At 43.2% G+C, this 288,358-nt stretch overlaps 1 protein-coding gene across 2 annotated transcripts; it reads right to left on the bottom strand.

Annotated features, from left to right (window-relative positions):
* Positions 1-56,756: 56,756 nt before the first annotated feature.
* On the bottom strand, positions 56,757-240,933 carry NKD1 (NKD inhibitor of WNT signaling pathway 1). Of its 2 annotated transcripts, XM_060787946.2 has the most exons (10): positions 240,494-240,932; positions 240,267-240,299; positions 238,450-238,598; positions 138,864-138,921; positions 99,303-99,409; positions 83,588-83,683; positions 74,770-74,917; positions 73,126-73,210; positions 65,851-65,981; positions 56,757-63,405 (listed from the first exon to the last, which is right to left on the bottom strand). In XM_060787946.2, exons 1-10 carry the CDS (start codon positions 240,516-240,518, stop codon positions 62,831-62,833), a joined length of 1,407 nt encoding a protein of 468 aa, XP_060643929.2. In that variant the 5' UTR covers positions 240,519-240,932; the 3' UTR covers positions 56,757-62,830. The 2 variants fall into 2 exon arrangements, with proteins under 2 accessions (XP_060643929.2, XP_060643930.2); XM_060787947.2 differs by lacking the exon at positions 83,588-83,683 and having other exon boundaries at positions 240,494-240,933.
* Between the last annotated feature and the right edge of the window lie 47,425 nt (positions 240,934-288,358).

Raw genomic sequence — 288,358 nt, 5'->3', positions numbered from 1 at the left:
GGGAGGGGGCCGATCTAATGTCTGCAGGAAGGGCATTCCACAGCCTAGGGGCCACCACTGAGAAGGCCCTGTCTCTCGTCCCCGCCTCTCGTGCTTGTGAGGCTTAATATATATATTAAGATATTGAGATAGTAATGGAGTTACTGAGTTATTGAGAAATAGTTATTGAGTACTATTGAGCATTACTTCAAGAGAGTCCAAAAGTGGCAGGCTCAAACCCAGAACCTCAACCAATGGCTGATACCAAATGAGAGATTCCCCCCTGGGCACACAGAAAACTGGGCGACCTGGAAGGCGCTGAAGAGGATGCGCTCTGGTACCATGAGATGCAGAGCCAACCTCAAGAAATGGGGCCACAAAGTGGAATCCACGACATACGAGTCTGGAGAAGAGCAAACCACAGACCACCTGCTGCAATGCAACCTGAGCCCTGCCACATGCACAATGGAGGACCTCCTTGCGGCAACACCAGAGGCACTCCAAGTGGCCAAATACTGGTCAAAGGACATTTAATAAACTACCAAGCTTGCAAACTTTGTGTTTTGTCTGTTTGTTTGTTTTGTTAAAAATGTAATACAAATGTCTAGTTGCTCCTGTCACGATAAATAAATAAAATAAAATAAAGCAACCCAGTGATTCCAGCCATGAAAGCCTTTGACAATAATTTATTTTTGCACCCCTCCAAATATGTTAAGAAGGTGGGGAGAGTATTTGTGGAAGTTGTTGGTTTTTGGGTGGTGTGTGTGCGAGCGTGTTTCCCTCGCACAACCCTGTCAAAGTTGCCCGTAAAGCGCACACCTGCGAGGGACATCTTTGCAGCCCTTCTCTCCGCCGGGAAGCTCAAAAGCTCTTTTTCCGCCAGAAGCCCTGGTCCCAGTGATGTTGTTAAAAAGCTTACAATATCAGCGGGGCAACGGGAGCCTCCATTAGAAACATGATACCAAGATGCTGATGAATGCCAGGAGGGGGCTTTAATCAGCCCGAGCCATATGCTATTTAACTTAAGATGAAAGTGCAAATGATAATCATTATTTCAGAAAGGATGTATTTAAAAGAAGAGCAAAACAGCAAGTGGCATCTTTTTATCATTAGAGTTCTTCTTCATGCCGGCTCAGTCTCTCTCATTTCATTTCATTTCATTTTTTTTAGAAAATGCTTTATAAGCTTTTATGAACATCTGGATCGTTTCTTCATTATACGGGCTTCCAATGGCATTGCGTTTGATGTCAGGGGGCTTATTTATTTATTATTATTATTTCGCCAAGCTTGGCTAAATTTCTAAATAAACAATTAATTCCCATTAATTATAGTTTTCAAACTGGCAAAATTATCCTTCATTAACGTAATCACGTCTATTTTATCTGCAAATTGTATTCACTCTTTCATAATCCCTTACATCTAAAGGCTTCTCTCTCCCCCCACCTCCTCTGCCGTTGCCTCTCATGCCGGGCTTTTTCTGCGGCATCCATGCTGTTTGTAGGGAAAGGGTTTCATTTCATTGCATTTTATTCTGTTTCGTTTAAGCGTCCATTTGTCATTCTCATGTGGAAATGGAGATGTGCTCTACGGGAAAAAGGCTGATCTGGTCAGGGTGGTCCATGCCTTGATCACCTCCAGATTGGACTACTGTAATGCACTCTACGTGGGGCTGCCCTTGAAAACGGCCCGGAAATTTCAACTGGTCCAACGGTCGGCGGCCAGGTTGTTAACTGGTGCTCCTTACAGAGAGAGGTCAACCCTCCTGTTTAAGGAGCTCCATTGGCTGCCGTTCATTTTCCGGTCCCAATTCAAGGTGCAGGTGCTTACCTACAAAGTCCTAAACGGTTTGGGGCCTGCCTACCTGTGTGACTGCATCTCCGTATACGAACCCACATGATCTCTCCGAACATCTGGAGAGGCCCTGCTCATGATCCCACCTGCGTCACAAGCGCAATTTGTGGGGTCGAGGGACAGGGCCTTCTCTGTGGTGGCCCCCCGACTCTAGAACTCTCTCCCCAAGGACAACAGACAAGCCCCAACGTTGGCAGTCTTTAGGAGGAGCTTGAAGATGTGGCTGTTCCAGTGTGCCTTCCCAGAATAGGAATCTCCTAGCATCATGTCCCAAATGCACTTTACCAGAGATTTAAGATTGTCTGCACACCACACTTATCTCCAAAAACCTACCCATTTCACCTGTCATTTCCAGCATTTTAAATTTTTTATTCATTACATTTGGCCCGGCCTCAGTTTTAAATGCGTCGTGGTGTTATTGTCTAATATTTTTTGCTATTGTTTTAATGTTTATTGTTTTGCTTTATGAGTATTTATTGTTGTATTGCTATGCTGTTGTTTTATTGATGTGTTGGGCCTTGGCCTCTTGTAAGCCGCACCGAGTCCTTCGGGAGATGTTTGTTGTTGTTCATTCGTTCAGTCGTTTCCGACTCTTCATGACCTCATGGACCTTAGTGGGGTATAAATAAGGGATAATAATAATTTATTTATTTATTTATTTATTTATTTACTTTATTTGTATACCGCTGTTCTCAGCCCTTAGGTGACTCACAGCGGTTGACAACAGAACAGCAAAATACGATACTACAGTACACGCTAAAAAACAGTAACATCATAAAAATAAAAACCTCTTTTTTCACCCATCCACCCAAAGGCAGCATAATTCAATCCTGGTTGTATTTATACAAATATTGTAAAGCAGCTTCCCAACTTGCGGGTCGGAACCCCTGGGGGGGGGGGGGGTGTCATGAGAGGGGTTCTGACCCCTCTCATGAGAGGGGTTGCCAAAGACTATCAGAAAATATTAAGAAGGTTGAGAAACACTGTTGTAGATATTATTGAACCTAACCTTATCTTTGTGTCTAGATCAGTATTTCTCAACCTGGGGCACCCTGGACCGTGCTCTGACCTATAAGAAGCACTGCCTGAATATCAAGCAAAAAGTGGGTGCTAGAAAAAATATCATACGAAAGCTGACTGGCATAACCTGGGGATCACAACCAGACACAGTGACGACATCTGCCCTTGCGCTATGCTACTCTGCTGCTGAGTATGCATGCCCAGTGTGGAACACATCTCACCATGATAAAACAGTGGATGTGGTTCTTAATGAGACATGCCGCATTATCACAGGGTGTCTGCGCCCTACACCACTGGAGAAATTACACTGATTAGCCGGCATTGCACCACCTGACATCCGCCAGGAAGTAGCATCCAATAGTGAAAGGCAGTGACATCCCCAGCACATCCCTTGTTTGGGTATCAGCCAGCCAGTCAACGACTTAAATCAAGAAATAGTTTTCTAAGATCTACAGAGACACTCACTGGAACACCTCAGCAAACGAGAGTCCAAAAGTGGCAGGCTCAAACCCAGAACCTCAACCAATGGCTGATACCAAATGAGAGACTCCACCCTGGGCACATAGAAGACTGGGTGACTTGGAAGGCGCTGAACAGACTGCGCTCTGGCACCACGAGATGCAGACCCAACCTTAAGAAATGGGGCCACAAAGTGGAATCCATGACATGCGAGTATGGAGAAGAGCAAACCACTGACCATCTGCTGCAATGCAGCCTGAGCCCTGCCACATGCACAATGGAGGACCTTCTTATAATAACAACAGAGGCACTCCAAGTTGTCAGATACTGGTCAAAGGACATTTAATCAACTACCAAGCTTGCGAATTTTGCTTTGTGTCTGTTTGTTTGTTTTTGTTCTGTTAGAAATGTAATACAATCGTCTGGTTGTTCCTGACACGATAAATAAATAACCTGGGGGTTGGGAGCCCTGGGGGTGTTGCGAGGGTGTGTCAGAGGGGTCGCCAAAGACCATCAGAAAACAGAGTATTTTCTGTTGGTCATGAGGGTTCTGTGTGGGATGTTTGGCCCAATGCTATCGTTGGTGGGGTTCAGAATGCCCTTTGATTGTAGGTGAACTATACATCCCAGCAACTACAACTCCCAAATGTCAAGGTCCATTTCTCCCAAACTCCACCAGTGTTCGCATTTGGGCATATTGAGTATTCATGCCAAGTTTGTTTGAGATCCCTCATTGATTGAGTCCACAGTGCTCTCTGGATGAAGGTGAACTCAAGGTCAGTGCCCACCAAACCCTTCCAGTATTTTGTGTTGGTCATGGGAGTTCTGTGTGCCAAGCTTGGTTCAATGCCATCTCTGGTGGAATTCAGAATGCTCTTTAACTATAAATCCCAGCAATTACAACTCCCAATGACAAATTCAATCGTCTCCAAATCCCACCAGTATTCAAATTTGGGCATATTGGGTATTTGTGCCAAATTTGGTCAAGTGAATGAAAATACATCCTGCATATCAGATATTTACATTACCATTCGTAACAGTAGCAAAATTAGAGTTATGAAGTAGCAACAAAAATAATTTTATGGGGGTCAGCACAACATGAGGAACTGTATCAATGGGTCACAGCATTAGGAAGGTTGAGAAACACTGTTCTAAAAGCATCACATCCTGCCTGATCTTGGAATCTAAGGGGCTCCTTGCTTATGCAATGATGAGTGGAAAGACGTCCAGAACCACTTCGGCAACAGGTTGTAGTATTATATGGAGCAGGACGTTGGTGAAAATGTTTGTGATAAGGCCTGTGGACTAGGAATTTTTGCACAACAGCTTGTGATGGGACTTGAGGCCTAGGAATGGGCATATTGGGGTTTGATCTTTGTGCAAGAGTGTAAGCCATAGAAAAATGTGTGTCTGCAAAACAATCACAACTTTACGTGTGTGAAGAAATACTTTCAGAGATGCGACCTGAATCTCTCAACCTTCACCTTCACCGAATGACCCTGGAGCCTCATCTTCTGCGAGAAGGAGAAGCACATCTTTGTATCTACTCTCTCCACACCATGCATGGTTTGTCACCAATCTTTCTCACACACGTACACACTCTCTTTTTCATACTTTGAAGACTTCCCTGTTACGGAGTATTCTAACTCAGTGGACAGTTAGACTGCTCTTTTCTGCCTTTGTCAAACAGATATATTGAATCTGATGCATAGGAAGGTGTGTAGATATAAGAGAGAGAGAGAAAGAGCCGTGCCATGTGGAAGGAACTACAGTGCAGTAGAGCATGGGTTTTCTTCTGGGGGCAGGGACCTCCTAACCTTTCCAGACCCACAATTCGTAGGCTGCCTCATTTGTCCCAAGTTCTCCTTTCCATCTTCCCCTTTTGGCCTCTGCCAAGTCTGTCGAAGTGTGCATTTTTTAACTTGGAGGCTTTAATGATCAAACTGCTCCGAAGCACCATTCACAGATTTCCAATCTCAAAACCTTTAAAATCCCAGCTTTGAATTTTACACCTGCTGCAGATTTGCCAGTGAGAGCATTTTTCAACCCGCGATGATACATTTCAGTAGGGCAGCGTGAAATAGTCTGCCATTTTGATTATTAGGATAAAAGGAATGCTTTAGGAGCTGGGGGTTGCTCCCCTTTCCTTTAGATTCCATTCACTGACATTGTTCCCTTTGCTGGCTATTGCTTTGGCATCATGTCCACCCATTTTTGTAAATTGGCACTTTCCCTTCTCATTGTTGGATTACTACCATGGATAATTACGGCAAATCAAAGATTGTATGGCAATTGAGCTGATGTTCCAACATCGTATGTGTGCCTTTGCATTGCTAATGATTGAGATTCTTGTGGAACTTGAGCTTGTGAATTACTTTAAATATTAGGCATGGTTAGGTTCAGTCGGAATCTTCATAATTCGGAATAAATTCAGAAAGATTTCCTTTTTGTGATTTGTGATTTCACTCTGACGAACTGACTTTTTTGTAATTTGTATGAATTGTATTTTAATGGATTTTATATTGATGATGTATATTTGCTTTATCTTACTGTATTGTAGACTAGCATGGGGATTTGGTTAACCAGTTAAAATTCATGAGTAAACTGGGTTTTTTTAAAAAAATCTGAAACATTTTGGGGAGGGGGGTTGAACCCCTAAAAAAAAACCCCTCGCTACAGGCCTGAAGTTGGGTGTGTGTGTGTTGAATGCTCTCATTAAGGAGGCCAGACTTGGTGGAGGTGGTTGACAGGGGCGGAGCTGCAGGCTATTGAAGGCTGCTCTGCCCCTGCTGTGCTCTTGGCTTCAGCGTGAGCTAGGAGGCAGGTTTCAACCCTCCCCCCCCCCGTGAAATTTTCAACCCCCCCCCCCCCCCCCCCGAAAATTTCAACCCCTCCCGAAATTTTTTTCTGGCTACGGCCCTGCCGGCCTGAGTCCCTCTCCGGAGGTCGAGAAGACCGGGTTATAAAAAGTCTAAATAAATAAATAAATAAATATATTTTCATTGACTGGACCAAATATGGTACAAATACTCAATACACCCAAATTTGAACACTGGTGGGGTTTGGGGGGATTAATTTTGTCACTTGAGTCGCCCTAGGGCTGAGAATGGCGGTTAACAAATGCACCAAATAAATAAATAAATAGTTGCTGGGATTTATAGTTCACCTACAATAAAGAGCATTCTGAACTCCACCAACGATGGAATTGAACCAAACACAAAACTCCCATGACCAACAGAAATGCACTGTCCTTGAGTTGGGGATTCTGTGTTGGAAATTTGGCCCAATTCTATAATTGGTGGGGTTTGGAAAGTTCGTTGATTGTAGGTGCAGCAACTACAACTCCCAAATGACAAATATATTTCCCCCAAACTCCACCAGTCTTCACATTTGGGCATATTGACTATTCATGCCAAGTTTGGTCCAGATCCATCATTGTTTGAGTCCACAGAGTTCTCTGGATGCAGTTGAACTACAACTCCCAAACTCAAGGTCAATGCCCACCAAACCCTTCGAGTATTTTTTGTTGGTCGTGGGAGTTCTGTGTGCCAAGTTTGGTTCAATTCCATCACTGGTGGAGTTCAGAATGCTCTTTGATTGTAGGTGAACTATAAATCCCAGCAACTATAACTCCCAAGTGACAAAATTAATCCCCCCAAACCCCACCAGTGTTCAAATTGATGATATACATCATCAATATAAAATACATTAAAATACAATTCATACAAATTACAAAAAGGTCAGTTTGTCAGAATGAAATCACAAATTCATCGCCATCCGCCAGTAGGTCAGCAGTTATTGACTCAATCATCATTCTGCAAATGCAGTATCCCAAAGCCATGACTTACCAGCTTTCTAAAAGTTAGGAGGGAAGAGGCAGCTCTAATCTCCATCGGGAGGGAGTTCCAGAGCTGAGGGGCCACCACCGAGAAGGCCCTGTCCCTCGTTCCCACCAAACATGACTGTGAAGGAGGTGAGACTGAGAGCAGGGCCCCTCCAGAAGATCTTAACAACCTTGATGGTTCATAGGGAAGAATCCGTTCGGACAGGTAAATTGGGCTGGAACCGTTTAGGGATTTATAGGTCAACACCAGCACTTTGAATTGTGCTCGGAAGCTGATTGGCAACCAGTGGAGCTGACGCAACAGAGGAGTCGTATGCTCCCTGTACCCTGCTCCTGTTAGTAGTCTGGCTGCCGCACGTTGGACTAGTTGTAGCTTCCGAACAGTCTTCAGACGCAACCCCAAGTAGAGAGCGTTGCAGTAGTCTATACGGGATGTAACCAGAGTGTGTACCACCGTGGCCAAGTCAGACTTCCCTGCATACCAGATATTTACATTACAATTCATAATAGTAGCAAAATTAGTTATGTAGTAGCAACGAAAATAATGTTAAGGTTGGGGGTCACCACAAGATGGGGAATTGGATAATAGGGTCGCGGTGTTAGGACGGTTGAGAACCACTGGCCTAAGTGAAGTAAAAAGTAAGTGACTCCCAAATGGTTTCAAGTTGACGGCTTCACCTTGTCATTACAATCGTTCTTCCTAAAAGCAACTTTCCCAATTCTCCAGTTTGTTTTTCTGTTCTGCGTGGCTGCCTTCTGTCGAGCAGGCCTGATGCTTCTCACCGCAGGGCGGAAGCTGCATGGAAACCTTAGACCGAGCCATTGTTGCTGTTGGCACTAAAGGATTGCAATTTGAGGAGCAACCACAAATCAGTCCATTAATTCTTAACCATTTAATGAGGTGCGCTTGCTAATAACCTTTGAGTTGGAATCGGTATTTTCATCTGGATAGCAGAGGAAACCAATTGGAGAAAATGCCTTCGTTGGGCAGTTAAAAACTCTTCCAGAATCAAGCTTCCAGAAATAAGTTTCCTGCTTTTAAAATCTTCTGAAACAGCTAGAGTTTTTTTTTCCCCTCTCCCCATCTCTTCTCTGCTTTTCTTTTTTGGCTTCTCTGTTGCATTTTGATGTTGCTTCCTGCGATTCTCCTTGTCAGACAATACTAACTTTCCACCTACTGCCTGTCAAAAACCTTCACTAAGCTGACATTCCAAAGACTCAGTGCTTGAAAGCTGATCTTTATTCAATAGTTCGGCTTCCCAGTAAATATTTGGAAACCTATTAGGTAAGCAAAGACTCGATATGGCTCCCGCCTCTTCCCCCTCGCTCTTTAAGCAATAGCATGAAGGAGGATCAAAAAATTAAAGTAACTAATTAGACCAGCACATGCATTTCAGAGGAAGGAGTTGAGGCAAGCTTGACATGCTCCGAGGATGCCCTCCTACTATCGACAGTGAGGGGGGAAAAAAGAAAGAAGGAAACAGAGGAGGAGACAATGGGATGAGTTTTGCATTGAACCATCAAGAAGGAGAGACATTTCCACCCCTGCACAAACCCTGGGACGATCTGAACCAAAAGTTCAAACAATTTATTTTGCTACTAACACCCCAGAAGGATGGGTCACAACTCCGTGGCAGAGCATTTAGTATTCACGCAGAACGCTTTAGATTCGGTTCTCCGTGGCCTAAATTCTATTGTTCATTTCTACTAGAGTAGACTGTTGAATCAATGGTTGATTCAGTGGGTCTACTTTAATAGGGATTAACCCAGCGTGTCTCTACCTGGGGGTCGGGACCCCTAAAGGGGTCACGAGGGGGTTGTCAGACGGGTCACCAAAGACCACCAGCAAACACATATTTCTGATGGTCTTAGCTTGGTCCAGATCCATCATTGTTTGGATCCACTGTGCTCTCTGGATGTAGGTAAACTACAACTCCTAAACTCAAGGTCAGTGCCTACCCAACCCTTCCAGTATTTTCTGTTGGGCACAGGAGTTCTGTGTGCCAAGTTTGGTTCAATTCCATCACTGGTGAAGTTCAGAATGCTCTTTGATTGTAGGTGAACTATAAATCCCAGAAACTACTACTCCAAATGTCAAGGTCTATTTTCCCCAACTCCATCTATGTTTACATTTGGGCATATTCAGTATTCATGCCAAGTTTGGTCCTGATCCATTATTGTTTGAGTCCACAGCACTCTCTGGATGCAGGTGAACTACAACTCCAAAACTCAAGGTCAATGCCCACCCAACCCTTCCAGTATTTTCTGTTGGGCACAAGAGTTCTGTTTGCCAAGTTTGGTTCAATTCCATCATTGGCGGAGTTCAGAATGCTCTTTGATTGTAGGTGAACTATAAATCCCAGCAACTACTGCTCCCAAATGACAAGGTCTATTTTCCCCAACTCCATCTATATTCACATTTGGGCATATTGAGTATTCGTGTCAAGTTTGGTCCTGATCCATTATTGTTTGAGTCCACAGCGCTCTCTGGATGTAGGTGAACTACAACTCCAAAACTCAAGGTCAATGCCCACCAAACCCTTCTTGTGTTTTCTGTTGGTCACGAGAGTTCTGTGTGCCAAGTTTGGTTCAATTCCACTGTTGGTGGAGTTCAGAATGCTCTTTGATTATAGGTGAACTAAAAATCCCAGCAACTACAACTCCCAAATGACAAAATCAATCCCACCAGTATTCAAATTTGGGCGTATTGGGTGTTTGTGCCAAATTTGGTCCAGTGAATACATCCTTCATATCAGGTATTCCCATGAGAATTCATAACATGAGCAAAATGACAGTTATGAAGCAGCAACGAAAATAATGTTCTGGTTGGGGGTCACCACAACATGAGGAACTGTATTAAGGGGTTGCGGCATGAGGAAGGGTGAGAATCACTGGATTAACATATTTATTTATTTATTTATTTATTTATTTATTTATTTATTTATTTATTGTTTTACTATATTTGTATATCGCCCTTCTCAGCCCTTAGGCGACTCAGCGCAGTCTACAATGGCAACAATTTGATGCCCAAAAACACCATAAAACGTTTAAAAACATTAACACATAATATAAAACCATAACAAGAATACTAAAAGCATACATCATTAAGCATCTTTAATCATATAACCTCTGGTGGTGCATTGGGTTAAACCACTGAGCTCCTGAACTTGCTGACTGAAAGGTCAGCATTTCGAATCCAGGGAGCAGGGTCAGCTCACACTGTTAGCCCCAGCTTCTGCCAACCTAACAGTTCGAAAACAATGTATTGTCGAAGGCTTTCATGGCTGGAATCACTGGGTTGCTGTAGGTTTTTTCGGGCTATATGGCCATGTTCTAGAGGCATTCTCTCCTGATGTTTTGCCTGCATCAATGGCAAGCATCCTCACTACCTCTGAGGATGCTTGCCATAGATGCAGGCGAAACATCAGGAGAGAATGCTTCTAGAACATGGCCATATAGCCTGAAAAAACCTACAACAACCCAGTTTGAAAACATGCAAATGAGAGGAGATCAATAGGTATCACTCTGGCGGGAAGGTAACGGCGCTCCATGCAGCCATGCTGGTCACATGACCTTGGAGGTGTCATGTATTATTGTATTATTATTATTAGTAGTAGTAGTATTAGTAATATATTGTATTACATTATAATATTATAAATATTATGTATATACAATATATTGCATTGCATTGCATTGCATTGCATTGCATTGCATTATATTATATTATATTATATTATTATATTATATTATATTATATTACATTACATTACATTACATTATATTATATTATATTATATTATATTATATTATATTATTAGTAAAGCATAGGAGACAAGATGGAACTGTCTTCATCTGTAGCCCCCTCTCTCTTCACTCTGGCCAGACTTAACCCAGACTATCTGGCAGTGTAGACTCATATAATCCAGTTCAAAGCAAACAATTTGGGATCAGATCCTGGGATATAGGACAGTATAGATCCAGCCTTAGTTTAATTTCTCTCCTACTTTTCCCAGAATCCAAAGGAAAGAAAGAGCCACTTCTCCTTTTTTAAGGACTTGTATTACTTTGGTGTTTTCCCTTCCATCTACAGTCTCCACCCTGAATCTAGGGTCAGCAGAGAGAAATACTAAAAGAAGTGCTGTTTAAAGTCATAAAAGGCCTTTTTGGCCAGGATAGAGGCACCCTCGTCCGTTTTATGTCTATCTATTCATAGAGCTAGCCTCACATCTCCGTATCTAAAGGGAAGAAGGAATGAAACCAATGTTCCTTTGCATTAGATTCTGTGTCTTTCCTCTGTGACTCAGCGTCTCAAGTTCTCAAGAAGAGATTCTTGAAAGCGTACCGTTTTCTCTTCTATAGTATCATTTCGCTGCCAGGTGAGCAATGCATAAAGCCATTACACCTCTTATCCACCTTAGGATCCCTTTCATGTTGGAAAGACTTGATTTGGGTTAAGCGTCAGGAGGCATTCCCTAACTATCAGAATTATTGATCAATGGAATACATTTATCAGCAGAAGAAGCACAAGTTCCCATTATTACAATGTTATTACAGGCTTGGTTGATCCAAAAAAAATGGTTCAAAACTTGTTTTGGTTGTAGGGGGTGCTGGTGGTGCGATTTGGAAAAGAATTCCTAATGTTTCCAAAAAATTTGGAACTTTCAGAAATTTCTGAAATTTCCGAATCGTTTTGTTAATGGCGGACGTGATTGCACTACACCCCTGCCCTGCTCCCAGCCCTTCTATGCTTGCCCTGCTCTTCCAACTGCTCTTCTTCCAACTTCCCTTCACAACCTCCCTTCCCTTTCTCTTTCCCCTTCCCTTCCCAGGCTCAAAATGAGCCTCTGAGCCATATGCTGCCCTTTATATAGTGTGATGGCTGCCGTGCCGAAACTCCATCGCTCCCCTCCGCAAAACCTCTCCCCTCATTGGCTGGGAGGCAAGTATCCCAGCATGCAAGCTGTTTGCCTCCAAATGCAGAGTCACTTCCAACTCACTTTCTGAGTCGGAATTAAAAATGGCTAGAGAAGGTTCGGAAGGGCAAAGGGCCTTCCAGTTTTCTTTAAAACTTCAAAATCGCTTCAAAAAGTTAGTTTTCCCAACTTTTCCAAATTACGAAGAATCCGACGGTACCTAACCATGCCTAGTTATTATGCATAGGAGGTAGCTTCCTTGACGGAGTGTTATGATACTGGCTTTTTGGGGGGGAAAGGTAACACTTAAAATTAAAGTAGGTTTGAATCCTGATTAGTTATGGAATAGATGATCTTGATGCAGTGTGTATCTACCACAGTGGTTCTCAATCTTCCTAACACCATGACCCCTTAATCCAATTCCTCATCTTGTGGTGACCCCCAACCATAACATTGTTTTCATTGCTACTTCATAATTGTAATTTTGCTACTATTATGAATTGTAATGTAAATTTCTGATATACAGGATGTATTTTCATTTACTGGACCAAATTTGGCACAAATACCCAAATACACCCCAATTTAATACAGGTGGGGTTGGGATGGAGAGCTGATTTTGTCATTTGAGAGTTGTAGGTGCTGGGATTTATAGTTCACCTTTAATCAATGAGCATTCTGAACTCCACCAATGATGGAATTGAACAAAACTTAGCATACAGAACTCTCATGACCAACATAAAATACTGGAGGGATTTGGTGGGCATTGACTTTGAGTTTTGGAGTTGTGATTCACCTGGACCAACCTTGACATGAATACTCAATATGCCCAAATGTGAACACTAGTGGGGTTGGGGGACAATAGAGTTTGACATTTGGGAGTTGTAGTTGCTGGAATTTATAGGTCACCTATAATCAAAGAGCATTCTGAACTCCACCAATGATGGAATTGAACAAAACTTGGCACACAGAAATCTCATGACCAACAACAAATACTGGAGGGATTTGGTGGGCATTGACTTTGAATCTTGGAGTTGTAGTTCACCTACATCCAGAGAGCACTGTGGACTCAAACAATGATGGATCTGGACCAAACTTGGAACGAATACCCAATATGCCCAAATGTGAACACTGGTGGAGTTTGGGGAAAATAGACCTTGACATTTGGGAGTTGAAGTTGCTGAGATTTATAGTTCACCTGCAATCGTAGAGCATTCTGAACTCCACTAACGATGGAATTGAACCAAACTTGGCACACAGAACTCCCATGATCAACAGAAAACACTGGAAGGGTTTGGTGAGCACTGACCTTGAGTATTGGAGTTGTCGTTCACCTACATCCAGAGAGCAGTGTGGACTCAAATAATGATGGATCTGGACCAAACTTGGAACGAATACTCAATATGCCCAAATGTGAATACTGATGGAGTTTGGGGAAAATAGACCTTGACATTTGGGAGTTGAAGTTCCTGGGATTTATAGTTCACCTTTAATGTACGAGCATTCTGAACTCCACCAATGATGGAATTGAACCAAACTTGGCACACAAAACTCCCATGACCAACAGGAATCACTGGAACGGTTTGGAGGGCACTGACCTTGAGTTTTGGAGTTGTAGTTCACCTACACCCAGAGAACACTGTGGACTCAAACAATGGTGGAGCTGGACCAAACTTGGCATGGATACTCAATATGCCCAAATGTGAACACTGGTGGAGTGTGGGGAAAATAGACCTTGACATTTGGGAGTTGTATTTGCTGGGATTTATAGTTGACCTGCAATCAAAGCGCAGTCTGAACTCCACCAACAATAGAATTGTGTCAGACTTTCCAACAGAAAATACTGTTTTTTGATGGTCTTTGGCAACCCTTCTGATGTTTCGTCGTAACCCCCCAGGGGTCCCGACCCCAGGTTGAGAAACACTGATCTAAAGCTTCAAAGCCCCTGGGGCTAGTTGGACGAATCCTAATTTTATATTCAATTTTGTTTTTAATTTATGTGCTTTTTCTTTTAAATATGAAGAAATGTGTACATTTTTATCAAAACAGAGACGAAATTCTCACCAAACCCTGCTTGCCTCTGACATTTAGTTCTCTTTAGTGAATGATGAATAGCTAAAGAAATCCACCTGAAAATGAGCTCGGTTTTTTTGGAACTGGAAACAACAAGGAGCTACGCCGCTCAACTTGCATAGTTTGGCACTTCCTCTCATTAAAAAAGGGAAAAAACTTTTCAGAAAAACCTCTTAAACTTGGACTAAGTAGAGTTTTAAGGTTTGCAGAGCCGTTCTCCAGCTGCGTACTTCCTTTTAGATATGCACACCTCCGTGTTGGACATTCATTATCAACCCTCGTGTTCGTCTTTTATCTACAAGTCCTCTTCAGTGTTCAGCATAAACTACATGGACACCTTGTAGATTGACATTTCTTCATTCATGCTTTACCTTAAACAGCATGCAAAGACATCAAAGAAGTGGAACCGGCTTTGATGTTACAAAATGAAAAACGCCTCATGATTTGCCAAGACCAGGGGAACTGCTAGTTTGCGCGCTCGTTCTCTCACTCTCTTTTCCACCTTAAAGGGGAGGGAAAAAATTAACTTCCCCACAGACATGTGAAATATCATTCCCTATTGTTTGACAAGTTTGCCTCTCGGACGAAAAACAAACCATATAACCCAAACCAGCAGCCTGATGGGGTTTCTTTTAACTGGGATGTGTTGGAGACAACTTTCTGCTCTCCTAGTATTTTGGACTCCAATTATCATCATCCCTGACCATTAGTCCTCCTGACTGGGCAGGTGGGAGTTTTAGTCCATAACGTGAAAACAATGGGTTGATGCAGGTATTTTCGGGCTATATGGCCATGTTCTAGAGGCATTCTCTCCTGACGTTTTGCCTGCATCTATGGCAAGCATCCTCAGAGGTAGTGAGGTCTACTTCTGGAATTAGGAAAAGGCATACCACCCCCCTGTTGTGTCAGCTCCACTGGCTGCCGATCCAGTTCCGAGCACAATTCAAGGTGCTGGTTTTGAGCTACGAAACCCTTTATGGTTCCAGCCCAGTGTATCTGTCTGAACGGATCTCCCTCTACGTCCCACCCCAGAGCCTAAGATCCTCTGGGGAGGTCCTGCTCTCGACCCCGCCTCTATCACAATTGAGATTGGCGGGGACGAGGAGCAGGGCCTTCTCGGTGGTGGCCCCCTACCTGTGGAATTCACTCCCCGGGGAAATTAGATCTGCAACATCGCTCCTTTCTTTTAGGAAAAAACTAAAAACATGGATCTGGGACCAGGCATTTGGACAAGCGGGCAGATAAAGAAAGAACTTCGATGATGACTAGGAAATGATTAACGGATTGGATCTATGGAACTCTGGAATAACGAAACGCTGATTATAAGAATGACTTTTATATGATGTTTTATATGATGTGTTATGTACTGGCTGTTGACTGTTTTAATTGTGATAACTGTTTTAATTATGTTTTTGTATATTATGTGTAAATTGTATAGGCATCGAATTCTGCCTTTTCTGTAAGCCGCCCTGAGTCCCCCTTCCGGGGTTGAGAAGGGCAGGGTACAAGTACTAGAAATAAATAATAAATAATAAAGTTATATATCTGTGGAAAGACCAGGGTGGGACAAAGGACTCTTGTCTGCTAGAGCTGGGTGTGTATGTTGATCACCTTGATTCGCATATAATAACCTGACAGTGCCTAGAGCAAACTTTTGTTGAGAGGTGATTAGATGTCCTTGTTTGTTTCCTCTCTGTTGTTGTGCTGTTGTAATTTTAGAGTTTTTTAAATACTGGTAGCCAGATTTTGTTCATTTTCATGGTTTCCTCCTTTCTGTTGAAATTGTCCACATGCTTGTGTATTTCAGTGGCTTCTCTGTGTAGTCTGACATGGTGGTTGTGATAGTGGTCCAGCATTTCTGTGTTCTCAAATAATATGCTGTGTCCAAATAATATGCTGTGTCAGGCCATTACATGCCAATCAAGGTGGTCAATTGAAACATTCACACCCAGCTCCAGCAGACAAGAGTCCTTTGTCCCACCCTGGTCATTCCACAAATATATAAACCCTTTTTTCTAGTTCCAACAGACCTCACTACCTCTGAGGATACTTGCCATAGATGCAGGCAAAACGTCAGGAGAGAATGCCTCTAGACCATGGCCATATAGCCCGAAAAAACCTACAACAACCCAGTGATTCCGGCCATGAAAGCCTTCGACAATACATTGTGAAGACTGGTTACTAGGAACTATTTCAAATTGCACAATGATAGCACCAGGATTTCTATTTTTTACTGCCATGTTTCCATCCTACATAAGCTTGGGCTTTGCAGTTTAGGGAGGACTGTTTCGAATGCTCAGAGAGCTATAGCACCTCGCCCAATTGCAAAGTGCTGCATTTGTGTACCCAGATGCAAAGCTTGGGGAAAGTGTTGTGTTTTTAACTTCAGCAGCCATTGGGCATTCTGGAAGTGGGATTCTGGTGCCATTTTTGGCACCAAAACCATAGCTCTTCTGAGTTCTGCATCAGCTGTAATGATGGATAGTACAAAGAATAGATCCCCAACTTCAAAATGCACTTTGTTGCCACCAAGCAAGAATTGTGCTGTCTTCCTGATTAGAGATGGTTGAGAACTTAATTTGGCTCCAGCGCCACTATCCTGCCCAATATTCACCAGTTCCTTCTGAAGTTGTACGGAAAGAACTTGCGGTTTTGAAATGTCGAACATGGGAGGAAGTGGAACAGATAGATTTGTCCATCCAGAGCAATGGCTTAGCTCTTCAAAGTCTGGTTTCCAATCCCTATGCCTTCAGTCACATTTCCAGGGCTGAATTAGAACTGCCGCCTCGTTTTTTTGACAGGTCCCTCCAGCTGCATGGCAGGCAAGTGCAACATGATCCTCTCCGTGCCCAAAATAACTCTGTGTGCAGGTACAGACTGGTGAGAATTCAATTTATTCTCAGCTTTCTGACAAAAACTCACTGACATTTGCAAATTCCTTCATAAACCAGCAGCAGCTGATGGGACCGATGTCAGTGGAATGGCGAAACCATGCTGAGTTTGGGTCTCAACTTTAAAGGAGATACTGAAAAGGATGAAATATTTGGGAAGAATCATATTCTACCCCATGAACGTTTGCACAAAAAGAATACATTCACACTTTACTCACTTAGGGTGCATCTATGCATCATAGAATCAAAGAGTTGGAAGAGACCTCATGGGCCATCCAGTCCAACCCCCTGCCAAGAAGCAGGAATATTGCATTCAAATCACCCCTGACAGATGGCCATCCAGCCTCTGTTTAAAAGCTTCTAAAGAAGAAGCCTCCACCACACTCCGGGGCAGTGAGTTCCACTGCTGAACGGCTCTCGCAGTCAGGAAGATCTTCCTCATGTTCAGATGGAATCTTCTCTCTTGTAGTTTGAAGCCATTGTTCCACATCCTAGTCTCCAAGGAAGCAGAAAACAAGCTTGCTCCCTCCTCCCTGTGGCTTCCTATGGTGTAGATTTAATACCGTTTGACACCACTTGAACTTCTCAATGTTATGGAAAAATGGCAGTCAAAGTTTGGTACAGGATCAATCCTCTTGGGCAGTGAAAGCTACAAACCCAATGATCCCATAGCATAGTGTAGATGCACCCTTAGAAGTCTACACTTGCTATTTCCATAAACAGGTGTTGTATGTCAGCCTGTTCAGCTTGTGATTGTGTCTTGTGTTTATGATGGGAATGGGAATGATGTTCCTGGTGGTGGGCTTGGGTCTGTTGGCAATGGGGGTGAGGGTTTGCTCAGAAGAGAGGCCCAAGCTGTCTCAGGAAGATTCACAAGGTCACATTCCTGAGAGAGGCTTTTCATGGTCAAAGCAGAGACTTAGTGCTCAGACACAAAGAAGATCGGTTTGTTTACAGGAAAAGAGAGATAAGCAACCCTTTGGGTCTAAGTCAAGAGAAATGCTTTTCTTTCAGTTTTGGGATCTGGAAAAGCTTTATATTGATTCATGAGAAAGAGTTGCCTCAGTCGGGTCAACGTTGGAATTTCATGACGGTCTTGCTTTCAAGTGTTCTTAGTTTCACGTACCAGGTTATTGCCAAGCTCCTGGATTCTTGTACCTTATTTCCTATATTTTTGCCTTGAAGTTAATGGATTATTCTCTGTTTTGGAACTTTATCATTTTTGCTAAACTGCTTGCTGATTTTACAAGCTGGTGTGGTGTTTAAGGTACACCTGCTCTGGTGTATGACAACAAGATAGAAACACAATAAAATCCCCACATCAGCAGAGAATACATTCCCAGCCAGATACCTGAAACTGTGGATATGATGGAGCACTATTTAATTATTTCTAATCACAGAATACCATAGAGTTGCACTGGAGGACCTACAGATTCCTAGAAAGGTGTCTTATACAGGAATTTGTTAAATCCTCCAGTGTGAATCTATGGTAACTTCTGCGGGAAGCACACTGGAGGACCTAGCAAATTTCTAGGGTTTTTTTAATAGTCTTTATTGAGAATTTTCATTATATAAGATTATATAAAACCATAAGAATAGAGAAAAAGAAAGGAAAAGAAAAAAGTTAAAGAAAAATGCTCCTTGGTATCTTCTAGAGGTCTTCTTCACTTTCATCTTGTTCACCTTCTCTTCTTCTCCTTCTTTTGCTTTTCTTTCTCTTCCCTTTTTGCATTTCATTCATTGTTATCGGTTTTAGGTCAAGATCACTTTCTTCTTTTGTCTCAAGTATTCAGTAACTTGTTTCCAGTCTGTTTCTATCATTCTCATTTCTTTATTCTTTGACATAAGATAGGTGAGCCTATCCGTGTTCCTAATATCTAGTATTTTCGTCAACCACTCGTCTTCATCTGGTATTTCTTCTTGTTTCCATCTTCTTGCAAAGCACATTCTTGCAGCCGTCAGTATAAAGAATAATAGTTTGTCTGTATTTCTTTCTAATTTTATATCGTACATGCCTCATAAAAATAATTCTGGTTTCCAGGGGATTTGTATTTTTAGCATTTTTTTTCAATCTCTTTCTGTATTCTCTTCCAATATCCCTTTGCTCTATCGCATGTCCACCACATGTGGTAGTAAGAACCTTCCTTTGCCCTTCATTTCCAACAATTTGGAAATAGATTTTTTCACCCCAGCTTTTTTGGAGTCATGTACCGTCTTTGTGATATTTTCACCCAGTTTTCTTTCAAGTCCGCTGCATATGTAAACTTTATCTTTCTTTTCCAAATTCCCTCCCATTCTTCTTTTCTAATATTCCTTCCTATATTTTCATTCCATCTTTTCATATAATTCTTTTCTTTCTTTAATTCCATTGACCATTCTAGTAGTTTTCTATATACCTTTGTTATCATTTTTTTCTGGCTCCACTATTTTATCCCAAAGGTTTTCTTGTGTAAATCCTAATTTTTGTCTTATATTTCTCTTTGTGACGGCGCGAGTGGCGCCACCTATGTGTAGAACTGTTAGTTGCAAGATTTAAACTGTTGTATCATGCTTAATCCTGCCTTTTTACCCTGCTCATGTATAGTTGGATTGATTGGTTATTTATAGCTGTCAACCAGTGTTGTTTGCACCAGTTGAATTGCTTTCTCAAGCTCAATTGTTTGGCTCCACCTCTTCCTGGAGGAGGGGAGTGCTTCCCTTTTTTCATTCTGCCATCAGAGTTTCTATCGGATGGACGTGAGTAAGAGACTTGGCTCTAAAAGCCCCTGCTTAAATGACCTCTCAGAACCAATTCTAAGGTTTTTTACCCTTGGGAATCATGCTTTAAGTCCAGATCATCCTGGACAACATTGAGGAGACCGAAGCGCCTTCAAACTGGTTATTTTGGCACCAGAGGAAGGTCTTGTCCCTTCAACATAGGCCATTGGACTGGGGTTGTGTTTATTCCGATATTCACAGCCATTGAGGAAAGAGGAAACAGGAAAAGCTGCTCAGCTGCAAACTCTTTGGACTTCAGAGATTGTAAAGTATATTTCCTTTATCCCTGTTGAAACATCATGCTTATGCCTGAGAAAGATAACTCATTGTGAACAATAAATACCATTTTGAGTTATCTGTTGTGTTTTGGTCTTTGGGAGTTCCAGTTTCCTATAGGAGGGCAAGAAGGAATCCCCTGGGGAAAGATGCCACGTCCATGCCTCTTTCACTAAGAGTTATAGCCCCCAGGTGTGATGGCACACTCTTTAATCTCCCAATATTGAGGACTTGGCAAATTTATAGAGGGAAATGAGTTCTCCAGTTATGGGGAACTTGTGATAGCTTTAATATTTATATCTACACATGAAAACAAAGGATGTAAATGGTTAGTACAATAAAAATGAGTATCTTCTATTTTAATATGTGTGAGAGGAAAAGAGATACAGAACAAATTCATTCCTTGTTCCATTCCTTGTCCCAAACCGATGCAGAATCTCACTGTGCGGATGGCACCTTCATTGTTTGGCATGCACTTTAGTGAGAACGTGTAGCTTTTTGTGCTTCTCCGAACCTGCCTACATTCAAATTACATTTGGGCAGATAGTTTAAAACATAAAATATGAAATAATGTCATAAGTGAAGCTGAGAAGTGAAGACAAGAAAGGCTTTTGAAAGGTAACGTTGGCTCTTATTTCCCCCCAGCGCACTTGTGATGAAATGGAGGCAAGTGTCAGGAGGAAATCTGCCATGTGCAAATTAGCAGTTTCTCTGTTGAGCAGCCATTAAGCGAGCGGAGGCAGCCTGCCTAAACTGCCAAGCGTTGGGTGGTACAGTTAAAGGGCAGCAAATTGCTGGCCATCTCATTTATAATCATATCTTACCACCTTGGCAGGGGTGAGCGAGGGGTGTGGAGAGGAGCCGTTTGGATTTTCCGCCTCGGGCGCAGAACATCTTAGGTCCCCTTTGATGTTATTTAGCCTTTCCAGACACAAATTGCCCAAATACTCTTTCTGTGTGTGTATACACGGATCTCATCAAAACAGATTAAAATCCTTGGCGAGTAATAACAACCGTCGGTTGGTGGCTGCTACATCCAACCAGGCGTGTCAATCAAGGGAAATCCAGTCTTTCAGCAAACACTTCAAAAGGAGGCCAATCCTGATTTATTGAGTATTTCAAAAGCCAGAGCTGCAGAGTTTGCTCCTGGTCCATCCCTCTCATGACATACGATCTGCTGTTTCGCAGAGGAAAACGGGCATAAGTTTTGGCCAAATGACATCATAATGTGGTCAAGAGTTATTCAGGAGTAAGAATGCAAGTTAGGAGAGGCAACATCAGTTTGCTACATTATCACAGGATGTCTACACCTCACACCACTTACACCGTTTAGCTGGTATTGCACCACCTGATATTATTTATTTGTTGTTGTTGTTCATTCGTTCAGTTGTCTCCGACTCTTCGTGACCTCACGGACCAGCCAACGCCAGAGCTCCCTGTCGGCCGTCACCACCCCCAGCTCCTTCAAGGTCAGTCCAGTCACTTCAAGGATGCCATCCATCCATCTTGCCCTTGGTCGGCCCCTCTTCCTTTTACCTTCCACTTTCCCCAGCATAATTGTCTTCTCTAGGCTTTGCTGTCTCCTCATGATGTGGCCAAAGTACTTCAGCTTTGTCTCTAGTATCCTTCCCTCCAATGAGCAGTCACGCTTTATTTCCTGGAGGATGGACTGGTTGGATCTTCTCGCAGTCCAAGGCACTCTCAGAGCTTTCCTCCAACACCACAGTTCAAAAGCATCGATCTTCTTTTGCTCAGCCTTCCCTAAGGTCCAGCTCTCACATCCGTAGGTTACTACAGGGAATACCATGGCTTAACTTTTACCCTATCTATATTGAGTCCCTGGTGGCGCAGTGGGTTAAGTGCTGAGCTACTGAACTTGCCAACCAAAAGGTCACAGCTTCTGCCAACCTAGCAGTTCGAAAACATGCAAAAGTGAGTAGATCAATAGGTAACGCTCAGGCGGGAAGGTAACGGCACTCCATGCAGTCATGCTGGCCACATGACCTTGGGGGTGTCTACGGACAACGCCTGCTTTTTGGCTTAGAAATGGAGATGAGCACCAATCCCTAGAGTCAGACACGACTGGACTTAATGTCAAGGGAAATCCTTTACATTTACTATATTGATACGATTTTAATTAAAAGGAGCCCCCGGTGGCACAATGGGTTAAAGCCCTGTGCCGGCAGGACTAAAGACCGACAGGTCACAGGTTCAAATCCGGGGAGAGGCGGAAAAGCTCCCTCTATCAACTCCAGCTCTTCATCCAGGGACATGAGAGAAGCCTCCCACAAAGGATAATAAAAACATCAAATCATCCGGGTGTCCCCTGGGCAACGTCCTTGCAGACGGCCAATTCTCTCACACCAGAAGCGACTTGCAGTTTCTCAAGTTGCTTCTGAAACACAACTATTTTAATTGCTTTTCCTCCATTGTAATCTTTGGATTTGTACTATATGAGGGACTTAAAGTTCCCTGCCAGCTCTAGTGAACACCCTTGAATTACAACATTAGAGCTCTATATAAAGCAGGGTTTCTGAAACTGAAACTACAACTCCCAAATGACAAAATAAACCCTTCACCCAACCCCACCAGTATTCAAATTTAGGCATATCGGATATTTGTGTCAAATTTGATCCAGTGAATGAAAATATATCCTGCATATCAGATATTTACATTAGAATTCATAATAGTAGCAAGATTACAGTAGTGAAGTAGTAACAAATATAATTTTATGGTTGGGAGTCACCACAACATAAGGAACTGTATTAAGGGGTTGTGGCATTAGGAAGGTTGAGAAATACTGAGTTATGGCCTCAGAATGTCTGGAGGACTACTCTTTGTCCATCTCTAATATATCTCTACACATCTGTTGGTTTATATGGGAATCCTTGGCAGCAACCAAGTTGACACCTACTTAGTTTTAATAACCTACGATCATCACATATCCTTCAACCATTCCCTGGGCATTATCTGGGAAAACCATTCAGTGACAATTAATTGCACAAGCGAAATCTATCTCGCCCCTGAGAATAAGATGTGCCAAAGTATTCATGCGTGAGCAAGCATCCACAGGAATCCATCTCAAAGCCATCCCAGGAATGTAGAAAACACAATGCTGGAAACAGTCAGAGAGGAAAAGTTCAAATAAACATCTGTCGGGGACAATTTCTGTCTCCAGCCATGTTGATGGGCTTAGGAAAGAGCTGTTGGTTTGTTCCAGCCTTTGATATGGTTTCCATTCTATCAGCAACAATGGGAAGCTGCGGTAATGGTGAGGATGGACAAAACAGTTGAAAGAAAGAAAGAAAGAGAGAGAGAGAGAGAGAGAGAGAGAGAGAGAACAGCTTTTGAGATTCAGAGATGTTGAGATCTTTGATCAGCAAGATATTTTAAAAAGCAGAGGTAAACAACAAGGAGGACTTCCTCGTAAAACACACCATCAGCATATTATCATGAAATATAACAAGGAGGAAAAACATGCAGACTCTTTAAATAAAGTCGCATACCCTTCAATTGTAATAATAATAATAATAATAATAATAATAATAATAATAATAATAATACTTCAGACAGGCAGAGTAGTTTTGGAGCACAATACTCCTGACCTCACGATTGTGTTAAAAAACAAAGTATGGATTGTCGATGTCGCAATCCCAGGTGACAGCAGGATTGAAGAGAAGCAACTGGAAAAGCTGACACGATATGAGGATTTAAAGATCGAACCATAAAGACTCTGGCACAAGCCAGTCAAGGTAGTCCCAGTGGTGATCAGCACACTGGGTGCAGTGCCAAAAGACCTTGGTCTGCACTTCAACACAATCGGCACTGACAAAATTACAATCTGTCAATTGTAAATGGCCACCTTAGTGGGATCTGCATGCAGAGCCAGCCCTAAGTAATTTTCAAGGCTAAGCAAACAGTATTTTGGTGTGCCTCCAACCAATCACTGATATATTTTTTCTGTTCGTCATGGGAGTTCTGTGTGCCATATTTGGTTCAATTCCATCATTGGTGGAGTTCAGAATGCTCTTTGATTGTAGGTGAACTGTACATCCCAGTAACTACAACTCGCATATGTCAAGGTCTATTTTCCCCCAAGAGCACCTCAAGAGCGCCCCTGGACAAAATCAACTAAACTGCAAATGCTTACCTTGCGTAATGGGTTGAGCCGCCCCTGTCTGCACGCATTATTTGCCGATACATCACATAGTCCTAGACACTTGGGAAGTGTCCAACGTGTGATACAATACAACAGCCAGCAGAGTGTCTGCTCATCTTGTTGTGTTTCAAATAATAATAATCCCAGTGGTCAATGGCACACTGGGTGCCATGCCAAAAGATCTCAGCCAGCATTTGGAAACAATAAACATTGACAAAATGACGATCTGTCAACTGCAAAAGGCCACCTTACTTGGATCTGCGCGCATCATTCAAAAATACATCACACAGTCCTAGATGCTTGGGAAGTGTTTGACTTGTGATTTTGTGATACAAAATCCACCATAGAGATCTCGTTTGCTGTGACATACTGTGCTTTTGTGTCAATAATAATAATAATATTAATAAGAAAGACCTTGGCCTGCACTTAAACACAATTGACGCTGACAAAATTACCATCTGCCAGCTGCAAAAGGCCACCTTACTGGTATCTGCATGCATTATTCACCAATACATCACACAGTCCTAGACACTTGGGAAGTATTGGATCTCCAATGTGTGATCCAATAAAACAGCCAAAACAGTGATCTTGTTTGCTGTGGACTCATCTTGGTTTGGTGGGCATTGATCTTGAGTTTTGGAGTTGTCGTTTACCTATATCCAAAGAGTGCTGTGGACTCAAACAATGATGTATCTGGACCAAACTTGGCATGAATACTCAATAAGCAGAAATGTGAACACTGGTAGAGGTTGGGGAAAATAGACATAGACATTTGGGAGTTGTAATTGCTTGGATTTATAGTTCACCTACAACCAAAGAGCATTTTCAACTCCACCAATGATGGAATTGAACCAAACTCAGCACACAGAACTCCCATGGCCAACAGAAAATACTGGAAGGGTTTGGTGGACATTGATCTTGAGTTTGGGAGTTGTAGTTCACCTACATCCAGAGAGCACTGTGGACTCAAACAATGGTGGATCTGGACCAAACTTGGCATGAATACTCAATATGCCAAAGTGTGAACTCTGGTGGAGTTTGAGGAAAATAGACCTAGACATTTGGGAGTTGTAATTGCTTGGATTTATAGCTCAACTACAACCAAAGAGCATTTCCAACTCCTGTGGACTCAAACAATGATGGATCTGGACCAAACTTGGCAAGGATACTCAATATGCCGAAATGGGGAAAAGAGAACTAGACATTTGGGAGTTTTAATTGCTGTGACTTATAGTTCATAAAAGAGCCCCTTGAACCTCACCAACGATAGATTCGGGTGAAACTTCCCACACAGAACCCCCATGTTTTCCTGTGGTCTTTAGCGACCCCTGTGCCCCCCCTTGTGACCCCTCAAGGGTCCTGACCCCCAGCTTGATAAACACTGACCTAGAAGAATCCTTCACCTTAGGTGACTGTGGAGCAGAACAGACAATTTCGCATCTGTATGCTTGTCCACAGTGTACTGCCTCATGTTCAGAGGAAGAATTGTTTGAGGCTACAGACAATGCCTGTTTTTGGTCAAAAGATATTTAGCCTCTTGTGCTCCTTCTATTTTTATCACTTTTATACTAATTTATGCAATGCTTTTGATACAAACTATATAAATAAATACAACCCAAAAAACCCACATCAACCCAGTGGTTCCAGCCATGTAAGCCTTCAACAGTACAGCTCCATACTAGTCCAACTGCTCATTTCTCGAGCACCCCAATACAGCTGCTCACCTGCCATCTCCCTATGTCCCTTTAGTTGCCCACACTGCATAAAATGGCATGCCTATGGCCACTCCAAGGTTGTCCTCTCTTAAAGTTGTCCCATCTCAGTGTTTCTTTCTTTACCTTCTTCTGCTCCCTCCGAGCTAGCTTTTCCTCTCTTTCTCGGCTTCTTAGAATAATAGCTTGGCTTGAAAGCCAAAGTCTTGCCTGTCAGCGCACTTTCCTTCCACTGAAAATCACAATCATTTTAACAAGACTATGGAAAGGGGTGGGGTGGGGAGGGGGAGGTTGGCAGGCATTTCATGCATCATGAAAAATGCCATGTGTTCCTCCTTCCTCTCCCAAACCCCATCCCCTTTCTACATATATTCATATGGATTTGGGGAAAGGATGACAGTGGTTAGAAAGAGCGACGCTCAAGTTCAGATGTCTTTTGACAGGTTTGGCAGCTTCTTCCATCGCGCCTTTTTATTTCATGGATATATGCACGGATGACTCAGGCTTTTTAGTCTTCCCATCTCTCGAAGTTCACTTCTTCCTGTCATCGTTGCCCTTTGCCTTCAACTCCTCTGTAGACTTTCTGCTCCTGGCATTCATTGTTAGCTTGCTCTGTGCTTTTTCAGGCACTGCAGTCAAGTTCCATTGAGTTGTCTTGGCATGAGGAATTACTAATTCACAGGACGGGTGGAGATTTAAAATGTTTGTTGTCGGCTTCTACATACTTTTCCCTCCTCTCCTTTTCCCTTGAGGGGCATGGGAGAGTAAATTTGCTTTGGGTTTTAGTGTGAACTTTAAAGGAGTTATCCAAAGTGCTATCCATCTATCTTTCTCAACAAAAAAGTTCTTGCATTGAAAATAAATTCAAGATCGTTTATGTTTATACATTTACTAGCCATCCCCTGCCATGCATTGCTGTGACCTAGTTTGTGTATATGTGTTTTGTGTGTATGTGTGTGTTCGTGTATATGTGTAGATATGTGTGCCAGAAGGGACATAGAGTTTCATCTATGCTGGTGATTGTGCCATTACTGCTCAAGCAGAGAGCTTTGAGATGGTTGAACAGAAGCTCTCCGAAGCTCTAGGTGCTCTTACTGCCTATTACAGGGAAAACCAGCTGATCCCCAACCCATCTAAAACACAGACATGTGCCTTTCACCTCAAGAACAGACAAGCATCCCGAGCTCTGAGGATCACCTGGGAAGGAATCCCACTGGAACATTGCAACACACCCAAATACCTGGGAGTCACTCTGGACCGTGCTCTGACCTACAAGAAGCACTGCCTGAACATCAAGCAAAAAGTGGGTGCTAGAAACAATATCATACGAAAGCTGACTGGCACAACCTGGGGATCACAACCAGATACAGTGAAGACATCTGCCCTTGCACTCTGCTACTCTGCTGCTGAGTACGCATGCCCGGTGTGGAACACATCTCACCACACTAAAACAGTAGATGTGGCTCTTAATGAGACATTCCGCATTATCACGGGGTTTCTGCGTCCTACACCACTGGAGAAATTGCACTGCTTAGCCGGTATTGCACCACCTGACATCTGCCGGGAAGTAGCAGCCAATAGTGAAAGTACCAAGGCAGAGACATCTCCAGCTCATCCCTTGTTTGGGTATCAGCCAGCACGTCAATGACTTAAATCTAGAAATAGTTTTCTAAGATCTACAGAGACACTCGCTGGAACAGCAAGTGAGAGTCCAAAAGTGGCAGGCTCAAACCCAGAATCTCAACCAATGGCTGATACCAAATGAGAGACTCCCCCCTGGGCACACAGAAGACTGGGCGACTTGGAAGGCGCTGGACAGACTGCGCTCTGGCACCACGAGATGCAGAGCCAATCTTAAGAAATGGGGCCACAAAGTGGAATCCATGACATGCGAGTGTGGAGAAGAGCAAACCACTGACCACCTGCTGCAATGCACCCTGAGCCCTGCCACATGCACCATGGAGGACCTTCTTGCGACAACACCAGAAGCACTCCAAGTGGCCAGATACTGGTCAAAGGACATTTAATAACTACCAAACTCGCAATTTTTGTATTTTGTCTGTTTGTTTGTTTGTTTGTTTTGTTCTGTTAGAAATGTAATACAATTGACTGGTTGCCCTGACACAACAAATAAATATATATGGTTTTTTGCATGCGTTGCATTTTTTTTTTGGCTTTTAAGTCCCTTCCGCTGTGTTTTTCAGTGTTTTTATGAGTGATGGTCACTCGTTGGCCTGATAGGTGCATTGTATCCAAATTTGGTGTCCATTCGTCCAGTGGTTTTTCAGTTATGTTAATCCCACAAATGAACATTACATTTTTATTTATATAGACTAGCTGTACCCGCCACATGTTTCTGTGGCCAACCTTCCCTCCCTCTTTCTCTCCTCCTTTCTTTCTCTCCTTCCTTTCCTTTTTTTCTTTCCTTCTCTCCTTCCTTCCTTCCTTCCTTCCTTCTCTTCCTCTTCCCTTCCTCCCCTCCCCTTTTCTTTTCCTACCGCTTTCTCCCTGTGAAAGGTAGTGACTTCTTTTGGGAACAAATCCCAACCACTGAACACCAATTATAGTGGATAGACTGTGGTTTTAGGTAATTAAAAACCTAAATCAAAAACTGTAATAAAGCTGGAACTTTCTTCTGGACAGAAAACCTTTTGAAAGAACTCTCGCACCCACCAAACCTAAAGCAATATAAAGCCTTTGGCTTCCTTGAGGTATCTTTAGGCAAGAATGCGCTGGATTCGCACTCAGGCGTGTGCACTGAGGTAACACTGAAAAGATTACTCTTTTAAAATATACACTGCCACCAATAGACGCCAGGAAACTGCTTTGAAACTTCTCCCACAGAGGCACACGTGAGGCAGATGATTTGAAAAATAAAACAATGATGTTTATTTAAGAGAACTGGAACAAAATGGGCATTAAGCTTAGTTGGTTTGGAATATTGTCATAAAAACGTGTGGTTTCTTTAAGCAGTTCAAATCTTAGTTGCAAGTTACACTCCTTTCCCCCTTCAGAGATTACTCAAAAATTGTGGCATAGACACTGAGAACTGGAAAGCCCTGGCCCTTGAGTGCTCCAGCTGAAGGTCAGCTGTGACTAGCAGTGCTGTAGAATTTTAAAAGGCACGAATGGAGAGTGAAAGAGAGAAACATGCCAAGAGGGAAGGCATGTCAAGCCAACCCTGACCGGGACCGCCTTCCAAGTGGAAAGCAATGCCCTCACTGAGAGAGAAGATGCAGATCAAGAATAGGGCTCCACAGTCACCTATGGACCCACCGCCAGGACACTCATCTTGGAAGACAATCTTACTCGGACAACGAGGGATTGCCTAAGTGAGTAAGTAAGCAATCACACGCTATCAAACAGCTGTAATTGCGCTCCTCCAGTGTTCAAACCACTGCAACATGCTGACATTGGTATAGGTGAGTCAAAGTCCACCTCTATAGCCTGGTACAGATTATACAAGGCTAGTTAGATATTTATTTATTTATTTATAGCATTTATATTCCACCCTTCTCACCCCGAAGGGGAGTCAGGGCGGAGCACAACATATAAATGGCAAACATTCAATGCTGAAACATATTATACCATACACATACAAAAGAATTAAAATCACATATCTCGATGTTAAAACTGTCTCAACAACCATATCGAATTTGGTTGGCATACTAAGGGTTCTTATTGCTGCTTCATTGCACAGTCCCAAAGGCTCGGTCCCACAGCCAATTTTTTATCATCCTTCTAAAGGACAAGAGGGAGGGGGCTGACCTGATCTCATTAGGAAGGGAGTTCCATAGCCGAGGGGCAATTACTGAGAAGGCCCTGTCTCTCGTCCCCATCAAACATGCCTATGATGGTGGTGGAATATCTTGGGAAGACAAGCGGACAAACGTCAGTGTGCTGGAAGAAGCAAAGACCACCAGCATTGAAGTGATGGTCCTCTGCCATCAACTCTGCTGGACCGGCCACGTTGTCCAGATGCCTGACCACCGTCTCCCAAAGCAGTTGCTCTACTCTGAACTTAAGAACAGAAAATGGAATGTTGGTGGGCAGGAAAAGAGATTAAAAGATGGCCTCAAAGCCAACCTTAAAAGCTCTGGCATAGACACTGAGAACTGGGAAGCCCTGGCCCTTGACTGCTCCAGCTGAAGGTCAGCTGTGACCAGCAGTGCTGCAGAATTCGAGGAGGCACGAGTGGAGGGTGAAAGAGAGAAATGTGCCAGGAGGAAGGCGTGTCAAGCCAACCCCGACCGGGACCGCCTTCCACCTGGAAACCAATGCCTTCACTGTGGGAGAAGATGCGGGTCAAGAATAGGGCTCCACAGCCACCTACAAAGCCACAAAAATAGTCATCAAGGAAGACCATCTTACTCGTCCAACGAGGGATCGCCTGGTGGTGGGACTGAGAGCAGGACCTCCCCAGAAGATGGTTCATAGGGGGAGATCTGTTCGGACAGGTAAATTGGGCCGAGGCCGTTTAGGGCTTTATAGGCCAAAGCCAGCACTTTGAATTGTGCCTGGTAGCAAACTGGCAGCCAGTTATATAGTTAGATGGACTTCATTATTTCTTATCTTCTTTAGGAAGATGGCAGGCAGTTATCACCAATTAGGGCTGGCTCTAAGCTACGTGGCACTCTAGGCATTAAAAAATGCAGGGAAAGGGCATTTTCTCCCATTCGCTCTTGGATTACATGAAACATCATTCTGAGTGGACTTGAGAGGTGGACACAGCAGGAGGTGTGCTTAATCCTTTCTCTGGCCGCCGTGTACAGGAATGTAGAGTGGGAAATCGCTGGCTGGCAAAGAACTACTCATCCCTTCTGCCCGTGCTCTGTCTCTTCATCCTCTCCAACGCCACCATCTAAAAGGGACTCTAGATCAGTGGTTCTCAACCTTCCTAATGCCGCAACCCCTTAATACAGTTCCTCATGTTGTGGTGACCCCCAACCATAACCCTAACATTATGAATCACCATGTAAATAATGATCTGCAGGATGTATTTTCATTCACTGGAGCAAATTTGGCACAAATACCCGGTATGCCCAAATTTGAATACTGGTGGGGTTGACGGAGGGATTGATTTTGTCACTTGGGAGTTGTAGTTGCTGGGATTTACAGTTAACCTGCAAACAAAGAGCATTCTGAACCCCACCAACAATGGAATTGAACCAAACTTAGCACACAGAACTCCCAAGACGAACAGAAAATACTAGAAGGGTTTGGTGGGCATTGACCTTGAGTTTGGGAGTTGAAGTTCGCCTACATCCAGAAAGCACTGTGGGCTCAAACAATGATAGGTATAGACTAAATTTGGCACGGATACTCAATATGCCCAAATGTGAACACTGATGGGGTTTGGGGAAAATAGACTTTGACATTTGAGAGTTGTACTTGCTTGGGATTTATAGTTCACCTACAATCAAGGAGCATTCTGAACCCCACCAATGATAGAATTGGGGCAAACTTCCCACACAGAACCCCCATGACCAACAGAAAATACTGTGTTTTCTGATGGTCTTTGGCGACCCCTCTGATACCCCTTCGCGACCCCCCCAGGGGTCCCGACCCCCAGGTTGAGAAACACTGCTCTAGATTTTCAAAGGCAGCACGGGAATCCAGTTACACATGCCTGTGCCCAAGAGTCCATGAACTCCGAATCACTCAAATGTGTCACTGAATACATCTGCCATTATTGGTATCTTTCTTCAAGAAGGCTCCATGACATGTCAACCTGCTCCACTTCTAATTACTTGTCTTCCCTTCCAAATTGCTTTTTTGGCACTGAGATAAAGAGACGAAGGGAATATTCAGTGCAGGCGGAATTCATAAACGGGGAAGGGGAAAACAAAAAGGGAAAAGGGATTCTTGGAATGGGGGTGAGAAGAGAAAGGCAACCTTTCTGCCGTCATCTGCCAGGGTCGGCGGTTATAACAACGATCACAAAGCACGCTGGCAAGAGTCACCTGGATATATCCATCAGTCGTACGAGATACGCATCTAACTGCCTCCCATAATAAAATGCACAAGCAATTCTGGCTTTCATTGTCAGGAACCGCGCGACCATTAAATTCATTTCACAGAAAGATGGGAAAAGTGACAATCGACTAAAAAAAAAAAACCTTCTATAGGGAAGGCTGGCATAGTGGTTGTCAAATCACTCAAGTGTACAACTTCGGGGAAGGTGTCTGTGTGTGTCTTCCACATTTTCTTCTTAGAGGCAATTGGCCATCATTCTCAGGGAACCGCAGTGCCAAAGAAGACACGGATGACAAGCAGAGTTGACAACTGCTTTTCAAGACTAAATCATCATCACTCAGAGAAACAAGGAGGACTTCATCATCACAGTTGAGGTTCATCACCAGATCTTCATCTCACATTGCAATACCAAATTGACCCCTGGGGGACAAAACAACAACAACAACACAGACCTGGAATTTGCCTATACCCATCTCAGGAGATTCAGAAGGTCAGTCAATTGCAAGGAATACATTTATGTGGTTCCCTTGTTCAAACAGTGAAGCAATGAGTTAGGTATATGCTTGGCCTCAACCAACCCAGTGTTGTTTTTCATCTCAGTAGCACCACCAAACAAAGAGGTTCCATTTCACTCTCAAAACTAACAAAATTGCAAATACATTTATTTAATTACGACATTTATATGCTGCCTTTCTCAACCCGAAGGGGACCCAGAGTGGCTTACAAGATATATATACATACAAAATATATTATTAGCATAGTACAATATCAGTATTAAATATTCCTATATTGTACCATACCATTATATTGTAATATTATTAGTAATATGTAGTACATGTAAATATATATATATATATATAGTATTATATTATTAGCATAGCACAAGAGACAAAATGGAACTGTCCTCTGCCCCCCCCCCCTTTCTTCACTCTGGCCCTGAGCCGCAGTTGGTGCTGGGGGGAGGGGTCCCCAACCAATGACATATGTGGGAGACAAGGTGGAACTGTCTCCTGGCCCCTCACTCTTCACTCTGGCCCGGAGCAGCAGTTGGTGCTGGGGGAAGGGGTCCCCAGCTGATGACATATGCAGGAGACAAGATGGAACTGTCCTCTGCGCCCCCCCCCCCCTCTCTTCACTCTGGCCCAGCGCAGCAGTTATTTATGTGGTCGATATGTGGTTTCCTTGTTCCGACAATGAAGCAATGAGTTGGAAGGAAGGAAGGAAGGAAGGAAGGAAGGAAGGAAGGAAGGAAGGAAGGAAGGAGAAAGAGGGAGAGAGGAAAGGAGGGAGGAAAAAGAGGGAGAGAGGAAAGGAGGGAGAAAAGAGGGAAGGAAGGACAAAGAGAGGGAAGGAAGGACAGAGAGAGGGAAGGAAGGAAGGAAGGAGAAAGAGGGAGAGAAAAAAAGGTTAGAGTAAAGAGGGAAGGATGGATGGAAGGAAGGAAAAAGGAAGTCAAGGAGGGAAGGAGGGAAGGGAAGGAAGGATGGAAGGAAGGAAGGAAAAAGAAGGAGGTGAAGGAGAGAGGGAAGGAGGAAGGAAAAAGAAGGAGGTGAAGGAGAGAGGGAAGGAGGAAGGCAGGCAGGCAGACAGGCAGGCAGGCAGGCAGGCAGGCAGGAAGGAAGGAAGGAAGGAAGGAAGGAGGGAAGGAAGGAAGGAAGGAAGAATAGGGTAGTGAGAGAGAGGAGGGTCTGAGAAAAGTGACCAAGGGGCCAGATCTGACCCCCGGGCCTGGGTTTCTCCGTTCCTGAGATAGATGCACCTTAAGTCTAACCTAATTAATTATGAGGAGGGCTTTTCTTACGTTTTCAAAAAGGCAACTTCTGGCTAGGTTTGCACATTTGCAACAAGAAATTAGGTTTTTCATTGTGCATGTGTGTATATACGTGTATATATATATGTGTGTGTGTGTGTGTGTGTGTGTATCATCTGTGTATGTTTTTAGATGATTGTATGCAAACATTTTCTGCCTTGTCTGTGTGAACTCCAGGCAGGCAGCCCAAAATGTTTGAAATAAATACAGAGCCCCTAATAAATCTAAACAAATGATTCTTCCTTTTTGAAGACGGCTCATTTGTCACCGTCTCTATGGACTTTCTCATTTGGTTCTCAAGTTTGGCTCGGTTTTTCTTTCAACCGAAAAGCTCCCCCAAGACAAACCCTCTGGGAGTGAAGAAATGTGTATACACCCATAGAAGTCTGGTACCCTTTTGAAGTCGTTGTCAAGCATTTGTACTAACCAAGGATGCGAGCCAGGGCTCCACTCATCCCAACGGCTTGTTTTACATCCTGTTCATCCTTTTGAACAGGATGAGACCTGGCACCCTTTGCTTTACAAAGTACAGAGTGGTAGCCAGAGACACTTTTTTTTAAAAGGCAGATTTCAAAAGCCAAAAGCAAGGAGAACAATCCTTCCAAAGCTCGTTGCGATGAAGACCATATCCTCCAACTGGTTTGGCACCAACACTCCAATTAATCCTCTACTGTCCCACTTTCCTCCTTTGTCCCCAGCTGACTCCAATACTCAATATGCCCAAATATGAACACTGATAGAGTGTGGGGGAAATAGACCTTGACATTTGGGAGTTGTAGTTGCTGGGATTAATAGTTCACCTACAATCAAAGAGCATTCTGAACTCCACCAATGATGGAATTGAACCAAACTTGGCACACAGAACTCCCATGGCCAACAGAAAATACTGGAAGGTTTTGGTGGGCATTGACCTTGAGTTTTGGAGTTGTCGTTCACCTATATCCAGAAAGTACTGGGGACTCAAACAATGATGTATCCGGACCAAACTTGGCATGAATACTCAATAAGCAGAAATGTAGAGGTTGGGGAAAATAGACCTAGACATTTGGGAGTTGTAATTGCTTGGATTTATAGTTCACCTACAACCAAAGAGCATTCTCAACTCCACCAATGACGGAAATGAACCAAACTCAGCACACAGAACTCCAATGACCAATAGAAAATACTGGAAGGGTTTGGTGAGCATTGACTTGAGTTTTGGAGTTGTAGTTCACCTACATCCAGAGAGCACTGTGGACTGATGGAGCTGGACCAAACTTGGCATGAATACTCAATATGCCCCAATGTGAACACTGGTGGAGGTTGGTCAAAATAAACCATGACATTTGGGAGTTGTAGTTGCTGGGATTTATAGTTAACCTACAATCAAAGAGAATTCTGAACCCCACCAATGATAGAATTGGGCCAAACGTCCCACACAGAACCGCCATGACAAACAGAAAATACTGTGTTTTATGTTGGTTTTTGGCAACCTCTCTGACACCCCCATGTGACCCCCACTGGGGTCTGACCCCGAGGTTGAGAAACTCTGCCATAGAAAATCATGATAACCATATCTAAGAAGCTAGAGCTGATGTGGTCTATCCAATGCAATTTTCTATATCAGTGTCCCAAATAACCCCAGGAACAAGCCTAATAACCAGGACATCAATAATTACCTTTGGTTGGCCTGATTGATTGATTGATTGATTGATTGAATTAATGAAATTATATTGTGTTTTCCTATCAAAGTGAGATCCAAGGCAGAGCTAATAATTGGAGTGCAGGTTCACCTCTTTTTTATCGTTGTTGTAGTCAAATTGTGACTAATGTTGTAAAAAGTAACTTCTCTGTCCAGAAGACCAGGTGCCCTGTCCTAATTGCAGTTGGAGTAGTTCAGAGTGGACCGTACACCCTCCTCCCCACTCCCTCCAAAATCCCATGTCAAGCAATAAAATCAGAACAGGACTTGGAAAGGCAGAGCCCACTGGAAGTTGGGAAGCAGATGTAGATTTGTGCTCATAACAGCCGTTTGGTCGGAGAGATGAAGGAGGTGGGATGGGGGGACGGCAGGGGGAGCGAGGAGAGGGCCTTTGTGCGTGCCAACCGCTTTGATCTTCGCAACCTAAGTCTGGCCAGCTTTGCAAACACAGAGCTAAAATCAATTACAGTGCTCCATCCAGCAGTGTTTATAACTCCTGACACAAGCTTGGATGGCTTTATATAGCGTAGGATTCAAAAGGGACACTGTCCAGGATTCAAAGAGAATGCCTTCCTCCCACCGTAGCATCAACACATTCCAAAGCACTTCGTTACCCAAACTATTTGGAAGCATGCTTTTTTTTAAAAAAAAAAGTTTTATATAGAGCTTGGAATGTAAATAAGATGAGGCGTTTGTGCAGGCGGCCCATGTGGATTGAGCATTCCCATCCTCAAGTTTTCTCGACTCATTTCAAAAGGCTAGAAACAGAGCTATGTGCATGAACAGGAGTTTTATGAGTATAAAATGCAATGCAAACTGATCTTATTTTCTACTAGCTGTCCCCTGCCACGCGTTGCTGTGGCCCAGTCTGGTGATCTGGAAAATAAAGTAATGAGAAAGCGTTGGTTTCTAATATATGTAATTCCTTTATGCTTGTGAGTAAACAGTATTTCTTGTTGTTTCTTTGTCATTGTTGATGTGGAGAGTGTCTGGTTTGCCTACTCTGGAATATGCAACATATCATTGTCCTTCTTTAAGGGTCTCTTTCAAATCTATGATACTGTATCTGTGTGTGTGAGAGAGAATCATATCTATCTATCTATATTTATGACTGGATGGTTCTTTGTCAGGAGGGCTCTGATTACATTTTCTTGCCCTGGTGAAGAGAGTTGGACTGGATGGCCTTAAGTATTTTCTGTTGGTCATCATGGGGGTTCTGTGTGGGAAGTTTGCCCCATTTCTGTCATTTGTGGGTTTCAGAATGCTCTTTAATTGTAGTGAACTATAAATCCCAGTAACTACAAATCCCAAATGTCAAGGTCTATTTCCTCCAAACTCCATCTGTGTTCATATTTGGGCATATGGAATATTTGTGTCAAGTTTGGTCCAGATCCATCATTGTTTGAGTCCACAGTGCTCTCTGGATGTAGGTGGACTACAACTCCCAAACTCAAGGTCAATGCCCACCAAACCCTTCCAGTGTGTTTTGTTGGTCATGGAAGTCCTGTATGCCATGTTTGGTTGAATTCCATCATTGGTGGAGTTCAGAAGGCTCTTTGATTGTAGGTAAACTATAAATCCCAGTGTAGAGAAATGTTTATTATAGAGTGTTTATTATACTGTATTTAAACTGTATTTAGGTTTTACATTAGTTGCTATGGCCTAACTGTGAGGGATAGGTTGCCATGGTAACACAGCCTCAGAGGAGGTGGGCGGAGTTTAAGGAATAAAAGGTTTGAAAGCGTCAGTTAATATTCAGTCCGGTGGATGAGACCCGGGGAAGAGGAGAGCCAGTTAAGGGCTCTGGGAAATAGCAGAGTCAAGAAAGGACTCTGGGAAAAGTAGTTTAGTCCGGTGGATGAGACCCGGGGAAGAGGTTCAGAGTGTTGTGAAGCTGTGAGAAATTCAGTAGTTCTTAGAATTTGTGAATATTTCTTCAGCAAGAGAGCTGAAGGTGTTACCTTGTTAGATTGCTTAGGTTAAAAGAATCTAACAGAGGGGGTTTAAAGGATCGCCAGTAAGGAAAGACTGGTGATCAGTGGTTTGTTCCGAGTATAGGGCAAACAGTGTGGATATTCACAATAGGGAACTCTGAAGTAGTATAAGCACTTCACTAAAGAAGGAGTTTGTAGAATTGTAACATCAGAAGCCTGTATGTATCTCAAACCAGCCATTTTGTAACATCAAGCCTTGTGCCAAGTTCAAATTCTCAAAACTGCAACAATTACGTTCTGTTAACAATAAAACTTGTTCTCTTTGTATTTCAAACCTGCCTCCTCCATTGCTTTTATGCTTGGTGCATTCCAAACTACCAAAGTCACCTCACAACACAACTAAAGATAAACAGAGACATAAACCAGCGTCTCTAAACATATTGGTGGCAGCTTAATTGATATCTAAAAGAAGGTTCCTCACAGAATATTGGTGGCATTAAAGAAGATTAATACTTCCTCACATAATTTTGTTGACAAGCGGTGGGATTAACGCTTCTTCACACCCAGCAACAACAATTCCCAAATGACAAAATCATTTTTTTTGAGTAGAGGACATAAATTGGACTGTTAGGTGTCTTGTGTCCAAATTTGGTGTCAATTCCCCCAGTGGTCTTTGAGTTCTGATGGTAGCACGAATTAACATTACATTTTTATTTATATAGATCATTTGTACAGAGAACAAATCCACATTTGGGTTGCTATGAGTTTTTCAGACTTTATGGCCATGTTCCAGCAAGATTCTCTCCTCAACATGGCCATACAGCCCAAAAACCTCACAGCAACCCGGTGATTCTGTATACGAACCCACACAATCTCTTCGATCATCTGGAGAGGCCCTGCTCACGCTCCCACCTGCATCGCAAGCGCAATTGGTGAGGACGAGAGAGAGGGCCTTTTCGGTGGTGGCCCCTCGACACTGGAACTCACTTCCTAAGGACATCAGGCATGCCCCAACTTTTGGCAGTCTTTAAGAGGAGCTTGAAGACGTGGTTGTTCCAGTGTGCCTTCCCAGAATAATGATCCCATAGCACTTTGTCCTCCAAAGCACTTTATACGTTTAGGTCTGCTCATATGTTCCCACAAACTACCCTATCACTTTTTCGTCCATGTCCAGCATTATTTTTTAATCTTTTAATTTTAATTACATTTGGCCTACCCATAGATTTTAAAGTGTGTTGTCCTATTGATAATGCATGTGTTATTGTTTTATTGTTTTGTTATTTTAAATTGCTTGTATTGTTATTGTTATTGCTTGTATTGTTGTATTTTGGGCTCGGCCTCATGTAAGCTGCACAGAGTCCCTTGGGGAGATGGTAGCCAGGTATTAATAAAGTGTTGTTGTTATTATTATTATTATTATTATTATTATTATTATTATTCCAGCCATATATTTATTTATTTATTAATGTCTGAGCAACTTGAGAAACTACAAGTTGCTTCTGGTGTGAGAGAATTGGTTGTTGGCAAAGACGTTGCCCAGGGGATGCTTGGATGTTTTGATATTTTTACAGTCCGGTGGGAGGTTTCTCTCATGTCCTGCATGGGGAGCTGGAGGTGACAGAGGGAGCTCAAGCCACTCTCTCCAGTGTATTGTCGAAGGCTTTCATGGCCGGAATCACTGGGTTGTTGTAGGTTTTTTTGGGCTATATGGCCATGGTCTAGAGGCATTCTCTCCTGACGTTTCGCCTGCGTCTATGGCAAGCATCCTACCTATGAGGATGCTTGCCATAGATGAAGGCGAAATGTCAGTAGAGAATACCTCTAGACCATGGCCATATAGCCCAAAAAAACCTACAACAACCCACTTTCTCCAGTTTTGAACCGCTGACCTGTTGGTTAGCAGTCCTGCCAGCACAAGGGTTTAATCCATTGTGCCACCGGGGGCTCCTATTCCGGCCAAGAAAGCCTTCAATAATACACGAAATCCTCATTTCTCCTATTTTACAGACAGTTACAGAATGAAGTTGACCTCAGTGGGAAAATCCCAAACAAAGACCTCATTTTGGGTTGATGTGGCCCAAGGGAGCTAAAAGGTCAGCAAAATGAGACCATTCCTTCTTTGTAATGAATTCTGATTTTCAGTCGCCAAATTTCTAGCATTCCCAGGGTGTGAGACAATGGATATTGTTTATTTCAGTGTTTTTCAGCCTTCCTAATGCCGCAACCCCTTAATACAGTTCATGACCCCCAATCATAAAATTATTGTCATCGCTACTTCATAACTGTAATTTTGCTGCTGTTAGGAATCATAATGTAAATATCTGATATGCAAGACGTATCTTCATTCACTGGACCAAATTTGGCACAAATACCCAATATGCCCAAATGTGAACATGGGTGGAGTTTGCGGAAAACAGACCTTGACATTTGGGAGTTGTAGTTGCTGGGATAAATAGTTCACATAAAATCAAAGAGTATTCTGAACTCCACCAATGATGGAACTGAACCAAACTTGGCACACAGAACTCCAATTATCAACAGAAAATATTGGAAAGGTTTGGTGGGCACTGACCTTGAGTTTTGGAGTTGTAGTTCATCTGCATCCAGAGAGCACTGTGGACTTAAACAATGATGGATTGGGACCAAACTTGGTGTGAATACTCAATATGCCCAAATGTGAACATGGGTGGAGTTTGGGGAAAATAGAGCTTGACATTTGGGACTTGTAGTTGCTGAGATTTATAGTTCACCTACAATCAAAGAGCATTCTCAACCCCACCAAGTATAGAATTGGGCCAAACTTCCCACACAGAACCCCCTGACCAACAGAAAATGTTGTGTTTTTCTTATGGTTTTTGGCAACCCCCTGACACCCCCACTGCAAGGGTCTCAGGGGTCCTGACCCCCAGGTTGAGAAACATTGGTTTATATCATCATATCATATGCCTTTGTATTCCCTTGGTCTCTTTTCCTGCTGCCTTTCTTTGGATGCCCAAAAGGCAATTCTAAATGCTCAACTGGAGTTTTAAGTTACTGCCAGCTGGACTCTCCTAATAGTTATGTGAAGTTAAGGCAAGTCTTGAAGTTCTTTCAAAATAGTCCCAACTGACCAGTCTCCTTCCATGGGGCCTTGTAAAGACCTAGATTCCGACATTGTTCTTCAGTCTGAGAAGTTTTTGGTGCTGAGAACACATGCTGAACTTTTCTCCCTGATCTTGATCCCTGCTTGGATCTTGACCTCTCCCTTGTCTTGACTCCTCCAGTTGCTCTGGAACTATTCTTACTCGCTTTGAAACTCAGCCCTTAATGTGTCCTGGATCTCACATTGGCTAGTTTTCTATTTGTGGGGAGAGTATTTTTTGTTCTCATTTATAGCCAGAAGTGAGAAATATTACCTTTTTGGATCCCAGCTCCTAGAGTCCTCCAGCTGACATAATCATTGGCCATGTTAACCTGAGAAAATACCTCTCTAAATAAATGCAGCCTGGTTGAAATGGTTGCAAACTACTGTCATTCTGTGTGACTCTACAAGGCCTGAACAATCCAAAGTTAAGACCTACACTACAGTTGTTTGCCCAGTAGCCCTCTATCTATGGGGCAGAGTACTGGCCAACAACAAAGAAACATGAACAAACCCTTAACACAGTGTTTCTCAACCTAGAGGTCGGGACCCATGAGGGGGTGTCAAAGGGGTCGCCAAAGACCATCACAAAACATAGTATTTTCTGTTGTTCATGGGGATTCCATGTGGAAAGTCTGACACAATTCTATTGTCGGTGGAGTTCAGAATGCTCTTTAATTGTAGGCGAACTATAAATCCCAACAACTACAACTCCCAAATATCAATGTCTATTTTCCCCAGACTCCACCAGTGTTCACATTTGGGCATATTGAATATTTGTGCCAAGTTTGGTCCAGAGCCATCATTGTTTGAATCCACAGCGCTCCTCTGGATATAGGTGAACTACAACTCCCGAACTCAAGGTCAATGCCCATCAAACCCTTCCAGTGTTTTCTGTTGCTCATGGGAGTTCTGTGTGCCAAGTTCAGTTCAAATCCATCACTGGTGGAGTTCAGAATGCTCTTTGATTGTAGGTGAACTATTAATCCCAGCAACTACAACTCATTTGGGAACTCTACCAACAATAGAATTGTGTCAGACTTTCCACATGGAATCACCATGAAGAACAGAAAATACAACTCCTCGTGACCCCCCCCCCCCCCCGCCCCAGGGTGCCGACCCCCGGGTTGAGAAATGCTGCCTTACACCAAACTGAATTCACCAGGGAAAATGTGAGGCTGGTTATGGCAATCTCAACACAATGTGTGTGGCATTAACAGAGTTGCTGCAGACTACAACAATGCAATGTAAAAGTAAATTGTTTCTCTGAGTGTAGGCAAGCCCTGAGTTAGATTGTGCTCCAACAGGAACCACATCCTGGAATCTATATAAATAAAAATGGAAGTGACTTCAAAAGCCAAAAAACCAATTATATACACAGACACACATATATACACACATATATGCATATACACACAAAACATACACAGAAAGGAAGGGAGGGAGGGAGGGAGAGAAGGAAGGAAGGAAGGAAGGAAGGAAGGAAGGAAGGAAGGAAGGAAGGAAGGAAGGAAGGAAGGAAGAAAGGAAGGAAGGAAAGAAAGAAGGGTAGAGAAGGAAGGAGGGAGAGAAAGAGGGAGAGAAGAAGTAGGGAAGGAGAGAAGGAAGGAAAAAAGGATAGAGAAGGAAGGAAGGAGAGAAGGAGGGAGAGAAGGAGAGAAGGAGAGAATGAACGAAAGAAAGAAGGGAAGGGAAAAAAGGAGGGAAGGAGATAAAGAAGGAAAGAAAGAAGGGTAGAGAAGGGAGGGAAAGAAGGAGGGAAGGAGACAAAGAAGGAAAGAAAGAAGGGTAGAGAAGGATGGAAGAAGAGAAGGAGGGTGAGAATGAAATAAAAAAGTGAAAGAGGGAAGGAAGGAGAGAGGGAACGAAAGAGAGAAAGAGGGAAGGAAGGAAGAGACAAGGAAGGATGGGACCAAAGAGCAAAGGAAGCGAGAAAAGAAACCGGTAGAGAAGGAATAAAGAAGAAGGGAAAGAAAAAGAGGGAAGGAAGGAAAGAGGGAGGGAGGGAAGGAAGGAAGGAAGGAGAGAAAGAAAGAAGGAGAGAAAGAGGGAGGAAAGATTGGCCACAACAACGCGTGGCAGGTACAGCTAGTCAATAATATAAATCTCTGAATCCCATGGCTAGCATTTTCACTGGTCATGACATAGGGGCAATTCTGGGAGTTGTAATCCCAAGCCATAACTTTCCCTAGCTCTGCCAGCCGCTGATGCCAACTCACATCAGCGTTTGCAGTGCCCGGATGAAAGAAGTGCAATAAGAAACCGGTGCAGGAAGTAGGGCACTAGGCAGTCTTGCTGAGATGAATGTGTCATCGGGTTCAAGATAGGGAAATGCAGAATCATGCCGGCTAATTAAATTCCCAAATGGCAGCTCACACAGACTGGAAATAGCAGGGCCCTTCTGTTGATTTGATTTGCTTCGTTCCGCCGACAGAACTTTGATCTAAAATAAAATAAAATAACGAACAGCCTGCTTCATCTAAGCGGCTGCCAGAGGCATGCAGCGTATTTTAGGAGGCTGCAAACTGGCAAATGCCACCTGTCACTGCTACCTGAGTCGGGGTGGGCCAATCTGTCAGTTGTGCTCTCTCCCGTACTTGGATTTTGGCAAAATCTGAAAGGAAATTCTCCCTCACCTTTGGACTCAGCGGCTTCGAATACATGAAGTGGTATAGAGTGAATATGGTATGTTAGTTGGAGCGACGCACTTGGCTTTGGGTTGAAATCCCTGCTTAACCATAGGAACACAGTGAGGGATGTGTTTCCTAAAAAAAGACAATGATAAACATACCCTGAATATTATTATTATTATTATTATTATTATTATTATTATTATTATTTGCTTCATTTGTATACCGCTCTTCTCAGCCCTCAGGCGACTCAGAGCGGTTAACAACCAGTTTCAACAACACAATACAAAATCATTAATCAATTAAAACAGTAGTATCAATTAATTAACACCAAAATATCAATACAACAGTACAGCACTATAACAATCCATCACGTCTCATCAATAGAATCAGCATCCGAACTCATTGTCCATTATTCCATTCCAATAATCAATCAATTGCATTGCTTAGTTGAAAGCCTGTTCGAAAAGCCAGGTCTTCACACTCTTCCGGAATGCCAATAAAGAGGGGGCCGATCTGATGTCTGTAGGGAGGGCGTTCCACAGCCGAGGGGCCACCACTGAGAAGGCCCTGTCTCTCGTCCCCGCCAGGCGTGCTTATGAAGCCGGCGGGACCGAGAGCAGGGCCTCCCCAGAATAATCCTCTTTTTTTTTAAAAGGAGCCACTGTGCTTTAGTGATTTGAGTGTTGAATTCTGGAAATCTAAGGATTTGAATAATGGAAACAGGCTGGAAGAGCTTGGACAAGTCACACTCTCTCAGCCTAAGGGAACAGCAACAGCAAACCTTGTCAGAAATATTAAAAATTAATTAGTTATTTTTAATTACAAAGATGTGAGTCAAGCACTAAAAGGGTTAAATGAATGCAATGAGTCAGCAAAAGCTGCAGTTCTATATAAGCAGGTGTGTCTGTAGCTTAACCGTAGTCAGTCTGAGGTAAACCTCAGTGGGAGAAAGGCCTTAGTCTGTGAGGGAAGCCTCTGTGTGAGGTAAGCAGGGGCGGCTCAGCCCATTACGCAAAGTAAGCATTTGCAGTATAGTTGATTTTGCCCAGGGGCGCTCTTGAGGCCCTCTTGGGGGAAAATAGACCTTGACATATACGAGTTGTAGTTACTGGGATGTATCGTTCACCTAAAATCAAAGAGCATTCTGAACTCCACCAGTGATGGAATTGAACCAAATATGGCACACAGAACTCCCATGACAAACAGAAAATATATATCAATGATTGGTTGGGGGGGGGGGGTGCCAAAATACTGTTTGCTTACCATTGAAAATTACCTAGGGCCTTTTATTATTATTGCTTGTGCTTGTTCACTGCATCATGAGTCAACCCGAGTTCCATTTTGGCATTATAGAACAATGGCTTGTAATATCTAGTAACAGAAGTGCCTTTCAACTGCGAATTCCTTTCTGGGTCACACCTACAGCAAGTTGTTACAAGGTGGAGTCTGTCTGTTCAGATTTCTGTAGTAGCAACTCGCATTCATTCTGGATTTTAGTTCAGGCTTGAAGTAAGCTGTCCAAGGCCCAGAACCCTATCCTTCACATAGGTTCAGCACCTTGGATAGCACTTTGAAAGTTCTGTGTAAGATGCTATGGCAGTGGTTCCCAATCTTTTTTTTTTTTTTTTTTTTGGACCAGGGACCACTTGACCAGGGACTACTTTGACCAGGGATCACTCTCCAACATTAGTATCAAAAGGGTTACAAATCAGTTTTTGGTCAACTTAAGATTTGGTTTGGTTATTTCGGGTGTTTTTTCAGAAAATTGCATTGGATAGAACACATCAGCTCTAGTTTCTGAAACAGAACATATGCCATACAGTAGTCACCATCTGCTCACCCACAGAAAACTGTATTTAATATTCAGCAACAGGGGAGGAGTGGCAGGTGGCACAAAAGGAGTGGAAATAAAATAAAATAAAATAAAGAGGAAAGAGGCTCGCAAATCAGATTTTCATCCTCTCAGTCCATTGGTGGTCCACGGCCCACAGGTTAAAAACCACTATGCTATGGGGAAGCAATGTTTGATGTTCTGGGTAGACATGTATCTTGAGTAGATAAATTGGATTTTATTGACTACCTACAAATAATGCTCTTTTTTTGTTGTCTTTCTGTCACATGCTATGGTTAGAATCCTGTATTAGCCAAAGTGGACCCTTGGTGTTGTCCTATGGAGATGTGACACTGCAGAGACTTCTTGGTGGTTTTCTCATATCGCCTATGGTCTCATGAAGAATGAAGATGGTCTCCATTTGTGCTATTAAAGTGATGGTCCCTAGACCTTTGCTTGTCTTTGGACTGTTGTCCATCTCCGAGCCAAAAGCTCCTAGATTAGAATTTCCCAGAAAGAATAATAGATAACGGCACAAATATGGTGCCAGTTTCTAACATATTGGGGGAAAAAAATGTTATTGGTTTCCAACATCAGATACTTTCAGAAGCACTAAACTAGGTTTCAAAGGAAGCTACTTTACTGCTATTATGGGAGATGGAAATCTGCTACCTTTACTACCTTTGTCCTCAGTCCTTTATGGCTCAGAAGGTGTGTAACCTCTGCTTGCATCAACTTTCATTCAAGATCACCTTATAACACCAACTTGAGCAAACATCTCAAACAACCCCACCTCCTTTCTTCTCTTGTCTGATTTTCACATCCTTGTCCAATGTAGTAGACAGTGAGCTTCCAAGTGTCCTCGGCCCTTTATGGCCAGGAAGGTGTGTAACTTCTGCTTGCATCAACCTTCATTCAAGATCACCTTACAACACCAACTTGAGCAAACATTTCAAACCACCCGACCATCATTCTTCTCCTGCTTGATTTTCACATCGTTGTGTAATGTAGAAGACAGTGAGCTTCCAAGTGTCCTCAGTCTTTTATAGTCCAGAAGGTGTGTTACTTCTGCTTGCATCAACCTTCATTTGAAATCACCTTACAACACCAACTTGAGCAAACATCTCTAACAACCCCACCACCTTTCTTCTCTTGTTTGATTTTCACATTGTTGTCTAATGTAGAAAACAATGAGCTTCCAAGTGTCCTCAGTCCTTTATAACCCAGAAGGTGTGCAAGCTCCACGTGCATCAACCTTCATTTGAGATCACCTTACAACACCAACTTGAACAAACATCTCAAACCACATACCACCTTTCTTCTGTTGTTTGATTTTCACATTGTTGTCTAATGTAGAAAACAATGAGCTTCCAAGTGTCCTCAGTCCTTTATGGCCCAGAAGGTGTGCAACCTCTGCTAGCATCAACCTTCATTTAAGATCACCTTACACCACCAACTTGAGAAAACATTTCAAACAACCCCACCTCCTTTCTTCCCTTGTTTGATTTTCATATCATTGTCTAATGTAGAAGACAATGAGCTTCCAAGTGTCCTCAGTCCTTTATGGCACAGGCGATGTGTAACCTCTGCTTGCATCAACCTTCATTCGAGATCACCTTATAACACCAACTTGAGCACCAACTAGAAGACAATGGGCTTCCAAGTGTCCTCAGTCCTTTATGGCCCAGAAGCTGTGTAATCTTGTTGCATCAACCTTTATTCGAGATCACCTTACAACACTAACTTGAGCAAACATCTCAAACCATCCATCACCTTTCTTTCCTTGTTTGATTTTCATATCCTTGTCTAATGTAGAAGACAGTGAGCTTCCAAGTGTCCTCAGTCTTTTATGGCCCAGAAGGTGTGTAACTTCTGCTTGCATCAACCTTCATTCAAGATAACATTTAAACACCAACTTGAGCAAACATTGCAAACAACCCCACCACCTTTCTTCTCTTGTTCGGACCCTGCCTATCTCCGCGATCGCATCTCCTTCTATGAACTGGCGTGAGCTCTAAGATCTTCTGGGGTGGGGTGGGGGGGGAGACTCCTCTCAGTCCCACTACCGTCTCAAGTGCGGTTGGTGGGACAAGAGAGAGGGCCTTCTCAGTGGTGGCCCCCTGTCTCTGGAACGCCCTTCCAAAGGAAATAAGACAGGCCCCATCCCTCCCCTCCTTTCGTAAGAGCTTGAAGACCTGGTGGTTTCAACAAGCCTTTGAAAATGATCAGTTCTAACTCAGCCCCACACATTGTCGAATACGGCCTTATTCTTCCAACCAGTTACCCAGATTCTTTCCTCTAATCGGCCCTGGAATGAACAGCCACAGACCTAATATTATTGCTGCCTTGCCATGGCATTGCACTTAATTCCCGGGCCCCGTAGAATTTTTGGGCTTGCACAAATCTTGGCCCGGCCTTTTAAATTTTTAATTGCCTTGAACAGGCAGGATTACTTTTAATATATGTGTGTTATGGCAGCAATTTTTATGTTTATATTTTGTTTGTTGATCTTATGGTTATGTTGTTTTTACTTTGCATGTTCTGTGATATTACTTGGGAACCGCTCTGAGTCCCCTCGGGGAGATGGAGCGGTATATAAATAAAGCATTATTATTATTATTATTATTATTATTATTATTATTATTATTTGATTTTCACATCATTGTCTAATGGAGAAGAAAATGAGCTTCCAAGTGTCCTCAGTCCTTTATGGCCCGGAAGGTGTGTAATCTTCTTGCATCAACCTTCATTCGAGATCACCTTACAACACCAACTTGAGCAAACATCTCAAACAACCCCACCTCCTTTCTTCTCCGGTTTGATTTTCCCATCCTTGTCTAATGTAGAAGACAGTGAGCTTCCAAAGTGGTCATAATGTATTTCACACTTTGGGTTGGTTTGATAAAGGTTTCACCATGTATTTTGGATTTTGTTACATTTTTCTAGAAACAAGCTCGCTGTTGGTATACATGATAGGCTTGTCTGTCATATGGATATTTCTTAAAGCTCATGGTTTGGGATTATTTTAGTGTTGCGTGGCACGGAATTGCGTAAATTCATGGTTATTCCCCTTCAACATGTAGTTGGAGCAGGGAAGGTCTGGCGGTTGTATTCCCACGGCTTATTTCAGGGATGAAATTGGCACTCTATTGAAGTTGATAACATCGCGTCGCTTTCCTTTTGCAGTTTTGTAACATTACCTTGATACGATAGACTTTGATAGTATTAACAGTCGGGCTATGTATCTTAATTTATGCTACATTATCATTGCTTCGCCGATATTGGGAGACAAATGTTCAACTTGCAGCGCTGCCTTCCCCCTGAAGTTACCAGAGGCCGTTCCTACAAAGGGTAGGGGGAGAGCAGCCTTCGATATATTTTTCCATCAATGCCCTCGAAAAAAAAATTAAAAATCAATTTTTGTCAAGTTTTTACACTGCACATAAAAGACTGTGGCATCAATTAGCCTTAATTCTTTCCTCTCCCCCCCTCCTCCTTTTTTGGAAAACCTCTTTGTAGGAAAATCTCATATTTCAGCAATTTGCATTATCCACACAATCTGCTTTGAAGTTCTAAGTTATGGTAAGAAAAGGATCCACTTATCAGCACATAAAAAATGTTCAAAGCTTATAAACTCCCTGAAACAGATGTACATTATCATTGGATTTGCCTCTCTCTCTCTGCCGTTGCATGGCTAATAGAGTTTCGTATGCCCCCTCACATCCTCTCTTTTAGCATCTTTTCTCTATAGAAGCATGCACCCCACTGAGCCAATCCACACTTCAAAGATTTCTGTCTATCTATTAGAAACAAAGCACAAAGTGAGAACATATGGCCCCTTTTAAATTTCCCACATTTAAGTCAATATCGTTTCTTTTCTCCTTTGGCAAAGGAACATAATAAGGTTTATCTCCCACTCTCCCCCCACCCCCTCCCAACACCTACACAATTCCCTTGTTTCTCCCCTTCCTCCTTTCCAAAATCTGCCAGCTCCCTTCAGTCGCTTCTACCATTGCTGGGGCTGCGTCCGTCATATTGAAATGAGTAGCGTATGGTCTTGTTCGGGACAATGAAAATTGGAGAAAGGCTAGAAAGACCTCTCAACTGTACGAAGCAGGGATATATTCTCCCAGAGCTGTAGTGCAATACTAAAAACCAGTCCACCATAATGGCCTCTCATAAGGTGGTTTTGTCCATTCCTTCCTGTGAAATATACATATCTATCTATATAAAAATGCTCTGTGCATAATGAGTACCTTAAAAACAAAAGAACCAATGAACGAAATCACGCCAAATTTGGCAACAAAACATCTCACAACACAAGGAGTGACCATCACTCAAAAGATTATGATTTTGTCATTTGTGAGTTTTAATTGCTGGGATTTATAGTTCACCTATAATCAAAGAGCATTCTGAACTCCATCAATGATGGAATTGAACCAAATTTGGCACACAGGACTCCCCTGACCAACAGACTCAAACAATGATGGATCTGGACCAAACTTGGCATGAATACTCAATATGCCCAAATGTGAACATGGGTGGAGTTTGGGGGAAATAGAGCATGACATTTGGGAGTTGAAGTTGATGGGATGTATAGTTCACCTACAATCAAAGAGCGTTCTGAACTCCACCAACGATGGAATTGAACCAAATTTGGCACACAGGACTCCCCTGACCAACAGAAAATACTAAAAGTGTTTGGTCAGCACTGACCTTGAGTTTTGGTGTTGTAGTTCACCTACATCTAGAGACCACTGTGGACTCAAACAATGATGGATCTGAACCAAACTTGGCACGAATATTATTATTATTATTATTATTATTATTATTATTATTATTATTATAACTTTATTTGTACCCTGCTAGCATCTCCCGAGGGATTCGATGCGGCTAACACAGGCCGAAGCCCCAAAACACAATACAACAATACAATACCTAAAGCAAATTAAAACAGTTAAGCAGAGAAACAATAACAGTAACAATACAACAAGACACTATTAAAACTGGGCCGGCCAGAGTAGGGGTACAGGATTAAAAGTGCTGATGTGGCGGGAGTAATGTAGGATTACAAAGTAAGTGCAGTGTGCAGTGTGCAGTGATCTTGGTTCTACTAAAGTGCTTCTAGGACTTGGTGCTGGAGGTTCCTAATCTGAAAAGGCACATCGGAACAGCCAGGTTTTCAAATTCTTTCTGAAGACTGTCAATGTAGGGGCCTGTCTGAGATCTTTTGGGAGGGCATTCCAAAGTCGGGGGGCCACAACAGAAAAGGCCCTGTCTCGCATCCCCACCAAGCGAGCTTGCGACGCTGGCGGGATCACGAGCAGGGCCTCTCCAGATGACCGGAGTGAGCATGAGGGTTCGTAGACAGCGATATAGTCACGCAGGTAGAGTGGTCCCAAACCGTTCAGGACTTTGTAGGTAAGCACCTGCACCTTAAAATGGGAATACTCCATATGCCCAAATAGAAACACAAATGGAGTTTGGGGGGTTGCAGTTGCTGGGATTTATAGTTCACCTACAATCAAAGAGCATTCTGAACCACACCAACTAGTAACAGATGGCATACTAGTACTGCCATCTGTTAAGGAGCTTTGAAGGAGGAGGCATTACTTTTCATTCAACCCTCGTACTTGAAGTTACTCAACTGCAACAACAAAGATATACCCTTGGTCACACTTTGTATCTCTGTAAGGTAATAGAAGCCAAACAGAAGCCAAGAACCTTTATAGGTCATTAACGATTCCAGGAAAACTCAAAACTGGAGAGGTTGGGACAGGCGTGTGGTTTATTGTTTATATGTGATTTATATTAATTGTATTGTATTTATTTTGTTTATTGCTTCTGTTTATTGATGTACTGTTGGGCTTGGCCTCATGTAAGCCGCTCTGAGTTCCTTGGGGATATGATGGCGGGGTATAAATAAACTATTATTATTATTATTAGTAGTAGTAGTAGTAGTAGTAGTAGTAGTATCGGTCACAGATCTGTGGCAGAACATCTCTGCCCAATGGACAACTCTGTGTGTGTTGACGACGCTCTCATGATTTGTGCTTAATATTCTGCTTTTGTCGCTATCTTTGCAACATGTATAGCCACAACTAGGCGCACATCCATAGCAGAAAACTTGGCAAAGACATTGAGAAAATAGGAGGAAGAAAAAAAAACAGCCAGCAATGTCACATCCAATATACGGCTGGCGAGAATGGCCTTGTCAACAGTCACTGCCATTTTGTAACATAGTACCTCACAACCACTGCCTCTTCAATACTGTATATTTTGGGCAGGGGGCTGGAAACCTAATTAACATTCCCTCTAATTTGGAAATGATTGCTCCAGGGTCTAAGACAAAGAAACAAGAAGAAACACCGCCAAATGCTGCTCATACCCTCAGGGTTGTGCCGCAGTGACTGAATTAGTAATGGAGAAGGTGTTTTCACAAAGACAAAAACACTTGCTTTCTAGGGAACAGAGATCCAAAATGTTAGATCCAGAGAGCTGGAATAAACCATTGTGTGTGTATTTCTATGGGGAGGGACAATCCCTTCATGGCAAGACTTCCAATTAGGTTGCAAGCTTCGATATCTTGAGTTTTGTGTTCCTTGCTGCTACTGTATACATCTACAAGCTCCTATCAAGTTATGGTGGTCCCATGAATTTCATTGGCTTTTGTTAGGCAAAGAAGACTCCTAGGTTGTTGTACCAGTTCCTTCTTCGAAAATATAACCTACAGCACTTGGCATTCAATGAGGGTCTCCCATCCAAATACTAACCATCTCGAATAGACATCTTGAGTAGACTACTGCATCATGCTCTGCATGGGGTTGCCTTTGAAGACTGTTTGGAAGCTTCAAGTAGTCCAATGAGCAGAGTGGAGTACAGGGAACACACAACTCCTTTGTTATGTCAGTTCTACAGGCTACCGAGCACAATTCAAAGTGCTGGCTTTAGTCTATAAATCCCTTAATTGTTCCTTCCCAGTTTTCCTGTCTGAACGTATCTCCCTCTATGAGCCAGCTAGGAGGTTAAGATCATCCAGAGAGACCCTGCTCTTTGTCCTGTCTCCTTCAAATGTGCGGTTGGTGGGAATGAGAGACAGGGTCTTCTCAGTGGTGGCCCCTTGGTTGTGGAACTCTGGTGAAATTAGATCAGCCCCTCCCTCCTGGTCTTCAGGAAAAGGCTAATGATGGAGGTTTAGCACAGCTGGTAAATCATCAGCAACTATAAGATCTATGAACCGAAAGGTTGAAAGTTCAAAGCCCCGGGTCAGCGTAAGTGGCCGACCATCAGCCCTGCTTGCTGTTTACCTAAACAGTTCGAAAATAGCTTTAGCTGTAATTGAATAAATTAGGTACCGCTAAAAGCGGGGGAGGTGTTTTACAACGTCATTAAGAAAAAGAAGATCAGAAAATGCTGGAATGAGGAAGTTCTGATGGCTGTCATAGAGGATGGAGTGACAGAACTCCCTGTGGACTCGAGCCCAACCATCGATGGCATCAAAACAACACCTCCTTCTGTGCTGTCTGCCCTTCTGTGTACTGTCTATACAAACGGCATTGAATGTTTGCCGTGTATGTGTATTTGTGATCCGTCCTGAGTCCCCTTCGGGGTGAGAAGGGTGGAATATAAATAAAGTGTTGTTGTTATTGTTGTTGATGTTGTTCAGTTAGTAGCCCACTATTACAATAAAGGAATATGGAATCGTTCAGTGATGTCTTGGGACAGCCATGGACTATGATTTTGGATAATGTGCTTTTACATTAATTGTTTTAAGGTTGGATATATTTTTAATGATTGTTTTAATGTATATGTTTACCATGTATGTTTCTATGGCATTGAATTGCTGCCTATACCTTGAGTTACCTACGGGGTGAGAAACATATGGTACATAAATAAAAATAAAAAACCAAAGCTGGCCAAACTTGGCTTCCAAATCAACCAATTATGTCTTTAAGGTATTTAAGCATTTATCCTATTGTAGGAATAGCTGAAATAGATCCATAAATAGGACTTCACATGTGCCTTCATGACATCTGTTGATTTATGGAGACCCCATAGCGTTTTCTTAGGCAAGGAACACTCATTCCTTCTTGTGAAATATAGCCTACATCACCTATTTTCCTTGGTAACTGGATCTCCCATGCAGGGCTGACTCCACTTAGCTTCCAAAATCAGTTAAGAATCTGTGTCTTTGGGGCAGTAGTTCCCAACCTTTTTTGACCAGGGACCATTTGACCAGGGACCACTTTGACCAGGGATCACTCTGACCAGGGACCACTCTGACCAGGGACCACTTGACCAGGGACCATTTGACCAGGAACCACTTTGACTAGGGACCATTTAACCAGGAACCACTTTGACCAGGGACCACTTTGACCAGGGACCACTTTGACCAGGGACCACTTTGACCAGGGATCACTTTGACCAGGGATCACTTTGACTAGGGATCATTTTGACCAGGGACCACTTTGTCCAGGGACCAATTTGATCAGGGACCATTTTGATCAGGGATCACTTGAACAGGAACCACTTTGACCAGGGACCTCTCTCCAACATTAGTACCAAAAGGGTTATGAATCAGTTTTGGGACAACTTTAGATTTGGTTTGGTTATTTGAGGTGCAGATTCAACAAAATTGCATTGGATAGACCACATCAGCTCCAGTTTATGACACAGAACATATGCCATCCAGTAGTCGCCATCTGCTCACCCACAGAAAACCCTATTTAATAATCTAGAGCCACAGACCTTATTTTAGGTCTCGTGGCCCAGTACAGGCTGGGAGACACTGCTTTAGGGTATTTAGGTATCCTGACATCCCAAGAAAACTTGGAAATGAATGTCATACCAGGATCCCATAATCCTTTGCCACAGGAGCAACTAAATTTCTCTCAGAACTCATAGGATCGAAACCATTGAAAAGGGCAGAACTGAAACAAATCCCAATGAAACCAGAACCTGAAGCACAATGCCACTGAAGTTCACAAAAGGAAAGGGTTGGGACATGTCTGAACTAGTAATTTTTTTAATTAACAGGGGTTTCTCTTGGCACAGTTTTGCTATTAAATAAATAAAGCATTTAGTCAAAACCATCTATATTAACTATACAAAATACTGAAAAGCAAACTTTTTTTTACAAAATGGTATGAAGACGTTAAGAGCTCTGTGAATAAAAAATAACCCAGAACATAAACTGTGCTACATGACATGATCGATTATTCACACTTAATGCACATCATACAAATGCAAGACAGTATTTAAATACTGCATGTTCCTACATAATTGGTATAAGAATCATTGATACCATGTTACAAATGTTCATTTGCATTTCACGAAATCTAAGCAAGAGAAAGTTTGGAGTCTGAAAAATGAACAGAACAAAATGCACAAACAATCCCTTCCCTTGGATACACCCTCCCCCCCTTTTGCTTAATATCCTTCAATATTCACCTCTGTGCTTGGAAAACTTAGTTCTACAGACAGGTTGAGGACAAAAACTCCTACTGACTGCAATCAAGATAAACTTCCCCCTTCCTGGAAGTTATTTTTGTTATTTTGGTTGCGATGTATCTGTCAGAACCTCTTTCCGTTTCAGTGCAAATGGAACATTTTAGCAAACGTCTGTCACAAAATGGCCCAGAAAAGGGGAGTTTGGAGATCCATTTCAGCAAACTGGCAAATCATTGAAACTCACAATAAGATAGACTTAATCCAAAGGGAAGATTAAATCAGTGTCATCATTTCAAATGCTGAATGGAGGCTCACATGAAGAAATGTCCCTCTCAACAGTGGTTCTCAACCTGTGGGTCCCCAAATGTTTTGGCGAACTCCCAGAAATCCAGTTTACCACCTGTTAGGGTAAACTTTGGAATTTCATGATAGTCTTGCTCTCAAGTGTTCTTGGTTTCTACAAACTTTGGTTCTCAAAATGTTTTGGGTGTTAGTTCCAAGAAACTAAGTCAAGGATTCTAACATCTAAAGGGGCAAAATCTGAGAGGCAAAAAAAAAATCTCTGTCCACACACGTAAAAACTACCAGAGCAGGTAAACAAACAGGCAACACAAATGAGAGCTGAAATATTTCCCGTTATGGTCAAATCTTACAATCTGCAATATTTTTTGTTTAGGAGAAAAAATAGGTTGCAAAAGTATGCATCACATAGAGAATGTGGACAGACATGCCATCTTTTTCCTTTCATAACACTAGACATTGCCAACATACTAGGGCAGCCCTACCATTATAGACCTCAGAAACATGTTTACCACCTCTCTGAGACTAAAGCGAATGCATTGCCTTCTTCTGGTCAGGTGCAACCTTCAACTTTCAAATCCTCCTCATTGTCATCTTGCACCTTCATGAAACCAGCTTTGATTAGAAGTTCTGGACAACCTGTGTTTGCTTTTTAAGTTGACATACAGAACTTTCCTTTTACCCTACCATACCCACATGTCACCCCTTAAAACAGTGGTTCTCAACCTTTTTAATGCCGCGACCCCTTAATACAGTTCCTCAAGTTGTGGTGACCCCAACCATAAAATTATTTTCGTTCTTAATTCATAACTATAATTTTGCTACTATTATGTATCACAATGTACATATCTGATATGCAGGATGTATTTTCATTCACTGACCAAATTTGGCACAAATACCCAATATGCCCAAATTTGAATACTGGTTGGGTTGGAAGGCGGATTGATTGTGTCATTTGGGGGTTGTAGTTGCTGGGATTTATAGTTCACCTACAATCAAAGAACATTCTGAACTCCATCAACGATAGAATTGAACCAAACTTGACATACAGAACTCCAATGACCAACAGACAATACTGGAAGGGTTTGGTGGGCATTGGCCTTGAGTTTTGGAGTTGTAGTTCACCTACATCTAGAGAGCCATGCGGACTCAAACAATGATAGACTTTGCATGAATACTCAATATGCTCAAATGTAAATACCGGTGGAGTTTGGGGAAAATAGACCTTGACATTTGGGAGTTGTAGTTGCTGGGATTTGTAGTTCATCTACAATCAGAGCATTCTGAACCCCACCAATGAGAGAACCTTCATGACCAACAGAAAATACTATTTTCTGATGGTCTTTGGTGACCCCTCTTACACCCTCTCGCAACCCCCCAGGGGTCCCGACCCCCAGGTTGAGAAACACTGCTTTTACCCTACCATACTCATACATCATCCCTTAAAACTATTCTCTTTAAAGGTGCATATTCTGGAAAACATCATAAAGAAGACAGATGCGGTCACAAAAGAGATGCGGTAGCCAACATTTCCAACATTCAATTGAATTTTGTGGTTTGATTCAGAGGTGCAAGGAAAGATATCGGGGCCAATGTTTATTAAAGACTCCAAAACCCATTAATATTATGATGCAGTATCTTCATAATCATATCTCATTGCCTCTAGTCAGAAAGATATCAAACTCAACAGCTGTCCCTAGTTGGCAGGAACAGTCCTGTCATCTCACTCTTTTTATAATGTCCCAATTTATCTCTCCTTCACCCACTTTTCCCATTTGTCCTAAGTTTCCTTCAGCCGTTACATACTTAGCTGAAAGCGTACAAGCAAACAGCATGCAACCCAAAAGGGAGCACCAAAATCTTACTTTTTTCCTATGGAAACAGGCAGAAGCACGCTGCCTGAACTTCTCTTAGATTGTGTATTCTTCCTTCTTAATAACTTTTGCCCTCCTGACCACACATTTTGGAGAGTTGGAGATATCTGTATTCCAGCTTTGATCAATTGGCCCAGATAAATGTGAAAAGGGGTGGGCAAAAAGGAAAAAAAGGAGGGGGAAACGAAGAAGTAAGGAATCACTTTCTCAGGAACTAAACGGCATGGCATCTATTTTCCAATGGAATGTGTTTACACTCATGGGGTTGCATGCAGTATAACGGAAATCACGGTAATACATCAGACTTTGTTTAACACTATCATATAAATAAGCTTATTCCTTCTACAAGGCATGTACGATGCCCCCTTTTTTTGCAGTCCATAATTATATATACACTGGAGGAAAAAGAAGGGTTTGAGAACACAAGCAGCAAAATTGGGTTTTTCGACTTAAAACATCTCAGTGGTACGTAAAGAAGCTGCGAGCCTATTTTCGCCTTCCCAGTTTCCCATTCAGAAAACAGTGTGCATATATATCTATATCTATATATTTTAACTTTAGAAATTTAAAAGGTATGACACACTTTAAAACATCTTGTCAGCGGAACGTCGACAGAATGGAAATAGGCAAAAAGAACAATGCATTGCTGATTTTTCATTCTTACGGTACTTTTTGATACACAAATGAGCTCCGATTAACAGTAAGTGTTGGTTCTACTCTCAAACCACAACGCAACCTGGCCTTTTATTCCTTGGCTTCATACAACCAACGCCTTTGTAGAATTCATACATCATACTTCCACTAGAAAGGCAACACTGCTTTTCGATATGATAGAAACGTTATGCACCATTTGCACACAGCATCCAATATATGTACAGAAGAAGAATTGACAATAATGTAAACAAAAAAACAAAACTGTGAAAACTTAAAAGAAACTGAAAACAAAACCAAATGTCTTTCTTTGGACAAGGGAATCCTTCCACATGTGGTCATCAGAACTTCCTTTTAAAGTTTCAGATGAATGTAATTCTAGTTTTGGGGGCCCCTCACTGCTTTAAAGTGGTTAGAAGACCATATGGACTCCACTTGGCTTTCCACCAGGCCAAGGATCTCACGCCTGGTAGTGTTGTATATCAGCCCGTTCAGCCCGTTATTGTGTCTGGTGTTCATGATGGGAATGGGGATGGTATTTCTGATGGTGGGCCTGGGTCTGTTGGCAAGGGGGATGAGGGTTTGCCTGAGTCTGAGGTATGCTCAGAATAGAAGCCCAAGCTGTCTCAGAAAGATTCACAAGATCTCATTCCTTCACAATCTTTCTCAGAGCAACCATCTGAAGATTTTTCAGGTGCAGAAGTTATTGGGAGTTAAATTAATGGGAGTGTAGATAGAAAGCAGGAGACCGAGTGCTCAGGTGCAAAGATCAGTTCTGTTTACAAGAAAAGAGAGATAAGAAACCTTTATCTGGTGGTAAGATCAAGAAAAAAGCTTTCCTTTCAGTTCTAAGATCTGGAAAACCTTTATATTGATTCATGGGAAAGAGTTGCCTCAATTGGGTCAACGTTGGAATTTCATGATGATCTTGCTCTCAAGTGTTCTTAGTTTCATGTACCAAGTTTTTTCCAAGCTCCCGATTTGTGTATTGGGTTTTTCATGGATCTTACTTTGTCATGAAGCTCATGGACTAACCTTTGTTTTGGAACTTTACTGTTTTGCTAATTTTACTGCTTTGCCTACTTATATTTTTCAATAAACTGCTTGCTGATTTTACCAAGCTGGTGTGGTGTTTTAAGATCAGATGTGTTCCTGCTCTGCTGTAGGACAGGTAGCTTCTCCAAAAGGCATATTGGCCCGAACCCTTGGCTGACTCCCATTAGAATGATAATTGAGTGTTATTGGGACTCCTAGTATCCCAAACTCTGGTCTTCCAGGTGTTTGGGATTTCAGTTCCCAATTCTATTAAAAATAGTTCAGGTAGGGTTCCTTCCCAGAGGTCCTGGGCATTCCTTGGTAGTTTCTGATCCAAGAATTAACCATGCATTTCCTTGCTTAACTATGTAAACACACACAACCCAGAGCCAGATCCCAAAGAAGTCCGTTGAAAAGAAAAAGAAGTTGGAAAGGAAAAGGGGAAACCAATTGAAATATGTAGTTTTGTTGATAAATGTACTTAATTATTTCCTAATCATTAATATTAGCTTATACTTGCAAGGAGATGAGAGCATAAGCCAACCACATGAATGCAATTGAGTAAAAACTTCTTGCATCTTATCCCAACCCAACTCACCTCTCCCCAACCCCTAGTAGCCCAATACAATCAATAAGAAGTTTTGAATTATACTAGAGGTAGCAGCTGTTTGTATCCCCAACATCCAGAAATCTCGAACATTGCTCATCTGGGAATTGGCTTGTTTGTAGTAAGCCAACAGGTGAGAAGGGCTAGGTGTCTAGCCACATTGTTTGAAGCAGCTCTTCTAGTACCACAGAGGGAAGGATATGCATCAGAAAGTCTGCTAATGCCTTGCATTGCCCAGCTCACAACTGTTGCCTTCACACAAACCCACCTGTGTGTTCAATGGAGGTATGGACAGACCAGCCCACCAACAGGATGATGTTCCAGACTCTCTGGCAATGGCTATCCACCCTTCATGAGTGGCACCCATTTCAGTTACTGAATTGCAGCATTATAATTCCAACTCAGTTACCCTGATCTCCATCCCATGATATCCTGGGCGTGACAATTTGCCTGTATCTGTGTGTGTGTTCACGTTGCCCATCAATGTAGGGCAACTTTGTGACTATTATAGGGCTTTCTTAGGCAAGGAATGCTCATAAGTGGTTTTGCCAGTTTCTTCTTCTGAAATACAACCTACAGCCCCACGTATTTGTCGGGAGCATCCTATTCCAGTCTTAAAAAGGCTGACCTTACTTAGCATCCAAAATCAGATGGGATCACCAGAGAATTTAGGAAGTGGGTTTAGACAGATAGCAACTAGTGCCTCACCACACTACTAACCCCAGGATTCCATCAGATAGAGCAGGCATGGGCTAACTTTCTAACTTGGGGCCACATTGCGGGCCAGAATGGGGTTGGCAGGCCAGGAGGGAGGTGGTTCTCCCCAAGTTCCCCCTTCCCCTTCCTCTTCCCTTTCAGAGGCAGAAGTAAAGGAAAGAAGGGGAACCATTTGGATCCCAAAAGGGTTGGCCTTGGTCAGGATGAGATGGTGGAGAGGAGAGAAAAAGTGTATCCGTGAGATCCCACATTTCGTACTCCTGATATAGAATCCTAGAGTTGGAAGAGACACCCAAGGGCCATGCAGTCCAACCCCTTGCTATGCAAGAATGCACAATCAAAGCACTCCCAATAGAGTGTCTTTGTGGAAACGCCTCCAGAGAAGGAGATTCCACCACACTCCTGGGAAGTCTATGCCACTCTTCAACAGCTCTTACTCTCGGAAAGTTGTTCCTAGTCTTTTCAGTCAAATCTCTTTCCTTTTCATTTGAACCCATTGCTCCCTTGTGCCCTGGTCTCTAGAGCAGTAGAAAGTCAGTTTTCCCCCTCATCCTCCTCAATGGGACACCCTTTGAAATCTTGAAACATGGTCCTCTTGTTCCCTCTCTACCTTCTCTTCTCCCAGGTAAATATCCCACAGGAGGAAAAGAGGAAGGAAAAAGGGAAGGGTAGAAGAGAAGGAAGGGAGGGAGAAAGGAAGGGAAGGATGGAAGGGAATGGAGAGAGAAGTCAGAAGGAAAGACCAAAGGGAAGCAAGGAAGAAGAAAGAGAGAGAGGGAAGGAGGGAGGGAGGAAAGAGGGAGGAAAGGAAGGAACATGAATAAAATAAAAACAGAAAAATATAATGAATGATATTAAGATGGTCTAGAACTCCTGAAAAACTGGCTTATATGGTAAAAGGAAAGAATTCGAAGTGCTGCCATTGTAATAAAGAAAAAGGTACTTATTGACATATGTGGTGGGAGTGTTCTGAAATAAAAAAAAATTCTGGCAAATGATACAAGGAAACATTCAAGAGATATTTCAGATAAAAATTCAAATTAATAATGATTTGCTACTATGGGGAGTGTTGGAACATCCGAGTATAAAAATCAATTGCTAGGAGTTATTAAAAGTGACAATAAGATCAGCACATGCGGAGATCGCTAGAGGATGGAAAGACAAATCGAAATGGACGTTAAGCAATTGGAATGATTATATGTGTGATCAAGTGCTGTTAGACATTGCGGGAATTATGACTTAAGCAAGCAACAAGACTGGATAAAGAAAAGGTCATTACAAATAGATGGAAGGTCTACTTCAACTGCGTGAAAAATGGAGGAGCCAACGATCACATCAAAGAAAAAATGCAAAGATTTTGCCAGTTGCTGGATCTGCATGATTAGTAGAAATATACTGTAGTTGAGGAGGGAGGGAGAGGGAAAGAGGAAGAGGGAGGGAGGGAGGGTGGGAAAAATATAAACTACACCAGTGTAAATTAGCATAATGTCATTAATATTAGTTGACATTATTTTATGCTTGTAACACTTGGAATATGGTTTGTTGATTAGTGTTTATAGCATAATAAAATATGCTTAAAAATAAAGAAGGGAAGGAAGGAGGGAGGGAAGGAGAAAGAGGAAGGTAAGGAATGAAGAGAAGGAAACAGGAAGGAAAGAGAGATGGGTGGAAGAAAAGGAAGGAAGGGTGGAAGGAAATGGAGGGAGGGGAGAGAGAAGGAAGGAAGGAAAGACCAAAAGGAAGGAAGGAAGGAGCAAGAGAAAGGGGGAAGGAGGGAGGGAGGAAGGGAAGGATGGAGGGAGAAAGAGGGAGGTAAGGAAGGGGGAGAAGGAAACAGAAAGGAAAGAGAGAAGGGTGGAAGGAAGGGAGGGAGGGAGGAAGTGAAGGATGGATGGAAGGAAGGGTGGAAGGTATAGAAGGGAGGAAAGGAAGGGAGAAGGAAGGGAGAAGGAAGGAAGGAAGGGAGAAAGAGGGAGGTAAGGAAGGGGAGAAGGAAAGAGGAAGAAAAGAGAGAAGGGTAGAAGAGAAGGGAGGGAGGAAGAGTAGGATGGAAGGTAGGAATAGTGGAAGGGAAGGGAGGGAGAAGTTAGGAAGGAAGGAAAAACAAAGGGAAGGAAGGAAGGAAAAAGAGAGGGGGGAAGGAGGGAGGAGGGAGAGAGGGAGGAAAGGTAGGAAGGACAAAAGGGTGGAAGGGAAGGAAGGAGGGAGGGAGAAAGAAGGAGGTAAGGAATGGCGAGAAGGAAGCAAGAAGGAAAGAGAGAAGGGTGGAAGAGAAGGGAGGGAGGAAGAGAATGATGGAAGGAAGGAAGGGAATGGAGGGAGGGAAGGGAGGGAGAAGGAAGGAAAGACCATAGGGAAGGAAGGAGAAAGTGAGAGAGGGAAGGAGGGAGGGAGGAAAGGAAGGAAGGACAAAAAGGTGGAAGGGAAGAAAAGAGGGAGGGAGAAAGAGGGAGGTAAGGAATGGGGAGAAGGAAACAGGAAGGAAAGAGAGAAAGAAGGAAGGATGGCGAGAGAGGAGGGCCTGAGAAAAGAGCCCAGTGGGCCACATCTGCCCTCCAGGTCTGGGTTTGCCCATACCTGAAATAGAGGTTACATTGAAATAATAGCACTAACATTCTGCTGTAGGATGTTGTTGGACTGCAAGTCCCAGGAGTTCTAACTAGAGTAGTGAGGGATGCTAGGAATCACAGCTCAACATCTGGAAGGATGCATGGTATCACCTCTGAGAGATGTTCAGACCACTTCTATACTGGAGAAGTCATGCTGGTGGGGCTTACTCAAAGACAGGAGCATTCTGCGCAGTCGCAGGGGAAATGCCTTTCCATAAATATCGAATGGATGTTCATCAAGGCATGGAGAAAATGTGAGCCAGTCCCAGAGGTTGGTAGAGAGTGTCTTCCTGGACCCACAAACCCTTCCAAGCCTCCACTGAACAACCAGAGAGTTTCATGGGACGACCTGAACAAGAGCTGTGCTTGGTTGCTCTTGCATGTCCAATTGATTTGTTTTTTAACAAGCCAAACTATTTTTTCAAAAATCCACAAGTTATTAAAGTAAGTTATACAGTTCCACATAATATAAATAGTGTTAGATTATTATTATTATTATCATCATTATAATTAACTTTAGTGTTTCCATATAACTCCTACAATAGGTGCTAGCGAATATTAACGGAGTAGCCACAATGTTAATGAAAACGACGCTGTTCTTCCCGAGCGACGGCAAAGAGCTTCCTTCATATAGGATGGTCCTTTAGCAGGCTGCAGCGGCGAGTCCACTTCATGTCTGGTAGAAGTGGTGGTAGTGGTGGTGATGTTCATGGTGATGGTGGTGTTCGTGTCTCTGAATCATCTGTCCCACTTGGCCTTCATACAAGATGACCGCAGGCAGGTCTCTGACATGTTCTTTCTCCAGGACCGTTCCGGGAGGTGGGAAGGTCTTGCAGACTTGGTGAGTCTCTTTTGCTCGCTGCTTGTGTTTCTTGTAAGTCTGCTGGGACTGCATGGGCAGGTAAGGAAGGTTTGGACCAACCCGCCCGGTAGGGGAAGCCATCGGTACAGATGCCCCTTGGATGGGTTTACTCCGTACGGCCCTTCCCGTGTTAACCGAGGCTGCGGTTTTGCTCTGAGCCTTGGGAGACTTCACAAAGTGCCTGTTTGCCTCTTGACTCCGCAGCCGCTGCTGGATTTCTGCAAGCTTTGCATAGGAAGCTTCCATTAAGCTGACATGGCCAGGATCTGCTGCTGGAGATCTGCGCTGGTGGGCATGGAAGACTTCAGGCTCATGGGAACGGGATCGTGTTTGATTGGAAACGCGGACGGGTGGGTTGTGTTTCTGAGCCACAGGTGGAGAGCCTAAGAAAGAAGAACCAGACATTGAAAACAACTGTGTTTGCAGCATAATCATAGAATCATAGAGCTGGAAGAGACCTTGTGGGTCATCCAGTCCAACCCTTGCCAGGAAGCAGGAAAATTGCATTCAAAGCACCTTTAATTCTTGCCTAGACTACTTTAAGTGCTCTAAATAGGTCTGTCCATTGGGTTGTTGTGGGTTTTTTCGGGCTATATGGCCATGTTCTAGAGGCATTCTTTCCTGACGTTTCGCCTGCATCTATGGCAAGCATCCTCACCTCACTACCTCTGAGGATGCTTGCCATAGATGCAGGCGAAACGTCAGGAGAGAATGCCTCTAGAACATGGCCATACAGCCCGAAAAAACCTACAACAACCCAGTGATTCCGGCCGTGAAAGCCTTCGACAATGGTCTGTCCATTATTTATTTATTTATTTATTTGCCAAACTTTTATCCCGCCCTTTTCAGGGCGGCGTACAAACTGGCAACAATTAGATGCCAAACACATATAAATTTAAAACAGATTAAATCTCATAATAAGATTCATATAAAAACAATTTAAAACTATTAAAATCATTTTTTTTGTCGTGTCAGGAGCGACTTGAGAAACTGCAAGTCGCTTCTGGTGTGAGAGAATTGGCTATCTGCAAGGACGTTGCCCAGGGGATGCCAGGATGTTGCCCAGGGGATGCCAGGATGTTTTTGATGTTTTTACCATCCTTTGAGGGAGGCTTCTGTCATGTCCCCGCAATTGGGAGCCAGAGCTGACAGAGGGAGCTCATCTGCACTCTCCCGGATTCGAACCTGCGACCTGTCGGTCTTCAGTCCTGTCGGCACAAGGGTTTAACCCACTGCGCCACCGGGGGCTCCTATTAAAATCAATGACTTCTAGGTTTAAATCCATATCCATTTGCATCATAAAGCCATTCCTTATTCATTCACAATACTGAGTTTTTCTGGTTACAACGAGGTTCCAAAAGCTTGCTCGAAGAGTCAGGTTTTTACTCTTTTCCTAAAGGTCAGGAGGGAGCCAATCTAATATCCCCAGGAATGGAGTTCCACAGCCGAGGAACCACTACTGAGAAGACCCTGTCCCTTGTCCCTGCCAAGCGTGCCTGTGAGGCAGGAGGGATCGAGAGCAGGGCCTCCCCAGATAATCTTAACTTCCTGGAAGGTTCGTAAGGGGAGACACATTCGGATAGATAAGTTGGGCCAAAACCGTTTACAGGAAAAGAAGGGAACAATTAGAATAAATTCCTGGAAGGTTCGTAAGGGGAGCCACATTCAAATAGGTGAGTTGGGCCAAAACCGTTTAGGGCTTTATAGGCTAAAACCAGAACTTTGAATTGTGCCCAGTAGCAAATTGGGAGCCAGTGGAGTTGGCGCAACAGTGGAGTTGTATGCTCCCTGAGCGCTGCTCCTGTTAGTAACCTGGCTGCCACCCACTGAACCATTTGGAGCTTCCAAACAGTCTTCAAAGGCAACCCCACGTAGAGCACATAGCAGTACTCTATACGGGATGTAACCAGAGCATGGACTACCGTGGCCAAGTCAGACTTCCCAAGGTATGGGCGCAGCTGGTGCACAAGCTTTAATTGTGCAAATGCTCCCCTGGTCACCGCCGAAACCTGGGGTTCCAGGCTCAGTGATGAGTCCAGGATCACACCCAAGCTGCGAACTTGCACCTTCAGGGGGAGTGTAACCCCATCCAACACAGGCTGTAACCCTTTGTCCTCTTTGGCCTTGCGACTGACCAGGAGTACCTCTGTCTTGTCTGGATTCAATTTCAATTTGTTCGCCCGCATCCAGACCGTCACAGTGGACCTGCACAGCCTTAGTAGCAGGTGGGAAGGAGTGACAGAGTTGGATGTCATCTGCGTAAAGGCGACACCACACCCCGAAACTCCGGATGATCTCCCCCAGCGGTTTCATGTAGATGTTAAATAACATGGGGGACAATATTGAGCCCTGCGGGACCCCACAAGACAATGGTTGTGGGGTCGAGCAGGTGTCTCCCAACACCTTCTGGGAACTGCCTCCATGACCCATTCCTGTGAGGCGTTCCAGAAGGATACTGTGGTCAACGGTATCGAAGGCCACTGAGAGGTCCAGCAGAAACAACACAATCTTGTGCAAAATCCAGGGATGCAGCTACAATTGGCCCTCCACATTTGGCTTCTGCAGATTTGATTATTCACAGATTCGATAAAGATTTTCTCTCCAGGAATCTTGTTTTAATCAAAGCCACAAATAATCAAATCCACAAAAACCAAACTCATAAATGTGCAGGGCTGACCGTAATCTGCCAGCCTACATCCTCATCGAATCCCATGCTGCCATTCTTACTTGTATACAGCAGTATTTCCTGCATAACGTGTCTTAGGAAGAAGCCTCGAGATCTCATTACAACAAACAACAAGGTAGGGAATCCAAATGATATAATATACCTGGTCCAAATTTGGACGTATAGTTTTCGATGCCTGCAAGATCCAAATAGTGGTTTCTCCTTTCAATGTTTTCATCCACACAATGACGATAGCATCCATTATGTTCAAGCTTGGCCTCACCATGGTGGTACCTGGGAGCAGAAAGGAAGTGGAAATGCATATATTATCATCATTATGTCCAAATGAGGGAGCATTCGGAAACAACAAGTGATCTTGTATCCATTTTCTGAGAATGGGAGCGCACAAAGAAAACATAACATCCATAAAACTCATCACTGTGTTGTTGAAGGCTTTCATGGCTGGAATCACTGGGTTGCTGTGAGTTTTCCGGGCTGTATGGGTGGGAGAAAGAACTCTTGTCTGTTGGAGGCAAGTGTGAATGCTGCAATTCATCACCTTGATTAGCACTGAAAAGACTTGCAGCTTCAAGGCTTGGCTGCTTCCTGCCTGGAGGAATTCTTTGGTGGGAGGTGATTCGCCAGCCCTGATAGTTTTTTGTCTGGAACTTCCCTGTTTTTGAGTGTTCTTCTTTCTTCACTGTTCTTTACAATCAGGTTGTCCTTTACAATCAGGGCCAGCAGATCACCCAGGCAGGAAGCAGCCAAGCCTTGAAGCTGCAAGGCTTTTCAGGCCTAATCAAGGTGATCAATTGCAGCATTCACACTTGCCTCAAGCAGACAAGAGTTCTTTCTCCCACCCTGGATATTTCACAGATATATAAACCCCACTAGTCTTGTTTCCAACAGACCTCACAACCTCTGAGGATGCCTGCCATAGATGTGGGTGAAACGTCAGGAGATAATGCTTCTGGAACATGGCCATACAGCCATGCTGTTTTGTGCATGCGTTGTTATGTAATTTTTTTGGTTTTAGGCTTTTTAAGTCCCTTCTGCTGTGTTTTCCAATATTTTTATGAGTGATGGTCACTCGTTGGCCTGATAGGTGTATTGTGTCCAAATTTGGTGTCATTTCGCCCAGTGGTTTTTGAGTTATGTTAATCCCACAAACGAACATTACATTTTTATTTATATAGAATAGCCATTCCCTGCCACGTGTTGCTGTGGTCCAGTCTGTGTATAGGTGTTTTGGTTGTGTGTATATGTGTGTATATATTTGTGTATATGTGTGTTTGCATGTATATATGTGGTTTTGCGCATGTGTTGTTATGTTTTTTTGTTTGTTTGGGGTTTTTTGCTTTTTAAGTCTCTTCTGCAGTGTTTTTCAGTGTTTTTATGAGTGATGGTCAATTGTTGGCTTGATAGGGTGTATTGTATTTGGTGTCAATTTGCCCAGTGGTTTTTGAGTTATGATAATCCCACAAACAAACATTACATTTTTATTTATATAAATTTTAAAAACACTTTGTGTCTTGGGTTGTTGTAGGTTTTTTTGGGCTATATGGGCATGGTCTAGAGGCATTCTCTCCTGACGTTTCGCCTGCATCTATGGCAAGCATCCTCAGAGGTAGTGAGGTCTGTTGGAACTAGGAAAAGGGGTTTGTATATCTCGGTTGTTGTAGGTTTTTTCGGGCTGTATGGCCATGGTCTAGAGGCATTCTCTCCTGACGTTTCACCTGCAACTATGGCAAGCATCCTCAGAGGTAGTGAGGTCTGCTGGAACTAGGAAAAGGGGTTTGTATATCTCGGTTGTTGTAGGTTTTTTCGGGCTGTATGGCCATGGTCTAGAGGCATTCTCTCCTGACGTTTCACCTGCAACTATGGCAAGCATCCTCAGAGGTAGTGAGGTCTGCTGGAACTAGGAAAAGGGGTTTGTATATCTCGGTTGTTGTAGGTTTTTTCGGGCTGTATGGCCATGGTCTAGAGGCATTCTCTCCTGACGTTTCACCTGCAACTATGGCAAGCATCCTCAGAGGTAGTGAGGTCTGCTGGAACTAGGAAAAGGGGTTTGTATATCTCGGTTGTTGTAGGTTTTTTCGGGCTGTATGGCCATGGTCTAGAGGCATTCTCTCCTGACGTTTCACCTGCAACTATGGCAAGCATCCTCAGAGGTAGTGAGGTCTGCTGGAACTAGGAAAAGGGGTTTGTATATCTCGGTTGTTGTAGGTTTTTTCGGGCTGTATGGCCATGGTCTAGAGGCATTCTCTCCTGACGTTTCACCTGCAACTATGGCAAGCATCCTCAGAGGTAGTGAGGTCTGCTGGAACTAGGAAAAGGGGTTTGTATATCTCGGTTGTTGTAGGTTTTTTTGGGCTATATGGCCATGGTCTAGAGGCATTCTCTCCTGACGTTTCACCTGCAACTATGGCAAGCATCCTCAGAGGTAGTGAGGTCTGTTGGAACTAGGAAAAGGGGTTTGTATATCTCGGTTGTTATAGGTTTTTTTGGGCTATATGGCCATGGTCTAGAGGCATTCTCTCCTGACGTTTCACCTGCAACTATGGCAAGCATCCTCAGAGGTAGTGAGGTCTGTTGGAACTAGGAAAAGGGGTTTGTATATCTCGGTTGTTGTAGGTTTTTTCGGGCTATATGGCCATGGTCTATATGGCCATTCTCTCCTGACGTTTCACCTGCAACTATGGCAAGCATCCTCAGAGGTTTATATATCTGTGGAATAACCAGGGTGAGACAAAGGACTCTTGTCTGCTGGAACTAGGTGTGAATGTTTCAACTGACCACCTTGATTAGCATATAATGGCCTGACAGTGCCTAGAGCAAACTTTTGTTGAGAGGTGATTAGATGTCCTTGTTTGTTTACTCTCTGTGCTGTTGTAATTTTAGAGTTTTTTAATACTGATGGCCAGTATTGGTAGCCACTTTGTGTCTTAACAGATATGGCGGCTATGTACTAATATAATGAAACACCCATAATAAAGCAACCCATGGGAGTAGCTCATCATTGAGGGATGCCTAGTACAATCTCTGAACCCCTGGAAGTTGTCAACTTTTGATTTCTATGAATGAGCACAACTTTGATTCAGTTCCATCTGACATAACAGCCTGGGTCTGGGGTAAATTGTCCTTAATCCAAGAATGGCTTGCAGTCTGCTATTGCAAGTAAGTTTGATGAAATGCCTAGCCAGTCATTGGGGGTCTCCTTGGAGTTGCAACGTGCCTGGCAAACGAACGAGTGTCGAGGCTCAAACCCTGGGAGATAAAGAACACACTCCCGTTTCTAGGGGAGCCGGCAGACTGGGGGCGGAGGGGTGCGAGGCTGGCAAACAGTTTTAATAAAGCCTGATCCACCGCTCACTCCATTCATTGAGCTCTCCTTCCTGTTCTACACTACCAATTTATTTATAGCAGAACTATTTCCTGAGAATGAATATCTGAAATACCAGTCATTGTGAGCCAAACAAGCCAAGGAGAAAGAGGGAGAAAGAAAGGCAGAGACCGTTCGCTGGGAGTTTTAATCATGCTGCAGAAATGCATTATTATGTCCAAGGGAAGTATGTTCAGGTATGGTAACATTTTTTTTGAAAGACTAAAACAGGAAATTAAAATGTATACATACACATTCCAAATCCTAGGCCAGGGGTCCTCAAACTTTTTAAACAGAGGGCCAGGTCACTGTCCCTCAAACTGTTGGGAGGGCCAGATTATAATTTGGAAAAAATTGTAGTTAATCTACAATCAAAGAGCATTGTAAACTCCATCAATGACGGAATTAAACCAAACTTGGCACACAGAACTCCCATGACCAACAAAAAATACTGGAAGGTTTGGTGGGTATTGACCTAGAGTTTTGGAGTTGTAGTTCACCTGCATCCAGAGAGCACTGTGGACTCAAACAATGATAGATCTGGACCAAATGTGGCATGAATACTCAATATGTCCAAATGTGAACACTGGTGGAGTTTGGGGGAAAAACAGACCTTGACATTTGAGAGTTGTAGTTGCTGGGATGTATAGTTCACCTACAATCAAAGAGCATTCTGAACCTCACCAACGATAGAATTGGGTCAAACTTCCCATACATAACCCCCATGCAGAGGTAATTTTCAACGGTAAGCAAACAGTATTTTGCCCTCCCCCCACCAATCACTGATATATATTTTCTGCTCGTCATGTGAGTTCTGTGTGCCATATTTGGTTCAATTCCATCATTGGTGGAGTTCAGAATGCTCTTTGATTGAAGAGAATGATCCCTGCCCCGTTGCTCTAGATCAAGGAGAAGTATTTGTAAGAACCGTCTGGATATACTTATTGGGGAATTCTGGGGTTCATAGTACAAAAGTTCTATGTCTCCAACAGTTGTCAAAGCCCCTCCATTTTCCAGAAACTCTTCAAACATTTTGGATCTGCTTTCCTTTAATTGCATCCTTCAAAGGTCAGACAAAGTAAATGTAGGGCAGTTTTAATCAGTTCCAAGATGGCAAGTGGATGTTTGCACACTTTGTTCTGTCGCATTTTCGTATTTTACACGTCGTTACCTGCACAATGTCCCGAGGAAACGGCGGGATAGACATCAAAATACATGAATAAGCCAGATGAAAAGGCACGATACTAAGGCAAATCTTAGCCAAGCGTTTCACTCTGCTAATCTTTGCCAGGAACATGACAAGATGTTTTTGCAGAGAAACAAGGCCTCGTTCCCAGACTGGCATCCTAAATAATATTGCACATTCCTTCAGGGAGACACAACTTCAAATAGGGCTGTTTTATCTAATCTTTTCAAGGCTAGAACAATACCTGCAGCTGTGCATAAAAGAGACCACTGTCTCTGTACTTTTGCTGGAAACTGATGCGCCCCAGAGTCACATGAGGGGAAAAAAACATTTTTGAAGGGGGGAAAAAAAACTCCTATCTAAAGGGCATTTCTGCAAATTCTTTCAAAAAGTACATACTCTTGTTTTCCATAAATGGTTCATGAGGAATATGATTTATCCTTTTTGTGCTGACAAAAGCTCACTTGTCTATAAATTCATTAGCTTTGAAGGACTCCTTAGATTCTCTGGTAGATTTGCTACTAAGGACTAGCACAGCGTTGTTGTTGTTGTTGTTGTTGTTGTGGGACTTCAAGTCAGTACTGACTTATGGAGACCCTAAGGCAGCATTTCACGACATGAGGGTTGGGACCCCTGGGGGGTTTGTTTATTTATTTACAACATTTCTACCCCACCCTTCTCAATAGTTAAAAACATTAAAACAATACAATTAAAATCTACTAAGAATTACCACTCTGGTGGCCATTATTAGCCGAAAACTGTGGTTGGATGCTCCATCAAACTTATCTGGAATTGTGGCGCAGCTGGCTGAGTGTCAGCTGCATTAAGATCATTCTGCCCAGAAGGTATGAGTTCGAAGCCAGCCCGGGTCGGAGTGAGTGTCCAGCCAGTTGTGTAGCTTGTTGTCAACCTTTGCAACCCGAAAGACAGTTGCATCTGTCAAGTAGGAAAATTAGGTACCACCTATGTGTGGGGAGGCTAATTAACTAATTTATGAGGCCATAAAAAGTCTCCAGGAAAAAGCACTCCAGCAAAGCAAGCGGGGAATGCAGAAGCACTTCATCAGTGTCGCAGATGGACAATGAAAGCGACAGCTCCCCTGGCGGCCAGAAAAAGTTAAATAGCCTCTGTGTATGTCTATATAAGTTGTATGTCTAATTGGCATTGAATGTTTGCCATATATGTGTACATTGTAATCCGCCCTGAGTCCCCTGCGGGGTGAGAAGGGCGTAATATAAATGCTGTAAATAAATAATAAATATCCATAATCCATTTCCAAGCCATTGTCAACATTGTTATTGTCATTGTCCGCTTAATTACCCAAAGGCCTGGTCCCACATCCACGTTTTTAACTTTTTTCTAAAGGTGAGGAGGGATGAAGATGACCTAATTTCCCTGGGGAGTGAGTTCCACAGGCAGGGGGCCACCACCTAGAAGGCTCTGTTCCTCATCCCCACCAAACGTGTTTGAGACAGGGCCTCCCCAGAAGATCTCTCTGCCTGTCCTTCTCTTTCTTTTTGGAAACAAGTGGCAAATTCTGTCACTAAAAGCCCTCCTCCGCTGTGATTGCCTGGTCTCTCAGCCAAGGGGGCAATCTGCTGTGATTGCCTGGCCTCTCAGCCAATGTGTGCCAAGTATGGAGGTGAGAGCAGGCATGCTTAGTGCATGGCAGCGTGGTGCACATGTGCAGGTGAGGGAGAGTGTATGAGGCTGGAGGGAGGCTCGCACCAGCGAGTCTCTTCAAGGTATGGGGGTTCTGTGTGGGACGTTTGGCCCAATTCTATCATAGGTGGGGTTCAGAATGCTCTTTTATTGCAAGTGAACTATAAATCCCAGCAACAACAACTCCCAAGTGTCAAGGTCTATTTTCCCCAAACTCCACCAGTGTTCATATTCGGGCATATTGAGCACTTGTGCCAAGTCCCACATCCACGTTTTTAACTTTTTTCTAAAGGTGAGGAGGGATGAAGATGACTTAATTTCCCTGGGGAGTGAGTTCCACAGGCAGAGGACCACCACCGAAAAGGCCATGTCCCTTATCTCGCCAAGCGTGTTTGAGATAGGGCCTCCCCAGGAGATCTCTCCATCTGTCCTTGGCCCAATTCTATCATAGGTGGGGTTCAGAATGCTCTTTTATTGCAGGTGAACTATAAATCCCAGCAACTACAACTCCCAAGTGTCAAGATCTATTTTCCCCAAACTCCACCAGTGTTCACATTTGGGCATATTGAGCATTTGTGCCAAGTTTGGTATCATTCTTTGAATCCACAATGCTCTCTGGATGTAGGTGAACTACAACTCCAGAACTCAAGGTCAATGCCTACCAAACCCTTCCAGTATTTCTCTTGGTTATGGGAGTTCTGTGTGCCAAGTTTGGTTCAATTCCATCGTTGATGGAGTTCAGAATGTTCTTTGAGTATAGGTTAGCTATAAATCCCAACAACTACAACTCCCAAAGAACAAAATCAATCAAAATCAAAATCGAGTCTTTGTGCCAAATTTTGTCCAAAGAATGAAAATACATCCTGCACAGCAGATATTTACATTACGATTAATAAAAGTAGCAAAATTACAGTTATGAAGTAGCAACGAAAATAATGTTATGGTTGGGGGTCACCACAACATGAGGAACTGGGTTAAGAGGTCACAGCGTTAGGAAGGTTGAGAAACACTGCCTTAAAACTAACTGGTCATGGGAGTTTCTTGGAAAGAATTCTTTGTTCCTTTTCTCAATATTACTCTAAAAAGGATAAGATCTCATGGTAGCCAAGTGATGGTTAATCGGTGACTAGATCTGTGATGGTGTTTGGTTCATTTTCTCAAATGGTCCCTACACACAAGAGAAATGAAGAGGTTTTGTTTCAGCTTACCTGAGGGAACCCCTCTGTCTCTTTTCACAGTTCCTTAGTTCTTCATTGCCTTTGCTTTCTGCTCGGTGTCTTGAGCTTTGGAGATCTGCCCCCACAAAATAACAACATGTTATTTTTTCCCCTACCTTTCACTATTAGTTCTTTGAGAAAGTGAGCAAATAACACTTATCTCTTCTCTATGCGGACAGCAAGCAAACAGCAGCGTGTTCTCAAAGCCAAGAGTAGAGAGGGAACGAAAGAGAAGCAGTGGCTCCAATGTCCCAATTTTAGTTTGAACTTCAAACAAGCGGCCAAAGGTACTGACATGAAATGACAAAATACAGTCAACATATTGCAAGATTTGCTTAAAGTTCATACTAAAATTCAGAGTAGGTTCAAAAGCCAAATGACAGAAGCCACATGCCATGACTGCACTATTTGGAGAGATATTCCCAACTTTTAGAATGAAAGGATGTACCCGTATATACTCGGGTATAAGCTGACCCGAATATAAGCCGAAGCACATAATTTTACCACAAAAAAACTGGGAAAACATATTGACCCGAGTATAAGTCGAGGGAGGGAAATGAAGCAGCTACTGGAAAATTTCAAAATAAAAATAGATACCAACAAAATTACATTAATTGAGGCATCAGTAGGTTACATGTTTTTGAATATTTACATAAAACTGTAATTTATGATAAGACTGTCCAACCCTGATCAACCATTATTCTAACCTTCTTCAATGCAAATGCGCTTAGGTATCCTTCCAATGATAATAGGGACAGTAAATTAATAAATGTAATAATAATAATAATAATAATAATAAAGTAAAATAATAGAAATATAATAACAATAATAAAGTAAAATAATAAATGTAATAATAGAGTAAAGTAATAAATGTAATAATGTTAGGGAATCCTCATCTTTGGAAGAGGAAGGGTAACAGGGAAGTACTCAGGAATTGGAGGGAGAAGAAGAATCAGACGATGAGGTTTTGAAAGTGCCCACAATTTTAGAGAGATGAAAAGAGACAGAGCACAGGCGGCGTTCAGCTAGGATAGCTGCTAAAAACGCTGAGCTAATTGGGAGACACCCTAGCACCTCCTGCATGGGGAATTCAGGGCTATAAATCAGAGGCAGGAGCAGTCAGCTTTCGCTGGTAACAATGACCCTGATACTGATGTTTACACTCCTATAGAATCGCTTTGTGTCTGCTGCTAAGGACTTAGTTCATTGCCTGTTGTCTGATGGAAGACTGGTGTTTTGTTTGGGACTTTGTAAGAGAGTCCCAAACAAAACACAAAAGTCTACCTACCTATCTATCTCATATCCCACATCCTTCTTCTGGTGCAGGACCAAGGTGGCACCCAACTAAATGCAACAAATGAGAGCTAAATCGTATTTGTTTCAAAAGTTTCATCATTAAATACCCAAGTGCATTAAAAACACTAACTTAAATCAGTTCAGCACATTACAGTAATAGACTCACAGAACTGGAAAAGACCACAAGGGCCATCCAGTCCAACTCCACTCACCCATGCAGGAAAATCCAATCAAAGCAGGAAAATCCAATCAAAGTTTGGACAACAGAAATCTCTTGGGTAATTTATTGGCATAGAACGAGATACTGGAAGTGAACATGCTTGAGATAGAAACACTTACCGGCATGGTTCAGTAGGATACTTTTCTTTTTCTGGCTCCCATCTGGAGCCACGGTGAGCTTTACCCGCAAGGTTTTGCTAGAGCTTGGAGAGTGATTGACCGAAGCATCAACTACTTCATAGATGGTATGAAGCAAGCTAGTAATGTCCTAGAATCAACAAAGAAGGGAAAGAACACAGAGGAGAAATGTGTTTAGTACAGAAATTAAGAACAATTTCTAATTTTGCTTCTTGCTTCTCACACAGGATCACCTTTGCTCCATTTTCCCAGGACCTTTTAGAAGATTTATCAGTATTCTGGGTCAGCACAACACATCAACCAATGACATGTTGATTCATCTGAGAAAATGGCACCTTTACTTTCAGTGGGTTTAACACACACACTTTGTTTCGTTCACAAAAACTATTGAAAATATTGTATAAAAATTACAGTAGAGTCTCGCTTATCTGACATAAATGAGCTAGCAGAACGTCGGATAAAGGAAAATGTTGGATAATACAGAATCTCCTACAGCCCCCTCGCCTGTCAGTTCCCTTGTCTTTGGCACTACTTTTCGACTGTGTGGAGCGAGACACTTAGAAACAGTCGGCCCCGGAAGAGGACAGTGGCAAGGCCCAGGTGTTTCATGAGGCATCCGGAAAGGAGTCAGCCAGGCTCAAGTGCTTTTCGAGGCCTCTGGGAAGGGGTCAACCCAGGTACTTTGCAAAGCTTCCAGAAAGGAGTCGGCTGGGATCGAGTGCTTTTCGAGGCCTCTGGGATTGGGCCAACCTGGGTACTTTGCAAGGCTTCTGGAAAGGAGTCGGCCAGACTCGAGTGTTTTTTGAGATCTCTGGGAATGGGTCAACCCGGGTACTTTGCAAGGCCTCCGGAAAGGAGTTGGCCGGGCTTGATTGCTTTTCGAGACCTCTGGGAAGGGGTCAACCCGGGTACTTTGCAAGGCTTCTGGAAAGGAGTCGGCCAGACTTGAATGTTTTTCGAGGCCTCTGGGAATGAGTCAACCCGGGTACTTTGCAAGGCCTCCGGAAAGGAGTCAGCCAGGCTTGAGTGCTTTTTGAGGACTCTGGGAAGGGGTCAACACGGGTACTTTGCAAGGCTTCTGGAAAGGAGTCGGCCGGGCTTGATTGCTTTTCGAGACCTCTGGAAAGGGGTCAACCCGGTACTTTGCAAGGCTTCTGGAAAGGAGTCGGCCAGGCTCGAGTGCTTTTCGAGGCTTCTGGGAAGGGATCAACCTGGGTACTTTGCAAGGTCTCCAGAAAGGAGTCAGCCAGGCTCAAGTGCTTTTCGAGGCTTCTAGGAAGGGGTCAACCCGGGTACTTTGCAAGGCCTCCAGAAAGAAGTCGGCCAGGCTCGACTGCTTTTCGAGACCTCTGAGTAGGGGTCAACCCTGGTACTTTGCAAGGCATCTGGAAAAGAGTTGGCCAGGCTCAAGTGCGTTTCGAGACTTCTGGGAAGGGGTCAACCTGGGTGCTTTGCAAAGCTTCCGGAAAGGAGGCAGCTAGGCCCCATGGAGCAACAAGCCCCATGCTCAGAAAAAGGCCCCAAAAGGAAAAAGGAAGCAGCAGGCCCCAGAAGTGGGCTGCAAGGCTCGAGAAAAAAGTAAGGCCCCGGAAAAGATGAGTTACAAGTCTCGTGAGAGGGGACAGATAGCAGGCCCGACCAATGCCGCCTGCTTTTCTCACTGTCTGCTCTCCTCCTCGCTTCTCCCTGCTCCGCTCACACCGGAAGGCATGCTCAGCGTGGAAATCGCAGAGGGAAGGAGGGATTACACTTCCGCTTCCGGTCCTGCATCCTACCTCCTTTGGATAAGACCACTGGATAAGACAGAATGTCGAATAAGTGAAGGTCGAATAAGCGAGACTCTACTGTATATGCAAATTATATGTACAAGGTGTTTATGAAACATAAAAATGAATATCATATCTAGACTTGGGTCCTATCACCAAGATATCTCATTATGTAAATGCAATACAGGTATTCCAAAACCTGAAAGAAATCTGAAAGACTTCTGATCCCAATCATTTTTGAGAAAGAATGTTCAACCTGTAATATTCACTTGGACATGAAATCGATAATAATAACCATGAAGTAACTTATTAGTAGCATGCTACTATGTGTCAGTTTTAAAGTAACCAACTAATGGCCAATGGGTAACTTTGAAAAAGTAACCAACCAACATTTGTCACAAAAATAACATTCCACATTCGGTATCCAACTTCCCAGAATGGGTTGACAGCTTGTATGTAGCCTCCGGCATAAAAATGAAAACAGCCTGCACCATAGACCAACTGCTTGCAATGAGACAGGTGAGCAAACTCGATGTGCTCCTTTTTCCTTCCGTCTCTTCTTGATAGCACTCCTCACCTATCAGAAATCCCATTAGCAAACACAGCGCCTCTTGAAACAAAGCCACACAGCTAAGAGGCAACTCACTACGGTGCTCGCCAGGCAACTTGTTTCAGGAACAACTGCAACATGTGGCCAATATATATCACTTTTGAAACGACAATCTTCTTCCTAACTCATCGGGTCAAACAGTTCTGCACTTCACGCATGACTAAGCCCAAAAAAGATCTGGACGGTCGTAAACAAGTTTGTTGATCTCCTGCTATAGGTAATTTCCATTGCCTGCAAGTCATACTGAATCAGCAGGTGCCCTGTGATCTCATCTCATCGTTGTGTCACAGCTTATATTTTGTTTTGTCGATTTCGGGCACATATATATCCATGCACCAAATGTAAGCACCCTGCGGACAGGACAATATAGATGGAAATTCAGCCGCGAGAGCACCGCAGATTGTTTATTTCAATACCCTGTGGACTCTGCAGCCACTTTAGCGGGGCAATCCTGAAAATATTTAGCATGGCCAGTAAGTCTTTGATATACTGTGACCACTTCAGAAGCTTGAACATCAAAGTGTAAATGTGTGCCTGAAATGTTTCACAAAGGGGTCTGGTTAATGCATTCAATGGCCAGAGATCTTACACTTGAGACACAGGACAAATATGCATCTCTGTGCCCTCATTCTCGGCTCAAGTTATCTTTCTTTTTGATGTGGCAACTTGGCTCACATGGACCAGCTGTGTTCTAATTTATCTCATTTGTGGTGCCAGAGGAAAAAATGAAATCTTGATCAGAATAATTCTGTAACCAAAACTTACACCAGTGTTAGCTCATTGCCCGGTAACGCAGTGGGCTAAACACTTGTGCCAGCAGGACTGAAGACCAACAGGTTGTAGGTTCAAATCCGGGGAGAGCACGAATGAGCTCTCTCTATCAGCTCCAGCTTCCCATGAACAGACATGAGAGAAGCCTCCCACAAGGATGGTAAAATATCAAAACATCTGAGCATTCCCTAGGCAATGTCCTTGCAGACGGCCAATTCTCTCATACCAGAAGCAACTTGCAGTTTCTCAAGTTGCTCCTGACACAAAAAATAAGCTTACACTTATATACAACTAGTCATAAGTAAAGGTAAAGGTTTTCCCCTGATATTAAGTTCAGTCGTGTCCGACTCTGGGGGTTGGTGCTCATCTCCATTTCTAAGCCAAAGAGCCGACGTTGTCCGTAAACACCTCCAAGGTCACGTGGCCAGCATGACTGCATGGAGTGCCATTATCTTTCCGCCGGAACGGTAGCTATTGATCTACTCACATTTGCATGTTTTCGAACGGCTAGGTTGGAAAAAGCTGGGGCTAACAGCAGGAGCTCATGCCGCTCCCCCAATTCGAACCTGTGATTTTTCAGTCAGTAAGTTCAGCAGCTCAGCGGTTTAACCCACTACGCTACCAGGAGCTCCCACAAGTAGTCATACAGAGGTGATATTATGGTCATGGGCCTTCCCATTGCATGATACAATCTGATTCCTCTCCAGTCCTTATCACAGTGGTTCTCAACCTGTGTGTCCTCAGATGTTTTGGTCATCAACTCCCAGAAATCCTAACAGCTAGTAAACTGGCTGGGATTTCTCGGAGTTGTAAGTCAAAACACCTGGGGACCCACAGGTTGAGAACCACTGCCTTATCAGGACCACACTAATTATTATTATTATTATTATTATTATTACTTTTTATACTTCACCACCATCTCCCCAAGGGGATTTGGGTTGGCTTACGTGAGGCCTTTGGTCCTTTAAATTGAATTCTATATTCCCCAAAGGCCTTAACGACAGACTGGACTTCACCTGTTATCTTTAGTGTAACTAACTATTTGAAGACAGGATGTAAACCATAAGGAACTTGAAGGTAGAGAAAATATGCAGAGCTCTGCATGAGCCACAGCATGTAAGTCCATTCTATAATATTATTTTTATTCTATATATATTCTAACAAAGTTATGGAGAACACAGGGGTGGATTGTAACCTATCTATTTTGGTTCATTTAGTAAAATCACTAGTAGTATGTACCTATGTTTTGTTTAGAATGCAAGAAACACAAGAAAGCCTGGAATGGCAAAATGACTGAATAAGTACAATCAAAGACACTTAAAGACTCACTATCTGCAAGAAAAAAAGATCCAATAGAGCTTGATTTGAGCCGCAGGATATATATGCTACAACCTAGAACTGGAGCAGGACTGAGACTTTGCGACCACGGAGTATATGAAGGAAATATATGCCAGAAGACTGATATAGACTACTCACAACCTGAAGAAGGATCCCCGAAACAAGAATAGTGTACCCGGGATTACTTGTTGTTGTGCTGTTGTGCTTGTTATGTTCACTATTATTTGACATGTGTACTGTAACAAGGATAAACGTGATCTTGGACAGAGGGGACAAGCAATCCCAACTCTGCCCAACAGTGTAAAGATGTTAAGCGACACACTGGGCAGGGGGGAATACAAATCCCACCGCTGCCACCAGTGTAACGGGTTAACGTTCAGCTAGACACTACTTTAACAGGGATGAATGACTGTGACAAAGGGGGAAAGACTCTCTTATCCCACCTCAGTAATATATTTATTAAGTGACCAACTGTGTTGTAGTTATTGACCGATGTATTTGGTAGATTCGCCGCCACCACCTCAATTAATGTCTGAGGAAAACATAAGTGTGAATGTGAAATTGGTAAATTATGTTCAAGCCTTTGGTTCTTCTTCAATAACTGTTTCTCTTGCTGACTGGACTGAAACTGAGTTGTCTTTAGGCTAACAGAGGTCTAATGATTGTGACAGACCGAGGCAGACACCAGTTTAAGATGAAATTAGAAACAGGTTTATTTTAAACTTGGTGAACAAATCAACTCTTAATAAGAGTGGTACAAAAGCGTAATGCGGTTACTTGAGGCTTAGCTGTTTAGACAAGCAGTCTTTCTTGAAGACTTTAACTTTTGTTCCCTGTGAGTTCCTTGCCTCACACTGGCCACTACACTGACACAGTGTGTCCCTGAGAACAGCCCACTGACTGCCTCACAGAGCAAAACAGGCTGTCCTTCACTGACCCTACTCTGTACAGTGACCCAGGAACCTTTGCCTATCCTATGCTCTAACTACAAGGCTCACTTCAAAAGTTCTCTCTCCCTGTCTAAATTCTTCACAGCTCCCTCTTCCTAACTATCCTTCTACACTCTTCGATGTTTAAAGCTCTTCTCTCCAGCTTGTCAAAAGACACAGCCTTTTTTCCCTCTAAAAGCTAGCTCCTCCCCTGATTGCTCTAGCCAATCAGGAGTCGACTGACTCCTCCCTCTTGCCTCTTAGCTCTCCTGCCTATCTCTCAACATGTCAGCTACTGACTTTCCAGGCTTCAGCCTTCCTGGCAAAAGGTTAGATTCATCACATGTACTAATTCCCTTTGAACATTTATGTAGACCATGTCAAGAGTTACAGTAGAGTCACAATTAGAACCCAGTTGGAATTGGGAATCAAGACTAAAATAATTGTGGAATTATTATTGTTTTGAATTGTTCTTTGCTATTGAAACCGATATTGTTGCATTGTTACATAGATATCTGTGCATTATAGATAGTTTGACTAGACTTAATGTCAGGGGAAAGCCTTTACTTTTACCTATGTCTTTTTTTAAAATAAAATTGTACTGTTCCTCTATTAAATTCGGTACAAACCTACCCTTTTTATTGCATTATGGATGAATACTGCCTCTGAGTATTTTATCGCTAAATCTAAAATACTTTTTAAAATAACACAATTATTAGGCAGCATCGAACAACCACAAGCAAGTAAACAAATGCTCTGCTCCTCTCTTGTCCTGAAAGGCACCAGGTTATATTTTGTCTCTGTGTAATTAAAGCTGATGGTGGGCAGCCTATAATTTGACAGGGTTGGCCGCCCAACCTCTGTTCCATGCCTGTAAATATGATTGACCGTCGTTCTTAATCCCTTTGGAAAGAATTTCAAAGAGCACACGTGCCGTTTCCTTAGCTCAGCTATAAAGGCCGAGCGAGGAGCCAAAAGGAACATACGCTGGCAAAGGTTTCTTCTGACACTCTGTTTAGAGAGTCACTTGTTTTCGGGTTTGATCCCTTTCCAAAACAAGCACCTGATTTTTGTCACTAAAACTTTATTTTCTAGGCAGCTAATGACTGATATTAAACAACAAAGACACAAAAATAATAATGTATGGATTCCAAAAGCCACGGAATAAAAGATTGGTTCATATACACACACTCGCACATGTCTGAAACATCAAACAACATCTTGACATGTATGGATCAAGCACAGCTGTGTCCCATGCTGGTACCTTCCGGATATACTGGACTAAAACTTGCTTATAGAGAGAGACTTCTCTCAGATGAAAAGAGCTCTTGGACTTGATGCTGAGGTTTGCAGATCACATTCAGCTCCAGAGCTTATAAATTATTAGGTTTTTTTAAAAAAAAAAATATTTTGTGTTACTTTTCCATATCATTGAGCTGTGGCAGTTCAACAAGTGTCAAACTGCATTAATTCTATAGTGTAGATCACGGGTCCTCAAACTACGGCCCAAAGGGCCGGATGCGGCCCTCCAAGGTCATTTACCTGGCCCTCACTCATGGTCAACCTAAGTCTGAAATGACTTGAAAGCACACAACAACAACAATCCTATCTCGTCAGCCAAAAACAGGCCCACACTTCCCACTGAAATACTAATAAGCTTATGTTTGTTAAAATTGATCTTCATTTTAATTGTTGTATTGTTTCTGTTTTTGCACTACATATAAGACATGTGCAGTGTGCATAGGAATTCATTCATGTTTTTTTCAAATTATAATCCGGCCCTCCAACAGTTTGAGGGAGTGTGACCTGGCCTTCTGTTTAAAAGGTTTGAGGACCCCTGGTGTAGATCATGTGTGGGCAAACCCAGGCCCAGGGTCAGATGCAGCCCCTTGGGCTCTTTTATCAGACCCTCCTGTCCCTCATCATTGTATCCTTCCTTCTTTCTTTCTTTCTTTCCTTCCTCCATCCCTCCCTCCCTTCCTTCCGTATCTCTCTTTTTCTCCTCCCTCCCACCCTTTCACCCTTCCTTCCCTTCCCTTCCACCCTTCATTCTTCCTTACTTCCTTCTCTCCCTTTTGTTTTTCCTTCCTTCTCTTTTCTTTCTCCTTCCCTCCCTTTGTTACCTCCCTCTTTCTCCTTCCATACGTCTCTTTCACCCTTTCATCCTTCCTTCGCTCTTTCCTCCCTCCTTCCTTCTCTCCCTTCTACCCTTCCTTCCTTCCCTTCTACCCTTTCATCCTTCCTTTTCTCCTTCCATCCTTCCCTTCTACTCTTTCATCCGTTTCTTCCACCCTTTCATCCTTCCTTCGCTCTTTCCTCCCTCCTTTCTTCTCTCCCTTCTACCCTTCCTTCCCTTCTACCCTTTCATCCTTCCTTCTCTCCCTTTTTCTCCTTCCATCCTTTCATCCGTTTCTTCCACCCTTTCATCCTTCCTTCGCTCTTTCCTCCCTCCTTCCTTCTCTCCCTTCTACCCTTCCTTCCCTTCTACCCTTTCATCCTTCCTTCCTTCCCTCTTTCCTCCCACTTTCCCTCTCTCCCTCTTTGTCCTTTCTTACTTCCCTCCATTCCCTTCTACCGTTCCTTCCTTCCCTTCTACCCTTTCGTCCTTCCTTCTCTCCCTTTTGTCTTTCTTTCCTTCTCTCTTTCCTCTCTCCTTCCCTCTCTCCCTCTTCCTCCTTCCACCCTTTCATGTGGATAATCTGCTTTGATAATTTGGATTATGTGGCAGTGTAGAGGGGGCCAGAGAAGGTCTTGCCCAACTCTTTTGAAAGTTCTCATTGCGGCAGAAGTGACTATCCAAGGGCAGCCCCATGGAGAGCATGCTGCAGTAGTCAATTCTTGAGTAGGACTTCCTCAACTACGCCTACTTTTTCACGTTTTCTTTGGAGGGGGGTTACTCTCAACCAACTTTCCCAGTATTTCTCAATTGACAGAAATCCTTTATGATTTTGAGCTGTACAGAAAAGTCTTCCATGTGCTCTTTCCAAACCACCAATTTTCCAAGCATTTTATGGGCCCTTCCACACAGCCGTATATCCCAGAATATCAAGGCAGGAAATCCCACATTGTCTGAGTGTGGACTCAGATAACCCAGTTCAAAGCAGATGTTGTGGGTTTTTCTGCCTCGATATTCTGGGATATAGCGCTGTATGGAATGGACCTTAGATATCATAGCAGATTAGCAAATCAACTTGAGTTATCTCCCACTCTAAAACCAATTCAATGCAGACAATATGAGGGATTTTCTGAATTAACAAGTAGTATAGCCCCAAACAGAGAAGGCTTGTTCAAGTCAACCGCTGAGTGGGGAGTCAACATGTAGGAAGATCTCAATGACTCAATGGGTCTACTCTAACAATGGGATTCAGACGGTTAACTTCACTCACCTCACGTGTGACCCTCCCATTGTTGTCGAAGTCATACAGCGTGAAAGTCCATTCTTGCCTGTTGTCTTCCTCAACGGACACATCACACTGCAATTCCTAAGGAACATGCAGAGAGCAGCTGGTTACCTAAAGCAAGACTCTTTATCTGCAGTGGTTGCTAACTTCGTGGGAGGAAAATTAATAAGGAACATCTACAACAGTGGTTCCCAATCTATTCTTGACCAGGGACCACTCTGCAACATTAGTACCAAAAGGGCTACAAATCAGTTTTTGGTCAACTTTACATTCAATTTGGTTATTTGGGGTGCTGATTCAGAAAATTGCATTGGATAGACCACATCAGCTCTAGTTTCTGATATAGAAAATATGCCATCTAGTAGTCACCATATGTTTACCCACAGAAAACCATATTTAATAATCTAGAGCCTAAAAACAACGACACTAAGAATGTCTTTTTGTTGGGCTGTGTTATTATCCGTAGTAGTAATGGTGAGTCCACGGACCATAGTTTAGTTCTTGTGGACCACTGGTTGAGTCCATTCTGAACTCCACCAACGATGGAATTGAACCAAACTTAGCACACAGACCTCCCATAACCAATAGAAAAACTAGAAAGGTTTGGTGGGAATTGACCTTAAGTTTTGGAGTTGTAGTTCGCCGACGTCTAGAGGGAACTGTGGCCTCAAAACAATGATAGACCTGGACCAAACTTGGCATGAGTATTCAGTATGCCCAAATGTGAACACTGGTGGAGTTGGGGGAAAACAGATCTTGGCATTTGGGAGTTGTAGTTGCTGGGATTTATAGTTTACCTACAATCAAAGAGCATTCTGAAACCCAACAATTATTTATTTGTTTGTTTGTTTGTTTATGACATTTATATGCTGCCCTTCTCAGCCCGAAGGGCACTCAGAGTGGATTACAAGATACACACACACACACACAACATTATATTAATAGCATAATACAATGATATAATTGGTCCAAACTTCCCACACAGAAACCCCATGCCTTGAAGGGAATCAATGGACCTGAGCCTCCCTCCAGCCTCACACGCTCTCCCTCACCAGCACATGTGTACCACGCTACCATGCGCTGAGCACGCCTGCTTTCCCCTCCCTGCTTGAAGTCTCAGAAATAGCCCTCCGTGTTTGTTTCCTCTCTGTTGTTGTGCTGTTGTGCAGACCACTTCAACCAGAGAAGTCAGCAGAGCACCTGATGAACAAACCTGGACACAGCATTTTATTTGAGAACACAGAAATGCTGGACTACTCTCACAACCACCATGTCAGAAGCTATTGAAATACACAAGCATGTGGACAATTTCAACAGAAAGGAGGAAACCATGAAAATGAACAAAATCTGGCTACCAGTATTAAAAAAAACTCTTAAAATTACAACAGCACAACAACAGAGAGGATACAAACAAGGAAATCTAATCACCTCTCAACAAAAGTTTGCTCCAGGCACTGTCAGGCCATTATATGCTAATCAAGGTGGTCAGTTGAAACATTCACACCTAGCTCCAGCAGACAAGAGTCCTTTGTCCCACCCTGGTCCTTCCACAGATATATAAACCCTTTTTCCCAGTTCCAACAGACCTCACTACCTCTGAGAATGCTTGCCATAGATGCAGGTGAAACATCAGGAGAGAATGCCTCTAGACCATGGCCATATAGCCCGAAAAAACCTACAACAACCCAGTGATTCTGGCCATGAAAGCCTTCGACAATACAATGTTTATTTATTCATTTATTTATTTACAACATTTATATGCCACTCTTCTCACCCCGAGGGGACTCAGAGCGGCTTACAAGATATATATACATACAATATATTATATTATTAGCATAGTACAATATCAGTATTACATATATTGCCCTATACCATTACACTGTAATATTATTAGTAATATTACATGCAGTATAAAATATATAATTATAATATTGATTTAGGACTGTTTGTATGTCTCTATCAATGGCCCACCTCCTGTATCTTGTTCATGCCTAGCATTATTTTTTAAACTTCAATTACATTTGGCCCAGCCATAGATTTTAAATGTGCACTGTACCTTGTTTAATGTTTATGCTATTTGGGTATGAGATTTATTTTAATTGCTTTGTATTGTATCCGTTATTGCTTGTATTGCTTGTATTGTTGTATTGTGGGCTCGGCCTCATGTAAGCCGCACCGAGTCCCTTGGGGAGATGGTAGCGGGGTATAAATAAAGTTTATTATTATTATTATTATTATTATTATTATTATTATTATTGTATTATGTTGTATTACATTATAATATTATAAATAGTATATGTATATAAAATAATATTATATTATTAGTAAAGCACAGGAGACAAGACAATACCACCATTTATTTTATTTTATGCTTTCCTATTTTACTCTCCATTGTGTCAGGGATATTGGCCGAAATACATTAAAAAGTCCAAACCAATAAAATAAAATAAAGTTAGCTAATCCAGAATTCTGTTTCCAATAATGTCCAATGAATTGACAGGGAGAAACCTGATGTTGAACCCCAAGATTTTCTTTATATCCCCCCTTTTCCTTCCCTTGGTTGTTTGGCACCCCACGGCAGTAACAATCTGTAGCATCCATTTCCCACCATTTCTTTTGGACCGGAGAAGAAAGGCACTGAATGCCATTCCTTGTCTAATTCCCTTGGGCTAAGACTCTTAGAGAATTTGAAACATTTCCCCCCTTTTTTCATTGAGTAAGAAGAAGAAACTATGTGAAAGCTACTTACGAAAAATGCTTGGAAACAGAAATGCAAGATCCTCCAATTTAAGAGAGAGGAAGGAGGGGGAAAGGGGGAGGAAGGCAGAAGAAAAGAAAGCCTCTGCTTAATTCAAGGAGAAAAAGTGAAGAGACTCACAGCATGAGACGGGATCAAGTTGAAACCAAAATGACCATTAATACAAAATAGACCTGTGGCACAAACCCGTGTCTGAAAAAAACTACCGTTTCACGACACAGACTTTTCAATGCGGCATCAGTTCCGTCTCTCCCCTTATAACTCATTAAATAAAAGTATTACATCTGCAAAAGTATGTAGAAACCAATTTAGAATGAAATAAGGAGGACACAAAGAATCTTGCCAACCAAGTTCTGCTTTTATGCAATCTTTAAGGAGTGAGCTGTGGTGGGAACATGGAAGGGTTTTCAAAATAGTTATCTCGCATACAGTGCAATCCAGAAGTTATGAAACCTAGGCTGCTAATGAAGTTCATTTTGCACAAACTGTGGATGGGGAAGGATCAAGATTTCTCCACCAACTAAGTATATCTGCACATCAGTAACAATAACTGGGTTGTTGTGAGTTTTTCAAGCTATATGGCTATGTTCCAGAAGTATTCTCTCCTGACGTTTCACCTGCACCGGTGGCCCAGTGGGTAAACCCCTTGCTGCTGTTGGAGTCAGGGGGACAGCTTTAAATTGGCTGTCCTCCTTTCTTCACAACCGTGGACAGCGAGTGGAGAGGGGAGGCCTGGTCTCTGAGAGGTCCTTTCTATCTTGTGGGGTTCCTCAGGGGGCCATTTTCTCCCCTCTGTTGTTTAACATTTATATGCGACCACTTGCTCAGCTGGTTCAAGATTTTGGGCTTGAGTGTTACTGATGTCGAGCACCCCCCCCCCAAAAAAAAGAAGGGATAGTGACTTATAGTTCTGCAAAGGGCAAGGGCACCAGACTACACAACAAGGGTTAAGTCTTGGTCACATTGCCAAGGCATTGACAACAACAAGGACCAAAGCGTGAATCAGTTGCAGCACAGCTGGGGTTTCACCTGCCAGCCTTCCCAATGACCATGGACTCTCTGCCTGCATGTCTTGGACTTCAGTACATACTATCTCCCTCATGAACTTTCCTCAAAGACCTTTTAAAACATTGGACTTCAGGCTTCTTCGTGAAAATTAATCCTCTTATTAAATATACTTGGGATGTGGGACAAAGATGGGGTTTTGTTGCTATGAAATGCTTATGATTTGAATGTATGTATCTTGCTATGAAATATTGCTTGCCCCTTGTCTTGCCCCCCCTGACTTTTGCCCTAGAAAAATCTAGGGCAAATGCCTGAGGGAGAGCCAAGCTTCCACAAAACCAACCAAATCATCAACCATTTTACAATAGCAAGCTGAAACATCCACCACAGAAAAGGCCCTGTCTCGTGTCCCCACCAAACGCGCTTGCGATGCAGGTGGAATCATAAGCAGGGCCTCTCCAGATGAATGGAGTGAATGTGTGGGTTCGTAGACGGAGATGCGGTCACGCAGGTAGGCTGGTCCCAAACCATTCAGGGTTTTGTAGGGGAGCACCTGCACCTTACATTGGGCTTGGAAAATAAACGGCAGCCAGTGGAGCTCCTTGAACAGAAGGGTTGACCTCTCTCTGTAAGGAGCACCAGTTAACATCCTGGCCGCTGCCCGTTGGACCAGTTGAAATTTGAGCGGTTTTCAAGGGCAGCCCCACATAGAGCGCATTACAGTAGTCCAATCTGGAGGTGACTAAGGCATGGACCACCCCAGCCAGATCAGCCTTCGCGAGGTACGGTCGCAGTTGGCGCACAAGTCTCAATTGTGCAAAAGCCCTCCCAGACACCGCCGACGCCTGAGCCTCAAGCGTAAGTGATGAATCCAAGAGGACTCCCAAACTGCGGATGTAACTGGTAGTAGGGTTTTAAAAGAAATGAAGGGAGAGCAACCCAACGAGTAGTTAAAGTGCATTTGGATGAAGATGAAGAAGCCTTATTCTGTATTGCTTACAAAGACGTTTGTTGCCCTGTTTGTAACATTGCACGTTTATGTTTTAACTCTGCTGATAAGAGTAAAGTTCTTTTGTTCTTTTCCCTCTTGCCTGGGTGCAATGTTATTGTGTCTTCTGCATTGGGCTTGACTGAAATACGCTTAGCGCAACAAAATTCGCATCTACCTTTCTGGTTCACAGTTGGAGCTGCTAGGCTACATGAACTCCCCAATAAAATTATAAGCTGACATAGATGGGTCCCCTTCACTATCTTCCCCACTCCACTCCAGATGCTCGAGGCTTGAAGATGGGAGTCAGCAAGAATGGCAGCACTAGCCACGGGGGCAATTAAAGGAGAAGTCACTGCACGCAAGTAAAATAAACAGTCCCAAATAGCCTCGGAATGACGGGAGCTCAGAAATACCTGCTTGATCTGCTGACTTGAAACCAATTCCCTACAGCAGTTAACGGTAAAGCCCCCCTGTCCCCTGCTGAGTTCAAAGGCAGCCTTCTCTTAGCTATAACAAGCCCTGGCTGAAAGCTGCCAAAGTCCCCCCACCTCCCCCTCCCCAAACCATACAGCACACTTGACAGTGGAAACTGAGTTTCCTATTACACAAACATTCCCGGCACCTTGAAAAGCCAAGGCACATCCGGCACCTCGGATTTAGACCTCTCTCTTTTCTCGACAGTCATATTTCAAATTCTTTTGTACCTGGTCATAAAACGAAAAGCGTTTACCATTCTCTTCGCCCTGAGCTTACAGAGAGTTCTGAGGCTTTGAGATTCAAGGCAGCGAATGTGTGTGGATGTCTCTGTACCTGGTTCTTTACCACAGAGGAAGAGGTGCTCGTCCTCATGCATATGAGCTTGGCAAGGGCAGAGGGGTGAGCGTAGGCCATTCTCTGTTATGTCACTAATGTACGCTCTTCCTCTAGACATTGAGTTTTGTATCAAGCCTGGATCACATTTTCCAACATTTCCCAGAGGCAAATCAGAACTTGGGTGGCCAAACAATATCATAGGTAAAGGTTGTCCCCTGACATTAAGTCCAGTCATGTCTGACTCTGGGGTGTGGTGCTCATCTCCATTTCTAAGCCGAAGAGTCGGCGTTGTCCGTAGACACCTCCAAGTTCATGTGGCTGGCATGACTGCATGGAGCGCCATTACCTTCCCGTCGGAGCAGTACCTATTGATCTACTCACATTTGCATGTTTTCGAACTGCTAGGTTGGCAGAAGCTAGGGCTGCCATATCATATCATAGCATGGTCAATATAGTTCTTAAGGAAGAAGGACACCCAAAAGCTAGGGCAGGATGCAGCATTTGGGAGGCTAGAGTTTGATCCATTCAATGGGTTAATCAGGTGGAAACTACGAGGGTTGAATGAAAAGTAATGCCTCCACCTTCGTAACACCTCAACAGATGGCAGTACTGTTTTTTTGGGGGGGGGGGTTTGGGAGACTTGAGAATCTGCAAGTCACTTCTGGTGTGAAAGAATTGGCCGTCTGCAAGGACGTTGCCCAGGAGATGCCTGGATGATTTGATGTTTTATCATCCTTGTGGGAGGCTTCTCTTATGTCCCCGCATGAGGAGCTGGAGTTGGTAGAGGGAGCTCATCCGCCTCTCCCCGGATTCGAACCTGCAACCTGTCGGTCTTCAGTTCTGTCGGCACAGGGGTTTAACCCACTGCACCACCGGGGGTTCCATGGCAGTACTGGTATGTGGCAGGTACTGGCTTGTTCAGTAGACTCTCCTCTACAGTTTTGAGTTTCCTGGAATTGTAATAACCTATAAGGTTCGTGGCTTCTGTTTGGCTTCTATTACCTTACAGAGATACAAAGTATTGCCAAGGGTAACTATCCAATGGGGAAATACAATATGGTCCCTGTACCCATAGGATCAGTACCTGTGGTTTCACCAACCCTACATCTGACAAAATATATCATCTCTAGCCATTTTCTAAGTCTATAGTATGTTTTTTCTGGAAGTAAGGAATGGATGGAATCGGAGGGGGGTTGCAACCATCTGAGCTTTCATGAAAGGCAAGGAGATCCTCCCAAACCACAGCCGATGGCCAACCCTACGTTGCATGTACAAAATAACGTTGTTTCGGCTCATTTGTTACTTTGAAATCTTTCTTTGTTCTTCCCTAATTACTAAAGGAAGTAGCTTGTTAGAGAGATCTCTGACAAACCACTTCTTTTGATAAAGAGGGCAGAACAAAGACATGTTTTAAAAGTAACAAAACGAGCAAAACGATGCCGCTTTATTAGTGTGTGATGTTTGGAAGTCACTCCTTACAAAAGCTCTGGTTCTGTTAAGCCTATTAATTCAAATCCTTTCAATACCATATATGCTCCTGTATAAGTCAATCTCATTTCTATGTCGAGGGAAGGTTTTGTTGGGTGAGTGGGCTTATTAACAAAAGACCCTCCTCATAAATGTACAGCAGAGTAACTTATCAGCGGCAGCGTGACCCAACACCAGTAGCCCAAAGTGATAAAAAGGACAAAACCACACAGACCAATGTTATCTCTTCCATAGGAGTCTTTTCTTTATATCAAAATAATATGGTTGCACTATTTACAAGAACAAGGTTTCCACGACACAAATAAAGTTCAACCTTTACACTGGAGCTTTACACATGAGACTTTCTCATACCGAGGCTTACCTCACACAGAGGCTTCTCTCGCAGACGAAGGCATTTTTCCCACTGAGGTTTACTTCAGAATGACTACCGTTAAGCTACAGACACCCCTGCTTATATAGAACTGCAGCTTTTGCTGAGTCATTGCATCCATTTAACCCTTTCAGTGCTCATCTCATATTTTTGTAATTAAAAATACCTAGTTAATTTTTAATATGTCTGACAGGTTTGGGGGCCAAAATTATGGATTTTGATATGACCCATGGATAAGTTGAGGGTCATTTTGTAGAGTGGAGGGGAAACCACCATTTTCCTGCCTAGGCATTCAAGAAGGCCAAAAATGGTGCCAAAGAAGAAGGAATAGCAGTGGTTGCTGTTTCTTTTGGGTTCTCTTGGAATGGACTAAGCTCTTTCCTTCTACCTCTTTACTCAGAAAAGAGGATGGTTCTTTTCTGTTACAATACATTGACTGGTGGATAAGCTGACCCAGGTTTTGGGGAGATATGGCTCTATGAGAGAATATGTACATAAGCAATGCAGGGCTTTATAGATTAGAACCAGCGCCTTTAATGGAGCTCAAAAGTCTTCAGCATTCCAGTGTAAAATGTTCTTGCATTTTTGCTTCTATCGCTTTCCATTGCTAAAAGCAGTCATGCTATAATGCATATGTTTTAATGGATTTAATCTGAATTGTTTTTTAATACTAATGGTGTTTAATACTGTTTTAATATTCATATATTTTAAATTGCATTGTAATGCTTTTAATGGTAAAGCGGGATAATAATAATACTAATAATAGTATGGATCATTGATGTTGCGATCCTAGGTGACAGCAGGATTGAAGAGAAACATCTGGAAAAGCTGACACAATATGAGGATTTAAAGATGGAACTGCAAAGACTCTGGCACAAGCCAGTCAAGATGGTCCCAGTGGTGATCGGCACACTGGGTGCAGTGCCTAAAGACCTTGGCCTGCACTTAAACACAATTGGCGCTGACAAAATTACCATCTGTCAGCTGCAAAAGGCCACCTTACTCGGATCTGCATGCATTATTTGCCGATACATCACTCAGTCCTTGACACTTGGGTGTGTGATCCAATGCAACAGCCAGCAGAGTGATCTTGTTTGCTGTGGACTCATCTTGTTGTGTTTCAAATAATAATAATAATAAATTACGCCAACATAGTGATGTTGACAGACTTTACCTGTCCAAAAAATTAGGAGGCAGAGGGCTTCCGAAAATGAAAGAAACAATAGAAGAAGAGAAACATGCACTGGCAGATCATGTGAAAGGCAGTCAAGAACCAACATTGATAGAAGTGAATAGTAGTAAACTGCTTAAATTGCAAAAGACAAAGAATGAATACCGTAAAAATACAATGCAGAGCAGAAGAGAAAACTGGCAAAAGAAGGCTCCCCATGGACAATTCCTGGGAAAATTGAGAGCCAAATTGACAAGGAAAAAACATGGATGTGGCTCACAAATGGAACTTGGAAAAAGGAGACGGAGGGCCTGATTCTGGCAGCCCAAGAACAAGCCATTTGAACCAATGCCATCAGAGCCAGAATTGAAATGTTGACGACAGAATCCAAATATAGACTCTACAAGGAAGCAGATGAAATGATGGATCACATCCTCAGCTTCTGTAAAAAGCCCGGATGAGCTCCCTCTGTCAGCTCCAGGGTTATGACATTATCCCACTGGATATAGGATCCCTGATATCCTGCAAATCTCTTGGGAAGGCAAGCGGACAAATGTCAGCATGCTGGAAGAAGCAAAGACCACCAGCATTCAAGCAATGCTCCTCCGCCATCAACTCCACTGGACCAGCCACGTTGCCCAGATGCCCGCCCACCGTCTCCCAAAGCAATTGCTCTACTCTGAACTCAAGAACGGAAAATGGAATATTGGTGGCTCAAAGCCAACCTTAAAATCTCTGGCATAGACACTGAGAACTGGGAAGCCCTGGCCCTTGAGCGCTCCAGCTGGAGGTCAGCTGTGACCAGCAATGCTACAGAATTTGAAGAGGCACGAATGGAGGCTGAAAGAGAGAAACGTGCCAAGAGGAAGGTGCATCAAGCCAACCCCGACCAGGACCACCTTCCACCTGGAAACCAATGCCCTCACTGTGGGAGACGATGCAGATCAAGAATAGGGCTCCACAGTCACCTACGGACCCACCTTGGAGGATTATCCTACTCGGACAACGAGGGATCGCCTAAGTAAGTAAATAGGATCCCTGAGGAATTGGGATCCATCATGTGACTCATTGGGTAATGAAGAATAAGTTGTATCTAAGGGGGCGCAGTGGGCTAAAGCACTGAGCTGCTGAGCTTGTTGATCGAAAGGTCGCAGGTTCGATTCCGGGGAGCAGCGTGAGCTTCCGCTGTCAGCCCTAGCTTCTGCCAACCTAGCAGTTTGAAAACATGCAAATGTGAGTAGATCAATAGGTACCGCTCTGGCGGGAAGGTAACGGCGCTCCATGCAGTCATGCTGGCCACATGACCTTGGAGATGTCTACGGACAACGCTGGCTCTTCGGCTTAGAAATGGAGATGAGCACCACACCCCAGAGTCAGACATGACTGGACTTAATGTCAGGGGACTACCTTTACCTTTAAGGGGGATTTGGTTTACTTGAAGGAGCAACAGTGTCTTCCAAGGGCAACCAATAGTACCAAAATAAATGGAAAGAAAACATTTGCTCAATTGCGGCGTTTTTCTCTAAAATGGATAGAACCTAAACCTGATGAAATTTGCTAGTTTCCACCTAAAAACTGAAACCGGAGAATGCCAGAGCACTATAATTGATGATAACACACCTGGCTTTTCTTGACAAACTGGTGATGCACAGTTTGCTGTCTACATATGCTGTTTTAACAGCGCCGGCATGCCTGATTTTCTTTCCCCTACCGAGACAGGCAACTCTCTGGACTGGATGACTACGTCTTCCAGCACTTGTATTTATGAAAATCTTGCTTCCTAAGCAAAGCCTGCCGACAGGCGCACATTGTCTGGCAGTTTTATGATGTTTGTAAGTCTGCAAGGAAATAGGCCATCAGACTCATTCCCAGCAAGACCTTTTCTTCCTCCCTGCCATCTAAGCAGATGGATTTTCAGTGCAGCTGGGTCAAGGTCGAGGAGGTCTGGAGATGAAAGGCTTTCCGCAAGCATCTTTTCCACCAGGAAGTTTAGAACATGAAAAAAAGGGGGAGGGAGGGAGGATAGCCGACTACAAAGAGGAACCAAAAAAAAAGTAGGCGCAAGGAAAGAATACAATGGCATGGCAACAACAACAACATAAAAAAGGAAGGAAATGCCGAGTGTTTTAGACAAGCGCTTGGGGAGATATAAGGTTGGCCTAGCATAACATTTTGATCTTGGAGGGCAGATGTTAACATTTTTCAGTTTTCCTCTCCTCGCAGATATATTAGAAGAAGAAAAGCATCCGAAACCAACAAAAGCAATTGTTTACTTCACCCACTCCCTAAAGTCCACTAATCCTTGAAAAATGTCCTCCAAATAGAAAAGGGTCAATATGGCAGTCAAAAGTGACCAAACTTCCACTCCATTGAAATGCAAACGTATGGGGACAGGGAGGAGAAATGGCCCACATCTCTCAGAAGTTGCCTACCTAAGGGTCAAAAGTCCCAGGATATTGTAGTCACTGTAGCCGTGGTTCCCAACCATAGAATCATAGAATCATAGAATCAAATAGTTGGAAGAGACCTCATGGGCCATCCAGTCCAACCCCCTGCCAAGAAGCAGGAATGTTGCATTCAAATCACCCCTGACAGATGGCCATCCAGCCTCTGTTTAAAAGCTTCCAAAGAAGGAGCCTCCACCACACTCCGGGGCAGAGAGTTCCACTGCTGAACGGCTCTCAGAGTTGGAAGAGACCTCATGGGCCATCCAGTCCAACCCCATTCTGCCAAGAAGCAGGGATGTTGCATTCAAATCACCCCTGACAGATGGCCATCCAGCCTCTGTTTAAAAGCTTCCAAAGAAGGAGCCTCCACCACACTCCGGGGCAGAGAGTTCCACTGCTGAACGGCTCTCAGAGTTGGAAGAGACCTCATGGGCCATCCAGTCCAACTCCCTGCCAAGAAGCAGGAATGTTGCATTCAAAGCACCCCGACAGATGGCCATTCAGCCTCTGTTTAAAAGCTTCCAAAGAAGGAGCCTCCACCACACTCCGGGGCAGAGAGTTCCACTGCTGAACGGCTCTCAGAGTTGGAAGAGACCTCATGGGCCATCCAGTCCAACCCCATTCTGCCAAGAAGCAGGGATGTTGCATTCAAATCACCCCTGACAGATGGCCATCCAGCCTCTGTTTAAAAGCTTCCAAAGAAGGAGCCTCCACCACACTCCGGGGCAGAGAGTTCCACTGCTGAACGGCTCTCACAGTCAGGAAGTTCTTCCTCGTGTTCAGATGGAATCTCCTCTCTTGTAGTTTGAAGCCATTGTTCCGTGTCCTAGTCTCCAAGGAAGCAGAAAACAAGCTTGCTCCCTCCTCCCTGTGGCTTCCTCTCACATATTTATACATAGCTATCATATCTCCTCTCAGCCTTCTCTTCTTCAGGCTAAACATGCCCAACTCCTTAAGCCGCTCCTCATAGGGCTTGTTCTCCAGACCCTTGATCATTTCAGTCGCCCTCCTCTGGACCTTTTTTTTGACCAGGGACTATTTGACCAGGGACTAATCGACCAGGGACCACTCTCCAACATTAGTATCAAAACAAGCCTACCAAATGGGTTTGGAGGAATACGAAGGCCTTAGTGATGTGGACTATATCAGGGTTCCTCAAAGTTTTTAAACAGAGGGCCAGGTCACAGTCCCTCAAACTGTGGGAGGGCCGGATTATAATTTGGAAAAAGCGTTAATGAATTTCTATGCACACTGCACATATCTTATCTGTAGTGCAAAAAACACTTTAAAACAATACAATAATTAAAATGAAGAACAATTTTAGCAAATATAAACATATTAGCATTTCAATGGGAAGTGTGGGCCTGCTTTTGGTTGATAAGATTGTTGTTGTTGTTGTTGTGTGAAGGAGAAATCAATTTGCGGAGGGGTTTGCAATCTTTTGGGACGGGGTTAATAATTGGGGAGGGGGGCAAGAAGAAAAGGAGGGTCCTCCTTCCCAGGAGCACCTGCTTCATTCCCCTTCTTCTGCGCCACATTGTTGTCCTGGTAGGCATGGCTACGAGCTGTGTACCCCAGCCGGTGCGAAGCAAAGGGGTCAGGAGAGACCTTTAAGTATGTATTGATGGAGTTTCAAGGGGTTAACCTGGCATGGTGTGAGTTGTAGTTCACCCACAATCTTATGCATGTTGTACGATTAAAAAAATTGACTTTCCAAATAGGTCCTTCCATATCCTTCCTTCGGCAAGACGGAATGTTGGATACGCGAAGTTTGGTTAAACTTGGTTTGGTTATTTTATTTATTTATTTACAGTATTTATATTCCACCCTTCTCACCCTGCAGGGGACTCAGGGCGGATTACGATGTACATATACATGGCAAACATTCAATGCCATAGACACACAACATATATCGACAGGCACACAGAGGCTATTTAACATTCCAGCTTTTTCATGAGGGTATTCTGGCCACCAGGGGAGCTGTTGTTTCACCGTCCATCTGTGACACTGATGAAGTACTTCCTTATTCTTTGCATGCATGCTGGAGATTTTTATGGCATCATAAATTAGCCTCCCTGCATAAGCAGTACCTATATTTCCTACTTATAGAATCATAGAATCAAAGAGTTGGAAGAGACCTCGTGGGCCATCCAGTCCAACCCCATTCTGCCAAGAAGCAGGAATATTGCATTCAAATCACCCCTGACAGATGACCATCCAGCCTCTGTTTAAAAGCTTCCAAAGAAGGAGCCTCCACCACACTCCGGGGCAGAGAGTTCCACTGCTGAATGCCTCTCAAAGTCAGGAAGTTCTTCCTCATGTTCAGATGGAATCTCCTTTCTTGTAGTTTGATGGTCACTTGTTGGCCTGATAGGTGTCTTGTGTTCAAATTTGGTGTCAATTCATCCAGTGGTTTTTGAGTTATGTTAATCCCAAAAATGAACATTACATTACATTACATTACATTACATGCCTGAGCTCTGCGAGTGCAGCATTTTTCCGAATGAAGCACTTGGCAGATGCAACTGTCTTTGGGGCTGCAAAGGTCGACAGCAAGCTACATAAATTGGTCAGAAGCTCACTCCAACCCAGACTGGCTTTGAACTTACGACCTTTTGGTCAGTAGTGATCTTAATGCAGCTGACTCCCAGCCAGTATATACAGTAATTGGATAAAACACTGGAAATAAAGAATATGGATAAATTAACCTATTTGCTATTTGCTAAAAAGGAACACTGGCAGACCTATGAGCCAAACTGACTTGTCAAACTTTGAGGAATATTTAAAATTATTAAAAAAATCCTGGACTGACTTAAGTACGAGTAAACGGCAAAGGACCATTTAAGAAAAGATTACTGAAGGATAGAAGATTGGAAGTCAACACTTTTATTACCCAATACCCCCCCCCCCGACCCCTCTCTTTAAACCCTTATAGACATTTTCCTATTTTCCTCTAAATCAATTGTTCCCACACTTTCATTGTAAACTCACACTCCACCATCCTCCTTCTCCCTCCCCCCATTTTTCTTTTCTCCCTCTTTCCCTTCTACCTCCTCCCCCCTTTATCTTTTTTTTTTATCTTATTACATAAACCAATAAAAATTATTTGAAAAAAAAACAACATTCCAGCTTTTTCATGAGGGTATTCTGGCCACCAGGGGAGCTGTCGCTTCACCGTCCATTTGTGACACTGATGAAGTACTTCCTCATTCTTTGCATGTTTGCTGGAGATTTTTATGGACTCATAAATTAGCCTCCCCACATAAGCAGTACCTAAATTTCCTACTTGACAGATGCAACTGGCTGCAAAAGTCAACAGCAAGCTACACAAATTGGTCAGCAGCTCACTCCGACCTGGGCTGGCTTCGAATTCATGACCTTGTGGTCAGTAGTGATCTTAATGCAGCTGACTCTCAGCCATCTGCGCCACAGTCCTGCTGCATATATATTGAACTCCATGGTTTTGCAATGATGTAGCAATGGGAGCTGTGCAGTGGTGGTTGGAGTGTGAAGGGATGCGTGTATTGTTTTGTGATGTGAGCATTTAATTTTGTTGTGCAATAGTACAATGACAATACAGCTATTCTATTCTTGGGTTAATGAACCACCATGAAAGTGAAACAAATACAAATAAAGAAATACCTATTGTTTTACCTCTCAAGGAATTTCTAGATAAGTGGTTCTCAGCCTTCCCAATGCCGCAACCCCTTAATACAGTTCCTCATGTTGTGGTGACCCCCAACCATAAAATTATTTTTGTTGCTACTTCATAACTGTCACTTTGCTACTGTCATGAATCGTCATGTAAATATCTGATATTCAGGATGTATTTTCATTCACTGGACCAAATTGGCACAAATACCCGATACGACCAAGTTTGTAATTTGGTGGGGTTGGGATGGGAGGATTGATTTTGTCATTTGGGAGTTGTAGTTGCTGGGATTTATAGTTAACCTACATTCAAAGAGCATTTTGAACTCCACCAACAACGGAATCAAACCAAACTTGGCACATAGAACTCCCATGACCAACAGAAAATAGTGGAAGGGTTTGGTGGGCATTGGTCTTGAGTGTTGGAGTTGTAGTTTACCTACATGCAGAGAACTGTGAACTCAAACAATGATGGATCTGGAGCAAACTTGGAACAAATAATCAATATGCTCAAATGTGAACACTGGTGTAGTTTGGGGAAAATAGACCTTGACATTTGCAACTTGTAGTTGCTGGGATTTATAGTTTGCCTACAATCAAAGAGCATTCTGAACCCCATCAACAATAGAATTGGACCAAACTTAACACAGAGAACCCCCATGATCAACAGAAAATACTGTGTTTTCTGATAGTCTTTGGTGACCCCTCTGACACCCCCTTCCGACCCCCCCAGGGCTCCCGACCCCCAGGTTGAGAAATGCTGTTCTAGATCTTCTAGTATGACTTTCTGCTGGAACATAACCCTAGAGTTGACTACAGGAACCAGAGAGTCCTAGAGAGATATTCTCTCAAGACGTCTCTAGTTCCTCCAGCATGACCAGAGGAAATATACACTGCAGGACCAAGAGATTCCTAGAGAGATCAAATCCACAAAAGTCAAAACCGCAAATGTAGAGGGACGACTGTACTTCCCTAAGAGGGGGAAAAAACTCCATGGTGCCCTTACTTCAAATTTTAGCTGCTTCTTGGCACCACCGCGTGTGTCGTTCTCCTTTTCCATTTTCTTTTCATCACCACTGCAAACTCCATCTGTCTTCTCCGGAGGCAAAGCCACTGGGAACGAGAAAGAGAAAGGGGGGAAATATATCAGAAGGAAGTGGTAGAATAAAGCTGTGTTCAGTCACCCGATACATCAGACACCTCATTATAAAGCAAGTTAATACTCCACGGTTTCAACTTAAAACTTGATTTGAAGAAGAAGAAGAAGAAAAATATGGAGACAAAACTTTCACATGAGGATCTACTGAAAGATTGTCGGCTTGGCAGCCCAAAGTTCGGTCTGAATTCTAACAAAATGCTGTCGCTGTAAAATCACCCTCCATTAAAATGAGCAGAAACTGTGGACACTTCAAATCATAGTTAGCAGCACGTCTGCTAAAATATACAACGTTTTCTCAGAGTCAAGCCAAACAAATGGTAATTGCCATCAGCAAACACCCAACTCAATCAAAAAGCTCATAGATCACACTGAGCTGCATTTATCTTGACTCTGTATGCAGCAACCAAACACTACCAATAGACATCCCATAATTATTATTTCTTAGTCATGTCAGGAGCAAGTCGCTTCTGGTGTGAGGGAATTGGCCGTCTGCAAGGACGTTGCCCAGGGGATGCCTGGATGATTTGATGTTTTTATCATCCTTGTGGGAGGCTTCTCTCATGTCCCCGCATGAAGAGCTGGAGCTGATAGAGGGAGCTCATCCGCCTTTCCCCCGGATTTGAACCTGCGACCTGTCGGTCTTCAGTCCTGCCGGCATAGGGGTTTAACCCACTGCGCCACCGGGGGCTCCATATCCCATAATAACATTTATAGAGCATACAATACAATGTGGATACCAGGCAAGATTCTGGAAAAGATCATCAAGGAAGTGGTCTGCAAACCCTTAGAAAGGAATGCGGTCATCGCTAATAGTCAACACGGATTTATCAAACACAAGTCATGCCAGACGCACCTGATCTCTTTTTTGATAGAGTTACAAGATGGATAGATGCAGGGAACGCTGTAGATGGCGCATATCTGCATTTCAAGAAGGTCTTCCTTCAACAAGATCTCCCATGACCTTCTGCCAAACAAACTAGTCAAATGTGGCAAAACTATGGTTAGGTGGATCCGTAATTGGCTAAGCAAACGAACCCAGAGGGTGATTCTCCCCAATGCTTCCTCTTCACCCTGGAAATATGTGATGATTGGAGTGTCACAAGCATGGTTCCGTCCTGGGCCCGGTCCTGTCTAACATCTTTATTAATGACTTAGGTCAGGTGTGTTGGCACGGCAGTGCCAGGAGATTTGAATTTCTTTTTCTTGCACTGCTAGTTTGTATGAATTTATTTAGCCAGGCATTTTGCAATCAGGTAGCTTTCCCAAGTTGCAGTCATAGGGCCAGCAACCTGGCAATCATCGTTAGTCTTTAGACCTGCCCCTTTTCCCAGGGTTTTGGAGGCAAGGACCTTCGTTCAGTCTCACTGTTTGAAGCCTAACAGCAGGGCATGAGGGTGGACCTGGCATTGTCTGTAGACACCTCCAAGGTCATGTGGACAGCATAACTGCATGGAGCAGCCAGGTTAATAACTGGGGCAGCATACAGGGAGCATACAACTCCTATGTTACGCCAGCTCCACTGGCTGCCAGTTTACTACTGGGCACAATTCACGGTTTTAAATGGTGTATTTTAATATTTTGATAAATGCTTTTAATATTTATGTATGAATATAAGAATTTGTGTCCCGGCATTGAATGTTTGCCATATATATGCTGTGCTTCACCCTGAGTCCCCGTTGGGGTGAGAAGGGCGGAATATAAATGTTTTAAATAAATCTATATAAATAAAAATGTAATGTTTGTTTGTGGGATTAACAGAACTCAAAAACCACTGGGGGAATTGACACCAAATTTTGGACGCAGGACACCTAACAACCCAATGTATGTCCTTCACTCGAAAATTTTTGATTTTGTCGTTTGGGAGTTGTCATTGCTGGGATTTATAGTTCAGCTACAATCAAAGAGCATTCTGAACTCAACCAATGATGGAATTGAATCAAATTTGGCACACAAGACTCCCATGACCAACAGAAAATACTGGAAGGGTTTGGTGGGCATTGATGTTGAGTTTGGGAGTTGTAGTTCGCCTACATCCAGAGAACACTATGGACACAAACAATGATGGATCTGGACCAAACTCTACACGAATACTCAATATGCCCAAATGTGAACACTGGTGGAGTTTGGGGGAAATAGAATTTTGACATTTGGGAGTTGCAGTTGCTGTTATTTCTAGTTCACCTAGAATCACAGAGCATTCTGAATCCCACCAATGATAGAATTGGGCCAAACCTCCCACACAGAACCCCCATGACCACCAAAGTGGGCCATAGCAACATGTAGCAGGGGACAGCTAGTAAATAAATAAATAACTTCCTGCTGGAGCGGTACCTATTGATCTACTCATATTTGCATGTTTTCAAACTGCTAGGTTGGCAGAAGCTGGGGCTAACAGCAGGAGCTCACCCCACTCCCTGGATTCGAACCACCGACCTTTTGGTCAGCAAGTTCAGCAGCTCAGCGGTTTAACCCACTGCCTCACCAGGGGCTCCTAAATACAACCAGAACCTTATTCTGTCTTTCAGGTTAAATGGTCTACAACAAATTAATTTTCCGTTCCCACTCTACTTTTCCTTCCTTTCCTTCCCGAGCAGCTTCTCTTCCAAGCAGATGAATGCCAGCATTTTACCCTTCTTAAACGAAGTTTCTACCTACAGGCAAAGAATGGGCATTCAGAGGATAAATGCTCTTGACTTTAAACACGGGCGTTTAATCTTTCAGAGACATAAATTAAATATTAAAGCAAAGTTTTCTAACAGGTAAGAACTGTGATCTGACAAATTAGGCCTCGGAAATGTTAAGAGGCGAACATATATGGGAGGCTAGAGAAAAGGGAAACGTAACACCGAAATGCCTCTCAGACATACTTTTTAATATTGCATACAAGAAAAGATTTCTCTGTTCGTTTTACCGGAGATCTTGTTGCTAGGGGACCATTTTCTTTAAAAATTTCTCCTTTGGATTTCAACATATTGTGCACTGCAATATCTGCCAAGGTCTCTCTCTCCCTTTTTCCAACAAAAGAATGCCATAATCTAAAGATAATGGTAATATAGGGCGCCCATGGCACCCCAAATGTTCCGGGCATCCACTTTCCAGCAGTTGGTGATCATGGATTATGGCAGTGGTTCTCTACCTTTCTAATGCTGCGACCCCTTAATACAGTTCCTCATGTTGTGGTGACCCCCAACCATAATATTATTTTTGTTGCTACTTCACAACTATAATTTTGCTACTGTTATTAATCGTAATGTAAATATCTGATATGCAGGATGTATTTTCATTCACGGGATCAAATTTGGCACAAATACGTGATATGCCCCAATTTTAATACTGGTGGGGTTGGCAGGGGATTGATGTTGTCATTTGGGAGTTGTAGTTGCTGGGATTTATAGTTCACCTACAATCAAAGAGCAAAGAGCAGAGGCCTGGTTAACTCTGTCCATTCTCCTCCCCTCTTGTGGCATACTCTTGGAACTTCAATTCCCAGAACCCCCTTTTTGTGGGTTTTTTTAAAAAATGTTATGGTAAAAACTTTAGGATGCTTGCCATAGATGCAGGCGAAACGTCAGGAGAAATGCCTCTAGAACATGGCCCTATAGCCCGAAAAAACCCACAAGAACCTAGTGATTCCAGCCATGAAAGCCTTCGACAATACAAAAACTTTAAACATTTCCAAAAAAATTGTGGATTGGTTAAACATTCTGAAACTTGACAGTTTAAAGTAGTAGATGTGGTCTATAGGTGAGTCAGGTTTTATGTTGATAGGCCTAAAAATGATGGAGAAATGAGTTCCTAAGTTTTCCCATAGGCTCCAATGAATGAATCTTTCCGGCATGTAAACAGAAACCCCTCCTGAATTTGGGAAGTTCCCTAAAATCAGCAGCTGAAAACCATATACTGAAAACAGTACGGGGTTTTGCTGAATTGCACACCCCTACTGGTAAATAATATCGAGGATAGTTTTGACGGTGTGATGAGTGAATTAGAACCAGACATCCTGAGGAGTGAGGTTGAATGGGTCTGAAGAAGCATTGCTAACAACAAGGCAGCAGGAGACGACGGGATCCCAGCTGAACTGTCTAAAATCTTGAAAGATGATGCTGTCAAGGTGATGCATGCCATATGCCAGCAAATATGGAAAACACAGGAATGACCATCAGACTGGGAAAAAAACCCACTTATATCCCCATACCAAAAAAGGGAAATGCTAAAGACTGCTCAAACTTCTGTACAGTGGCCCTTATTTCTCATGCCAGTAAGGTAATGTTCAAGATCCTGCAAGGAAGACTCCAGCAAGACATGGAGAGAGAGTTGCCAGATGGACAAGCTGGGTTTAGAAAAGGCAAAGGAATGAGAGACCAAATTGCCAATATCTGCTGGATAATAGAGAAAGGCAGGGAGTTTCAGGGGAAAAAAAATCTATTTCTGTGTCATTGACTATTCTAAAGCCTTTGACTGTGTGGATCATAATAAATTGTGGCAAGTTCTTGGTGGGATGGGCATACCAAGCCACCTTGTCTCTCTCCTGAGGAATCTGTACAAGGACCAAGTAGCAACAGTAAGTACTGACCACGGAACAACAGACTGGTTCAAGATTGGGAAAGGTGTGTGGCAGGTCACGAAGAGTCGGAAACGACTGAACGAATGAACAACAAACTGGTAAATAATATAATAGGATTGAGATCCCTGATAGAGTTCAACAATATTATAATTTGTGAATAATCACCAAGAGTATCTGGCCTGTTATCGTACCAGGGAAGTATTAAAAGAAAGAGGTCTTCAGGATCAATGTGAATTGAATCATTTATATCAAATTATTTATGAGTTTCTTTTCAGGTCTCAACCTTTTTTTAAAAGAGAGGTGAACTTTGGAGTTTTAAACCTTGATCCTGTAGCTGAGGCAAAGGCATGATTTGCTTCCCACAGAATAACTATTGAAGGGACACGCATACACACAAACAAACATTTGAAGCATGCTTCCTTGGGCATGTCTGATGAGGTCTTTTTTTTTACTCACCTTGCCCCCTTTTGAACAACAAACAACCAAGCTGTTTCATAAACTAGCTTTGAAACTCTCCTTTCAGTTTCAGAAGTGATTTGCTCTGTGCCGCTAAAGGTTACCATTTGAGATACAAAAGCCCAAAGCCAAATCCAGTCTTGAAGGAGTCATTATTTTTATTTTTAAAACATGGTTTAACCTGCTGTTTCAATGTTGCGTGTAAGCCACCCTAGTGTTAATATAAAACACAAAATGAGGGCTTCAATGAGAGCTCCAGAGAGCTCTAGATTGTGCAGCTACCTTTTCCAATGGTCCATCTGTAAGTGAAGTCCAACTGGCCCTCCATACCTGAAGGGTTCACGTCTGTGGATCTGATTATGCACAGATTTGATTAAAATGTCCTATTTAGGGATCTCTAGACCCACCTATGTGACTCTATGGTCAGCTTCCTCCAAAGTCCCCAGAGTCACAGTAGAAGACCTAGAGATCCTTAGAGGGAACACCTTCCTTGGAATCTTCAGTTCTTCCAGTGCAATTCTATGATCAGCTTCCAATGATCATATATGGCCACCTTCCACCAGAAAGTGACAACAGAGTCATGCTGGAGGATCTAGAAATTCCAAGAAAAAATGCCTATTCTGTGGAAGTTGACTTTAAAGTCATGCTGGAGGATCTAGAGATGCCTTGTGAGATGTTTTCTCAAGGTCATAGTTTAATAACTTATCAATGGCCCCTTCTACATTGCCATATAATCCAGTTCAAAGCAGATAATATGGATTTTATATGGCAGTGCAGAAGGGGCCTATGTCAATGGAGAGCTCCCTGCTACCTACTTGCTTGGACACCAGACTTGATACCTTTCTCGTTCAGGGATGAGCAATGGTGTTCAGTAAGAAACTATTTCGGTGCTGCAGAACTCTCTTGGTGTTACATGAACTATCACACGCTGTTAAACTACTTGTTTGAAAGTGAACAAATATCCAGGAACATACATTTGCAGTCTACAGAGGTTGACCAGAGAAATGCAATGAGAAAAACCAAGTCAACCCCAAAAGTGATGCCAGAGACCATAGAAGCAGATATATAACCAGTCTATGTTATGATTTTACAAATTAAACACCCAAACGTGTTTTACAACAAATCGACAGCAGTTCAATACACGGTAACGTTATGTAGTAATTACTGTATTTATGAATTTAGCACCAAAACATAGCAATGTATTGAAACAGCTGTGGATCTGGGTGGGAGGCAAACTGTGTTGGAAAATACATAATGTTGGATGAGCAAAGGTTGGATATGCGAGACTCTAGTGCAGTGGTTCTCAACCTTTCTGATGCCGCGACCCCTTAATACAGTTCTATATGTTGTGCTGACCCCCAACCATGAAATTATTTTTGCTACTTCATAACTGCAATTTTGTTACAGTTAGGAATCATCATATAAATAACTGATATGTAAGATGTATTTTAATTCAGTGGATCAAATTTGGCACGAATACCCGATTCGCCCACATTTGAATACTGGTGGAGTGGGGTGGGGGGACTGATTTTGTCATTTGGGAGTTGTAGTTGGTGGGATTTATAGTTCACCTACAATCAAAGAGCATTCTGAGCTTCACCAGGAATGGAATTGAACCAAACTTGGCACACAGAACTCCCATGCCCAACAGAAAATATTGGAAGGATTTGATGGGCATTGACCTTGAGTTTTGGAGTTGTAGTTCACCTACATCCAGAGAGCACTGTGAACTCAAACAATAATAGATCTGGACCAAACTTCACACGAATACTCAATATGCCCAAATGTGAACACTGGTGGAGTTTGGGGAAATTAAAACTTTGTATTTGGGAGTTGTAGTTGCTGAGATTTATAGTTCACCTACAATCAAAGAGTCCCTTGAACCCCACCAATGATAGAATTGGTCCAAACTTCCAACACAGAACCCCCATGACCAACAGAATTTACTGGAGGGATTTGGGATGAATTGACAGTGATTTAGGGGAGATGTAGTTCACCTTCTACCTTTCTAATGGGTCTTTGGCGACCCCTCTGACATCCCCCCCCAGAGGTCCCGACCCCCAGGGGTCCTGACCCCCAGGTTGAGAAACACTGCTCTAGTGTATAGATTTTTGGAACACTAAACAGTACAAGGAAGTTTTGCAGCCTATGTATAAGATGAATGATCACATCTGGAGATTTTGAGATTCAACAATTCACTCCCCTTTTGGAGCCAGAAAAAAAAACAAAGGTTAGTGTGAGGATGTGGGATGTGTCGAAGGGCACGAAAACATTCTTAGAGGATCCATATGGCCTAAGGGCTGCACTTTTCCATTAAGGGGAGGGGGACTCCTGACTAGATTAGAATGACCCCTTCTTTGGATACAGCTCAATCTCAACAGAGCCCTTTGTTCCCGTTTGACACCGGATTATTACAGTTGTTCTTCCCCGTGTCCTCCTTCTCTTTGCTATTAATTGAAAAATGTGTGCCTTGAACACCACCCTACAATGTTCCTTTTCTGTTTGAAACTGGAAATACAACTAAGGAGGTGAGGGGCGAGGGGGTATTACATTTCAAACATTGTGAAATACTATTCCTACATTAAAGAAAGCTAATTGGCACCAGTATACTTACAGATGTCTTTTGCCGAGGACATTTAATTAATAACAGCTATTTGTGAGAAAAGAATGAGGAGGAACGAAAAGCACATGCATAAGAGTGATGAATCCATTACTGTCAGCCAGATTTCAGGCTATTATTGATTTCCACCAATAAAGGCACCAGGTTTCGGAATTATTTAAGAATCTGAGGATGCTTGCCATAGATGCAGGCAAAACGTCAGGAGAAATGCCTCTAGAACATGGCCATATAGTCCGAAAAAACCCACAAGAACTGAATATATTTAAGAAATTCCCGACCCAACGTTGGCCAATGGAAAAAAGGTGTGTGAACTTTCCAAAGATGCAGGTGTGGAGGTGGTTCGAACATGAGTCACTCCCAAACCACAATCCAAAAGTTTGGCTAAGTATCCAGAGTGTTTGACTTCGTGATCAGAACTACATGGGTCTCATTCTATTTTGATTAGACCACACCTGGAATATTGTGCCCAATTCTGGGCACCACAATTCAAGAGAGACATTGACAAGCTGGAATGTGTCCAGAGGAGGGCAACTAAAATGATCAAGGGTCTGGAGAATAAGCCCTATGAGGAGCGGCTTAAGGAGCTGGGCATGTTTAGCCTGAAGAAGAGAAGGCTGAGAGGAGATATGATAGCCATGTATAAATATGTGAGAGGAAGCCACAGGGAGGAGGGAGCAATCTTGTTTTCTGCTTCCCTGGAGACTAGGACACAAAACAATGGCTTCAAACTACAAGAGAGGAGATTCCGTCTGAACATGAGGAAGAACTTCCTGACTGTGGGAGCCGTTCAGCAGTGGAACTCTCTGCCCTGGAGTGTGGTGGAGGCTCCTTCTTTGGAAGCTTTTAAACAGAGGCTGGATGGCCATCTGTCAGGGGTGATTTGAATGCAATATTCCTGCTTCTTGGCAGAATGGGGTTGGACTGGATGGCCCATGAGGTCTCCTCCAACTCTTTGATTCTATGATTCTATGATTCATGGAGCTTGAAGCTTTTTGCATGGAGTCATTCCCATTCTGACAATGTTTGATCACCTTTTCAACCAACCAATGCCATCCTTTCAAGGAAAGTGCAAGTTTTCCCGCCTCTTTTATAGATTCCATGACGTACTGCAACTCTTCCCAATGAAATGGACAATTTACTAATCTTACACTGAGTAAAATAATCACTATTTCCACCTTGAAACGCTTTAAAAAATTCTTACATGCTTTGAGGACTATTTTTGGCTTCTCATTATGCAATCCAGATGGCAGATTTAGACAAATGACTAGTGTCTGAAAATTACTTTTCAAACAAAATTTATTGATACTTCTCACAGCACTGAAGGTGTTACTCCCATCCATTGCAAAGATGAAAACAGCAAATGATTCAAATTATCTGTATCACATACTGCTTTTCCATTACTGTCTGTTACTTTTTCAGGCAGAACCTTTTTTATATCTAGATCGATATAAATAAAAATGTAAATGTCCATTTGTGAATGACCACAAATCTCCCAAAATACTTCACCGATTGCTTTGAAATTTGGGCACAACATAGCATTCAAACAGGCAAATGTTTTTATGTATTCACATACCTAATTTTATATAAAAGTCACACCTGTGACAGGTAAAAACATGCTTGGCATCATAAACAGCGCCATCTGCTGGACAGTAGGGAAATTCAGGCTGGGGAGAGGGGTGGGGCACGGGCCCAGGGAGGGAAGGAAGGAGGCAAGCAAGGAAAAATAAAACCAAATGCCCCACCTCCAAGGACATTTCAGATTATAGTGAGTGCCATGAACATGTAGCCCAACCCCTGCCAATGTCCTCCCCAACCACCATACTGCCCACCACCCAAGGAATGCTTTCATTGAGGGACAATTTAATGTTAGATTGTACATGTTTCCTCCACCACAGGCAGATATCCCAGTATTTCTTACTCTCTCTATGGTCTCTGGATATTGGTGAACTACAAATCCAAAACTCTAGGGCAATGCCCACCAAACCCAGTATTTTCTGTTGGTCATGGGAGTTCTGTGTGCCAAGTTTGGTTCAGTTCCATCATCGGTGGAGTTCAGAATGCTCCTTGATTGTAGGTGAACTATAAATCCCAGCAACTACAACTCCCAAATGACAAAATCAATCCTCCCCCCAACTCCACCAGTATTCAAATTTGGAAGTATTGGGTATTTGTGCCAAATTTGGTCCAGTGAATGAAAATACATCCTGCATATCAGATATTTACATTACGATACATAACAGTAGCAAAATTACAAGTTGCAACTAATATAATTTTATGGTTGGGGGTCAGCACAGCATGAGGAACTGTATTAAGGGGTCACAGCATTAGAAAGGTTGAGAACCACTGTTCTAGGTTCTCCAATGTGATACTATAGTCAGCTTCCAGCAGAATTTGGGAATACTGTTGTGCTGGAAAACCTAGACATTCCTGGAGATGTGTTCTCTCGGGTTCAAAGAACCCACAATTTTTTATGTGCAGTTTTTCACTTGCTGTTAACTTCAATGAATGTGGGGAGCTGAATCTAGCTGGAATTCTATTGGGACGCTTTGTTGCTATGTGCCTTCAAACCATTTCAGAAACATAAAGGTACCTATCCGAACGCATCTCCGGCTATGAACCCACAAGGGCTTTAAGATCTTCTGCTCTCGATCCCGCCTGCAACTCAGGCATGGTTGGCGGGGACGAGGGACAGGGTCTTCTCGGTAGTGGCCCCTCGGCTGTGGAACGCCCTACCCACAGACATTAGATTAGTTCCCTCATTAATGGCATTTCGGAAGAAAGTAAAAACCTGGTTATTCGAACAGGCGTTTGAACAGGCAGTGCAATGAATTACAATGAATTATAAGAAATCGGTACAACGGATGACGAGCTTGGATTATGATTTTAGTTATGAGACGCCAGTGAGTTGTTATTGATGTTTACTGATAGTTATTGATGTTAATTGCTTATTGTATTATTGTGTTAATTGTCTTTTAAATGGCTGTACAATGTTTGCATTGAATTTTTTGCTGCTACTTGTTGTTAACCCTCTGAGTCACCTAATTGGCTGAGAAGAGCGGTATACAAATAAAGTAAATAAATAAATAGTGCCCTCTCTTGCACACTGAAAGGTCCAGACTAAATAGCCACCGTTCAATGGATAGGCATAAGGTCAATGAATAGTACAACTGTAGAATATGGCATCCTGGCATATATTTATACTATGCTAAATATGTTTTCAGAGCTTTGGCCAATGTCAGCTTTAGGTATGTATACAGCTCCTTCTTCAATCTCTGGACCCGCTGGACAAATATGGCTGACAGCTCCCATGTGACCCGCTCAGCCCTGATCAGAAGAAACAACTAGTTTTGCAAGTCCAAATTAAAAAGTCCTGTAACCAGGCAATTATCTTCAAATTCAAATTTCACTTTCAAGTTTTAATTCTAAGACATGAATGGAAAAGTACCATCACCCCCTGCTAAGCGAACGGCTGCTCTGATTGAAATGTATTCCCCCAAGATGCTTATCTTGTGCTACCCCAAAGTCTCCCTCCCACGCCAACTGGGGAAAGGAGGTGGAAACCACAGGAGCGAAACAGAGGGAAAAATCCCCTTCCTTTACAAATCAAATGAGTCGTTCAAGTATATAGGAACATTAAGCTTGCCTTGGATGAGGTACTGATCATAGATGCTCTCCCTTTGTCTGAATTTTGTACTATTCAAACAAATAAGTATTCCTAAACCTAGCTTTGCCATAACAATGCAACAGACTCTTTAGAGGAAAGGGTCAGTAAATGACAAGGCTAAGTGTGTGCATGTGGGTGCATATATATGAGATTTACATAGAAAGTGAGAGAACACTAAGTTGCTGTATGCCTAATTTTAATCAGGGTGGCATGTAGTCACCCCTTCTCTGGAAAGCCCAGGTATTTTGGCCTGCATGGAGACTGAAATCCATGCCAAAGCAGATTTTTTTAAACCCACTTTGGCACAGATTTTAGTGCTGTCTAGAAGTGCCCATGGTGAACTGGAAAACATAGAGAAGTGTTTCTCAACCTGGGGGTCGGGACCCCTGGGGGTATCACGAGGGAGTGTCAGAAGGGTCGCCAAAGACCACCAGAAAACACAGTATTTTCAGTTGGTCATGGGGGTTCTGTGTGGGAAGTTTGGCCCAATTCTCTTGTTGGTGGGATTCAGAATGCTCTTTCGTTGTAGGTGAACTATAAATCCCAGCAACTACAACTCCCAAATGTCAAGGTCTATTTTCCCAAAACTCCACCAGTGTTCACATTTGGGCATATTGAGTATCCATGCCAAGCCTGGTCCAGATCTATCATTGTTTGAGTCCACAGTGCTCTCTGGATGTAGGTGAACTACAACTCCAAAACTCAAGGTCAATGCCCACCAAACCCTTCCAGTATTTTCTGTTTGTCATGGGAGTTCTGTCTGCCAAGTTCAGTTCAGTTCAGTTCCATTGTTGGTGGAGTTCAGAATGCTCAAACCTTTTCGTTTCGCTTCTGGCACAGAAGTAAGCATTCCCCAGATAGCAAATAAATCAGTCAGAGGATGGACTTTGTAAGCTATCAGACAGTAAGGAGGGTGAGAAGATGGAAGTGCCAGCAACTGAGCCTGAAACAAACAACTCCCAATAGTTTCCTACCTTGGTGTCTTTGGAGGTTTCAGTGGCTGAAACTGAGGGTAGAAGTTCCCAGGAAGTTCAAGATGAAGCATCTACATTGATAGAAAGATGCCAGCAAAGAGAGTGGCTGAGAATGTTGGGTCATCTTTATGACAAATGCTGCTTCATCAAGGAGCACCCGAGAAGTTGAACTACAAATCAAGCAGTTATACAAGGCTTCCCTGCTATGGACAACAGATCCATTTTGATCTGACTCCCAAAGGTACTCCTGCCTTTGTGGATTTGACCTCAGATTGAGTAAACTATAGGAAGTGACGGGTAATAATAATAATGATGAAGAAGAAATAATTAGTAGTAATAATTAGTAGTGGTAATATTAGTAGTAGTGGTAGTAGAAGTTGTAGAAGACTACTACTCTAGATGTGACAGCGTCATTGGCGCCACCTATATGTAGAACTGTAAGTTGCAGGATTTGAACTGTTGTATCATGCCTGATTTTGCCTTTTTACCCTGTAAATGTATAGTTGGATTGATTGGTTTTTATAGCTGTCAATCAATGTTGTTTGCACCAGTTGAATTGCTCCTACTGCTCAACTGTTTGACCCCACCTTTTCCTAGAGAGCAGGACAGTGTTTCCTTTTCCATTCCACCATCAAACTTTCTATCAGATGGACGTGAGAGAGAGACTTGGCTCTGAAGCCCTTGATTAAGTTACCTCTCAGCACCAATTCTGAGGTTCTTACTCTTGAGACTTATGCTTCATGTTCAGATCAACCTGGACGACACTGAGAAGTCTCAAGCGCCTTCAAACTAGTTCTTTGGCACCAGAGGAAGGCTTTGTGCCTTCAAAGTATAGCCCATTGGAATTGGGGTTGTGATTATTCCGATATTCACAGCCATTGAGAAAGAGGGACCTGGAAAAGCTTCTCAGTTGCAAAACTCCTTGGACCCAAGACAACCAGAGACTGTAATGTATATTTTCCTTTACCCCTTTGAAACTTCCAACTTATTGCCTTAAAGGGATAACTCTTTGTGAACAATTAAACTTATTTTGAGTTATCTACAGTGTTTTGGTCTTTGGGAGTTCCAGTTTTCCTAAAGGAGGGCAAGAAGCAATCCCCTGGGGGAAAGATGTCACGTCCATGCCTCTTTCACTAAGAGTTATAGCCCCCAGGTGCGACGGCACACTAGAGCTATTCTTCCTGATCAACTCCAAATGGACTTGTTGATTTGGTTTCCTTGACCTCGGACTGTTTAGATATTGGCCCAGCTCCTGTGTCTCTTATCTTCTGAGAGTTTGTTTTCTTTGGACAAGGCTCTTGAACTGGCCCTTGTGATTAGGACAGTTAGAAAGAACAACAATAACAACAACAAAATCCAGAAATTTACTCGCGAAATATGTCTTCTGAGCAATCTTGGCTCAACTAAAAAACATCTTAGTTTACTGAATTGTCATGATGGCTAAGATCCATTGTATAAACAATGATGCAACTAAATGAGCAACCATATGCAGAATGTAATGGATAACAGAAGGCACACTACAGTCAATCCCAAATGGATATGCACTGGATAAGAATGTGCATGTAGACCAGTGGTTCTCAAACTTCCTAATGTCACAACTCTTAATACAGTTACTCATGTTGTGGTGGCCCCCAACCATAACATTATTTTTATTGCTACTTCATAATTGTCATTTTGTTTCTGTTGTGAATTGTAATTTAAATATCTGATATGCAGGATGAATTTTCATTCACTTGACCAAATTTGGCAAAAATACCTGATATGCCCAAATTTGAATACTGGTGAGGTTTGGTGCGGGGGTTGATTTTGTCATTTGGGAGTTGTAGTTGCTAGGATTTATAGTTCACCTACAACTAAAGAGCGTTCTGAACCCCACCAATGGTGGAATAGAACCAAACTTGGCATACAGCACTCCCATGACCAATAGAAAATACTGGAAGGGTTTGGTTGGCATTGACTTTGAGCTTTGGAGTTGTAGTTCACCTACATCCAGAGAGCACTGTGGACTCAAACAACGATGGGTCTGGACCAAACTTGGCATGGATACTCAATATGCCCAAATGTGAACACTGGTGGAATTTGGGGAAAAATAGAGCTTGATAAATATTGATAAAAGACTGTGACAACTACTCTGTTACAAGGCGGGAAAGAACTCATTCAAGAGCAACTCGACATTGATATTACTCATATGAAGAATTTGTACTACTGCCACTTTTGTATAATAATATTGATTTAAAGCATTACTAGAATGTATATCTTGATGTTAAGAGTGTGGTAGTAACTTGATTTAGAGCCTGATGCTAAGAGAGTGTTAGTAACTTGATTTAAAGCTTCTGGAACACTTGTTTTGGTGTTTCAAATTCCTTTTCTGTCAATATTGTTATTTAAAATGAATAGAGAATTAATGGTATGGTAATACTTGAGTGACGTGTTACCAAATTCAATATCTTTAAGAGAAGTTCTACAGAAGTGGATAGTCCATTACATATACTATATACCTACTTTTTTCTCCTTGAAAAATAGAGCTTGACATTTGGGAGTTCTAGTTGCTTGGATGTATGGTTCACCTACAATCAAAGAGCATTGTGAAACCCACCAATGGTGGAATTGAACCAAACTTGGCACACAGAACCCCCATGAGCAATAAAAAATACTATATTTTCTGATGATTTTTGGTGACTCCTCTGACACTCCCTCACGACCTTCAGGTTGAGAAATGCTGATGTAGACATTCATTGGCATTGCATGCACACTTACAAATTGAATTTGCAGAGTGGACAACAATGTCAAATGTATCCATTAGGCCTGGGCGGTTTCGTTCGTTAATTTTGTAATTCGTTAAATATTCGTTATATTTAACAATTACGAAATGAATACAAAACATTTTTTCAAACCCGGAAGGGTTTTTCAATAACGAAACGGCATCCTCCATCCTTTTTACGAGCTTCCGCCCGTTTCGGAAATGGGATGGAGGATGCTGGTGCCTGGGAGCCAATCCGGCGCTCCCAAGCACCCAAGCAGTGCACCGTGGCTGATTTTGATTGGCCGGGAAGCCCTTTAAAAGCGGCTCCGCGTGGCCGCTTTGCTCATTGTTGCGGAGGCGAGGGAGAAGGGAGGTCCGGGAGGGCGGCTTGCATTGGCTTGCATTGGCTTGCATTGGCTTGGCTTGGTTGGCTAAGCTGGATTTCCTTGCATTGATTCCTTAATTCCTTAATTCTGTTGTTGGGAGAGCGAGGGCGGTTTTTGTTAATTTGTTAATTTTCCATTTTTAAATATTTTTGAAAAATACCTTTCTTTTATTCTTAAAAAAAATCAAAAAATATTCTAAAAAAAGGAAAGAATCTTGTGTGCCTGTGTGTGTGTTTGTCATTTGTGTAGTTCCAACCAGTGCGCTCCTTTTGCCAACAGAAAGTGCTATAATACAGTGCTCGCTCATTATTTGTGTAGTTCCAACCAGTGCGTTCCTTTTGCCAACACAAAGTGCTATATTTTACAGTGCTCGCTCATTATTTGTGTAGTTCCAACCAGTGCGCTCCTTTTGCCAACACAAAGTGCTATATAATATAATACAGTGCAATTAGCACGAATAACGAAATTTCGTAAATGCCTTTTGCGCATGCGCTAACGCGGTGCGCCATCTTAATGAATCGTTTCATTATTAACGATGTATACAAATAACGAAATTTCGTAAATGCTTTGCGCATGCGCCAACGCGGGCGCCATCTTAACGAATCGATTCGTAAATATTTACGAAATTTCGTAAATACCGAACTTTTTTAAGGGAAAATTTTGTAATTATTTTAAATATCGAAACAAAAAAACCCCCCAATTACAAATCGATTTTAGAAACAAATTTTTCCGTTGTTACCCAGGCCTAGTATCCATGGATTCCAGCCAATATGTCCTCTTATTACCATTGATAACATCATGCAGAAAATGCAAATCATTTTTACACATTATGTAAGTAGGAAGATATTTGAAAGTCACTGGATGGCAATGAGCATTTGTTATTTGTTGAACCAACAGATCTTGAATAACAGTATCCTATTTGTTGCACCCAGAAGTCTCTTCATTACGTATATACTTTTGTCCTTTACAAAAAAAAAGAGAACCCGACGAAGTTGCCAAAACATATGGCAGTTCTAAATTGCTATTAGTTAGCAATTATATCACTTCAGTACAAGCTCAGGCACCAAACTTCAATTCCTCGTACTAAATTGTTTGATGCATTTATAACAGGCAATCCTTTCTCTTTCCAATTAGTGCCCTGGCTGGTTATGTTTCATCAACAGCAACTGCCAGATTAAATGCCTTACTTGACCATCTTCACCCAACCTACTTTGATGTTCACTTTTTCAAGCTTCGGAATACCTTTTGGATGAAGATCAGACAGCATTAAACAGAATTACTAATTAATTAAGCAAAGTTAAATTTTAAACACTGTTTGTTGTGTTAGCCAAAAGCCTCAACAGAACAGCTCTTTCCCATCTCAGCACAGATCAAAAGAGATCATTTTCCTTCTCTATCCCTCCCCATTCCACCCTCCTTCTCTCCCAAATTAGCATGTTTGGGCTCGAATGAACTGTGATGAAACACTATATTGCTGTATATCAAATTGCTGTGCATGCTTTATTAACAGGGGATTTTTTTTTCATAGAAGGCTCCAACTTACTGTGACCTAAACATCTAGAATGCAACGTCATGTCACTCCCAAGATTTGGTATGTGTGTGCTTTGCATATGGGCACCAATACAGTTAAGGATTATGACATTTGAGTCCAGAACTTTGATTTATGGAAGAGCTTAACCTTCTATGCATGAATTAAGCTTGGATATCTATAGCTTACCATAGATGCAGGAAGGAACTAGGAGCTGGTACGTCAGCACCTGTTATTGACAGATGTCTTCAACCAAGGCTATTGACTAAAATCCCCTGGAATACGGAACAACAGCTGGATTTAAGAGCTTGGAAATGCTGCTTTGGGGTGTAACAATCTCCTGAATCTCCTGGGAAAGTACCATTATCAAGCTTTGGTTGGAACCAAAGCTTGGTAAGCTTACTTTACTTACTTAGGTGATCCCTCACTGTCCGAGTAGGATTGTCCTCCAAGATTGGTGTCCTGGCGGTGGGTCCGTAGGTGACTGTGGAGCCCTATTCTTGATCTGTATCTTCTCCCGCAGTGAGGGCATTGGTTTCCAGGTGGAAGGCGGTCCTGTTCGGGGTTGGCTTGACGCACCTTCCTCTCTCTTTTGCCCTCTGTTCGTGTCTCTTCAAATTCTACAGCACTGCTGGTCACAGCTGATCTCCAGCTGGAGTGCTCAAGGGCCAGGGCTTTCCAGTTCTCTGTGTCTATGCAAGAGTTTTAAGGTTGGCTTTGAGTGGCTGAAAAAATAAGGTAAAAGTAAAGGTTTCCCCTTGACATTAAGTCCAGTTGTGTTCGACTCTGGGAGTTGGTTCTCATCTCCATTCCTAAGCCAAAGAGCTGGCATTGTCCGTAGACACCTCCAAGATCATGTGGCCAGCATCTCTGCATGGAACAGCATTACCTTCCCACCAAAGTGGTACCTATTGATGTACTATTGATCTACTCACATCTGCATGTTTTTGAACAGCTAGGTTGGCAGAAGCTGGGACTAACAGCAATTGTTCACCCTGCTCCCCAGATTCGGACCATCAACCTTTCAGTCAGCAAGTTCAGCAGCTCAGTGGTTTCAGTTTGGTCCAATTCTATTGCTGATGGGGTTCAGAATGCTCTTTGATTTGAGCCCATCTTTAAATCTCTTTTCCTGCCCACCAACATTCCGTTTTCTGTTCTTGAGTTCGGAGTAGAGCAACTGCTTTGGGAGACGGTGGTCGGGCATCCGGACAATGTGGCCGGTCCAGCAGAGTTGATGGAGGAGGAGCATCGCTTCAATGCTGGTGGTCCTCGCTTCTTCCAGCATGCTGACATTTGTCCACTTGTCTTCCCAAGAGATTTCAAGATTTTTTGGAGGCAACACTGATGGAATCGTTCTAGGAGTTGCATGTGATGTCTGTAGATAGTCCATGTCTCACAGGCGAACAATAGCTTTATAAACAAGCACCTTGGTATCCCTACGGATGTCCCGGTCCTCAAACACTCTCTCCTTCATTCGGAAAAATGCTGCACTCGCAGAGTTCAGATGGTGTTGTATTTCAGTGTCAATGTTGACTTTTGTGGAGAGGTGGCTGCCAAGGGAACGGAAATGATCAACAATTTCTAATGTTACACCATTAAGCTGTATTTCTGGCATTGGAGAGGGATTGACTAGTGACTTCTGGAAGAGCACTTTGGTTTTCTCGGTGTTCAATGACAGGGCGAGCTTGGTAAGCACAGCCATCTTCACTACACTGGCTCCTTCTTTTGTCCAGTGGGGGCAGAGTATTTAACCACGGACTTAGAATGCACCCTGTAATGCATCTCTGTTCTGCGCCGGTAGGAAAATTCAATAAGGGACAAATGGTCTTTTAGAGGAAGCTTAGTAAAGGTTTTCACTGAAGGATTTCTCATAGATGTTTCCAAAAACATGTCAATAATGACATGGCACCGCCCTCTATATCCATGAATCCACAGATTCAACCATTCTCAGCTCGGAAATATTCTCTCTCCAAAAAAGAAAAAAAAAGCAAATCCTGATTTTGCCTCTTTATATAAAGGATACCGTTTTAAGTGTATTGTCGAAGGCTTTCATGGCTGGAATCACTGGGTTCTTGTAGGTTTTTACGGGCTATATGACCATGTTCTAGAGGAATTCTCTCCTGACGTTTCGCCTGCATCTATGGCAAGCATCCTCAGAGGTAGTGAGGTCTGTTGGAACTAGGAATGTGGGTTTATATATCTATGGAATGACCAGGGTGGGACAAAGAACTCTTGTCTGCTGGAGCTAGGTGTGAAATTACAACAGCAAAACAACAGAGAGGAAACAAACAAGGACATCTAATCACCTTTCAACAAAAGATTGCCCCAGGCACTGCCAGGCCATCAAATGCTAATCAAGGTGGTCAGTTGAAACATTCACACCTAGCTCCAGCAGAAATGGAGATGAGCACCAACCCCCAGAGTTGGACATGACTATACTTAATGTCAGGGGAAACCTTTAGCTTTACTTAAGTAAGATTGACTGAGTAATGGAAGAATATTTTCAGGCACAACAACCCCATTGCCTAAGCCAGGGGTCCTCAAACTAAGGCCCGGGGGCCGGATACGGCCCTCCAAGGTCATTTGCCCGGCCCTTGCTCAGGGTCAACCAAAGTCTGAAATGACTTGAAAGTACATAACAACAACTACAACAACTACTACAACAATCTTATCTCATTAGACAAAAGCAAGCCCACACTTCCCATTGAAATACTAATAAGTTTATATTTGTTAAAATTGTTCTTCATTTTAATTATAGTATTGTTTTTAAGTGTTTTTGCACTACAAATAAGATATGTGCAGTGTGCATAGGAATTCATTCATGGTTTTTTTTTTTTCAAATTATAATTTGGCCATCCAACAGTTTGAGGGACTGTGTCCGGCCCTCTGTTTAAAAAGTTTGAGGACCCCTGGCCTAAGCATGCATATATATATATATATATATATATATATATATATATATATATATATATATATTCAACTATAGATATACTTTTTTTCATGTCAGGAGCAACTTGAGAAACTGCAAGTTGCTTCTGGTGCGAGAGAATGGCCATCTGCAAGGACATTGCCCTGGGGACACCTGGATGTTTTGATGTTTTACCATCCTTGCGGGAGTCTTCTCATGGGGAGCTGGAGCTGACAGAGGGAGCTCAACCGGCTCTTCCGGATTCATAGAATCATAGAGGCATAGAGTTGGAAGAGATCTCCTGGGCCATCCAGTCCAACCCCATTTTGCCAAGAAGCAGGAAAATTGCATTCAAAACACCCCTGACAGATGGCCATCCAGCCTCTGTTTAAAAGCTTCCAAAGAAGGAGCCATCACCACATCCGTACCTTGGGAGGGCTGACTTGGCCACGGTAGTACACGCTTTGGTTATATCCCGCTTAGATTACTGCAACGCTCTCTACGTGGGGTTGCCTCTGAAGACTGCCCGGAAGCTGCAGCAAGTACAACGCGTGTCAGCCAGATTACTAACGGGTGCGGGGTACAGGGAGCACACCACTCCGCTGTTACTCGAACTCCACTGGCTGCCGATTAGCTTCCGAGCACAATTCAAAGTGCTGGTGTTAACCTATAAAGCCCTAAACGACTCCGGCCCTGTTTACCTCTGCGAACGTATTCTCCCCTACGAACCATCAAGACCACTAAGATCGTCTGGAGGGGCCCTGCTCTCGGTCCCACTGCCTGCACAAGCACGGCTGGTGGGGACGAGGAACAGGGCCTTCTCGATGGTGGCCCCTCAACTTTGGAACTCCCTGCCATTAGAGATCAGAACTGCCCCCTCCCTCATGACGTTCAGGAAACTAACAAAGACCTGGTTGTGGAACGCGGCATTTGACAACTGATTTAATTCTTTGCCCACATGAAAGGAGGAGGATGAATGGGATTGTGATGGTGTTGGACGATTTGGCTCTTTTAACTGGGATGATAATGTTTTAATCGTGTAATGAAGTGGCATTGTGTTGTTATTGTATATTTTTTGTATGTTAACACATGTTGTGAACCGGTCCGAATCCCTCTTTGAAGGTGAGAGGGTCGGTATATAAAACCTCAAAATAAATAATAAATAAATAAATAAACATTCTGGGACAGAGAGTTCCACTGCTGAATGGCTCTCACAGTCAGGAAGTTCTTCCTTATGTTCAGATGGAATCTCCTTTCTTGGAATTCGAACCACTGACCTATTGGTTAGCAGTTCTGCCAGCACAAAGGTTTAACCCAGTGGTTCTCAACCTTCCTAATGCTGCGACCCCTTAATACAGTTCCTCATGTTGTGGTGACCCCCAACCATAAAATTATTTTCATTGTTACTTCATAAATGTAATTTTGCTAGCGTTATGAATCGTAATGTAAATATGCAGGATGTATTTTCATTCACTGGACCAAATTTGGCACAAATGCCCAATATGCCCAAATTTGGATACTCGTGGGGTTGGGGAAGGGACTAGTTTTATCATTTGAGAGTTGTACTTGCTGGGATTTATAGTTCATCTACAATCAAAGAGCATTCTGATCTCCACCAGTGATGGAACTGAACCAATCTTGGCACACTGGACTCCCATGACCAACATAAAACACTAGCAGGGTTTGGTGGGCATGGATCTTGTGTATGGGAGTTGTAGTTCACCGACATCTGTGGACTCAAACAATGATGGATCAGGACCAAATTTGGCACAAATACTCAATATGCCCAAATGTGAACTCTAGTGGAGTTTGGGGGAAATAGACCTTAGCATTTGGGAGTGGTAGTTGCTGGGATTTGTAGTTCACCTACAATCAAAGAGCATTCTGAACCCCACCAACAATAGAATTGGATCTACCTTTCCACACGTAACCCAGATGACCAAGAAAAAATACTGTTTTTTCTTATGGTCTTTGGCGACCCCTCGGACACCCTCTTGTGACCCAGCCAGGGGTCCCGACCCCCAGGTTGAGAAACACTGGTTTAACCCATTGCACCACGGGCAATAGATATACTACAGCAATCCTTTGGCCAGCTTTCTATCCCAAATAGAAAATACACAACAGCTAGCGGCCTATTGTGTGTTTCGACTTGACTGTGGTTGGAGGAGCTACAGAAACCCAAAGTTTTACCTCGGCAGGCAGAACAAGTGGGCTTTGTTACCTAGACAGATTACGGCATTTCTCTTTGCTCCCCCCAGCCCACAAAGCCCACTTTAAAGTCTGCTCTTCATAAAAGCCCAGCGTGAACAGTGGAATTTCTGACTTGCCTCAGATACCGAGGCGACTTTTATAGTTTTCAAGTAGCTTCAGGGTTATATTTTAAAAGTTGAATTTCATCACATGTTTTAAGTTTGCTGAGGAGGGGAAAAAAAGATGTATTTTTAGTGGGGGGAAAAGTTTTTTTCTTTCCCCCCTTTCCCCCTTTCACATTTCTCTCCCCCCGCTTCGCAGATGTTTCATCTCAATCACATCCAGACCTCAAAGCCTGAGCACCAGTCAAGTTTGTTCTCCTACGGATGGAAAAGAGAAAATGTCATTTATTTGCAGGAGACGTGGTCTTCCCTCCCCTTGCCTCTTTCTAACACCTATTTTTTTTCTTCCAACCACAACTAGTATGCAAGTTAACATCAAATAATAAATGTAAATCCACTGAGCAGCTGAGATTGAACCAAAGCTATTTTGCTGAATAGATGGCACAGCAGCTTAGCTGTTAAGTTTACGTCGAGATTTTCTCACCTTCTCTGTAAATATTCAAGGTTTAATAGTTCTGTAAGTCAAATGAAAAATGCAACCAATGGGGCTGATGTAGTACAAAGTTCACAATACAAGTGGCTGAAAAAAAATAAGATAAAGGTAAAGGTTTCCCCTTGACATTAAGTCCATTTGCGTCCGACTCTGGGAATTGGTTCTGATCTCCATTCCTAAGCCAAAGAGCTGGCATTGTCCGTAGACACCTCCAGCATCACTGCATGGAACAGCATTACCTTCCCACCAAAGCGGTACCTATTGATCTACTCACATTTGCATGTTTTTGAACAGCTAGGTGGGCAGAAGCTTGGACTAACAGCAGGTGTTCACCCTGCTCCCAGATTCGAACCGTCAACCTTTCGGTCAGCAAGTTCAGCAGCTGAGTGGTTTAAGTTTGGTCCAATTCTATTGCTGATGGGGTTCAGAATGCTCTTTGATTGTAGGTTAACTATAAATCCAAGCAACTACAACACCCAAATGTCAAGGTCTATTTTCCCCAAACTCCACCAGTGTTCACATCTGTATTTGTGCCAAGTTTGGTCCAGATCTATCACTGTTTGACTCCATAGTGCTCTCTGGATGTAGGTACACTTTTATTTTATTTTATAATTTATTTACTATATTTATATACCGTCCCTTTCAGCCTGCAGATGACTCAGGGTGATTTACAATTGGTGCCAAGACCATAAGCACTACATCTCCAAAACTCAAGGTCAATGCCCACCAAACCCCTCCAATATTTTCTGTTGGTCATGGGAGTTCTGTGTGCAAAGTGTGGCTCAATTCTACTATTGGTAGTTTTCAGAGTGCTCTTTGGTTGTAGATGAACTATAAATCCCAGCAACTACAACTCCCAAATGGCAAGGTCTATTTTCCCCAAACTCCACCAGTGTTCACATCTGAACATATTTTGAGTATTTGTGCCAAGTTTGGCCCATATCTCTCATTGTTCAACTCCATAGTGCTCTCTGGATGTAGGTACACTACAACTCCAAATCTCAAGGTCAATGCACACCAAGCCCTTCCAATATTTTCTGTTGGTCATGGGAGTTCTGTGTGCCAAGTTTGGCTCAATTCTACCACTGGTGGGTTTCAGAATGCTCTTTGGTTGTAAGTGAACTATAAATCCCAGCAACTACAACTCCCAGATGTCAAGTTCTATTTTCCCCAAACTCCACCAGTCTTCACATCTGAACATACTGAGTATTTGTGCCAATTGTGGTCCAGATCTCTCATTGTTCGACTCCATAGTGCTCTCTGGATGTAGGTACACTACAACTCCAAATCTCAAGGTCAATGCACACCAAGCCCTTCCAATATTTTCTGTTTGTCATGGGAGTACTGTGTGCCAAGTTTGGCTCAATTCCACTATTGGTGGGTTTCAGAATGCTCTTTGATTGTAGGTGAATCATAGAATCATAGAATCGAAGAGTTGGAAGAGACCTCATGGGCCATCCAGTCCAACCCCCTGCCAAGAAGCAGGAATATTGCATTCAAATCACCCCGACAGATGGCCATCCAGCCTCTGTTTAAAAGCTTCAAAGAAGGAGCCTCCACCACACTCTGGGGCAGAGAGTTCCACTGCTGAATGGCTCTCACAGTCAGGAAGTATAAATCCCAGCAACTACAACTCCCAAATGACACACCCCACCAGTATTTAAATTTGGACATATTGGGTATTTGTGCCAAATTTGGTCCAATGAATGAAAATACATCCTGAATGTCAGATATTTACATTACGATTCATAACAGTAGCAAAATTACAGTTATGAAGTAGCAACGAAAATAATGTTATGGTTGGGAGGCCACCACAACATGAAGAACTGTATTAAGAGGTCATGGCCTTAGGAAGGTTGAGAAACACTGTCCTAAAGGCTATCCAAGAAGGCTGGAATCAGGACCTGAGCTTTTCTATTCTTCATCTGTATAATAGAGTAAAATGCGAAGTACCCGCTCATGACAACAGAAACATCCTTTGTATGCCTGGTTCTTAGCAACCTGAAGAACATTTGCGATGGGTCTCTGCATCATTGTTTCTTCACGATTAGCTCTGTGAGGGTCATAGTGACAGCTTTCCCCATGGGAAGCAATTTTGATGAAAAGCTCGGTATGCGTATTCCATCGTCCTGGTGCCTTCAGAGCTCTTCTTATCATTGCCAATGTGGCAGAAACCCAGTTTTCTCCTTGAACATCTAAGTTAGACAAGAGACTGGTCGGAAATCAAAGCCTGCATTATTAATGACATTACCTACGCACAGCCTTCATTTAAATAGTGTCGTGTAGGCTGTTCCTTAGGACGTTAATAAAGTGAAATAAAACAAAGCCCTAAAGGGACCACACCAAAAAAAAAGGGGGAGGAAAAATTAAAAGGACTTTTTTTTACTGTGGAAACATAAATATTATATATATATATATATATATATATATATATATATATATATATGAGAGAGAGTTGTGTAAAGGAAATGAGTTGAATCTGTAAAACTGGAGCTGCCAACCAAAATAAGCTCAGCGCAACCAAAAACAGAGAGTAAATCAGTGTTGAGAGTAAATCGCTTAAGTGGTTTTTTTCTCATTTCTTTCTTTTTGTTCAAGGCTGTGGACCAATTATAATGAATCTTATGAGATGGCCCAGTGAGATAAATACAGCCAAATGAGAGACTGCTCTCTGTTTTTGCAATCATGGGTCATCTTGAAGTCCAGAAAGTTTCTTGAGGTTCTGTTAGACCCTGAACACTAGACTTAAAACATTTCTCAGTCAATTAACTGATTCTGTCAATTGGTATATGAGAGGGGAAACCTTGCTTTAAGGAGCTTTGCATGAACTTTTGGAGTAACAGATCTGTTTTTAGTTACTCTGAATACCCACACGGAGATGGGATAGGATATAAATAAAGTACGGTATTGAACTGTGGTGCTGGAGGAAAATTCTGAGAGTGCCTTGGACAGCGAGAAGATCCAACCAGTCCATACTTCAGGAAATAAAGCCCGACTGCTCCTTGGAGGGAAGAATATTAGAAGCAAAGATGAAGTACTTTGGCCACATCATGAGAAGACAGGTAGAATCATAGAATCAAAGAGTTGGAAGAGACCTCATGGGCCATCCAGTCCAACCCTCTGCCAAGAAGCAGGAATATTGCATTCAAATCACCCCTGACAGATGGCCATCCACCCCTGTTTAAAAGCTTCCAAAGAAGGACCCTCCACCACACTCCGGGGCAGAGAGTTCCACTCCTGAACGGCTCTCACAGTCAGGAAGTTCTTCCTCATGTTCAGATGGAATCTCCTCTCTTGTAGTTTGAAGCCATTGTTCTGCGTCCTAGTCTCCAGGGAAGCAGAAAACAAGGTGTTGGAGTTCAGCCTGTGATTGTGTTTCAGGATCAGAGTGCTTTGGATGTGGGGAATGATGTAAATGAGGTTGAGGATGGCAATTGTTTGGTCAGTGATATTGATGCAGAGAATGACAGAGAGACACCTGTTCCAAGTATAGTTTCCCAGGATTTGGGGCTTGAAAACAACTCGGCACCTGCAGAAACTAAATAAAGTACGGTATTGAATTGTGGTGCTGGAGGGAAATTCTGAGAGTGCCTTGGACAAAAATCGAATAAAATTACTCCCTTTCACACGTACTCCTTTCCCCCTAGTTTTTGACCCACTGTTGGAAGATATTGGAAAACTTGGGTCTAAGTCCAATGTCTGAAAATTCAGCAAAGAGGCATCATTTTGAAACAGCTGTTTTCAACCAAAGGATTTAAACCCTCCCCTTTGAAAAGAGAGCTGTTCAGTTCACCCTCAAAAGTTTCCCTTCCTTCCCTGTTGCCTCTCATAAAGCGCATGACAACGTAACTTTTTCCTCTGGCACACAAGTGAAACAGCTTACCTGTTTCTTGCAATTTCCTGGATCTTTGTATGACCACAGGAAAACGTCTGCAAAGCCCTCCCAGTCTTGTGTTCTTAGGAAAGGTTTCTTCCTCCTGCCAAGCTAAACAGTTCCAACTTGGCACCCAGCAATCCCAGCTTCATGCTTTAATGGTACTTTCCGCCCATTTCCCAGCTTATCAGCCTCCAGCTCGGGTGGCACTTGGCTGTTTTGGCAAGGGAGCGCATAAATACGTAGCTCAGGTTTAGAAGCCCACACGCCAAATCGAGCCACCTCTATGTTTGTGTTGGGCACCTTGCCATCCCTCCCAATGAGCCATGTGAATCTGGCGCCTGGCCGTCAGCCCAACCTCCAAAGGCTTCATCAGCCAAGTTCAGGGGTCTGCAGGCAAACGGCAGGGCAAGGATCAAGTAGATTTCCAGTCATAGGCAATAGGAACACAGGAAACAAAAGCAAGTCTCAGACATGCATATGAAGAATTGTTTTCCACAGGTAAAACTAGTTCATATAATTCTTCACTAACTGTCTTCCTGGGGAAAATGTCAGGTGCAGACCTTGGCTGTCTCCAACAAAAGTCCAACCTGAAGATATAAGAACTTATAGTACAGGTTACTACATGCTATTGTTGTCAGAATTGTGGGTTGGTATCAGAACACAAAGTACCCTATTGATTTGAATATAATGCTCATCCTTTTTGGCCAAAATACCCTGAAAAAATGAGGGTGCACATGAGATCCACATCATAAAGTCATCTTAGTGCTGAGCTGAATCAAAGGGGGAAGCTGCTTCAGGTGGATCTGGAGCTCCTATTTGAGGGATGTCATCTCTAATTTAATGGTCAGGGTTCAATGCTAGGTGATCCTGGGATTTGTAGTTTGGAAAGGCATCAGAAATTTTTGTCAGAGAAGGATCAAGATCTTGTAAAACTACAGCCCCCGTGACTCCATAGCACTAAACCAAGGATTCATTCTGCAGCATATATGGATCCCTTTCCTTTGTTGGAAGCTTTGGTGTTCAAACGTGTTTGTTTTTAAAGTAGGAATTCTAAGCTGGCGGCAACTGCAAGGTCCAGATTGCAGCTTTTGTCACTGCACATTACAGTTGGCAGCACATACTTTTTTATTTCAGGGTTTTGAAAATTGAGGTGCACATTAGATTCAGAGGTGCATTAGACTTGACAGGATACGGTATATAGGTTCACCAATCAAACATTTTGCACACATCCACTCCATTAGTCCAAAGTCCACTTCCATTCCACAGTCTATCATTGGTCAATTAAACTGAACATTACATTACCCCCACCCTCTCAATGTACTAGTTCATATAATATATTGTTGTTGATAATGATGATGACAATCCACTACTCATAATACCCATGTAGTCATGTCGACAGACTTGACCTGCCTAGAAAATCAGAAGGCAGGGCTTCTGCAAGGAGAACAAGCCCTATGAGGAGTGGCTTAAGGAACTGGGCATGTTTAGCCCGAAGAAGAAAAGGATGAGAGGAGATATGATAGCCATGTATAAATATGTGAGAGGAAGCCACTGGGAGGAGGGAGCAAGCTTGTTTACTGCTTCCATGGAGATTAAGACAAGGAACAATGGCTTCACACTACAAGAAACAAGATCCATCTGAACATGAGGAAGAACTTCCTGACTGTGAGAGCTGTTCAGCAGTGGAACTCTCTGCCCCGGAGTGTGGTGGAGGCTCCTTCTTTGGAAGTTTTTAAACAGAGGCTGGATGGCCATCTGTCAGGGGTGCTTTGAATGCAATATTCCTGCTTCTTGGCAGGGGGTTGGACTGGATCGCCCATGAGGTCTCTTCCAACACTTTGATTATATGATTCTAAGGAAGCAGACAAAATGATGGATCACATACTCAGCTGCTACAAGATCACACAGACGGACTATAAGCAGAGGCATAATACCATTGCTCAGATGATCCACTGGAACTTGTGCCACAAATACCATCTGCCTGTGACTGGTGGGATCACAAGTCTGGAAAGGTTACAGAAAGTGAACATATCAAACTATTCTGGAACTTCTGAATTCAGTCTGACAGAGTTTTGGAGCACAATACTCCTGACCCCATGATAATGGGGGGAAAAATATGGATCATCAATGTTGCTGTCCCAGGTGACAGCAGATTGACAAGAAGCAACTAGAAAAGTTTACATGCTATGAGGATTTAAAGATCGAAATGCAAAGACTCTGGCACAAGCCAGGAAAGGTAGTCTCAGTGGTGATCAGCACACTGGGTGCAGTGTCTAAATACCTTGGCCTGCACTTGAAAACAATCAGCGCTGACAAAATTACAAAAGGCCACCCTACTCGGATCTGCATGCATGATTCGCCGATATATCACACAGTCCTAGACACTTGGGAGGTGTCCAATATGTGATCAAATACAAAAGCCAGCATAGTGCTCTTGTTTGCTGTGTACTAATCTTGTTGTGTATATAATAATTATTGTAATATTGTATTTATACCCCGCCACCATCTCCCCAAAGGGACTCCGGTAGGCTCACAAAAGGATTCCAAAGTGCAGCACACATAAAATAAACAATACATAAGCATGTAAACGATGGCAACATAAATTTACAACAGCAACATGAGAATGGCCTTAAGCTCAATGACATTCCTCTCTCTCATGCTGAACTCCCTTCTCCTTCAGTTACCCAGTTACTGAGATAAGATGTTACTGAGATAAGCTTGTAGTTAGTTTGCTAGTCTCTAACTCCAAGACGCCCCTGGTCTACTACAAAGTTTTTAGTGCTTTGCAATACAAACTATCAATTAATTATAAATGCATAGTATTAATAAGGTATATCATTATTAGGCTCTAGCATGAAAATACATCATAACCTTCACCATGACAGGTCCTAGACATAAGATCCAGGCAGAAAGTAGCAAATATTATAGTCGCTTTCTGTCGACCATTTTAGGAGTTGTTGGTATATTATTTTGATTAGTTTCTTATCTTTTTCTAATACTACCTCCCATACTCCTCGTTCTCTATTGAAACCGGCTTTCCCATCCTCTTTAAATCCTTGTTGGATTTGGAGGTATTGAAACCAATTTATTTTTTTATTCATTATTCTGAGTTCTTTGAGTGATTTTAAGATGAATTGTTGTTCTCTTGACTGCTTCAATATTTGTTGATATGCCAGCCAGTTTTTTTCCTCCAGCTCTTTTTTATGTCTCGCTTCTATCGGCGATATCAACAGAGGAGGAACAGATCAAAAATTGCCAAATTCAATGGGCTAAAGACTTAGGTCATAGCATATCAACGTACCAATGGGAGGAGATATGAAACACTAAAATAAAATATACAGCAGCCAGTGACCTTAGGGAAAACTGGTTTAAAATGTTCTATCGCTGGTATTATACGCCAGAAAAGCTAGCGAAATTCAATAAAGGTATATCCAACAGCTGTTGGAAATGTAGAAAAGAAAAGGGAACCTTTATACATGTTTGGTGGGAATGTAAAAAAGTAAAAAAATATTGGAAAGAAATACATACGGCCACCCAAAAAATACTAAAAATAAAATTTAAAAGAACCCCTGAAATTTATTTATTGGGTATATCAAATTCAAAATTCGACAGAAGCCAAGAGAGAATACTATTCCTACTCTGTACTGCCGCTAGAATTCTGCTTGCAAAATATTGGAAACTAAGTGAAATCCCAGACCTGGACGCGTGGATAATCAAAGCACTAGAAATAGTACAAATGGACTATTTGTCCCAAAGACTAAATAATCATAACAAAAAAACCAATTGGTCAGGGCTCAAGGATTACTGCACGGAAAGAAGAATCCCATTATTGATAGACCTGTCCAACGTGTGAGGAACTGCATCTAAAGTAGAAGAGACATCGGAGAAGCAAAAAGAAGAAAAGAAATGTACCTGAATTGCAAAAGATCCATGAACTCTTGGGAAGTCCTTTTTAAACTGTATACACCTCTCTCCACACCCTGCTTTCTTTGCTTCCCCCCCCCCCACCTCACCATCTAGGGCACCCTCCCCATACCCCGGCTATCCCCCTCCCATTCCCCTTTTCCCACTTACCCCCTCTCTCTACTATCCCGGATTTCTTCTTTTTTCACTGACAACAAAGCTCTCTTTTTGTTTTATATTTTTGTAAAAGCATAATAAAAATTTATTAAAAAAAATATTATAGTCGCTTTCTTCCTTCTGCAAAGAAGTACTCAACAACGGGCCAGTTTTTACAGACTTATTTGCAAGTCAAGATTTATTCCTAGCTCCAAAGCAGACTCGGGATTCATGATGTTTCAGCCCAAAGAACTTCCAGTTCCAACTTAACGGAGAAGAAAGATGACGACAATAGTAATAAATCACGCAAAAAAAAAAAGTGATCTGGCATAGCTGTATCCATTGGTGGCCAACGCTAATCTTCAAAGATCTTCTGTTTAACTTGAGCATTCCTGGCGCGATCCTTGCAAAGGGGAAAAAATCCAATTGTCCCAAATTTACAAAGACTTTCGAGGCCAGGCATTTCAAGGCAGGTACCGGATGAAATAGGCAATGGGGGCCAAACCGATTCTTCCCGCCAGCTGCTCAGTAAACAGTCGCCCCAGTTGCATCCTCGCCCCTTGTCAAGCATCAACACTGAGTCAACAATTCACTCTCGTGGCTTACGGCGTTTGATGTTTGCTTTGCTCTCTCCGCAGTTCAAAAGAAAAGCACTAATGCACCAGTCCTGTTACCAAATACAATCATAATCCCAGAATCCAGAGCCTTTTGCTGTTGACCAGTTAAGTCTGTTAAGACCAAAAGGATTTGATCAAGCTTTACATAATAACCCAGAAGTTAAATCCGGCCTCTTTTCTGGACTGATCAGACAGTTCTTTTTATCTTTCCTGCTCAGATGGCTTGTTAATCATCAGTGTGTGTTGGGTTGGAAGGGGGGAAAGAAGGAGGTAATGACTCTAATACCATGAAAACAAAAACAAGAAATTCAATCGCTGATCTAATTGCTGTTTTGTCTTCTCGTGACAAATCTGCTGTAAAACATATCCTCGATTGAAACTGTGGCCCACTGTGATCCGTTGACACCATCTAGGTCCTGCTAACCTGAAATATGATGACTCTTAAGAAGCAGTACTCACTGAATCAGGAAACTTTGGGACCAGATTAGGGATATGTATCAAATAATATAGGATGTTAAGTGATGTGATGCCACATGATAGATAGAGCTTGGAAGCACTTCAGTAGATTTTAATAGTTTTTTGTTGTTGTTGTTGTTGTTTTGAGAAACTGCAAGTTGCTTCTGGTGTGAGAGAATTGGCCGTCTGCAAGGACGTTGCCCAAGGGACACCTGGATGATTTGATGTTTTTATCATCCTTGTGAGAGGCTTCTCTCATGTCTCCGCATGAGGAGCTGGAGCTGATAGAGGGAGCTCATCCGCCTCTCCCCAGATTCGAACCTGCGACCTGTCGGTCTTCAGTCCTGCCAGCACAGGGGTTTAACCCACTGCACCACCAAGGGCTCCATATTTTAACAGTGCTGTTTTGTTTTTTAGCTTTAGGATCCAGACATGTTATGAAATGCAACAATGTTCCTTGCTTGGCCTGAACACAGTGGTCCTCAACCTTCCTAATGCCGTGACCCCTTATGCAGTTTCTCATGTTGTGGTGGCCCCCAACCATAACATTATTTTCATTGCTATTTCATAACTGTAATTTTGCTAGCGTTATGAATTGCAATGTAAATATCTGATATGCAAGTGAATGTATTTTCATTCACTAGATCAAATTTGGCACCCAATACACCCAAATTTGAATACTGGTGGGGATTAGGGGTGGGGGTTGATTTTGTCATTTGGGAGTTGCAGTTGCTGGGATTTAATAGTTAACCTACAATCAAAGAGCATTCTGAAGTCCACCAATGATGGAATTTAACCAAACTTGGCACACAGAACTCCCATGACCAACAGAACATACTGGAAGGGTTTGGTGGGCTTTGACCTTGAATTTTGGAGTTGTACTGCCCAGATGTTTTTGTTTTGTTTTGGTTTGGTTTTTTGATGTTTTACCATCCTTGTGGAGGCTTCTCTCATGTCCCCGCATGGGGAGCTGGAGCTGACAGGGGGAGCTCATCTGTGTTCTCCCCAGATTCAAACCTTTGATCTGTCAGTCTTCAGTCATCCCAGCACAAGGGTTTAACCCACCGCACCACCAGGGGAGGGCCACATGACCTTGCAGGTGTCTATGGACAATGCTGGCTCTTTGGCTTAGAAAAGGAGATGAGCACCACTCCCCAGAGTTGGACACAACTAGACTTAATGTAAAGGGAAAACTTTACCTTTTACAATGTAGTAGGCCCTCTACTTTCACAATTGTTATGGGGCTAAAGGTAAAGGTAAAGGTTTTCCCCTGACATTAAGTCCAGTCGTGTCCGACTCTGGGGTGTGGTGCTCATCTCCATTTCTAAGCCGAAGAGCCGGTGTTCTCCGTAGACACCTCCAAGGTCATGTGGCTGGTATGACTACATAGAGTGCCGTTACCTTCCCACCGGAGCGGTACCTATTGATCTACTCACATTTGCATGTTTTCGAACTGCTAGGTTGGCAGAAGCTAGAGCTAACAGCGGAAGCTCACGCCGCTCCCCAGAATCGAACCTGTGACCTTTCAGTCAACAAGCTCAGCAGTCCAGTGCTTTAACTCACTGTGCCACCGTGCGCTCTATCATTCATCTTGATAGGGTTTCTAGGCTTCCAGGAAACCTATTTTGGATCTGGAAATGAATAGTTGCAAATATTATTTCCATCCCTAGTTTAGGTTTCTTTGGGAGGGTAACAAAATGGGAGAGGAAAGCTGAATATGTTTTTATAAGATTGTCAGGTTGTATGGGGCTAAGACTGTCCTAAAAGTGGGAACACTGTGATTCAAAAATATGCATTTTTTTAAAAATTGAGAGAACACTTCTTTTGAAATCTCCAAGTCTTCCAGAACATCTCTGTGGCCAACTTTGTTTACACTGGAGGCCTTCACAGAGCTTTCCATGGCTGTTTCTGTGGCTCTCACAGTCCTTCCAAGACTCATGCCCACCAAAAAAAAAAAAAAAAAAGATGGTAGCATATCAATGACAATCTCCACTTTTGGAAACTACCAGCCTGATAATCTTATAAAAACATATTCAGCTTCCTTCTCACATTTTGTTACCCTCCCAAAGAAACCTAAAGTGGGCTTCTAAACTAGGGATGGAAAGAATATTTGCAGCTATTCATTTCCAGATCCAAAACAGGTTTCCTGGAAGTCTGGAAACCCTATCAAGATGAATGATAGAGCTGAGTTTTCCCCCAGACCTTTGCAGAGTTTCTCAACAATATTCAAATATCCTGAAGTGTTATAGAGGGCATATTCCGGAGAAAAATATAAATGGCTTTTTTATTTGCAGATACACACATTAACATGAATTACATATGCAGAGAACAGGCTTCCTATATAGAAAACATGTTGCCTTGCATAGAAAATACTGCATAAAAAAAGAAATTTGGGGGGGGGGGGGGAACCACATGTATTTTTCTGCAGAGTAATTGTTCCGCAACACTTTGGGTCATTCAAATATTCATTTTCACCTTTAGCAGAAAGAAAACTACTTTAGCAGAAAGAAACTGCATTCATGCTCGTCCATGAATGCAAGGATGAAATTATTGAGGAAACACTTCCTTAATTCCCACCACATGCAGTTTTGTTTTGGGTAACTAATATAGTCCATACTGTGATCCAAGAAGTAGACATTAGGTCTCACTTTGAGAGAAAGGCAGCATATAAATGCAATAAATTTTTTATATAAATAAAAATGTAATGTTCGTTTCTGGGATTAACATAACTCAAAAACCACTGGACGAATTGACACCAAATTTGGGCACAATATGCCTATCAGGCCAATGAGTGACCATCACTCATAAAAACACTGAAAAACACAGCAAAGGAGACTTAAAAAGCCAAAAAAACAAAAAATACATTACAATGTATGTGCTGTTGCACGCTGGGCCTGTACATAAGACTGTAGACAAGACATAAATTCCGTATGCCCAATGGGACGCCGGGGCTGCCTCAGATTAAAGGCCCTTGGATTTCCTTAAAACAGAGTCTCTAGAATAGTTAAAGGTTCAACAATGTTCTTTATTAATGAAAACAAACAGGTATTTTAAGGCTTTCTTAACAGTCTATTGGCTCTCTCTCAATCTTTGTCCACAGGGAACAGGCACTATCTTCATAGCTGTATCTAATGGGGAAATCCTTAACTTCTAATCTGGGCAGTCTGTCTTTGCCTCTGTTGGCGTGGAGCCCCTGCACCCGGTACCAACTGCTTCTGGCTTCCACGAGTGACCCTTACCAAGCAGAGCTTTGTAGACTTCCAGGGGAAAAGGAGTTCAGGTTTCAGTGATGGCTGACTGAAGTCCCTCAGCGAAGGAGCTGTAGGGCTGTATATCTCCCCAGCCAAGCCGTAGAAGACGAAGCTTTCTACAGGAGCTCTTGGTATTATGTCCTGCAGGAAAGGCTTCTCTGTGTGGACTGAACCCAAACTGGCTCCTATTCCCTCCAAAACCCAAAAAGGGGGAGGGACCAGGGAACCTAACGATAATTGACAGGTGGCTTGCCCTATGATTGCAGCCAAAAGAAGCCACCTATCTGCAGAGTCCCTGAAACTTAGGACTACAACAAACATTCAATGCAAAGCAAACAAAATAGGAGCTCCTGGTACAGTTGTACCTGCACAATGTATGTGCAAAACCACATACATTGGTGTGTGTATGTGTGTAAACACACATATATACACATATACACAAATATATACACACAAAAACACATATACACAGACTGTGCCACAACACATGGCAAGGGACGGCTAGTACATATATAAATATAGGCTACTGAACTTGGATCCCAATATGGCGCCAAGAGTCCCAAGGTGAGTCCACCTTCTGGCAGTGCTTTGATTCTTTGTGGCCTGCTCTCACAAAGGTCTGGTTTTTCAGCTGATCTTATAGTTGGGAAGCCAAGAGCGCGAACAGCTGTGACTAAATGTATATTTGTCTTGGATCATATAGAGAGGAAAGTTAGAAGGGGGGAAAAAGAAAAGAGGAAATTGTAAGGAAAGAATTTAGGACAAAAAGTCTCATTTTATTCCAGTCCTTGCGTTCTCAGTGTTGTGCTTTCATTCCTGCTTTAGAATGGCCACCTTTTAGCTTTGGAGATCTCTACTAACATAGATTTTGGGGAAGACATCTTTGGGACGTTTTTTGGAGATACAAGTCTCAGAATTCCCCAAGCAGCATGGCTATGCTGTTCTCTCTAAATTGTTTGTAAGTCTCTCTAGGTCAGTGGTTCTCAACCTTCTTAATGCCGCAACCCCTTAAATCCTCATATTCTGTTGACCTCCAACCATAACATTATTTTCATTGCTACTTCATAATTGTAATTTTGCTACTGTTATGATTCGTAATGTAAATATCTCATCTGCAGGATGTATTTTCATTCACTGGATCAAATTTGGCACAAATACCCAATATGCCCAAATCTGGTGGAGTTTGGGAAAATAATACACCTTGACATTTGGGAGTTGTAGTTGCTGGGATCTATAGATCACCTACAACCATAGAGCACTATGAACTCCATCAATGGCGGAATTGAACCAAATTTGGCACACAGAACTCCCATGACTAACAGAAAATACTGGAAGGGTTTGGTGGGCATTGACCTTGAGTTCAGTAGTTGTAGTTCACCTCCATCCAGAGAGCACTGTGGACTCAAACAATAATGGATCTGGACCAGACTTGGTACGGATACTCAATATGCCCAAATGTGAACACTGGTGGAGTTTGGGGAAAATAGACCTTGACATTTGGGAGTTGTAGTTGCTGGGATTTACAGTTCACCTACAATCAAAGTGCATTCTGAACCCCACCCACGATAGAATTGGGCCAAACTTCCCACACAGAACCCCCATGACCAACAGAAAATACTGTGTTTTCTGGTGGTCTTTGGCCACCCCTCTGACACTCCCTCGTGACCCCCCCCCCAGGGGTCCTAACCCCCAGGTTGTGAAACGCTTCTCTAGGTTTTCCAGTTCACCATGGGAGCTTCGAGACAGCACTAAAATCTGTGCCAAAATGGGTTTTAAAAAATCTGTTTTGGCATGGATTTCAGTCTCCATGCAGGTCAAAAAACCTGGGCTTTACAGGGAAGGGGTGATTACATGTGACCCTGATTAAAATTACAATGGCATGCAGCCACACTGAAGCCCCAAATTTACTCCTAAAAGTAAAGTTGTGACACGGTCCCTGGGTCAAATCCCCACAGGGCCCACTCCTGGTAAGGCCCGGATCTTACTTTAAGACCCGAATCTTAGCAGGTATTTAATTAATTTGGAACAAACCAGGAAAACCATTTTACCGGAAGCATTATTTGGACGTCTCCAGTAAAAACCAAGACAGGTCCCAGGATATGGGCCTGTCTGGATGGGCCCTATGGCCCATGGTTTCAGGTATCCATGTGCAGACATGAAATGTATCCCCATTGATACAGAAATCGTACTTTGCTGTTCACACAAAATATGAAGAAAGAGCATTTTCTTGCCTATGACATAGGACTGCTCCTGGCATGTTTGAGAAGATAATATGCTGGATATTATGTTAGCCTTAAGGGTGCTTTCTGACTGCCTTCTATAATGCCACTGCTCAAGGCAACACATTGATTTCTATATTTAAGCCTGGCGTTGAACGAGATGAAGTAGCCATCCACTGTAATAGCATTTCATGCTCCTTTTTGGTGGTTGCAGTCCCTCCTTCTAATAGTAAGGGTGAGCAGTGATGACTTTTGCTATGAAAACAGCCACGAAGAAAAAGTAGCAGGAGATTCTAGGGTAGTGCTTCACAACCTGTGGGTCCCCAGATGTTTTGGCCTTCAACTCCCAGAAATCCTAACAGCTGGTAAACTGGCTGGGATTTCTGGGAGTTGCAGACTAAAACACCTGGGGACCCACAGGTTGAGAACCACTGTAGAGAGTTCTGATGTTCACCAAAACAATGGTTGGGGGTTCGTTTTTTAGATTAAAAAAACACAGAGAGCAAAACAATGGTTAGTAGGAGGGGTGAAATAGAGAGAAGCAGCCTGAAGGAAAGAGAGGATGCTCAGTGGATGGGGAACATAGACCAAAAGGTGAAAAAGACTGCAGCAGAATATCCTTCTTGGAGGTGATCATTGCATGAAACCCAGAAGAGGAAATACTCTTTTTACAAGGAAAGCATCAGAGTAGTAGAGTGTTGCCTCACTACTCAATAAGTGGTTCACTTATTGCGGACTCGCTCTTTTGAGGTTTTTAAATATAAGTAGCAAGGGAACACTGTACGCTGCGGAGGCCTGAGCCTCTTGCTGCCACTTGGGACCCGTGCCACCTCCGCAGTCTCCTCAATTGCGGCAGCAAGAAGACCTGCAGCGACCAGGAGAAGGAAAGTAAAGAGGGTGAGGAGGCGGCTCTTCCTCCCTCATCACCTTCTTTACCTTCCTCTTCCTGGTCGCCGCCCGAGCCTCTTACCACTGCTTGGGCCCCGCAACACTTCCACCGCCTCCTCAATTGCAGGGCCCAAGCAGCGGCAAGAAGCCCAGGTGGCAGCGAGAAGGAGGAAGATGAGGGTAAAGAGGGCGAGGCATCCCTACTTTGCGGTTTTTCACTTATTGCGGGTGGTCCTGGAACATAACTCCAGCGATAACTGAAGGTACAGTTGTTGGAGTTCAGCCTGTGATTGTGTTTCAGGATCAGGGTGCTTTGGATGTGGGGAATGATGTAACTGAGGTTCAAGATGGCAATGGTTTGGGCAGTGATATTGATGCAGAGAATGACAGAGAGACCCCTGTTCAAAGTGTACTTTCCCATGAGAATGTTCCTACAGGGTATAGGGATGATGGTTTATTCCGTGAATTGCTCCCAGAGAGTTCCCAGGATTTGGGGCTTGAAAACAACTCAGCACCTGCTGAACCTAATAAGAATATAGATAAGGAGGCGGAAATTAGTCAAAACAGACAGGCCGAGTAATGCCTTTGGTGTTCTGCCAGGCTTCAACAGAAAAAGATAAGGGCCACTCAAGGAAAGCAAAACCAGTTTCTGAGTGCTTGGAAAGGCTGAAAAGTTCCAAGCATGGAAAATACAGTCAGATGAAGCATCGTTTAGAATTATGCTAAGTTCTTGTCCTTGTCTTAGAGAAGCCTTGCTTTGAAGATTCATGCTTAAAGATTTCTTGTTTCCTGGTTTGGGTTTTGTCTCTTGTGATTACCTGCTCATGCCTTTGATCAATGTTTCCTGGTTCTCTGGATATTGTTAGAGAGCTGTGGACTTTGTTTTTGGGCATTGCTGAACTCTACCTTGGACTAATTGGTTCCTGCTTATTTTTTTACCTAATTGGATTTACCTATTCCTTTAAAGTCTTTTTCTTTACTTTGCTGTTTTTTACTTATCTTCAATAAAAGGATTATTTTCCTTTTTAACATCTGGTGTTTTAAAGTCAGAGGGTTATTCCTGTCCTGGAGTGCAACAGTATATATATGATACAACCCTCATGTCCATGGAAGTTCAACCCCAATGAAATAAAGGATTTCCAGCCCAAGAAGTCATTCTTAAGGACCGTGAAAATGCTTAAAGGGGTCGTAATTTGGCGGGTGTGTGGGTAAATAAAATAGCCATACAGCGTCCAATTTTGAATGGCAAAACCTGTGATGACCTGTTATATCAGCAGATCCAATGAGGAGCAAAAAGAAATCAACAACACAAATCTCTTAGAGTTCCTCAACACAGTTTGCAGAAGAATCTTCACAGCTTAAAAAGGAAAAGTAGTATTTTTAAAAGTAGTACCTTCTAGATGAAAGTGTTCATTTTCAATGGACTCCCGGTAACCTTCACCAGATGCATCCTGTAAAAATGAACAAAAAAACCCCATATTAGCTTGTTTTGTTCTACACAAGGGTTGTTACCGTGCGCCTTCAAGCAGTTTCCAACTTGACCCAAGGTGAATCCTTTCATGGAGTTTCCTTGGCAAGATTTGTTCGGAGATGCCTTGCCATTGCCTTCTTGTGAGAGTGTGACTTGTTTAAGGTCACCCAATTGGCTTCCTTGGCTGAGTAAGAATCTAAACACAATCTCCCAGAGTCTTCAGTCCAACCTTCAAACCACTACACAGCCTTGACTCTCTATACAAAAGGGTGACTCTTTAAACCATGGAATGATGCTTATTGCCAATATAAGTCTAAAGAGAAGCCCATAGCTTCATTCAAGCGTGTAGCACAGACATCCAACTCTGTTGGGGAACAGCAACTGGAAGGATCTTGGCATTCATCAACTAATCCTCTTCCACATTAAGGGCATCATCCATTTATGTATACTATACATATCTGGGTTGATGATGGACCTTCAAAGAAATAATACTCTATGCAAGGCATTGGGACTGTGGCGCAGCTGGCTGGGAGTCAACTGCATGTTTACTACTGAACAAAAGGTCATGAGTTCGAAGCCAGCCCAGGTCGGAGTGAGCTTCTGACCATCGTGTAGCTCGCTGTTGACCTTTGCAACCCAAAAGACAGTTGCATCTGTCAAGTAGGAAATTTAGGTACCACTTATGCGGGGAGGCTAATTTAACTAATTAAAAAAAATCTTCAGCAAGCATTCAAAAATGAGGAAGTACTTCATCAGTGTCACAAATGGACGGTGAAGCGACAGCTCCCCTGGTGGCCAGAATAGCCTCATGAAGCTGGAATGGCCTTGTGTGTGTGTAGGGATACCAAGGTGCTTGTTTATAAAGTCATTGTCCTCCCAGCCCTGCTATATGCCTGCAAGCCATGAACTATCTACAGACGTCACATGCAACTCCTGGAACAATTCCATCACCACTGCCTCCAGATAATCCTGCAAATCTTTTGAGAAAACAGGCGGACAAATGTCAGCGTGTTGGAAGAAGCAAAGACCACCAGCATTGAAGCGATGGTCCTCCACCATCAACTCCACTGGACCTGCCACGTTGTCCAGATGCCCTACCACCGTCTCCCAAAGCAGTTGCTCTACTCTGAACTCAAGAACAGAAAACGCAATGTTGGTGGGTAGGAAAAGAGATTTAAAGATGGGCTCAAAGCCAACCTTAAAAACTCTGGCATAGACACTGAGAACTGAGGAGCCCTGGCCCTTGAGCGCTCCAGCTGGAGATCAGCTGTGACCAGCAGTGCTGTAGAATTTGAAGAGGCACGAATGGAGGGTGAAAGAGAGAAACGTGCCAAGAGGAAGACGCGTCAAGCCAACCCTAACCAGGACCGCCTTCCACCTGGAAACCAATGCCCTCACTGCGGGAGAAGATGCAGATCAAGAATAGGGCTCCACAGTTACCTATGTACCCACCGCTAGTACACTGAACTTGGACAACAATCCTACTCGGACAACGAGGGATCACCTAAGTAAAGTAACTTTAGCAATCAACCAACCCAAAAGGCAGAGAGTTATAACAAATCAACCAAAATGCTACGTTCAGCAAAGGACAAGAGGGATCCTCTCACTTCTGCAGGAGTCTACCGTATACCATGCAGCTGTGGACAAGTCTACAGAGGGACCACCAAACGCAGCAGCGTTGCCCAAACACGAATCAAGGAACATGAAAGGCACTGCAGACTACTTCAACTAGAGAAGTCAGCCATAGCAGAGCACCTGATGAACCAACCTGGACACAGCATATTATTTGAGAACACAGAAATGCTGGACCACTCTCACAACCACTATGTCAGGCTACACGGAGAAGCCATTGAAATAGACAAGCATGTGGACAATTTCAACAGAAAGGAGGAAACCATGAAAATGAACAAAATATGGCTATCAGTATTAAAAAACTCTAAAATTACAACAGCACAACAACAGAAAGGAAACAAACAAGGACATCTAAGCACCTCTCAACAAAAGTTTGCTCCAGGCACTGTCAGGCCATTATAAGCTAATCAAGGTGGTCAGTTGAAACATTCACACCTAGCTCCAGCAGACAAGAGTCCTTTGTCCCACCCTGGGCATTCCACAGATATATAAACCCTCTTTCCTAGTTCCAACAGACCGAAATGTCAGGAGAGAATGCCTCTAGACCATGGCCATATAGCCCGAAAAAACCTACAACAACCCAGTCATTCCGGCCATGAAAGCCTTCGACAATACATCAACCAAAATAGCTAGTGTAAGAAATGAGGAATCTATATTTACTCTTTCCAAGGTGGCAATGCCATGATGACATTCCTACTTGTCAGCTCGAGAGCCAGAGAAGCAACCCAAAACCTTGAGACCTAGGGACCCTAGTCCTGATCCAGGTCTGTTCCACAAAACCTGCTATTAAATCTTTCTTCCTTGTACCCATAGCAATGAAAGTGGATCCCAATGGGGAACATTTCTACAACAAAGTCCTGAAGCCCCCTCCCTTCCCTACCATTCCCTATGGAGCCCCTGTGACATTGTTCACATGGGGCGGGGGTGGGGAATCTGTCCTCAATACATGAATGTGTCATGTTCCGTTTGTAGTTCGGTCCCTAGGACTTCGACATGAAGCACAAGAAGCTGTTGTTGTTTCATCAATGGAAACATGAAGAGCACCTTTGCAATTCATAGCTCGGCATACATATTTTATGCAAAATTTTTGGGACACGTGCAAGGAATTTGGGGTGAACAAAAGAAGATCAACGTGGAGAACGTACAGGCAAGTAAAAGAGATTTAAAGATTAAAATACTTCTCTACGAGGCCGCTTAATATTTAGCACTCTTGTATCTTGTCAAGACACTAAGAAGCCAAACGGAATCTCTAATGGAGCTAGAAGGGCTTGCTTGCATGAAAACGGAGCGTTAAATTGTAATTCCTCACCCACCCCCCAAAACAACGAACCACTGAACGTGGTTTTAAAAAACCTGAGATATATGACAGATGAGGCCTAACCTAAAGATTTTTCTATTGAGTTTGCTTGAAAAGTTTTCTCTCTCCCCATTTTGTGGGGCAACAGAAGTGATGCCAAGCTTCTGGTGAGAATATTATGGAAGTGAATTCCTTTCTCACTGATCCAGAGAAAAGGGATGAAACCAGAAGGGAGTCTCAATGTGTGGACTCAAGTTGCAAATGGCTAGGCCAGGATTAATATTACATGAATAAGAAGATATTCCTGGATTTCTAAATTAACCCCAAAAGCAAGAAATAGGTGCTCCGTTCTCAAACCAAAGTTGTTACTCTCATTGCATCTGCAGTCTTACTATTAGGACTGTAAACTTCTAGAGCCAATTCTCTGTGTGCCATCAAGTCATTTCCAAAGCATTGCAACCTTAAGATAAACCTATCACAGGATTTTCTTGGCAAGATTAATTCAAAGGGAGTTTCCTGTTTGTGACTGGTCCAATGTAAACCAATTGGGTTTCCATGCCCAAGAAGGGCTTCCGAGCCTGGTCTCCAGAGGGACAGTCCAACACTTAAAACAATATGCCAAGTAAATTCTCTATTTCCTGAACCTGGACTCACTGTGTTTCACCAACACTTGCAAAGTTGAGACAAGGAGTTGCAGGAATCAAATCCAGAGAGTGGGAAGCCTACTTCTACTTTATACTATAACTTTCTAATTCAGTGGTCCCCAACCTTTTTTTTAATCAGGAACCACTTTGACCAGGGACCACTTTGACCAGGAACCACATTGACCAGGGACCACTTGACCAGAGACCACTTTAACCAGGGACCACTTTAACCAGGGACCACTTTGACCAGGGATCACTTTCACCAGGGACCACTTGACCAGGGACCACTTGATCAGGGACCACTTTGATCAGGGACCACTTTGACCAGGGACCACTTTGACCAGGGGCCACTTGATCAGGGACCACTTTGATCAGGGACCACTTTGACCAGGGACCACTTTGACCAGGGACCATTTGAACAGGGACCACTTGATCAGGGAACACTTTGACTAGGGTCTACTTTGACCAGGGTCTACTTTGATCAGGGACCACTTTGACTAGGGAGCACTTTGACCAGGGAGCACTTTGACCAGGGAGCACTTTGACCAGGGTCTACTTTGGTCAGGGACCACTTGACCAGGGACCATTTTGACCAGGATCTAATTTGGTCAGGGACCACTTGACCAGGGACCACTTGAGCAGGGACCACTTTAACCAGGGATCACTTTGACCGGGGACCACTTGACCAGGGACCACTCTCCAAAATTAGTGCCAAAAGGATTACGAATCAGTTTTTGTTCAACTTTATATTCGGTTTGATTATTTGGGGTGCTGATTCAGAAAATTGCATTGGATAGACCACATTAGCTCTAGTATCTGATACAGAACACATGCCATCCAATAGTCACCATCTGCTCACCCACAGAAAACCATATTTAATAAGCTAGAGCTGATGTAATAGGAGGAATCTTTCGTGGGTAGTCAGCCTCTGCCCTCCCAACATATCCCTTGCTTCAGCATTATCAGAGGGTTTCACAAGACCAGTCGGTCTCATTGCTGCGTGGTTTCAAGGCAACAGTGTAGTAATGGTGTAGTAATTGTTCTTGGGGACCACTGGTGGTCCATGGACCACAGGATGGGAACCATTGGTGTAGACGGATCCTTAGGCCTGGTTACAAGAGCCCTCTAATTGCTCACTGTCTACTATAGGGATAAACCCACAGCTATGATTCCCTTCTTAGATGAAAGAAGAGGAATAACTAACTTTTTGAAGGGTGAGGAAGTGACCTTAATAGATAAGAAGGAAGCAAAAAACTAGGGTATATTGCCAAAAAATATGCATACATCCACCTTGTCCCCATCTCCCCAAGACAGCAATAAAATTGGCTCTCCCAATAGCATTACAATGGAGACTTCTGGTGGGGGCCTATTGGTTCGTTTTAGGGATCTTGGAGATATTTTCGTTCTTGGAGACCACTGATGGTCCACGGACCACAGGTTGGGAACCACTGTTCTAATTGAACTTCATATTATTCCCAAAATCAATGCAAACTATCCACGTGCCCAGTTTTAAGCAATGAATGCATTATTCAAGTTCTTCAGCAGGGAGAAAGAGGGGAAGAACTTCAGAAACAAAAGAGCCGATACTTTGGAAGTGAAAGCTCCTATCTTCATGGCATTTTCATGCTTGTCTCTTTCATTCAGAGCCCCAGCTGCTGTTTATCACTCTCAATTGTGTCACATTTAGATATGTGTTGACAATATAGACTCTGGATTGTTGCTTTTTAAAAAAAAATTATTCCCCTCTCCAGAATAGTTATTATAATCACAACTTCCAAGCAGCTGTTTGGTTGAGTTTGCAAATGCAGCGTTTCTCTCCTTTAATGGCCCATTAACCGAACGCCCCTTTTCGAAAACCAACCACTGTAACCTTTATGCATTTCAGTGGCACCGCTGGGCAGCTAGGACTCATCAGCTGTCAATTAAATGTGCTTCTTCATGCCAGTCTGATTGGGGCACGCATTATCTCTGACAGACAGGCATTTCTTTAACAGCGCCATGTGGGCAGCCAGACAATATTTAATATTGCTATTCTCGGAAACAAAAAGGGAAATATTTACTTATTAATGCAGAAAGAAAGAGCACAGGCTGGTGTGTTGCCACTGCTATTAACACATCACTAAGGGGGGTGGGATGCACTATTTGTCTCTGCATGGAAGAAAATAGATGCAACAACATTTGACTACAATCTATTAATGGGACTGAAGCCTGGCTAATCCTCCCTGGAACGTGAACCTCCGGAGAATACCAAAACTGTACTTTTGGAAACAAAGAAGAAATTCCCACCCAATGTTTATGGATTACAAAAAAATGTTGGACATGGTAGAGATGGGCAAACTGACCAGGCTTATACAATTGTCACATCCTTCCAGATTTGGAACCAGACCGGGCTGTGGCACAGCTAGTTAGTAGTCAGCTGCATTAAATCACTACTGACCAAGAGGTCATGAGTTTGAAGGTAGCCTGAATCAGGGTGAGCTCCCAACCATTAATAGTCTAGCTTTTTTTGTCATATCAGGAGCAACTTGAGAAACTGCAAGTCGCTTCTGGTGTGAGAGAATTGGTCGTCTGCAAGGATGTTGCCCAGGGGACGCCCGGATGATTTGCTTGTTGTCAACCTATGCAGCCTGAAAGACAGCTGCATATGTCAAGCAGGAAATTTGGATACCATTGACCGTGAGTTTTGAAGTTGTAGTTCACCTACATCCAGAGATCACTGTGGACTCAAACAATGATGGATCTGGACCAAATTTGGCATAGATGCCCAATATGCCCAAATGTGAACACTGATTGAGTTTGGGGGGGAAAGAGCTTGACATTTGGAAGTTCCAGTTGCTGGGATTTATAGTTCACCTACAATCAAAGAGTATTCTGAACTCCACCAACAATGGAATTAAACCAAGCTTGGCACTCAGAGTTCCCATGACCAACAGAAAATACTGGTAGGGTTTGGTGGGCATTGACCTTGAGTTTTGGAGTTGTAGTTCACCTACATCCAGAGAGCACTGTGGACTCAAACAATGATGGATCTGGACCAAACTTGGCATTGATACTCAATATGCCCAAATGAGAACACTGGTGGAGTTTGGGGATAATAGAGCTTGACATTTGGAAGTTCTAGTTGCTGGGATTTATAGTTCACCTACAATCAAAGTGATTCTGAACCCCACCAATGATAGAATTGGGCCAAACCTCCCACAGAGAACCCCTACAACTAATGGAAAATACTGTGTTTTCTGGTAGTCTTTGGCAATCCTTCTGACACCCCCTCATGAGCCCCCCAGGGGTCCCGATCCCCAGGTTGGGAACCATTGCCTTAAGGCCATCCAGTCCAACTCCCTTTAGCAGGGCAAGAAAACATAATCAAATCGATGAAAGTCAAAATCGCAAATGTGGATGGATGACCGAATATGAAATGGTTCTCATATGAGTCTCAGAACAGCCTATTTCTTGTCCATTGTCATTTCTAGCCAAATTAAAAAAATGCAGGCATTGAGACCAAAAAATAAATAAATAAGACAGATGGAGAAAGAGAGAGAGAAACCCAATCCACACCACAGTCTTCTCAGTACAAGGACTGGGTATGCTATGTGCATTTCCTTAAAAGAAGCCACATCAAAGCACAAAGTTTAGCAGATCCCAACCTTCCACCCCCAGACTTTGAAATGGAGGCTTCCTACTCCAGAATTTAATATCTTTGCTCCTTTTCCCTCCTTCTCGTGGCTTTTTTTTCTCCCCCCGTGCCACCAGCCCTTTTGTCTGAAACTCTGTTCTCTTAAAAGCTAACAGATGTTAATGCCACGAAGTTTCAAAGAAAAAGGAGAGGGAAAAAAAACATGGCCACATAACTCATTACAACCAATATATTCCAAGAATTCCTCTCGTCCAGGAAACATCTGAGGTAGAGGGAGCGAGAACAAGAAGTAAGACCAAAAGTTTACACAGGAAAGTTAGGAGTTCCCTTTGTGCGCATCGGCATATTTGGCCACGACTCACAGTAATTATTGTGGGTAATGGAACTATAATGTGATATAATCACCTGTAAGTGATTCATGTCAAAATAATGAGAGTTTAGCAATTACATTTCAAAAGTAGATGAGGAATGAAATTACTTTATTGACTCGAAGACATATAACAACAACTGGAAATGCCTATCCCAACATATTGCTGAAAAAATAGATATATCTGCCCTCCCCGGATTAAAGACAATGGAGGGTGCATCTACACTATAGAGCAGGCATGGGCAAAGTTTCTAATTTGGGTCGGAGCGGGGTAGGTGGGCTAGGAGGGAGGGGCTTCTCTCCAAGTCCCCTCCCTGCCCTTTCCTCCCCTTCCTCTTCTTTTTCGGAGGCAGAAAGTGAAGGAAAGATGGGAAACATTTAGATCTCAAAAGGGTTGGCCTTGGTCAGGATGAGATAGTGGACGGGAGAGAAAAAGTGTACCCATTAGACCCCATATTGCCTACTAATGATACAGTATCCTAGAATTCTAGAGCTGGAAGAGACCCCCAAGGGCCATCCAGTCCAACCCCCTACCATGTAAGAAGGCACCATCAAAGCACTCGAGATAGACAGCCTCCAAAGAAGAAGACTCCACCACACTCCAAAGCAGCCTAGGTCATTCTCCAGGAAGTTCTTCCTAATGTTTTCAGTCAAATCTCTTTGCCATTTGAAACCATTGCTCCCTTGTGTCCTGGTCTCTTGAGCAGCAGACAGTCGGTTTTTCCCCTTCTCCTCCTACTCAATGGGACACCCTTTTAAATCTTGAGACATAGTTTTCATGTTCCCTCTCTATCTTATCTTCTCCCAGCTAAACATCCCCCAAGAGGAAAGGAGGATAGAAAAGGAGAAGGAAGGAGAGACAAAAAGGAAGGAAGGAAGGAAGGAAGGGGAAACAGAGAGAGGGAAGGAGGGAGGAAAGAGGGAAGGAAGGATAAAAGGGTGGAAGGGAAGGATAGAAGGAGAAAGACGGGGGTAAGACAGCGAAGAAGGGAGGTAAGGAGGAAGAAAAGAAGGAAGGAAAGACAAAAGGGAGGGAAGGAAGTAAGTAGGGATGAAAGGGTGGAAGGGAAGGAAGGAAAGGTGGAAGGAAAGGAAAGGGAAGGGGAGGAGGAGGAGGGAGGGAGGAAGGGAGGGAGGGAGGGAGGAGAAAGAGGGAGAAATGGAAATGGGGAGGAAAGAGGGAAGGATAAAAGATTGGAAGGGAGTGGAAGGTGGGAGAAAGAGGGAGGGAAGGAAGGTAGGGAGGAAAGAGAGAAGGACAGATAACAGGGAAGGAAAGAAAGAGAGGGAGAGGAAAGGAGAGATGAAAAAGGGAAGGAAGGAAGGAAGGAAGAACAAAAGGGTGGAAGGGAATGGAAAGAGGGAGAAAGAGGGAGGGGAAGGACAAAGGGAGGGAGATAAAAGGGAAGGCAAGAAGGAGAAAGTGGAAGAAGGAAGGAAGGAGGAAAGAGGGAAGGCAGGACAAAAAAGTGAAAGCGAATGGAAGGAGGGCAAAAGAGGGAGGGAAGAGAGGGTGAAAAGAGTGAAGGAAGTACAGATAAACAGGAAGGAAAGAAGGAGGAAGAGGAAGAGGGAAGGAGGAAGGAAAGAAGGAGGGACAAAAGGGTGGAAGAGAGTGGAAGGAGGGAGAAAGAGGGAGGGAAGGGAGGGAGGAAAGAGTGAAGGAAGGACAGATAAAAGGGAAGGAAGGAGAAAGAGGAAGAGAGGGAAGGAGGGAGAAAAGAGGGAAGGAAGGACAAAAGGGTGGAAGGGGAAAAGAGAGAGGGAGGTAAGAAAGTGTGGGAGGGAGGGAGGGAAGGAGGAAGGAAAGAGAAAAGGAAGGATAGGGTGGTGAGAGAGAGGAGAGCTTGAGAAAAGAGCCCAAGGGGCTGCATCCGGCCCCCAGGCCCGAGTTTCCCCATACCTGGCATACACTATGGAATGAATGCAGTTTGACACCACTTTAAGTGCCATGGTTCAATGTTTGAAGGCATTAGCACTCTTTAAAAAAAACCAAAGACAACTCTCATGATTCCATAGTTCTGGGCCATGGCGATTCAAATGGTGTCCAACAGCATTATCTTTTAAGGATCTATCCAAGGTGCTGAATTTAACATGGGGGCAGTGTTTTGGGTTGGAAGAAAAAGAAAATAACTTGTTGATGTCATGTTACGAGGATGAGTAGGATTCAGTTATTTGACAAGCATGTAAAATTGAGATAGAGAGAGCTATGATTATTCTATTCATATCTATAACCCTAGAAAAGAAAGACAGAGGCTATTTTCGATGTAGTCTTTTCCCATACTCTGAATGTCTCTTTCTTCTGTAATACTTTTTCTAAAAGAAATAATCTTTAAATACTTGGAAAAGAGCAAAACGGCATCAAAGTGAGTCCTAACGGTTGGTTACCAAGTCTAGTTAAAATGTGTACAAGTCCTGCCCTGAATCAAAGTGCGCTGGCGCAAGGCTTGCAGGAAATGTTGGATGCTTTCAAAATGCACAATATGAAGCATCCTCCTTTCCCATTTTGGGTCCAAACAGTCCCAGGAAGCGCCAGGAGTTGCTGACAAGGCTTAGGGGGGAAGAAATAATAAGATTACATCAGTTTCCCAGTGGGGAGGAACGAGACCAGAGGACCCCAACACAACTTGCGGCTCCCTTTCTTCCTGTCCTGATGCCCGCCAAGCTCCCCTTGAAATCGGTGGGAGGTTTGCCTGCACGAGGGCCGCCGGATCGAGACATCTCTGATCACAGAGCTGGAAACAGTAGGGTTCTGCCTCTCATCCCACCTCGATCAGCAGCGTCTTTCAGACTTGGCGCCTGTCCTATATTTGGAAGGATATAAAAGACCACCACACAAAAAAGAAGAAGTGTCAGGGAAGGAAGGAGGCGGCAGAGAAGAAAGGGGAGGACGGGAAGCAAAGGAGCCATCGGTCCAAGGCTCGCTCTGTCGATGTCGCTCCGTGAGACCAAAACATCTCTCTCATCCCTTACTCAGCCCAGAGCAAGAACAGCAGACAGTCAAAGAAAAACCTGGCCCCCAAATTGTGTTGGATGAAAGGGGGTCCTTGTGCAAATTCATGGCAGTGGAGAAGAGGCTGCATCTGCTCTGGGTCTGATGTAGAATTTTGAAAGACTACACTGGCCAATATACATTTTGGTGACACAATGTAAGTTTGCTTTGTTTCTGGGTATATTTGACCTCCTAATTCCAAAAAATGGCACCAGTTTCCCCCTATCAGCTCTAGTTTTTGAGATAAGAACATATCTACCAATCACCATATCTAAGAAACTAGAGCTGATGCAGTCAACCATTCACCCATAGAAAGTCATGATAACCATATCTAAGGCGAGTTCTACATTGCCATAAATCCCAGAATTTGACCCCAGATCATCTGATTTAAACTGGATTATATGAATCTCCACTGCCAGATAATCTGGGACAAGCAGATAATCTGGGAACCGATCCTGGGATATAGGGGTAGTGTGGAAGGGGCCTAGAAACTAAAGCTGATGCAGTCTATCTAATGCAATTTTCTCAATCAGAGGTCCAATTAGACACTTGCCTAAAAATGAAAACAACAAGACAAAAAAAAATGTGGGCTGTGTCAAGTTGCTGAACCCTGTCTTCCAACCTTCTTTGATCCAGTGTCTTTGAAGCAGTGGTTCTCAACATTTTTTTGACCAGGTACCACTTTGACCAGTGACTATTTTGACCAGGGACCATTTTGACCAGAGACCACATTGACCAGAGAACAATCTGACCAGTGACCACTTTGACCAGGTGCCACTATGACCAGAGATCACTTTGATCAGGGATCACTTGGCCAGGGGCCACTTGACCAGGGACCGATTTGACCTGGGATCACTTTGACCAGGTACCACTTTGACCAGGGACCACTTTGACCACAGACCACTTTGACCAGTGACAATTGGACTAGTGACAATTGGACCAGGGACCACTTTGACCAGGGACGACTTTGACCAGGGACCACTTTGACCAGGGACCACTTTGACCAGGGACCACTTTGACCAGGGACCACTTTGACCAGGGACCACTTTGATCAGGGACCACTTTGATCAGGGACCACTTTGACCAGGGACCACTTTGATCAGGGACCACTTTGATCAGGGACCACTTTGACCAGGGACCACTTTGATCAGGGACCACTTTGAGCAGAGACCACTTTCAGTAGGGACCACTTTGACCAGAGATCACTTTGACCAGGGACCAGACTCCATCAAAAGGGTTATGAATAAGTTTTTGGTCAACTTTAGATTCGGTTTAGATATTTGGGGTGCTGATTCAGAAAATTGCATTGAATAGACCACATCAGCTCTAGTTTCCTATACAGAACATATGCCATCCAGTAGTCACCATCTGGTTGCCCACAGAAAACCATGGTTAATAATCTAGAGCCGTGGATCTTATTTGTTACTGGGGGGAGGGGGTTATTAGTGGAATCCATTTTCTAAAAACAAATCAGCACATAAAAAGTGTCTATCAAAGTACAGTGGGCCCTTGGTATCACCTGGGGCTTGGCTTTAGGAACCCCTTGGATACCAAAATCGATGGATGCTCAAGTTCCATTTTATATAATTGAGTAGCAAAATGGTATTCCTTACATAAAATGGCAAAACCAAGGTTTACTTTTTGGATTTTTATTTAATTTTCCTGCTGTGGATGGTTGAATCAGTGTATGCAGAATCTGTGGGTACAGAGGGCCAACTGTAAAGATAACAATGCTAAGCGTGCAGTTGCCAATAGCTCGCAAATGTATTAAATGGAAGAGAAGTGGAAAACATATTCACAATATTTCCTTTACTTTGCTTATTTATTGAAGTCTATATATCCTGCCCTCTACCTGAAGACCTCAGAGCAGCAGACATTAAATAAAACTCCAAAATCAAAACAGTACCTGCAACCCAATAGGCCGAATTGCTAGCCAAGATCACTAAGACTCAAATGCTTGGGTGAGCAGCCAAGTTTTAATTTGGCACTGAAAGGAGGCCAACATCAGCACCAGCCAGAGCTCTGGACTGGAATGAGGGTTTCATGGGGGGAACTCAAACTGTATTTTTCCAGTTCATTATGAGGATGTTATGGGCCTGTTTTAAGAGCTCTAATTTGTTCAGCAGTTGGAAAATCTGTCATAATTCAGATGTTCTTGGACTCTAACTCCCATCATTCCTGAACCCTGGCCACAATGACTGGGGATGATGGAAATCCAATGACCACTAGTGTCAGGATCACTGTATCAGCCTGGGACTGGCTGCTTTGGTACTCTGCCATGAAGAAGGAAGGTGGTGGGGGAAGGCTGGGCACAGTTGGGGAAGGTAGTGTAGATAAGACATCTATTTTGTGAGGGAAATTGAAACTGCAGTCTCTCTCCCTGCAAGCACCTGCATAACTCAAGCCTGAATATTAAACTGTTGCCAAAATTCCCAGGCTCAGCTAGCTCCTGTGGCCACCGTGTTTGGCCACTAGGGGGCGGATGGGAGTTGGGGCTGATATATACAGGAGGTTTGATTGGGAAAACTTTAGAACTGTCTTTTTAGGATTCTGGAAAGAAGGAATAAATCACTTGTCTCCAGCGTTTTATTGTTGTGAGCTTGATTTGTACTCCAAGATCTTCCAGAGTCAAGCATTAACTCTCTACCCTTGAGGAAGATTAATCAACTAAAGATGTCCCTTTAATCAAAGAGGCCAACTTGTCTTTTTTTGTTTTAAAAAAGGCTATTCTACAAAATATAAATAAAGACAACAATATGAAACAGCATCCTCCCCTTCTGAGGAGCGCCGAGCAACAAAAAGAACTAATTTTTTCCAAAAATTGCAGAACGTTTAGTCAATTATTGGCGAGGGCATTTCTTTGAACATCCCCCAAACTTCCTGTTGTGAAGGTTCTCATGACAAAGACTGCATTTAAATACAATCTGTTCATAAAATTGACTAAAAAGAAATCCTTTAAATGTTCGCTGTCTCCGTTTGACTGTGGAGAAGCCTTCCTATCGGAGACAAGAGGAAACTTTAAAGAGTTGAGGTTCAGTCCAAAGAAGGGAGATGTGTTAGGGCAGGGGTCCTCAAACTAAGACCCGAAGGCTGAATACGGCCCTCCAAGGTCATTTACTCGGCCCTCGCTCAGGATCAACCTAAGTCTGAAATGACTTGAAAGCACACAACAACAACAACAACAACAACAACAGCAACAGCAACAACAACAATAATCCTATCTCATCAGCCAAAAGCAGGCCCACACTTCCCACTGAAATGCTAATAAGTTTATATTTGTTAAAATTGTTCTTTATTTTATTGTTTTTAACTGTTTTTTGCACTACAAATAAGATATGTGTAGTGCGCATAAGAATTCATTCATGCTTTTTTCAAATTATAATCCGGCCCTCCAACAGTTTGCTGAACTGTGACCTGGCCCTCCATTTTAAAAGTTTGAGGACCCCTGTGTTAGGGCATATAAAAAATAAGTGAGTGTGTATGTGTTAACTGTAAAATGCAAGGTACGAAGCTGATTGGTTGGGCCACGCCCAGAAAGCTAGCTGAGCCTGGGAATTTTGGCAACAGTTTCATATGCAGGCTTGAGTTGTGCAGGTGCTTGCAGGGAGAGAGACAGTTCTTGCTTCATGAGCTGCTAGGAGGAGATTGTCCACATTGACATGGAAAGGCAATTATATATCTCTAAAACAGGGGCCCACAAACTTTTTAGGCAGAGGGCCAGGTCACAGTCCCTAAAATTGTTGGAGGGCCAGATTATAATTTGAAAAAAACAAGAATAAATTCCTATGCACACTGCACATATCTTATTTGTAGTTCAGAAACACTTAAAAACAATACAATAATTAAAATGAAGATCAGTTTTAACAAATATAAACTTATTAGTATTTCACTGGGAAGTGTGGGCCTGCTTTTGGCTAATGACATAGGATTCTTACTGTTGTTGTGTGCTTTCAGACTTAGATTGACCCTGAGCGAGGGCCGGGTAAATGACCTTGGAGGGCCATATCCGGCCCCCGGGCCTTAGTTTGAAGACCCCTGCTCTAAAAGGACATTTAGTGAGTCAATGCAACTGATTTCATGATTGTAAATATGCTGTTCTGCTTTACGAAGAGTAAACTACTTGTTTTTTATTGATCATCTGTGTGGGATATTTTCTATCTCTGGCAAGACAGTGGCGGACTGATAAAACCTACACGTGAATTACATTACGCCAACAAGATGCACTTCTCAGGCTGGATCTACAGTGTCATGTGATTTAGTTTCTGAATCCAGATTATCTACTTTGAACTGGGCTATATGTTATATGAGTCTACACTGCCATATAATCTGGATTCAGAAGATGAATGATATGTCAGCGTAAATGGGGTCTCAAACATGTGGCAAAAGAGCAAAGAAAGTAAACTCCATGGTGCTGAAAAACCTTTCAAGAACCACAACTTGGTCCTTGTCCTCCAGATCTGTTAACTTCATGAGCAAAATTTCTCAGCAGGCATTCAACTCCCAACAAAGCTTGGTTTTTAAATAGACTGTGTTTTGTCAAAAGGAGATATTTAGCTTCTGGAGATGACGGTTCAGGCCAAGGGCTCCACCCAATCCCCTCCATGAAAGCAAACTTGAAATGTACAGCCTATAAAAAAGACCCCTACGGCTTGGCTCCAGCCTCCAGCTGGGCCCTATAGAAGTTTTGACAACACATCGCCATCATTTCTGCCACGGTCCGGAGGGGGGGGGGGGGCAAGGGAAGAGTGTCAGGTTGACTAAAATTCCAGTAACTTATATATGAGCTGGAAAGCTCTGCATGGAAAGTTCAACTCAAAAAGCGTTATTTCACCCCCGTCCCTCCAGCTCTCCATGTTATTTTATTTTTAAGAGCAACATGGCACAAGCTAAGCATTTAAAACCAATGTAACATAAAATCCCAAATTAATAATATATCTTGAGGCAGATCGGAACTTTCTCCCCCCAACTTCCTTTCCATCTTGGACCTAATATTGCCACGTTCTCGACTCATAAAAGTCCCCATGCCCTTGAATTCTCTGTTCCATCTAAACATTCACAACCAGAAAACATAGGAAGACTTTCAGGCCTATCTGAACTTGCCTAGATAGGTTTGGAGAGAATGTAAAGAAGTTGCCCTTGGCTTCCGCAGGATAAAACACACACTAAAATCTTGCAGAAGTGGGTATGTCTCCCAAAAGCAACTCTGCTTCAAACCCTTTCTGCCCAGTTATGGAAAGTTCTGAAAAAAATCTGAAATATGACCTTTTCTGGCAACAGCAACATATTCAAGAGTTGGGCTGAAGTCCTTCAATGTGTTTGTTCAACAAGACATGGCCTCTTCTGGTAATGCAAAGCAATGGGTGAATCCATGCTGAGGAAGTTATTATCAAGGTGGTGAGTCTCACGGTGCAGCCATTTCCAGCAGAGAAAACTACATCAATCCTGCTCCAATTATTTAGTTCAATTCCATTTAGCTCTCCACAAGTTCAGAAAGGAAGTTTCTTCTGCTACCTGAAGATCCTAAAGACTGAAGGTGCATCTACGCTGTAGAACTTATTTATTTATTTATAGTATTTATATTCCGCCCTTCTTACCCAGCAGGACACTCAGGGCAGATTACAGTACACATATACATGGCAAACATTCAATGCCATTGTCACACAACATATATAGATAAACACAGAGTTAAGGCAAGGCAACACCTCGGGGCTAGAGCGGTTCAGTAGGAAATGTCCGGATGTGGTAGAGGAGCATGGAAATCGCAGAGGGAAAAAGGGAGAATGCTTCTGCTTCTGGTCCTCCCTGTCTTGTCTTTTTCACTTATTAGGATGGGAGAGAGAGTTGAGGGGCGCTCCCTTTAATTGACAGAGAAATGCTGGAGAAAAAGGGAGAGGTGCCAGATAAGAGTGTCGGATAAGATGAAATGTCAAATAAGCGAAGGTCGGATAAGCAAGACACCACTGTATACCCTACATCAGACATGGAAAAGCTTCGTCCCTCCAGGTGTTTTGGACTTCAACGCCCACAATTCCTAACAGCCGGTGGGAGCTGAAGTCCAAAACACCTGGAGGGCTGAAGTTTGCCCATGCCTGCCCTACTTGGATAGCTGGAAGGTACTTTTATATTATTTTTTATTTATTTATTTACATCATTTTTATCCTGCCCATTTCAGCCTGAAGGCAACTCAGGGTGGTGGTACAGAACCAGCACAATTAGATTATATATATATATATATATATATATATATATATACACACACACACACACACACACACACACATACACACGCACGCACGCACACACACATCTCAGTTAAAAACAATTAAATTACATCATAAATACATATAAAAACCATAGAAGCAATAAAAACAATATAAATCTATAAAACCAGTCTTCCAGTTCAATTCCTCATCCGTTTTCATCGTCTTAGCCATTCTGTGTTCATATACCTATTTGAGTTTATCTAGTCACACTGAAGTCCCAAACGCTTGCTCAAAAAGCCAGGTCTTCAATCTTTTCCAAAAGGTCAGGAGGGAGGGGGCTGAACTAATATCCTTGGGCAGGGGGTTCCACAGCTGAGGGGCCACCACTGAGAAGGTCCTGTCTCTCATCCCCACCAAATGCACCTGTGAGGCAGGCGGGATAGAGAGCAGGGCCTCCCCAGATGATCTTAAGTTCCTCGAAGGATCATAGGGGTAGATGTGTTCGGATAGATAAGCTGGGCCAGAATGACTATATTCAGTGTTTGTAATAAAGTTGTGCATGAAACAATGTTTCTGTGCACTGAACCATCCAAAAGCAAAGGTATCGTTATCCCAGCTACACAATGTGCCCAATTTTGTAGTATTTTGGAACTCCAGTTTGAGATACCAGTATAATGGATCCAAGAGGACCAGATAGATGTTGTTCTGGTGGAACTCAATGGGGATACCCAAAGATGATTTGATTTCTCTCCGCTTAGAAGGGTGTAAGGGGTGAAAAAGCAAGAAATTTCAGGTCTACAGCACAATTCCACAAAAGTTTGAGAAAGGCCATTGCGTTGTTAGCTAAATGGAGCCCCCACACTTCAGACATCAAATGGTGGCATTTAACTTCACTTAAAAGGTCTTCACATCCTGTACAAACATACACAAAGAGCCCCGCCCTTTAAGGAAGATGAAAGGAGCCAATCTCCTCTTTTAAAATGACTAAGGAAGTCAGGCGCCCTGGCTCCCCTTTTTTTTTCAATGGGAAAAGGAAAGGGGGAAGAATCTGACTTCAATCAGTTTGCATAAACCAGCTTTTGTTTTTCCTTTTGCCCAAATGACTCCACTGTTAAGGATTTATTGTAACTGGATTGCTTTGCTACCCAGCAGGGAGCTGTAGCACTAAGCAAAGCTGAGCAAAGCAGTAGGGGTTTTTTTTCTCCCCTTCTTCTTCTTTTCTGTTGATTGAATTTCTAGACTTTTAGCTCTTCGGAAATGTTTGCTCTCCTACCAGCTTGTCAGAGGGAAATTGCATGCGTTTTTTTTTCCTCCCAGCAAAAGCTAAGCAGGGGGTTTCCATATGCAGCCAGCAATGTGGGGAATGGTGGGGTGGGAGGGAAGATCAAAGAAGTTGCTGAGGGGTGGCAAGGGGGGGAGAGAAAACAAGCACAAAAGAAGCACAAAAGTTGGGGAGAAAAGAAAAGCATTCCTGTGGATATAAATACAGGGAAGACTCCTATAGATAGTCAACACATGGTATGGCTTGGAAGATGGACAGTTGAGTAGATGTGCCTACTACTTGTTTGATGGCCTCCAACTCTTCCTGACTCCTCCAACCTTTGGAATCCACAGACCAATTGCTAAGCCAAGCCTATCTCAGACTCCAAGAGTTCAGGAACAAACCCGAAATAATTATAATTATAAACTAGAGTGCATCTACACTGTAGAATGAATGCAGCTTGTTCACACTTGAACTGCCATGGGCTCAGTGCTATAATATTATGGGAGCTGTAGTCTGGCACAATACCAGACCAGCATTCCCTGATAGAGAAGGATAAAGACCTCCTAAAAGAGTGGTTCTCAATCTTCATAATGTCGTGACCCCTTAATATACTTCCTCATGTTGTGGTGACCACCAAACATAAAATTATTTTCATTGCTACTTCATAACTGTAATTTTGCTACTGTTATGAATTGTAATGTAAATATCTGATATGCAGGATGTATTTTCATTCACTGGATCCTTAGGGAGGGAGTTCCAGAGACGGGGAGAGATGGCGGAGAAGGCCCCCTCTCTCATTCCCACCAACGAGCTTGTGACGGAGGTGGGACCAAGAAGAGGGCCTCCTCCGTTGACCGCAATGCATGGGATGGTTTGTATAAGGAGATACAATTAGACAAATAGCCTGGACCCAAACCATTTAGGGTTTTATAGGCAACAACCAGCACTTCGTATTTAGCCCGGAAGCGAACTGGCAGCCAGTGGAGCTGACGTGGTATGGGAGTCGTCTTCTCAAGCAGCTTCTGAACTATCCTCAAAGGCAGACCCACATAGAGAGTGTTGCATTAGTCCAAATAGGATATTACTAAGGCATGGACTACCATGGCCAAGTCTGGCGTCTCAAGGTATGGATGCAGTTGGCACACAAGTTCTAACTGTGCAAAGGCGCACCTGGCCATCTCGAGTTCCAGGGTCAACAATGAGTCCAGGATCATCCCCAGGCTGTGAATCTGTGTCTTCAGGGGGAGTGCGACCCCATCCAACACAGGCTGAAATCTCACACCCTGATCCACCTTATGTCTGACCAGGAGTGCCTTTGTCTTGTCTGGAACTAGTTTCAGTTAAATAGGCTGCAAAATGCACACACAGGGAGATATTCAACTTAATAAATATGGGGTAAAGGAGGTCGAAACCAGAAGTGGACCAATTTTTTTAATGTCTGGTTTTCTTCTTTTGGTATTTTTGGCAGTTAATACTTCTTCGGGGATTCAAAAGGGCAGAGAATTCACTTCAGACCTACCACAACTGACCAACCTGACAGAGAACAATTGAGCAATGCAAGATTTTTGGCATGGTGTCTCCAATATCTCTCAACTGAAACTTGGAAAGGGTATAAAGGCAAACTGAGAATCCTTCCTGATGACATCTGACCTGAATGGATATTCTCTTCAATATGGATATGGCAGTATTACTAGGCGTAGGCGGGGGGTGAGGGTGGAATAAACTTCCCAAAGGCATCTGATCCTACCTGATTTTAGAAGCTAGTCAGAGTTCGCTTTGGTTTGTATTTGGATACAGTTGGGCCTCTGTATCCCCTGATACTGATTCAAAATATTCCCCAAAAATCCAAAAAACAGACCTTGATTTTGTTACTTTATGAAAGGGACACCCTTTCACTACACCATTGTATATAATGGTTCTTGAGCATCCCTAGACTTCGGTATCCTTGAACAAAATCCCAAGAGCTGGTGCTATAGGTAACCTCACCTTTGAGTATTCCTTGGCTAAGCAAACGCTCTGTAATTCAGTAGGCTGCCATAAGTCAATAGGTGACTTAAAGGCACATAAACACACAATGAAAATGTGACTTCAATCATCATCATCACGATCATCATCTTTCATTGGCTTCCCAACTGAAGATGTGAATCAAGTTATGCAGACTGCCTTGCTTCAACTATCCCTGGCAACTGATTAAGCTTCAGTCTGGTTCTCAAACAAAACAAAACAGCCCCTAAATTGGAAACCAACTTCCGTTGCTCTCTTTGCAAGGCTGGGCAACTGTGCTTCTAATCAGTGCAGAACCCAGGGCAAAGCTGCATGATGAAAGAAGACCTTTTCTTTCTTTCTTTTCCTCCCAGTTTCTGACTGGAAGGACCACTTGAGTGATCAAAGGCAGGAGTGCACTTTTTGTTTGCTGTGTACTAGGCTAATGAATGCCATTAAGTGCTCAACAGATCGGACAAACACTCCCTTTGCCCTTCCCTGCGAGATTTCAGAGAATGTCAAGCGGTTTCTCCCCTCATTTCTGCATGCAGGGATCTGCCTCTGAGAACAGAAAACCTTTATTGCTGTGGAGAGAGAATCAGTGAGAGATTATTTTATCCAGAGATAAATAATAGTGAAGAATGGCCGCAGACTCTGATCAATCATGACAACCAGGAGTGCATCTGCACTACTCAATAATAGCACTTTGAAACAACAATAACTGATATGGTTTACAAACCACATGGAATTCATGTGGATTATTCTACGTACAGCTGACCCTTTGCATTCACTGGTTAAGCATCCATAGATTCTTTAGCATTTGCAATTGCTAAATGCTACTTTCTGCTACCTTCGTTGCTGTCATATATGTGACCAAAAATATATGTTGTTTCTTTCCATTTTCTAGATCAGTGGTTCCCATCCTGTGGGCCCCGGTCTGTGGCTCTAGATTATTAAATATTAGTTTCTGTGGGTGAGCAGATGGTGACTACTGGATGGCATATGTTCAGTATCAGAAACTAAAGCTGATGTGGTCTATCCAATGCAGTTTTCTGACTCAGCACCCCAAATAACCAAACTGAATCTAAAGTTGACCCAAAACTGATTCATAACTTGTCGAGCTTACTTGTCTGAATGTATCCCTCTCTACATTCCACCTCGTAGTTTAGGATTCACCGGGGAGGTCCTGTTCTCAGTCCCACTGGCCTCGTAAACACGTCAGGTGGGGATGAGGGATGGGTCCATCTCGATGCGCCCCCCCCCCCCCCCCCCACACTTGTGGAATTTGCTCACCAGCGAGATTAGATTGGCGTCCTCCCTCCTTTCCTTTAGGAAAAAACTGAAATCGTGGTTTTGGAGCCAGGCTTTTGGCCAGTAGGCACAGCGGCACTTCAGACATTGATTGTTATGATAATGGAAACTGCTATGTGACTGTATAGTTAATGTTTTTGTTCTTAATCTTTTGCATATTTATGGTTTTCTGTTGTTGTTATATTGATATTGCAGCATGGAATTGTTGCCAGTGTTAGCCGCTCTGAGTCCCCCCTCGGGAGTTGAGAAGGGTAGGGTAAAAATGCTATAAATAAATAAATAAATAACCCTTTTGGTACTAATGTTGGAGAGTTGTCCCTGATCAAAGTGGTCACTGGCCAAAGTGGGCCCTGGTCAAGTGGTCCCTGATCAAAAAAAGTTGGGAACCACTGTTCCAGATCTTCAAGAAAGCAGACAGGGAGCTCTGGCATGAGGTCCATGACGTCACGAGTAATTGGAAATGAATGAATGGATAAACAACAGGGAAGTTATGAAGGATCTAGGTACGGTCCTCAGATGGAAAGATGGAAAGGACTGGATGATGGGTAGTAAGTTGAAGGTGAATCCAGACAAAACAGAGGTACTCCTGGTCAGTTGGAAGGCAGATCAGGGTGCAGAATTACAACCTGAGTAGGATGAGGTCACACTCCCCCTGAAGATTCAGGTTTGCAGACCAGGGTAATCCTGGACTAATAGCTGACCCTGGAACCCCAGGTGTCAGCAGTGGCCAGGAGCATCTTCGCAGAAATTGTGCACTAGCTGCCAGATCTGGCCACAGTAAACCATGCCTTGGTTACTTCCTGTTTGGATGACTACAGTGTTCTCTACGTGGGGCCGACTTTGAAGATAGTTCAGAAGCTGCAACTAGTTCAGAGTTCGGCAGCCAGGTTACTAACTGAAATGCTGTACAGGGAGATAACTACTCCCATGTTATGACAGCTCCACTGTGCCACTGGAGATCTTTTGGTACGGCACCCAGTGTGCCGATGATCACTCGGACCACCTGTATTGGTTTATGCCTGAGCCTTTGCAGTTCGATTTTGAGCCAAGAGTCCAATAGTTGTTGTTGTCAGGGATGTTCAGCATGAGACCTTTGTTTGATGGAACTCATTTCTCAAGCAGATTTGGTTTAAAATGACAACAACAACAACAACAACAACAACAACCTTGCTTTTGAAGAGCGGAATGGATAGTGGAAAGGGAGTGACCTAGACTGCAATGCCACATTTTTAAACCTAGTCTCCTTCTATCTTCCAGTTCAACTAGAAATTCTGCAAAGAGTTTCTTAGCATGGAGAGTTCTCCACCAAGCATAACAAAGAAGGCAGACAGACTTGGGCAGATCCTGTTTATCTTAACATCTGGAGAAGCCAACTGTAGCCAAAGTAGCCAGGAAATTTTTGAATTCTTTCAAAACTTGGGCCAGTTTTCAAATCCCCACCCAATCGACCTCAGAGGATTGTTGTAAAGATACAACTAGATAGAAATCAGGTACACCTCAACTTATTTTCTTGGTGGGACAAAAAGGTGTATTATGTAAGACATTGCCTACATGGTGGGATGTCACAAATAGTTGGGGGAAAAACTGTAACTTGGGGGCAGACCACAAGTTTTGGATGCCAAAAGTTCCAGACTCAGGGTGCATCTACACTGCAGAATTAATTCATATTAACACCACTTTAAATGTCATGGCCCAATGCTATATGGAACCATGGGAGTGGTAGTTTGATAAGGTTTCTGCCAAAGAGTTCTGACACCTTACCAAACTACAGCTCCCAAGTTTCCATAGTATTGAGCCATAGCAGTTGAAGTGGTGTCAAACGACACTGTAGATGCGTCTAAAGCAGTGGTTCTCAACCTTCCTAATGCCACGAGGCCTTAATACAGTGGTTCTCAACCTGTGGGTCTCCAGATGTTTTGGTCTTCAACTCCCAGAACTCCTAACAGCTGGTAAACTGGCTGGAATTTCTGGGAGTTGTAGGCCAAAACACTTGGGGACCAACAGGTTGAGAACCACTGCTTTAATACATTTCTTCCTGTTGTGGTGACCCCCAACCATAACATTATTTTCGTTGCTACTTCATAGCTTTAATTTTGCTACAGTTGTGAATTGTAATGTAAATATCTGATATGCAAGATGTATTTTCATTCATTGGACCAAATTTGGCACAAACACCCAATACACCCCAATTTGAATACTGGTGGGGTTGGGGGGGGGGGACGGTTTTGCCATTTGGGAGTTGTAGTTACTGGGATTTACAGTTAACCTACAATCAAAGAGCATTCTGAACACCACCAATGATTGAATTGAACCAAACTTGGCACACAGAACCCCCATGATCAACAGAAAATATTGGAAGGCTTTGGTGGGCATTGAGTTTTGGAGTTGTAGTTTACCTTCATCCAGAGAGCACTGTGGACTCAAACAATGATGGATCTGGACCAAACTTGGCATGAATACTCAATATGCCCAAATGTGAACACTAGTGGAGTTTGGGGAAAATTGACCTTTACATTTGCAAGTTGTAGTTGCTGGGATTTATAGTTCACCTACAATCAAAGAGTATTCTGAACCCCACCAATGATAGAATTGGGCCAAACTTCCCACACAGAACCCCCATGACCAACAGAAAATACTGGAAAGGTTTGGTGGGCATTGTAGTTCACCTACATCCAGAGAGCACTTGTGGACTCAAACAATGATGGATCTGGACCAAATTTGGCATGAATACTCAATATGCCGAAATGTAAACACTGGTGAGTTTGGGAAAATAGACTTGACATTTGGGAGTTGTAGTTGCTGGGATGTATAGTTCACCTACAATCAAAGAGCATTCTGAACCCCACCAATGATAGAATTAGGCAAAACTTCCCACACAGAACCCCCATGAGCAATAGAAAAATACTATGTTTTCTGATGATCTTTGGTGACCCCTCTGACACCCCCACACGACTCCTCCAAGGGTCCCGACCACCATGTTGAGAAACGCCTGATCTAAATTGACAACTCAGAATCTCCTTCCAAAGAGATATTGCAGACTGGCTTCAGCAAAACTTCTCTAGTTCATCCTAATTAGCAATATGGTATGTGCATCAAACTATATATTTTCCCCCAACCAAGTCAAGTGGAAAGAGGGCATGTGAATTCACTTCCTCCCCTTGAGTTCCAGAGTGGCCCCTTGGTGCTATATTAAGTCTCCTCCTCTCGTCCTGGAAAGATCTCCAATGGAATCTATTTTGGCCAGAAAGGATAAGATCCTGTCCCCACCTCCACCGCCTTCCTCCTGCTCAAAGGTTGCTCCACGGAGCTGTCAAGACTGACCTGTGTGAAATCTGAGAAGGGAACGGATGTTAATCAAAGAGGCAAAAAGTAATAAAAGAGCTCTCTGCCAGACTTGATGATACGTTGATAATGTTTTCGTCCTGGAGTCAGGGTGACACCAGCCCGAAGATGATATATAGAACTAAGCCCGCATACCACACGATTTACTGGCCCAACGACAGCTTTCATTGATCCGAGGCCAACAATTACTGGATCCGGTCCCGCTGCCTATTTTGGTATCTTGCCCTGGCTTACAATCAAAACATTAACCCTGCTTCTCCACAGTTCCTCTGCCAACTCCACGGCTGCAAACTTCAGCCAAGGAAGGGATGATATGCAAATCTGGCAGGTGTTAGGGGCATGCCAGTGCTGTTTGCAAGCCTAGACCTTTTTTTCCCCTTATTTTCTTTTTCTTTTTTAAGGAAAGCCAACAGAAGAGATTGAAGGCATTCCATTCAACTGCAAAGGCGTTCTGCAGAAACACAGTAAGTTGGTCTCAGCAGTAAGACGGGAACCCCGTATGCAGCAAATGGGTTACTGGGTAAAGTATGAATAAATAAACACACACACATCCCAAGCAATTCCTCCACCTTTTTCTTCCTTGTACTACATCCTGTTTTAGGATCGTCCCTTTACATTTGTGGTTTTGCAGATTTGATTATTTGTGGATTTGATTTAAAAGTTCCACAAATCTCTAGCTCAGTGTTTCTCAACCCGGGGATCGGGACCCCTGGGGGGTTGTGAGGGGTGTGTGAGAGGGGTCGCCAAAGACCACTAGAAAACACAGTATTTTCTGTTGGTCATGAGAGCTCTGTGTGGAAATTTTGGCCCAATTCTATCACTGATGGGGCTTAGAATCCTCTTTGATTGTAGGTGAACTATAAATCCCAGTAACTAGAACAGTGGTTCTCAACCTTCCAAATCCGCGACCCCTTAATACAGTTCCTCATATTGTGGTGACCCCCAACCATAACCCTAACATTATGAATCGCCATGTAAATAATGATCTTCAGGATGTATTTTCATTCACTGGAGCAAATTTGGCTCAAACACCCGGTATGCCCAAATTTGAATACTGATAGGGTTGGTAGAGGGATTGATTTTGTCATTTGGGAGTTGTAGTTGCTGGGATTTATAGTTAACATGTAAATAAAGAGCATTCTGAACCCCACCAACAATGGAATTGAACCAAAGTTAGCACAGAGAACTCCCATGACCAACAGAAAATACTGGAAGGGTTTGGTGGGCATTGACCTTGAGTTTGGGAGTTGTAGTTCACCTACATCCAGAGAGTACTGTGGGCTCAAACAATGATGGATCTGGATCAAACTTGGCACGGATACCCAATATGCTCAAACGTGAACACTGATGGGGTTTGGGGAAAATAGACTTTGACATTTGGGAGTTGTACTTGCTGGGATTTAGTTCATCTACAATCAAGGAGCGTTCTGAACCCCACCAATGATAGAATTGGGCCAAACTTCCTACACAGAACCCCCATGACCAACAGAAAATACTGTGTTTTCTGATGGCCTTTGGCGACCCCTCTGACACCCCTTTGCGACCCCCCCAGGGGTCCCGACCCCCAGGTTGAGAAACACTGAACTAGGACTTCCAAATGTCAAGCTCTATTTCCCCCAAACTCCACCACTTTTCACATGTGGGCATAGTTTGGTTCAGATCCATCACTGTTTGAGTCCACGGTGCTCTCTGGATGTAGGTGAACTACAACTCCAAAACCCAAGTTCAATGCCCACCAAACTCTTCCAGTATTTTCTGTTGGTTATGGGAATTCTGTGTGCCAAGTTTGGTTCAATTCCATTGTTGATGGAGTTCAGAATGCTCTTTGATTATAGGTTCACTATAAATCCCAGCAACTACAACTCCCAAATGACAAAATCAACCCCCCTGCCCAACCCCACCAGTATTCAAATTTGGGCATACTGGGTATTTGTGCAAAATTTGGGTCCAGTGAATGAAAGTACATCATGCATATCAGATATTTACATTATGATTCATAATAGTAGCAAAATTACAGTTATGAAGTAGCAATGAAAATAATTTTATGGTTGGGGGTCACCACAACATGCGGAACTGTATTAAGGGGTCGCGGCATTGCGCAGGTTTAGAACCACTGAGCTTTATCAGCTGTTAGAATTTCTGGGAGTTGAAGGCCAAAAACAACTGAGGACCCCAGGTTGAGAACCACTGACCGAAAGGTCCTGACCCTCAGATTATGAAACATTGGTGTAGATGCACCCTATGTGTGAGATGCACAGGGTGACCAGAATTAATTGATAGCCATTACCAATATACATTTTGATGTCTCAAATATTAGACTTCTATCTGGATATATTTGACCTGCTAATTCCAAAAATGTCACCAGTTTCCCCCTGTCAGCGCTAGTTTCTGAGATATAGAACACATGGCATATATCAGTCATCATCTGCTTGTCCATAGAGAACCATGATAACCATCTCTAAGAAACTAGAGCTGATGCTGTCTATCCAATGCAGTTTTCTGAATCAGCACCCCAAATATGCCCAATAACAAGTCTAAAAGCCAAGATACCAAGATCATTTTTTTTTGTTTGGGCTGTACAGTCATTGGAGCTCCAAAATAAGGCAAAATAAGGCAATGGGGCTACTGGAGGACATGCAAAGGCAGAAGTTGAGTAGAACGATTCTGTCCCAGGATGGATTGTACAAGTGGAAGCTCAGGGTGTGCTTTCTTCAAAAGAGCAGGCTTTACATTTACAGTACTATCTGTTGCCCTTTTGCCTGCGTAATGCCCATCAGCAAAAGGTCTTGTGATGGCCGCGTGGCATCAAATGGCCTTTGAGCAGATCTGAAGAGACGGCCCTCATTAAAACTTTTGAAAGGGACAGCCGGCGGCCAGGCTGTGTCAGACTTGGGGGGAGGGACCAGAGCTGAGCGGCAGAGCACATATTTGGCATTCAGAAGGTTCCAGGCTTAATCCTTGGCATTTCCATTTAAAAGGATCTCGGGTTGCAGGTTTCAGGGTAGACCTCTGCCTGAGAGCAAAGAGGACCGGTGCCAGTCAGAGACACAAACAGAGCAAGAAGGACCCTTGGTCTCATCTAGCATTATGTGGTTGTTTATTTGTTTGTTTATTTATTTATTTCAGATATTTGTACCCCGCCCTTCTCAACCCTCGGGTGGGGAGGTGGGGGGGGGGGGAAAACTCAGGGCGGCTTCCAGCCGGCAACAATTCGATGCCTCCAATGTACACATAATAAAATCTATATAAATAAAAATGTAATGTTCGTTTGTGGGATTGACATAACTCAAAAACCACTCGACGAATTGCCACCAATTTTGGCCACAAGACACCTACTTGCCCAAGGAGTGACCATCACTCAAAAATTGATTTTGTCATTAGGGATTTGTAGTTGCTGGGATTTATAGTTCACGCTCTGGTTACATCCCGATTAGACTACTGCAACGCTCTCTACGTGGGGTTGCCCTTGAAGACGGCCCGGAAGCTTCAATTGGTCCAAACGTGCGGCAGCCATAATACTAACAGGAGCGGGACACAGGGAGCATACAACCTCCTTGTTGTACCAGCTCCACAGGCTGCCGATTTGCTACCGGGCTCAATTCAAGGTGCTGGCATTGGCCTATAAAGCCCTAAACGGTTCCGGCCCAAGATACCTATCTGACCGCATCTCGACCTACGAGCCCACCAGGACTTTGAGATCTTCCGGGGAGGCCCTGCTCTCGATCCCGCCTGCTTCACAGGCACGGCTGGCGGGGACGAGAGATAGGGCCTTCTCGGTGGTGGCCTCTTGGCTGTGGAACACCCTTCCCGTGGACATCAGACTGGCTCCTTCTCTGATGATATTCCGCAGGAAATTAAAGACCTGGTTGTTCAAAAAGGCGTTCGAACAAGAAGTGCAATGATTGGTAATGACTATAGGATTGGAACAAAGGAAATGATACTGGATTGTGGTTTGGACAATGAGATGACGCGGAATGGTTTTCGTAGTAATGTTGATGTTTTTGATGATGATGTTCTTGTTTAATGCTGGATGTGGATTTTATATTATGTCTTGAATTTGAATTTTGTTCTTTCTATGTTGTACACCGCTGTGAGTCGCCCCCGGGCTGAGAACAGCGGTATATAAGCAAAGTAAATAAATAAATAAATAACACAATCAAAGAGCATGTTGAACTCCACCAATTATGGAATTGAACCAAACTTGGCACACAGGACTCCCATGACCAACAGAAAACACTAGAAGGGTTTGGTGGGCATTGACCTTGAGTTTGGGAGTTGTTGTTCACCTACATCCAGAGATCACTGTGAGATCACAATTGATATTTTCAATTGTTCCTAAGACAATTGAAAATATATGCTTTCTGGTCTTTGGTGACCCCTTTGAAATCCCCTCATGACCCCCTAGAGCAGTGGTTCTCAACCTGCCCAATGCCGCGACCGCCTAATACAGTTCTTCATGTTGTGGTGACCCCCAACCATATAATTATTTTCGTTGCTACTCCATAACTGTAATTTTGCTACTGTTATGAATCATAATGTAAATATGTGCTATGCAGGATGTACTTTCATTTACTAGACCCTAATTTTGCACAAATACCCAGCATGCCCAAATTTGAATACTGGTGGAATTGAGCAGGGGGATTGATTTTGTCATTTGGGAGTTGTAATTACTGGGATTTATAGTTAACCTACAATCAAAGAGCATTCTGAACTCCACCAATGGTGGAATTAAACCAAACTTGGCACACAGGACTCCCATGACCAACAGAAAACACTAGAAGGGTTTGGTGGGCATTGACCTTGAGTTTGGGAGTTGTAGTTCACCTACATCCAGAGATCACTGTGGACTCAAACAACGATGGATCTGGACCAAGCTTGGCACGAATACTCCAAATGCCCAAATATGAACACAGATGGAGTTTGGGGGAAATAGACCTTGATATTTGGAAGTTGTAGTTACTTGGATATATAGTTCACCTACAATCAAAGGGCATTCTGAAAACTTCCCACACAGAACCCCTATGACCAACAGAAAATGCTTAAGGCCATTCTGTCCCACTCCCTTCACCAGGACAAGAAAACATAATCAAAGCCCTCCTGAGAAAGAACCATCCAGCCACAGATATACATAGATATGATTCACACAGAGAGAGTACCATAGATTTGAAAGGGACCCTTAAAGAAGTACAATTATAAGTTGCATGTTCCAAAGTGGGCAAACCAGACAATCTCTACATCAACACTAACAAAGAAACAAGAAACAAACCACAAGCATAAAGAAATTACATATATTAGAAACCAGCACTTTCTCCTTACTTTATTTTCCAGATCACCAGACTGGGCCACAGCAACGCAAGGCAGGGGGCGGCTAGTACATAATAAAATCCAATAATTACATACATTTAAAGTATTAAATCATGTTAATTAATTAAAATCTGCTTCACTTTCAAGAACAGCCTGGTGGCCTTATCTGAGCCGAATTCTGTAGTTAGAGACTCCATCAGGCATGTCCATAGTCCATAGCGATTGTCATTATTGTCATTGTCATTGTCAGCAAGATTACCCGAAGGCCTGGTCCCACATCCATGTTTTTAACTTCTTTCTAAAGGAAAAGAGGGACATCGATAATCTAATTTCACCGAGGAATGTGTTCCACAGGAAGGGGGCCACCACGGAGAAGGCCCTGTCCCTCATCCCCACCAAGCGGGTTTGCGAAGGAGGCAGAGCTGAGAGCAGGGCCTCCCCAGAAGATCTTAAACTCCAAGGTGGGACATAGAAGGAGATACGTTCGGACAGGTACGCTGGGCCAGAACCATGTACGGCTTTATAGGTCAAGGTATATAATAGGATATCTTGGAAATGGGACCAAAGTATAACATTCAGGTATGTTTCATATGCTCCTTAAAGATCATTTTGTACAATACTTCAGTGGTAACCAATGGTGTCAACATAATCAAGAGAGATAGGCTTTCATAACCTTGAAGGATGTGTCCAAGGTGCTGAACCCATTTGGGGACAAAGGCCAGCTACTTCATAACTCATAATTTTGCTACTGTTATGAATCATAATGTAAATATCTGATATGCAGGGAGTTACTTGCATTCACTGGACTGAAGTTGGCACTAATACCCAATACGCCCAAATTTGAATACTGGTGGGGTTGGGGGAGGGGGGGTTAATATTGTCATTTGGGAGTTGTAGTTGCAGGGATTCATAGTTAACCTTCAATTAAAAAGCAATCGGAACCCAACCAATGATGGAATTGAACCAAACTTGGCACACAGAACTCCCATGACACAAGAAAAAATACTGGAAGGGTTTGGTGGACATTGACCTAGAGTTTGGGAATTGTAGGTCACCTACATCCGGAGAGCACAGTGGACTCAAACAATGATGGATCTGGACCAAACTTGGCATGGATACTCAATATGCCCAAATGTGAACAAAAAAATGATTTTGTCATTTGGGAGTTGTAGTTGCTGGGATTTATAGTTCACCTACAAACAAAGACCATTCTGAACTCCACCAACGATGGAATTGAACCAAACTTGGCACACAGGACTCCCATGAACAACAGAAAATGCTAGAAGGGTTTGGTGGGCATTGACCTTGAGTTTTGGAGTTGTAGTTCACCTCCAGAAGGATCTAGACCAAACTTGGCATGAATACTCCAGAGGCCCAAATATGAACTTAGATGGTGTTTGGGGGAAATAGACCTAGACATTTGGGAGTTGTAGTTGCTGGGATTTATAGTCCACCTACAAATCAAACCACATTCTGAACATCACCAATGACAGAATTGGGCCAAACTTCCCACAGAGAAGCCCTATGACCAACAGAAAATACTTTTCTGATGGTCTTTGGTGACCCCTCTGGCACTCCCTCACACCCCCTCCCCCCAGGTTGAGACGCCCAGTTTGAGAAATGCTGCCTTAAAACGACTCTGTCATTTGCTATCAAAATCTACCGAGATTAGATCAATATTACAGCCCAAGACAATTAATTCTATAATTAACAATTACGGCAAGAGAACAATTAATGGTGTTAAATAAACATAACTCCCCTTTGGCCATTCAAAGCTAGTGCTTTTAAAAGATTTACAGCTCAATTGTATTCCCTTTTACTCAGAGGTAAGTTCTTCTGAGTTGATATAAAGCAAACATGCACGCTTTAGATAGGCAAAGAATACATATTTTAAAAGAGAATAAAAAATAATAATACTATCATGTAGTGTTAGAACGGAATATGGAGAAACACAATGTTGTTGCAATTGGCAAAGGAGTTAGCATTTATCCATTTATCACCCTATCTGTTCAACTTGTATGTTTAATATATCATACCTAAATAAGGATTAGACTCAGGGGAAAGAGGCTCAGAAAATAGAGGACGGAACATCAATAACGTAAGATACACAGATAGCACCATACTACTAGCAGAAAATAGCAGACTTAGAACAATAAAAACTGAAGGGAGAATACAAATACAGTAAATCTATATAAATAAAAATTTAATGTTCATTTGTGGGATTAACATAACTCAAAAACCACTGGACAAATTGACACCTAATTTGGACACAATACACCTATCAGGCCAAAGAGTGACCATCACTCATAAAAACACTGAAAAACACAGCAGAAGAGACTTAAAAGCTAAAAAAAACCCCAGAAATTACATTACAATGCATGTGCAAAACACACACACACACACATCTATATAAATAAAAATGTAATGCTCGTTTGTAGGATTAACAGAACTCAAAAAGCAGTGGGCCAATTGACACCAAATTTGGACAGCATACACCTAACAACCCAATGTATGTCCTTCACTCAAAAAAATTGATTTTGTCATTTAGGTGTTGTAGTTGCTGGGATTTATAGTTCACCTACAATCAAAGAGCATTCTGAACTCCCCCAATTATGGCATTGAACCAAACGTGGCATACAGGACTCCCATGACCAAGTGAAAACACTAGAAGGGTTTGGTGGGCATTGACCTTGAGTTTAGGAGTTGTAGTTCACCTACATCCAGAGAGCACTGTGGACTCAAACAATGATGGATCTGGACCAAACTTGGCACTGATACTCAAAATGCCCAAATATGAACACAGATGGAGCTTGGGGGAAAATAAACCTTGACATTTGAGCTTTGTAGTTACTGGGATTTATAGTTCACCTACAATCAAAGTGCATTCAGAACTCCACAAACGACAGAATTGGGGCCAATTTCCCACACAGAACCCCCATGACCAACAGAAAATACTTAAGGCCATCCAGTCCAACTCTCTTCACCAGGGTAAGAAAATGTAATCACTGCCCTCCTGGCAAAGAGCAATCCAGCCATAGATATGATTCACATAAAGAGAGAGATATAGTATCATAGATTTGAAAGGGACCCCTAAAGAAGGACAATTATATGTTGCATATTCTGGAGTAGGAAAACCAGACACTCTCCACATCAACACTGACAAAAAACCAACAAGAAATACTGCTTACCCACAAGTAGAAAGAAATCACACATATTAGAAACCAACACTTTCTCATTACTTTAATTCTCTCACAACAGGATGCTCCTGACATGACAAAAAAATAAAAGTAAAAATAAAAAATTTCCAGATCACCAGACTGGGCCACAGCAATGCGTGGCAGGGGACGGCTTATATATATATATATATATATATATATATATATATATAAGCATATATATATGCATATATATATGCAAGCACACATATGAACATATATACAAATATATACACACACATATACAAACACAAAACACATATACACAGAATGAGCCACAGCAACGCCTGGCAGGGGACGGCTAGTAAATAATAAATAAATATAACGGGAAAACATGGCTCACCAAAAAAATACAATAAATGCTTTAACGTTATTCTCCCAACCCACACAGAAAAGCTGAACCAATCGCTACTACAATTTGGTTCCCTCTGAGAAGTTAAATGTTGATGGACATTCTCTGGCATTGCAACAATAGAGCCAACGGGTAGGATGGGTGAGCAAGAACCGAATATATATTGACACAACCCAATTTCTAATCTATATAAATAAAAATGTAATGTTCGTTTGTGGGACTAACAGAACTCAGAAACCAGTGGGCCAATTGACACCAAATTTGGACAGCATACACCTAACAACCCAATGCATGTCCTTCACTCAAAAATTTTTGATTTTGTCATTTGCGAGTTGTAGTTGCTGGGATTTATAGTTCACCTACAATCAAAGAGCATTCTGAACCCTACAAACGACAGAATTGAACCAAACTTGACACACAGTTCTCCCATGACTAACAGAAAATACTGGAAGAGTTTGGTGGGCATTGACTTTGAGTTTGGGAGTTGTAGTTCACCTACATCCAGAGACAACTGTGGATTCAAACAATGATTGATCTGGACCAAACTTGGCACGAATATTCGATATGCCCAAATATGAACACAGATGGAGTTTGGGGAAAATAGACCTTGGCATTTGGGAGTTGTAGTTACTGGGATTTATAGTTCACCTACAATCACAGAGGATTCTGAACCCTACCAACGACAGATTTGGGGCAAACTTCCCACACAGAACCCCCATGACCAACAGAAAATACGTAAGGCCATCCCATCCAACTCCCTTCACCAGGACAAGAAAACGTAATCAAAGCCCTCCTGACAAAGAGCCATCCAGCCATAGATATAGATAGATATATATGATTCACACAGAGAGAGATATAGTATTATAGATTTGAAAGGGACCCCTAAAGAAGCACAATTATATGTTGCATGCTCCAGAGTAGGCAAACCAGACAATCTCCACATCAACACTGACAAAGGAACAGCAAGAAATATTGTTTACCCGCAAGCATAAAGAAACTACATATATTAGAAACCAACACTTTCTCATTATTTTTCCAGATCACCAGACCGGGCCACAGCAAAACGTGGCAGGGGATGGCTAGTGCAACATATATTTCAGTTACACACTCTTCCGTACTACCTCTCGAACAAGAAACATGGATAGAAATATAAAAACATCAGCCCTTGGGGACAGAACCAAATAATTACAACACTCAATCAAGATTAGTCTTGCAACATTAAGCAGAGTTCATCACATACAGCTTGTTCCGGAGCAACATTAAGAATCCCGTCCAAAGTGCTGGTAGGCAAGGACCTCCTAGGGTTTTCATAACAAGCCGCCTGTGGTTCAGTGTGGTTTATCTTTGGTGGAAGCAAAACCAGAGGCTGAATAAAATATCCAAAGGACTGGAATGCCTCCAATGATGCTATCAGAGCACAACCAACAGAAAAGAAAGCAAAGCAAGGTTCAGAAATCTTCCAAATGATATGGATGGATGTGTCTTTTTCACTTTCTACGACGTTCCAATTTTTTAAACTCTGTCTAGTTTTTGCTTGGATTTTTTTTTTAAATATATCCATTGCTACATGGAATTCTACAAATGCATATAGAAAGAAAAACAGGGATAGAAATGTATTGTTGAAGGCTTTCGTGGCCGGAATCACTGGGTTGTTGTAGGTCTGTGGTTCTCAACCTTCCTAATGCCGTGACCCCTTAATACAGTCCCTCATGGTGTGGTGACCCCCAACCATAATATTGTTTTCGTTGCTACTTCATAACAGTCATTTTACTACTGTTATATATCATAATGTAAATATCTGATATGCAGGGTGCATTTTCATTCACTGGGCACAAATACACAATACACCCAAATGTGAATGCTAAGTGGGGTTGGGGGAGGATTGATTTTATAATTTGGGAGTTGTAGTTGCTGGGATTTATAGTTCACTTATAATCAAAGAGCATTCTAAACTCCACCAGCGATGGATTTGAACCAAACTTGGCTCCCATGACCAATGGAAAACACTGGAAGGGTTTGATGGGCATTGACCTTGAGTTTGGGAGTTGTAGTTCACCTATATCCAGAGAGCACTGTGGACTCATGCCATGGTGGATCTGGACCAAACTTGGCATGAATACTCAATATGCCCAAATGTGAACACTGGTGGAGTCTGGGGAAAATAGATATTGACATTTGGGAGTTGTAGTTGCTGGGATTTATAGTTCATTACAATCAAAGAATATTCTGAACTCCACCAACGATAGAATTGGCTCAAACTTCCCACATGGAATCTCCATGACCATCAGAAAATACTGTGCTTTCTTATGGTCTTTGGTGACCCCTCTGACACCCCCCCACGACCCCCCCAGGTTGAGAAACACTGCTGTAGGTTTTTCGGTCTGCATGGCCATGTTCCAGAAGCATTCTCTCCTGACGTTTCACCTTCTTCTATGGCAGACATCCTCATCTGCTGGAAACTAGGAAAATGGGGTTCAATTTACACGATGTTTCAGTAAACAGAGAAAGTCCGTACAACAATTAAGACACTCGGCTAGACTCCAACAGAAGTCGGATATAAAAGAATCCATTCCTAGCTGTTTGGGAATTAGAGCAGGTTTTTTTTTTTTTTTTTTTTGTCGTGTCAGGAGAGACTTGAGAATCTGCAAGTCACTTCTGGTGTGAGAGAGTTGGCCATCTGCAAGGACATTGCCCTGGAGATGCCCGGATGATTTGATGTTTTATCATCCTTGTGGGAGGCTTCCCTCATGTCCCCGCATAAGGAGCTGGAGCTAGTAGAGGGAGCTCATCCGCCTCTCCCCGGATTTGAACCTGCGACCTGTTGGTCTTCAGTCCTGCCGGCACAGGGGTTTAACCCACTTCGCCACCGGGGGCTCCTAGGGCTTTATAAGTGACTAGTGAGAAATATTGCTTCAGTTGAAGCAACGTCGGATTAACGTCAAGTTCCCAGTGTCAAGATCTACCTAACTCATGGTTATCTATGGAATATGTGTCTGTTCTGTTCATGGATTCAAGTGCCTTTGCTTCTGTTTTGTTTATGAATTCAAGTGCCTTCTTTCATGGCTGTCTTTGGACTCTTTGTTCCCGTTTGCTTTTATATCAATTGGATTACTTTTTACTGTGGATTATTTTTTTTATTGCTTTGGGCTTCTTATAATCTTAAATAAGCTGCTTGCTGATTTTATCCAGTTGGTGTGGTATGTAAAGTCAGTGGTGGTTCTGCTCTGGAGTATGGCAATTTGTGTAAGTGTATGATCTAGCTTTTCATTACAATTCCTTGTTTGTTGCTCTTTTTTTCCATCAGTGGTGAGTAAGTTCTCTCTTTGTGTCTGGAAAACCAAGCTGAAGGAGAACTCACTCAACACTGATGCCTGCCAGGATAGAGATATGGACTTCAATTCCCAGATGCCTCCATATTATCCACAATTTTCATTTATCTGACGTCCTGCTGGCCCGTTTATGTCAGATAAGCGAGACTCTACTGTATAGAGTCTACATAGGGACCACCAAACATAGCACCCAAACACGAATCAAGGAACATGAAAGGCATTGCAGACTCCTTCATTGTGATTGTGTTTATTGTAATTTTATATCATTATGTATTCATATGTGCTATGTAATTATGATGTTGTTATTTATTGTTTGCGTTTTCGGTTTTATTCTGATGTAATTTGTTGTCTGTGCTTGGCCTCATGTAAGCCGCCCTGAGTCCCCAGCGGGAAAATGGTGGCGGGTATAAATAAAGTTTATTATTATTTTATTATTACTTCAACCAGAGAAGTCAGCCATAGCAGAGCACCTGATGAACCAACCTGGACACAGAATATTATTTGAGAACATGGAAATGCTGGACCACTCTAACAACCACCATGGCAGAAAACACAGAGAAGCCATTGAGATCCACAAGCATATGGACAATTTCAACAAAAAGGAGGAAACCATCAAACCGAACAAAATCTGGCTACCAGTACTAAAAAAAACCTCTAAAATTAAAACAGTAAATAAAATACCGAACTCAAACACAGGGGAACTCCAGACAAGAAACAATTAGGAGCACCTAATCATGCCTCAACAAAGGAATTTCCCAAGCAGTAACAAGCCACACCTAAAAACTGTCAGGCCATCAAATGCTAATCAAGGTGGCCAATTGAAATATTCACACCTACCTCCAACTGGAAAATAGAGGGAGAAATTGTGGAGGCCATGACAGACTTTGTATTTCTAGATGCAAAGATGACTGCAGGTGCAGACTGTGGCCAGGAAATCAGAAGACGCTTACTTCTTGGGAGGAGAGCAATGTCCAATCTCAATAAAATAGTAAAGAGTAGAGACATCAGACTGGCAACAAAGATCCATTGCCTAGTCAAAGCCATGGTATTCCCTGTAGTAACCTACGGATGTGAGAGCTGGACCTTAGGGAAGGCTGAGCGAAGGAAGATCGATGCTTTTGAGCTGTGGTGCTGGAGGAAAGTGCTGAGAGTGCCTTGGACTGCGAGAAGATCCAACCAGTCCATCCTCCAGGAAATAAAGCCTGGCTGCTCATTGGAGGGAAGGATACTGGAGACAAAGTTGAAGTACTTTGGCCACATCATGAGGAGACAGGAAAGCCTAGAGAAGACAATTATGCTGGGGAAGGTGAAAGGTAAAAGGAAGAGGGGCCGACCAAGGGCAAGATGGATGGATGGCATCCTTGAAGTGACTGGACTGACCCTGAAGGAGCTGGGGATGGTGACGGGCGACAGGGAGCTCTGGCGCGGGCTGGTCCATGAGGTCACAAAGAGTCGGAGACGACTGAACGAATTAACAACAACAACACCTCTAACAGACAAGAGTTCTTTCTCCCACCCTGGATCTTCCACAGATGTATAAACCCATTTTCCTAGTTTCCAACAAATCTCACAACCTCTGAGGATGCTTGCCACAGATGCAGGCAAAACATTAGGAGAGAATGCTACTAGAACATGGTCATACAGCCCGAAAAGCCTACAACAACCCAGTGATTCCAGCCATGAAAGCCTTTGATGATACAAATGCGTTTTCCCTCCCAGTTACGGAATTCTCCAGAGAAGCAGAGAATCAAAATTGCACTGCAAAGATCATTTCATTCTGGAGAATGTGAACAAAGATGGTTCAGATTAAAAGGAAAACAAAATTTCTCTTGCATCGGCTGAATTTTAGAAAAACGCATAAAGTCAGTGGGGTGGAGCAGGCTGAGGGAGGATGTGGATCAAATATTCAACACAGAAAAACGAAGCTATAAATTGTTGCGCTCCATTTTAAGTTACACAACACCCGGTTCCTCCTTTGAGGAAAAACCCAAGAGAGTTCATGGAGCTTCAATTGCCTTTGAACGACTTTGTTCAGAAACAGCCAAGGCATATTTGACAGATCCATGTCAAAGCTCCAAACAAACTGGAACCTCTCTTTTGAAATGAAAACCAGCAATGGAGTCCCCTCTTTGCTGACATTTAACAGCGGTTCATGTTCGGCTGTCATCTCGAGAGCAACGGAGTGGTACGTTGCGTGTCTTCTCATGTGTGGCAAACCCAAAAATGCATTCTTGGCTTCCCTCATAAACTTCCTGATTGTTAGTCTGCCTCCAATTCAATCCGGGTGGTGAACCGCCACAAAGCCTAACCGGAGGAAGACAGATGCTTTTACGAAGCAGAGAAAAGACAAACGTCTTCTGAGTTGTTGGTATTTAAGCCATGTGTTGTTCTCGTTTGGAGAACATCAACACTGGCAGGCTGGGCCTTGCAGCTCTCCAGCAAAACAACAATTTGTCAGAAAGTAGGTTTAAAAGGTATTGGAGCATTTGAGAAATCAGTTTGCGTGTATGTGTGTCAACTGTAAAATAAGATGCACAAATCTGATTGGTTGAGCTTCGTACTAGGAGCTGGCTGAGCCTGGGAATTTTGTATACTGTTACATTTCTTTTCAGGCTTGAGCTATGCACGTACTTGCAGAGAGAAGCAGAGAGTGTGCTCTTGCTTCATCAGCTGCTAGAGCAGTGGTTCTCAACCTGGGGTCCCCAGCTGTTTTTGGCCTACAACTCCCAGAAATCCCAGCCAGTTTACCAGCTGTTAGGGTTTCTGGGAGTTGTAGGCCAAAAACACCTGGGGACCCCAGGTTGAGAACCAATGTGCTAGAGGAAGATTTTCCACATGGACAAAGAAAGACCATTTTAAATCTCTCTCCAAAAGGACAATATGTGAATTGATGCAACATGATTGTATATATGGGCCCTTCCACACAGCCCTATATCCCAGAATATCAAGGCAGAAAATCCCACATTATCTGCTTTGAACTGGGTTATCTGAGTCCACACTCAGATAATGTGGGAATTTCTGCCATTAGATTCTGAGATTCTGGGATTATAGAACTGTGTGGAAGGGTGTTTGCGTATATGTGTATATGTGTGTTTGCAATGTTGTTCTGAATTCAAAGTGCTGGTCTTGACCTATAAAACCCTATACGGTTCTGGCCCAGCGTACCTGTCCGAAAGTATCTCCTTCAACGTCCCACCTCGGAGTTTAAGATCTTCTGAGGAGGCCCTGCTCTCAGCCCCTCCTCTGCCGCAAACATACTTGTTGGGGATGAGGGACAGGGCTTTCTTGGTGGTGGCCCCCCGCCTGTGGAATTCACTCCTTGGTGAAATTAGATTATCGACGTCCCTCCTTTCTTCAAGAAAGCAGTTAAAAACGTGGATATGGGACCAGGCCTTCAGGTAATCTTGCTGACAATGACAGTGACAATGATGACAATGGAAATGGACTATGGACATACTTGATGGAGTCTCTAACTACAGAACTTGGATCAGATAAGGCCACCAGGCTGTTCTGTTTTAAATGTATAGAATTATTGTATTTTATTATGTGTACATTGGAGGCATTGAATTGTTGAGAAGGTTGAGAAGCGCGGGGTACAAATATCTGAAATAATAATAAACAATACGAAGAGTAAAACTACTTGTTCTTTATTGATCATCTGCATGACATATTTTCTTTCTCTGGCAATACAGTGTGTGGACTGATCAAATGTGAAGTGCACATGGTTTATTTTACACTAGCCATCCCCTGCCACGCGTTGCTGTGGCCCAGTCTCCGTACATGTGTTTTGTGTGTGTGTATATTTGTGTATATGTGTATGTATATGTGTATATTTGTGTATATGTGTGTCTGCATATATATGTGTGTGTGTTTGTGGTTTTGCGCATCCGTTGTAATGTAATTTTTGTTTTTTGGCTTTTAAAGTCTCTTCTGCTGTGTTTTTCAATGTTTTTTTCAGTGATGGTCACTTGTTGGCCTGATAGGTGTGTTGTGTCCAAATTTGGTGTCAATTCATCCAGTGGTTTTTGAGTTATGTTAATCCCACAAACGAACATCACATTTTTATTTATATAGATTACGCCACAAAAGGAATGTTCTGGATCTGAAAAGTTTGAGAACAATTGCTCTAGAGCACCAAAGCAATACGCAAAAAGTTTATCATGGGCACGTCTAACTAGCACCAAGCCATCTCCCACCCTACAGGTTGAAAGGAATGGGAAAGCTATATTCAACACACGTGAAGTACATCAAAGTCCCATATTTAGTTCTGCTTGTCTGTGGCAAGCAGCAAGCCTTCCCTGGAGGATACAGAGTTGTGATGTTTGCTCCTGAGCACCACAACTTCCATTAAACGGAGAGAAAAAGAGTTCAAGCCCCGTGATAAGTTTCAAACCGCTGATCCAATAAGAAGCTTAAAAGAGACTCTTGATCTCTCAAAGTATATATATATATATGCTTCAAATTTCAAGTTACATTTTCAATTTCAAACATCTGGGGTTTGGAGGGGGAGGAAGAATCAAGGTGCAGAAAAAGGAGGGAGTTGGAGAAAGTAGGAGGCATAAGAGGAGGAAAACAAACCAACGGGCCCGGACTCTGCAGAGAAACGATGCTGCTGGAATTCTTTAATCCTCCACCGCATCCCACGTTTACCTTGTGGTGGTAAAGATAAGCCTGGCACAAAATCTGATAGTCTATCTTGTGCATGCAGAGAAACATCATTGACATGAGAACAATCTGCATAGTATTCCTGATCTTGAAGCAGAAAAATTACATTCCGCGCACACAGGCATACATCTTCTAAGGTGGTGAACACCTTGAACCTTGAATCTATAGTCCATGGTGGAGACCCTCCACATCTGATGCAACAGAAGACCCCAATGTGGGAAAGTTGGGAATTTGAAAATACTCTATTTTTTAACCTGAAAGATTCCTTCTCTAGGAATCTCTATGTCTTCCAGTGCAACTGTATGGTTAACTTCCACCAGCTAAGACAGGTTGAGACTGGCCCAAGAATGCCAAAGACATCATGGTTTAAAATACTCTAAACCAATGTTTCTCAACCTTCCTAATGCCTTAACCCCTTAAAACCGTTCTTCATGTTGTGGTGACCCCTAACCATAAAATTATTTCCATTGCTATTTCATAACTGTAATTTTACTCAGTTCTTGTGGGTTTTTTCGGGCTATATGGCCATGTTCTAGAGGCATTTCTCCTGACGTTTCGCCTGCATCTATGGCAGGCATCCTCAGAGGTGAGGTCATAACAGAAGTAATTTTACTTCTGTTATGAATCATAATGTAAATATCCAATATGCAGGATGTATTTTCATTCACTGGACCAAATTTGGCACAAATACCCGATAAGCCCAAATTTCCATACTGGTGGAGTTGAGGGATATTGATTTTGTCATTTGGGAGTTGTAGTTGCTGGGATTTACAGTTCACCTACAATCAAAGAGCATTCTGAACTCCACCTATGATGGAATTGAACCCAACTTGGCACACAGAACATATGCCCAAATGTGAACACTGGTGGAGTTTGGGGAAAATACACCCTGACATTTGGGAGTTGTAGTTGCTGGGATTTATAGTTCACCTACAATCAAAGAGTATTCTACAACCCACCAATGGTGGAATTGAACCAAACTTGGCACACAGGACTCCCATGACCAACAGAAAATACTGGAAGAGTTTGGTGGGCATTGACCTTGAGTTTTGGAGTTGTTGTGTACCTACATCCAGACAGCATTATGGAGTCAAACAATGATAAATCTGTACCAATCACAGCAGTGGAGGGCTTTTGGTGGGAAGAAACAGACATACTGTCTGTTTCCAAAAAGGAAGAAAAGAATAGGTGGAGAGATCTTCAACCTTCTCTGTCAAAGGGGTTCCTAAGACCATCAGAAATATATGTTTTCTGGTGGTCTTTGGTGAACTCTGAAACCCCCTCGTGACCCCCCTCCCCAGAGAACCCGAGCACCAGGTTGAAAAACACTGCTCTAAACACAGATTTGAATAAAAACATACTAATCAATTCATTGGCTAACACATGTTTTGGTGCCTCAAATGTTATCCCTATTTCTGAGTATACTTGACCTGCTGATTCGAAACATACACCAATATTCCCCTATGGGCTCTATGCTTTGAGATACAGAACATATGGCACCTACTACAAGAAAGGAGATTCCACCTGAATATTAGGAAGAACTTCCTGACTGTGAGAGCCATTCAGTAGTGGAACTCTCTGCCTAGAGTGTGGTAGAGGCTCCTTCTTTGGAAGCTTTTAAACAGAGGGTGGATGGCCATCTGTCGGGGGTACTTTGAATGCAATTTTCCTGCTTCTTGGCAGGGGGTTGGACTTCCAACTCTATAATTCTATGATTCTATCAAGCTAGGAGGTCTTTCTGGGAGAAGAATGAATCCATTAACACAATGAGCTCTACTCCCAAGCATTAAAAGGGGGCCTTCAAACAATTATCAAAATCTCTGCAGAATTTATGAAAAGACCATCTTCAAAAGCAAGCAAATTACTGTAATGAACTCCCCGGCTGCAGCTGAAAGGTACAACACAATTCCTGAATTCGAACTGTTAAAAAGTGATCTGCTAAATGGATTATCTTTTCATGCAACAGCCAAGCCACCTTCCCAGGAACAATAGCTTCCTCTCACACAAATGGCCAGTGAAAAGGGGACAGATTTTCTGCTTTTGTAAAGCGACAGCCTAATCATAATATTAATTCCGCACACAAATGCAAGCATGTTATCTTAACAACTAGATTAGCCAATTGTAATCTCCTATACTTTTATGAACAGGAGTCAAGGTTTGAAAGAGCCCATGTCAGAGGAGAGCAGGCCTCCACAATGAAGATGGATTTGCTCTCAGAAGAGCTGCCTTTTGTTGTTCTTCTTCAAGCCATTTCCGACTTATGGCAAACCCTAAAGCAAACCTATCATGGGGGTTTCTTGGCAAGATTTGTTCAGAAGGGGTTTGCCCTTTCTTTCCTCTAAAGCAGTGGTTCTCAACCTTTCTAATGCCACAACCCCTTAATACGGTTCTTCATGTTGTGTTGACACTCAACCATAATTTTTTTCCCATTGCTACTTCATAACTGTAATTTTGCAACTGTTATGTATCGTCTTATGAATATCTGATATGCAGGATGTATTTTCATTCACTTGACTAAATGTGGCATCAATACCCAATACAGCCAAATTAGAATACCTTTGGGGTTGGGAGGATTGATTTTGTAATTTGGGAGTTGTAGTTGCTGGAATTTATAGTTCACCTACAATCAAAGAGCATTCTGAACTCCACCAATGATGGAATTGAACCAAACTTGGCACACAGAACTCCCATGACCAAGAGAAAATACTGGAAGGGCTTGGTGGGCACTGACCTTGAGTTTTGGAGTTGTAGTTCACCTACATCCTGAGAGCACTGTGGACTCAAGCAATGATGGATCTGGACCAAACATGGCACAAATACTCAGTATGCCCAAATGTGAACACTAGTAGCGTTTGGGGGAAAAAGACATTGACATTTGGGAGTTGTAGTTGCTGGGATGTATAGTTCACCTACAATCAAAGTATACTCTGAACCTCACCAATGATAGAATTGGGCCAGACTTCCCACACAGAACCCCTATGACCAACAGAAAATACTGTGCTTTCTGATGGTCTTTGGTGACCCCTCTGACACACCCTCGTGACCCCCCTTGGGGTCCTGACCCCCAGGTTGAGAACCACTGCTCTAAAGCTAGGACAGGGACTTGCCCAATATCACTTTTTAGAGATTGAGAAGTTAAGCAAAGGGAGGACACACTCAGGATCTCAGAAAGTTTACCATCTGAACACTGAGAAGACTGCTAATGCTGCTCCGCAAAAGCTTCTGCAATCTGTGGTATATTGGGTGCTCCCCAATGATTCCTCTTCATCCTGGAAAGAAGTGACGAGTGGAGTGCCACAAGCAGGGTTCCATCCTGGGCCCGGTCCTGTTCAACATCTTTATTAATGACTTAGATGAAGGGTTAGAAGGCAGGATCATCAAGTTTGCAGATGACACCAAATTGGGAGGGATAGCCAATACTCCAGAAGACAGGAGCAGAATTCAAAATGATCTTAACAGATTAGAGAGATGATTGGTCAAAACTAACAAAATGAAATTCAACAGGGACAAATGCAAGATACTCCACTTAGGCAGAAAAAACGAAATGCAACGATACAGAATGGGGAACGCCGGGCTCGAGAGCAGTACATGTGAAAAAGATCTTGGAGTCCTCATGGACCACAAGTTAAACATGAGCCAACAATGTGATGCGGCGGCAAAAAAAGCCAATGGGATTTTGGCCTGCACCAATAGGAGTCTAGTGTCTAGATCCAGGGAAGTCATGCTACCCCTCTATTCTGCCTTGGTTAGACCACACCTGGAATATTGTGTCCAATTCTGGGAACCACAACTGAAGAGAGAGATTGACAAGCTGGAATATGTCCAGAGGAGGGCAGCTAAAATGATCAAGAGTCTGGAGAACAAGTCATATGCGGAGCGGCTTAAAGAGCTGGGCATGTTTAGCCTGAAGAAGACAAGGCTGTGAGGAGACATGATAGCCATGTATAAATATGATAGTCATGTATAAATATGCCTTCAAGTTGTTTCCAACTTATGGACACCATAAGGTGACCCTATTATAGGATTCTCTAGGGTTGAGAGTGTGTAATTCCCCCAAAGCCTTCCAGGAGTTTCAATGGTTGAACGGTTAATCAAACCTTAGTCCTGAGAATCATAGTCCAACTTGCGTATCTCTGCATCGCAGAACATATTATCTCCTTCCTCTGGGGAAAAGACAACCTCTCCTTTTTGTTTGCACTGAATTGCTCAGAGGTGCATCTACAAGTCATTTCTGGTTAAGGAAAAAAGGTTACACTCCTAGCCTTTAAAATATAGAAAATTTAGCAAAATTGCATGCATCAGAGAAATGGAGGTGTGTGAGGAGGAATAGGCAAAATCCATGCAGATTGAGTGTTGTACTCTAGCAAGCGTCAGTGGATTTTTCTGAGGCTTCCAAAGATGAGGAGGAGGATGGGTTTCAAAGTGAGGAGACTGTGAGTGATCGGAGAGAATTTCAGGCTGATGAGGCCGGATGTTTTGGATTCCTGTGCTCATTCAGGGGAAAGTGAAAGTTCACTGGAGAAAGGCCCTTGGGCACATGGGGAGGTTTCCAGGGAGGTTATATTAGACATGAGAACGCAGGGTGTGAAAACCAGACAAACTAGGTATTCCCAGCGGATCCAAGATAAGACCCTGAAGTCCAGGTGTGTTAGGCATAATCTCATGGGAGTCTTAGAGTGGTGTGGTTTCAGGCTCCTCAGAGGGGACAACGCTGCTACAGAGGGATGTTCTTCTGTTTCTGCTTTTAGGTTCTTATCCAAGTGTTCCCAAGTTTCCTGTGCCTGCTTAAGCTTTTGTTTTCTTAGAGAGTTTGCCTTGGAAAAGTTCCTGTTTTCTTGTTCATGGATTTATGCTTGGAATACTGCTGTGGATTTTGGTTTCCTTGACTTTATGTTCCTTGTCATTTTTTGATTACTGCTACTTTGTATTTTCTAAGCTACTGATTCTTTTGGAATTCCATTTTCCATTTTTATTTGCTTTCTTTAACAAACATTTTCAAAGATGTGGTGCTGGGTGAGAAGCTGTTTCAGTGCTAGAGCGCAACATTGGGCTGGCTAGATTTTGTGCTGGCATTCCATCCAATGAAAGTTATCCACAATAAGCTTGCTTCTCTTTTTATATCACAAGCAACTGAACATTCCTGGAAATCCACTCGTTGGGAGTAGAACTGACAAAGAGGCACGCTTTATGCCCTTCCGAGTTACTCCAGGTGGTTCTCCAAACTATCGTTTAATCCTTCACTGTAGCAAATCAAAAGTAACACATTACCAAGCTGGCAGGAGGGTTTTGTAAGTGTCAGTGCATCTGAACACTCCCGGGAGCTGGGAAGAGGGAGGGATATGTTAAATAAAAGATTTATTTAGGAAAAGACAAGAGTATAAATTCAAGCGTGTAAGAGAAGGTACATGAAATAGCATTCTAAACTAGTATTGTGGCTTAGAGTCAGATGTTAAGCACAACGACGGCAGGCAAAAAATGTTTAAAGAGTTTCTAAAGTTTCCAGAAACAGTAAGAGACTGACATCCTTTTCTTTTCACCCCCCAAGTAAAAATGTAGAATGGAGATGGGAAATGAGGGACCACAGGCTACATGTAATCTTCCAGGTATTTTCCCCTAAAGTTTTCCCCAAACCCTAGTGAATATATCAAAGTCCTGTTGAAATCCCTAACACTCTCCCAACTACCCCCAAACAGCAAATATCTACTCCTTCCAATGCAAGGAACCCCTTCCCAAAAATGGATCTTTCAACTACAAAAATTAGCCACAAACACCTCGAAATTGAAACCAAAATTCTGATAATAGAGAACTGATGGGACCAGCTAAGGCGGACTCATCAACCCTTCACAGTTTTGCAATTCAGATTCATATATTCCTGTTATTTGAACCCTTCGGAAGGGTGCTCACAACCACCCTATTGAGTAAACCCATTCTTGTTACAAGAAAAATGTTGTTTATTCGTTCAGTTGCTTCCAACTCTTAGTGACCTCATGGACCAGCCCATGCCAGAGCTCTTTGTCGGCCGTCACCACCCCCAGCTCATTCTGAGTCAAGCCAGTCACTTTGAAGATACCACCCATCCATCTTGCCTTGATTGGCCCCTCTTTTTTTTCCCTTCCATTTTCCCTAGCATCATTGTCTTATCCAAGCTTTCCTGTCTTCTCATGATGTGGACAAAGTACTTCATCTTTGCCTCTAATATCCTTCCCTCCAGTGAGCAGTCGGGCTTTATTTCCTGAAGTATTGATTGGTTGGATCTTCTGGCGGTCCAAGGCACTCTCAGAATTTTCCTCCAACACCACAGTTCAAAAGCATCTTCCTTCACTCAGTCTTCCTTATGGTCCAGCTCTCACATCCACAGGTTACTACAGGGAATACCATTGCTTTGACTATGCGGATCTTCGTTGCCAATGTGATGTCTCTACTCTTCACTATTTTATCGAGATTGGTCATTGCTCTCCTCCCAAGAATCAGACGTCTTCTGATTTCCTGGCTGCAATCTGAGTCTGCAGTAATCTTTGCACCTAAAAATACAAAGTCTGTCTCTGCCTTCACGTTTTCTCCCTCTATTTGCCAGTCATCAATCAGTTTTGTTGCCATAATCTTGGGGTTTTTTTAATGCTTAGCTGCAACCCAGCTTTTGCACTTTCTTCTTTTACCTTGGTTAGAAGGCTCCTCAGCTCCTCCTTGCTTTCGGTCATCAGAGTGAATGACTTTATTCTATCATTATGTTGGATCCCATATGATGTGTATTCAACAGCAAGCCATTGCTGGTTTTTGGCTTTCTAGTTCATAGCAGAAAAGTCAGTATGGGGAAAGAGGGCAGTCTAGAAACAAAGTAATTATTATTATTATTATTATTATTATTATTATTATTATTATTATTATCATCATCACTGAGTATCACTCCATGTCTGCAGCTGTTGTTGGAGGGCTGCACATTTTTGGTGGCTGAGTTCTATGTCATCTGCATATATAGATGTATCCAGGGATGCATAGTCCAGTGTCCATGCACAGCATGAAAAGTACTGGTGAGAGTGCTGATCCCTGATGCATGCCAACAGGGATGTTGAATGGTGGTGAAATCCCTGCAGGGCAATGGACTATACTTTTTTGTATTACTGTATAGTAGATTTATCCATATTACATAGTCTCTAACAAATAGAATCATAGAATCATAGAGTTGGAAGAGACCTCATGGGCCACCCAGTCCAACCCCCTGCCAAGAAGCAGGAATATTGCATTCAAATCACCCCTGACCTATGGCCATCCAGCCTCTGTTTAAAAGCTTCCAAAGAAGAAGCCTCTACCACACTCCAGGGCAGAGAGTTCCACTGCTGAACGGCTCTCACAGTCAGGAAGTTCTTCCTAATGTTCAGATGGAATCTCTTCCTCAATAGAACTCTTCCTCAATATTTTTTCTCAAGGATGTTGTGTACAGTGCTGTCGCATTACCTATAAGGTCTTGACTTTCAATGCTATTTGAAGTTTACATGTATTTTGTACCTTATGATAATTCAGATCTGTTTGAAATGTCCTTCCCTATGGCATCATGATTGATTTCCTGGCTTTTGTTTAAGTTTCCTCTTCATTCTGGAGACCAAAGTATCATTTGCAAGACTTGGGGTACATCTGCACTGTAGAGTTAATGCAGTTTGGCCCCTAAAAATCTTGTAAAACTACAACACCCAAGTTTGCATGGCAACCTTAGATATGCAGATGATACCACTTTGATGGCTGAAGTTTGGAATCTAGTTTCTTTCCCAGAATGCTAAGATGGCAGTGATAGTGCGGCCAAATGGCATTAATCCTAGAGCGTAGACACACCCATAGTTAAGACAGTTATATAACAACTTAATATGTTTCTCTAATTCCATTCATACAAGCTACTTAGCTTACCCAGCAAGTGTACCATATTTGAAGACCTCAAAAGTCCTTCAATTTTCTCACATTTTTTCTGCCATGTATAATACTGCTGTTTCAGCAACTTTCAGCAATATGTATATATATTCTCCTGAGCGCAGTGAATCTTCCACTCTTGAAGAGAGAGGCTCAGATCTAGAGAAGAAAGGATTCACAAGGGCTGGCATGTCATTTTCCCCCGTGATCATCTCCTCCGCTCAGTACTTTGTATTGGTCCTTTAAGTCTGAACATCTGAATATGAAATATGTTCTAACATTGCTCCCTTTCCCCCTTTCCTGTACATTTGTTGCTGCCTATAGCATCTGGCCTTCCTTCACTTTATCATTAAACTGGGTCCAGATTATGGATCGATGCCCTTTATTGTACTTTGCCTCATTCATTGAATTTTACAGAAGTACGGGAAAGGTTTTTCAGTTGATGACCCTCCAGCAATTTCCTAAATTCTTCTTCATCTTCATCAAAAGAGTCTGTCAAAAAGGGAAAGAGTAGCTGTACAAAGCCTTTCAGAGCTGGGAAGAAGTTTCCATCCTTCTTGCTTTCTTTCTTTTTGGACGTTTTTCCAAACTCTTGTTGCCTTTTGACTGACAGATCTCAAGAGTTCTTTGTCTGGAAAGATTCTAAATTAGCTGAACTCAGATCCAACAGAAATCAAGCTGGTCATGACTTCTCTCCCACTGATTTCAACGAGACCTGATTTCAATGTATAGGCCTCATTCTGTTGATAATTTTGGAAAACTACAGTCTAACTTTCTGTATCCACAGAATCCACAGAGGTAGTAGGTAGGGTATACTCTCACCCTACCTATTCAACTTGTATGCAGAATACACCATGCGATGTGCGGGGCTTGACAAATGCAAGGCTGGAGTTAAAATTGCTGGAAGAAACATTAACAACCTTAGATGTGCAGATGACAACACTTTGATTGTGACGGCGCAAGAGGCGCCACCTATATGTAGAACTGTAAGTTGCAAGATTTGAATTGTTGTATCATGCCTGATTTTGCCTTTTTACCCTGTAAATGTATAGTTGGATTGATTGATTGGTTATTTATAGCTATCAATCAATGTTGTTTGCACCAGTTATGTTGCTTCCTCAGCTCAATTGTTTGGCTCCACCTCTTCCTGGAGCAGGACAGTGTTTCCTTTTTCATTCCACCATCAAACTTTCTATCAGATGGACATGAGAGAGACTTGGCTCTGAAGCCCTTGATTAAGTTACCTCTCAGCACTAATTCTGAGGTTCTTGCCCTTGAGACTTATGCTTCATGTTCAGATCAACCTAGACGACGTTGGGAAGTCTCAAGCGCCTTCAAATCAGTCCTTTGGCACCAGAGGAAGACTTTGTGTCTTCAAACATAGGCCATTTGGACTGGGGTTGTGGATTGCTCCGGCATTCACAGCCATTGAGAAAGAGGAACCTGGAAAAGCTTCTCATCTGCAAAACTCCTTGTACCCAAGACAGCCAGAGACTGTAATGTATGTTTTCCTTTACCCCTTTGAAACTTCCAGCTTGTCGTAAGGAAAGACTCCTACAGCCGAGGCTGTGTCCCTTGTGGGTTGGCACCACGCGGACCTCCAATCCTCGTGGGGAGAGCCTAGCTCTGCCTCAGCGTGTAGAAAGGACAGTTTGTAGAGCAGGAGCTCTGCAAACCGTGGCGTCCGCCATGATTCCCCCACCGGAAGTCAAGTTTGGTTCAATTCAATTGTTGGTGGAGTTCTGAATGCCCTTTGATTGTAGGTGAACTATACATCTCAGCAATTACAACTCCCAAATGCCAAGGTCTATTTCCCCAAAACTCCACTAGTGTTCACATTTGGGCATATTGAGTATTTGTGCCAAATTTGGTTCTGATCCATCATTGTTTGAGTCCACAGATGCAGGTGAACTACAACTGCCAAACTCAAGACCCATGCCCACCAAACCCTGCTAGTGTTTTCTGTTGGTCATGGGAGTCCTGTGTGCCAAGATTGGTTCAGTTCAATCATTGGTGGAGATCAGAATGCTCTTTGATTGTAGATGCACTATAAGTACAACTATAAGTACAACTATAAGATGCACTATAAGTACAACTCTCAAATTATAAAACCAGTCACTCCCCCCAACCCCACTAGTATTCAAATTTGGGTATATTGGGTATTTGTGTCAAATTTGGTCCAGTGAATGAAAATACATCCTGCATATTGGATATTTACATTATGATTCATAACAGTAGCAAAATTACATTTATGAAGTAATTTTATGGTTGGGGATCACCACAACACGAGGAACTGTATTAAGGGGTCGCGGCATTAGGAAGGTTGAGAACCTCTGCTCTAGAACATGGCCATATAGCCCAAAAAATCCTACAACAACCCGATGAGACAAAATCCTCTACATAGGTAGGAGGTAGATTAGTTTTTCAGGGATATAGTACAGACCACAGCTGACTCCAGTGTCACCATATTTTGTCTGAGGCCACTGTATTAGAGAAGTAAGAGACTATGAGTAAAGTCTGGTTAGATACTCAAGAGTTTACTGTTCTTTTGGAGTTTGTATTGCCGTATCACAATCATTCAACCCTGCAAGGTTGAAACTCTTGTACATGCATGCCTTGCTTCACGAACGGGAACAGATAATCTCAGAAGAAGAAGGCATTCCCATAAAACTCTGCTTCTTGCAAGTCTAGCCATTTGCTTCTATAAATCAAGAAACACAGTGCCCTTGTGGGACTAAATTATGGGGTGTCTATTTTCTAAGAGGCCAACGGGATGCTCTTAGCCATAAGGATACCCTACCATTAGGGGAATCCCACCAAGTTAAGTTCCAATGAGCAGAACTACTCCATTCCCTGGAAACGGGACAGATTGGGGATTGCTGACATATTTATAGAAGATTTGTTTTAAATGGGCAACCGCTGAACATCAGCAACAAACCAACCCAATTGTAGACTGACAGCAATGATGACAGTATCTCCCTTCTTGCTTAGGCAGTTGGGACTCTCTGAACTGTAGTCATTCAAATGCAGAGCAAGACACTATGAAGGCAATCATATCACACCTTTAGTTTTCTACTAAAGTCCTATTAAGTCCTCTAAGATCTTGAAGGAGTGTTAGATATTTTCGATTTACCAAAAGCAAAAGGTATAGTAATAAGAAACATTTTACAACCTTAGATATGCAGATGATACCACTTTGATGGCTAAATGTTAGGAGGAGTTGAGGAGCCTTTTAACCAAGGTGAAAGAAGAAAGTGCAAAAGTTGGATTACCTTTAAACATAAAAAAAAACCCCAAGATGATGGCAACCAGAATGATTGATAACTGGAATATAGAGGGAGAAAATGTGCAGGCAGTGACAGACTTTAGGTTCTTGTGGGTTTTTTCGGGCTATAGAGCCAAGTTCTAGAGGCATTTCTCCTGACATTTCGCCTGCATCTATGGCAAGCATCCTCACTACCTCTGCAAGGTCAGACCTCACTACCTCTGAGGATGCTTGCCATAGATGCAGGCGAAAAGTCAGGAGAAATGCCTCTAGAACATGGCTCTATAGCCCGAAAAAACCCACAAGAACCTAGTGATTCCAGTCATGAAAGCCTTCGACAATACAGTGACAGACTTTGTATTTCAAGGGACAAAGATTGCTGCAGATGCGGATTGCAGCCAGGAAATCAGAAGACTGGGTTGTTGTAGGTTTTTCCAGGCTATATGGCCATGTTCTGGAGGCAATTTTTCTCCTGATGTTTCGCCTGCATCTATGGCAAGCATCCTCAGAGGTGAGGTCTGTTGGAACTGGGAAAAGGGGTTTATATGTCTGTGGAATGACCAGGGTGAGACAAAGGACTTTTGTCAGTTGGGCTAGGTATGAATATTTCAACTGACCACCTTGATTAGCATACAATGGGCTGACTGTGCCTGGAGCAAACTCTTCTTGAAAGGTAATTAGATGTCCCTACCTGTTTCCTCTCTGCTGTTTTTGCTGTTGCAATTTTAGAATTTTTTAATACTGGTAGCCAGATCTTGTTCATTTTCATGGTTTCTTCCTTTCTGTTGAAATTGTCCACATGCTTGTGGATTTCAATGGCTTCTCTGTCTAGTCTGACATGGTGGTTGTGAGAGTGGTCCAGCACTTCTGTGTTCTCAAATAATATGCTGTGTCCAGGTTGGTTCATCAGGTGCTCTGCTATGGCTGACTTCTCTGGTTGAAAGTCTGCAGTGCCTTTCATGTTCCTTGATTCGTGTCTGGGCAATGCTGTGTTTGGTGGTCCCTATGTAGACTTGTCCACAGCTGCATGGTACACGGTAGACTCCTGCAGAGGTGAGAGGATCCCTCTTGTCCTTTGCTGAACGTAGCATTTGTTGGATTTTCTTCGTATGTCTGTAAGTGGTTTGTATGTTGTGTTTCCTCATCAGCTTCCCTATGCGGTCAGTGGTTCCCTTGATGTATGGCAAGAACACTTTTCCTCTGGGTGGATCTTCATCTTTACTCTCGTGGCTTGTTCTCGGTTTTGCAGCTCTTCTGATGTCTGAGGAGAGCAATGACCAATGACATCAGAAGAGCTGCAAAACCTGTCGGTCTTCAGTCCTGCCGGCACAGGGCTTTAACCCACTGCACCGCCGGGGGCTCCACAAGGCTCCTAACAACATAGTAATAAAATACTGTGCAACCAAAGAGTAAAGGTAAAGGTAGTCCCCTGACATTAAGTCCAGTCATGTCTGACTCTGGGGTGTGGTGCTCATCTCCATTTCTAAGCCGAAGAGCCAGAAGGTTGGCAGAAGCTAGGGCTGCCAGAGGAAGCTCACGCCGCTCCCCGGAATAGAACCTGCGACCTTTTGATCAACAAGCTCAGCAGCTCAGTGCTTTAACCCACTGCGCCACCGGGGGCTCCTAGAGTAGAGAGAGAGAGAGAGAGAGTAGAGAGAGAGTAGAGTAGAGAGTGGAGTAGAGAGAGAGTAGAGTAGAGAGAGAGAGAGAGAGAGAGAGAGAGTAGAGAGTAGAGTAGAGAGAGGAGGAATTCCAAAGAAAGACCAAAAACCAAAGAAAAACCAAAAAGTAAAACCAAAAAGAAAAACCAAAGAGTAGAGAGGAGGAATTCCAAAGAAAGGGGTGGATTTTCTTCCAATGCCTTAGCAAGAAAACTTATACTATAGGCAGACACATATGCAATTCAACTCAGAAAAAGATTTTTTTTCTTACCAAAATGCATTTGCTTCTGTATGGCTGTGATTTTTTTCTTTTTTAACAAAAATTGACGAACCCGAGCCCGAAGCATTTAATGGTTTATGCAACAAATACATGTGAAATGTCTACTTAAAAAGTTAAACCCCCGGAAGGACTTGTGAATCTTTTAGCTGTAACGCAGCCTTGGAGGATTTTATTTTGTATCTGCCCTGCATGAAGTTAAATGCACTTTCTTAACATGTTTGCTTTCCTTGAAGCTGAAATCCGGGTTGTTTGGCGGGGAGGGGAGACAAGGGCAGTGGAGAGTCAAATAAATCTCAGAATATACCTCTTGGCAAGAGAGCTACTTATTGGTGTCACGAAGAAACAACTTTACTGCTCTCTAAAGAAATATTGGTTTCAGGAGTTAGTATTGTATTCAACACACATGGTAGCTACATTAAATCAAGCTGTGAAAAGTACTGGGGATATGCTTTTAAATTTGCTTTTCTCTTTTGGAAAAAAATATATCTTGAAACAGATCTTGACATGCACAAAAGGGGAGAGTAAAGATGGAGGGGGAAGACTTTCTGAGGCTTCCATAAATTCTGAGGAGAGGAAGTTGAAAACTTGGGTGTTCTTAAGTTACATTCCAAATGGAAACCGCTTGCTTGAAGAGCAAATGCTTAAATATATTAAAATCCTTAATACTGTACTAAAACTGGGGGAGGGGGGGGAGGTTGGGGAATGAAAAGTACTTTTGCAGAGTCTGGAAATATGTGTTACATATTTATATGGAGCCTTAATGAGAACCAAACTCTCAGAGCCTCGTCCTGAAATGAAAGCAAGCCTTTTGGAGAAATGGACGTGTGGAGTGAGGGCTGGAAGAATTACACAGCCCAACAACAACAACAACAAAAACTGCTTAGTGTCTTGGTTTTTAGGTCTGTTCCTGGGGTTCTTTGGGGTGCTCATTCAGAAAATTGCATTGTATAGACTACATCTGCTCTAGTTTCTTATATTATCATAGAATAATAGAATCCTAGAATCATAGAGTTGGGCCATCCAGTCCAACCCCTTTCTGCCAAGAAGTGGGGAAATTGCATTTAAAGCACCCCCGACAGATGGCCATCCAGCCTCTGTTTAAAAGCTTCCAAAGAAGGAGCCTTCACCACACTCCAGGGCAGAGAATTCCACTGCTGAACGGCTATCACAGTCAGGAAGTGGACAACAAGTTAAACATGAGCCAACAATTTTATTTATTTATTTATTTGGTTTACTTTTACCCCGCCCTTCTCACCCCGAAGGGGACTCAGGGCGGCTTACACAACCAAGGCACAATTTGATGTGATGAGGTAGCCACAAAAGCCAATGGGATTTTGGCCTGCATCAATAGGAGCATAGTGTCTAGATCTAGGGAAGTCATGCTACCCCTCTATTCCACTTTGGTTAGACCACACCTGGAATATTGTGTCCAATTCTGGGAACCACAATTCAAGAGAGATATTGACAAGCTGGAATGTGTCCAGAGGAGGGCGACTAAAATGATAAGGGGTCTGGAGAACAAGCCCCATGAAGAGCGGCTTAAGGAGCTGGGCATGTTTAGCCTGAAGAAGAGAAGGCTGAGAGGAGATATGATAGCCATGTATAAATATGTGAGAGAAGAAGCCACAGGGAGGAGGAAGCAAGCTTGTTTTCTGCTTCCTTGGAGACTAGGACGCGGAACAATGGCTTCAAGCTACAAGAAAGGAGATTCCATCTGAACATGAGGAATAACTTCCTGACTGTGAGAGCCGTTCAGCAGTGGAACTCTCTGCCCCGGAGTATAGTGGAGGCTCCTTCTTTGGAAGCTTTTAAACAGAGGCTGGACGGCCATCTGTCAGGGGTGATTTGAATGCAATATTCCTGCTTCTTGGCAGAAAGGGGTTGGACTGGATGGCCCATGAGGTCTCTTCCAACTCGTTGATCTATGATTCTAAGTTCTTCCTAATATTCAGTTGGAATCTCCTTTCTTGTAGTTTGAAGCCATTGCTCCGAATGTCTCCAAGTGCATCAACCAATATTGGTAACACTGTTGTTCTCTCTTGGTACCAATGTTATTATTATTATTTGAAACACAACAAGATGACTCCACAGCAGACACTCTGCTGGCTGTTGTATTGTATCACACGTCGGACGCTTCCCAAGTGTCTAGGACTGTGTGATGTATTGGTGAATAATGCCTGCAGATCCCAATAAGGTAACCTTTTGCAGTTGGCAGATAGTAATCTTCTCAGCGCTGATTGTGTTTAAGTACAGGCCAAGATCTTTAGGCACTGCACCCAGTGTGCCGATCACCACTGGGACCACCTTGACTGGTTTGCGCTGGAGTCTTTGCAGTTCAGTCTTTAAATCTTCATATCGTGTCAGCTTTTCCAGTTGTTTCTCTTCAATCCTGCTATCAATCCATACTTTGTTTTTAAACACGATCGTGAGGTCAGGAGAACTGTACTCCAAAACTCTGTCTGTCTGAATTTGGAAGTCCCAGAGTAGTTTGATGTGTCCATTTTCTGTAACTTTTCCAGCATGTGATCCCACCAGTTTCTTGTCACAGGCAGATGGTGTTTGTGGCACAAATTCCAATGAATCATCTGAGCAACTGTGTTATGCCGCTGTTTGTAGTCTGTCTACGCGATCTTCTTTCAGCAGCTGTGGATGTGATCTATTGTGTCATCTGCTTCCTTGCAGAGTCTACACTTGGGATCTGTCATCGACTTTTCAATTCTGGCTTTGATGGCATTGGTTCTAATGGCTTGTTCTTGGGCTGCCAGAATCAGGCCCTCCTTTGTCTCCTTTTTCAAAGTTCCATTATTATTATTATTATTATTATTATTATCATTATTATTTGAAACACAACAAGATGAGTCCACAGCAGACACTCTGCTGGCTGTTGAATTGGATCACACATTGGACACTTCCCAAGCGTCTAGGACTGTGTGATGTATTGGTGAATAATGCGTGCAGATCCCAGTAAGATGTTGTTGTTGTTGTTGTTGTTGTTTGATATGTGCGAAGTTATAGTACTCACACTAACCCCATGGATAAGTTGACCCAGATTTTTTGAGTTGATATTTGCCTATAATTTCTTGTATAACTTATACATGAGTATTATATACAGTCCTTCTGAATAAGCATACATAGGATTGCAGTACATCATTTGAATGTGTAAGCATGTCAAAGAGAAAGAAAGATGTTTTGCATATAGCCTAGAAACCATGCATCTGTTCTTGTGAAGTATCTTTGACTTGACTCGTTATCATGTGCTTCTGAAGACAAAAAGCTCATTCAGTCAAATAAAAGTTACTTAAAAGAACAAAAATTGCACAACTCTGGCCTTTGGGCTCCTTTATTTCTTCTTCTTCTTCCCAGAAAAAGAAAACCTCCAGATTTTCTGGAAAAAGAAGACTCTCTCTTCACCAAATTGTTTAATCTTTCTTTCTAGACAGTCTGTTGTTGATCATGTCCTGAGTACATGACGTGACTCTTGAACTCAAAGGCGTGTGTGGCACAAAGTGATTTGTCCCCAAAACAACATGCCTTGAAACTATGTCTCTAATCCCCAGAACGCCTTGATATTGGGGCCCTATCGAGCATTGACATAATTGTTGTGCTCTTACACATCTGGAGAGCATCCATTTCAAAAATGTGGCTTCCAAGTCTAAGAATTACATATACAGGAACATATGGGAATGGAGGAAGGGAATGTGCAAAATCTTGAAAGTGGATTCTTAGACAGTTGAGTTTGATGATGTTGGAACGCTTTCAATGTTAAGGAATGCTTTCTTCGGAAGACACATACTTTTGGCCACCACATGCAGAATGCTTTGTTTCACTGCCACAAAAGGAAGCATTTGAGCGCAGTGGTTGTGCCATGCGCAGGCCATTCCTCTCTCAGTCCCATCCCTTCCTTCCTCCTTCCTCCCCTTCCTTCCTTCCCTCTCTCCTTGCTTCCCACCTTCCTTCTTTTCTCCCTCCTCTCCCTTCTTCCTTCCTTGCTCACTTCCTTCTTTACTTCCTTGGTTCCTTCAATCCTTTCTTCTCTCTCTCTCCCCCTCCATCCATCAGTTCCATCCCTTCCTCCCTTACTTCCTTATCTCCCTCCTTCCTCTCTCACTTCCATCCTTTCTTCCCTCTCTCTCTCCAACCCTCTACTATTAAGTTCAATTAATATGTTAAAAATTTGATTAAAGTTTATTTTTAGATTAACACAGTTTATTATTCTTGAACCTTGTGATCTCTGCTAACAACAACAACAACAACAACAACAAAGTGGTCCCTGATTTAAAAAAAGGTTGCCATAACTAGTCACCAAACCACGGAGCTTGGCTATTGTGCCATTCGGCACTCTGGCTGGTTTCTCTCCCATCAAACTTGGGAAACTATCCAAGGTTGGGTTTGAGTTTGTGTTTTTCTGGTTTCTTGGGAGAGGAACTAACACAACAGGAGGAATGTCCTCTCTCTGTATGTCACTTCAGTGAGCAACCTGGCTGCTGCCCATTGGACCAATTGAAGGTTCTGAACAGTCTTAAAGGGCAACCCCACATAGATCGCATTGCAGTAATCTATATGGGATGTAACAAGAGTGTGGACTACTATGGCCAAGTCTGACTTCCCAAGGTATGGGTGCAGTTTTAATTTATCATACAAAGACAATGTCTTTGTAGACCCTGAACATTTGGAAGAACTTCCTGACTGTGAGACTGTTCAGCAGTGGAACTCTCTGCCCCAGAGTGTGATGGAGGCTCCTTCTCTAGAGGCTTTTAAACAGAGGCTGGATGGCCATCTGTCAGGGCTGTTTTGAATCCAATTTTCCTGCTTCTTGGCAGAGGGTTGGACTGGATGGCCTACGAGGTCTCTTCCAACTCTTGTGACATTTCACAAAGTGTGTCTTGAGTGGAGGAGGCGCAGATATCGAGTTATGGATTATGCTTTTTCCAAAAGCCAAGGGCGAGTGTGGAGAAAACTTTACTGACTCCTAGTTCTTAAACCGCAGTACACGAGCTTTCTGTTGAAAGAAGGATTAAAAAGAAACACCAGCAAACAAAACATGAAAATACCAAGCCGACTGGATTTCAAAGAAGGCGGGTTTTATCTCTTAATTACTAAAAATGCACACTGCCAAACATATCAGCCGCGATCATAACAAAAGTCAGATTGAATTTTCGCAAGAGGGGAGGCGAACCCAAGAATGTTTACCGGAAAGCCCTGTTCGGCCAAAAAGTCTTGGAAGCCGTTCCAAAAAAGCAAATTTCTATAGCTCTCCGGAGGTACGAGATAAACCCTCACATTTGACAAAACAACAACAAAAGAAGAACACAAGTGTGCCATGTGCGCACCCCCACCCGCGTATCTTGAAAAAGATCACCAGTCCCTCTACAAAAAAAAAAAAGAAAAGAAAGCAGCATGAAAAGGGTTTTACATCTGAAGCAAAAAGGCAGTAATAATGATTTGCTCTTATCGGGGAAAATTTCCACTAATAAGCGCTAAACAAAACAATTTGGCAGCTGCGCCTCCAAGTCCTTTGTGAGTCGAGAAAGAAGGGGGAGGAGAGGAAGGGTCTCTCTCTGGGGTCAAAACAATTGCTGGTTCCCTACAACAAAGGGACTTTTTGCCAAATTTCGAGAACAAAGCACGGAGGAGGACAAAGGTTCCATCCCTTCTGTGTCATCTCTCATTTCCGTAGGGTTTTCTTCCCCCCTTTTCTTTTAACAACATTGCCTTTAAGACAAGAACTACACATGGAAATGGAAGCCTAAGAGCACTTCACAATTCAAGACTGTGACATTTCTTGGCTTGAGAATGTGCCCACTTAAAAACTCATTGAAGGACTCTCTCCATTGAGACATGGTGCCTCCTGGTCAGTCACAAGGCCAAACAGGGCATAGGGTTACAGCCTTTGCTGGATGGAGTTATACTCCCCTTGGAGGTCCAGGTTCACAGCTTGGGAGTCTTCCTGGATTCATTGCTGAGGCTGGAACCTCAGGTTTCGGCATCAGCTGTGCCCATACCTTGAGAAGTCAGACTTGGCCATGGTGTTCCATGTTATCGGTACATCCAGGATAAACTACTGCAACACACTCTACATGGGGTTGCCTTTGAAGACTGTTCGGAAGCTTCAAATAGTCCAATGAGGCATACAGGGAGCATGCAACTCCCATGTTATGTCAGCTTCACTGGCTGCCTGTTTGCTACCAGGCATAATTTAAAGTGCTGGCTTTGGCCTATAAAGCCCTAAATGGCCCCGGCCCAGTTTACCTGTCCAAACGCATCTCCCTTTATGAACCATTGCGAAAACTAAGATCTTCTGAGGAGGCCTTGCTCTCAGTCCCGTCACTATCACAGGCACATTTGGCGGGGACGAGAGACAGGGCCTTCTCAGTGACTGCCACCCAGTTATAGAACTCCCTTCCTGGCAATATTGGATCAGCCCCCTCCCTCCTGTCCTTCAGAAGTATGGTCAAGACCTGGCTGTGGGACCAAGCCTTTGGGGCAGTGCAATGAGACAATAATAAAATGATGTCCTGAGATGGTTTTTAAGCAACTCATTTTAAAGTGGATATAAGTGATTTTAATGTTTGTATATACTTATGGTTTGATGTACCAGCATTGAATGTTTACCATATATATGTTGTGCTCTGCCCTGACTCCCCTGTGCGGTCAGAGGGGCAGAATATAAATATTTTAAATAAATATGCTGACTATGGCTGATAGAAGCTGCAATCCAACAGTATCCATAGGGCCACATGGTTTCTGCCCAGCTCTACTGCACAGCCTCGAATCTGCCTATATTCAATGTTTGTGTCCTTGACTTCAAAATGTCTATTGACTTATGGATATCCCATAAAAGTCTTGTTAGGCAAGCAAGCTACATAAGTGTTTTGCCCAGTTCTCTCCTCTGAACTATGGTCTACATTGCCCGATATTCATTGATGATCTTCCTGTTGCACTCCAGGATAGGAAAAACCCTCTGACTATAAACACCACACGTTGAATAGGAAAACAATCATTTTATTGGAAATAAAAAGCAGCAAAGTAAAAAACACTTTAAAGAAATAGGTAAATCCAATTAGGTAAGAAGATAAGCAGGAACAAAATAATCCAAGGTAAAAATTGGCAAAGTCCATGAAAACAAAGTCCACGCTTCTCTAATATAATCCAGAAAACCAGGAAACATTAATCCAAGGCATGAGTATGTAGTCATAAAATCCAAGAATCAAAACCATGAAACAAGAAATACTTAAGCATGAGTCTTCCAAGCTAGGCTTCCATGAAACAAGGACAAGAACTTAACATCATTCCAAACGATGTTTCATCTGACTACATTTCCCGTACTTTGGACTTTTATCTCATCGTTAAGCTATCCCAAGCACTCAGAAATTGGTTTTGCTTTAATTGAGATTCCTTTATCTTTTTCTGTCATTGCCTGGCAGAGCACTGAAGCCACTGTTCGGCTTGTCTGTTTTGACTAATCTCCTGCCGTCTATCTATTTGCTCATTAACTTCTGCAGGTGCTGAGTTGTTTTCAAGCCCCAAATCCTGGGAACTCTCTGGTAGCAATTCAGGGAGTACACCATCATTCCCACACCTTTCAGGGACATTCTCATGGGAAACTACACTTTGAACAGGGATCTCTTGTTCATTCTCTGCATCAATATCATTGACCAAACCATTGCCATCTTGAAACTCATTGACATCATGCCCCACATCCAAAGCACTCTGATCCTGAAACACAATCATAGGCTGAGCTCCAACACTTCCACCCAGGCGCTAACCAAGGCTGACCCAGCTTAGCTTCCAAGATCGGACCAGATCTTGTGTTTTAAGGCTCTTTAGGCGCTTCTTCATACCAAAAGGCAAGAGAGGAATTCATAACTGGAGATGCTTATGTTGAAGAGGGAACTGGTGTTGACACATCAGAAATCTGGCAAAATATATGAAGCTGAGAAGGAAGAATTTCCTGGCGCAGCTAAGCAAAGAGATCTGTGTTAATCTTCAGGGGAGGGGAAATGGAAAGGGGGAGAGAGAGAAAAAGGAGGAGAAAAGCAAGACCAACATCTCTGATTAGTACAGCCAGATTCGCTGAGCCCTTTGAAAGCCACACAGCACTTGGAAATAAACCCATCCCTATAATCCAATATTCATCAGAGAAGTTGTCTTTATTAATGTCTTTAAAGTGCCTAAAGATGCTATTAACTCCTTTTCAGACAGAAGGAAATTGTCTTAATTCTCTTAAGCTTTAAATAATACAGGACATGCAAAAGAGAGAGAAGGGGGAGAGAGAAAGAGAGAGCAAGAAGAGAGAGAAGGGAGGGATGAAGACACTTCCAAAATTACAAAAGAGGGAAAGTGAGCCCAAAATTACAAATAACACTAGGCAGTAAAGAAGACCACCACGTTCTTCACTGAGCATTTATTTTAAACATATTTACAAATACAAAGCTCATTCTGGGCAAAAATTTGGGTGAGCCGTCTCTCTCGTTCATCAAAGTGAATCAGCTGCCTGCAACTGAGCAAAAATGCATTGCAGGAAAGGATGGCATATTGCTTATAATTGTTGCTGGTGATGGTTGCATATTTTTACCACCACCAAAGCAATGAAGCTCTTAATTCAGCGTTTCTCAACCTTCCTAATGCCGCAACGCCTTAATACAGTTCTTCGTGTTGTGGTGACCCCCAACCATAACATTATTTTCGTTGCTACTTCGTAACTGTAATTTTGCTACTGTTATTAATCATAATGTAAATATCTGATATGCAGGATGTATTTTCATTCACTGGACCAAATTTGGCACAAATACCCAATATGCGCAAATTTCAATACTGATGGGGTTGGGGGGAAAGATTTATAGTTCTCCTACAATCAAACTCCACCAGTGATGGAATTGAAGCAAACTTCCTGACTTTGAGAGCCGTTCAGCAGTGGAACTCTCTGCCCCGGAGTGTGGTGGAGGCTCCTTCTTTAGAAGCTTTTAAACAGAGGCTGGATGGCTATCTGTCGGGGATGGTTTGAATGCAATATTCCTGCTTCTTGGCAGGGGGTTGGACTGGATGGCCCATGAGGTCTCTTCCAACTCTTTGATTCTATGATTGGCACACAGAACTCTGAAGACCAACAGAAAATACTGGAAAGGTTTGGTGGGCATTGACCTTGAGTTTTGGAATTGTAGTTCACCTACCTCCAGACAGCACTGTGGACTCAAACAATTATAGATCTGGACCAAACTTGGCACGAATCCTCAATATCCCCAAATATGAATACTGATGGAGTTTGGGGGAAATAGACCTTGACATTTGGGAGTTGCAGTTGCTGGGATTTATAGTTCTGTCTCCTGAGTTGCCCTTCAAAAACAGCCTTAATACAACGTAAAAGAAAAATGCTTTACTTCAGCAAACACAAAGGATAAGCAAATGCAGTTGAAAAATTCAACAGGAAATAATGAGGCCGTAATGCAGACACAAATTAGAGTCTCTTACAAAGTCCCAAAAGAAACAGCAGTCTTCCATCAAACAACAGGCAATGATCACCAAGTCCTTAGCAGCATACACAAAGCAGGTTCAATTGGAGTGAAAACCTCGGCATCAGAGTCGTCATTACCAGCGAAAGCTGACTGCTCCTGCCTCTGATTTATAGTCCTGAATTCCCCATGCGGGAGGTGCTAGGGCGTCTCCCAATTAGCTCAGTGTTTTTAGCAGCTATTCTGGCTGAACGCCGTCTGTACTCTGTCTCCTTTCATCTCCCAAGAAATGTGGGCACTTGCAAACATTTCTGATTCTTCTTCTCCCTCCAATTCCTGAGCACTTCCCTGCTCCCCTTCCTCTTCCGAAGATGAGGAATCCCCAACATTCACCTACAACCAAAAAGCATTCTGGACCCCACCAACAATAGAATTGGGCCAAACTTACCCACAGAACCCCCATGGCTTGAAGGGAACGAGCCTCCCTCCAGCCTTGTATGCTCTCCCTTGCCCACACATGCGCATGCACACAACGCTGGCATGTGCTATGCACTTTTGCTCTCCCCTCCCCACTTGGAGAAGTCGGCCAATCACAGAGGAGGACGGATTTTGGTGGGTTGCCATGTGTGTCCAAAAAGGAAGAGAAGGACAGGCGGAGAGATCTTCAGCCTCCTCTGCCAAAGGGGTTCCTAAGACCATCAGAAATATATTTTCTGCTGGTCTTTGGTGACCCCTCTGAAACCTCCTCGTGACCCCCTCCCCAGGGGTCCTGACCCCCAGGTTGTGAAACACTGCATTAGTTGTATGCACCATAGCTATGTGCATGATTCCCATCTCTGGTCAAATTATTCTCGGATCAGAAACAACTTGAAGGCACAGCCACAAAGAGATCACTACTGGAAAGGCCCTGCTTTTAGAAACAAATATTTATAATTAAGTCCTGCTACTCTTGCATTCACAAATGGCAATTGCAAAATTGACCCCCAAATTCCTTAAGTCATCAGTCAATGGAAGACTAAATGAAGGTATGGCATAAATTAGCATCCCTGGGAAGGGCAGCTTGCAGTATTTCTTTCCCAAATACTTTCTATTTGCATAGGGATGAGTCAAAATTATGGGATGGCACCTTGGACGTAAAATCGCAGCTAGGTGCTTCTCCCGGAATATATTTACACATATCCACGCACTCCTAAGGCAAAGTTCTGAAGCAGCTCGGAATTCATTATAATATAAAATAAGGTAGCAAGAAGCAAAGAAGAAGAGGGGAGAAATCTCTGAAGGGGGGAAAAAAAGGCCTGCCCCCCTCCCAATCCGTCCCCACTTGCTAACATTCCCAATTCACTCTGAAACTCCTTCACAAATTCTCTTTAAAGTTTCAACAACAAAAATGCACCACTTCGCTGACACTATATAAAAAAAAATCCCATACAAAGGAGCTCCTTCTCAAAAGAAGTGGGGGAGCGAGAAGGAGAGGAAATGAAGGCTAATGATGGAATATTTCCTGCAACTTAATCACCAACCTATTAAGACGGGTGGCATAATAAGGTACATTTGGTCACAGCCGCTGCCTTCGCATTCAGCAGCAACTGGACATTACGTCATATTCTGAAAGACTGAATTGCAAGAAGGCTCTTCCAAGGCCCCATCTACCCTGCCATATAATGCAATCTGAAGTTGTGTTATAAGGTCGGTGTGGACACAAAGGATGCAGTTCAATATAGTTAAACTGCATTATTTTCTGTTTTCTGCAACCCTGGAGACTAGGACTCGGAGCAATGGGTTCAAATTACAGGATTCCACCTGAATATTTGGAAGAATTTCCTGACTGGGTTACTGTGAGTTTTCCGGGCTGTATGGCTATGTTCCAGCAGCATTCTCTCCTGACGTTTCACCCACATCTATGGCAAGCATCCTCAGAGGTTGTGAGGTCTGTTGGAAACAAGGCAAGTGGGGTTTATATATCGGTGGAATGTCCAGGATGAAAGCAGCCAGGCTTTGAGGGTGGGGGCGATTTTGGGGCCCAAGAGGGGGTCTGCTGGCTTTGCGACTCAGCCCGCTTCAATCCACGAGCCGAGGAGAGGATATGTCCTCTCGATCCTTCCGAAACCGGGTGGCTTACCAAGAGCCCTCAACAAGCCGCTCCTGCCGCCATTCTGCCCACCGGAAGTGACATGCCTTTATCTTGACACGTTTGTCCGCATGCTGGAAGATTTGCAGGATTTTTGGAGGCAACGCTGATGGAATCATTACAAAGTGGGGTGTGATGTCCAGTCGGGGTTGGCTTGACACGCCTTCCTCTTGGCACGTTTCTCTCTTTTGCCCTCCATTCATGCCTCTTCAAATTCCACAGCACTGTTGGTCACAGCTGACCTCCAACTGGAGCGCTCAAGGGCCAGGACTTCCCAGTTCTCAGTGTCTTTGCCAGAGTTTTTTGAACCCATCTTTAAATATTTTTTCCTGCCCAACAACATTCCATTTTCCATTCTTGAGTTTGGAGTAAAGCAACTGCTTTGGGAGACAGTGGTCGGGCGTCCGGACAATGTGGCCGGTCCAGCGGAGTTGATGGCGGAGGACCATTGCTTCAGTGCTGGTGGTCTTTCCTTCTTCCAGCATGCTGACATTTGTCCGCTTGTCTTCCCAAGAGATTTGCAGGATTTTCCGGAGGCAGCGCTGATGGAATCATTCTAGAAGTTGCATGTGGCGTCTGTAGACAGTCCATGTCTCGCAGGTGTATAGCAGGGTTGGGAGGACAATAGCTTTATAAACAAGCACCTTAGTATTCCTACGGATGTCCCGGTCCTCAAACACTCTCTGCTTCATTTGGAAGAAAGCTGCACTCGCAGAGCTCAGGTGGTATCGTATTTCAGTGTCAATGTTGACTTTTGTGGAGAGGTGGCTGCCAAGGTAGCGGAAGTTGTCCACATTAAGCTGTATTTCTGGCATTGGACAATAGCTTTATAAACAAGCCCCTTGGTATCCCTATGGGTATCAAGCACTCTCTGCTTCATATAGGTCACCTACAATCAAAGACAATTCTGAACCCCACCAATGATAGAATTGGGCCAAACTTCCCACACAGAATCCCCACAACCAACAGAAAATACTGTTTTCTGATTGTCTTTGGCAACCCCTCTGACAACCCCCTCGTGACCCCTCCAGGGGTCCCGACCCCCAGGTTGAGAAACACTGTTCTACTTGATCTCCAAGGAAAGGGGTAAGTAAAAAGGACTCTTATGCTTTTATTTTCTCCCTATTTGTTTACTCAGTAAACAACACTTCTTTTTGATGTGTATTCCAAATCTTGCTTTCCTATTTCGCACCACCATAATCTCAAACGCTGAAAAAAACCCGGTCCGTACATTACATGTTTGTGTTTAGAAGCTCAAGAAGAAGCGGGGAGGGGGTTCACTGCAAGGCAGATTGGAGCTGCTTGAAGGAAAACATCACAGGCCCCCAAATCACACACGGTTCAACGCATCACGAGCAGAAAAAGGGGAAAAAAAATATTGCGGACTCAGTCTGAGAGGCTCGGAGCCAGCCTGCAAAGCCCTTTGAAGTTAGAAAAACATCCTCCGGTCAGGGCACGTTTGTGAAACGGTGGGACAGGCGCTTTAAATAACATCTCGCTCTGCGATTACCTGCGGTGTGCCGGGAGATTGGCGCCGGGGTAACTTAAACAACACAAGCCCTTATGCTGCAAAATCAGAAGTCACCGCCGCCTCGGAGTGTGTATACATCAGAAGAAAGGGCCTTCACTAGGAAAAGTTCCTCAAAAGGGGAAAGGCATCTCCATGCAAAAGTTGGCCAAAGTTGGGGCAAGCCCACTGCAAACCAAGGCTTCCCGAGTATGAAGGAGTGGTCAGCACGCATTGCATAAACATCCATCACCATTGTTGGCCTTAAAAGGATGTAAATATACCAGCATTCCAATTGCCCTTGCACTCTCTATCCATGTTTTCATACTCGGCATTCCTTCATATATTTTCCCCTTTGCAACAGCAGATTGAAGAGCAAGTTGCATTTGGAAGCGTAGGGGAAAAAAGGAAGCTACACTTGGCCCTCCACATTTACGGGTTTTGATGGTTCACAGATTGGATTAAAATATCCTCTCTCAGAATCTCTATGGTCAACTTCCTCTGGAAGTTGACCCTATATATTTATTTTATTTTTATTTGAACTATTTATTTATTTATATTTATTTACAGTATTTATATTCCGCCCTTCTCACCCCGCAGGGGACTCAGGGCGGATTACAATGTACATATACATGGCAAACATTCAATGTCATAGACACACAACATCTATATAAATAAAAATGTAATGTTTACATTACCAGTATTAAAAAAAACTCAAAAATTACAGCAGCAAAACAACAGAGGGGAAACAAACAGGCACATGAAATCACTCTCAACAAAAGATTCCCCCCAGGCGCTTCCAAGTCATTGAATGCAAATCAAGGTGATCAGCTGAAACATTCACAGCTAGCCCCAGCAGTCAAAAGTCCTTTGTCTCACCCTGGTCATTCCACAGATATATAAACCCATTTTTCCTAGTTCCAACAGACCTCATTACCTCTGAGGATGCTTGCCATAGATGCAGGTGAAACGTCAGGAGAAAAATTGCCTCCAGAACATGGCCATATAGCCCGGAAAAACCTACAACAACCCAATGTAATGTTTGTTTGTGGGATTAACAGAACTCAAAAACCACTGGACAAATTGACACCAAATTTGGACACAATGCACCTAACAACCCACTGTATGTCCTTCACTCAAAAATAATTGATTTCGTCATTTGGGAGTTGTAGTTGCTGGGATTTATAGTTCACCTACAATCAAAGAGCATTCGGAACCCCACCAACGATGGAATTGAACCAAACGTGGCATACAGGACCAAACTTGACACACAGTTCTCCCATGACCAACAGAAAATACTGGAAGGGTGTTCTTTGGTTTTGGAGTTGTAGTTCACCTACATCCAGAGATCACTGTGGACTCAAACAATGATGGATCTGGACCAAACTCACGAATACTCAATATGCCCAAATGTGAACACTGGAGTTTGGAGAAAATAGGATCTTGACATTTGGGAGTTGTAGTTGCTGGGGTTTATAGTTCATCTACAATCACAGAGCATTCCGAACCCCACTAAAAATAGAATTGGGCCAAATCTCCCACACAGAACCCCCATGTGGGCCACAGCAACGCGTGGCAGGGGACGGCTAGTATATAATATATATTACTAATAATATTACTACTAATAATAACATAGATATTACTAATAATATTACGATATAGTGGTATTTATTTATTTATTTATTTATTTGCTTTATTTCTATACCGCATTTTTTCAGCCCTTGACAGGCGACTCAATGCGGTAGTGGTATGGTGCAAAATAGCAATGTTTAATGCTGATATTGTACTATGCTAATAATATAATATAATATATTGTATGCAATATATACCTTGTAAGCCGCTCTGAGTCCCCTTTGAAGTGAGAAGGGCGGCATATAAATGTCGTAAATAAATAAATATAGACAGACACGCAGAGGCTATTTAACATTCCAGCTTTTTTCATGAGGGTATTCTGACCAAAGTCCATTTGTGGGTATTCTGGCCACCGTCCATTGTGACACTGATGGAGTACTTCCTCATTTTTTGCACACTTGCTGGAGATTTTTATGGCATCGTAAATTAGCCTCCCCGCGTAAGTGGTACCTAAATTTCCTACTTGACAGATGCAACTGTCTTTCAGGCTGCAACGGTCAACAGTAAGCTAGACAAATTGGTTGGAAGCTCACTCTGACCCAGGCTGGCTTTGAACTCATGACCTTTGGGTCAGTAGTGATCTTAATGCAGCTGATTCCCAGCCAGCTGTGCCACAGCCCTGGTTAGTATTATTATAATACTAATAATAATAAGATATTATAATTATATGTTTTATATTACATATAATATTTGTATCCCGTCCTTCTCAACCACCGAAGGGGGACTCAGGGTGGCTTACAGCCGGCAATGATTCGATGCCCCCACATACAACATAATAAAATACAATAATTGCATACAGGTAAAAACATTAAATCAATTCAAATTTAAATCTGTCTGAAAATATTACTGGCTGGTTGGCCGTATGCAAACCAAATTCTGTGACCAGGGACTCAATCAGAAACTTGTCCATAGTGTTGTCATCATTGTCATTGTCAACATGTTACCCGAAGCCATTATATGGCAGTGTAAATGGGGCCTTGTGTCTTCATCACACTAGAGAAAAAAATCCACTTAAAATCCGGTTTCTGCCTCCTGGGGTTTGTAGTTTAGTGTTAAATTCTGGGGTTTGTAGTTTAGTGTTAAAGCATCCTCCCTATACTACAAACACCAGAATTCTGCAGGAACCAGATTTTCAGTGGATTTTTTCTCGAGTGTGATGAAGTATTTGGTCTTGTTGCCTTTCTGTCTCCAAATCATTCTGCAAGAAACCGAAAATAGCCAAAAGACAGCTTTGTTTCTACAGGTCAAGATGCCACTGTGTGCATAAATTGTGTGTCAATTGCAGAAAGCGTGTGCCTGGCTGAAGTTTGAGCACCAGCTATCTTGATAAAGGTTTTAGCATAATTCTTGTTGAGACCATCCAAGCTTTCAGCAAGTTCAGAGGATAAAGAGCAATATAACGCTTGGCATTCGCTCCAAGAGTATCCGCTTTCAGGGAGATGAAAGATGAAAACCGAAACCAAGGACAGAATCAAAAGGCCCCATCGCTTTCCTTAAAAACAAGGGCTGGGCCGCCCCCAGACTCAACTCCTCCTTGCTCCAGATTTCGGCTCCAGGTTTCATCCGCTTCAAATTCATCTGGGTACCGTTCAACCGAAAAAAAACACCAGGGCGCTTCCTAAATATCCCAATTGTTTCTGCCGCCTGCTGCTCCATTGTTTCTGCCACCTGCTGCCACATTTCAGACACGCAATGGCTGGGTTTTTGATGCTCGCCGAAAACCAACTTTGCACGCAACATAACAGGAGGGAGCGAGAAGTAACACATGTGTGTCTTTGGGATGATATTCAGCCATACAATGCCACATTTGTAAGTGAAAACTTTCCGCCTTATGAGTTTTTCAGTGGTGAATTATTAGATTAACATGCCCTGTAAACAATACACATGACTGGGTTGTTGTAGGTTTTTCAGGCTCTACGGCTATGTTCTAGAAGCATTCTCTCCTTACGTTTCACCTGCATCTGTGGCAAGCATTCTCAGAGTTTGCAAGGTATCCTCAGAGGTTGTGACCTCACAATCTCTGAGGATGCTTGCCATAGATGCAGGTGAAATGTCAGGAGAGAATGCTTCTAGGACATGGTCATATAGCCTGAAAAACCTACAACAACCCAGTGATTTCGGCCATGAAAGCCTTCAACAATACAATATACTTTTTTTTCATAGAGTTTGAAGAGACCCCATGGGCCACCAAGTCCAACTTCCCCCCCACCAAGGAGCAGGAAAATCCCATTCAAAGCACCCCCGGCAGATGGCCATCCAGCCTCTTTTAAAAACTTCCAAAGAAGGAGCCTCCACCACACTCCAGGGCAAAGAGTTTCACTGCTGAACAGCTCTCACAGTCAGGAAGTTCTTGCTAATGTTCAAGTGGAATCTCCTTTCCTGTAGTTTGAAGCCATTGTTCCACAGGAAAAAGGGAGAACTACTTAATGCCTTTTTTGCCTCAGTCTTCTCACAAAAAGAAAGCTATCCTCAATCTCAGCAACATGAAATGTCCTCAATCATAGCAACATGGAAATGATTAGGGAAAATCCAACCACAAATAGTGAAACAAAGTAATCCAGAAATACCTGGCTGCTTTAAATGAATTCAAATCCCTAGGGCTGGATCAATTACATCCTCCTGATGCTGCTGGACCACTCTCAGTCCCACATCACATGGGCAGTTTCCCCCATTTTACAGGGACTCACTAGCGCAAGCCTCCCTCCAGCCTCACACGCTCTCCCTTGACCACGCATACGCATCACACTGCCATGTGCCGAGCACGCCTGCTCTCCCCTCCCCTCTTGGACTCTCAGGCCAGTCAATCACATTAGGAGGAGGACTTTTGGTGGGAGGATTAGCGGTCTGTTTCCAAAAAGGAAGAGAAGGACAGGCAGAGAGATCTTCAATTCCATCATTGGTGGAGTTTGGAATGCTCTTTGATTGTAAGTGAACTATAAATCCCACCAACTACAACTACAACTCCCAAATGACAAAATCAATTTTTTGTTCACATTTGGGTATATTGAGTATTCATGCCCAGTTTGGTCCAGATCCATCATTGTCTGAGTCCACAGTGCTCTCTAGATGTAGATGAACTACAACTCCAAAACCCAAGGTCAATGCCCACCAAACCCTTCCAGTATTTTCTGTTGGTCATGGGAGCTCTGTGAACCAAGTTTGGTTCAATTTCATTACTGGCGAAGTACAGAATGGTCTTTGATTGTAGGTGAACTATATATCCCAGCAACTACAACTCCCAAATGACAAAACCATCACCTCAACCCCACCGGTATTCAAATTTGGGTATATCAGGTATTTGTGCCAAACTTGGTTGAGTGAATGAAAATTCATCCTGCATATCAGATGTTTACATTACGATTCATAACAGTAGCAAAATTACATTTATGAAGTAGCAACGAAAATAATTTTATGGTTGGGGGTCACCACAACATGAAGAACTGTATTAAGGGGTTGCTGCATTCGGAAGGTTGAGAACCACAGCTCAAGATGGTTCCAAGAAAAAGAATGCCTTCCTATCTCTAATCTATGAGGATAATGATCATTATTGCCACCCATCCTTTTGCAAGTAAGGTTTATTAAGCATTTTTAAACACTTAAAATTCAATCTAAGATTTCCTGTTCCTATTTATCCATAAAAATTAATTACACTTTTTACTTATCCACACGGACGACAGGGTTGTGGTTTTTCTCTTTCCATTTTCCCCCATGGAAAAAGAGAGAAAGTGTTGTTTATTTTGCTCTAAGCACTTGTTTTGAAAAGCTTCTTGCTCCTCACCTGGTTTTGAGTTAAAGCCACAGTCAGCAGCATAACTGGACCCAACCTCTAAAAAAAAAACCCTACAAACTTTCTCTCTTTTTCAAAAAGAGCAGCCTATGATCTACTTTCCGTACAGCATTTCTGAAGCTGACCATAAAGAACTCGGCAGTCTCCCAGTATAAACTCACCAGGATTACATCAAAGGCTTTTCCCTAGGATAAGACGATTGATTTCTTCAAGGCCTTTTAGAAATTCATCTAGGATATTTTGGGTTATTGCATTAGGCCTTACTCAGCGAGAAATTATAGCTATTCCGATTACTGGACGGAGATAGTCTTCCTTGTAGAAGAGAAAAAGGTGCCTTTGTGTCCCAGACGTATACGACAACTCAGCCATTTATAGGTCCACCTCGGTCTGAGAAGTAGGTCTCTTTTCAGACATTTTGGAGTGCCATTTCCATTTGTACATAAAATTTTGCACCAGAGGAAGAAATAACGTGAAAAGAACAAGGGTTGGGTCCTACCTCACATAAAAAGAAGAGGTCAACCTGTTTCAGCGAACTATTTATACTCATTCTTTCACATTCACTGGGGTTAACCTTCCTAATGCTGTGACACCTTAATTCAGTTCTTAATGTTGTGGTGACCCCCAAGCATAACATTATTTTCCTTGCTACTTCATAACTGTAATGTTGTTCTTTTTAAATTGTCTAAATGCACTTAATTTTAAATTGTCTGTTGTTGTTGTTCATTCGTTCAGTCGTCTCCGACTCTTCGTGACCTCATGGACCAGCCCACGCCAGAGCTCCCTGTCGGCCGTTACCACCCCCAGCTCCCTCAAGGTCAGTCCAGTCACTTCAAGGATGCCATCCATCCATCTTGCCCTTGGTCGGCCCCTCTTCCTTTTGCCTTCCACTTTCCCCAACATAATTGTCTTCTCTAGGCTTTCCTGTCTCCTCATGATGTGGCCAAAGTACTTCAACTTCGTCTCTAGTATCCTTCCCTCCAGTGAGCAGTCAGGCTTTATTTCCTGGAGGATGGACTGGTTGGATCTTCTCGCAGTCCAAGGCACTCTCAGCACTTTCCTCCAACACCACAGCTCAAAAGCATCGATCTTCCTTCGCTCAGCCTTCCCTAAGGTCCAGCTCTCACATCCGTAGGTGACTACAGGGAATACCATGGCTTTGACTAGGCGGATCTTTGTTGCCAGTCTGATGTCTCTACTCTTCACTATTTTATCGAGACTGGACATTGCTCTCCTCCCAAGAAGTAAGCGTCTTCTGATTTCCTGGCTACAGTCTGCATCTGCAGTAATCTTTGCACCTAGAAATACAAAGTCTGTCACAGCCTCCACGGTTTCTCCCTCTATTTTCCAGTTGTCAATCATTCTTGTTGCCATAATCTTGGTTTTTTTGACGTTTTTAAATTGTCTAAATGCACTTTTTTGTCTAAATGCACTTAATTGTTTTTGCTTTTGTATTGTATTGATGGCATCGAATTGTGCCGATATGTAGACCGCCCTGAGTCGCTTGCGGGCTGATATGGGCGGGATATAAGTGATGTAAATAAATAAATGAATGAATGAATAAATGTAATTTTGCTACTGTTATGAATTGTAATGTAAATATCTGATTTGCAGGATGTATTTTCATTAACTGGACCAAATTTGGCACAAATACCCAATATGTCCAAATTTCAAGACTGGTGGGGTTGATTTTGTCATTTGGGAGTTGTAGTTGCTGGGATTTATAGTTCACCTATAATCAAAGAGCATTCTGAACTCCACCAGTGATGAAATTGAACCAAACTTGGCACACAGAACTCCGATGACCAACAGAAAATATTGGAAGTGTTTAGTGGGCATTGACCTTGAGTTTTGGAATTGTAGTTCACCCACATCCAGTGAGCACTGTGGATTCAAATAATGATGGATCAGGACCAAACTTGCAATGCATACTTAATATGTTCAAATTTGAACACTGGTGGAGTTTGGGGAAAATAGACTTGACATTTGGGAGTTGTCGTTGCTGGGATTTATAGTTACTCTACAATCAAAGAGCATTGTGAACTCCACCAGTGATGGAATTGAACCAAACTTGACACACAGAACTCCCATAACCAACAAAAGGGTTTGGTGGGCATTGACCTTGAGGTTTGGAGTGTTAGTCCAGAGAGGACAAGGAGGGCTTTTGGTGGGAGCCTTTGCTGTCTGTTTCCAAAAACGAAGAGAAGGACAAGCAGAGAAATCTTTGGCCTTCTCCGGCAAAGGATGCAAAATCCAGAGAACAAGACAGCATGGAAATCCAAAACATAGAAGAGGAACTTGGCAAAACTCGAAACATGAAACTAGAAATCCACTTGGAAACAAGACCGTAATGAAGTTCCAACATTGACGAAACTGAGCTAAAACCCTTACCTTACAACCAGACAAGGGTTTCTTATCTTTCTTTTCCAGTAGATGGATTTACCTTCACCCATCCTGAGAACTCTGTCTCAGTTTACAAAAGTCTTGTTTTCTATCTTTACCATCATTAAATTCTGCACCTGAAAAATCATCCTCAGAAGACTGTTTCTCATAGAAAGACTGCTGTGGGTCTCTTCCAGGAATATGACCTTGTGAATCTGCAGAAGCACTCCATGCATGAGACACGTCGGGCCTCTCAGCAAGGCCTGGGTTTGATTAAAGCCCAGAAAACCCCTTATTCCAACTGACATCAGACACAGGCCCAGAAAGTCCTTCATTCCCATTGACATCAGACACAATCACAGGCTGAATGACAACACTTTTGGAGAACTTGTGTAATAGTTCTTGTGTAATAGACAGATATAGAATTATATGCAAGGACTATTGGAACGGCCCGGATTACGATTATGGACTCTGTGGTTTAACAGTGGTATGTCATGTATTATGTTCTGCAGTTGGTGGTGGTTGGTGATGGTAGGCCTAGCAGTTGGTGGAAGGGTTAATGTAAGTCTTAGTTCTAAAGGGTTCCGCAATCTGTAAGTAAGAGTTTGTGGAGGTATGCAAGAGATAGGCTGCAGCTGAGTGTTTCTGGATATAATGAGGTAGCTCTGATCTTTGAGAGAAAAGTATTAAGTCTTATTTTGGTAGTAGATGCTGCTGGTTTTCCCCCAGGTTTGTGGATTTTCAGTATCCTGACTTGTATCCTGTACTCTTTGAACCCAGGAACCTTGAATCTTTGGACTAGCTTTTGACTACAGTATAGACTCTTGATCCCTGGACTTTGCTTATTGAACTCTCGGTGTTTGACCACTGGACTGGACCTTTTGACTACGGTGTTATCTTGAACTTGCAACAGTGTTTGCTGTCAGTTTGTTTTATAGCCTGTGGCTATATATATATTATGTTTTGGACTATTAAAACAGCCAGAAACTAAGTGCTGTTTTAATTAAATTGTTTAACACAAACTGAGAGTTTGTTTGGTTCACTTCTGCCGGAATAACGGCAGAGCCCTGGCATCGTGACATGGTGATATTAGTTTAAATGTTTTTAAATGCTTTCATGTATTTATAATTTTATTTTTAAATGTTCATTTTAATTGTACATTGTTTTTAATGGCATCAAATAGCTGCCTATGTGTAAGGCCGCCTTGAGTTCCCTCTGGGGTTGAAAAAAGCGGGGTAGTAATATCGTAAATAATGAAATAAATAATACCACCACTACCACCTTCCAATCATTCTCATAATATGCTATCCACCATCCTTCCCCCCCCCCCCCCGCCCCATTTGTCCTTTTATTTGCACTTCCAACACTGATGCGCCTTTCTATTTCCCGGAGGAAGTAGTGAATCCCCCAGGCGCTCTTTAGCCTGCCTTTCCTCCCATGCTGACAGCAGGACAACAGTGCCGTGTCCTTGGCTCCTGCCATCTTCACCCATTGAAGGATCTGACATGGCAAGTTACCTTCAAGGGCACCCCGACACGCCCTCCGAGACCAAGAAAAAAAATAAGAGAGAAAGAGCGAAGCCCTTGCCTCTGTATCACGCCTCGTTCACATCACACGGCAGATCAAAAGATCCAAATCTGCTCCCAAATCCCATTCCTCCTGCAAGACAGCACTTTGTACTGTCACTTCCCTACCGAGCGCATCCCCTTATTTCATACCTCACAGCATGTGCAGCTGCACCCCAAGATCAAACACCCATGCATGATTTCCTTCCACAGATCTTGAAATCACAGAGTTAGACTTTAATGGGAACCTCAATATGCCTAATCCTCTAAAGCTGGCACAGTAATGCTCCGAGATACATTAAACTCTGCCGTAATCACAAAAGCAGAAAGGGAAAGAAAGGGAAAAGAGAGTCTCGCTCTCTCTTTCCCGGATGTACAACACACACACATACATATATATGCACAAAAGGTCCAGAAATTACATATCAAGCCATCTAAGACGTAACGCAGTTAACAGATGTTGGAGGCATCCATGTCGACCGAAGGCCAAGTGGCTTGGCAGAAAATCCAACAACTGGAGACCAGATTTCACTGCTCTGGGTCTAGCGTCCTCAAAGGGACTCTCTTTTTCTGCATACACATCAGAAGGAGAACATTCTTGTGACTTCAGAAGCCACTGCAATTCCTAAATATGTCTCATGCTCAACTTGGAACAACTAATTACAAATAACTAGTTACAAATAATAACAACTAGTTACAAATAATGATTGGAAGATGGTCATGGTGGTATTATTTATTTTGTTATTTACTATGCATGCACTTGCGATTATTTTTTTCCCAGTAAGAAGATATACACACAAGCCCCTTAAACTTTTTCTGCACTGTTTGCTGCGCAGAGTTGAAAAGAGTAGGAAAGGGTTAAGGGAGAGGCAGTGGGTGGGATCATGCAAATTCCACACCAATTGAGAGAGTAAGAAACACTGGGATGCATGTAGTGGAGGAAACACATAAAATCTAGGATAAAGTTGTCCCCATATGAAAGCATTCCTTGGGTGGTGGGCAGAATGTTGTTTGGGGAGCACATTGGCAGGGGTTGGGCAACATGTTCATGGTCCTCGCTATAAGCTGAAATGCCATTGGAGAGAGGGCTTTGGAGGCTCCTTAGCACTGGATTAAAGCTATTTGTGGAAGAGGAAGCCTACCTATGGACGTGAGCAACCTAGCATATATATATTCACTTTTATGAGATGTATATTATATACCACGCGTTGCTACGGCCCAGTCTGTGTATATGTGTTTTGTGTGTATATATTTGTGAATATGTGTATATATGTGTGTTTGCAAGTGTATACGCACGCACGCGCGGTTTTGCAGATGCGGGTGTGTGTGTGTGTGTGTGTGTGTGTGTATATATATATATATATATAATTTTTATATATATATATAATTTTTTTGGCTCTTTAAGTCTCTTCTGCTGTGTTTCTCAGTGTTTTTATGAGTGATGGTCACTCATTGGCCTGATAGGTGTATTGTGTCCAAATTTGGTGTTAATTTGCCCAGTGGTTTTTGAGTTATGTTAATCCCACAAACGGACATCTCACACACACACACACACACAGCCGTCTCCTGCCACCCATTGCTGTGGCCAGTCTTGGTATATGTGTTTTGTGTGTGTGTGTGTATATATATGTGTGTGTATGTTTGTGTATGTATATGTGGTATAGTGCATGCGTTGTAATGTATTATTTTTTTTGCTTTTTAATTCTCTTCTGCTGTGTTTTTCAGTGTTTTTATGGGTGATGGTCACTCTTTGGCCTGATGGATGTATGATGGATGTCCAAATTTGGTGTCAATTCGTTCAGTGGTTTTTGAGTTATGTTAATCCCACAAATGAACATTATATTTTTATTAAGAGAGAGAGAGAGAGAGGGAGAGAGAGAGGGAGAGACAATAAACTTTTGCTTCAAAAAGAGCTCCGCAGCTGAAAAAGTTTGAGGACCCCTGCTTTAAAGGCACCAGATCCTGTCTGATCTTGGGAGCTAAGCAGGGTCAGCCCTGGTAAATACTTGTATATGGACAATGGCACCAAATACCAGATGCTTGAGCAGCATTTTAGAGGAAAATTCCATTCCATTGAGCTATAGTAGTTGAAGTGGTGTCAAACTGCATTGATTCTACAGTGTAGATGTATCCTTGGAATAATGAGAGAAGCATCTCCGGTTGTTGAGGATCCAGGAGTCTTACTGGTCACTTTTTAGTGTTGGGTCTCAGACCTTTCTCTGAATGGTCAAGGACAATATCCAGGACAAAGGGGACCTTGCTATTTCAGGTCTTTTTTGCAGCAGCTGGAAGCTATCATCATGTGTTTACTATTTCAAACATATTGTTTCAAGTATATTGCCATCTACCCAAGCCTTCCAATAATGGATGGGAGGCAGAAATAAATAAAGCAAGGCAGAAATAAATAAGACGTAATTCATTTCCATGCTTCTTGCAGATGTTTCTGATGAATTCCAAAGTGTCCCTTCCAAGCTCAGTGGGGAAGATAAATGGCACTTCTTTTACGATTGCATATTCACCTTTGACTCAGGCACCTTTGGCTCCGGATATGGGGCAGCATTGCATTTCGGGACAGACATTCCTGGCACGCTAGACAGCGAGACGAGTCTTTGCTCACCTGCTGAGTCTCGCAGCCAATGTTGGTTGACCCAAAGACCTGCAAATGCTGACATCCCATCATGCAAATCCACCACAATTCCTCAAAAGGACAGCAAAGTTTAGCGAGCAAGATCATTTGAGTTTTAGTCTCACCACTAAAGTTTCTAAACCAGCATTTCTCAACCACAGGGTTGGGACCTTGGGGGTTGCAAGAGGGGGGTCGCCAAAGACCATCAGAAAACCTATATTTCTGATGGTCTTAAGAACCCCTTTGGCAGAGAACGCTGAAGATCTCTCCGCCGGTCCTGTGGGTTCAAATCCGGGGAGTGGGGTGAGCTCCTGCTGTTAGCCCCAGCTTCTGCCAACCTATCAACTTAAAAACATGCAAATATGAGTAGATCAATATGTACCGCTTCGGCAGGAAGGTAACAACGCTCCATGCAGTCATGCCGGCCACATGTCCTTGGAGGTGTCTACGGACAACGCCAGCTCTTGGCTTAGAAATGGAGATGAGCACCAACCCCCAGAGTTGGACATGACTGGACTTAATGTCAGGGGAAAACCTTTACCTTTACCTATGACCCTGGACCTTAATGGCATTCAAATCCCAATAAATAGGCCTGTTTTAATAGCTACTTTTCTACTTGCTTTCCAAGCCTGGTTTCATGCACTAAGCAAGTTATTGGAAAGGATGGAGCCATGACATTTCAAGTTGTATGTAAAGGTAAAGGTAAAGGTTTTCCCTGACATTAAGTCTAGTTGTGTCCGACTCTGGGGGGTTGGTGCTCATCTCCATTTCTAAGCTGAAGAGCCAGCATTGTCTGTAGACACCTCCAAAGTCATGTGGCCGGCATGACTGCATGGAGCAAAGTTACCTTCCCGCCGGAGCGGTACCTATTGATCTACTCACATTTTCATGTTTTCAAACTGCTAGGTTGGCAGAAGCTGGGGCTAACAGCAGGAGCTCATCCCGCTCCCTGGATTTGAACCGGTGACCTTTCGGTCAGCAAGTTAAGCAACTTAACAGTTTAACCCACTGCACCAATGGGGGCTCCTTCACAATATTAATACTAAATTTAAAACAATTTAAAACTATTAAAATCAATTTTTTTGTCATGTCAGGAGCAACTTGAGAAACTGCAAGTCACTTCCGGTGTGAGAGAATTGGCCATCAGCAAGGATATTGCCCAGATGTTCTGATGTTTTACCATCCTTATGGGAGGCTTCTCTCATGTCTCCGCACAGGGAGCTGGAACTGACAGAGGGAGCTCATCTGCGCTCTCTTCGGATTCAAACCTTCAGTCCTGCCGGCACAAGAGTTTAACCCATTTCACCCCCGCAAGTAAAATTAAATGCAATTTTCGTGGACTCAACCTTAAGAATAATCTCTCCCATTATCAACAGAGCAACAGACACTTTTTCGATGCAAGAGGTTGTATTTTAAAGATGTGTTTAACATCTCAGCCTTCCCTTCTCCAAAAGCAAGGAAGGCGAGCCTCCCAAGGCCCCACAGCAGGAGTCTTCCAGCTGTAAAGCTCTCGAAAAGGAGAGAGAAACACAAACACCACCGCCATAAACTCTTCCAAAAATGCGTCAACATCTGCAATTTACTTTTCAACCTGGTTTTGAAGCCTAGCAAGCAGGAAACAGAACCCGTGGCCTTTTCAAGAATTTGTCTATAAAGGCCAACAGCTGGACTGGCGGGAGGTTTGCCGAGCGAACATTCTGCTTTGTTTTAAAAGATCATCACGGAATTATATTTTTCTTCTTCTGAAGGAAGCGTCGGCCCTGACAAAGTTTCAATACTCCAGTGGCCCCTCTCTCTCTCTCTTTTTCCCCCCCTCCCCTTCTCCCTTCTCTGTTTCCAAGCCAGTTCAAAGAAAACCATAAAAAGTCATCCTAGCATCTTCTGGAATGGAAGACGCAAGGCTATAAAAATACCACTTAGTTAGCTCCTCCTGGGTCTTATTACAGAATTGCACAAAAGCTTATGAAGAATCCGTTCTTTAATGAATGTCGGTGTAAAGGACACTTTTCTACATCCAGAAGAGCATTCCACATTTTCTCATCCTCCTCAACATTTCTTTGTTGGTGAGGCAACCATCAGGAACACTGACATATTTACAGGAGTATCCTATGTTTTGCCATTGAGCTCAATGCAGTTTAGTGCAGTGTTTCTCAACCTGGGGGTCAGGACCCCTGAAGGGGTCGCGAGGGGGTGTCAGAGGGGTCACCAAAGACCATAAGAGAGCACAGTATTTTCTGATGGTCATGGAGATTCCATGTGGGAAGTTTGAGCCAATTCTATTGTTGGTAGAGTTCAGAATGTTCTCTGATTGTAATGAACTATAAATCCCAGCAACTACAACTCCCAAATGTCAAGATTTATTTCCCCCAGACTCCACCAGTCTTCACATTTGGGCATATTGAGTACCCGTGCCAAGTTTAGTCCAGATCCACCATTGCATGAGTCCACAGTGCTCTCTGGATATAGGTGAACTACAACTGCCATACTCAAGGTCAATGGCCAACAAACCCTTCCAGTGTTTTCCATTGGTCATGGGAGCCAAGTTTGGTTCAAATCCATCGCTGGTGGAGTTCAGAATACTCTTTGATTATAAGTGAACTATAAAACCCAGCAACTACAACTCCCAAATGACAAAATCAATCCTCCCCCAACCCCACTAGCATTCACATTTGGGTGTATTGAGTATTTGTGCCCAGTTTGGTCCAGTAAATGAAAATGCATCCCGCATATCAGATATTTACATTATGATGTATAACAGTAGTAAAATGACTGTTATGAAATAGCAATGAAAACAATATTATGGTTGGGGGTCACCACAACATGAGGGACTGTATTAAGGGGTCACGGCATTAGGAAGGTTGAGAACCCCTGGTTTAGTGCCAGGTATGCCAATGAATACCAGGTGCTATAAGCTATATTTCAGAAGAAGGAAATGCCAAAACCTCTTCAGAGTATCCCTTGCCTAGGAAAATCCTGTGAAATCCATTGAATTATCATAACACCAGAGACAACTGGAAGGCACATGCGTCTACACTACATAATTATAATGCTATCGTTCCACTTTAACTTCCATGGCAACATACTTGGAGTTTAAGATCTTCTGGGGAGGCCCTGCTCTCAGCCCCACCTCTGTCTCAAACACGCTTGGCTGATCACCTTCATTAGCTTGGCGGGGACGAGGGAAAGGGCCTTCTCGGTGGTGGCCCCTCGCCCGTGGAACTCACTCCCCAGGCAAATTTATGTCATCTTCATCCCTCCTCACCTTTAGAAAAGTTAAAATCGTGGATGTGGGAACAGGCCTTTGGGTAATTAAGCAGACAATGACAATAACAATGTTGACAATGGGTTCTTGTGGGTTTTTTCGGGCTATAGAGCCATGTTCTAGAGGCATTTCTCCTGACGTTTCGCCTGCATCTATGGCAAGCATCCTCAGAGGTAGAGGTCTGTTGGAATTAGGACAATGGGTTTATATATATCTGTGGAATGGCTGGGGTGGGGCAAGGAGCTCTTCCCTGCTGCAGTTAGGTGTGAATGTTCAGCTGATCACCTTCATTAGCATTTGAAGGCCTGCCTGCGCCTGGGAAAATCTGCTGCTGGGAGGTGTTAATCTGTGCCTGGTTTTTTTCACAATGTTGACAATGGCTTGGAAATGGATTATGGATAAGTTTGATGGAGCATCCAACCCCAGTTTTCAGCTAATAATGGCCACTAGAGTGGAAGGGTTTGATGGGCATTGACCTAGAGTTTGGGAGTTATAGTTCACCTATATCTAGAGATCACTATGGACTTCAACAATGATAGCTCTGGACCAAACCTAGCACAAATACTCAATATGTCCAAATGTTCACACTGGTAGAATTTAGAGAAAATAGACCTTGACATTTCAGAGCTGCAGTTGCTGGGATTTATAGTTCACCTACAATCAAAGAGCATTCTGAACCCCACCAATAAAATGAAAACTAGGCTATCTGTGTTTGCTTTGGGCATCACAGATTCCACTTTATATATTGCCAGACTGCTAGTTTTATGCTAAATACACGCGTATATTCTAATGCAACGTTGTGTCAAAATTTCATTTTTCTATAAAAAAATACACGCATATTGGAATGCAACGTTGTGTCAAAATGTCAACTCTCAGTTCTTGTGGGTTTTTTCGGGCTATATGGCCATGTTCTAGAGGCATTTCTCCTGACGTTTCGCCTGCATCTATGGCAAGCTTCCTCAGAGGTGAGGTCTGAGGTGACCTCACCTCTGAGGAAGCTTGCCATAGATGCAGGCGAAACGTCAGGAGAAATGCCTCTAGAACATGGCCATATAGCCCGAAAAAACCCACAAGAACTGTGTGATTCCGGCCATGAAAGCCTTCGACAAAATGTCAACTACTTTTTGAGTTTGGTGAGCACGAACCTACGCAGGCTGAGATTTTATATATAAAGATTTTTTAAAAACTGAGGATAGTTCAAGGGCCATTTTGACATTCTTGTCAACATCAAAATGCACCATGTCAAGTCTGAACGACCTGGAAAATGTAGGTAGATAAAGACACACATCACCCAGTTTCTCCACCAGTTCTGCCAGTTGGCTCCCCAAACTCAACTTTATATATTTTGCAACACCAAATTTTTGCATTTTATGCTTCCCCCTTCCTCTTCTAGGCCTATTTAGCCTCCAGCGCAAGGCTTTGAAATTCGGACACCTAACCCTTTCCATATGTCCATGACAATGTGGCTTTTAATGTTATCACTCTTTATCGTTTGAGGATAATTGCCTTGGAATCCAGAGTTTGGCAAGATTGCTGGCCAATGCGCTAATCTCATCTCCATGACACTCCTGCTTTCTGATAAGTAGATGATGAATGTCCGCATTGCTATGTTCCCAGATAGCAGGGTGGATCGTGCATTTTCACTCACAAACGTGTCTACGAAGGCTGCCACATTTCATTAGCCCATTGCACAATTTTCTCATCATGGAAAGGTTTGTGGAAACTTAGAAGTCTTGTGACTGCCAATTTTCCAACCCAACTAGCACAAACTCCTTGACATACCAAGGCTTCCTACATCTCAATATCTGGCCCATCTTTTCTAATTCATAGGTTGAGAATCTAGAACAGCATTTCTCAACCTGGGGGTCAGGACCCCTGTGGGGGTCATGAAGGGACGTCAGAGGGGTCGCCAAAGACCACCAGTAAACACAATATATTGTCTTCGTTATGGGGGTTCTGTGTGAGAAGTTTGACCCAATTCTATCGTTGGTGGGGTTCAAAATGCTCTTTGATTGTAGGTGAACTATAAATCCCAGCAACCACAACTTCCAAATGCCAAGGTCTCTTCCCCCAAAACTCCATCTGTGTTCACATTTGGGCATATTGAGTTTCATGCCAAGTTTGGTCCAGATCCATCATTGTTTGAGTCCACAGTGCTCTCAGGATATAGGTGAACTACAACTCCCAAACTCAAAGTCAATGCCCACCAAACCCTTCCCGTATTTTCTGTGGGTCATGGAAGTTCTTTGTGCCAAGTTCGGTTCAATTCCATTGTTGGTGGAGTTTGGGGTACTTTTTGATTGTAGGCGAACTATAATCCCAGCAACTACAACTTCCAAATCACTAAATCAACCCACCAACCCTGCTAGTATACAAATTTGGGCATATTGGGTATTTGTGCCAAATTCAGTCCATTGAATGCAAATACATCCTGCATATGGTATTTACATGACAGTTCACAACAGTAGCAAAATAACAGTTGTGAAGTAGCAACAAAAGTATTTTTATGGTTGGGGGTCACCACAACATGTGGAAGTGTATTAAGGGGTCATGGCGTTAGGAAGGTTGGGAAACACTGATCTAGAGCAAGAATATGACCTGGCAAGGTGATAACCAGACAGTACAACCCTCTTTATCCACAGATTCAACATCTACACTTTCACTTGCCCTCTCTCCAAAAATTATTCTTCTCCCCACCCTCAAAAGTGTTTGTGGGCCTCTCTAAATTCTCCAATGCAATTTCATGGCATGTTCTAGCTCAGGTATAGTCAAAATAAAGAGTTTGCTACTATCCACAATTCTCATGGGGGTGGTCTTGGAGCATTCTTTATATCTAAAATCTCAGCATGTGTCTGTTTGTGCTCAACAAACTCAAAAAGTAGTTGACATTTTGACACAACATTGCATTCCAACATGCATGTATTTTTATAGAAAAATTAGATTTTGACACAACATTGTATTAGAATACAGTCTATTGCAGTCCGGCAATAGACAACGTGGAATCTGTGATGCCCAAAGCAACCACTCATAGCCTAGCTTTCATCTTACCTCGGCAATATAAGAAATAAAAACTGAGCTCTAGCAACCAATCGCTGCACAGCTTTCCTTTTACCATAGCAGTAAAAGAAACAACAACCTATCCCTAAGCAGCTAACATTTTACCTCAGCAGTAGAAGAAATGACAAGCAATCGCAGTGCAGGTTTCCTTTTACCTCAGCAATATAAGAAATACCAGCCAATCACAGGGCAGCTGTCGTTTCACCTCAGCAGTATTAGAAATGAAAGCTGAGCTGTGATTGGGTTGTTGTAGGTTTTTTTGGGCTATATGGCCATGTTCTAGATGCATTCTCTCCTAGGAGAGAATGCCTCTAGAACAGTGTTTCTCAACCTTCCTAATGTCGTGACCCCTTGATACAGTTCCTCATGTTGTGGTGACCCCCAACTATAACATTATTTTCATTGTGACTTCATAACTGTAATTTTGCTCCTGTTATGAATCATAATGTAAATGTCTTATAGGCAGGATGTATTTTCATTCACTGGGCCAAATTTGGCACAAATGTCCAATATGCCCAAATTTAATACTGGTGGGGTTGGGAGAGGGGTGATTGATTGTCATTTGAGAGTTGTAGTTGCAGGAATTTATAGTTCGCCTACAAGCAAAGAGCATTCTGAACTCCACCAAGAACGGCATTGAACCAAACGTGGCATACAGGACTCCCATGACCAACAGAAAACACTAGATGGGTTTGGTGGGCATTGACCTTGAGTTTGGGAGTTGTAGTTCACCTACATCCCGAGAGCACTGAGGACTCAAACAATGTTGGATCTGAACCAAATTTGGCACAAACACTCTATATGCCCAAATGTGAAACTGGTGGAGTTTGGGGAAAATAGACCTTGACATGTGGGAGTTGTAGTTACGGGGATTTATAGTTCACATACAGTCAAAGAGCATTCTGAACCCCATCAATGATAGAATCGGGCCAAACTTTCCACACAGAATCCCCATGACTAACAGAAAATACTATGTTTTCTGATGGTCATTGGTGACCCCTCTGATACCCCCTCGCGACCCCTCCAGGGGTCCTGACCCCCAGGTTGAGAAACGCTGCTCTAGAACATGGTCATATAGCCTGAAACACAACCCATTGATTCCGGCCATGAAAGCCTTCAACAATACATTGAGCTGTGATTGGTTGCTATTGATATATCACTCATTTTGACTGACATGGCACTTGAGTACTAAGACATCAATTTCCAATACATCCTCCATGAACACATGAGTCATCTGTTAAATATGGAATTTAACCTTTTTGAGTAACTTTGGTTGATGCTCTGTGCATCACACTCAATGGCACTACCAAGGGCTATCCTCGTGACAATAGCAGTATTTATCCCTAGATCTCAGATTCTTGGATATGCCTAGCAACCTATAAATGGCCTCAATTTGAGTCTTTCAGAAACAGCTTGCTTGAAGCAGTAGCCTTCTCCTCTAGGTGACACTGAGCTTGTCTTCCGTCATGCATGACCAATGGTCCAACCATTCTTCACATCTTGCTGTTGCCCATAGTGCTTCAAACACTGGCATTCCAGATTGCGACATTGCCACAAAGTGCACAAGGCTTCCTTAGTACCTATACACCCAAGTGAACGAACAAGATTCCAGCTTTAATAAATAGCCGGTGGGAAACACCCTGACACACTGGCCTGTTCTACTGGTATTTTCTTGTCTACCTGGTTTTGTTTAGAAATATCCAGACAACTGCTGACACAAACATTTCAGCTCAGCTTTTTCCTCTGAAAATATTATTATTATTATTATTATTATTATTATTATTACATAACAAGATGAGTCCACAGCAGACAAGATCACTCTGCTGGCTGTTGTATTGGATCACATGTCGGACACTTCCCATTATTATTATTATTATTATTATTATTATTATTATTATTATTATTATTTACTATATTTATATACCGCCCCTCTCAGCCTGCAGGCAACTCAGGGCAGCTTAGAGTCAGCACCAAGACCAAAAATACAATGAAAACATTAATATAAATATCAAACAAGTAAAAACAATCAATATCAATAAAAACATATTAGCGTCTCCTTGTTAAAAACAGTGTCCAGTCACGTCGTCCAGTCGTTCCATTTTCCTATATCTGTTGCTCTGCATCTACAAACGCTTGCTCAAAAAGCCAAGTCTTGACTTGTTTCCAAAATGTTAAAAGGGAGGGCCCCAATCTGATATCCCTAGGGAGGGTGTTCCATAGCCAGGGGGCCACCACTGAGAAGGCCCTGTCTCGTCTCTGCCAGACGTACTTGAGACAAAAGCAGGATCGAGAGCAGGGCCTCCCCAGATGACCTTAAAGTCCTGGAGGGTTCATATAGAAAAATGACTGCAACGAGAAACTGAAGGTACTCTATTTTCAACACCTTACTGCCAATTCCAATTGCCTGACACCTAAGTGGCTACCAACTTCATGTTTACTGAAAACTTTTTGGGTGCTACAAGAACATCGCACTGTCACATGAAACAAAGGCCACCAAATTGTGCTTGCAGGTGCAGATCTTTATTATCCTTTCCAAATTCCATTTGAATCTTCACCCATTTGCATAAACAGCTCACCACTTAAAAGTAATACGATACATAGAATCATAAAACCGCAAAAGACCACAAGAGCCACACATCCCAACCTTCTTCTGCCATGAAGGAAAAGCACAAAAGTAACCCCAACATATGGCCATCCAGACTCTGTTTAAAAACTTCCAAAGAAGGAGCTTCATTCATAATCTGAGACAGAGAGTTTCACTTTTGAACAGCTCTTCTCACAGTTTGTGTGTGTGTGTGTGTGTGTGTGTGTGTCAGAAGCAACTTGAGAAACTGCAAGTCGCTTCTGGTGTGAGAGAATTGACCATCTGCAAGAACACTGCTCAGGAGACGCCCAGATGTTTTGATGTTTTATCGACAGGCTGGAGGTTCTAATCCAAGAAGAGTGTGGATGAGCTCCCTATGTCAGCTCCAGCTCCCCATTGTGGGGACATGAGAGAAGCCTCCCACAAGGATGGTAAAACATCAAGATATCCAGGCATCCCCTGGGCAACATCCTTGCAGATGGCCAATTCTCTCACACCAGAAGCGACTTGCAGTTTCTCAAGTCACACCTGACATGAAAAAAAAGCATAGGATTTGAAAAGCCAGGTGTAAGCTCTCTCCATTGTAATCCTTTCCAAAAAAAAAAAAACCCAGCAAAATTAAAATTGCACTCTTTCGCAAATCCCACTCCTGCAACGACAAACACAAGATTTCAACTCAGGAAAAAAGCAAAAGGATGAACTAGCAGCATGTGTTATGGCTCTGAAGGTAGAAAAAGCCCACCAGTCCTGTCCTGTCCCACAGCACTCAACCAATGATGGGAAATGATAGTCTGATCTGGATACGTTGGTCCACACTCTTGTTACATCTCAAATAGATTACTGCAATGCACTCTACGTGGGGCTGCCTTTGAAGACTGTTCAGAAACTACAACTAGTCCAACGGGCTGCTGCCAGGTTACTAACTGGAGCGACATACAGGGAGCATACCACCCCCTTGTTATGCCAGCTCCACTGGCTGCCAGTCCACTTCCAAACTCATTTCAAAGTGCTGGTTTTGACCTATAAAGTCCTATACGGTTCTGGCCCAGCTTACTTCTCCGAACACATCTCCATCTATGTCCCACCTCACAGATTAAGATCATCCAGGAAGGCCCTGCTCTTGCTCCCGTCAGCATTGCAAATACGTCTGGTGGGGACGAGAGACAGGGCCTTCTCAGCGGTGGCCCCTGCCCATGGAACTCACTTCCCACCGAGGTAAGATCAGCTTCATCCCACCTGTCTTTTAGGAAGACATTGATGTCATGGATCTGGGACCAGGCTTTTAGACAGCAGGCATAAATAGCACTTTGGATATGGAATTCGACTGGAATGGAGATACAGCTGTTAATACTGTTTTTTATTGTTTTAATTAATGTTCTATTTATTGTTTTAATTGTTGTTATATTGCTTTGTTACATGTAGTGGCATCGAACTGTTGCCAAATGTAAGCCGTCCTGAGACCCCCTTCGGGGGTTGAGAAGGAACGGGGTAGAAATACCAGAAATAAATAAATAAGACCACCTATAAATAATGTAGCTTTGCAAAAAACAGTTGGTAAAAATAAACAGCTGAGTAAAGAACATATAATCCATACATAGAGACAAGAAAGGTCTTCCTCTGTTTGCTTTAGAAGCAAAATCCTTCACAAAACAGCCATTGGCTTGAAAAAGGAATATCACCGTGAATGTTCCAGCCCTTAAAATAATGTTTTCATTGGAAATCAGAAAGAAAACACATACAAAGCTTGTCAGCACAAACTTAGCATGAGCACACACAAAAAAACCACAAAACATGCTACCAGTATTAAAAACTCTAAAATTGCAACAGCACAACAGAGAGGAAACAAACAAGGAGATCTAATCACCTCTCAACAAAAGTTTGCTCCAGGCACTGTCAGACCATTATATGCTAATCAAGGTGATCAGTTGAAACATTCACACCTAGCTCCAGCAGACAAGAGTCCTTTGTCTCACCCTGGTCATTCCACAGATATATAAAACCTTTTTCCTAGTTCCACAGACCTCACTACCTCTGAGGATGCTTGCCATAGATGCAGGCGAAACGTCAGGAGAGAATGCCTCTAGACCACGGCAATATAGCCTGAAAAAAACCTACAACAATCCATTGATTTCGGCCATGAAAGCCTTCGACAATACACAAAAACATGCCATAGATGGGGTGAAATGTCAGGAGAGAATGCTTCTGAAATACAGCCATATATCACATAGGATGAGTGATGTGAGAGACATCAGCAATGCATTCTTTAAGCTTGTTTCAGTGGTTACCGATAAAGATCCAGGTTCAGCTCAAGTCCATACAACAACATGAAAGCCACGACACGACCTAAGGCCAGTCACTATCTCTGACCTACATCACAAGTTTGTTTGAGAGGATAACATGGGAGAAAGGAGAGCAACGAAAACCATCTCAAATCACATCTTGTAGCACCCATTTGTTGCCCTCTAAAGGCAACAAATAAATAAAAACACAATAGCATAAGGGTTCCTATGATTCCACATTCACTCTGACAACTGCATCCTATATTGTATAATAGGAATGGGCAAGCTTTCTAATTTGGGGGCTGCGTGGTGGGCCGGAGCAGGGTGGGTGGGCCGGGAGGGCAGGAGGGGGTTCTCCCCAAGCCCCCTCCCTGCCCTTTCCTCTCCTTCCTCTTCTCTTTCAGAGGCAAAAAGTGAAGGAAAGACGGGGGGAAAGTGTATCCATGGGACCCTGATATATTGCCCGATATAGAATCCTAGAGTTGGAAGAAACCCTCCCAAAGGCCATCCAGTCCAACCCTCTGCCTTGCAAGAAGGCACAATCAAAGCACTCCTGATAGACAGCCTCTGTGAAAAAGTCTCCAGAGAAGGCAACTCCATTACACTCCCAGGCAGCCTATGCCACTCTCCAGGAAGTTTTTCCTAATCTTTTCAGTCAAATCTCTTTCCCTTCCATTTGAACCCATTGCTCCCTTATGCCCTGGTCTCTAGAGCAGCAGGAAGTCGATTTTCCCCTTCCTCTTCCTCCTCCTCCTCCTCAATGGGACACCCTTTGAAATCTTGAAACATGGTTCTCATGTTCCCTCTCTATCTTGTCATCTCCCAGCTAAACATCCCCCAGGAGGAAAGGAGGAAGGAAAAGAGAAGGAAGGAAGGAAGGAAAGGAGGAAGGAAGGAAAGGAGGAAGGAAGGAAAAAGGGAGGGCGGGAGGGAGAATAAAAGGATGGAAGAGAATGGAGGGAGAGAGGGAGGGAGGAAAAAGAGAAGGGAGGAAAGACAAAAGGGAAGGAAGGAAGGGAGAAAGAGAGAGGGGAAGGGGGAAAGAGGAAAGGAAGAGAGGGAGGAGGAGAAAGATGGATGGATGGAAGGAAGGCCAGAAGGGAATGATGGGAGTGAAGGGAAGGAGGAAAGAGAGAAGGGAGGAAAGATAAAAAGGAAGGAAGGAAGGAAGGAGAAAGAAAGAGGGAAGGGGGAGGGAAGAGTAAAGGAAGAAAGGGAGGAAGAGAAAGATAGCTGGAAGGGAATGATGGGAGTGAAGAGAGGGAGGAAAGAGAGAAGGGAGGAAAGACAAAAGGGAAGGAAGGAAGGAAGGGAGGGAGGAAGGAAGGAAGGAAGGAAGGAAGGAAGGAAGGAGAAAGAGGGAGGAAAGTGAAGGAAGGAAGGATGAAAGGGTGGAAGGGAAAGAAGGAAGAAAGGAAAAAGAGGAAGAAAGGAAAGGAGGAAGGAGAAAGAGAAGAATGGAAGGAGGAAGAAAAGAGAGGAGAGAGGGAGAAAGAAAGAGAAGGATGGAAGAAGGGCGGAAGAGAATGGAGGAAGGGAAGGGAGAAGGAAGAAAAGATAAGGGAAGGAGGGAGAAAGAGAGGGGGAAGGAGGGAGGAAAGAGAGAAGAAAGGAAGGACAAAAGGTTAGAAGGGAAGGAAGGAGGGGGGAGAAAAAGGGAGGGAAGGAAGGGAAGGAAAAATAGAAGGGAGGAAAGATATGATGGTGAGAGAGGAGGGCCTGAGAAAAGAGCGGAAGGGGCTGCACCTGGCCAATGGGCCTGGGTTTGCCCAGACCTGCTATATGTAGTTTGGTGAGGAACTAGAATTCATTGGCAATGGCCTCTATATACCACTCTCTAAAACCAAAGTAATATCTTCTTATTGAAGAATATTGGCAACATGTTCAGAAAAGGGTGCCCAAGATGACAAAAAGTCTGGAAACAAAGTCCTATGAGGACAAGCTTAGGAAGTTAGTTATGCTTAGTTCGGAAAAGGGAAGATTAAAAGGTGATCTGATGGCTGTAAAATAGACACACAGAAGATTGGTTTTTGCTGCTGTAAAGACCAGGATTCAAATTAAAAGGAAGAGATGCCACCTAAACATTAAGAAAGCCTTCTCGACTGCAGGAGCTTTTGGAACAGACTGATTTGGAGAGCAGTGGACTTTCCTCCCTTGGAGAGCTTAAACCCATAGATCACTGATTCTCAACCTTCCTAATGCCGCGACCCCTTAATACAGTTCCTCATGTTGTGGTGACCCCCAACCATAACATTATTTTTGTTGCTACTTCATAACTGTTATTGTAATGTAAATATCTGATATGCAGGATGTATTTTCATTCATTGGACCAAATTTGGCACAAACATCCAATATGCCCAAATTTGAATCCTGGTGGGGTTGGAGGGGGGATTGATTTTGTCATTTGGGAGTTGTAGTTGCTGGGATTTATAGTTCACCTTCAATCAAACAGCACTGTTAACTCCACCAACGATAGAATTGAACCAAACTTGGCACACAGAACTCCCATGACCAACAAAATACTAAAAGAGTTTGGTAGGCATTGACCTTGAGTTCTGGAGTTGTAGTTCACCTACATCCAGAGAGCACTGTGGACTCAAACAATGATGGATCAGGACCAAACTTGTCATGCATACTTAATATGCTCAAATTTGAACACTGGTGGAGTTTGGGGAAAATAGACTTGACATTTGGAAGTTGTAGTTGCTGGGATTTATAGTTCACCTACAATCAAAGAGCATTGTGAACTCCACCAGTGATGGAATTGAACCAAACTTGGCACACAGAACTCCCATAACCAACAAAATATTGGAAGGATTTGGTGGGTATTGACCTTGAGTTTTGGAGTTGTAGTTCACCTGCACTCAGACAGCACTGGGGACTCAAACAATGATGGATATGGACCAAACTTGGCATGCCCAAATTTGAACACTGGTGAAGTTTGGGGAAAATAGACTTGACATTTGGGAGTTGTAGTTGCTGGGATTTATAGTTAGCCTACAATCAAAGTGCATTCTAAACCCCACCAATGATAGTATTGGGTCAAATGTCCCACACAGAACCCCCATGACAATCTGAAAATACTCTGTTTTCTGATGGTCTTTAGTGACCTCTTTGACACCCCCTCGCGACCCACCCAGGGGTCCCGACCCCCAGTTTGAGAAACACTGCCATAGATTGATATCTTTTGGGAGGGATACAGATATACAAATCTCTATGGCAGTGGTTTAGACTAGATGGCCTTTGCGGTCCCTTGCAACTGTCTATGATCTGTCTAACTCTATGATCAGGCCAAAGTTAGCAAAAACAATTATCTGGTTAAGGCTGGGATCGGACAAGAGGAAGATCAAAAGCTTATTCCAAGCAGGAAGTATTTGTAGCACAGTCTCTAAATGGAGAGACATAACATCAGAAGGCTGTGTTTAGCAGAACACAACTTCAAAGCAACTGAGCCTCACTTCCCCAGTCGATGTGATGGAGACCTCTCCCACACCCTTGTCTTAGATCTCTTTCTCCCAAAGTGAGGCTGCCCAGATGTTTTGGATGGCCATCCATTATTGCCAGGCAATGAGCAGCCTCCGGATGATGGAAGTTAGTAAAGCCATCCTTGTTCTTTCCTTGTAGTTTAGAGCTAGACACATTTAACAACACAATGTCTACATTTCTTGATGGCATGTCATTTTTTGTCAATTATAAAGATATCGTGTTGCTATGAATTTTCCGGGCTGTCTAGCCACGTTCCAGAAGCATTCTCTCCTGATGTTTCACCCACATCTATGGCAGGCATCCTCAGAGGTTGTGAAATATATTGAAAACTAGACAAGGGAGGTTTATATATAACCTAACATCTCCAGGCAGGAATCTGCCAGTTGTTGAAGCTACAAGGCTTTGCAATGCTAATCAAGGTGATTAATTGCAACATTCACACTTGCCTCCAACAGACAAGAGTTCCGTCTCATAGAATCATAGAATCAAAGAGTTGGAAAAGACCTCATGGGCCATCCAGTCCAACCCCCTGCCAAGAAGCAGGAATATTGCATTCAAATCACCCCTGACAGATGGCCATCCAGCCTCTGTTTAAAAGCTTCCAAAGAAGGAGCCTCTACCACACTCCAGGGCAGAGAGTTGCACTGCTGAACAGCTCTCACAGTCAGGAAGTTCTTTCTCATGCTCAGATGGAATCTCCTCTCTTGTAGTTTGAAGCCATTGTTTCGCGTCCTAGTCTCCAGGGAAGCAGAAAACAAGCTTGCTCCTTCCTCCCTGTGGATTCCTCTCACATATTTATACATGGCTATCATATCTCCTCTCAGCCTTCTCTTCTTCAGGCTAAACATGCCCAGCTCTTTAAGCCGCTCCTCATAGGGCTTGTTCTCCAGACCCTTGATCATTTGAGTCGCTCTCCTCTGGACACATTCCAGCTTGTCAATATCTCTCTTGAATTGTGGTGCCCAGAATTGGACACAATATTCCAGGTGTGGTCTAACCAAGGCGGAATAGAGCATGGGTAGCATTACTTCCCTAGATCTAGACACTATGCTCCTATTGATGCAGGCCAAAATTCCTTTGGCTTTTTTTTGCCACCACATCAAATTGTTGGCTCATGTTTAACTTGTTGTCCACGAGGACTCCAAGATCTTTTTCACACGTACTGCCTTTGAGCCAGGCATTGTCCCCCATTCTGTATCTTTGCACCCTGGACTTTCAACAGATATATAAACCTCCCTTGTCTAATTTCCAACATACCTCACAACCTCTGAGGATGCCTGCTATAGATCCAGGTGAAACGTCAGAAGAGAATGCTTCTAAAACATGGCCATACAGTCTGAAAAACCTACAACAACCCAATAAAAACGAAGTTGGAGGTTCTCTTGAAGTTCTTTCCAACTCACCAAACTTTTCAACTGAATCATATATGATCATTTATGCAAGGGCAGACATGTTTTGGATACCTCTGTTCCACTAAACTCAAACAGCAAGGGTTTTAATTACACTTTAATTGCAATCACCTTATGAGTCACCATCGGCAGATAAGAACTACTTCCAGGTGACAAACGATGAAGTTCACAAAACATGACTTTTTCTTTCCAGTCGCAAATTATTATTAAAGCTTCATAAAAATGAACGAGGACAACAAACTTTGTGGGACATGTTTACGTGCCTACTTGAACCCATGGTTTTTCAATGCCACATTCAGTCCATTGCTAGAATGAAGTTTGCTTGGCTCATCTGTAAGCCATGTTTGCTCATTTCTTCTAAACTGGATGCAAACAAAGTACTACTTTCTTTAATGATTCAGCAGCATATCGATAGTACCACTCACCTCAAAGAGTAGGAAATCAACCAAAGATGAAGAAATCATTGCAACAAACATTTAATTAAAAGAAATAATGGCTCGTCATATAAATATAGTAAATAATAATAAATAAATATAAGACCGCATGACTCAGCCATTGTCTCTTGATAGACACTATCTGCTATAGAAGTGGGTTGTGGTGAGTTTTCTGGGCTGTATGGCCATGTTCCAGAAGCATTCTCTCCTGACATTCCAGAAGCATTCTCTCCTGACCTCACAACCTCTGAGGATGCCTGCCATAGATGCAGGCGAAACGTCAGGAGAGAATGCTTCTGGAACATAGCCATAAAGCCCAGAAATCTCACAACAACCCAGTGATTCTGGCCATGAAGGCCTTCAGCAATACATAGCTATAGCAGGGTTGATTAGATTATACTAAGGATGTTTTTAAAAGTTATTCTTTGCTTTGATTATTCAATAATACAATCTTGAGGCAAAGCTAACTTAAGAAAGCCTCCATTATGTAGGTAAAGGTAAAGGTTTTCCCCTGACATTAAGTCTAATCACGTAGGACTCTGGAGGTTGGTGCTCATGTCCATTTCTAAGCCGAAGAGTAGGCGTTGTCCATAGACACCTCCAAGGTCATGTGGCCGGCATGACTGCGTAGAGCTAAGTGTTGGCATAACTTAAGAAAGCCTCCATTATGTAGGTTAAGGTAAAGGTTTTCCCCTGACATTAAGTCTAGTCATGTAGGACTCTGGAGGTTGGTGCTCATCTCCATTTCTAAGCCGAAGAGTCGGCGTTGTCCATAGACACCTCCAAGGTCATGTGGCCAGCATGACTGCATAGAGCGCTGTTAGGTAGAAATTATCAGAAAAATCAAGGAGCCCCCGTGGCACAATGGGTTAAACCCTTGTGCCAGCAGGACTGCTGAGCGAAAGGTCAGTGGTTCAAATCAAGGGAGCAGGATGAGCTCCTGTCTGTTAGCTCCAGCTTCTCATGTGAGGACATGAGAAAAACCTCCCACATGATGGTAACACATCTGGGCATCCCCTGGGCAACGTCCTTGCAGGTAGCCAATTCTCTCACCCCAAAAGTGATTTGCAGTCACTCCTGACATGAAAAAAATAATTAAAATTGGGTTCTATAAGTTCACTATGTAATTTTTTCCCTAAGGCATTCCACCCTTATTCCCTTGTTCATCTGTTTTTAATGATAGGAAAGTGTTTAATCTTGCTATACAGGAAAAGCAGAAAGACACACCTCTAGAAAAATAATTAAAGGACTTGTAGTCCACTCCCATGCATATTGATTCACGAACACACCCCATTTTGTCCAATGGGATTTGTTCCCATGTAACCATCCACAGAACTGCAGCTTGAAGCAATACAGTAGAGTCTCGCTTATCCAACATCAACAGGCCAGTGAAAATGTTGGATAATAAGGAGGGATTAAGGAAAAGCCTATTAAATGGCAAATTATGTTATGATTTTACAAATTAAGCACTAAAACATCACATTTTACAACAATCTGACAGTTCAATACATGACAACGTTATGTAGTAATTACTGTATTTACAGATTTAGCACCAAAACATCGCAATGAATTGAAACAGCTGTGTATCCGAGCAGGAGGCAGACTGCACTGGCTAATACAGAATGTTGGATGAGCAAAGGTTGGATAAGCGAGACTCCAGTGAACAGAGTTCCATATCTGAGAGCCTTCTGAAAACAATGCAATCTTCAGGAGTTCCAATTCATTCTGAGCTATCAGAGCAACATTCAAGGTGCACCTACACCATAGAATTAATGCAGTTTGACCCCACTTTGGCTGTCATGGCTCAATGGATTCTCAGGAGTGATTTCACAAGGTTTTTCGCCTTCTCTGCCAAACATTGCTGATGCCTCACCACACTACAAATCCCAGGAGCTATAACACTTTAAGTGGTACCAACCCGCATTAGTTCTGCATGTGGATGCACCCTTAGTTGCACCAGACCACTGCAAACATGAGAACAATGGCGTGAAGAACAATAGAGACTAAGCACACGCACTCCATTCCTCTTTGCCTCCCTCTAGATTCATTTTGTCTCTCAAGATGCCGAGCTGAGAGTGAGTCATTACCAGAGAAGAAAAAAGACAACCCTCTCAGGGCCTTTTGGAGAATCTCTCAAGGGGAGGTTAAATCTTATACTCTGAAGTAGCCCAAAGCTCACAGAAACAGCCAACGAGACCATGGCAGAAGTCATGTGGTGCTCGCTAAGAAGAAGTCCACAAGAAAAGGCAACATTCTCTTTGAAGTTAGTTTCAGGTAACAAATGGCAATACATGAGGTCACCACACAGACCCGAAAGGCAGGACTCTCCTCTTGTTTCTGCTAGCATCTGAAAACTTTATCAGAAACATCTGTCTCTCTATCTCAGGCCCCATTTACGCTGCTATATAAAATCCAGATTTAAACTGGATTATATGAATCTACATTACCATATAATCCAGTTTAAAGCAAATAATCTGGATCTTATATGGCAGTGTAGCTGGGGCCTCAGTCAACTCCCAAAGGGCTCAGAAAGAGGAAAGATGTGGAGGAGGTGGGAGATTATGGGTATTGTAGAATATTTGCAGGAACACATCAGCAAGTGAGAGTCCAAAAGTGGCAGGCTAAAACCAGAACCTCAATCCATGGCTGATACCAAATGAGAGATTCCCTCCTAGGCACACAGAAGACCGAGCGACTTGGAAGGCACTGAACAGACTGCGCTCTAGCACCACGAGTTGCAGAGCCAACCTTAAGAAATGGGACTAAGACATGGAAATTTGGAGAAGAGCAAACCACAGACCACCTACTACAACGCAGCCTGAGCCCTGCCACATGCACAATGGAGGACCTTCTTATAGCAACACCAGAGGAATGCCAAGTGGCCAGCTACAGGTCAAAAGACATTTAGTATAATGCCAAGTTTCTTTAAAACTTTGTGTTTTTAAATACATTACAACTGTACCCTCAGTTCACTTCTGACATGGTAAATAAATAAAACAAGTATTCAGAATGAATGCCTTGGCCCACGGAAGCTGTAGTTCAGTGATGCACCAACACTCTTGGACATAGATAGCTAAAGACTTTATAAAACTATAACCCACCTGTTTCCATAACACCGACCCACACCAGTTCTGGCGAGATCAAGCTGCATTAATTCTACTGTGTTGATGTACTCCAAGTCTCCCCATGAGCTTTCCAAGTGAAGGGGGCAGTGAGCACACCAACTGATTCCTTTCCCACCCCCTTCAATAAAAATTAGAGAGTAAAAAAAAAGTCCCCAGTCCTTACCCTAGAGCCTGCGAACCTGCCGAGAGCTCGGTGCTGGCAACCTTGCCCCAATCCGAGGCTAGCACTGCTTCCGCCAGAGTGCTTCTGGCTCACCATCCAGTCCTCCAGTCCTTTGCGTGCCAGGGAGGCATTCACGGCAAAACTGTCACCTGGAAGGGAGAGGAAGCAAAGCCAGAATGGGAACCTGGGCAACAGACAATGCCGGAGAGATCACCATCCACACTGCAGAAGTATCGCAGTTCCATACCACCTATGGACACTTGGGATTTTGAGTTACTGGCAGAGATGCCGAGAGATTACTATCCACACTACACAAGTATCACAGTTCCATACCACCTATGGACACTTGGGATTTGGAGTTAGTTGTGGAACGGTATCACAGTTTCATACCATCTATGGACACTTGGGATTTGAAGTTAGCTGTGTCTCTGGCAAAGATGCCGAGAGACTACCATCCACACTGCAGAAGTATGGCAGTTCCATACCACCTATGGACACTTTGGATTTGGAGTTAGCTGTGGCACTGGCAGTGATGCTGAGAGACCACCATCCACACTGCAGAAGTATGGCAGTTCCATGCCACCTATGGACTTAGCTGTATTTGGAGTCAGCTGTGGCATGGTATCACAGTTCCATACCACCTATGGACACTTGGGTTTGGAGTTAGCTGTGTCACTGGCAAAGATGCCAAGAGACCACCATCCACACTGCAGAAGAATCGCAGTTCCATACCACCTATGGACACTTGGGATTTGGAGTTAGTTGTGGAATGGTATCACAGTTCCATACCACCTATGGACACTTGGGATTTGAAGTTAGCTGGGTCACTGGCAAAGATGCCAAGAGACCACCATCCACACTGCAGAAGAATCGCAGTTCCATACCACCTATGGACACTTGGGATTTGGAGTTAGCTGGGTCACTGGCAAAGATGCCAAGAGACCACCATCCACACTGCAGAAGAATCGCAGTTCCATACCACCTATGGACACTTGGGATTTGGAGTTAGTTGTGGAATGGTATCACAGTTCCATACCACCTATGGACACTTGGGATTTGGAGTTAGCTGGGTCACTGGCAAAGATATCAAGACACCACCATCCACACTGCAGAAGTATGGCAGTTCCATACCACCTATGGACACTTGGGATTTGGAGTTAGTTGTGGAATGGTATCACAGTTCCATACCACCTATGGACACTTGGGATTTGGAGTTAGCTGGGTCACTGGCAAAGATATCAAGACACCACCATCCACACTGCAGAAGTATGGCAGTTCCATACCACCTATGGACACTTGGGATTTGGAGTTAGCTGGGTCACTGGAAGAGAAAAGTAAACACCTCACCAAAGGACACACTGAGCCATGGCAGTTAAGGTGGAGTGCTATAATAATTATGCAGTGTGGGAGCAGGAGGGGAAAAACCGAAATAATCCCAATAAATTATGAAATGGATAGAACTGGATGCGAAATGCAAGCAAAGCATGAAGGAAGCTCCCCCAAATGCCCTTATTCTGACTCTAATCCCAATCGATTTCCCCCTCCCCATACTCACCCATGCCCCTAAAGGACCACCAAGGCTGAGCAAAAGAAGGAGAGAAAAAGGAAGGGGGGGAAAGGGTTCCAGAAGCGAATCGGTGCCGGGGGAGCGTCCAGACAGCACAGAGAGAGCGCGGCAACCTCGGGAGCCAATCCCTTCCCTTCCGAAGCAGCTCGCCTTTGACACATTGGCGGAGCCGCGCGCAAACTTTTCTCGCGCGGGGAGGGAGAGCAAGTCGGGGGAAAAGAAGAGAGAAAAGCTTTCGAAAAAGGCTCACCTTCCGGACTCTCTCGGGGTTTGCAAACGGCGGCTGTGGAGGCGTGGAAGGAGAAGATCCACGGGAAGATGGAGAGATCAAAGGGTTCCCAAGAAGAAGAAAAAAAGAAAGGAAACAAAACGAGGCGATGGTTAGATTGTGTCTTTGGAGACCCTTTGGAGACTTGGGAAGCTCTGTCTCCATCTCCCTCCTCCCACCTCAGGTTTTGGGGGACCCGAAACACTCACCGTGTTTGGAGTGAAGTTTCCCCATCGCTCTCCGAGGATGGGGAAGGGTCTGCCGGGCCGTCAGTGGGGGGTTTGGGGCGGCTTCATGGCCTCTCGGGGGTCGGGATCGCGCGCGTAAAAGAGCGGCTCCTTCCCGTGCGTAAAAGCGCGACTCCTTCCCGTGCGTAAAAGCGCAATTTGGAGAGGCGAGCTGGAAGGCTCCGGGAAGGCTTGGCTTCGGATCTTTTCCCTTCTTTTGCTCTTCCTCCGGCTTTTAGGGCTCCATGTGCTTCAAGCTTGGGCTGGAAGGAGTCGAGGGGGGACCTCCAGCCGGCTTCCATGCGCGAGAACCGCGGGAGCGAGCGCCCAACTCGGCGTCTCCAAATCTCTCCAAGAGTCTCAGCCTCCTTCCTTCCTTTCCTCTCCTCCTCTCTCAATCTCTCCGTCCCTCTCTCTTTCTCTCACCCCCCCCTTCCTCCTCCTCTTTCTCCTTCTCCTCCTCCTCTCCCCCCCCCCCCAAAAAAAAAGACAGAAGAGGCGGTCACAAAAGCCCTGCCTTCACCCAGCCGGGAGTGTGATTGACGCCTCCTGGAGCGCAGACCCCGCGCAGGCCAGGCGCCCGGGCCCCATTGGCGCGGGGCGGCACATGAAAGGCGGCCCGGCGGCCCTTTGGAGCCCGACCAAAAAATAATCTGGAAGGGGAAGAAAAAAAAAGAAAAGAAAGAAAGAAAGAGAGGAAGAAAAAGGAACCGCAGCAGCAGCGGGAAGAGGAGGAGGAGGAGGAGATTGAGCGGCGGCGGCGGGCTTTGGTGTCTTTCGTGCCGAGCCAGGCGCAAGCAGCAGAACTCAGAGCCAGAGAGAGAAAGAGAAAAAAAAGAGAGGAGAAAGAAAAAGGAAGAGAGAGAGAGAAAGGGGGAAAGAGAGGAGAAAGAAAAGGAAGGAGAGAGGCAGAGAGAGAAAGGGGGAAAGAGAGACGAAAGAAAGAGGGAGGCGAGAGGAGGCAAAGAAAGAAGGACAGAAAGGAAGAACCATCCCCCCCCCCTCTACACTGCCATGCAATCCAGATCATCAAAGCAAATAATCCACATTATTTGCTTTGAACTGGATTATATGAGTCCACACTGCCATATAATCCAGTTCAAAGAGAGGGCCCTTCCACACAACCAGAATACGAAGGCAGAAAATACTAGACTATCAAGGCAGAAAATCCCACAAGATCTGCTTTGGACTGAGTTTTCTGAGTCTACACTTTCATATAATCCAGTTCAAAGCAGATAATCTGGATTATATATGGCAGTTTACAAGGGGCATCAGGCCCCTTCCACACAGCCAGAATATCAAGGCAGAAAATCCCACAAAATCTACTTTGGACTGGGTTTTCTGAGTCTACACTGCCATATAATCGGGTTCAAAGAGAGGGCCCTTCCACACAACCAGAATACCAAGGCAGAAAATCCCACAAGATCTGCTTTGGACTGGGTTTTCTGAGTCTACACTTTCATATAATCCAGTTCAAAGCAGATAATCTGGATTTTATATGGCAGTTTACATGGAGCCTCTCTGAGGGCCCTTCCACACAGCCAGAATACCAAGGCAGAAAATACCAGAATATCAAGGCAGAAAATCCCACAAGATCTGCTTTGGACTGAGTTTTCTGAGTCTACACTGCCATATAAACCAGTTCACAGCAGATAATCTGGATTTGATATGGCAGTTTACATGGGGCCTCAGGCTTCTTCCACACAGCCAGAATATCAAGGCAGAAAATCCATAAAATACCAGAATATCAAGGCGGAAAATCCCACCATATCTGCTTTGGACTGAGTTATCTGAGTCTACATATAATTCAGTTCAAAGCAGATACTCTGGATTTTATATGGCAGTTTACATGGGACCTCAGAGGGCCCTTCCACACAGCCCTATATCCCAGTTATCAAAGCAGAAAATCTCACAAGATCTGCTTTGGGTTGGATTTTCTGAGTCTACTCTGCCATATAATTCAGTTCAAAGCAGATAATCTGGATTTTATATGGCAGTTTACATGGGGCCTGAGCCCCCTTTCACACAGCCTTATATCCCAGAATATCAAGGCAGAAAACCCCACAAGATCTGCTTTGGACTGGATTTTCTGAGTCTACACTGCCACATAAACCAGTTCAAAGCACATAATCTGGATTTTATATATCCCAGAATATCCAGGCAGAAAATCCCACATTATCTGAGTGTGGACTCAGATATCCCAGTTCAAAGCAGATATTGTGGGATTTTCTGCCTTGATGTTCTGTGATATAGGGCTATGTGGAAGGGCCCAGAGAAAGGGGGAAAGAAAAGGAGAAGGGAGAGAAAGAATGACAGAGAGAGAGAGGCCCCTTCTACACTGCCATATAGCATCCAGATTATCTGCTTTGAACTGGATTATATGAGTCCACACTGCCATGTAATCCAGTTCAAAGCAAATAATCTGGATTTTATATAGCAGTGTAGAAGGGGCCTCAGGTCTCTTCCACACAGTGGAACTAAACCCCACATTATCTGCTTGAACTGGAATAGATATTAGTGTGAACTCAGATAACCCAGTTCCAGGAGATATTGTGGGATTTGCTGCCTTGATATTCTGGGTTATATGACTGTGTGAAAATGCCTCTAGAATAATAAGGCAGATAATCCACAATATCTGCTTTGAACTGGATTATCTGAGTTCATACTGGCATATAATTATTTATTTATTTACGACATTTATATGCGCCCTTTTCACCCCAAAGGGGACTCAGAGCAGTTTACAAAATATATATACATACAATATATTATATTATTAGCATAGTACAATATATATTACTATATTGTACTACACCATTTTATTCTTATATTATTAGTGATATTACATGTAATATAAAATATATAATTATAATATTGTATTATTATTAGTATTATATTGCATTACGTTGTAATATTATAAATATTAAATGTATATACAATATATTATATTATTAGTAAAGCACAGGAGACAAGATGGAACTGTCTTCAACTGTTCACTCTGGCCAGAACAGTTCAATGTGGATTTCATAATCCAGTTCAATGTGGATTTTATACAGCTGTGTGGAAGGTGCCTTAAAGGGAGACAGAAAAGTGGGAGAGATTTGAGCCCCATCTCCACTGCCATATAATGCAGTTTGAAACTGTATTATATGGTCAGTGTAAACTCATATAATGCAGCTCAATGTGCAGTTTCAAACTGCATTATAAGAGGGAACAGAGAGAACTTGGAAGCCTTCTTGCAGAGATTTGTTTTCCTCTTTAAATCTCCTTTCTCATTTTGCTTTAGAGGTCAATTGTAGGAAGAGAGAAGGAGTGAGAGGGAGGAAAAGATGTTTTCTCATGCAACTTTCCCCTCTTTTTCTGTTTATTATTGTTGCTGTTGTTATTGTTGTTACTGAAAACATCTTAAAACAAAGTATGAAAGGGTGATACTTTGAGGGTATAGAAAGTAAATGGAGGCTCAAATGGTTGAGATGATGTTATGGAAGGCTTTCATGGCGGAAATCACTGGGTTGCTGTGAATTTCCCGGGCTGTATGGCCATGTTCCAGAAGCATTCTCTCCTGACATTTCACCTACATCTATGGCAGGCATCTTCAGAGGTTGTGAGGTCTGTTGGAAGCTAGGCAAGTGAGGTTTATATATCTGTGGAATAATGTCCAGGGTGGGAGAAAGAACTCTTGTCCGTGTGAATGTTGCAATTAATCACCTTGATTAGCATTGAAAAGCCTTGCAGCTTCAAGGCTTGGCTGATTCCTGCCTGGAGGAATCCTTTGTTGGGAGGTGTTAGCTGGCCCTCTTTATTTCATGTCTGGTTTTCCCCTGTTTTCAGAATGTTGTTTTTTTATTTACTATTCTGATTTTAGAGTTGTTTAGCCAGATTTTGTTCTACACAGAGAAGCCATTGAAATCCACACACACGTGGACAATTTCAACAGAAAGGAGGAAACCGTGAAATAATAATAATAATAATAATAATAATAATAATAAATATGGCTGCACCTCACAAATTGAACTTTGAAAAAGTTCCATTTCTGGCAACCCAAGAACAAAACATTAGAACCAATGCCATCAAAGCCAGAACTGAAAAGTCAACGACAGATCACAAATGTAGACTCTGCAAGGAAGCAGATGAAACAATAGATCACATCCTCAGCTGCTGCAAGAAGATTGAGCAGACAGACTACAAGCAGAGGCATAACACCGTTGCTCAGATTATTCATTGGAACTTGTGCCACAAAGACCATCTGCCTGCTACAAAGAACTGGTGGGATCACAAGCCAGAAAAAGTTACAGAGAATGAGCACGTCAAGCTACTCTGGAACTTCCGGATTCAGACAGACAGTTTTGAAGCACTACACTCCCAATCTCACGAGTATGTTAAAAAACAAAGTGTGGATTGTCAATGTTGCAATCCCAGATTACAGCAGGGCTGAAGAGAAACAACTGGAAAAGCTGACACAATATGAGGATTTAAAGATTGAACTGCAAAGACTCTGGCACAAGCCAGTCAAGGTGGTCCCAGTGGCGATCAGCACACTGGGTGCAGTGCCTAAAGACCTTGGCCTGCATTTCAACACAATCGGCACTGACAAAATTATGGTTGTTCTGCCGATAATAATTCTGTTTCTGTTAATTGCTGTTTATTGCTAAAATTGCTGTCATTAACTGATGTTGTTGTTCCTTGCTGTATGTAATGCGGGCATCGAATTGTGCCTTGCTTGTGTAAGCCGCCCTGAGTCCCCTGCCCCCCCCCCCCCCCGGTGTGAGAAGGGCAGGGTAGAAGCAACCGAAATAAATAAATAAATAAATAAATAAAAATTACCATCTGCCAGCTGCAAAAGGCCACTCTACTTGGATCTGCACGCATTATTAGCAGATACATCACACAATCCTAGACACTTGGGAAATGTCCGACGTATGATCCAATAAACAGCCAGCAGACTCCTCCTACCGGCTGTTAGGAATTGTGGGAGTTGGAGTCCAAAACACCTGGAGGGCTGAAGTTTGTTCATACCTGCTCTAGAGGCTGGAATCCCCAAAAGTAACTTTTCCCAACTTTGCAACACAGTTTATTATGCACAGTGAAAGTCGGCATGCAAGTTCCCACTGAAATTAAATCTGGATGTTGGCTGAATCATGAAGTTTCTTCCACTGGCATCCATCTACATGCACATACATACGAATATTATGCACCTGGCATGAAAGCTAGAACAGGAGTGGTGATATTCAGTGTGGTGTTTATATGAACAAGGCAAATGGCCAACTTATGAAACACAGTGTAGCAAATTACCACTTTGTATGCTTTTCAAGTGTGTGCGGAAAGAACTCACCTGCAAAAGGAGAGGTGCAAAAGTGGATTTGGCAACAGGCGCACGAACAAGATGTTCAGGAATATACAGGAAGCTGACTGGTTGTACAAACACAGGCACCTGACTCGAAGGCCCCTTCAACAGAGATGTATGAAATCCATTTTTAACTGGATAATATGGCAATGTGGATTCAGATAACCCTGTTCAAAACAATCTTAACAGATTGGAGAGATGATTGGCCAAAACTAACCAAATGAAGTTCAACAGGGACAAATGCAAGATATTTCACTTAGGCATAAAAAAATGAAATGCAAAGATAGAGAATGGGGGACAATGCCTGGCTCAAGAGCAATACGTGTGAAAAAGATCTTGGAGTCCTTGTGGACAATAAGTTAAACATGAGCCAACAATGTGATGTGGCAATAAAAAAAAGCCAATGGGATTTTGGCCTGCATCAATAGGAGCATAGTGTCTAGATCCAGGAAAGTCATGTTACCCGTCTATTCTGACTTGGTTAGACCACATCTGGAAGATTGTGTCCAATTCTGGGCACCACAATTGAAGAGAGATAGTGACAAGCAGAAATGTGTCCGGGGGGGGGGGGGGGGGCACTAAAATGATCAAGGGTTTGGAGAACAAGCCCTATGAAGAGCGTCTTAAAGAGCTGGGCATGTTTAGCCTGAAGAAGAGAAGGCTGAGAGGAGACATGATAGCCATGTATAAATATGTGAGAGGAAATCATAGGAAGGAGGGGTGAACGTTTTTTGCTGCCCTAGAGACTAGGACACGGAGCAATGGCTTCAAACTACAGGAAAGGAGATTCCATCTGAACATTAGGAAGAACTTCCTGACTGTGAAAGCTGTTCAGCAGTGGAACTCTCTGCCCCAGACTGTGATAGATGCTCCTTCTTTGGAAGCTTTTAAACAGAGGCTGGATGGCCATCTGTCAGGGGTGATTTGAATGCAATTTTCCTGCTTCTCGGCAGGGGGTTGGACTGGATGGCACATGAGGTCTCTTCCAACTCTATGATTCTATGATTCTATTATGGATTATCCGCCTTGATATTCTGGGTGATATGGATGTGCGGAAGGGCCCTAGCTCCCTATTGTCAAAGATAGATTTGTGATTCTCAATTTGTGAGACTGCAAATAGCTAGAAATGCTGAACTAAGAGTCTTTGGAAGTTGAAATCCAAGAAATCTAGAAGACCACAGTTTCGCAACGCTAGTCTATAGGTGCTTCTATGCTGTAGAATTAATACAGTTTGACACAAGTATGGGCCTCATCACAGTAGAGAATGAATCCACTTTTAATCCAGTTGCTGCCTCCTGTAGAACTCTGGGGTTTATAGTTTAGGGAGGAGCATTTAACAGCCTCCTTAAACTACAAACACCGGAATTTTGTAGGAGACAGAAACCGGATTTTAAGTGGATTCATTCCCTAGTGTTTAACCATCATAGCTCAATGCTACGGGATTTTTGGAGTTGTATTATTACAAGGGCCCCCTGGTAGTGCAGCAGATTAAACCGCTGAGATGCTGAACTTGCTGACCAAAAGGTTGGTGGTTCGAATCCAGGGAGCGGGGTGAGCTCCTGCTGTTAGCCACTGCTTCTGCCAACCTAGCAGTTCGGACAAAGATCCACCCAGAGGAAAAGTGTTCTTGACATAGATTCTTTGTTAAAGGCATTTGGATGGACATCTGCTGTGGATGAATTAGTTGTGGATTCCTTGAAGGGAGTTAGTCTAGTTGACTCTTAGTGTGTCTTCCAACTCAACAATTCTGCAATTCCACTTCCTACCAGACTTTGGACTATTGGTTCCCACATTTCTGAAGCCACATTGTACACCCAACTGTTATACTGACCATCAGCTTCAAACATGAATACACCCATGCCCTTAAAATGTATTGCATTTCATATAACACTGATGGCACAAATATGCATGTGTGAACTATCTAAAAACACTTTACTGTCCCGCGGTGCCACATTCATACTGGCTCATGGATGGACTAGTGTGTTGACATGTTCCATTTAGTTGCACAGTTTTTAAATTATTTTGAGCTGTGGGAATTGTTTTCCTTAGTCAAATCAGCACAGCATCCATACTGAATGCACATTCCTTTCTTTGACCTCTGACTAATATTTTCAATTCTCTCCTCTCGCCCTAAGGATTTGGAAATTCCTATTTCAAAGTTTCGTCCAATCCTGGAGCAAATCCAGAAGTTAGAAGGGATGAGAGCAAGAGTATGTCTTCCCGCAGCATTTCAGCGCCATCTCAGAAATCCCCCACCCGTTATATCGTAAGTAGTTTGTTTTTGGTTGCTCCGTGATGCCAAAATCTTCCTTTAGAAATAATCCAGGAACTATGATATTAATTCTAGTCAAGTTTTGTCCATTATTTATAATACACTCTTTTTAAAAGGAGTTTTCTGATGCAAGGGGGAAAAATACAAGAAATGAGAAGGCGGAATCTCTCTGTTCCCAAAAGGTTCAGGCAAAAGCAAAATGCAGCATTTGCTGCAACGTTGTCTGTTCTTTCACATTAATAACTTTTTTCATCTTGATGACACTGATGTTGCTTCGCCACATCTGAAGACTGACAGGTCGCAGGTTCGAATCCGGGGAGAGGCGGATGAGCTCCCTCTATCAACTCCAGCTCTTCATGAGGGGACATGAGAGAAGCCTCCCACAAGAATGATAAAAACATCAAATCATCTGGGCGTCCCCTGGGCAACGTCCTTGCAGACTGCCAATTCTCTCACACCAGAAGCGACTTGCAGTTTCTCAAGTCACTCCTGACATGACCAAAAATTATTATTATTATTATTATCACCCCACTTTTCTCTCTGGATCAAGACTCAAAGTGGCTTTGAAACCCAAAGTGACAAGATGGACAGATTCTCAACATTGATACCCCCTCTTCCCCCTGCCCCCCCAAAAAATCAAGACATTGTTTTGATTCCGTACCATCTTTATCTAATTTCATGCACAGGCTGTAAGAGATATTTCATTAAGTCACGGACTTTTCAAATTTGTAGCACATGCTGGATAAAAAGTCCCAGATTCCTGGACAATTGACTTTTTGTTGTTGTTTTGTGCTTTCACATCATTTCCTATATAATAATAATAATAATAATAATAATAATAATAATAATAATAATGCAAAGACTCTGGCACAAGCCAGTAAAGGTGGTCCCAGTGGTGGTTGGCACACTGGGTGCAGTAACTAAAAACCTTGGCCTGCACTTAAACACAATTGGCGCTGACAAAATTGCCAGCTGCCAGATGCAAAAGGCCACCTTACTGGGGTCTGCACGCATTATTCGCTGATACATCACACAGTCCTAGACACTTGGGAAGTGTCCAACATGTGATCCAATTCAACAGCCAGCAGAGAGTGTCTGCTGTGGACTCATCTTGTTGTGTTCCAAATAATAATAATAATAATAATAATAATAATAATAATAATAATAATAATATAAAACAGCAGAATGGCTTGCCTCAGGGGAGCGTGGTTGCTCCTTCGGTGTTTAACATTTACACAAATGACCAGCCATTGCCAGAAGGGGCAGAGAGTTTCATCTATGCTGACGATCGTGCCATCACCACCCAATCAGGGAGCTTTGAAATGGTTGAACAGAAGCTCTCCGAAGCTTTAGGTCAGTGGTTCTCAACCCCAGGTGTTTTGGCCTACAACTCTCAGAAATCCCAGCCAGTTTACCAGCTATTGGGATTTCTGGGAGCTGAAGGCCAAAACATCTGGAAACCCACAGGTTGAGAATCACTGCTCTAGGTGCTCTTACTGTCTATTACAGGGAAAACCAGCTGATCCCTAATCCATCTAAAACACATAAGTGTGCTTTTCACCTTAAGAACAGACAAGCATCTCAGGGATCACCTGGGAAGGAACCCCACTAGAGCATTGCAGCACACCAAATTACTTGGGAGTTACCCTGGACCGTGCTCTGACTTAAAAGAAGCTCTGCCTGAATACCAAGCAAAAAGTGGGTGCTATAAATAATATCATACGAAAGCCGACTGGCACAACCAGACACAGTGAAGACATCTGCCCTTGCACTTTGCTACTCTGTTGTTGCATACACATGTCCAGTGTGGAACACATCTCACCATGCTAAAACAGTGGATGTGGCTCTTAATGAGACATGCTGCATTATCACAGGATGTCTACATCCTACACTGCTGGAGAAATTATACTGTTTCACTGGTATTGCACCACCTGATATAGGCCGGGAAGTCGCAGCCAGCAATGAAAGATCCAAGGCAGCGACATCTTATATACATCCTCTGTTCAGCTATCAGCCAGGATGCCAATGACTTAAATCAAGAAACAGCTTCCTAAGATCTGCAGAGATACTCGCAGGAACATCTCAGCAAGCGAGAGTCCAAAAGTGGCAGGCTAAAACCCAGAACCTCAAGCCATGGCTGATACCAGATGAGAAACTCCCTCCTGGACACACAGAATACAGGTCAATTTGGAAGGCGCTGAACAGACTGCGCTCTGGCACCACGAGGTGCAGAGCCAATCTTAAGAAAGGGGGCCACAAAGTGAAGTCCATGACATGCGAGTGCGGAGAAGAGCAAACCACAGACCACCTATTAAAATGCAGTTTGGGCCTTGCCACATACACAATGGAGGACCTTCTCACAGCGACACCAGAGACGCTCAAAGTGGCCAGCTTCTGTTCCAAGGAAATTTAGCATAATGCCAAGTTTTTAACTTTGTGGTTTTTTTAATACATTATAACTATATTCTCAATTTGTTTCTGACATGATAAATCTGCCTTGATATTCTGGGTTATATGGCTGTGTAGAAGGGCCCTTTAACTGCCTTGATTAAATGCTGTGGAATCTGGAGTTTGTAGTTTGGCGGGGCACCAGACTTCTTTGGCAAAGATGACTATAATACTGGTAAAGGTAAAGGTTTCCCATGACATTAAGCCTAGTCGTGTCCAACTTTGGGGGGTGGTGCTCATCTCCATTTCTAAGTAGACACCTCCAAAGTCGTGTTGCTGGCATGACTGCATGGAGCGCCATTACCTTCCCAGAGAAGCGGTACCTATTGATCTATTCACATACAAAACTAGGCATTTTTTAAAGTTAATTATTCATAATGATAATAATAGTAATAATAATAATGCATTCCCCAAAAACCCTAATTAAAAATGTGGCTAACTGACAATAAGTAAAGGTAAAGGTTTTCCCCTGACATTAAGTCCAGTTGTGCTTGATTCTGAGGGTTGGTGCTCATCTCCATTTCTAAGGCGAAGAGCTGGCGTTGTCTGTAGACACCTCCAAGGTCATGTGGCCGGCATTACTGCATGGAGCACCGTTACCTTCCTGCTGGAGCGGTACCTATTGATCTATTCACATTTGCATGTTTCGAACTACTAGGTTGGCAGAAGCAGGGGCTAACAGCGGGAGCTCACCCCGCTCCCTGAATTCAAACCTGCGACCTTTCGGTCAGCAAGTTCAGCAGCTCAGCGCTTTAACCCACTGTGTCACCAGCTCCCAGTAGGCTCGGGCAAAAGCAAACTGCTGCAGTTCTCTGAGCTTGTGTGTTCTTCCTTATGAATAGGTTTCGTCACCTTGGCCAAGCTCTAATGTTTCATGTTCACATGGTTTCTAATTTCCAACTGATTGTAACGAATTGCAGAGTGTACATCCTCATCCTATTCTGCACCAAAAACACACTGCTTCTTTATTTATCTATTTTGTTATGGCTCCCCTCCCTGAGAAAAGGAAACATATCCTCCCCTTTCAAGCGTTTGTTTCCAGCTATAAATTAGGCCTCTGGGTTTGTTCGGAGGCCTGCAAAACTTCAGAGTGGGTTTTTTCTTTTCTTCTTGCCTGATCTTAAGTCTGGCCCACATTCAGCTTCCCATCCTGAGATGAGAACAGGTTTCTATTGCATGGAGGGTTCAAAGGGGTTTCTTTCAACGTCAGCTCTTTGCAAAAGTTTTCCTGGGCTTGTGAAAGGGCGATGGGGGGGAAAAAACAACAACGGCCACCCCTCTCCGCCTGCGTCACCGTTTTCAGCCCTTCCAAAAAATTCCACTGCGGTCACGGGGTTAAACCGGAGGCCCCTTTAATCATTATTACAGTTTTATGAATGGCGTGCTTTACTCTGATATTTCACTTCTTAACATGCTCCATTGAAGGATTGGGGGGGGGGGGGTGGCAATAGCAAAGAGACAAAAGACTTTGTGTATCCGAAAGACCCTGTGGTTAGGAAGCCTCATTGTAATTACGTTCCCTCCCCAACATTTCAAATCTTGCTTGGTTCTAACATCCTTTGGGTCTGAATTCCATCCAAGTCTGAGGAGGATGTCAAGGCAAAAGACAGACCAAAGGCCTTGGGGTTTAATTTTATATATGCTTATCTTCCCAGAACTCCCTTTCTCTTTGGCTCATCTCTCTCATTTATAACGCCTTTCCCTCACATTCTTGGGGTTGCTTCTTTGGCCTTTTCTCTTCTGTAGATTTTGCACATGGGACAGAGGAATGTGGGACATTTGTACCTGTCCGAATGTATCTCCTTCTTGTCCCACCTCGGAGTTCAAGATCTTCTGGGGTGGCCCTGATCTCGGCTCTGCCTCTATCGCAAACACACTTGGCGGGGATGAGGGACAGGGCCTTCTCGGTGGTGGCCCCCCGTCTGTGGGGGATGAGGGACAGGGCCTTCTTGGTGGTGGCCTCCCACCTGTGGAATTCACTCCCCACTTAAATTAGATTATCAACGTCCCTCCTTTGCTTTAGAAAGAAGTTAAAAACGTGGATGTGGGACCAGGTCTTTGGGTAATCTTGCTGACAATGACAGTGACAATGATGACAATTCCTATGGAAATTGACTATGGACATGCTTGATGGATTCTCTAACTACAGAATTCAGCTCAGATAAGGCCACCAGGCTGTTATTGAAACAGAAACAGATTTTAATTAATTAATGTGATTTAATGGTTTAAATGTATGTAATTATTGGATTTTATTATGTATTTTATTATGTGTACATTGGAGGCATTGGATTGTTGCCAGCTGGAAGCCGCCCTGAGTCCGCCCCCCCCCCCCCGGGGGGGTCGAGAAGGGCGGGGTACAAATATCTGAAATAATAAATAATAAATAATAATAAAAACATGAAGCAAAGTGAGTCAAATGCATCAGGCAGCAAATGCTGGGGGATGAGGCAAACCCATAGGTTTTTCTCCATCATTTCCCATAAACCAGTGTTTCTCAACCCTCCTCATGCCACAACCCCTTAATACAGTTCCTCATATAAAACAAAGCACAATCAATATCAATCTGTAAGTGCATGGAGAAATAATCAACTAAGTCCTCAATATAATCAATTCCTAAATGAGCTCAACGGCCTGTTTGAAGAGCCATGTCTTCAAATTGGTTTGAAATACTTGAAATGTGGGATCTAATCTAATCTCTTTGGGAGAGCATTCCAAAGCCGGGATACTACCACCAAGAAGGCTCTCTCTCTCTTTTCCCCACCAACCGCACTTGAGATGGAAGTGGGACCGAGAGGAAGGTCTGCCCGACAGATCTCAGGGCCCGTGCTGGTTCATAGAAAGAGATGCAGTTTCAAAGATAGGCTGGACCTGAAGCTTATAGGGCTTTATAGGTGATAACCTGCTCTTTGAATTGAGTGGTGAAACTATCTGTGTTTTTTGGGGCTGAGAGTTTATGACTCACCCAACCTTGATCTCCAGAGTCATAGGCTGCATCTACACCAGGGGATCTCTACCTAGGGTTCGCGACCCCCAGAGGGGTTGAATGGCTGTTTAGGAGGGGTTGCGAAGCCACCTCCTTTGGCCCTGCCCCTCTGTCTCCTAAGAATGGCTTTCTCAGAGTCTGGGTCACCCAGCAAAAGACTCCCCACAGGGCCCAGGCCCTACCTCAGAGCCTGGGTTGCAGTGCCCGCCAGCTTTGGCGGAAGCGCAAACTGGGCAAGAGGCTCCACGCCAGACCTAGGCTCAGCCGCGGGGCCTATGTCATCCAACTCCACACCACCTGCCAGGGTCCCTGTCAGATCCGGGACTGGGCCACCTGCAAGGGAGGTGCCAAGTTTTTTTCTAAACCTCTCAGTATTTTCTTTTGGTCATGGGAGTTCCGTATGCTAAGTTTGGTTCAGTTTCATTGTTGGTTCAATTCAGAATGCTCTTTGGTTGCAAGTGCAACTGCAGCTCCCCAAAGCCTGGGTCTATTTTCCCCAAAACTCTCCAGTATTTTCTGTTGGTCATGGAAATTCTGTATGTCAAGTTTGGTTCAATTCAATGCTTGGGTCAGTTCAGATTGCTCTTTGATTGCAAGTGCAACTTCAACTCCCAAAAGTCTGGGTCTGTTTTCCCCAAAGCTTTCCAGTATGATCATGGGAGTTCTGTATGCCAAATTTGTGAGGGTCTCAGTCATCTGTGGAAGTCAAAGCTGAATCAACTGAATGTACTGCAAATCCCATCAACCACTGTCTATTTTTCCCAAACATATTGTTTCTGTGATTAGTCACTATGCTTTAGTTGTGTTTAATTTGTAATAATGAAAACAAATTCTGCATATCAGATACTTTGGAGCCCCCGGTGGCACAGTGGGCTAAAGCTCTGAGCTGCTGAACTTACCGACTGAAAGATTGCAGGTTCAAATCCGGGGAGCAGTGTGAGATCCCACTGTTAGTCCCAGCTTCTGCCAACCTAGCTGTTCAAAAACTTGCAAATGTGAGTAGATCAATATATACCGCTCCAACAGAAAGGTAACAGTACTCCATGCAGTCATGCCAGCCACATGACATTGGAGATGTCTATGGACAATGCTGGCTCTTTGGCTTAGAAATGGGGATGAGCACCAACCCCCCAGAGTCGGACACAACTGGACTTAAAGTCAGGGGAAAACCTTTGCCTTTTTACCTACATCAGATATTTACATTACAATTCATAACAGTAACAAAATTACAGTTATAAAGTAGCAACGAGAATAATTTTATGGTTGGTGATCCAACATGAGGAACTGTATTTAGGGGTCATGGCATTAGAAAGGCGGAGAACCACTGATCTACCCTGTAGAATGAATGCAGCTTGATACCCTGTTACTTGTGACAGCTTGATACTATGGAATCATGAAAGTTGCAGTTGTGTGACAACTGGGAAATAGAGGGGGTGGGGGGAACGTAGAGGCAATGACAGACTTTGTATTTCTAGGTGCAATGATTACTGCAGACGCAGACTGCAGCCAGGAAATTAGGAGACGCTTACTTCTTGGGAGGAGAGCAATGACCAATCTCGATCAAATGGTGAAGAGTAGAGACATCACAGTGGCAACCAAGATCTGCATAGTAAAAGCAATGGCATTCCCCGTAGTCACCTATGGATGTGAGAGCTGGACCACAGGGAAGGCTGAGCGAAGGAAAAGAGATGCTTTTGAACTGTGGTGTTGGAGGAAAGTTCTGAGAGTGCCTTGGATGGCAAGAAGATCCAACCAGTCCATACTTCAGGAAATAAAGCCCGGCTGCTCATTGGAGGGAAGGTTATTAGAGGCAAAGTTGAAGTACTTTGGCCACATCATGAGAAAAAAGGAAAGCTTAGAGAAGACAATGATGCTGGGGGGAAAGGAAGGAAAAAGGAAGAGGGGCCAACCAAGGGCAAGATGGATGGATGGTGTCCTTTAAGTCACTGGATTGACCTTGAAGGAGATGGGGGTGGTGACAGCTGACAGGGAGCTCTGGCATGGGCTGGTCCATGAGGTCATGAAGAGTCAGAAATGACTGAACGAATGAACAACAACAAACAACACACTGTTTATGTTTCTCCCCTTTGCTTACTGCAAGCATTTTGCTGAAACAAGAATTCCTCCCTTAACTTACCATTATTTGCTGAGGAAGGAGAAAACTTCACTTTCTCTAGTAATCATGTACAGTGCATTACCCCAAAAAAACAAAAACAAAAAAAAGAGCTGGAGGGGGGAGAGAGAGAGAGATTGAACCCGGCAGTTCCAGGACTTCAATACTCCTTTAGCATCTAAAGAAATGACAAGGGAGGAAGTTTTAATATAGATGAGGGGAGTTTTATTTGCATTTCTGAACAATAAGGGTGGTTTATACTCCACCTGGTGCCTTTTCTCCCATCACCTTTTATGAGCGCCTCTCCGTGACAAGTATCTTTGTACAAAGGTTTCCCTCTTTCCTCCCCTTCCCCCCTTTCTTCCAGCTCTCTTCCCGGCTTCAGTATACAAGCACAATGGAAGCATTGAAAGACGAAAACACTAGGACACCTCTTTTGATCTTCTCTTCTAATCGCTTGTGTATGTTTGTGTCCAAAAACAATGCTCAGGGGGGGTGTTTTCTTCCCTCCTGAACCCCGTCTTCCCTGCCTCCGCCACCACTACAAGGAAAGCAATTTCTCAACACAGGGCCCAGTGTTCAACGTTGAATTGCATTCCATTTTTGGCCAAGGAAAACCTCTCATTTATCAGCCATATGTGTTGGAGTAATCACAATTGGATCCATCCTCAGATCGAGTAATGTTTTGGATAAATGACTATGGGTGCATCTGCACTGTAGAATTAATGGCATTTGACACCAATTTAACTGCCATGGTTCAGTGCTATGGAATCACAAGAGTTCTAGTTTTAAGGGGTCTTTTGTCTTCTCTGTCACATAGGAGAGTTGGCTACCAAGGTAGAGGAAATGGTCAAGATTTTCTAATGTTGCACCATTAATCTGTATTTCTGGCATTGCAAAGGAATTGAGTGATGCCTGCTGAAAGAGCACTTTGATTTTCTCGATGTTCGGTGAGAGGCAAAGCTTCTCACATGCCTCTACAAAGAAGTTTAGAATAATGTATTGTCGAAGGCTTTCATGGCCGGAAACACTCAGTTCTTGTGGGTTTTTTCGGGCTATATGGCCATGTTCTAGAGGCATTTCTCCTGACGTTTCGCCTGCATCTATGGCAAGCTTCCTCAGAGGGTGAGGTCACCCTCTGAGGAAGCTTGCCATAGATGCAGGCGAAACGTCAGGAGAAATGCCTCTAGAACATGGCCATATAGCCCGAAAAAACCCACAAGAACTGAATATTTAGAATAGCTTGTAGGTCTTCTTCTGAATGAGCATAAACTATATTATCATCAGCATATTAGAGTTCTATTGCAGACATAGTTGTGACCTTGGTTTATCTCTCCCGCACAAATATTTTCCATTCCATTTCTATCTCATCCTGAGATTTTATCATTTTATCTTGTTCATGTGGCCCGCTCATTGTGATTGTATTTTTGCACTGTTTTATTGTATTCTTATGTTTTATTTACTTTATTGCAATGTTTGTTTTGTGTTTTTGGTTTTATTTTGTTGTAATGCATTACTGGGCTTGGCCTCATATAAGCCGCCCCGAGTCCCCTTTGGAGAGATGGTGGCGGTGTATAAATAAAGATTATTATTATTTTACTAACACAAAAGCACAGTATGACACAGCAAACGAGATATATATGCTGGATTTCATATCACAAAATCTCAAGTCAAACACTTCCCAAGCGTCTAGGACTGTGTGATGTATTTTCGAATGATGTGTGCAGATCCAAGTTAGGTGGCCTTTTGCAGTTGACAGATCGTGATTTTGTCGATGTTTATTGTTTCCAAATGCCGGCTGAGATCTTTTGGCACGGCACCCAGTGTGCCGATGATCACTGGGACCTTTGCAGTTCTATTATTATTATTATTATTATTATTATTATTATTATTATTATTGGTTTTGGCTTTCAGTCCACTGAGGTTAAATAGCTTGCCATCTGTCTGCTAGGTGATTTCCACACCGGTGGGAAGCTTCCCATCAACAAGGTGCAATATCATAGCAATGAAGATGGAAAATAAGGTTGGAGCAATGACACACCCCTGTTTGACATCTGATGCCACCTAAATGGGTCACTTTGGGAAACATTGTTGTCCAAGACTGTTCCATCAGCATTGCCTCAAAAATAATCCTGCAAATCTCTTAGGAAGACAGGTGGACAAATGTCAGTGTTCTGGAAGAAGCAAAGAGTACCAGCACTGAAGCAATGCTCCTCCGCCATCAACTCCACTGGACTGACTACATTGTCCAAATGCCCGATCACCTTCTTTCAAAGCAGTTACTATATTCTCAATTGAAGAATGGAAAACAAAATGTTGGTGGACTTGGGCTTAAAGCTAACCTTAAAAACTGTGACATAGACACCAAGAACTGGGAAGCTTTGGTCCTTGAGCGTTCTCACTGGAGGTCAGCTGTTAGCATCAGTGCTGTGGAATTTGAAGAGGCAAGAATGGAGAGCGAAAAGGAGAAATGTGTCAAGAGAAAAGTGTGTCAAGCCAACCCTGACCGGGACTGCCTTCAATCTGGAAATCAATGTCCTCACTGCGAAAGAACATACAGATCAAGAATAGGTCTCTATAGTGACCTACAGACCCACCACCAAGACCCTACACTTGGAAGACAATCATACTCAGCAATGAGGGATCACCAATGATTATGATGATGATGGTGATATTTTTTTTTTCCCATGTCAGGAGCGACTTGAGAAGCTGCAAGTCACTTCTGGTAAGAGACATTGCCCAGGGGATGCCTGGATGTTTTGATGTTTTACCATCCTTGTGGGAGACTTCTCTCATTTATTTATTTATGACAGTTATATGTCGCCCTTCTCACCCAGAAGTGGACTCAGAGCGGCTTACAAGATATATTATATCTATCTATAGAAATAAAAATGTAATGTTAGTTTGTGGGATTAACATAACTCAAAAACCACTCGACGAATTGACACCAAATTTGGACAGCATACACCAAACAACCCAATGTATGTCTTTCACTCAGAAAAATGATTTTGTCATTTGGGAGTTGTATTTGCTGGGATTTATAGTTCGCCTCCAATCAAAGAGCATTCTGAACTCCACCAACTTGGCACACAGTTCTCCCATGACTAACAGAAAACACTGGAAGAGTTTGGTGGGCAGTGTCCTTTGGTTTTGGAGTTGTAGTTTACCTACATCCAGAGATCACTGTGGACTCAAATAATGATGGATCTGGACCAAACTCTACACAAATACTCAATATGCCCAAATGTGAACACTGGTGGAGTTTGAGGAAAATAGAATCTTGACAGGGTTGTTGTAGGTTTTTTCGGGCTATATGGCCATGTTCTAGAGGCATTCTCTCCTGACGCTTCGCCTGCATCTTGACATTTGGGAGTTGTAGTTGCTGGGATTTATAGCTCACCTACAATCACCGAGCATTCTGAACCCCACCAATGATAGAACTGGGCCAAACCTCCCAGACAGAACCCCCATGTGGGCCACAGCAATGCGTGGCAGGGGACGGCTAGAATATATTATATTATTAGCATAGTACAATATCAGTATTATATAAAACTACATTGTACTATACCATTATATTGTAAAATTATTAGTAATATTACATGTAATATAAAATATATAATTACAACATCATATTATTAGTAGTATTATATTGTATTGCATTATAATATTATAAATATTATATGTATATACAATATATTATATTATATTACATTATATTATTAGCATAGTACAGGAGACAAGGTGTCTCATATCTCCGCATGGGGAGCTGGAGCTGACAAAGGGAGCTCATGCATGCTGTCCCCTGATTCGAACCTCTGACCTGTCGGTCTTCAGTCCTGCCAGCACAAGGGCTTAACCTATTGTGCCAAGATGAGGGCTACAATGACGATTATCATGTCCTATATGTTGGTCTTCCCTTGATGATTGTCCAGATGTGAGCACTGGTATAGAACATTCACCCAATTTCTGCATAGGGTAGATTTACTGGGAGGCCATGAGACCAGGTGAAATATTTTAGTCAACACAGGCCTAGGGCTTTAAGATGTTCAGCTGAGATCGGCAACCATATGGTAAGGGACTTTTCCCAGCTGGAAATGGGCTTAAGATCTGAGTTTGCTTCCCAGACCACATCTGGAGTCTAGCACACAGGCCAGCTCTCAGCTTGAAGCTTAGTTGCCTTGACTGGCTTCTCTGAATTCAGTAGAGCAGTGTTTCTCAACCTTCCTAATGCTGTGGCCCCTTAACACAGTTCCTCATATTGTGGTGACCCCCAACTATCAAATTATCTTTGTTGCTACTTCATAACTGTAATTTTGCTACTGTTATGTATCGTAATGCAAATATCTAATATGCAGGGTGTATTTTCATTCATTTGACTTTGTCATTTGGGAGTTGTAGTTGCGCACTGTGAACGCAAACAATGATGGATCTGGACCAAACTTGGCATGCATACCTGATATGCCAAAATTTGAATACTGGTGAGTTTTGAGGGGAATTGGTCTGGACATTTTGGAGTTGTCGTTACTGGGATTTATAGTTAACCTACAATCAAAGGAGATTCTGAACTCCATCAATGGTGGAGTTGAACCAGACTTGGCACACAGAACTCCCATGACCAACTGAAAATACTGGAAGGAGTTGGTGGGCATTGACCTATAATTTTGGAGTTGTAGTTCATCTACATCCAGAGAGCACTCTGGGATCAAACAGTGATGGATTTGCACCAAACTTGGCACGAATACTCAACATAGTGGAGTTTGAGGAAAATAGACCTTGACATTTGGGAGTTGTAGTTTCTGTGATTTATAGTACATCCACAATCAAAGGGGATTCTGAACTCCACCAATGATGGAATTGAACCAAACTTGGCACACAGAACTCCCATGACCAGCAGCAAATACTGGGAGAGTTTGGTGGATCTTGAGCTTGAGTTTCGGAGTTGTCGTTCACTTGCATCCAGAGAGCACTGTGGAAGCAAACAATGATGGATCTGGACCAAACTTGGCATGAATACTCAATATGCCCAAATGTGAACACTGGTGGAGTTTGGGAAAAATAGACCTTGATGTTTGGGTGTTAGTTCACCTACAATGACAGAGCATTCTGAACCCCACCAAGGATAGAATTGGGCCAAACTTCCCACATAGAGTCCCCAAGACCAACAGAAAATAATCTTTTCTGATGGTCTTTGGTGACCCCTCTAACACCCCCTCGTGACCCCCCCCCCAGGGGTTCTGACCCCAGGTTGAGAAATGCTGCAGTAGAGATTCCAAGTCTAGGATGAATATCTGACCTCACATAGACACCCCACTGCCAAATAATAATAATAATAATAATAATAATAATAATAATAATAATAATAATAATAAACCCTGCCCCAGACTTTACAGATCGGATGTGCAGAATAAGAGAAACCCAATTTGGTTGCAGATGAGCCTGCCGGTTCTATTCCAAGAATATACATAGCATCTTTTCCCACCTCCGTAGAGAAAGCCTTTAGATTAAGGCTTTTCAACCATCTCAGCAGGAACAAGGCACACATATTAGGAAGCAGTGCTGTTCATTCAAAATTTGAAGTTGACCCAGGAGCCTCTTGGAATTGAAAAAATATGAACTGAAATCCAGAATGCAAGATGTCTGTAGCACAATAGTAAAAAAAGGGAGCGTAGATATAATTCTCTTTCCTTCTTTCTTAACACTGAACAGGATGCAGAATTGATTCTCATGTTCTCAGACAGAAAGTTAGCAAATGATACCATAAAGGAAGAGTCCAATGGGTTACGGAGAGAGCAAGGAGTGCAGATGAGCTCCCCAAATGTAGGGTGTTGGGGGATCCCTCTCCCTACTCCTTTTTCTCCCCCCTGAAATGGAAGGGATCAGGCTGTGTAGCGAATCACAGGGACCTGCGCCTTACATCAAGCCTTGTCTCCGACACATTCAGCACCAACCACGCCAAATGCAAACACAATTAGAGCATTCAGGATAAGACAGTAGGAGATTCCTTTTGATGTTGGGATAAATTGAGAATCGGCATGGTTTTGTCTGAGATGACAACCGTCCCAGGTTTTCTAATGGGTATCTAATGGTAAAAGAGAATTTTATGATGCTCATTAATTACCAAACTGTCATGTGCTCCTGGCAGAAAGAAAGTAATCCTCTTCCCCCAGCTTAGACAGCCACCACAAAGGACTTCAAAGGACTTGCTCTCCCCTCCCTTGAGAACTGCCTTGCGTAAACCTCCACGGCTCTAATGAAAAGCAGGGGAAGAGTTGACAAACCCATCCTGTTACATGAGCGGCCTATTCGACTGGCAGCTGAGGCATTCTTCTTGAGCTAGTTAACACACACCGCACACACTACACACAGGCACTGGAGCAGAGACACAACTTGGTGTCGGCCTCCAAGACGTTTCCAAAGGCACACGAACTAGATTTTTGTGAGCGGTTCGGATGGCACAAAAAGTCTCCCTTCAAACCCAAGGGCAGCTTGTTACCTCCTCTTTTGTCTCCAGAATTAGTGGGCTTGCAATATCTGGTAACAGGATGTCCATGGCTGCACTTTTATTTCGCTTATCCGATGGAAATATGGGATTTGTGATTTGCCAAGGAAGTACACTTCACCAGTAAAGGATTCTAAACCCCTGTTTCTCTTTTTTTTGAAAAATAATTTTTATTGATTTCTAGTATAAAAGGGGCGACATTTGCCCCGACACACATACATACAGAACGTACGAAACATACACTTAATGCAATAAATACCCTCATTGAACTACAGTTCATCTGATATTCTTGTTATTCCCCTGCTGTATTGCCTGGTTACTGCATTTTCTCTTGGGTCTTATAGTCTACCTTGTTGCAGGAACCAGTGTTTCGTTAGACCCTAATCTACCTGTCCCCCCCTCTCCCTCCCTGACATATCTGTTTTGGCACATCGATTGAAGCTTGTGCCTTTACCTATTTGCAAAGACATACGAAAACCTACATACATATAACACATTTACATTCATCTTGACTCCCAGGGTCTTTAAGCGTACTCTTGCTAATTTCTTTGATAGTTAGTTAATGTCTTGCAAGTCGGTTACTCTCCGACTTAAAATCCATTCTTGGGATTATCCTTTCTTCCATGGTCTATCAATATTTTATGTTATTCTTCTTTAGGAAGGTTATGAGTTTACTCCAATCAGTGTTTTCTTTTGTCCGTTCACTTTTCCTTAGTCTCTGTGTTAGTAAGTCCATGTTCATGATATCCATGGCCTTACTCATCCACTGGTTGAAGTCCGCTGTTTCCTTATTTTTCCATAATCGGGCCACGCTTATTCGTGCTGCCGTGGTGAGGTAGAAAAGAATTTTTTCGTCGTTTTTGTCCAGAGTCGGATTATTCATTCCCAGCAGGAAGTGTTCTGGTCTAAATTCCAGGTTAATTTGTAGTATCTCTTTTGTCTTCTGGTGCACCTCTTTCCAAAACTTTTTAACGATCTCACAGTCCCACCACATAAACCCCTGTTTCTCAACGTTCCTAATGCCATGACCTTTTAATACAGTTATTTATTTATTTATTTATTTATTTCGAACATTTTTTTTTACCCCACCCTTCTCAACCCCTGGGGGGACTCAGGGCGGCTTACAATTGGCAATAATTCAATGCCGCATCATAAAATACAGAATAACACATGTAATAATTAAACATGAACATTAATAAACAAAGATTAAAACAGCATACTTACACTCTGATTAGCTATTGCCCATCTGGTGGCTGTTTAGCTAGCTATCTACTAATGATTACTCCGCTTAACTTATCCAAATCCTCTTCCATGCCACAATCAAATATGATTGCCCGAAGGCCTGGTCCCACAGCCACGTTTTAACCTTTTTTCTAAAGGTGAGGAGGGATGACGATGACCTAATTTCCCTGGGGAGCAAATTCCACAGGTGGGGGGCCACCACCGAGAAGGCCCTGTCCCTCGTCCCCGCCAAGCGTGTTTGAGACAAAGGCAGGGCTGAGAGCAGGGTCTCCCCAGATGATCTTAAGCTCTGAGGTGGGACCTAGAAGGAAATACGTTCCTCATGTTGTAGTGACCTCCAACCATAACATTATTTTTGTTGCTACTTTGTAACTGTAATTTTGCAACTGTTATGAATCATAATGCAAATATCTGATATGCAGGTCGTCTAGCATAATGCTGTGGTCTACTTCAGTGGTTCTCAACCGTCCTAATGCCGCAACCCCTTAATACACTTCCTCATGTTGTGGTGACCCCCAACCATAAAATTATTTTTGTTGCTACTTCACAACTGTAATTTTGCTACTGTTATGAATCATAATGTGAATATTGTTACAGTAAGTCATAACAGGATCAAGTATGTTTGTGTGTTAAATGAAATCTTATGCTGTTAATTATTATTAACTGTTAACTACAAGAAAGGAGATTCCATCTGAACATGAGGAAGAACTTCCTGACTGTGGGAGCCATTCAGCAGTGGAACTCTCTGCCCCGAAGTGTGGTGGAGGCTCCTTCTTTGGAAGCTTTTAAACAGAGCCAGGATGGCCATCTGTCGGGGGTGATTTGAATGCAATATTCCTGCTTCTTGGCAGGGGGTTGGACTGGATGGCCCATGAGGTCTCTTCCAACTCTTTGATTCTATGATTCTATGATGATGATTATGTACAGCTGATAATGTAGGTCAACTAGTAAGTTTGTACTACACCCGGTGGGGTACAACTGTATGGGTTTTAGAATACAGTTCAGCTTTTGCTCTGAGGATCCTTTGCTCAGGCATTTTGCTCAACCATTTCGACTGCTCTCTTATTTGGATGAAAGGCGTTCCCGGTGGTGCAGTGGGTCAGCAGGACTGAAGACTGACAGATTGCAAGTTCAAATCCAGGGAGAGTGTGGATGAGCTCCCTCTATCAGCTCCAGCTCCTCATGTAGGGACATGAGAGAAGCCTCCCACAAGGATGATAAAACATCAAAACATCCGGGTGTCCCCTGGGCAACGTCCTTGCAGATGGCCAATTCTCTCACACCAGAAGTGACTTGCAGTTTCTCAAGTCGCTCCTGACACGACCAAAAAAACAAAATTGGATGAAGATGAAGAAGCCTTATTTTCTGTATTGCTTACAAAGACTATGTAAATTTGTTGCACTGTTTATTTTGCATGCAACACTGCAAGTTTATGTTTTAACTCTGCTGATAAGAGTAAAGTTTTTCTGTTCTTTTTCCTCTTGCTTTTGTGCAAAGTTATTGTGTTTTCTGTATTGAACTTGACTGAAATACACTTAGCGCAACAAATATCTGATATGCAGGATGTAATTTAATTCACTGGATGGAATTTGGCACAAATATCTGAAACACCCAAATTTGAAAACTGGCGGGGTGGGGGGATTAATTTGAATACTGGTGGGGTTGGGGGGGGGGGATTGATATTGTCATTTTTGAGTTGTCATTGCTGGGATTTATAGTTCACCTACAATCAAAGAGCATTATGAACTCCACCAACGATGGAATTGAACAAAATTTGGCACACAGAACTCCCATGACCAACAGAAAATACTGGAAGGTTTTGGTGGGCACTGACCTTGAGTTTTGGAGTTATAGTTCAGAGTGCACTGTGGACTCAAACAATGATGGATCTGGACCAAACTTGGCACACATACTCAGTATGCCCAAATATGGAGTTTGGGGGGAACAGATCTTGATATTTGGGAGTCATAGTTGCTGGGATTTATAGTTCGCCTACAATAAAAGAGCATTCTGAACCCCACCAATGATAGAGATGGGCCAAACTTCCTACATACAACCCCCATGACCAACAGAAAATACTGTATTTTCCAATGATCTTTTGCAACACCCCCCACCCAAAGTGCCAACCCCTATGTTGAGAAATGCTGTTCTAGAGATAAGGAACTCATAGGAATGAGGGAGCAAGCTTCCCTGAAGACTGGGACACGGAACAATTGCTTCAAACTACAAGAAAGGAGATTCCACCTGAACATTAGGAAGAGCTTCCTGACTGTGAGTGCTGTTCAGCAGTGGAACTCTCTGCCCTGGAGTGTGGCAAAGGCTCCTTCTTTGGAGGCTTTGAAACAGAGCCTGGATGGCCATCTGTCGGGGGTGCTTTGAAAGCAATTTTCCTGTTTCTTGGCAGGGGGTTGGACTGGATGGCCTATGAGGTCTCTTCCAACTCTATGATTCTAATGCAGTTTCAAACCATTATTGAAGAAAGTGGTTCTCCAGAGAAAGGAGATTCCACCTGAACATTAGGAAGAACTTCCTGACTGTGAGTACTGTTCAGCAGTGGAACCCTCTGCCCCAGGGTGTGGTGGAGGCTCTTTCTTTGGAAGCTTTTAAACAGAGGCTGGATGGCCCTCTGTCGGGGGTGCTTTAATGCAATATTCCTGCTTCTTGGCAGAATGGGGTTGGACTGGAGGGCCCATGAGGTCTCTTCCAACTCTATGATTTGAATGCAGTTTCAAACTGGTATTTAAGAAAGTGGTTCGCTGTGCAAGTGGTTACATTCCAAATCCTGTTACCAGTTCCACAAACCACAATAATCTAATGACAAACTGTGGTGTCATAAGCACACATACCCACACAAATAATATTAATAGTAGATCGCAAAAGTAGCATTTAGAATAATTGAGGCTCAACTAGACTAAAGTCACGGTGCTATAAAAAATAACGCAAATACCTATTGGTGTGATATGTCTTCCAGATATAACACATACAAAGAGGAGTTCAGAGTGAACAAAGGTAACAAAGGAGAACATTACATTACAAAACCAAGCCTTTGGAACCATGATTTCCCAATCTCTCTCATTGTGTTGGTTCCCGCCACCTCCCAACCCTGCCTGGCTTCTTTCACTCGTAATGCTCTTCTAGGCATCAAGGGTGTTTGTACACAGAAAATAATCCTAATGTTAACAGAAAATAGAAAACAGACTTTCTTCTTCGTCTTCGTCTTCTTTTCCAAATCAGCATAATAGCTGTTAAGAAGATCTATCTTTCTAATGATCCGCTGGAGGGTCAGAACAGCTAATCTCTTCTTAGGACTGTAAAGATAATATTAACACAGGGAGAAGTAGCTATGGGCAGCAGACAAAGCCACTCCGTAAATCAAAAGACCCTTGCGCTAAGTGATATTCAAGCGGTGTGCTATTCTGCACACATATCCCACGCCACATGTTGTCTGGATCTGGAGGACTTCAGCTGCTCTTCAGTTGCGGAGAGGAGATTGAAAATGTGTGGACAATGCCTGCTGAAGGTGATGCAGAGCATCTTCCCCCCCAAGTATTTGTAGTTCACCAAGGGCCGGAAAATGGATTCTGCTGCTTCCTGACCCAGCACCCATAACTGGGTTCCTGTTTCCTCTCTGTGAATTCTCTGGCTTATGCACTGGACCCTGGCCCCCGATCAGGGAAATGCAGTTCCCCCAAAGGACATTGCCCCACTCTCCACCATTTGTGGACTCTTTTGCGGACCTTTTCTGCCCTTTCTGATTGACTTGGTGCCCTGGCATCACGGGCTTCCTCCATGAACTCAAAAACCAAGCCGCTTGGGGAGAAGGAGCTCCCCGCCTGTGTGTGTGTGTGTGCCTTTTGCTGAAGAGGATCATATCTCAAGAACTCTATTGATTGCCTTTATCAATTTCTGCGGTCTTTTCTAATAAACCTTGCTGGGATGGGATGGGGATCTTTCCTATGAAATCTATGAGCTTATGAAGGTTTATGAAGAATGTATATGAACTATATGTAATGAAATGAAACAAGATGTACCCTCACCCCCTTCCTTGCCTTTCCCCTCTTGAACTTTGCCCTACAAAAGAGTATGTGACCTGGGGATTACAGTTTAAGGAATCCAATTTCCTTGGAAGAAGCTCCATTCATATTGACATTGCATGGAAAATACTGGCAAATCTATGGCTTTGTTTTTCAGAGTTCAGACAAACAAAAGTCAGAGATTTTGTCAGCCAAAAGCCCGGAAAAACAGACTGATTGCATCAATTATGGTGTTTGTGCATGCTCCCTTGTGACAAAGGACCCCTTTGCCCGCAAGGTTGAAGATCCAGACACCACCCACCGCCACCCTCTTTTCCCTATACACATCCTTATCGGAACCCAGGAAATCCCTTGTCTCCCCTTCCGCCTCCCTGCCGTGCGGAGAACAAAAGGTGTTCCATCAGCTGGCGGACGCCTCCAGGCGATCCGCCCCTCTGCGCTGTCAAGATACGTCCCGCCTCCTGGCCGCTGATTGGACAATCTCCAGAGGCGCTCCAAGGGCTCTGATTGGCCCCCCGGAAGCAACAGCGGCCGGCGATTGGAGGGGAGGCGGGACCAGCGGCCAAGCCTCCTCCCAACTGTTCTGGAGCCGGCCAATCAGGACAGAGGGAACTGACAGGAGGCGGGCGGGAGATTCAAACCAGGATTTCTTTGTTCTGACTGTATAAAAATGCCTGAAAATCACTGTGCTGTATGCTTTATTGTGGATTCATCCCTTTAATGCATCCTTTTCAGCTGAATCGCAAAATAAACGCCTCGATCGCAGATCTCCTCTTCAGCCTCTGGTGAGATTGATTTTCAACGTTTTCGTGTCTTTTTGAATTGGCATCCGCTGGCAGCTCACCAAGGCCGGGACCCTTTTCGCGGTCTCTAGGGACTCTCCTCGCTGGGAGTACCCCCAAAAAGAGCTCGATATCATTTGGCTTTCCACGAAGGGACTCTGCTTGAGGTTCCAGACTAAATTATAGCCTAAATTTTCAAGCAGGCGCCTTGGTCTGATTCTTTGGGCCAGCAGCAAAGGAGGAACGGCTTGGGAAAAGAGGCGCCTCTCTTAATTTGGACTCTCCTTCTTGACAAAACTACAAATTCTCCCACAGCCACTTCCTCCCAAGCTCTGACCTGGGGTTTCAGCACAAAGGAGCGCCAGGGAAGCCTTGATCCAAGGACTTCCAGGAAGAGGAGCGACCGACGCGGAAAAGGGGGGAAGAAAACGTCCGGACGGGTAAGAAATCAACCGTGGGCTGCCTTGGCTGTCAGGTGGGAGGGGATTCTAGGCTTCCTGAACCAGCTTCGGAGTTGGCCCACTGGGGAGGGATTCTCTAGGTCTCGGTAACAAATTCCTGGCGGGGGGTAGCGAACATCCACGTTTGAGGCCCGGAATAGCAACTCAGCTCGCTTTTGCGGCCTTGGCTGGAGCTACGCAAGGAAAGGGAGCCCTTTCCCTTTCGAGTCTGCCTAGCTGCCAAGGGCTGATCGCCCCGAGCTCTCCTGCTAGGAACCATTCAGGCTCTGGCCTGCCTTGCGGTTGGGGGGGCCACCCTGATTAGCCACTGGTTTGTGGGGCTACCAGAGAGAGATGGGCGCCTGTTATTTTGGGGTCAATCGTCCTGTCTCATCGGAAACACCTTTAGGAAGAGTACTGGCGGAATGGGACAGGGTTGCGTCGCTGACGCAGGCCAGTAGGGTAAAAAAAATCGCATGGAGAGGTGGCCCACCAGGCCCTCAGCAGGTGGAGTTTCGTGGCCCCTCATGGCAGTCGGATCGCTGTGAGGGGGCCAAAGGGACCGAACTCGCCCCTGCCTCATGCCTTTTTTGCCATGTGCCGGAGGAGGTGGAAGGGGGGTAGTTGTGGCCAACTCCTACCATGCAAGGGGAAGGTAACAAAGCCCCAACCCCCAGGAAACCCCCTCCAGACCTTTCCCCCCTCCCTTTGAAAATTGCTTGTTCCCCTACCATCCCATTCCCATTTCCCTTTACCCAATCTCCCTGACTCCTTCCTTCCCTTCCCAACCCCTCCATTTCCCTATTCCCTATTTATGATATGTCTGCATTCATATGCCCCTCCTAATTTTTTCCCCTGTTCCTTGAGGCTTTGCTCCCCTCCTCTCCTGCTTTCTCCTGTGCCACCTTTTCCTTCCTTCAGATGGGAAAAGGAGGCATTGCTCATTCCCTTCTTCACCAAGCAGCCTACAAATCCCTTTCTTTCTCAAGCTGAATCTTCGGTGCCTGTTTATTTATAATAAACAGTGTTTCTCCTCGCCAGGAGAGACCCTGCCACTGATGTGACTCAGCTGCCTTGCAAAAGTCTCTCTCTCTCTCTCTCCTGGCCTCCCTGACCCAAGAGCTCTCTTTTTCTCCCCTTCTCTTCTGTGCAACTACAAAACCCATTTTTCAGGGGCAGTCACCAATGTCCCTGCCTTATCCTTTGTTCTCTCTTTACTCCCCAACTTCCTTTTTTTCTCCCAAAACCCCTCCTCCCTTTCTCCTCTTGCAAAGGGAGGTGTAAGAGGGGACCTTTTCTGTTCCTGTTTCCTCTTGCCAAATAAAGTTTTCTGGGTCTCTTTCTCTCTCTCTCCCTCCCTCTCTCTCTCCCTGCCTTTTTTTCCCCTTTTCTCTTTAAGGACCAGACCTCATCAAAGAGTTCCATGTGCTTGTGAAATGTCTCTGAAACCCATTCTCTCTCTCTCTCTCTCTCTCTCTCTTTCCTCCCCTCCCATCTTCTAAGGAACCAGTATTCTGTGAACTCTTTCCTCTATCTCCCAGAGAAATCCTGCTGCTCCCTCTTACCTCTTTCTCCAAAAACCTAAGGAAGGGATGCTCCAGAAGCATTCCCTCCTGACATTTCACCCACATCTATGATTAAATCTCTCTCTCTCTCACACACGCAGTCCCTCTGATGCTCTTTTCCTTCCTGGCCCTTCCTCCCTCCCCTTTCCCTGAGCGCATGTACGTGTATGTCTAAATTATCCCATTAACTGCCTTAAATATGAAGGGGGCGTCGAGGTCCAGGGGTCCCCCCTGCATGAAGAGCAACTGGTCGAACTGTGGGACCCATAATCCACTCCTGCCGCTGAGGACAACTACCTGGGCGGGGTGAGCAAGGGAGGTCTGTGGACTTTCCTGTGTGGAACCCAGATGGCACAGGAAGATCCCAGGAGAACAGGACCAGACCCCTGCCGCCCAGAAGAGACAGCCCCCCCCTAGAGGCTGATCTGAGCCCCCACGGGGGAATGCCATCGCAGGAGGAGCAACCAGGGTCCCACAGCAACTGCCATGAAGGAAGGAGGCCCTGCCCGTTCCAGAAGCTGTGCAGAGGGGTGGCCCAAAGGAGACCACTGACGCCCCCACTAGGTATGAAAGTTTTTCCCTTTTGTTTCCCCACTAACTACCCTTGGGCTGGGAAGGGGGGGGTGGGGGGGCTGTAAACCTTCTTTCTGACTGTCCTAGACACTATCCCTGAGTCTCTGTGATGATGGAGGGCCGGACCTGTCTGCGGTCACCAGGAGGCGCCACGCCAGAAGGAGTAGCCAGACTGTGCCCCATCTTCTCCCTCCCCCAAGCGCCAAGGGAGGAGCCAGCGCCCCCAGGAGGCCTGAGGACCACTGCCAGATGGGAGAATTCCACCATGTGCTATCCTTCTTCATTGGGAACTCACTTGGGACCCCTGAGTGCTCCATGCTGGCTGCCATCACAGACTCCATCATCCCCTGCCTCCACCGTCTTCGCCTTCTTACTTCAGTTTTTTTTCTTCCTTCCAACCCAAAGAACATTCTGCCACTGGTCTCTCCCACCCGGCTGGGTCCTGCTGTTGTTGCTTGAGTTGGGCCCCGAAATAATCAACAGAATACAATCTAATCAGTCTAGAAAGAGGCCCTGGATACTTGGGGGGAGTGTCGAGGCTTGAGGAAATGAGTGTAACCATTTCCCAGCCTCGAAGGGAGGATTTGATGCAGAGCATCTTCCCCCCCAAGTATTTGTAGTTCACCAAGGGCCGGAAAATGGATTCTGCTGCTTCCTGACCCAGCACCCATAACTGGGTTCCTGTTTCCTCTCTGTGAATTCTCTGGCTTATGCACTGGACCCTGGCCCCCGATCAGGGAAATGCAGTTCCCCCAAAGGACATTGCCCCACTCTCCACCATTTGTGGACTCTTTTGCGGACCTTTTCTGCCCTTTCTGATTGACTTGGTGCCCTGGCATCACGGGCTTCCTCCATGAACTCAAAAACCAAGCCGCTTGGGGAGAAGGAGCTCCCCGCCTGTGTGTGTGTGTGTGCCTTTTGCTGAAGAGGATCATATCTCAAGAACTCTATTGATTGCCTTTATCAATTTCTGCGGTCTTTTCTAATAAACCTTGCTGGGATGGGATGGGGATCTTTCCTATGAAATCTATGAGCTTATGAAGGTTTATGAAGAATGTATATGAACTATATGTAATGAAATGAAACAAGATGTACCCTCACCCCCTTCCTTGCCTTTCCCCTCTTGAACTTTGCCCTACAAAAGAGTATGTGACCTGGGGATTACAGTTTAAGGAATCCAATTTCCTTGGAAGAAGCTCCATTCATATTGACATTGCATGGAAAATACTGGCAAATCTATGGCTTTGTTTTTCAGAGTTCAGACAAACAAAAGTCAGAGATTTTGTCAGCCAAAAGCCCGGAAAAACAGACTGATTGCATCAATTATGGTGTTTGTGCATGCTCCCTTGTGACAAAGGACCCCTTTGCCCGCAAGGTTGAAGATCCAGACACCACCCACCGCCACCCTCTTTTCCCTATACACATCCTTATCGGAACCCAGGAAATCCCTTGTCTCCCCTTCCGCCTCCCTGCCGTGCGGAGAACAAAAGGTGTTCCATCAGCTGGCGGACGCCTCCAGGCGATCCGCCCCTCTGCGCTGTCAAGATACGTCCCGCCTCCTGGCCGCTGATTGGACAATCTCCAGAGGCGCTCCAAGGGCTCTGATTGGCCCCCCGGAAGCAACAGCGGCCGGCGATTGGAGGGGAGGCGGGACCAGCGGCCAAGCCTCCTCCCAACTGTTCTGGAGCCGGCCAATCAGGACAGAGGGAACTGACAGGAGGCGGGCGGGAGATTCAAACCAGGATTTCTTTGTTCTGACTGTATAAAAATGCCTGAAAATCACTGTGCTGTATGCTTTATTGTGGATTCATCCCTTTAATGCATCCTTTTCAGCTGAATCGCAAAATAAACGCCTCGATCGCAGATCTCCTCTTCAGCCTCTGGTGAGATTGATTTTCAACGTTTTCGTGTCTTTTTGAATTGGCATCCGCTGGCAGCTCACCAAGGCCGGGACCCTTTTCGCGGTCTCTAGGGACTCTCCTCGCTGGGAGTACCCCCAAAAAGAGCTCGATATCAAAGGGTTCAGATGTACTTGGGAGCCTTTGTTCAAGTTATTTAGGGGGCGTTGAAGCATGGCGTCATTCCCTGGAGTTTTTTTCCCTTCTGGACAAGTCACACCCAGCTAAAACGACTCTCTGTTATTACTTTGCACTCCCATCCTGCCCCAAACCCTATGCTTTCCATATCTGAGTTTGTTTGACGTCACAGGGCCTTTTCTGTTGCAATGCTAGCCAAAGACATTTCCAACTTACGAGAGTTGAGTGGAAAGTAATGCCTCCACCTCGTTACTTGAGTTTGGATTCGAATATTTTAATAAATCAAACACAGAAATAATCCTTAGAATGTGCTCTTTAACTACCACTATTCACTTTCTCACATAATCACCAGACAATTGGATACATTTCTGCCAACGATGAACAAGTTTTCTGAAGCCGTCACAGAAGAAGTCGACACTCTGTTTCCGCAACCCATCGTGCACAGATCTTCCGATAGCCAAGCAAAGCAATAATGTGACTCACATGTTCTTATGAAATGCCGATTATGCTTGAAATTTCTCCCTGAGTGATACAATGATCCTCCTGAATCAATCTGTCAACCTTTTGCTTGTGGAACTTGGTGGTTGCTGTCACAGGACGTCCAACTCTTTATTTGTCACGCAAGTCAGATGTTTCTACCTCAACATCTTTAAACTTACTCGCCTAACGATGCATAGTACTCACATCAGCATAATCCCCATAAACAGCTTGCATTCTCTGATGAATCTCCTTTGGGGTGACACCTTCTGCTGTCAATAATTCAATGACTTCACGTTACTTAAGTCGCTGGAGCCCCCGGTGGTGCAGTGGGTTAAACCCCTGTGCCGGCAGGACTGAAGACCGACAGGTCGCAGGTTTGAATCCGGGGAGAGGCGGATGAGCTCCCTCTATCAGCTCCAGCTCTTCATGCAGGGACATGAGAGCAGCCTCCCACAAGGATGATAAAAACATCAAATCATCCAGGCGTCCCCTGGGCAACGTCCTTGCAGACGGCCAGTTCTCTCACACCAGAAGCGACTTGCTCCTGACACGACAAAAAAAAACAAAACCTTAAGTCGCCTTGACTGACCGTCTGTGCAGGGTTCCATACTTCACACTTTAACAACACAAACATTCAATGCAAAGGCTTCCTGCCACAATGGAACTGTAGAGTAAAGAGTAAAGATTTTTTTTCTGTTCACTTTTACTCTGTCTGTGGGTCTTTTGCATTTGGGCTTTGGGCACTGGGACACTGGGCAAAACACGTCACTGAGTAACAAAATCCACCCTTTAAGATTGATGACCAGCACATAAATCCATCAGCTGAGATGCATGCCACTATTTCCCTGTAGCTGGATACATTGCAAGGATGTCATCCGCGGGGACCTCCCAGTGACGTTCCTGCAGATAGCTCTCACAGGAAAATAGCTGCATGGATTTTCATAGATCACTTCCATCCTTCAACAAGGCCTCACAACCTCTGAGGATGCCTGCCATGCATATGGGCAAAACGTCAGGAGAGAATGCTTCTGGAACATGGCCAGAAAGCCCGGAGAATTCACAGCAACCCAAGATGGAAATTGTTGTGTTGGAGGGCACATCTCTTAAAAGTTGAGTTTGGGTTGGAAGAGCTAGCTATGGAGACATAGCTTGAATGCCAGACATATGTCTTCTGATGCAGGATTCCAGCTCTGTTTTCATTCTTAGTTAGCATTGTTTTTGTGATTTATGTAAATGGCTTCAGACTTCATATTTGACGGGGAGACAGGGATCTTAAAACGTCTTTTATGTAAACAGAGCAACAAACTTCTTGGAATGGTCTGGACTCCTGGCAAGGCTCATGGAATGAAGACATCATAATCCCTTGGCTTGCTACAAACATTTTCTCCAGACATCAAACTCCATTGAGCCATGGAAACGAAGTAATTCCATGGGACACACTTGGACATGCATTTACTGGACGGTTTTGATTTTTCATGATGGGGAGGATGTACCCCAAACCGACCCATGGATGTCGACATCGTAAGTACATGTCCAAAGTGGCTTTTAGATCTTTGCTAAGTGAAGCCAAAGCTGACCTGAACTAGACTTGGATGTAATCCTACCCAATGGCCATGCTCCCAATCCTTTCTTTAGTACGCATGGATTCCATTGTATCATATTTCAAAAGGAACTAAAATGGAGGGGGAGAAAGGTAGAAATTCTAGAGTTCCCTGGCAGCGAGATCAGAAAAAAGGAGGAGGAAAAAAAAACATAACTGCTTGGCCTCTTTGCCAATATTATAGTGGAGCTGTTCAGAAATAGCAGCTCGGGGAAAAGGTCTATCAAATAGTGAAGGAACAGAGTTAACTATAAAAACAGCCATAAAACAAGGTTGCAATTTTAACCTTCCTCTCAAAACCTCAAGATGAATATCATAGAGAAATAATTAGATATGCGGAACAGACACTTGAAATCAAAAGCCCTCCTTGTGCCTTCAACATTGTGCAAGCAAAAGGGTGGAGGGAGGGAAAGAGCCGGAATATCGGGCTTCAAGTTCTCCCTATGTGAACTGATCGAGGGAGATAAAGACCTATATAAATAGCACTTGAGCAGTTTTCATGTCATTATCTTCCCGCCTTCTCTTTCTCTTCTCTGAAGAAAAATAAATTGCTCAAACCCAATAAGTAAAACATAAGGATGGGATGGATGGAGCAGTCGGAGAAATGGAAAGGGATAGAAGAGGAAGGGAGGAGAGAGCCACGACCTTTGTCAATCTCTCTGGCTCTGTTGTAGAGCATCTTCTCCAAACAAACACCTTTGTTTATGAATTGGTCAAGTGGTTCTCAACCTGGGGTCCCAAGATGTTTTTGGCCTTCAACTCCCAGAATTCCTAACAGCTGGTAAACTGGTTGGGATTTCTGGGAGTTGTAGGCCAAAGACATCTGGGGACCCTAGGTTGAGAACCACTGGTAAGTGGACAAACCCAGAGGGTGATTCTCCCCAATGCTTCCTCTTCATCCTGGAAGGAAGTGACGAGCGGAGTGCCACAAGCAAGGTTCCGTCCTGGGCCCGGTCCTGTCCAACATGTTTATTAATGATTTAGATGAAGGGTTAGAAGGTATGATCATCAAGTTAGCAGACGGGACCAAATTGGGAGGAAGAGCCAATACTCCAGAAGACAGGAGCAGAATTCAGAACAGTCTTAACAGATTAGAGAAATGGGCCAAAACTAACAAAATGAAGTTCAACAGTGACAAATGCAAGATACTCCACTTAGGCAGAAAAAATGAAATGGAAAGATACAGAATGGGGGGCGCATGGCTCGAGAGCAGTGTGTGTGAAAAAGATCTTGGGGTCATTGTGGACAATAAGTTAAACAGGAGCCAACAATGTGATGCAGCAATGTGATGCAGCAAAAAAAGCCAATGTGGTTTTGGTCTGCACCAATAGGAGTCTAGTGTCTAGATCCAGGGAAGTCATGCTCCTCCTCCCAAAAGTTTGGATGGCATAGAAGAATAGCCAGGCTTGAATTCCTATTGATTCCATGGTTAAAGAGACTCGTGGAAATAATTTTGCTTGAGAGGTCCAAAATTTTAACACCAGACACAATCCAAATATTCGTTTTGGTTGTTTCTTTTGTTTTATGAAAATTTCAGTCTGAATTGACCCCCTAGAACAGTGTTTCTCAACCTTCCTAGTGCCGCGACCCCTTAATACAGTTCCTCATGTTGTGGTGACCCCCCAACCATAACATTATGTTTGCTGCTACTTCATAAATGTAATTTTGCTACTGTTATGAATTGTAATGTATATATCTTATATGCAGGATGGATTTTCATTCACTGGACCAAACTTGGCACAAATACCCAATACTCCCAAATTTGAATACTGGTGAGGTTGGAGGGGATTCATTATGTCATTTGGGAGTTATAGTTTCTGGGATGTATCAAAGAGGATTATGAACTCTACCAATGATAGAATTGGACCAAACTTGGCACACAGAACTCCCATGACCAACAAAAAATACGGGAAGGGTTTGGCGAGCATTGAGTTTTGGAGTTGTAGTTCACCTACATCCAAAGAGCACTGTGGACTCAAACGATGATGGATCTGGATCAAACTTGGCACGAATACTCAATATGCCCAAATGTGAACACTGGAGGAGTTTGGGGAAAATATACCTTGACATTTGGGAGTTGTAGTTGCTGGGATATATAGTTCACCTGCAATCAAAGAGCACTCTGAACCCCGCCAACGATAGAATTGGGCCAAACTTCCCACACAGAACCCCCATGACCAACAGAAAATGCTGATGGTCTTTGGTGACCCTTCTGATATTCCCTCATGATCCTCCCAGGTGTCCTGACCCCCATGTTGAGAAAAGCTGTTCTAGAAAAATATTATTTTCCTCTTTAGTTTCTGATGCTTCAGTAATTTGGGGCTCATTCATTAATTAAACTCATATTGTTCTGCCATAGTTCCACCTAATGTGAAAGTCAATATTGACACTGAAATACAACACTGCCTGAGCTCTGCAAGTGCAGCATTTTTCTAAATGAAGCACAGAGTGTTTGAGGACTGGGACATCTGTAGGGATACCAAGGTGCTTGTTTATAAAACTATTGCCTTCCCAACACCACTATTCGCCTACAGACATCACATGCAATTCCTAGAACGATTCCATCAGCGTTGCCTCCGAAAAATCCTGCAAATCTCTTGAGAAGACAAGTGGACAAATGTCAGCATGCTGGGAGAAGCAAAGACCACTATCACTGAAGTGATGGTCCTCCGCCATCAACTCCGCTGGACTGGCCACATTGTCCGGATGCCTGACCACCGTCTCCCAAAGCAGTTGCTTTACTTCAAACTCAATAATGGAAAATGGAATGTTGGTGGACAGGAAAAGAGATTGAAAGATGGGCTCAAAGCCAACCTTAAAAACTCTGGCATAGACACTGAGAACTGGGAAGCCCTGGCCCTTGAGTGCTCCAGCTGGAGTTCAGCTGTGGCCAGCAGTGCTGTCGAATTTGAAGAGGTGCGAATGGAGGGCAAAATAGAGAAACGTGCCAAGAGGAAGGCACGTCAAGCCAACACCGACTGGGACCACCTTCCACCTGGAAACCAATGCTCTCACTGCGGGAGAAGATGCAGATCAAGAATAGGGCTCCACAGTTACTACGGACCTACCACCAGTACACCAATCTTGGAAGACTATCCTGCTCGGACAATGAGGGATCGCCTAAAATCTAATGTGTTTCTTTATTCCAAGTATTTTTACATTGTGTCCTAATCACAAGGGCCTCCAAAGTGATTCACAACAGGTTAAAACATTTCAAACAACACAGAACATAATATGATCATGGCAGGTAGATAAGATGAATAGATAATATAATATGGAAAGACAGGAATGGACACTTTAGCATTACAGAGTTATGAAAGGGCCCTGATGTTTAAAGACCAAAACAATAAGGATGTGTTTTAATTCAGCTTTGCACAATCTGATCCATCGGGCTTTGGACTAGTTCTGAAGTGTTTGTTTGGGCATAACTTCCATCCATTGCTATTGGAGTTTTTCCCAAGTCAGAAATATGTAAAGATGTTAGGGTTTGGCACGCAGTCAACTTCAGCAAATAGCAAGCGATGGATGATGCCAAAAGCATGTTCTGGGAAGGAAATGGCTTGGCTTGGTATTCATGGCAAAACATTCTCCGCTGTAGATTAATCCTTTTACAAAGGAAAGAATATAAAGCTCCCTGGGCCTTTGAGCACTGGATTGGGAGATGCATGTTCTGTGCATTTCTCATTGTGTCTTGCTTTCTACATTTGTATGTTTACATGTGAGATCTCAATCTAGCGGCTCAAAAACAAAAATAGAGATTACCATGGGTTACAATCTTTACCATCTTTACAAAGTTCTACTTATTTTGCATAGAATTATGGAAAAAATAGACCCATGTATGATCTCACAGCAAGCTGGTTTCAGGAGAGGCAAAAGCTGCACATCACAAGTGCTGAACCTGACTCAGCACATAGAAGATGGATTCAAAAGGCAGCAGATTACAGGAACTCTATTCATAGACCTGTCAGCAGCAAATCATAGCCTTCTCCTGAGAAAAATTATAATATCACAAAGGACTGCCACCTCACCCGCTTCATAGGAAATCTGCTACAAAACAGGAGCTTTTTTGTTGAGTTCCAGGGCCAGAGAAGCAGATGGCGGAAACAGAAGAACGGCCTGCCTCAGGGGAGCATGCTTGCTCCATCATTGTTTGACATTTACACAAATGGTCAGCCACTGCAGGAAGGGACAGAGAACTTCATCTATGCTGATGATTGTGCCATCACTGCTCAAGCAGGGAGCTTTGAAATGGTTGAACAGCTCTCTGAAGCTTTAGGTGCTCTTACTGCCTCTTAGCTGATTCCTAACCCATCTAAAATGCATACATGTGCTTTTCATCTTAAGAACAGACAAGTATCTCAAGGTCTGAGGATTACCTGGGGAGGAATCCCATTGGAGCATTGCAGCACATAAAAATACCTGAGTGTCACTCTGGACCAAGCTCTGATTTATAAGAAGCACTCCTTGAATATCAAGCAAAAGTGGATGTTAGAAACAGTATCATACGAAAGCTGTTTGGCACAACCTGAGGATCACAACCATATACAATGAAGACATCTGCCCTTGCACTTTGCTACTCTGCTGCTGAATACACCTGCTCAGTGTGGGGAAAAACTCACCATGTTGAAACAGTGGATGTGGCTCTTTAATGAGGCATGCAGCATTATTTTATTTATTTATTTATTTATTTATTTATTTGGAGTGCTTCTACCCCGCCCTTCTCAACCCCCTAGGGGGGACTCAGGGTGGCTTACAAAAGGCACAATTCGATGCCCAACAGTTTACTTAATACAATATACAAAATACAATATAACGACAACAGTTATAACTAGTTAAAACAATCAAATTAATACAATAGCAGCAATAAAATCATCTTGTGGTAAATAAAATCATCTTGTGGGGCATAGAAATCCCAGGATTTCTATGTCCCACACAACTGGAGAAATTACACTGTTTAGCCAGTATTGAACCACCTGTCATCCACCAGGAAGTAGCATCCAGCAATAAAAGGATCAAGGCATTGATATATTTGGCCCATCCTCTGTTTGAACATCAGCCAGCATGCCAACATCTTAAATCAAGAAACACCTTCCTAAGCCCTACAGAGATACTTGCAGGAACACCTGAGCAAGCAAGAGTCCAAAAGTGGCAGGCTAAAATCCAGCACCTCAATCAGCGGCTGAGTCCAGATGAGAAGAAGAATGGACGACGTGGAAGGCACTGAACAAGCTGCACTCTGGCACCACGAGATGCAGAGCTAACCTTAAGAAATGGGGCTACAAAGTGGAGTCCATGACATGCGAGTGCGGAGAAGAGCAAACCATAGACCACCTACTACAATGCAACCTGAGCTCTGCCACATGCACAATGGAGGACCTTTACATACTGACACCAGAGGGATTCCAAGTGGCCAGCTTCGGATCAAAGGACATTTAGCATAATGCCAAGTTCTTTTTTAAAACTTTGTTTGTGTTTTTAAATGCATTTTAGCTGTACCCTCTATCTCGCATCTGACACAATAAATAAACCATGTGTTGGGAGTGAGTTTTGTATCCCTGAAGAAGTGGTATTTCAGTAGAGTTAGTGCACTCTTAATGCAGTTTGACACCATTATAACTGTAATGGCTCAATGCTATGGAGTCCTGGGAGCTGCAGTTTGGTGAGACACCAGCACTCTTTGTCAGAGTCAGGTTTTATATTTTTATATTGTATGTTGATGTTTTTAATGGTCTTTTATGATTGTTATAATTTTTTAGTTGTTATGACTGTTGAGGCATCAAATGGTTGCCATTCGTAAACCGCTCCAAGTCGCCTTTCGGGCTGAGAGGGGCGGTATATAAATATAGTAAATAAATGAATAAATAAAGGACTTGTAAAACTACAACTCCTAGGACTCCATAGCATTGAGCCATAGCAGTTAAAGTGGTGTCAAACTTCATCTATTCTACTGTGTGGAATGAATGAAGTCAGATTTTAATAACCAGCCCACAAATAATATTTCATTTTATAGATGAAAGCCAAAATCTCAGATAGCTTCTAGTAACAGATCAAAGCAAATAAAGAAAGATCGAAGATGCTGCATTAATTTGCAGCCTGCCTGTGGACTCTGCTTTCAAGAAGAAATGGGTAAGAAGACGTATAAATAATGTGTCCCAGCAAAATGAAAATGAATCTAATTTTGGGTGCTGTCAAGTCTGGTCCCAGTGTCAGCTCCTAGTGAAGGGGGTCCTCTGGAAAAATGCAGGATGGGGGTTTTGTAGTCTCATAGAATCATAGAGTTGGAAGTGACCCCAAGGACCATCCAGTCCAAACCCCTTCTTCCATGCAGGAAAAGGACAATCAAAGCACCCCTGACAGATGGCCATCCAGTCTCTGTTTAAAAGCCTCCAAGAAAAGGAGCTTCCACTGGACTTTGAGGTGGAGAGTTCAAGTGTTGAATACTTCTTCTTACAGTCAGGAAGAAGAGCTTGAGAGCAGTACATGTGAAAAAGATCTTGGGGTCCTCATGGACAACAAATTAAACATGAGCCAACAATGTGACGCGTCAGCAAAAAAAGCCAATGGGATTTTGGCCTGCATCAAGAGGAGCCTAGTGTCTAGATCCAGGGAAGTCATGCTCCCCATGCTCTATTCTGCCTTGGTCAGACCACACCTGGAATATTGTGTCCAATTCTGGGCACCACAATTGAAGAGAGATATTGACAAGCTGGAATGTGTCCAGAGGAGGGCGACTCAAATGATCAAGGGTCTGGAGAACAAGCCCTATGAGGAGCAGCTTAAAGAGCTGGGCATGTTTAGCCTGAAGTAGAGAAGGCTGAGAGGAGACATGATAGCTATTAGGGCTGGGCGGTTTCGTTTCGTTAATTCGTAATTCGTTAATAATTCGTTAATTTTTTAAATTACAAAACGATAACGAACCATTCTGGAGCAATTTTTTTAAAAAACGAATTTTTAAATAGTTTTGTAAATGCTTCGTATTTCGTTATTGTATTCATTTCGTTATTGTTTTGAGGTCGTTTCGTTATTATTTCCGCATGTCTGGGGCAAGTTTTATGGTTGTTTTTTGTTTAATTAGTGAAAAAAAAAATAATATCACACCAACAGTCAACAACAGAGGGAGAGGGAAGCTTCAGAAGTTTTTGGAGGTTTTTTAGCGTATTTCGCGGTTGCGTCCGCCATTAACGAATCGATTCGTTATTGTTTCGGAAATCGATTCGTTAATGTTTTGTAATTTTTTTCACATTTACGAAATTTCGTAAATATCGAACTTTTTAAAAGGAAGATTTTGTAATTATTTTCAATAATGAAACGCAAAAACCCCCAAAAAACGAATCGATTTTAGAAACAAATTTTTCCGTTGTTACCCAGGCCTAATAGCCATGGATAAATATATCAGAGGAAGTCATAGAGAGGAGGGAGCAAGCTTATTTTCTGCTGCCCTGGAGACTAGGACGCAGAACAATGACTTGAAACTAGGAGATTCCATCTGAACATTAGGAAGAACTTCCTGACTGTGAGAGCTGTTCAGCAGTGAGAGCTGTTCAGCCTACTTTGAGAGCTGTTCAGCCTACTTTGGAACATGCAACATATAATTGTCCTTTTTTAGGGGTCCCTGTCAAATCTATGATACTATATCTGTGTGTATGTGTGAATCATCTATCTATGTATATCTATGGCTGGATGGCTCTTTGTCAGGAGGGCTTTGATTACATTTTCTTGACCTGGTAAAGGGAGTTGGAATGGATGGCCTTAAGTATTTTTTTTGGTTCATGGGGGTTCTGTGTGGAAAGTTTGCCCCAATTCTGTCGTTGGTGAGGTTCAGAATGCTCTTTGATTGTAGGTGAACTATAAATCCCAGTAACTATTTGGGCATATGGAATATTTGTGCCAAGTTTGGTCCAGATCCATCATTGTTTGAGTCCACAGTGCTCTCTGGGTGTAGGTGAACTACAACTCTCAAAATCAAGGTCAATGCCCACCAAACCCTTCCAGTCTTTTCTGTTGGTCATGGGAGAACTGTGTGCCAAGTTTGGTACAATTCCATCATTGGTGGAGTTCAGAATGCTCTTTGTTTGTAGGTGAACTATAAATCCCAGCGACTACAACTCCCAAATGACAAAATTATTTTTTGAGTAATGGTCACTCCTTGGGTTAGTAGGTGTCTTGTGGCCAAATTTGGTGGCAATTTGTCCAGTGGTTTTTGAGTTATGTTAATCCCCCAAAGAACATTACATTTTTATTTATATAGATAGTGTAGTAAAATTGTGAAATCAAGATCAACTTTCTGTTTTTTTGGAGGGTGGCATATTTTCAAGCTGGATGCTAGAAACTGTGGATGCAGTATTGTTTGATACAGAGGGGCTGATTGTCATTTTACTGTAATAATGAGTACTGACAATGCAGATCCGTAAGTCTAGGCTATGAATCCATAGCTGCAATGCTGAATGCCAGGGCTTTCTGTATTTCAATGATGGAGCATCCTGCCGTATGAGAATTCATTCCTAAGGAATTTCCTTCCCAGCGAGACCAAATCAAAGGAAGGCGCAGCCAAGGAGTCATGGTGCTGCTTCTCAAAGAAAGTGGAACATTTTAAATGAATGCAAACTGGGCTTTCCTTTTACGACATGCGCCTGCGGAGAGAACTGGAACAAATAATCCTGGACAAAGAGGGCAAAAGGGTTTGGGAGGAGCGAGGGGGGAAATGGAAGCAGGCAGAACGCTGACTTCATTTGGGATGTTTTGCCAAATGAAAAACAGGTGTTGTTCCCAACCAAGTCTTGTTTTATGAAAAATTCCAAAGTCGGAGTTGGCCACCTGGAAACAAAAATATCCCACTTTTGTTTCTAAGGCTTTGAAAATTGAGTTTGGGTGTATTTTTCTTTACAGAATTGGAAAAAAAAGTCATCTTACTACCAAAACCCAAAGGGAGATGCTTTTATGTAGCTGCTCCTTCCAAACATTGTTACCAAATTAAAAGGACTTGCTCAGGCTAGCTGGACATTGCGGTCTAAAATGCTAACTTGGACAAACTTGGATAATGAAGTACAGTAGAGTCTCGCTTATCCAACATAAACAGGCCGGTAGAATGTTGGATAAGCAAAAATGTTGAATAATAAGGAGGGATTAAGGAAATAATAATAATTATTTTTTTTTGTCGTGTCAGGAGTGACTCCTGGTGTGAGAGAATTGGCCGTCTGCAAGGACATTGCCCAGGGGACGCCTGGATGATTTGATGTTGTTATCATCCTTGTGGGAGGCTTCTCTCATGTCCCCGCATGAGGAGCTGGAGCTGATAGAGGGAGCTCATACGTCTCTCCCCGGATTTGAACCTGCGACCTGTCAGTCTTCAGTCCTGCCAGCACAGGGGTTTAACCCACTGCGCCACCGAGGGCTTAATAATAATAATAATAATAATAATAATAATACTTTATTTGTACCCTGCTACCATCTCCCCAAGGGACTCGGTGTGGCTTACATGAGGCCGAGCCCACAATACATCAGCAAAAAAACAACAACAACAGTAATACAAAACAATAAAATAAAACTCATAAACAAAAAATAAGCAGTAAACATCAACAATAACACAACAACGTTTAAAAAACCTATGACTGGGCCAAATGTAATAGTTAAAATTTTAAAAATAATGCTGAGCATGACTAGGTGAGATATGACTAGGATAGAATTTTCGGAGAAGAATGGGACGTGCAGACAATCCTAGATCACTAATAAAGTGCATTTAGGGACATATTGCTGGGAGTTTCCTCATTCTGGGAAGGCACACTGGAACAACCACATTTTCAGGCTCCTCCTAAAAACTGCCAGAGTTGGGGCATGCCTGATGTCCTTGGGGAATGAGTTCCAGAGTCGAGGGGCCACCACCAAGAAGGCCCTCTCTCTCGTCCGCACCAATCGCGCCTGCGATGGAGGTGGGAGCGCGAGCAGGGCCTCTCCGGATGATTGAAGAGATCATGTGGGTTCATACACAGAAATGTGGTCATGCAGGTAGGAGGTTCCCAAACTGTTTAGGGCTTTGTAGGTAAGAACCTGCACCTTGAATTGGGACCGGAAAATAAATGGCAGCCAATGGAGCTCCTTAAACAGGAGGGTTGACCACTCCCTGTAAGGAGCCCAGTTAACAATCTGGCCGCTGCCCATTGGACCAATTGAAATTTCAGGCCCGTTTTCAAGGGCAGCCCCATGTAGAGTGCATTACAGTAGTCCAATCTGGAGGTGATTAAGGCATGGACCACCCTGGCCAGATCCGCCTTCACGAGGTACGGTCGCAGTTGGCACACAAGTCTTAATTGTGCAAAGGCCCTCCTGACCACCGCTGATGCCTGAGCTTCAAGCGTCACTGATGAATCCAGGAGAACACCCAAACTGCGGAAAAGCCTATTTAACATCAAATTATGTTACGATTTTACAAATTGAGCACTAAACATCATGTTTTACAACAAATCGACAGAAAAGGCAGTTCAATACATGGTAACATTACATAGTAATTACTGTATTTACAAATTTAGCACCAAACCATTGCAATGTATTGGAAAAGCAGTGGATCTGGGTGGGAGGCAGGGTGTGTTAACACAAAACGTTGGATGAGCAAAGGTGGATAAGCAAGACTCTACTGTTACAAACTGCTGTTTCTTTTGTTTTCATTCCGCCATTTCTTATCTGCCACTCTTCTGTCCAGATGAGGTTGTACAACAGCCCTGCAAATCTGTTACTCATAAAACCCATTGTAACTACAATTATATATAGAAATTTAAAGAATTATTTTATATGCTTTTATGGTTTTAACCTGGATTGTTTTAATACTAATCTTGTTTCATACCGTTTAAAATTTGTATATCTGAATATTTTAAGTTGTATTGAAATGCTTTTAGTTGTGAACTGCTTTGAGTCTCCATATGGAAAGAAAAAGCAGGATATAAATAAACATAATAATGATGATGATGATGATGATGCCATCAAAGCTAGAATTGAAGTCGATGACCCATTCCAAGTGCAGACTCTGCAAGGAAACAGATGAAACGATAGATCACATCCTCAGCTGCTGCAAGAAGATCGCGCAGACAGATTACAAGCAGAGGCATAACACCGTTGCTCAGATGATCCACTAGAACTTGTGCCACAAATGCCATTGCAACAAAGAGCTTTTGTGGTCACAAGCCTGAAAAAATTATGGAAAATGAACACGTCAAACTACTCTGGGACTTCTGAATTCAGACTGACAGAGTTTTGGAGCACAATTCTCCTGACCTCATGATCTTGGAAAAAAACAAAATATGGATCAACAATGTTGCAATTCCAGGTGACAGCAGAATTGTTGAGAAGCAAGGAAAAGCTTTATGAGAACTACCACTTCTCTTGGCATCCCTCCATCAACAGCAAGGGTATCCCTTCAGCCAGCTAAACCAGGAAATCCCAACTGGATGGCCCCCCATGAGGGTCTTCTTCCAGGGGCACACCAAGAATGGGCAACTTGGAAGTCCCTGAACAGACTCAGAAGTGGAGTGGGCAGATCAAAAGACAACCTGGCAAAATGGCATGACCTAAAAGAATCCCAAACCTTGTGTGACTGTGGAGCAGAACAGACAACTCTGCATCTGTATGCTTGTCCATTGTGCCCTGCCTCATGTACAGAGGAGGAATTGTTGGAGGATACACACAATGCCGTTGCTGTTGCCTGTTTTTGATCAAAAGATATTTAGCCGCCTGCATGCATTCTATTTTTATCAGTTTTATACTAATTTGTGCAATGCTTTTGTTACGAAATAAATAAGCATCCAAGAAGCAAATCAGTCTGTCCCTCTCTTCTTCTCTGTCCTTCTCTCTGCACCTGCATAGCATAAGCCTGAACAAAAATTCAACGGTATCTAAAAGTCCCAGGCTCAGCCATCACCCTGTGCATTGCCCAACCAATCAGCTTCATGCATCTTATTTTACAGTTGACACACATACTGACTGATTCCTTGCATGCTCCAACATGGATCAGTACCTTGGACATCTCCTTCCAAGTTGGGGCTTCAAAGCTGGGATGGATTCACTACCCCACTGGACTGGAAGCCACAAGTTGCTACAATTTTGTCCTTCTTTGACACACAAATGGCTATCTTGAACAGGACGAGGGCACCGTGCAATTGTCCAGCAGCAACGTCCCTTCGGCAGCATCCCACGGAGTTCTGTTCATCGTTTGGGACAATGGTGCAAACTCTGAGAAAGCAAGCAATTCTTGTTGTGGGCTTCTTCTTCTTCTTCTTTTTCCAAAGCAGCCGCTCGGAGGACACCCCACTGGCTGTGTTGATTGAGGCGCATGTGGCGCTGTATACCGCCTGCCCTTGTCCTTCGCATGGAATTTGCTTTGATGTCATCTATAACTGTGTGAGCTGATCTACAGTGCCGTTCGGCCTTTGGTGTCTAAGCTAATCATGGCTTTGAGGCTCCTGCAGTATCTAGATACACAGCAGGAAAGAGAGTTTCATAGTTAAACTCTGAATTCACTTATTTTCATTCTTTGATGTTATTTTAATCTAGTTTTGATGGGACTTTTCTTCTCTATCCCTTTACTGCCCACTTCCCCTTTGTACACCAAAGGTCCATTCCTCCCCCCTCCCCAATGCATCACCTTCTTTTGCATGCGTAACATTATTGTGAAGAGTAAGACAGTTACTTGCTCAACATTATTTATGTTTTGACAGATGTATATGTGGGTGCCCAAATGCATTTATGGGGTGTGCTTTTACCTCCACAGCAAATCTCTTTTCTAATGGGGGACTTAGGCATCTCAAATATATCCTATGCCTACAGACAAAGAGCCCCAGCAAAATCTAATCACCTCTCCACAAAAGATTGCTCCAGGCACTGCCAGGCTACCAAATGCTAATCAAGGTGGTCAGTTGAAACATTCACACCTAGCTCCAGCAGACAAGAGTCCTTTGTCCCACCCTGGTCCTTCCACAGATATATAAACCCATTTTCCTAGTTCCAACAGACCTCACAACCTCTGAGGATGCTTGCCATAGATGCAGGTGAAACGTCAGGAGAGAATGCCTCTAGAACATGGCCATATAGCCCGAAAAAACCTACAACAACCCAGTGATTCCAGCCATGAAAGCCTTCGACAATACATTAGCCCCAGCAAACTTTGGAGGACGTCTACTGTATTGTTTGGAAAATAATTAATTACAAGTGACTACTTGTCTGCATTTAATTCTTTCCCTCAATGATGACTTCATGGATGATACCATTGCAGTTAGAATTATAGTTAAAGGGCTGTAACCTCACTTATTTATTTATCATATCTGAAGCCAACCAAGGGTATAGTTGTAATGTATTTAAAAAACACAAAGTTTAATAAACTTGACATTATACTAAATGTCCTTTTACCAGAAGCTGGACACTTGGAGTACCTCTGTTGTTACATGTGGCAAAGCTCA

This window comes from Anolis sagrei, chromosome 8 (genome assembly GCF_037176765.1).
Source record: "Anolis sagrei isolate rAnoSag1 chromosome 8, rAnoSag1.mat, whole genome shotgun sequence".
In the NCBI taxonomy this organism is placed as follows: Eukaryota; Metazoa; Chordata; class Lepidosauria; order Squamata; family Dactyloidae; genus Anolis; species Anolis sagrei.
This window is presented reverse-complemented; position numbering and strand designations above follow the sequence as displayed.

What these genes read in the sequence shown, in the direction of transcription:
- NKD1 (XM_060787946.2), bottom strand. Translation starts at nt 240,518, where the DNA reads ATGGGGAAACTTCACTCCAAACACG. An exon ending in ACCCCGAGAGAGTCCGGAAG is followed by an intron (nt 238,599 to 240,266) that starts GTGAGCCTTTTT and finishes TCTCCCTTCCAG; the next exon opens with GTGACAGTTTTGCCGTGAAT. An exon ending in ATGGGAGGGTCACACGTGAG is followed by an intron (nt 74,918 to 83,587) that starts GTGAGTGAAGTT and finishes TGTTGATTCTAG; the next exon opens with GACATTACTAGCTTGCTTCA.